Source organism: Phascolarctos cinereus, unplaced genomic scaffold, assembly GCF_003287225.1.
Source record: "Phascolarctos cinereus isolate Bilbo 61053 unplaced genomic scaffold, phaCin_HiC Scaffold_726;HRSCAF=1367, whole genome shotgun sequence".
NCBI lineage: Eukaryota > Metazoa > Chordata > Mammalia > Diprotodontia > Phascolarctidae > Phascolarctos > Phascolarctos cinereus.
In genome coordinates this window covers 42,524,009-42,789,002 of record NW_027556098.1, presented here as the reverse complement: position 1 = coordinate 42,789,002, position 264,994 = coordinate 42,524,009, and the positions used below count along the sequence as shown (strand labels likewise).

The 264,994-nt window shown below is 37.8% G+C and overlaps 2 protein-coding genes and 1 pseudogene across 5 annotated transcripts; 2 read left to right on the top strand and 1 right to left on the bottom strand.

Moving 5' to 3' along the window:
- Window positions 1-53,034: 53,034 nt before the first annotated feature.
- Window positions 53,035-218,753, top strand: AGPAT3 (1-acylglycerol-3-phosphate O-acyltransferase 3). Of its 4 annotated transcripts, none has more exons than XM_020973855.2 (9): window positions 53,035-53,123; window positions 180,220-180,446; window positions 195,109-195,278; window positions 203,011-203,172; window positions 206,599-206,752; window positions 207,315-207,417; window positions 212,830-212,905; window positions 214,960-215,158; window positions 215,966-218,753. In XM_020973855.2, the coding sequence occupies exons 2-9, from the start codon at window positions 180,269-180,271 to the stop codon at window positions 216,052-216,054; spliced, it is 1,131 nt and encodes a 376-aa protein (XP_020829514.1). In that variant the 5' UTR covers window positions 53,035-53,123; window positions 180,220-180,268; the 3' UTR covers window positions 216,055-218,753. The 4 variants fall into 4 exon arrangements, with proteins under 4 accessions (XP_020829514.1, XP_020829515.1, XP_078002622.1 ...); XM_020973856.2 differs by lacking the exon at window positions 53,035-53,123 and adding an exon at window positions 76,954-77,012; XM_078146496.1 differs by lacking the exon at window positions 53,035-53,123 and adding an exon at window positions 90,042-90,133.
- On the top strand, window positions 127,717-175,370 carry LOC110199173 (pyruvate dehydrogenase E1 component subunit alpha, mitochondrial pseudogene; annotated as a pseudogene).
- Window positions 218,754-246,491: 27,738 nt separating the features above from the next.
- Window positions 246,492-261,180, bottom strand: PSMG1 (proteasome assembly chaperone 1). The gene is made up of 7 exons (XM_020973908.2): window positions 260,842-261,180; window positions 258,285-258,391; window positions 255,953-256,104; window positions 253,779-253,843; window positions 252,940-253,136; window positions 251,240-251,376; window positions 246,492-246,681 (listed from the first exon to the last, which is right to left on the bottom strand). The coding sequence occupies exons 1-7, from the start codon at window positions 260,976-260,978 to the stop codon at window positions 246,607-246,609; spliced, it is 870 nt and encodes a 289-aa protein (XP_020829567.1). The 5' UTR covers window positions 260,979-261,180; the 3' UTR covers window positions 246,492-246,606.
- Between the last annotated feature and the right edge of the window lie 3,814 nt (window positions 261,181-264,994).

Below are 264,994 nucleotides of genomic sequence, written 5' to 3'. Positions count from 1 at the left end.
GGCCTCTGGAAATGTCTTAGATCCTTGTAATGCTGAGAAGGGTTCAGTTTAACAATATTAGTCATCGCATAACATGGCTGTTATTGTGTACAAAGTCCACTTGGTTCTGCTCGCTTCACTTAGCATCAGACCATGTAAGTCTTTCCAGGTTTTTCTGAAGTCAGCCTGTTCATCATTTCTTATAGCACAATAGTATTCCATTACATTCATATACCACAACTTGCTCAGCCATTCCCCAATTGATGGCATCCTCTCAATTTGCAATTCTTTGCCACCACAAAAAGAGCTGCTATGAATATTTTTGTACATGTGGGTCCTTTTCCCATTTGTTTGATCTCTTTGGGATATAGCTGTAGAAGTGCTATTGCTGGATCAAAGGGTATGGCACATTTTTGTAGCCCTTTGGGCATAGTTCCAAATTGTTCTCCAAAATGGTTGGATCATTTCACAACTCCACCAACAATTTATTAGTGTACATAATATTCTTATGTACTGATATTCTTAGAGGAGCCTGTGTTCACATTTGCACATCTAGATTGGTAGATGTGTGAGTAAAGAGAAGATGGATGTGAGAGATGTAGAAAAGACAAGATTTGACAACTGATAAGATATGGGAAGTGAGTGAGAATGAGCAATTGTGGATGACACATTGTAAACCTGGGTATTTGGAAGGATGGTGGTGCCTCAAAGAAATAGGAAAGTTTAGAAAATGAGTGGCTTTGGATTGAAAGAATTGTTTTTTATTTGGTGCATGTTGACTTTGAGGTGTGATATAGATTGTGAAATGCCTAACAGTTGGGGTGTCACATAATCAATTCCAAACTTCTTAAGAGAGACCTTGAGAGTGTCCTTGTATAGTTTCTTCTGACCACCATGTGAGCTCTTGTTCTGCATGGGTTTTCCATAAAATAGTCTTTTAGGCAAGCATACATTCACTCTGAGCCAGTCAGGGTCCAAATAATGACCAAGTTGGGCTTGGCCTGGGACCTATTGTTTGACCAATCAATAAGAGCCAGAATGATTTGGGTTTAAGGCATCGTCTTTAAGAAAGAAATTAGCCTGTAAATCCCAAGATATCTTGTGAGATTTCTGCGATCAAAATTTACATTCCTTTGGGCAGAGCACTCAAGGTATGGGGTTGATACCCTATCCAGACAAAGGAAAGGGAAGGGAAGGGAAAGAAAGGAAGAGCCCAATTGGCTGGTCCCAGTTGGGTCCCCAGTGGGGCAGCTCCTACTATTGCAGAGGTCTTTCATTCTCAAAGATGACCATGACGTAAGGGAGGTGATGCCATGACATGAAAGTGAATTGGATTTAAGTGAGGGAGGGCTGTGCAAAGTCAGCAGCTTCACTTTCTCCTCAGGAGCCATCTGGCTTCAGTGGCAAGATACAAATCAGGATGACTGGAGATGGCTCTGGCTCTGTATGCACTGGGAGACCTTGGCCTTTTTTTTTTTTAAATTTATTTTTAGTTTTCAACATTCACTTTCATAAAATTTTGAGTTTTAAATTTTCTTCCCTTCCAACTCCTCTTCCCCCCTCCCCACACAAGATGGCAGCATACAATCTGATATAGGCTCTACTTACACATTCATATTAAGCATATTTTTCATGAAGTGAAAAACAATTAGAACTAATGGTGGGAACCAAGAGAATGAAGCAATAAAACAAAACAGCAAAGGAAAAGGAGAGCAAATAGTATGTACCATCTGCATTCATACTTCATAGTTCTTTTTCTGGATATGGATAGCGATTTCCATTGTGAGTATTTTGGAGATGTCTTAGATCCTTGCATTGCTGAGAAGAGCTAAGTATCAAAGTTAGTCATCGAATAATGTGGCTGTTACTGTGTACAATGTTCTGCTCACTTCACTCTGCATCATTTCATGTAAGTGAGACCTTGGCCTTTTTAAGTTAAAGTCTTTCCCAGGTCTCAGTTTGACTGAGGCAATGCCCATTCAGTGATTAAGACTAGATAAGAAGTGAGAAAGAGAATGGCCTTTCCATGGTGTAGCTGAGGTAGAGTGGAGAAGTAGATCATGGCAGTTAAGTACATTTGAGATACTAGGAAGTTAGAATGTGTGAGGCAACATCAATGTACTGAAAACCCTAGTATGACGGCCAGTTCAGCCATTTGAATTGTGTGATGAATTTGACTAGAGTCAACCTTGAAGGAGAGGTTGCAGTGGTGGCAATAGAGGTGTATTCTGGAAGTGGCAATGGGAAACAAGGAGTGTTCATCTTTTCCTTCCAGGGTCAGAGTGTTAAGTGTAATGAGAAGGTGCAGCCAGTATCTAGATTGGTGAATGCCATTCATAAGAGATCCCTCTCTTCTTTCCCGTTTCTCATCTCATATCATTGAAATGCTTTCTGCCACCATCAAGCCCCATTTTACAAGCCCCATTTCTCCCTCTATGCATACAAGTGACTGTTTGACATTTCTCATTGAAAAAGGAGTGGCTTTTTTAGCTCTACTACTTCCCCTGAATATGAATCTAGATCTTTCCTATCCCCATAGTAGCTATCTGTGGTTGGGTTCTTTCTCCTTTGCTTATTCATTTTTATTTTTTGTTTTATTTTATTTTTAGCAGTTTATTATTATGATGATTCTAGTCTCGAGGTGTGGGAATGATGCCCTAAGCTTCAGGTCCTTCTTACTGTTATTTTCTGAGCTCTGTCCCTGGTCCAAACTTTTTTTTTTCAATAATCTTAAACCAAAAATTTTTATCAGATGAATATAAATATCCCATTTATCCAAATGTTAGAATTAGAAGGGCTTAAGTTTCCACAGGTAGAATAATACAGAGATTTAAAGAACAAAGGTCCCAGGAGGTGGTACACTGTAGGTGGGCTGGGCTTGACCAACAGGAAGTAAGTGGATTGTTCCAAGAAGACTCCAAAATCAAGATAGGGGTCGAGCCAGCTCAGACCAGTTAGGGTCAACCTGAGGACACCTGAAAAATGTTAGAGCACCTGCTTAATGAACTTCATTACTATTATCTGACACACCCCGCATAAAATTAGAACCTCATTAACGAGTCATGGGATGTATGACCAAGGGAGGGGGAACATACTTGAGCATATCAAGGGGAAACATGTAAGGAAAGGTGTAACCTGGGAAGGGTTGGACCAATCCCGGCCTGGGAGGTTTCGCACCGAATTCAACTGCATAACAGCACACTTTCCCTTGCACTCAGGGCCCACCCCTCCTGAAGAGGGGTGGAGCCCGCTTCTGGCCAGAAACGTCTAAATCCTCTGGACTTTCTTTATAATAAATTTTCTTGATACTAAATTTTTGGTGTCAAGCCTATTTCTAACGGTAGCAAAACAGAAATCAGAGAGGGTATACATACATAGGAGAATATATGTCAGACAATACAGAGAAGAGCTCTCCCATTGAAAAGTGAGGAACTCAATTCAACCAAGAGAGAGCATCTTTGATGTCACCCCGGGGCAAACTTCCCGAAGTGTCTTAAAGCAAGCTGGAGATAAGGACATGATGGAGGCTGCTGGCTCCTCTCATTTCCTCCTAGAATCTTTTCCTTCATTGACCTGAGGTGGAGTTGGCCTCTTCCATCTTCTCTCTTGAAGCCCCTGGGTCCAAACTTGGGCACTCCTCTCCACCAGTAGGCCATAGCTAGGGCCCCCAGCCATGCTGTCCCACAAACGCGCTTGCTCCCTGTCGTCCTTGTGGTGGCTGCAAACTTCAACTGTCCTTTCTGCCTTGGAGCTGAAGATGAGGACTCTGCTCTCCTGCAGGTACCCACAGCCCACAAGGTCCCTGCCCCTCTGTTACAATGCTCAGCAGGCATGTGCTAGCTCCTTCTCTGCCACAGCCGTCGCCCAGGACTGAGTCTGGTCAGCACAGCTGTGCTTTGTGTCCTGCCCTTCAACAGCAAAAGGTCTTCAATCCTCTCTTATTCAGCCTTCCAACCCACACAATGTTGTGAGGTGAAAGTTCCTGAGGCTGAAACTGCCTCCCAACCCAGCTGCCCCCAGGGCTGAGTGGGCCTGGAAGTGTTTGTGCTTCACTCAGGCCAAACCTCCACTCCTGGAGGCTGAGTCTTTCCTGGGATCTTCTCAAATTGTCTTTACCCCAACCTTTGTTTATTTCTGCCACTCCACATTCACTTTGAGGTAATGTTCTGTCTGTTTTTCTTGGAGGATGTTTGGAGAGCCTAAAGTTTTCTGACATACTCTACCATTTTCCTAGAATCCTCTCCTAATTATTTGTTACTATGATTTGTTCTTTGACCCACTCATTATTTAGGATTTCATTGTCAAGGCTCCATTTGGGTCTGTGTCTTTCCTTTGTGGTCCCTGAATCAATGACTATTTTTATTACACTGTGGCCGAAAAGGATATATTTATTATTTCTGCCTTTTTACATTTGTTTGCAATATCTCTGTGCCCTAATACATGGTCAGTTCTTGTGAAAGTTCCATGTGGTACTTTTAAAATTCAGATTATTTAGCAGTCCCATTTAGAAGGTATTATAAATTTTTTAGTTCTTGTTTCTCCAGCAGTTTGCTTAGTTTCATATTTCATCCTCTCTTTCTGTCTTCTCTAGACCTTCATTTTCTGTTTCGAGACCTCTGTAATTATCTAGTCCCTGTCCATTTTCTGGAATAGAGTCATAGAATCAAAACTTCCAAGGTCTTCATTCTGGGCTCTCCCTCTAGACAGTTTCTGCCACTTCCTTATAGAGCTTGCCCCATGGAGTGCCCTATTCCATTGGGCCTTATTCCCAGAACAATGCCAATTCTTACAGGTGACAGAGTGGATACTATCCCATGGTAGGTCCCTCCTCCCCCATACACACATTGATTATGCCTCCCACCACTGTTCTATATCCTATGCCTCATTACCTTTTCCCATTTTTTTGCCTCAAGATCTTATTCCTATGACCTTGCCCTCTCCACTCCCCCAGATGCCTGTTGCCTTTCCAACTCCTAAAAGGACCTCCTCTCAGATAGGATGAATGGCCTTTTCAAGCGCCAAATTCACCAGAACACACCCAATACAAGGACCTCATCTCCCTTCATAGAACATTTCTCTTTACTCATAGGAACATTCATCAATGGAACCCCTTCCCGCTACCAAAACAAGATCCCCCTTCTTTCCCTGCCTTGTCAGTCTTTTCTGCCTTGTCCTCACCTAATTCCCCTGCAAGTTCTTCTCTTCCTGTGACCACAGAGATCACCTCATTGCTAGCCCTTAATTTGACCTAAGCATATCACACATTCCCTTCTATCACCCTGCTCCCCTCCCTTCCTTTCATACACTTTCTCATTTTGTAATGTAGTCCCACAAAAACATTCATTTTGCTCTAGGCAAGGTGTTGATAGGTTCGTCCACAATACCCAGACCTGCCTCTTCACTGTTACCTTCTCCTGACTTCCAACTTCACTGCTGTCTCCTTGTGTACATTTAGAAAGAAGTCTCTTACTGTTCTGTCTCTCTGCTATCACATTCCTCCTTTTACTGTCCTTGGGTACTGCATTTGTTCACCCCACCTGCATTTCTCCTGTCTGGAGTGTTTGATAAGTAAATAATCTCCTTCAGTCTGGTTTTCTTTCTAAGAGGGTTTCAGATGCTTCTTTATTATTGAATGGCCATTTTTTTTCATTTATGGTTAAGCTCAGATTTGCAGGGTAAGTCACCCTGGACTGCATTCTGTGCTACCATTGTTTTTGAGAACAAAGTATTCCATTCCCTCCTATGCTTTTTGGTGGATACAAAATAGTCTTGTGTTATTCTCATTTCCTTTCTTTTGTATTTAAAGATCTTTCTCCTGATTGCTTGAAGAATTTGTCTTTCTGAATGGGAGTATTATATTTAACCACTATGTGTCTTGAGTTTGCAGCCTTGATTTTGTTTGTTCGTTTGTTTGTTTGTTTTCCTTTTCTATGTTCAGGGTTTCTGGGGAGTGCTATCGTTTCCTTCATTATAGTGTTCAGGTTTTTTTTTCTTATTGTGTTCTTCTGGGAGATCTGTGATACTTAGCTAATCTGTATGCATCCTGTCTTAAAGATCAGTATATTTTGCTTGGATAGGGAGCATAATTTTTTAAGTGTTATTGTTTTTTACTTCTCTTCTCCTAGATTGTACTTCAGTTCTGTGTGCTTGCATTCCCATCTATTGTTCTTTCTTTTGTTTCTGTGGTGAGACTTGACATCATTGATTCAAGGTTTCTTATTCTGCCCATTATTTTTCCTGTGCGAGTCATAAATTCTGCTCCAATAGTTTTCATTTCTCTTTTAAACCACTCAGGGACAGCATGTTGTGGTTCCATGTTTTCCTTACATTCCTCAGCGTCCTCTGTCTCATCAAGTGTTGGATCATTTTCCTTTGTTTTCTAATCTGCTATTAATGTTTTCCCTGTTGATGTTTTTGTTTATGTTCAAAGTCTTCAAGTTTTCTTCTTCCTGACACTCTGATGGTGGTTGCTTTTGGGGCTAGATCTTAAAATGTTCTAAGCATTCTTTCTTTTTCTTTTTTTTTCCTTTTTTGGCAAGGCAATTGGGGTTAAGTGACTTGCCCACAGTCACATAGCTAGTAAATGTCATGTCTCTGGTCTGAGACTGGATTTGAACTCAGGTCCTCCTGCTACCTAGCTGCCCCCTGAGCATTCTTTCACACTGGGCAGTTTAGGGTTCATCAGCCTAGGTCTCTGACCCAAGTGACTTTTGGTGGGACAGAACTGGCCCCAATTGAATGCTAAGCTCTTTCCCTGTGACTTTGTGGAATGTTACACAGTGCTCCCTACACACTATGTGCCATACTAGTGTCCTGCTTCCCTTGTTTTTCAGTTCTCTGGTCCAGCACCAGATGTTCAGCAAGCCTCCATGCTGTTTCAGGGTTGATTTCTGTAGTTTGGCTATGGAAGTAAGAAGAGGCCATGGTTTAGGGTTGAGCTCTATTTCAAGCTGAGATGCATGACTGACCTCTTTCCTTTTCTTCCTCTGCTCTTGTGTTGAGATCTTTTGCAGCACAGAATGCTGCTGCCATGGTGCTAACATGGCCCAAGCAAATTTCCATAGCCTGGAGATCTCCATAACATTGGAAAGAGGGAGGGAGGAACTGGGATGTGGGGTTGGGTTTTGTTGAAAGCCCATTTGTCAGGTCCTTGGTTTGGCTAACAAAGCCTTTCTGCTGGCAGCAAGGTTGGTTTGGGCGGGGGGTCCCTTCTTTTGGTTTCTTCATGTCCTAGACCATGGAGACAGCTGAAGTTGCTTTATCTTTGGCACAAAGTTATTGTTTTGGGGAGATTTGAAAGGTCATGGGGATAAGAGAAAATGTCTAGTCCTCCATCCTATTAGCTACATGTCATCACCATTCTTCTTTCAAGATCTTCAAAACATGAAAGAATCATTCCTAGGCCCCTTGTATAATTAGACTCCCTCTATGACCCTTGATGGTGATAATAGAGTTCTAAGGGGATCCCTCCCCATCTCCATATTAGAATGAAAACAGTTTTTTCTTGTTTAATCCATTATAATTGCTTGCTCATATTCACATTTTTATGTTTCTCTTGCCTTCTGTGTTTGTATGTCAGATTTTCTATTCAGTCCTGTTTAAGTCAATTTTTTTCTCCTATAAGATTTTACTGTTTTGCTTTATTTGTTCTTCATTCCAAGCCTAGATATTTTGCCTTTTGGAATATCATATTCTAAGTTTTCCACTCCTTTGTAGTGGTAGCTGCTTTATCTTGTGTGACCCTGACTTTGGCTCATTGGTACTTGAATTCTTTCTTTTTAGCTACTTGCAGTATTTTTTTCTTTGAACTGGAAGCTCTGGATTTTGACTGTAATATTCCTAGGAGTTTTGTTTGTTGATTGATAAGGTAACCAGTGGATTCTTTTAATTTCCGCTTTGCCCTTTAGCTCTAAGACATGTGGACAGTTTTCTTTTATGACTTCTTGAAGTACAATGTCTAGGCTCCTATTTCGATCAAGGCTTTCAAGCAGTCCAGTGATTCTTAAATTATTTTTTCTCTATCTGTTTTCCAGATCAGTTGTTTTTGCTATATATTTGCTATATATATTTTACATTTTTTCTTTTTTCAGTTTTTTTATACTTTATTTTAATATTTCTTGATGTCTGGTAGAATCATTAGGTTTCATTTGATCCATTCTAATTTTCATGAAGTTATTTTCATGGGTAAGGTTTTTTATGTTTTCCAATTTGTTAATTCTTTCCCCATTCTTCTTCTACTGCTCTTATTTTTTTTAAATTCAGTTTTATTTTCAGTTCCAAATTCTTTCCCTCCCCCTTCTCACAAGAAAAGCAAAGCCCATGTGTAGTTATGCAAAACGAATTTCTACATTAGCATTGTCCAAAACCAAATGAAAGAAAGAAAAGAAGAAAGTAAAGATGTTTCAAGGTGCACTCTGAGGCCATCACTTATCTCTCTCTCTGGAAGTTGGTAGCATGTTTCATCATGAGTCCTTTGGAACTGTGGTTGCTCATTGTATTGATCAGAGTTCCTAAGTCTTTCAGAGTTGATTGTCCTTACAATATTTTATTATATAAATTATTCTCCTAGTTCTGCTCATTTCATTCTGCATCATTTCATATGTTTCCAGGTTTTTCTGAATACATTTCTTATCATCATTTCTTGCAGCACATAATAGTATTCCATTACATTCAAATACCATAACTTCTTCATCCATTCCCCAGTTGGTGGGCATCCCCTCAGTTTCCAATTGTTTACTCCCCCAAAATTACCATTATAACATATGTATCCTTTCCTCTTTCTTTGATCTTTTTGGAGAATAGATCTAGTATTGCTGAGTCAAAGGGTAGGCACAGTTTTATAGCCCTTTAGATATAATTCCAAATTGTTCTCCAAAATGGTTGGACTAATTCATATAATTATTTTCCCATTTCCCTTTCATCATTTGTCATTTTCCATTTTTGTCAACTTAACCAATCTGTTGGGTATGAGGTAATACCTCAAAGATGTTTTAATTTGCATTTCTCTAATTATTAGTGATATTTTAAATATGGCTATTCTCATTTGGTTTTTAAAATCACTTTTTAGCTTTTTAAAAATTCTTGCTTTGTCTCTTCTGGGAATTCTAGTTGGATTTATTCCCAAGCTGTGTTTTTATTGACAACTTTGTAGATGTCTTGGTGTCATTCTCTTCATCTAGGTTTATGTCTTGAATTTCAGTGTTGCCTTCAAAGCACTTTATGGTGGAATTCTTTTTTGTTGTTGTTGTTCTTTGCTTATTCTTTCAACCTACTTCTTGACTTTGGATTTTCTATTGATGCTGAGCTCTGTGTACCTTTGCAGGGAATATCTGGTCTGAGTTCTTATCTTCTTGCATCCTTCAGTTACTTTTTGGGGGTATTGAGTATTGTGTTGTTATAGGATCTCAATGACAGTTCATGCAGGGAAACTAAGCATTCAGTGCCCCCAGAATAGTGTGATCCGGGATGAAGTCTGCTCACTGCCATCCTAGTCTGAGCTTTACAAGTCCTGACCTAGGTTTGGGTCTGACCAAGACTTCTGTAGGCTTGTCCCTGGTTAGAAGTTTTAGTAGATTCCTGCTGGAATCAGCCACTATTAGACCACTGGGAGTCTCTGCAAGTTATGGGGGACTGAATTATAGGCTTACCTTTGGTCTGGATTTCCCACCCTAGCCTAGGTTGGAGGCTAGAACTGAGTCCTTGCTCTTGTCCTGTGGTCAGAGCCATATGGTTGTGCTTACGACAGAGACTTCCACCACTCCTTTCTGCCACCACTGCTCACAGGTCCTCTCCTCAATCTGCCCTAGATCTGTGGCTCACAATTGGGTAGTGAGAGACAGAACTGCCAGATGGTACTGGTTTCCATATCGTCTACTCATTCAGGGACCCGTTGGGATCTCTTCTGCCCCACTGCACGATCTGTTCTCCTTTTAGTCCCTCGTCCCTGGAATGCTCTATGGAATGTGTCAGATCCTGTCCTCAGTGTCCATAGACCTTTCTGTCTCCCTGTTCTCAAGCAACCAAGTAGTATAATTTGTCTGTGCACAGGTTCCCACATGTAATATATATGCCTACATGGTTTGTCTAAAAAAGATTTGACTTGCCAGTGACAAGGATATGTATGACCTGAGGTCTGTCTCACTTGTGCAGAGAGGAAGAGCACCAAGGTCCATGTTTTCAATGCCAGCAAGCTAGCTGGGGTTGGTGTTTGGGGTGAGTAGGGGCAGGTAGACTTTGGGAGCCTGACGCCAAGTATTCTTTTCTCTAGTTTCTAAGAGGGGTATTGGGCTAGAATGATACCCACCTCCCCAATATTGGTAGTCTAGGGGATAATAAGTTCAGAACAAAAGTCATTTCACTGATCACTCTTGAGGGGGAGTAGCTCTTCCCTAAAACTCAATAGCTTAGGTCCTTCCCACCAAAGACTCAAAAGACCTTCGCAAATAGTTACTATTGTAACTATTTATTAATTTATTATTATTAAGTAATTTTTTAATTCAAGCAAACAGCAAACAAATTACAGATTAGAATTGTTATGGGAATTTTATGTTTTTACTAATTTTTTTTTAATTTGGGGCTCAGGGCCATTCCTCCTGCAACTTTTGGTTAAGTAAAAGCCTGTCTTTCATTAATATTAACCTTACCTAACCAAAACCTGACCCCTGGAATAATAATGTTAAGGGAAGACTTTGGTTATTGCTAAAATAAGAAACCAAATGAGAGAAGAAGAGAATACAGCATCTTTAAAACCTCCCCCAAATATTTTATTTGTGGAAGAATTTCCCTGATGCCAAGTCTTTGTGACATGTAAATCTCTTCCTCTCAATTAGCCCATTGTGATTTCTTTAAAATTTAAGCTTGTAGTTTTGTAAGTGTAGAATTTTGCAAACTCAGTATTTAATCTGTAACCTGATTTAGTTTACTTATAGAGTCTGCTTAACTAGATTTGTTTTCTTAGGGGATATATGAGATTATGACTTTGCTTAACTAAATTTGTTAAGGGGAAAAAGGAAAAATCAACCTGGAAAGACAGATTGAAAATAAATTATCAAGAATTTTAAACTATAAACTGATGGTTGGATTTTGTTTGTTTGTTTGTTTTAAATCCTAGAAACAATAGAAAGTCAGTGAAGCTTCTTTGGGAACCCAGTGTTCTTGATAAACCCATGCTAGCTATTCATGATCATTATCAGTCAAATAATCAGTAAACATTTATTAAGCACCTGCTATGTGCCAGGCACTCTGCTAAGCATTGGGGACACAAAAAGAGGCAAAAGAGAGCTCCTGCCCTCAAGAATCGGACAGTCAAATGGTAGAAACAGCAAGCAAATAAATATATATGAAGCAAGCCATATACAGAATAAATACAAAATAATGAATAGAGGGAAAGCACTAGAATTAAGACGGGTTGGGAAAGGCTTCCTGTAAAAGGTAGGATTTTAGTTAGGACTCACAGGAAGCAAGGGAGGTCAGCAGTCAACGGTGGAGGAGGGAGAATGCTCGAGGCATGGGGGATAGTCAGAAAAAATGATGGCAACTAAAAAATAAATAAATAAACAAACAAAAGTTTTTAAATTTTTTAAAATTTTAAAAATTTAAAAATAAATAAAAAATAAAATTTAAAAAATGACGGCAACTGAGAGACGGAGTATCTTGTTTGTGGAATAATTAGGAGGCCAGTGATACTGGATGGATGAATATATGATGGAGAGTAAGAAGTAAGGGAATGAGGTGATTGGAAAGGTGAGAGAAAGCTGTGTTATGAAGGGTTTTGAATGCGAGAGGATTTTGTATTTCCTCCTGAAAACAATATGAGGCCACTGGAGTTTATTGAGTAGGAGGCATGACATGATTGGACCTGTATTTGGACCTAAAGGCAGCAAATGGTGAGAATGATCCAAGGCTGAGGTTTGGCTGGGCATCAGCCAGCCGAATGGGGTAATGAGGGGTGTAGGGATTCAAGAAAGGAAGAAAGCAGCGGCTAAGTGGCACAGTGGATAGAACACCAGCCCTGGATTCAGGAGGACCTGAGTTCAAATCCGGCCTCAGACACGTAACACTTACTAGCCACATAACACTTACTAGCTGTGTGACCCTAGGCAAGTCATCTAACCCCATTGCCTAACCAAAAAAAAAAATTAAGAGAGAGGAAGACAGTAATAGAGTTGAATTGGCCCACCACGGGGTCAAAATGAGGAGAAGAGATAATAGCTAATGCAAGGGAGATGGCCTGGGAGAGAATTGAGGGGTCAGGGGATTGGAGGTCACAGTGTGGATGAAGAGTAGAGTTTTGTAAGAGAAGACAGAAGGAGAGCTGAAAAACCAATAGATGATGGTCAGATAAGGGGATTTCAGAATTCTTGAACACAGAGGCAACCACAATTATGCATGATGGCAAGATCAAAGGTATGACCATCTTTATGTGTGGCCGAGGTGAGGTGGAGGAGGAGCTCATAGGGAGTGAATAAGTTGAAGGACTGAGTGCATAGGGTATTTTTAGGTGTTCCCTAATAATCCCTTTCATAATATGTTCTAGAATGTTGCCAAGAATTCAAGTCAAGTTCACTGGCCTATAATTGGCAGAGTTTTCCTTAAAAAAAAAAAGGGATATTTATCCTTCTCTGGCCCTGTAGCACCCATCTCATTTTTCATAGTTTTTCTACTATCATTGACAATGACTCAACAGTCACATTAATCAGCTCTTTCAAAATATACCTGGGCCTTATGACTTGACCTTATCTTAGGCAAGTGTGTGCTCTCTTACTCTCTTCCTACTCATCTTGGGCTTCACTTACCTATAAAATGCTCTTTAATTCCTGTCTTCCTAATTGCCAAATTGCATCCTCCTCAAATGATTTTAGAGGCTGCCTTCCAAAAAAACCACAAAGGGCTATCTGTATTGAGCAATGTGATTTTTCTCAAACTCCCAAAATTCTTTGGGTTTTGCCATGCAAATAAGTAGGCCAAAAGCACAAAAGCTAAACTAAAAGATCAAAGTAATTGTCTTCCTCTTGGTGCACATTCTTGTCTTTATTATGTATATAACTGGCCACAAATTTCCCAGACTTTGTGCCAAACTGCAAAGATGCTACAAATCTAATGTTTACCTTGGTGCAGGTTTTCTTTTCTTAAAAAGACTTGGCAGTACGAAAGAGAACTAGTCTGTGAAGTTTAAATATCTCCTGGAAAACCTACTGCATGTCACATGGGATCAAACCGATATTTTGAGACATTTTTTCTTTTTCTTTTTTTAAAATTTTTAAATATAACATTTTATTGCTTAGATGGTTCAATACAGAACAGCTTGACTTTCATTCTGAATTTGGAAGTACTGTACAACTAAATAAAAAGAGGAATAAAAAGTACCAGAACAAAACTTGTGATTCTCCTTTCATGTGGCATAGACCAGTTTTGTACACAACTTGTAGCAGCAGTTTTAAGTTTCCTTTAGAAAAAATGTGAATTCTACACATTTATTATTGTTTCCTGTTTAATGCGTGGGCTGAAATCACTAAGATTAACTTCCTTCTTGAAGAAAGAGAGGGAAAGAGAATACAGATAAACAAGGGTCAGAGAATGTGATGAATCTTTCTGAAACTGGCATTCGACTGTCATGTAGCTCCCCAAAGCTATTAGAAAAAATAGCCCCACAGAGTTTTCTCTGCTTTGCTTCACAGTCAAGTGTTTAATTTAATAGTGATTGAATTATCTCAGCATTAAGTCCATTAATCAGAAAACAAAACCAAAAAAACCTTGCACCTCAGATAGAAAAAAAGTTCAGAAGATCCATTTTTTTTTTGTAAAAGCCCTGAGAGGAAAAAAAAAAGAATCAAACAAAATGTATAGAGATAAATTAGTTGAACATGCAAACTAAGTCTAAGATTCAAACATAGTTTAAACACATCATAAACTTCACAGTTTAATATTGGGGGCGGGAAGGGGGAAAGGGAGGGAGACCCACAAACAGCAACAAATCTTCAAATTCAACTAATAAAAATGTGAGACATTTTTTCTTCACAAAGATTTTGTACTATTTATAGATTTTCTTGGGCATTGGGCCTTTTTCCAAGCTTCATTTCTTTGCTATGAGCTGATGATCCAATTGACTTCATTTAGATCTACTCTAACCACCTCAACCATTCTTCTCATGCTTGATTGTAAATAACAGTGGGCCTCCATGGGTAAGAAAGGCCTCACTTGAAAAGGAAGTTCCTCATGTGGCCAAGGGTGTCCTTGTGCAGCTTGAAAATAAGCAGAATATGCGTCTCTAGCTTTCCCCGCACCCCCTCCTTCTCCAAGGGAGACTTTCATTACAGCCAGAAGGAAAAGCAGGAAGCTGGAGCTGGAGGCCCCTCTGCTTTCCTCAGAAAAAAGTGTTACTAGGCTAAGATTATATCTATCTGATTCTTTATATATTGTTTATCTAGAACAGACTTGCACAACTTGGCAGTAGGTAGGGGCCAAAATTAAAACAGGCTAAATTTCTTCGGGCCACAAATAGATTTTTAGCAACTCACTTTCCAAGTAAAGATATAATTGATGATTAAACTGTTTTGCAAATAAACCTTATTTTTAAAAAAGGGAAATTTCAATTAATATCAATTAATTATACTTATTATTTTTTTATTTATCATGAAATCACATTAATGTTAAAAAATTACTTTGCTAAGTGGTACAAGTTTTAATCCATTTTTCAGATTTTCTTACTGTTCATATTTAGTTAATGGAATGTATTACACTTCTTGTCAGCAATCAGTTTATCATCAGCTACTCTTTGCTGCATGATCGTGCAGGACAAACTTATTTTCTCAGAAGCACTTTTTTTTGTTGAGACATAATCCAGAAACTGCAATCAGCAAACACTTCTTTATGAAGTCACCTTCAGTAAAAGACTTCCCAGCAGCATCAATTTCTTTAGAAATCTTAAAACTAACCTTAGTAGCCGCCTCATTTTCTGAGTTTACTTTCTTGAAAATCTGTTGTTCCCCACTGAGATTTTTCAACAATTTGGATGCTTTGTTTTTCATTGGTGTCCAATTTGCTTGAGTCAGGATGTTTCGATTCTAAATGGCGATGAAGATTGTATTCCTTCAGAATGGGTATTATTTCTTGGAAAATAAGCACAATATTTTGTCTCTCATGTACGTAAACAAATATTTATTTGTATACTCTGGATTAAACAGTCTATGTTCTGATTTGATCTTCTGTTTCTTTTACAAATTTATCCCAAACACTTTAATGTTAGAACGAAAAAAATCTCCGCAGGGAACTACTCGAATACAAAGAAATACTGACCTCAGTGTCTGATCTTGGAGAGAGCACCAGACACTCAAGTAACTTGGAAGTCAACTGAGCAGCAAGGGAGGAGAAGCCCTCGAGTTGCTGCTGCTCATTGCCTAGTGGGCATTAGCTTTGTTGGCTCATGGCTGCGCTCACTTTGCTCCTATTCCACGGCAGCAAGAACCGAAAACATGGTGAAAAGACACGACTTCCACTCCTCTCAGACTAGAGACAGACCGATGATGGTTGGTTGCCACAGGTCACGTGACAAACAGGAGCCAGAATGTAGTGGCAACCCATCTGCCAAGTTACATGATGGGCACAATAGTGACTAGTGGAAGGCCGGGTTAAGTGGGGCATAGACAAAGCACTGGTTATATCTATGCTTTCTTTTACAACCTCCACATTTTTCCTGGGCCACCCAAAATCCTTTGGCAGGTCTGGTCTAGGAGATGTTATCAGGTTCTATCTAATTTCCAATCATTATTGGGAGAAAAGAGGACCCTAAGCTCTATATCTAAGGCTTGACCCCTTTCCCACCAAATGCCAGTTCCACAGTGAATAATCATAGCAAAACAAATCAGAGAAGGAATCAACAGGAGAACATGTACCAGACAACATATAGTGAAGGAGCTCTCCCGTTGGGAGAAAGGTAACAGCCCAACCAACAGAGAGTTCCAGATCTCACCTGAGGGAAGTTCATTACAGTCTGTAGTGTAGAGCCTATGGGATTGGACATGTTGGAGACTGTCAACTTCTCTTGTGTTGGCTTCCTCCCAAAGTCTTTTTCTTTCAGCAACCTGAAGCGGTGTTGATCTCTTCTATTTTCCTTCTTGAAGCTGGAAGCCAGAGGTTCCTAAAGCAACCTGAAGGGCACTGACGAAGACTGGAGCCCACCAACATTTTACCCAGGGCTGGGCAGGGCATTCATCTCCATGAATGGGCAAAGAGTCCCATACCAATGGGATCTGTGTCAAAGGTTATGTAAATCTTATGTCTGTAACATGGGTTTACTTTGGCCCTACTCCCAGAGGGCCAGGTATGTTTACATTTCACTCTTCCTACAGATTTCTGAAGTAACCTTAGGGTATTTGGGTGCTGCGGGGAGGAGTTTCATTCCTGTCATTCACTGTACCTCTGACTGACTGTATTCCTTCAATTTTAGGGGCACAGTGACTAGCTTGTCCCATTTAACTGCTTAAATTCAGATTAGCTTTTACAAAGGAATATTTAAAGGCGTAATAAGAGCAAACATATAAACAATTCCCCCAACACCTCAGGGTTTAATCCCCCTACAGTACCTCATTCTTTGGGAAGGGGGGGTGGATTAGATTCACTGCTTTAATTCAGTTCTTACATAGGATTAATCCTACCAAGTTCAAGTCCAAAGCCCCACTGGGGTAGCGTCTGGGACCCTGGCTTCTCAGGGTTTCCCTGCTGGGCTCTTTGCAACAACTAGCCTGGAATTCTGGGCTCCAAGGTCCCAATGACTCAAGCTCCCAGGTTGGGGACACTATTCCCTGTACTTAAAACTGAGAAGGAAAGCTAAATAGAACAGAACCCCAAGCCCATTTCTTGGGGTCACCTGGCCTAAGTTTAGGCCCTTCTCTCTTTTTTTTTTTTAAACTAGGCAATGGGGTTAAGCGACTTGCCCAGAATCACACAGCTAGTGTTATGTGTCTGAGACCGGATTTGAACTCAGGTCCTCCTGAATCCAGGGCTGGTGCTCTATCCACTGCCACCTAGCTGCCCCTAGGCTCTCCTCTTAATTGTATCACTTGTTTTCTGCCCTTGAACTTGCCAAAAGAGTTTGGCTATGTGGTGATTTAATTAGGTGATTTTAAAGACGCAGATAATTTTATCTACACAACTAATGGAAAAAAGCTGTCTCCAGACTCGTGGTAAACCAATGCAGAATACACCAGTCTTCCTGTTTCCCTCAAAGAAGCAGGTCTCTGGCATCTCTTAAGTGGGATATCTCTTAGATGGCCACAGCATACTCCAAACCCCGTTAGTAAATGTATTTTTAAAGAGTATATATGTGTGTTCTTTAAAAACTTCATAAATAAAATGTTGACAAATGTAATCATTATAAATGCTCTAGAGGATTTAAATGATAATCGCATAGCAAATACCTGTGTAAGCAATCATTTTGTAAAGAAATAATTTTAATTTCTGCATTTAGTAAGTCCAAGTTTTTAAATATTGGGTTTTCTTTTTTTTAATGAGACAATTAAGGTTAAGTGACTTGCCCAGAGTCACACAGCTAGTAAGTGTTAAGTGTCTGAGGTCAAATTTGAACTCAGGTCCTCCTGACTCCAGGGCCAATGCTCTATCCACTATGCCACCTAGCTGCCCCATAATGGGGCTTTTTTAAAATCGGATTTTCTTAAAGGGCAACAAAACTCTTTCACTTCTAGCTCCCCTAACCATCATTCTACCCAGAAATCTACAAACATTTGTCTTAACCTTCTTAGGCCCAGGCAATTTGATTAGGTTAGATCTCGGGCCTTAGAGTCCTATAAACTATTGCTCAAATAAAGCCAGGTTAACATATTTAGTAAATCGAGCAAATGATTTTTAAAATGAGTTTTCAACATCCTGGTTATGAGGTATGGAAACAGAGGCCTAGATAAAGGAACTTGATTAGAGATCTCTGTCATATTTCTGAGATCACAGGTCAGGAAGTACAGCTTGTGGTGACTGAGTGGCATTCTTTTTCCTCCTCATCCACATGCCTCAGCCCTTCCTAGTTAGGGAATGAGTTTTATCCTTTGATCTCAAGCAGGGGTATCAGACTGCTATGAAGAGCTTTTAAGGGCAGCAGGTCATTTATGTGTCCTCTCCCTCCACCAGGAAATTATGTTAATACACTGGCTGCTAGGCATTTGTCCAGCTGCTCTCTGGGTTATTCTTAGTTTCTTCTGAAACGGCTTCTAGTACACTAGACAGACACACAGCCTCTCTTTAATCTCCTCTTCAGAGAAGCCCTCGGATGGACTTCCTTCATGGTCTTGCCCAGGCATTCTCACCAGTACCACACTATCCCTTTACTCTGACAGTGTTAATTTTAGGTTAATGAGAATATAGGATTGCCTTATAGCCTCAGGATAAAAATCTGATCAGCCATAGGGTAAGGATATCACTGTTTTAAACCAGCATTTCTCAAACTGTTTTATGGTAAGTATAATGTAATTAGAGGTTCTGTATGAAAGTTTTGATATTTTCCTCTCTAATACTAAATATGAAACTATGCACCATTAAAAATACTTATGAGTTCTTTCAATATATTATAAGCCTAAAGGCATCTATGGCCAACTGAGTTTGGGAATTACTACTTTAAATACTTTACAAAGAGATTTTAAATCAACCATGTCTAGCACCTAATCTTCTACACCTGTCTCTGAGGTAGACTTGTGTACTGCTTGTCCTGTGACCAGTGTTAGATAAGGTCAAACTGGTAGGAGCCACTCACCCTCCTAGCCAGTTCCCTCCCAGGCTCAGGGCTACAAAGGACTCAGTCCACAAGGACGTTAAACAATAATAGCTTAAGTGAATAATTGAAGACTTAAGCAAGATAGCTTATCACTCAATAGCGAATAGTGGGAAATTTGCTGCATCTGAAATCCAAAGGCCTGGGTTGGATCATGGCTCTGATACTTTTTGTATGATCTTTGGAAAGTCACTTGGCTTCTCTGGGCACTAGTTTCACATAAAGTTGGTGGGTTGGACTAAATTCACTTCAATTCAATAAGTGTTTATTAAAGTGCTTACTATGTGCAGGGAGGCACTGTGGTAGATGCTGGAGAAACAAAAACAAAAATAATGAGGTTACTGCCTTCAATTCCCCTTCTAGCTGACTCTCCAGACTCTACCATTGTACTCCCAAACTGGTACCTTCTTCCTGTTGGCTTCTGGCTGTCAGATCCCTTTCATGTGTTGTGTTAAAATAAAACCCCCTATAACTGCTAAGATAGAAGAAACCCCAGGTCCAAAAGGGGGACCTGGAATGAACAAGCATTGCATCACAGTTTAGAAAGATTATAACTGCATTTATTGCCTGAGAAGAAGCTAAGTCAGGATTAAGGGAGAAGCAAAATGGATTGGGAAGTCAGGTGAGATTGGAGATCAAGAGGATTGCTGCTCTTTAGATAAGTCTCAAACCAAGATCTTTGATTTTCTCTCTGAGTTGGTCAAGACTGATCTTAGCAGTTGCAGGTATCTCTGAGTTCAGCTAAAGTTTACTTTGCAAAGGGTCCATAGTATGTCAAGCAGTCCTGGGCATCAAAAGTCCTCCTGGTCATCAGAAGTCCTGATTGCTACTCCACTGTCTGGTTCCCCTATGGAAAAGGGAAGCTGTAAAATAATTAATTGGTTAGTAGAAGCATTTACAGAGCTCATGTCCACAGTTGTGTCCTCCTTAGAAGGTCAGCTCCTTGAGGGCAGGTACATTCTTTCTTTTTGCTTTTGTATCCACAGCACTTAGCACAGCCCCTGGAACATAGTGCTTATTTCTTTGAGGCAATAAACTATGCAAGGAGTTTATATTCCACTGTGGGGATAGGGCAGACAAGTGTATATAAAGTATATGCAAAGTAACTTTTTTGTGGGTAGCATTAACTGAGGTCAGGAAGAACGTCTTGTAGGAAGAGGCAGCTGAAATGAACCATGAATGGAGCTAGGGATTCCAAGAGGGAGAAGTAAGGAGGGAGAGCCTTCCAGGCATTGTTGTGCAGGGACAAAAAAGCCAAATAGAAAAGTTTGTATTTTATCCTTGGAAGGAGCCATTGAAGCTTTTTGAGGAGAGGAGTAAAATAGACTTGTGCTAATTAACTTGTCAGCTATGTGGAGGATGGATTTGAGAGAGAAGAGAGTAGAGGCAGGGATACCAAACTAGTAAGCTATTATTGCAATAGTCAAGGTGAGAGGTGATAAGGCCCAGTTCTTTTGATTGTTAACTCTCTTCTCAGAACCGCCATTTTAGGAAGTACCCAACTTTCACTTTCTTCATGTTCAGACTCACTCTTCAGACTTCTCCTCCTCCTCCTCAGCTCCCTGGGCTCCCTTGGAGAAAACTCTTTCCTGAGGCTCTGACTGGTGACTACCTCCTGAGGTGGTATAAGATGTTTGCGTTGTAAAAATGCATTGATGTGGTTTGTGTTCAGTTCATTATCTTCTACTACAAATGTCCCCAAATGGAAAGAAGAAAAGGATAGGCAGGAGGGGATGTGATCTCTCACTTCCACCACCCTGCTGTGCCTGCCTGATCTCCAGTCTTTGTGTGAAGAGGAGAGGTAAGATGGGCCCTTCCACTTGACTACCATGCCTTCCTTCCATCTCCCCTGCTTATATACCCTGAGAGAAGGGGAAGGGGAAGGCAAGGAGCAGGGCTTCCTGCCTAATCTCCAGCACTTGAAGAGAAGAGAAGAGAGAACTTCTATATGATCTGTGCCTGCCATCTCATGTTGCTTGTGTGTCCTGCTGGGTCTCTAGCCTCCTCTTGGAACAGGAGTGGTGCCTTCCACTTAATTAACATATTCACACCTGGTCATACCCTACACATCCCAGTGACTCTGAACCCCTGCAGATCATCATCAAACATCATATTTGATTAGTATAGCATTAAAAACATAAACTAACTTTGGTAGCGTTATCATTTATGTTACATTGGCATGGCGCCTCCGTGAGCACTGAATATTCTTCTAGCTATTTAAAGTTTTTTTTTTAGAGGAACACTTTGTAACTGAATCTATACAAGTTTTCTGTGTGCTTTAGTAGATTGATCCCTGGATACTTTATTTCATTTTGTAGTTATTTGGAATGGGATTTCCCCCTTTATAATTTTCAGACCATTTCCCTTTTCAATGTATCTTATTTGATTCTCTCCACAATTACTTTATATTTATTTTGCCTCCCTCTGTGCTTCTTTCTCACACTTGTAGATTGGGTCCCTCAGAGGCTGCTGCTGCCTTGAGTCCTAGGGTACTCTGTGTGTGGCTACTTCCCAAACCACACAGCTCATGAGCCCCAACCAATGTCCTTCCCTTTAATTATCAGCCAACAGCCAAAATTAGCTTAAAGCAAAGGCATTAAATGGCATAGTAAGCACAGTAGCTATAAAACACTACCCCTCTCTAGAAACCTGGAGTACATTCTTCCACAAATACATAATGTGTTTATGGAAAGAATGGACACAGAGTACAATGGTAGTGGAAAATACAATAGAGAATACATGGCCAAGGCAACTCACATCTCTGCAACTACAGATTCCTTTTACTTCTTGTGGAGTCCTTGTGATGCTCTGACAAGTGCAGAATTGTTGCTGAGAGGGTTGATCACTTGGGTTCCCTAGGGTCTGCTCCTCTCCACAGGCTGACTCTCTGTGGCAAGTTTCCTTATCTCTCTTGCTTTCTTCTTTGCTGCCAGAGGTCATATTCTTTGAAGCTACTTCAAGGCTTGAATTGCTCCTTCTCTGTATAAGACTGTCTGGAGAGTATTTCTGCTCCTTCAAATGTCCATTTAATTCTTTCCAACTGCATTTTCACCTGCTGGATGGTGTATTTCCTACTGGGCTACTAAATGCCATGGCCAGCTAGGGAAAGGAGAGAGAAATGCTCTTCTTCCCTTCTCCCTGCAGGGTTCTCTTCCACAGGCTTCTTCCAGTCTGGACTGACTCTTAAACGTCTTTTAAAGGGGTGTGTGTGTGTGTGTGTGTGTGTGTGTGTGTGTGTGTGTGTGTAATTACTGTTTATCAAATAGCTTTGGTCCTGTTCTCATTCACTCAAGAGACTTGTTTGCCCCTCATAAAAGGATCACTGGGCATGGAGAACGGTCAAAAATTTTTTTTTTGGCTAGGCAATGGGGTTAAGTGACTTGCCCAGAGTCACACAGCTAGTAAGTGTTATAAGGCCGGATTTGAACTCAGGTCCTTCTGAATTCAGGGCCAGTGCTCTATCCACTGTGCCACCTAGCTGCCCCAGAATGGTCAAATTTTTAAAGTTAGTTTAAAACTACATTATTAGCCCCCTTTCTGCATATAACAATAAAAACCCAGGACTGTGCCCTCTCCCAAGCTCACTGAGGACCCTCTCTCAGCTTGAGACCCAGAAATGCTTGTCTTGGGTTCAGCCCTGGGGGAACTTAGTCACCTAAAAGAAGGGTGCCAGGCCCTTTTGTCTTGTTTCTTTGATTCTTTACACTCCACTCCTTGGAGCCCTGGGAGAAAAGCGCCTAAAGTTTAGGTTTGATTCATGTCTTTCCATGGGGAGTTGCGGAGCAGAAAAGTACTCAATGTACAATGTAGATCAGGTATAGGATGGCTATAAATGCCAAACAAGCTCAAAAAGATAGTAAAAAAATATTTTAAAAAACAGCAATAATTTATACTCTTTCAAGAAGTTGAAGCTTAAAACCATGAAAACATAAAACTTTGTATAGGACTGTTAAATACTTCACATTTCACCTCAACTCTTCACTGTCCAAACAGTTCCCCTGAGGTCGGAGTCTTCTGGCTAGGGACTGAACTTCCCAACTGTCAATGGTCATCCTCTCCAATAAAGAACCCTACCCTTTCTCTACCACTAGCCAGTTCCAACTAAGAAACAAAGGTTTCTGAATAGTCTCAGACCCATAAGCTTACTTCCAAAGCTGGACATATTCGTCTTGGGATTGCTGTGCAATCACCATAGGAAACACAAAGTTAAAAAGTGAACCGGGGATTCCAAGGCCCATGCTTAGTTCGCCTGGCCAAGTGCTTGCTCTAACTGACACATGGGAGCAATTGAAATGCTGTTGCTATGTGGAGAGGAGTATTCCCTTCCTTTCCCTCTCAAAGGAGAGTTGTGAATACTCCTGAGAGACTGAGAGAGGCTCATTCCTTTTTAAGGATTCACTGAGTCAGCAGCTCATTTTGCTTGATGACCCAGCAATCTTCATCATCTCACAGCAGAAGCCCTCACAGTCGGAGCCCCAGGAGTCCTTGGAAGTTTTCAGACGCTCACTAGGGAACAGTTCTTGGGATGGCGCCTAAAGGGCCACTCCCTATAAATATGACATTTAAGCATGTAAATGTCCCTGATTATATATAATTAGTTCCTGGGCTTCCAGTAATTAACTTCCTTACATATATATTTTGTATATACTTGTATGTATATGTATACATGTACATATTTTCTCTCCAGATAGAATGTAAATTCCTTGAGGTAAGAGACATTTTTGTCTTTTTATTCCAAGGATCTATCAGAATCTCTGGCACATAGGAGCTCCCCCACCCTAGTTTTGTTCTCATTTTATTCCATTTTTTAAAAAATATTTTATGTTTTAATTAGTCGAGATTTGCTTTCTTATCCTCTTGCCACAATTCCCCTCCCCCAAAAAACCCAGAACACAAGAAAAACAAAATCCATTACAAACATATATAGTCAATTAAAACAAATTTCTACATTGTACGAAAAAATATTTATCTCATTCTACATTCTGAGTCCTTTGCCTATCAGGAGGTGAATAGTATGTTCATCATTATTTCTCTGGAATCCTGGATGGTCATTAGGCTGATAAAAATTCAGCACAACAGTATTCTAACATACTTATAAACCAGAACTTATTTATCCATCCCTCAATTTATTGGGCACCCTCTCAGATTCCCATCCTTTGCCACCTCTAAAACAGTTATAAATGCTTTTGGACATCCTTAGAGTTTACTTTGCTTAAGAGTAATCCCTCCCTTAATCTCCCTTCTCTCTTATTCCCCCTCCCCACTTCTCCCATTTCCCTCCTATTACCCTGTTGAGTGAAATGTATTTCTACTTGCATCTCTATATGTGTATGTGTTTGTTCTCCCTTCTTTTGACCAATTCAGATGAGAGTGAAGTTCAAGTATCAACCACTCCCTCCTTGAGTGTGTAGATGTCTACTTGTGTACCCTGATCATGTGCACTTATAAAGAAAAAATTCAAGTGCCAAAGAAACTCTAATCAAGATCACAGAAGACTATGCCATGAGTAGGACAGAGCAGATAAAATTTTGGAATACAGTATTCCCAAAGGCAAAAGACAAAGCCTTAAAACCAACAATAATTTTTAAGAAAAATTATATATAATCTTACAGGGAGAGAATGAGCTTTTCATAAAATAGAAGACTATCAAGCACTCTTCATTACAGAAATCACAGAAGCATAAAATTTGAGAGTTGGAAAAGACCTTGGTGGCCATATAGTCCAACCCATACACAAAGGCGGGAAACCTACCATAACATACCTGACAAGTGATTGTCCAGTCTTTGCTTGAAGTCCTCCAAAAAGTGACCATTTTTTGAGGCAAATAATTCCACCTATGGAGAGCTCAAATGGTTAGGAGGCTTGCTTTTTTTTTTTTTTTGCGACTTACCACAATTAAAACTGTACATGTACCACCATTGAAAATTGGCCTCTTTTCAACTACCACCCATCGCTCCTGATTCTGCCCTCATAATGGTCTTCTCAGTTTTCTTATCTGTCAATTTCAGCATTTCTTATAGCACAGTATGTCAACCAGATGGAACTGGCCTCTAAACTGTGGATGGCCAGAGCTGAACAGGGCAGGCTAGAGACAGGAGAGTCAGGAATCAAACAGAAGTTTAATTTCAAAGTGAAGGAAACGGCTTGCAAGCAAGGAGGGAATCTAGAATACATGTGCTGGGGCCCTGCCTCAAGTAGGTGGACCAGAGGGCATGTGGAAAGATCTCAATACTTATTCCAATGGCTAGGCACTGAGCTATAGCCCTGACAATGAGGGATAACAGAAACAATGAGTCAAGTTTGATTCATAGCAGAGTTTCATGACCAGAACTTGTCTGAGCTCAGAGAACACCTGGTGCTGATCAAAGCAATACAACAATTATGAGATTTTGCTACAGGGTGAGATCATTCAAAGGGTGAGTGCAAAGGATTGTTGTTACACCAAGCTCAGGGCACGGCTTGCTTGCTGGGCCTTGGCTCTGCAAAACAGGGTGTCTCCCAATATCTTGACAAATAATATTCCATTACAATTGTAACATGGTGGAGTTTTGCAAAGGAATTTTTTCCTTCTAAAGACATAATTAGAAATATACAAACATTCCCCAGTTGATAAATGGAAGGATAGGAACAGGCAGTTTTCAGATGAAGAAATCAAAGCTATCTATAAGCACATGAAGAAATGCTCTAAAATACTTATGATTAGAGAAATGAAAATTAAAATGACTCTGAGATAATACCTCATAACTATCAGATTGGCTAGTATGACAAAAAAGGAAAATGATAAATGCTGGAGAAGATGTAGGAAAATTAGGCCACTGATGCACTATTATTGGTGGAGTTGTGAACTAATCCAACGATTCTGGAGAGCAATTTGGAGCTATGTCAAAGAACAACCAAACTGTAGATACCCTTTGATCCAGCAATACCATTACTAGGTCTATATCCCAAAGAGATCATAAGAAAGGGAAAAGGACCTACATGTGCAAAAATATTTATAGCAGCCCTTTTCATGGTGGCAAAATATTGGAAAGTGAGAGGATGCTCATCAGCTGGAGAATGGCTCTGCAAGCGGAAGTATATAAATGTAAAGGAATATAATTGTGCAATGAGAAGTGATGAATGGAAGATTTCAAGAAATTCTAGGAAGAGTTGTACAAACTGATACAAAATGAAATGATCAGAACCAGGAAAACATTATACACAGTATCAGCAACATTATGTGATGATCAACTATGAATAGTCAGCTCTTCTCAGTAACACAATGATCCAAGACAAGTACAAAGACTGAAAAGGAAAATGCTATCCATATCCAGATAAAGAACTGATGGGCTCTGAATGCGGATTGAAGCATATTTTTTTTGACTTTATTCTTTCTCATGGTTTTTTCCCTTTTGATCTATTTCTTCTTTTATAATTGTGACTAAGATGGAAATATTTTTTACATGATAGCACATATATAAACTATATCAAACTGTTTACCATTTTCAGAAGAGGGGAAGGGAGAGAGGGAAAAAAAATTTGGAACTCAAAATCTTGTAAAAATGAATGCTAAAAATTTTCTTTGCATGTAACTGGGGAAAAAATACTGTTAAAAGTAAAGAAATATACAAGCATACTCCCCCCCAATATTCAGAAAGGCATAAAAATCCTCCTTCCTTGCGCTACCTCAGTCTCTTAGGAGGGGAAAGGGATTGGGTGTATAGTTTAACTCAGTTCCCATAAAACACAATCCCAGCTCCAAGTCCAAAACCTCCATGGGGCTCAAATCCCAGGCAACTTGGCTTCTCAGAGCTTTCATGCTGAGATAGCTGGCTGCTGCACCACCCCACCAGCATCCTGACTCCAACATTGCAAAGGGCGGAATTCCCCAGTCCATGGGGTTCACCCCCATCAACTGAAGCTTAGGACTACACAAACAATATAAAACAGAAAAAAACACCCCTAGGCTCTTTTCTTGGAGCAGAGGATAGAGGGAGAATAGAGAAAGGGCAAGCCCCTTCTCCCTCTCACTGGTTCAGTTCATAGCATCCATTCTGGGCTTAGCAGTTAGGAGCACAATGGGCAAATTCTATTTCTCCTACCTTTGTAATACCTCCCTATATATCCTCTTCTCTCCTCTGACATTGCTACCACCCTAGTGCAAGATTTCATCAACTCATGACTGTACTATTGCAATAAATTGCTGGATGGTCTTCCTGTCTCAAATTTCTCCACATTACAACATGGAGGGAATAAAGTATATTGATCACTGGGGAATGAGTTCAGGTAGGTTATCTTTGTCCATAGGGGTTTAGCTTGGGGAATAGAGTTGTCCCATGAGGATGAGGAGAGAGAGTGCCCAGGAGGATGCAAGGCAACTGCTATAGAGTTGTAGGTGGAAAGAAAAAACTGGAGCATGATGAAATGGCTGCTCAGAGAAGCCAGGAAGACTTTTTGGGTAGGCACAGGCAATGAAAGTGATTAATAGTGTTGGTTTATATTCATCTCTTTTTCTATCTTCTCCTTTGCAGAGTAGATCAAGGGGTGAAAAGGAAGGAAAAGTAAAAGAGGACAGGATGGAGGGTGTTGTTATTGTAGATATTAATCCTTCATTTTCTAAACCCTCAACCTGATTTAGCCTGAGGAGATGGTTTACTGGAGTGTGGCCACTGCAAATGCTGCAGTGTTTTGGAGCTACAAGTGAGAGCTGGGTGGCATCTAGAAACCAAAGGTGGATGAACAGCCCTGAAAACGGCTCAGTAAACCCTTACATCAGAGATGCTAGTCTTCCCTGAACATCCCATATGCCCCAGTTAATATACAATTAACAATTATAACCATGGGAACAAGTGGAAGATTATGGATTAGAATGGATTAGAAAGCAGAATCCAATAATACATCGTTTATAAGAAGCATACTCAAAAAAAAGATTCATACTAAATTAAAATGAGGATTTGGAACAGAATTTATTATGCCTTAGGTGAATTAAAAAAAGCAGGGGTGGAAAACACGATCTCAGACAAGGCTACAGTGAAAATAGACATGGTTAAAAGAAATAAGCAGGGAAACTATATTATGCTTAAAATTACAATAGACAATTAAATAATACCAGTACTTGATATATATATGCACCAATTGGTATAGCATGTATATACTTAAAGGAAGAGTTCATCAACTTATAGGGCAAAATGTGCATCAGAACAGCAATAACTGGTGGCCTCAATGTACCCCTTTTAGACCTAGACAAATCTAACAAAAATAAATAAGAAGTTAAGACCTGAACAGAACTTTAGAAAAATTAGATAGGCTAGATCTTTAGTAATTACTGAATCCTCTCATAGGGATGATTCAAAAAGAAAATTATTGACACTTGGAGCTGAGAGCCTGACAATTACTAAATGGCAGATCTCAGAGCTGAGACTGTGAGGAAGCAGCGCTGGGCAGGCTTTCCATTGACTCCAGGGTAAGGGCTTTACTTCTTTTTGAAAGAGCCTATACGTGACCTAGTCAAGATTTCAGCCTAGCCATAAACTGGAATCAGCAAAAACTATGTCTAACCAAAAAAATGCTTAACACATTCAGCAGAGAGCAAGCCCTGTGAGATTAGCTAAGCAACATGACGACCAAAGACCTATCACCCAGGTAGGAGCAATACAAGGAGATATCATGAGAGGTCATGAGGGGCCCTGTAACATTGCACGTATGAACTATCCATTCACATGTATTTCCCATCGTGTGAAGATTCTCTCATGTGCAATCTCTGCATTTGCTCACTCAACATATGAGTGGTTTGTACATTTGCAGAAGGGTATGCCGTAAGTTATGAAAAGGGTGGGGAATATTCTATTGTAAATCTTCTTACTCTGTCATTCTAATAAATGCTTTTACTTTGAGCTAATTGTGTTTTCTGGCTGAATATTGAAAAGTAAAAAAAAAAGTAAAAAAATTAAAAAGAAAAAAAAAGTAAACACATCAGTGGGAGCTTGGGAGCTTCAGCTTTAGGAGTGTGGACCCACAGAGTACCTTTAACATAAGGTACCCATCTACTGGAGAACCTACCTCTAAATTAAGGATTAACCCAAGCAATGCTACATTTGTATTACCTTAAGAAAAGAGAAAACAACTTTTGAAAGTATTTTTCAAAAATGTTCTCATTTTAAACTCATACTACCCCAGTGTGATAATTGGTATAGCTATTACTATCTATATTTTATAGATGAGGAAATAGACCCAAAAAAGGTGATAAGATCATACAGTTAGTTAGTGGCAGAACTAGGATTAGAATTGTAGGACCCTATTGCCAAAGACTTCAGAATATTTTTCCAGATTTCTTTCCAGAGAACTGCTAATATTCTGAAGCAAAATCAAATTCAATATTTACAAGGAAGGTAGGCAAAAACATATAATCAGAACCTCACCAACATCCTGTCATGCAGGTATTAATTTAACTGAACCCAGAGAGTAAAATTATGGGATTATTGGGATTATTTTTCCTTATTTGAATGTAATTTCCATCTCAAATTTATTTACTAGGGAGCTATAAATGCCATTTCTGACAATCACAGTCAATAGGATTGACTATTACTAATAGAACAGATCCAGCTTCTTGATTCTTGTTCCACAGTCTAAGTACATTTATATTTAAAGTATGATTTTTTCTTTTTTTTTCTTTTTTTTAATGGCAAAATAGGCCCTAGCAAATTTAGAGAATGAATAAATTATATCATGGAAAATATCCATACTCCCTTTCCTTCAACTGAAATGAAAAGCAGGTCCTAAAATTCTTGCTCTCCTAAGTGATTCCAAGAAGTATCTCTAATGACCTTTACCCTAGATTACATGCAGGAGTGTTTGCAGTTGCCTAAGGAAAAAATGGATGCAGTCCAGTTTCATTAAATATATGAGCTCAAAAAAGATAAACGTAACTGCCTGATGTCTTCCCCAGGGCTCTGTTTTTCTGAATTGGTTTATCCCCAGTAAAATAATTACTTGGTCTTATACCTAAGCATAGAGCTTTAATAATCAAAAAAGATGTGAGGGTGCCTGGACTCATTTTTCTTTCAGCTAAAAAAAACATCATTCTGAATCCAAGTCAAAGTACTTGTATTTAGAAGTCTATTTCTCTGGAATTATGCTTTAGAGTATGGAATACAATTCTCCTTCACTGTTTTTAAAAATTACTAATTAAAACTGTAAAATGCTAATACAGCATGTGTATTGTACCCTCACAAGGACAATTTCCTTGCCTTTAGAGTTGGAGGAAAATAAAAAATTCTCTTCGGAAAAGAATCAAGAGTTCCTAGCACATGCTGGAGTTTTTGTTTGTTTGTTTGTTTTCTGTTTTTTCACCTGAGGAGAGTGTCATTATAGAATGTTAGAGAATGGATTGTAAAATGATCTAGTCCAAGTACTCCATTTTTTGATGAAGAAATGAAACTGAGAGAAGTGAGATAGTTTGTCTTAAACCTCCTAGTTTATTAGGAAAGTGCTAGGGCTGGACTTGAACTCAGATCTCCTGGATATCAGTACAGTGTTTTTATTGTGCTGGAGAGCTCATCAATCATGTGGACAGTATTGTTATTGTGTTAATGCAAAAATTACTCCACATTTTATAGAAGAATATCTGAGATTTAGAGATGTCCAGTAACAAGTGCAATCTGTCTTAAACAATGCCCTGAAAAAATGAATTTGTATCATTTTTATTTGCCATATAATATTATTCCTAAAAAGCAACAGTATAAACTGTGCTTTGAGTTGTTTTTCCAGGAATCATAATGAATTTGCACTGATATCTCCATGATCTTGTCAGATACCCCTATGACCATTAAGCATGTATTTGCATAATAGCCCAGGAGGCACAGCTATGCAGACTGTGACCATAGTACAGAGTTGAAGTTAACTGGCCCAGAGGTCACTAAATGCATGACTTTGGCCTCATTATCACAGTGCTAAAGCCAAATGAACCAGCCAACTACAAAAACAGCACAGAATAAATTTCTTCAGTGGACTGGGCTCTCTACATCATGTAAAGTCTTTACCTTCTTCAGGCATTCTTTCCCAGTAAAACAAGATAGATACATGTATACAAGATTAAAAAAAAAAAAGAGATGCGCCCACTCTTTGCCTCTGTCAAAAGATAGACATTTAAGATAACATTACTTTTGCAACATTTAATCTACAAAAGGAAGAAGATATGGAGGAAAGGAGGCTACTTGTTAGGTATAAAGTAGAATGACATCTTGTCCCTATTTCTCTTCTTATGCGTGCTTCTGTCCTCTTTCCACAGCCATCCATTCTCAAGGAGGGAAGGGGGAAAGAATGCCTTCTTCTTATGATGCTTTTTGACTGCGTTAGTGATAGGAATAGCAGTTTTGTAACTGAGTGATACTATCTGCCTTTAATACCTGCTGTGATTTGTGGTAATACAATCACATTACCCAGATTTATTCTTTCTGCTATTATTTGAAATTCCACTAAAGGAGGCCGTGATAAGAACAATATCTACTTGGTTCTCCACCATATAAAACGGGCTAGTTTTTTCCCTAAAGGGTAGGAAAGTTGTCCCCAAGACTTGATTAGTATAGGGGCCAGGGCTCCAGCTTCCTAATCACCTAGGGCACAAAGGGCCAGCCCCAAATGGTCAGAGCCTCCTTAGACTAGACAGATGTCCCACTGCTGTTTGAATCACCACATCCATCTAACCCAGGGGTGGGGAACCTGTGGCCTTCTAGGTCCTCAAGTGTGGCCCTTTGACCGAATTCAAACTTCACAGAACACCTGTGGCCTCAAGACTGCAGGTTCCCCACCCCTGATTATTTTAACCAAACACACTGTTCTAACAAGACAGATTTCAATATGGAAGCAGAGCTGGACTGTATCCACCTGTGCAAATGTATCCTTAATCAATATTCTTTCAATGTTATTGTTAAGTAAACTTATTTTTGTTCAGTGTTAAATGTTTCACAAGTTCATTTGTTTCATTTGTTTCAATTCTGGGCCTGAACCACTGGACTGGTCTGAGTCAGGCCTGGCCTATAGCATTTGGCATTAATTGGCAGGTTTGGATCAGAATGACTTTGTAGCTACAGGGGTTGAAGTGAGGAAAGGGCAATGATGAGGACTGGGTGACTGGTTGGCCAAATACGGTGGAGTGGTACCCTGGGAGCCAAGGCCCTTCTGTCAATATAGGTCCTGTTAATGGGTTCTAACTCATTATTAATGGGATCTAAACCTCATCTATAGAGGCATTTTTTCTGAATTGATAGGATAAGTCTCATCAGTACTAAAGGAGGTTGGCAGGAAAGATAAAGATAGTGCCAGATCAAGCATTTCTTGGTTATTGTTAACAGTCCTAGAAAAGCTGCATTACCAATACAAGGAAAAGGAAAGTAAACTGACAACGTGCAGTCAGCAACTAGTGACACAACTTTTGGTTTTTAAGGATTGTGCCCTGAAAACAAACCTATTTATGAACCTAATTATAGCACAATTCAAAGGGACAAAGCTTATAGGGACAAAACTGATACGCTGTAGACAGAACTATAGTCTCTAACATGGAGGTCTTGGAAATGTATTGGATCCCACTAAGAAGAGGACCATTAAGCAAGAACATGGGAGGAAGAATGAGGATGATAATTGACAACCTGACTCAGTGAAAAAGAGACTCAGTTTCACTTTATTATTACCTCCTCAAAGGTCAATGGGTGGTTAGGTGGCACCTTGGATAGACCTCCAGGCCTGGAGTTGGAAAGACCTGAGTTGAAATCTGACCTCAGACACTTAGCTGTGTGACCCTGGGCAAGTCACTTTACCCTGTTTGCCTCAGTTTCCTCATCTGTAAAAAATGAGCTAGAAAAGGAAAGGGCAAACCACTCCAGCATCTTTGCCAAGAAAACCCCAAATGTGTTCATTCAGAGTAGGACACAACTGAAATGAATGAACAACAATAACCTCAAAGGTGAGATAGTACGAAGTCTTTCAACACCAATGTATGTCAGAAGTTGAACAACAATCTGAAAAGTCACTGGAATAATGCCTACTGAGACTATGGTCTGATGAAACTGTAAGCTTGGGGAGCTCACAGGAAACTTGCTTTCATAAAGTCAATTAAATCAGAGACCTCAGATGGGGATCAACTATTGTCCCTTTTTAGGTCACTTAGATAGGGACTTGTGCAAACTTAGCTCCATAAAGATGAATTCCTTGTATAGACAGTTCCCCAATGTGGAAGGGCAAAGAACATGGTGAAATAACTAAAAGATAAGGGTTTGATAAATTGGATCTGTGGTGTTTCTACCATAGACCCCTCACCTCATGACCAGCCAATTAGAGCAATTAGATTTCCCCCTTCTAGGTGGCATTTCAGGCTTTATTTATGAGCTTCCCTTGGTACACCCCCACACAGACATGAGCAGATCAACTGGGGAAATCTATCACAGCAGATATAATGGCCTTTTTGGGTAAATATGGTTGTCCACTATAATAGACACTCTGAGTGTGGTGGAAGAAAGCATGGTACCTGTCTCCCTGCTAGGTGGGTGAAGGACATCCTTTCCCATAAGAAGCTTTGGGTGTGGTTCCTGAAACATGGGAATGAAGAAGATTGAAGGCCATCCTAGTGGCATGCTAATAAAAATACCACAACATCTAGTATTAAATAGTGAGAACCTTTCAGTAATGCTCAAACCTAAGTCATCTCTTAAAGTTCTTGCCCTACTTGGATATAAGGGGCAGCTGGATCCTAGCAACTCAGTTACTATCATACCAAGAGACACCCCAATACGTCCATCTGGGTATTCCAGTTGCCACAGGGTTTCACAAAGTCTTAGAAGTTGTTACCTATACAGGTGCTTACAGCAATTTTTATGTGCATTATTGTGGGAAGGGTCAAATGGAAATCCTTGGAGTTAAAAGAGCTATCCCATGTAGTTAATATCAAACAATATCACTTCCTAGAATGAATGAAAGCTATTTCTTCCCTAGTCATAGAAATGTAGGAGGCCTAACTACTTTGATACACCAGCTTTTTTTTTTTTAATAATAATCATGTGGTCAGCAAGGAAGGTAGGTGGCACCTAGTGGCTTTTAGGGGCTACACGGAGATGAACAAAGTTGACATGCCAATCACTGAGGCTATTCCTGACTTTGTCAATATGGTAGACTAAGGAGACCAGGCCCTGGGCGAGTGGTATGGGGCTGGTGACCTCACTAATGCCTTTTCTTAATTCCTGTGGCTGATACCAGCCAGAAGTAGTTTGCTTTCACCTTGCAAGGAATCTAATATATCCTCATCATCCTTCTCTAGTTACCCGAACTCTCTCTCACACTGCTGCAGTCTGGTGGGCAGAGACCCAAAAAGGCTCCACTCTTGGGAGTACTGCTTTCCAATATTACAATGATGATATAATGTTCATTGGACCAAATGAGGAAATGCTGGCAGAAGCTTGAGATAAGATGATGGTTCATGTGAGGATAAGAGATGGGAGATCAACCCTAAGAAAAATCCAGAGTCCAATCTACTTAGTCAAGTGGGGAATACAATGAATGGGGAAGGCCCAGATGATGCCAAATGTATCTCAGTTGACACCGGAAGCATCACAGGCCCTTAGCAGAACAGGTACCATCTCAGGCAAAAGCAACAATAAGAGTATAGACTCCCAACAGCATCATGGACACTGGAAACAGGTAGTGTTTCTGCTAGTATTCGTGAAGAGGTTGCGACCTTGCAGGAGGATTTTAGTCTCAGTTCTAGTGCCATTCTTCTTCTGTTAGCCCAGTTTTTATCATCTATGAGAAACTTAGCTATCCTATGTTTTGCCTGGTTCACGTTCACTCCCCATTGCAAAAGAGGTCTGTGCAACCACTTGTCAGCCTCCCTCAAACCAGCCCTGAGGGATGGAGGTCCTGGCAAATATTCCCAGTGCGCTGAGGTATAAGAGACATGTCTAGCATGTGAGAGAGTCTTGAGGGATGGGGAAAACATGGATCTGGCCAAGTTGTATGGGGCCTGGGGGGAACAAAACTAGACAATTATGGACTCTCTCTTTTAGGGCCAGGATCAATGGAAGAATTTTGTAAATGCCTCCTCCTATATGTAATTGTCTGTGGGGCATGTCAGCACCCATCAAACATCATACACATTCTGCTGAAGTGAAGAAACAAGTTGGCAAAGAATATAAGAATGGTAGAGTTTGGGGAGTAGGACCCACTACCAATCATGGGGGCCATGATGCCATGGTGGGTGCAGTATCATATGATTCCACAACTAAAAATGAGGCAGTTATTTATACCTAATAGGGCTCCTTATGCCAGTTGGAGCACCTACCTCTAAACGACCAATATAGAGAAATGACATTTTTGTCATTATATCCCTGAATCTTGCTGAGGCAGGGGTAACTGGAGAGGGACAGGAGGTGTTCTACCTCACAGAAGCCATGTTCAGCATGAATAGCAACAGCTTAGGAATGCAGGATGTCTGGCCCAGCGGTTTCTTGGACATAGTCTATAGGAAGACTTATCTGATGAGAGTGGGCTGCTTTTGAACATAGTTGACGACCTCTTGCCCTTCTTTACTTTATCCCCTGGATAGCATAGAATGGGTCTCAAGGTAGCTGTTCCTTCACTGAGACTCCATATATCCAGGGAAAATGACTTAGGTCTCCCTCAATTGGCCAGTTTCCTTTCCCTTTGGAATGGTTTGAACTGTTTCTTCCCAGAAAAGCCTTGGGAAACCATGGGATAGAACATTTTTTGAGAAGTTCCTTGTTTTTTAAAACCACTGAGGAGATAAAAGTATCTCTGTATAACTATTTTGTAGATATATGTGTAATTACCTATAAGAAAGGAGATTCCTTAGCAGACTTGGTGGAAAGCCTGAGTCTTTGAGCAGAGACCTCTAAAAAGATGAAGATTTAGTTTTATCTTCTCCCCTATAGTACTCATAGAGAGAAGGAGGTCCTGGCTGATGGGCCATGGATCACTGAGCTGGTGGTGGTACAGGGCAAAGCATGACTATTGACCCTGGAACCAGGACAGGCTACATGCAAGAGGATAATGATCTTTTTGAAACCTCACTAAAGACAATCTTGAATTGAAATGGAGAATGGTGGCTGTGCCAGAAATATCATCATCTGTGCTATGGTCCAAATGGTCCAAATGTTCCTGGCACTTCTTTTGCTCATTGTCACTACTTTGTATCAGGAGAACTACTTTGAACTGTCCTCAAACATCAGCTACTACCTAGAAGTCCTGGTACTTTGTCCTTCAGAAGGGAGGATACAAAGTCTGGGATTTCTGGTCTGCATTATCCTTCATATTCAGTCACCCTGGTAACTATCCACTTTCAGGAGACCATTACGCTGGTTGCTGACTTTTTAAAGCTGCCTTCTTTTTTTTTTCACTTGCTCTAAACTCCTCCTTCAGTGCTACTTATGTCAGGCTTCTTCTTTTTTTAATTAATTAATTAATTAATTTTTGGCTTTCAACGATCACTTCCATAAGCTTTTGAGTTTTAAATTTTCTCCCCTTCTCTCCCTACTTCCTTCCCCAAGATGGCATGCAATCTGATATAGGCTCTACATATACATTCCTAGTAAATATATTTTCATATTAGTCATGTTATAAAGAAGAATTAGAACCAATAGGAGGAACCACAGGAAAGAAGAAACAAAACAGAAGAAAAAAAGAGCAAAGAGTATGCTTTGATTTGCATTCAAACTCCATAGTTCTTTTTCTGGATGTGGATAGCATTTTCCATCAAGAGACTTTTGGAGATGTCTTAGATCGTTGCATCGCTGAGAGGAGCTAAATCTATCAAAGTTAGTCTTCACCGGCCCTGAAGACAGGACCTGAGTTCAAATCGGCCTTAGACCAAACACTTGATACTTACTGGCTGTGTGACCCTGTGCAAGTTATGTAACCCCAATTGCCTAAAAATAAAAATAAATAAAATAAAATAAAATAAAAAACAAAGTCTTTGCACAACATGGCTGTTACTGTGTACAACATTCTTCTGGATCTGCTCCCTTCACTTATGTCAGGCTTCTTGAATCTCTGAGGTTAGAATTGTCAAGTAACAACCCTAGAGCCATTTAAGTGGTGGAAGTTCCTCTAGAAGAGCTGTAGGACCTTGACACCAACGGGAGGGGAGTGGTAGGAGCAATATCTACTAGGGTCCCTATGTAGGCTTTGATGATTTTCCTCTAAAAAATGGGGAAGCTGTCTGTGAAACTTGATTGGTTCAAGGATCTAGGTCTTGAGCTGTTGAGACAGATAACCCATTATTACTGTGTGAGTTACCACATCTTTCTGAACCAGCCCTCCCTGCTGACCAGATATGTGTTTTTTATGGAGATGAGGGGAGCTATACCTACCTGAGCTAGTTCTGTATCCTTCCTGTCCTTCCTGAGTATCCTTGACATGATATTGTTTTTTGTTTTTTTTTTCTTGACATGATAGTTAGCATTTTTTTATGAAATGTTAAAGTCTGAGTGTCTCATATTATTTTAATTCCTAGCCTAAACCACCAGACCAGCCTAAGTAAGGCCTGAACCACAAAAGAGGCATAGAAGCAGGAATGGAAGAATTGAGAGAAGGTAGCAGTTCTCAGACTTCTGTACTCTGGGAACCACTGAGTCAAGACAAAAGATCCCACACTCTAAAATAGCAATTCATCACTTTAATGCATCCATGATCACATCTATATGGGTAATGGTGCAGATTAGATCCTATTCATGACTTCTCATCTTATCTGAGTCTTGCTTATATTCTCCCATAAAACCTCCACAGAGGATCCAATCAAAGTGTTGGTGGTTTTCTAAGTCCTTTTACGTTTCATATGTACTTACGTAGTAGTCAATACCCATGCTGCACCAGCAGTGCACCTTTTCTGATCATACGTTCCTTACAGCATTTCTTGAGTGTTATTATAAACATGCTTGTAGTCTTCCTAGGCCCACCATGTGCTCTTTTCTCTGAACTTGGGTCACTGCAAATTTTAATTCATTAAAGATTGTGCTGTCTTGTGATTTGAGACTATACAATGTTACTAGGAGAATATTGGTTTAAAAAGGATGTGGATTTGTGTCAGGAAAAAGTTTGGGATCATTAAAAACACAGCAGTTTTTCCAATCCAATCTTTCTTTTTTTAATTAGTCTAGAAAGAGCTGTCCCTATGTAGCATGGAGGTTCATCATGTGGCTGGAAGTGAGGCAGAATAGACATCTCTAGCCCCCACCCTTCTCCCAGGGAGACTTTATTACCTGCCAGGAGGGGAAGCAGGAGGCTGGGTCCAGCAGCTTGGCCACCCTGAGAGGCCAATCACTCTGAGAGAGGGACTGAGCTAGAGTTATATCTATCTGCTTCTAGGGAAAGTATTTTTCAGGTTTGCATTAATTCTGATTGCTGTTTCATTAGTGCAGGAAGTAGTACCCCAAGCTTTATACCCAGGGCTTGACTTCTTTCTCACCTTCCATGATGAACAAACATAGCCAAGAAATCTATTTATTTAAAACAGAAAATTAGCAAAAGTACACATAGGAGAATATGTACCAAACAACACAGAGTGCAGGAGCTCCCCCATTGGGAGTGAGATAACTCAGCTCAACTGAGACTGAGTCCTAGATCTCACTGAAGGGGAAGCTCCCTGAAGCCTCTAGTGTGGCAAGCTGGGAATAGGGACATAATGAAGACTGCTAGCTCCTTTCATATCAGCTTCTTTCCAGAGACTTTCCCTTTGGCAACCTGAAGTGGGGTTGGCATCATCTATCTTCTTTCTTGAAGCTGGAAGCTAGAAGCTCCTGAAGCTTGAAGAGACTCCAAGACAGATGTGAGTAAAGAGACCAAAATGACTTTGGCTCAAAGAAAAGCAAACCTCTCTTCTCTCCTGCTCTTGACAACTTTGCCCCACTCCACATGCAGATGCAGGGCATTGATCTCCACCAAAGAGGAGAGAGTCCACTACCAATGAGCTCTGGGATTTAGGTTACGCTAGAAAGCATAGGAATAAATAAATCTTTTATTAACAAAAGTAGTATCTCAGACCAAGAACCAGAATTATCTGTAATGGGAATAAGCCTTTCCAGTAAGATCAGGGGTAAAGCAAGGATATACATTATCACTATTTCTATTCAATATTGTACTAAAGTGCTTATAGCAATAAGACAAGACAAATAAATTATTTTTTTTAAGAAAAAGAAATGAAAGGAATAAGCATAGGCAAATGGGAAACAAAACTATCACTTTGTGCAGATGATATAATGGTTCACTTAGAAAATAAAAAAGCTCATCTAAACTAGTCAAACTAGTCAACTAAAAATTAACCTAAACAATTAACAACTTCAGCAAAGTTGAAGGATATAACATAAACTCACAGAAATAATTTGCATTTCTGTATATTTCCAACAAAATCTGGCAGGAAGGCATAGAAAGAAATATTTTATTTAAAATAACTACAGATGAGTTAAAATATTTGGGAGCCTATCTGATAAGACACATGTAGGAACTATAAGAACACAGTTACTAAACATTACTTATATAAATACAGATCAAAGTAATGGGAGAAATACTAATTGCTTATGGGTATGCCAAGTCAATATAGTAAAAATGACAATACTTTCTAAATTAATTTACTTCTTCAGTGTCATACCAATCAAACTACCAAAGGATTATTTTATAGAGCTAGAAAAAAAATTCATCTAAAGGAACAAAAGATCAAGACTATTAATGAAATTAATGAAAAAAAGTGGGAAGGAAGAATATCTACTGTGGGAAGATAGCAGGAACAGATATCAAATTCAAGCTGTAACCATCAAAACAATTAGGTACTGGGTAAGAAATAGAGATTTCAATCAGTGGAACAGATTAGGTACATGATATACAGAAGTAAATGAGCACAGTAGCCTGTTTGATAAACCCAAAGATACTAGCTAATCAGGCAAGAATTCACTATTTTACAAAAACTGTTAAGAAAACTGGAAAGCAGTCTGGCAGAAAATTAGGTCTCATATAGAAGTATACATCTCACACTGTATACCAAGGCAAACTTCAAATGAGTATATGATTTTGACATAAAGGGTGACATTATAAACAAATTAGCAGAATATGGAAGAAATTACCTGTCAAATCTATGGAGAAGGGAAGAGTTCATGACCAAACAAGAGATAAAGAGGTTCACAGAAGGTAAAATGTACAATTTTGGTTACATAAAATTTTTAAAGTTTTCGTGTAAACAAGACCAAAGCAGGTAAAACTAAAAGACAAGCAAGAAAATGGGGGAGGGGGGAGAATCTTTGCACCATATTTCTCCAATAAAGATCTCATTTCTAAGATACATAGATAACTGATTCAAATTTATAAAAATAAGAGCCATTCCCCAAATGATAAATGGCCAAAGATTATGAACTGGCAATTTTTAGAGGAAGAAATTCAAGCTATCAATAGCTATGTAAAAATGGTCTAAATTACTAATAATCAGGGAAATGCAAATGAAAACAACTATTAATGCAATTTAAAATCGCCTCACACCCATGAGTTTGGTAAAGTTGATCAAAAAAAGAAAATAACAAATGTGTAAAAGGCAGTGGGAAGATAGGATGTCAACACATTATTAGGGAAATGTGAATTGTTCCAGCCATTCTGGAAAATGTTTTGGAATTAGGCCTCCAAAGCTATTAAACTGTGTATACCCTTTGACTCAGTGATACCACTACCAGGTCTATACCCTCAAAAATCAAAGAGAGAGGAAATGGGCCCTTGTACAAAAATATATGTGAAGTTCTTTTCATGATAGCAAAGAATTGGAAATGGAGGGAGTATCCATCAATTAGGGAATGGCTGAACAAGTTATGGCATATGAATTTGACAGGATACTACTGTACTGTAAGAAGTGATGAAAGGGATGGTTTCAAGGAACCTTGGAAGACTTGTATAAACTGATGCAAAGTGAAGTGAGTAGATCCAGGTGAACAATTTCTACAATAACAACAATATTGAACAACTTTAAAGGCTTAGGAATTGTGGTTGGTCATTATGTCAATCAGAATCTGGAATTCTGATTAATGCAATCACCAACCACAATTTCAGAAGACTCATGATCAAATATGCTGCCTACCTCCATATAGAGAGGTGACAAATAAATGCATGTGTGTATACACATATATATGTATGTATATGCATATATACACATATATGTATTTTTTTGGGATATGGTTAATGTGGAAATTTGTTTTGCTTGACTCTACATGTTTGTAAAGGGTTTTGTTTTTCTTGTTTTCTCAGTGTGGGGAAAAGAAAGTAGAAGAGAAAGTATTTGAAATGGAAAATAAAAATAAAATTGAATTTAAAAAACAAAAAGCCTCAGCCCTCCAAAACAGCTTATGCAATCCTGCCTGTTCCCTTCTCATATTTTCATTAAACACACCCTCAGTATACACATAAGATATTCTTATAAAGACTTTTAAATGTCTTTAATGGATGCATTTTGTTTTTTATACCATAATCATTTCTAAGTAATCACTTTTCATGGTATCCTCCCCTCAACTCCTCCCCCCAACTTTAATCAAAGCCATTCAATATAGAGTCCATAACTGACTTTGTTACATTCCACACCCATTGTCTACCATGTCTCTACAAAGAGGAAGAAATGTGTTCCAATTCCAGTCATCTGGAACCAAAATTTCTCATTTTATTTGACCCAAATTTTGTTGGTTTATAATGCCATCTTAATTTTGTGTATTTTTATCTTGTTCCAGTTTTCTTTGCATCATCTCATATAAGTCTTCACATATGAAAGGCACTGCAGCTTAGTGGATAGCAAGCTGGCCTCAAAGCCAGGATGAGCTGTTTCTAGTCTTACCTCTGACATACTGGCTGTGTGAATGAATAAGTCACTTCTCTGTGCTCTAACTCCCTAAGACTTAAATTGCAGAAAAGATGTCACCTACATTGCTTGAGAGAGTTGTTGTACTAGTGAGTTCCCTATTACTGATCTTGTCCCTGTCCTGATAGCAAAATGTTTCACTATGATAATAAACCACAATCTGTTCAGCTATGCAATCAAGGGGCTTGTTTCCATCATAAAAGTGTTGCAATGGTTATGGGGCCTTTCTATCATTGATATCCTTGGGGTATATCTGTACTTGTGGTATAGTTTTGAAACTTAAAAATAATTCTAAACCATTTTCTAGGATGGCTGAATCAATTTACAATTCTAATAACTGTGTATCAGTATGTCTGTTTTCCTATAGTCTTTTCAAAACTTCATCTTTTCTAATTTGATTGGTATACATTTGTTTTAATTTATAATTCTCTTATTTGGAATGATTTGAAGATTTTTTTTATATGGTCATTCATAACTTGTATTTTTGCCCAATTATCTATTGGGTAATGACTCTTGCTTGGTTTTATTCATTTGGCTAATTTCCTATATATCTTAAATGTCATGTTTTTATCAGAATGCTTGATGTAAAATTTTTTTTTTGCCAGTTGATTGCTTCTTTTCTTTTTCTAGGTGTATTGCCTGTGTCAAAACTTTAAAATTTTATGTATCTATTAGTATATTCTATTATTATCTATTTGCCATTTGTAATCACTTTATTTCCTTTGCCTCACAATGAATTCTCCCTATAACAATAGTTGTGAAAGGTACCTTGTTCCATTCTCCTGTGTTTTGTTTTCTGATATTACTGATAGTATGCATGTTAAACCTGCTTATACATTTAGAGCTTATTGTAGTATATTATGTAAAAACAGGTATAAATCACATTTCTGCTAGTTTTTCAATTTTTTCAGGAGTCCTTATCAAATAGGGAGTCCTTACCCTACTCAATTATACTGTTAATTTTATTAAACACTGGACTATTGTGTTGTTTTTAGTTCTTGTTTATCTAATCTCTTACTTTTGTTTTTTAAATGAGGCATCTAGGTGGTATATTAAATATAGTGCTGGATTTAGAGTCAAGGAGATCTGAGTTGAAACCCTGCCTCACATACTTACTAGTTATGCAACCTTGGGCAAGTCATTCAGCCTCTGTTCCTTTATTTATAAAATGGAAGTTTGACTAATGGAGTTCACCCTCTATGTAGGGCCAGCAGCAGGACAGTGTATGGGAAGATGTCAGACCATTCCCCCACCTTTCATCAAGCTAAACCTAGAGAAGAGCACATTACTTGCTGCACTGTAGAGTTGCAGCCCTGAGCAAGAACCTATTTCTTCTTTTAACAGGTGTAGCACTCTGCTCCCTTGCTGCTATCATGGGGAAGGGGTCAAAATACAGGACCACTCAGGGTTTTCTATGTTATTCTAAAATGCTCCATCTTTTCAGGAGGGAATTGCAATGTGCTAAAAGCCAGGAGCATATCTTGCTCTCAAATGAAGTTTATTCATTTTTGTGGTACAATCTAATCTGAAACACTTCTCAGGTTTCTGTTTGCAGTTTCAGTTAGATAAACTGGTTTAGTTAATATTTGATATTTTTTATGGTCTTTTGTGTAATACGTAGAAGGAAGGGGCTTAAACAAGTGAGTGTAGGCTAACAGCTACCCACCTCCCTTGTGGGTAATCAGGCAAGTGGTTTTTTTTTCCCTGAACTTATCATATCCCCAGACCAGAGATATTTGAGAGGTGGCAATTAGATACAATTCTAACCTGATATTTCTCTTGAAGACCAGAGAAGAAATTGCCTAGCTGTGGCTGCCCCAGAATTTGTTTGCCTCTTCCAACTGTGAGCATGCTGGTGGCATAGCCATTGCCTTCGTTCTTATTCTACTGTCTTTGAGGCAGTTCAGATCTTAGATCATATCCATCCATGCCACCCTTGAGTGGTGTCTATGTAGCTAATTCCCACATAAACCTACATGTAGGAACATATCTTACAGATATAATATTTTTTATTTATATGATTATGTGTATTGTCTTCCTAATGTTGAATAATTCTGTATTCCTGGACCAGGTTTCCTTCAGAAATAGAAAGGAGGAAGGGAAGGTTGCTTTTGGGTTAAGGAAGATCATTTGAGCACCAAGTTATCCACTTGTATGATAAACAAGCAATAATTTTTGGTAAATTTTGTGAAATGATCCTTGTCAAATCTGCAAAACTTTATATTTGGGTATAATTATGATTATCAATTCTATGTGTGGGATGGTATAAGATTGTGCTATATTTTGAGACTCTCTTGTATGGAACTAGCGGAAATTAAATGGAAGGACAATGCTTTTGGTTCCCCAGACACCCTAGAGGACTATTTTGGATTGTGAACATGGACAATATGTTCAAAATGCACTATTTACTACAGACCGGAAATTTTTCAAACAAGGGGAAGAATGTTACAGGAGCAGAGGGGAGAGGAGAAGGCAAGTCAGTTACTGAAACCTTAGCGTGTAGAGGAGATGTGTTAACTTGCTTCTGGGAGAATCATGGTGACGTGGAAGGTAAGTGCCTTGGAGAGACTCTGGAGCATGTGTAACTGGTTCTGGTTCACTAACCATGTGGTTGGGAGGAACCTGTTTCTACTGGCTGTGTAGCCATGACTGCTGGCATCTTTGAAAAGGCCGAGCAGCATCAGCAACATCGATCTCTGTTGCCTCATTCTAACCTGGGGAGTTTGGTGACTTTCTCTCATGGTGTCCAGACTATGTTGCAAGGGGAAGGGCGTTTCTTCCCCTCTTCGGCCGTGTGGCCTTCAGGAGTGGGACTTAGTTCTTGGCCTTATCTTTTGTCCTTTTCCTGTGTCAGTGAAGGCAGTAGAGTCTCCAGCCTTGGGAGTTTCAAAGGTACGGAAAGCAAGCTACAGGGCTCCAGGAGTTGGAATACAAGGTACAAGGAATAATCTTCTGGAGTGACCTTTGGGATCCCAGACCATTAGGACTCACCTGACAGTCATGCCACATTTTTACTTGAACTTAGTGGGAACAATATTACATAGGAACTGAGCGAAATTGTGATCCTCTTGATAATCGGGTGATATAGGGGAGATCATGTTCCTGAGTTATTTGGGGACTTAATTGCATGTTTTTTCTTGCTACATCTTTGACATAAATATCCTAACATAAAAGCTAACTGATGTTAAATGTTTAAATGGAACTGTGATGCTAGCCAGAGGCCCCTAACAATGTAGGGTGTGTGTGTGTGTGTGTGTGTGTGTGTGTGTGTGTGTGTGTGTGTAACACAACCATGCCACTAGAGGAGACAGCAGGCTGGCTGTGAGAGAGAGGATCATACTATACAATACTACACTTTCTTGGATCCAGGTCCTTGCATCTATTCATCATAGTGCAGTGCCTCTTCTGCTTCTCCTTCCTTATTTCCCATCTAGCTTCTCTTCTTTACATATGTCCAAAGGGTGGGGACAGGCAAGTTTATCTGTAAAGTCAGGCTCTCTACCAGTCTCAAAGTTAGAACTGAACTCCCCAAGGGAGGGGTCAAGGAAGAGGAGGCTAGGAAATTTACATCTGACCCCCACCCCAGGCACCTATCTCCTTGGTGCATCCTGATCTTCCTGGTGAGACCTGAAGATGTTGTGCTTATGACGATGCTACAACTAGTTATCAGATAAATGTGAACAAAACAAACAAACAAACTCTGAGCATCACTCCTATCTCTACTAAACTAGCACATGGGAAAACTCATTTTTGGAATGACAGGCATGTTTTTGAAAGACATTTGAGAGTCAGGCATGCTAATTCACTACTTGTGGAGTTGTGAATTGGTTCAATTGTTCTGAAAAACAATTTAATTCTTACCATTTTCTAATATTTTATGATAGATATTTAAGAAAAATGCCTTTAAAGTTTATGACAGTGATTAGATGTGGTGGGTCAAATGAAAAACAGCAACAACAACTATCCATACCTAGGATACATTAAGGTCAGCTTGAGATTTACTAAGGAAGTTGTTGGTGTCAATAGGAAAGTGGAGACTATAGCTCTGATGTGTCTATACCTGCTAATACTCACTAGAGGACCAGCATTGGTTGGAACTCATTCTATCCTTTTCAAAATTCTAGCAGGATATGGCAAGGATAAAGTTGGGACTCAATACCTGTACATTTTGAACACCCTTACAGATTGTGCAGAGGCTTATAGGAGGACAGAGACAAGAGGTGCCAGCAAATACCTCAGGAACATTGACTATTCAGCCTTTGGCTTCTGGGATGTTTGACTTTAGGAACTCCCCAATATCACAGGAGTGGAAGGGTAGGTTGAGGCTGAAACTTATCAAAAAGAAATACATGTTCATACTTCATGAGTGGGATATAGGATGTGTTCAAGGTACAACACAGAGAATCCAGATCACTGATTCTTGACCATTCAGAGAAATATCTAGGATTCCTCTGTCTATGATGGAAGACCATAGCTGCCATCTGAAAGAAATACATCCTTACCTATATCAGCCCTTATGCATCACCCATGGTTGTGTTCCTAAGAAAAAAGGAAATTACAGATGTGTACAGATTACCAGACTTTGAACAAAAGAACTAAAATGAACCAGTACACTGTGCCATGGGTATAACAGGCCCTGGATTGTTTGATAGGTAGCTAGTGGTTTTCAGTTTTACAGTTAGTTGCATAGAGGATACTACCAGATTCCTAGATTTGAGGAAGACAAGTAAATACTGCTTTCGTTTATCCAGCTAGATTTTTCCAGTTTGAGCATATGTCCCGAGGCATCTTTAGGGGCACCAACCACTTTTTAACAGCTGATGGAGAAAAGTAGTGGGGGATACGAACTACTTGGAAGTGTTGGTGTGCCTTGATAACACTATTGTCTTTGGTAAGACACTGGAAGGACAAAAGTTCTGAAGTTATTGATTAACAAGTGCTAATTTTGCTGAGTGTCTGTTAAGTATGTGGGCCACATCAAATCCCAACAACACATGAGCACTGATCCAGAGAAGACATTCTACAGAGAAATAGAATGTCTTGAACAAGTACAGAAGGGCAGTTGTATCTATAAGTTGGGGTTGGGCCTTTCCCTTTATGGTACACTGTGGTACCCTGGGCCCAAACTTAGGTCTATTTTCATGTCTCCCCCAAAAGGAGAGCTGTAGGAGGCTTGGATTGCACAGGCCTCAGGAGTACTAAACAGTGGAATGCAACTAAGTCAGAAAAGGTGATAAGATTGACAGAGTATCAGAGGGTCAGCTTTTGTCCTTGGGAATGCACAGACTTAAGGTCAGACAGTCTTGGAGTTAATAGGGATTGTTTAGAAGAGTTAAGGGCAGGGCCACTAGGTGGTGAATTGGATAGAGCTCCAGCCTTGGAGTCAGGACCTGAGTTCAAATTCGGATTCAGACATTTGACACTACCTATGTGACCCTGGGCAAGTCACTTAACCCTACTGCCTCAACAAAACAAAACAAAAAATCCAATTAGAGTTAGGGGGAAAGCAGGATATTACAAGAAGCACTTAACTGATCCTACCATATACTGCATGAAAGAGAGAAAAACCTGCTGACTTCAAAGTAGAGGCTCACTGTGGCAAAGAAGTATAGTAGAACCTCGGAAAGTATGCAGAGGAGGAGATATATCCCAGATCTGTCTAAGACTATCCTCACTTTGCAGATGCAGAAGCCACCAGAGAAATTAAACAGGTGAGAGTTGCTTATGAGCATGGAAGAGTTTCATCCTAATAAGAAGGGATTGGCCTCTGCTGGCCTAGGATAACTTCTGGAGGGTGAGCCAAAGAAGCAAAGCAGGGCAACTGTAACACCAGTGATGTAGTGTACATGCAAAGGTCCAAACAAAACCAAGAGTCATTCTCCCTCCATTCCTCTAGCAGCAGGAAGCAAAATGCTCCAGGCTTGGGTAGAAACCAGATTACACAAGAGATGCCATTTACAGGGACTTTGCCCTAAAGAGATTACTGACATCAAGATAAAACCTTTATGTAGAAAAATATTTTGACATGTTTATGACTAAAAAAAAATGAAAACAAACCACCTGAAAACAAAAAAAAATAACCAACTGGAAAATGACTGAAAAAACAGTATATTAATCTAATGTCATATTACCATTCCATAAGGAAGGCAGAAGTATGCAGCCTGACAAGGCCTGACAACCAGATTAAAATGTAATTGAGAAATATTTAACAAAATAAATAAAAATGCAATAAAACATAGGTAATATTACATTTTAATACTAAGTCAATAGACTGTCCACAAGGGATCCTTATGTACGGATTAGTGGCCCCTATTTCTATTTGAGTTTGATACCACTCCCATAAGGGGTGACAGAAATAAAGAATTCCTTCTTTTTAGTTTCTTGTCCTAAACAGGGAGCAAGGAAAGAACACTGTGGGTCTAGAAGAGGACTCAAGCAGGGGGAAGAGAGTCAGGTCCTGCCCATGAATACATCACCATGCATTTGGGGGAGGTGGGAGGAGTGTGATGAGGGCCTCACAGCAGATATAATTGTTGAGGTTTACGGGTTTAGGGGTGGTGGGACCCCAAAATCATAACACACAGGTCCTTCCCAAAAGAATTTGACCCAAGCCTTCTTTCAGCCAAAGACAAGGTTTATTAGAACATCCACCATATTGGGCAGACCCTTAAGAAGTCTGAATATTAGTGTGCTATTGGCTAGATTGTAAAAATCTGAGCAGTGGCTAGATTTTAAGAATCTGAACAATGGCTAGATTATAAGAATCTAAGCAGTAGCTAGATTATAAGAATCTGAGCATCTTAATGGACTTTATATTCAGAAAGACTATGGGAAGGATCTAGGTGTGGTCAAGTAGTCTATGAGGTAATAGAACTCCAGGGACCTGGACTATGTGGCCAAGAGAGAAGCCTAGATAGGATTAAGGGTGGGAAGTGGCCTTGGGCCATAGGGAGGTTGGGTTAGGCTAGGTTAAGGGAAACAGAGAATTGGGAGATTAGCCTTGTGTAGCCACAAGGAAAGGGCAGTTGATGGGATTATAGCCTCAGGAGAAAGTCAATTTGGCCAAGCAGGAAAGTCCAAGGTTTTTCCTTTTTTGGGGTCTAGATCCCATCCTCATCATAATGAGGGGAGAGTGGATACTTCTGAACACTCTATTCTCTGGCCATGAAACATACATTTTCTAGACTGCCTCCTTATTCTTGGGGAATCTAGGGTCCCTGGGGGTATCCAACATGGAGGTCAGGTGGATGGGATGACAAAAGTCCAGAAGAATGATGTTTTAGTCCTGGGGTTGACAGGTGGTATAGTGGAAGAGATTGTATTTAGTCCAATACCATATTTCCTCCTATCTTTTTAAAAATTTGGGATAATAAAACATCTCAGGAAAAGGTTCTTCAAACAAAGACATGGGGAAGGGATGCAGGGGAGAAATCCATAATAGTACTCTTAGCTGTGTTAACTTGAGCAGAGAGCCAGACTTTCAGCTTTCAACATCTTACATGAGGGTATTAGAGAGAATAAAGAAAGAACTATTTAAGCACAAAGTTCATGAATAGGAGATTAAATTTTTATAGTGTCCTGGAAGGCAAAAAGGAGCAAGAAAGAGATGGATTAAATTAACATTTCTTGGAAATGGAAGTAACAAGTGAATATTATTCAAAGAAATAGTTGGATGGAAAGGCAGAGCGCATTAAATAACTGCATCTTACCTTTGCAGGAAAAGGCAGGGGAGAGTTGTTATAGGTGGGTCTGACTCAAGCAAGAATCCTGTTAGTTCAGATTCAACCAGTTACTAATAGGTCAGTCAGTCAACCAGCATTAGTTAAGGGCCTATTTTGTGCCACGCACTGTGCTAAGTGCTGGAGACACAAAGAAAGGCAAAAAGCAATTGCCGCTCTTAAGCTTACTGTCTAATAAGGAGAGACAACATGCAAACAACTATGTGGGTTACACAGCTACTAAGTGTCTGAGGCCAGATCTGAACTCAAGTATTCCTTACTCTAGGCCTGGTGGTGGTCTATCCACTAAGCCAATTTGCTACTCTCTATTTGATCCTGGAGGTAAAGAGGGGACCACTGGAATAGGAGGGAGGGTGACACGGTCAGATGCACTCGAGGAAGATCAATTTGATAGCTGAGTAGAGGATGGATTGTAGTGGGGAAAGAGCTGAGACAGAGACCAACCAATAGGTTATTGTAATAGTCTAGCCATGAAGTGTTGAGGGGAGGAACCAGGTTGGCTGCAGTGTCAAAGGAGAGAAGAGGGTGTAAATGAGAGATGTTACAAAAGTAGAAGCTATAGGACTTGACCACTGATTGGTTGGGGTATGGTGGGGTGGTGAGAGAAAGGAGTCAGGAATGACACCTAGGTTGCAAATCTGGGTGACTGGGAGAATGGTGGTACCCTCAACAGTAATAGAGAAGTTAGGAAGAAGGGAGGGTTATGGGGGGAAAGGCAATGAATTAGGTTGGAGACATGTTGAGTTTAAGATGCCATAGGACATCCAGTTTGAGGTGTCTAAATGGCAGCTGGAGATGCAAGACTGGGCGTCAGGAGAGAGGGAAAGGTTGGACATGTAGATCCAAGAGTCATCTGCATAGAGATCATAACTGAAACCATGGGAGCTGATGAAATCATCAACTGATGTAGTGCGGACTGTGCTCTACGGCTAAGCTATGCACCCAGTCTCCTTCCCAGAGTCTGAGGTAGTTCAAAGAGGGAGGAGGATTGTGTTTCCAGTGTTGGGGGAGTATGTTTGCATATTTGTTACTATACTTTTGGAAGTAAATATTTCTGTGTAAAAATTAATCTGACAGTGGCTAAGTGGAACTGGGTGCGGAGGACCATCCCCTACAATTGAAGGAACACTATTAGTGGGGCTAGTGCCATTTGCAGAGCCAATAGTCCCCTCAAAACTCCTTACAGGTACTGGAGCATCCTGGTGTGTGTGTGTGTGTGTGTGTGTGTGTGTGTGTGTGTGTGTGTGTGTGTTTGAAAATCTAACCTGCTTGACCTGCAGGCAGGAAGAAGTCAAGTAGTCTCCTGTTACACTGCTTTCTGTCCATTATTTTCCTTCACATCCTTGACCTTTTATTCAAAATGTCTTCCAGGATCCTTTTTACACCTACCACTGTAGGTGTAGAAAAAATTTCCCCTAAAGATGCCTGCCAATCCATAGGACAATATAAAAGAAATCTAATTTATCCCTTACTAAGACAAGCAGGTTAACCTAAAAGAAAAGGCCCAAAGAGAGAGATTAAGCATTTAGGGTTGATTAGAATTTTTTTTTTTTGGTGAGGCAACTGGGGTTAAGTGACTTGCCCAGAGTCACGCAGCTAGTGAGTGTTATATGTTGGTTGATTAGAATTTTTAAGTCATCATTTATGTCCTTCTGTGGACTTGTAGTTCACAAGGATCTTAAGCTGTCCAGATTTATAGAAGCATAAGGTAAATAATCTAGGTCTTTTGAAAAAGGAAGAAAAAAAAAGATGAGCTCCCACTGTATACTCCAGGCAAACTGCTAGGAACAATTATTCAAGGATGCAAAATCCATATTGTTCATATTCCATATTCATAACTGGAACAGTAATACAGCAGATATCAATAAATAAGCACACAAAAACCCAAAAGTTATGTCAAAGAAACTGGCAAGACCTGTGAAAGAAACATGTTGGAAAGCTGCAATTGCACCCTAAGACAAAATAAGAGGGTTCCCCCCCATCATGTCTTCAACCACTCCTTAACTAGGCTCTGTAAGAATGAGTCACTCCCTCCTTTACTGAAGAAACAGACTTCTATTTCATTTCACATCCCATTTTCCTTGTTGTATATCCTTTGGAGATTTTTTCAGAAATACATGCCAGTTGCAAAATAGCATGATCTGAGTAGACAAGAAGGCAATATGAACAAACATTTTAGTTCTATCCCAGTCTCACTCCTGATTTTGTACTTTGCCTTTTTTTCTTAATCTTTTGTAAAATGGTGATGACCCATCTGTAGGGTTGCTGTGTCAAACCTTCAATGACTGCTAAGAGCTTGCAAAAACTGGGAGAATTACTTAAATGTTATTTCAGCACTTTAGTGGATACCGTTAAGTGTTAATAAAATGATATAATTTTTACTTTAGCCAGGATCTCATATGGTCTATTCTAAGAGTTTTTTTTTTACTAAGTTTAAAAGGTATTTTACTTGGAAGAATAAAAAATAATTAAAATGTTGCCAACCAAGCTACTAAAACAGTGTAAATAAATAACCACACTTATCGTTAGGCTCCAAACCAGGATGTCTTGGGCAAAGGAGATAATGTTCCTCTAGATTGTAAACTTTTAATGTTCTTCGGGTTTTTTTTTTAAGGTTGGAGTGACCCTAGTAAAGAAAGGGGAAGAAGGGAGGGGGTATTTTGTCAAATTAATCGTGGTGTCTGTCCTTTCACCTTTCTCAAGTCCAAAGAAGTGGAATCAACTTGCAAACCCCCAGGAGTCTTGGCCTTGACTAGACCCTGAACACGCATGTGTGTGTGTGTGTGTGTGTGTGTGTGTGTGTGTGTGTGTGTGTGTGTGTGTGTGTGTGTGTGTGTGTGTGTCTTAGAAAAAGAAGCTCTATTCAATAGTTTAATTGGTAAGGGCAGCAAAAATTCGATTCTACCAGGAACAAGCCGGCTGTCCAGTGGACTTTCCCCTATTCCTGCACCACTAACAGAAGGAGAAAGATGCTTTCCCTCCTTTCTTAGCGGAATCGGAGGTGTTGAGGCGGGACTGTCTAGGCAGTTCCCCCCTCTTCCACCCCCGAACCCCCGCCCCCTGCCTCCCAACACCACCTTCCGCAGGAGGAGAGCCTGGGAGGAGGACACCTCGTCCAGGCCCCCGGAGGCGGCGTGGGGCGGGGGCACGACAGGCAGGCTCCTCCCCTTGACATCGGAGGCAGCCTGCCCAGCTCGCCCTCAGCCTGCGGAGCCGCAGCCGCCCAGCCCTAGCCTGAGCCCCGGCTCCGGCCCCAGCCCGGCCCGGCTCCAGCCCGAGACCCCCCTGTGCTCCTCCCACCGAGCTCTCCTGCCCCCAGCGGCCCGGGAGGCACTGTAGGGCTGCTGCACACAGGAAGCAGCCGCAGCTCCGGAGGAGCCCCCGAGGAGGAGGAGGAGGAGAAGGAGGGCGGCAGGGGAGGGGGAGGGTGGGGGGAGGGGGGGAACGGGTGGGGGAGCCGCCGCTGGAGGGGCCGCACCGTATAAAGGGCTGGGAGCCGAGGGGGCCGAAGCCAGCCCTGGGCACTAGCGGCTGCCGGGACCCCCGGACGCGCGGCCCGAGCCCCGCGGGAGCCGCCGCCGCCTCGGCCCCGATCGCGGGCGGCCGCAGCAGCCTCGGCCTCCCGCGCCCCCCTCCCCTCCCCCTGTCGCTGGGGGGAAGCCGGGCCGCCGCTCAGGCGGCGGCGGCGACTGCCCGGGAGCTGGAGCTGACGCGTCGCGGAGGAGGAGCCGAGGCGCGGGACCAGACGCCCGGGGCGGATCGTCGGCGGCCGCGGCAGGTGGGTTGCCGGGGGGCCCGGCGCCGGGGCTGCGGGGAGGAAGCGGGACTGGGGGGCCTCCCGGGCGCTTGCTGCTGCCCCCACCACCCTGGGGTCGGCCTAGTCACTGCCGCCTGCCTCGTCCTCGTCGCCGGCATCGGTACCGGGCGCTCCCCCCCTTAAACGCTCGGATCGCCGGTGTCATCCATCTCACCCCTACCACACACCCCGCTCCGAGGCGTTGCATGTGCGTACGCGCGTGTGCGTGTGTGCCCGCGTGTGTGTATGTATCTGTGCGGACCCAGGGGCGCTCGCCTCCTTCCTCTCCCGGTGCGATGGACTGTACTGCGTCCACCGTCCACCCGTGTAAGAGTGGTGCGATCGCGGGTGTGTGTGAGTGCGTGTGTGCGCGCGGGTGTGCGTGTCCGCCGTGTAGAGGGCGGACGGCGGAGGCGCGGGGTGTCGGCATCGCTGGATGCCGTCGCTGCCTCGCTCTGTCGGGCGGGCCGCCCGGGGTGGGTGGACGGATGCTAACCCCGGGCCCTGGGAAGCTGTCCGGCTCCAGCCCTCGTCCTCCCCGGGCCGCCGTGGCCCGCGCCCCTACGCTCCCCAGCCGCTCCGCAGGGTCGCCGGCCGGCCTGCCGGCTCGCCAGCCTCGGTGCGGGGGCCCGGGGCACCTTCTGAATGAGCTTGGCGCTGTCCAATGGCGGAGAGCCGGGGCCCGGGAGGTGGCGCGGCTCTCACCAATGGGAGCCCGCGGCCCTTCCTTGCGCGAGGAGCTCGGGTGGGGGGAGCATCTGGGGGTGGGGGCTGGAAGGGGAAACGGGGGGGGGAAGGGGGTGACTGAGGCCGCGGGTGAGGAGCGGCTGCCCAAGCTCTGCTTCTCCTCCGGGCGAAGGGGCCTGCGTCATCCTCGGTGTCAGCCCGTTGGTCTCTGTGACCCCGGATGCCCCGGACTGGTCACTGTGCGGGGCATCTCGGGCCCCTTAGCTTTAGACCCAGAGCTTGGCTGATGCTGTAGTCCGCCCGTCTGCCGAAAGTCAGACTGTTGACAGAAATTCCTTGACAGGAGAATCCTGTGTTGGTGTGTGTTCGATAGGCTTGGGCCAGAGGTGCTGTGTTTAGGGGGAGGAGGTTGGAAGACGTTGCTTGAAGGTTCATTACCGTGTCCAAAGATCAAATGTGAATTTCATTAAGATTGGCAACTCCCAGGTTACTTCAAGAATAATATTGCTATTTCTGAGCCCCAAAGAAAGAGAGGAGGAGGTCTTTCTTTAAAGAGGTGGGGGACTATGGATGTTGAACATTGGTTATGCTATCAGACTGGGCTGATGTTGCTAGTTTTGCTTAACTGATTTTTTTTTCGTCTTTGTTTCCAGAAATGGCGGGCTAGGTAGGGAAAGAGGGTGGGATGCATTCGGAAATGAAGGTGATGTAAAAACAAAAGATAATCAAAATGAATTTTCTAAATGCCATTTTGAGGAAAATATTTTAAAGACAACTTAGGATGTCATTAGGATAGTTGTTCCCAAAGTGCTTTAAAAAGAGGTTTATTTTGTCCATTTGTAACCATATTGGAAAAGTATGGAAATTTCCTTTTTCATCTTTGGTGAGGGTAGGGGTATGCTTCCTCCAAAAATGTCCTCTCCTTCTTTGGTTCTCCTGTTTATAACTTCCTGTAGAACACATGTTGGGGGCTTTCATCTTCTGACAGTGCATGGATAGATAGATACCAGTGGAGGAGAGTAATGACTATGGAAAAAATGATTTTTGTGAATGGCTTCTTATGGTATTATTTTTCTGTATGACTTGAAAAGCTTTGTATATAGTATTGTTTGAAGATTTTGCTTCTCTTTATTGGGAAATATGTGTATGATAATCTTGTAAAAGGAAAAAAATGAGTAGACTATGGGAGAATAACTTCAGTAGTTACATAGATATAAAAGTGGAATAAATTTCAAATAGAATATCTAAATGTTGGGCCTGGTTAAGGAGATGGAAAATTGTGGGAAATAGCATTATAGTCCAGTTGTATTTCAGCTAAATCTTTTATCTTCCTTATTTGTTTCATATGAGAGCTAAAAAAAATCATTTTTTTCCTTTCTCTTACCCTCCCTCTGTAAAAGAGTGGAATCTAAAGTTTTCTTTGATAATTTAAAAAATATTCTTCTGCTAGTGAGAAATCCAAAGGTCAGCCTCTGCCAGGACTCACCTGTGAGTACATATGTGTTTCTATGTCTCCATTAGTAAATGCTGTTTACATGTTAAGTACTGATGATACTCCTTGCTGCACTGTGAACCTTGGGGTGCAGATGTGAAAGTACAGACCCTTTTACAGATATGTTGATCTACATTGCAAATAAAGGGTTTTTAGAATGTGATATTTATCACTCATTCATAGATTGGGCCTGTGATTTCATTGGTTTCAAGGAAATGCTCATGAGGAAACTCTACTAATGCTGGTTGGCACCTTCTCTGAAGTTTTATAGTCTTAGAAAAGTGTGAGAGCAGGGGTGTCAAACTCAAATAGAAAGAGAGGGTACTAAACCACACGTAAGGATCCCTGTGCTTGAGTTAAAAAGCTATATATTAACATCATCTATGTTCCATCATATTTTTATTTTATTTTATTTATTTCCCAATTGCATGTTAATCTGATTTATTGCCAACTGAGAAGTGTTTGGCACTTTTGTCCTACAGTGTTGAGAGATTAAGTGATTTGCCTGTGCTTATACTGGCTGTATATGTCAGAGGTGGGACTTGAAATCAGGTTGTTCTGGCTTCAAGGCTGAATCTCCCACTCTGCAATATTGCCTCTTACTCATTTATCGACCATATCTGAGGAACCTAATACCTGTGGTAAAGAACACTTTCATCTCATTGATTAATAGTCTAAGGGAGTCTGCAAGAGAAGGTTTATAAGTTTTTGAGAGCTAGTAAAATCTTCTGTGTGTGTGTGTGTGTGTGTGTGTGTGTGTGTGTGTTTTTCCAGACCTGTAAGGAAACTACCAAAGTAGTTTTAGTGAATTGCCTAATATATGGCAGAGAGGAGCACTTGAGCCCAAGTTTTCCTGATTTGGAGCCACTTTATTGCTTTCATTTTACAAAATGGGAAACTGAACTATGGAGTCAGTCAACAGTTCCAGGAGTTAGTGGGATGAATTTGCTAGGGCCAGTTGTTGGGGCTTTCAGTACTGTGCTCAGTCTACCATTTTGCCTTTCTATTAAAAGACTGTGACAAGTAAAAGAAAATTTAAAGGTGCTGGTCAGAAAACACGGTAGAACTTTCTGATTAGTTAACATGTTATGAACAAATAAAAACCCAACCTTACCACCAAAAAAACTGGGTATCACGACCTCCTGTGCTACACTGAAACAAAACAAAACTCCATTCAAAAACGGAGTGACATCTGTTTTGTACCATTTTATGTTTACTTAGAAGAACCATGTTAGTTAATAGATGACAATAATTATATAACTTTTTCTACAAGAAGTCTAAAGACCTAATTCCAGGTGAAACGAGGCAAACAGTATCAGCCCCATTTTACACCTAGGGAAAATGAGTAACAGAGACATTGAGTGGCCACGATCTGAATGAATAGGGCCAGTGCTGGAGTCATAATTGTCTAGTCTATTTATCTGTTCTTTCATCCCTTAAAGATTAGTGTTTTTCCTTTGCCTCATTCTTTTGAATAGAATGAATGAGATGCTGCCAGATTTAAAAAGTGTCATGCTCCCTCATTTCTGCTTTAAAACTGAGCCAATTTGCTTTATAACTCTTAATTAAAAGTCAGTTTTGGCTTAATGTCTTTGCCTTCATTCCCCCTCTGGCCACAGTAGGAACACTAATATTTTATTGTTACAGGTTGCTGCTGTTGAACCACTTATGTTTGTGGAACAAAGGGTTGAACATTACTGGTTACATTTACTCTTTTTTTAAAAAAAAGAGAGATCTATAATATGGCTTCTTTAATTGTTCAGTCATCTCATTTGAGAAGTAACCTTTACCATAAGTCTAGATTGAACTTTTTTCAAATGATCTCATAGAAGTTTCATGGGATTTTATGGTTGGCTAACTGAATTAATTTGGGTTGATTGTAATTTCTTTCATAATATGATGTCTTTTTCCTAAACTCTTTTTCTTCAGACTAAATTTAGCATTTCACTTTTGGCATTCTAAATTTACCATCTTATGCTGAATTTTAGGCAGTTAGGTCCATTCTAAGTAAAGTTATTTCATATTCAAATTCTATGTCATCTTTCATTTAATCATGGAATCTTTTCCACTTTATTAGTTTTAAACTGAAAGTGACATAGAACCTGAGTAACTGATCTTTAAAATGTCATATTGTTTTGGGCCTTGAGAACAAGAGGAAAACATTTTGACTCTGGCAACTTGCATGGGTTCATGCTGAAGAATTGTCGGTGGTAGTTTGCATATCAACTCAATTAAAATTAAACTTATGACCCAGATAGTGTTTTATTGGCCAAGCAAATTTTCATAATATTTTCAAAGTTTAAGTCTTTTCAGTTTACATTTGTATCATCATCGCTGAACCCAAATAAACACAAGTATGCTTCAGTACATGAAATCTGTTCATTTAGTCTTATAATAATTTTAAAAAATTGTTTTAAAATTGAACTTAAAGCCTAATTAAAATGAACACTTTTGTATATAGAAAACAAAAAAAGGATTTTCTGTGAAACAGTGATTCTTTTATGCATAGCTTGCTTTTCTTCATAAATATGTAAAATTCAAAATTTTATAGTTAAATATATTTTATAAGACCAAGGACAAAAACAGCTGATCTCTCCTGGTGAGTGCAGTGGAAGCAAGACATATGCTATTAGTTGCAATGTTACTTTAGGGTTTTTTTTTAACTGTAGTGATGATTATTGGAGAAGCCCAAGTTTAAGATGGAGAGAGACTTATCTGTCTTGATAGCAATGATGACGATAGTAAATTGCTGTAGTATGCAAGGGGATCTTGAAATGAATACTGCTATCTTCTTTCTCTCTTTCCCTAACTGGTTAGGGGAAAAAATACTCTGTGATAGTCCTATTAGTTCATTCATGCTTAGACCAGGGTGGGGACCTGTAGCCTCAAGGCCACATGTGGCCCTCTGGGTCTTCAAGTGTGGCCTTTTGAATCCAAACTTGACAGAACAAATCCCCTTAATTAAAGGATTTGTTCTGTAAAATTTGGACTCAGTCAAAAAGCCACACCAAAGGACCTAGAAGGCCACATGTGGTTTCCTCCACTCCCATCCCCTTAGACTGCACTTGTGGAGAGACTAAGTGGATCTGGAAAATTCGTAATTCATAATAATTGTCAGGTAATGAATAATAATAGCTCAAATTATATAGCTCTTTTCATTGCAATAGTTTACAACAGCCTTATGACAGAAATGGTGCTAATATCCCTATTTTAAAGATGAGCTACCTAATACCTGTACAATGCTTGGCACATGGGAGGTACCTCATAAATACTTGTTGGTTGATTGAAATTCAGGCCTCGACCGGTTGTGATTTCCCTGTGATCACATAGCTATTAAGAGGAGCTAGAACTCAAAGCCTAAGCCTTTTGATTTCAACTCTCCCGAGCTCTTGGTACCTGCTGCCAGTCTTTATTTACGTCATACTTGCATTTGTGGGTATGCCTTACTTTCAGAAAACCAAATATGAAAACACAAATATCCAGTTCAATTAAATAGGACAGCTGGTGGTGGGCCTGGAGTCAGGAATAGCAGAGTTCAAATCTGGCCTCAGATATTTACTAGCTGTGTGAACCAGGGCAAGCCACTTAACCCCATTTGCCTCAGTTTCCTTATCTGTAAAATGAGTTGGAGAAGGACATGGCAAACCACTCTAGCATCTTTGCCAAGAAACCCTCCCCCTCCAAAAAAAACCACAAGAGGTCTGGGGAGAGTTGGATGTGACTGAAAATGACTAAACAACAACAAATTCAATTAAAAATTTATGAAATGCTTATTGTCTGCGAGGTGTTGGATTAGGTTCTGAGGATACAAAGACAAAAAAAATTGGGTGGGGATACATCTTATACATAAATAAATATCATAAAAGGTAAATTGAGGAGGGTGAGAGAGCACCAACAATCAGGAAGGCTTTGAAGAGGAAGAGGAAACTAGGGATTTTAAGAGGTAGAGGTGTGGAAGGAATGGAATTCTAATCAGGAAATGGAATGTAGAATTCAGAAAACATATAGTAGGCAGTTTGGCTAGAACTTAGAATTTGTGAAGAAGATTAATATGATATAAGTTTGGAAAGGTAGGTAGGAACCAGAATGTGAAGGATTTTAAATGTTAGACTGAGGAGCCATAGGTGATTTTTGAGCAAGGGAGTGACATGGTCAGAGACTTGTGTTTTAGGAATATGAATTTGGTGGTGATGTGGATGATGCATTGGAGGGGGAGAGGAAATTGAAAAAGGCTAGGGATGGAAGTGGTTTAGGGCCTGAATTAGAGTAGTGGGTGTGTGAGTAGAGAGAACAGTACAGATTTGAGAAATGTTGTGGAGATAGAATGAAAAGGAAAGGGAAGACACAAAAAAGACTCCATGGTTCCAAACCTATGTGATGAGATGGGATGGGATGTTAGCACTTGCAACAGAAAAAGGGGAGTAGATTTAGGGGAGAATATAATAAGTTCTGTTTGAGATTCTAATGGAAAATCTAGTTAGAGCTGTCCAACAGGCAGTTGGTGATTAAGGATTAGAGTTGAGAAGAGAGATTCAGGCTGGAGATATACAGGTCAGTAGATTATTGTAGCAAGGTTCTACATGGGGGTAATATAGGTAGATAAATTGAACTTCAAAGAAGAGGTTACATTGTAATAGAGGCAAATGGATGGTCTGAAGTGGTAGCAAAGAGTATGTCTATTCTCAGGGCATGAAGAAAGGTAGCAGTCATGACTGCAAAGGGTGGCCAGGAATGCATTGCCTTCTAGAGGAATCCTGCCTGGTTCTTGTGGGTGCAAGAAGAATAAGAATGTGAGAAGAGGTCTAGGAGAAAGAGAAGTATGAGAATGATAGAGTAGGTTGTAGTGAAGGACACAGTGAGGGGGAGAGCAGAGGAGGTTGAGGATGAGATGAGGGAGCATGAGTAGGGAAAAGAGGTTTTCTCCTCAGCAGATAGCAACTCTGAATCATTGGGATTAAGGAAGGAGCTGGTGGAAATTTCCTAGATTGGCTAAGTACCAGTTAATTGAGGTTCCCATTCTCCACGGTCCTGTGATGGCAGACTGTATTCTCTCACACACTGGGAAAGAAGGGGTTGAAACTGAAAAGGTTCTAGTGTTTCTGAAAGCGAATGCCTTGGGGCCTTACTAAACTTAGACCTAGAGCTGGTTTCTTTGCTTCATTTTAAAAATTACGGGGATTGATACACACCTAGAAGATGCACGTGCGTCTTGGCTCCTTGGATTAGTTTTAATCCTGAGAAAGGAACTTGCAGCAAGAAGCTTGATACCTGCGGCTTAGGTTTTGGTAAAACAAAACCTGGAGACTTTATGCTTAATGGTTTCAGAGTACTGATATGTTGTTGCTTGTACATGTTTGGAGAAGTGGGGCACTGCAGGTTCACACGGCAGTAGGTTTCTGGGTGAGGAGACCCTTAAATCTACTTCCTGAGAGGGGCATAGAGCAAGAACTCCATTCTCCTATTCCAGTAAATGGATAGGGGAGGGGAGCATGCTGGGACAGTTACCCTGGTATCCTTTTAGGGGATACAATGCTGTGGGTTTTGGTGGCACAGGGCAGAACATAAGCAGCCTCCATTCATGGCAGTAGTTCCGAGGGCGGTAGTTCCCAGGTAATGTGGGCTCTAAACCAAACTCCTAATGGCTGGGCATTCCTGTGCTGGCAAAGGGGCAGATTCCATTAAATAGATGCATTGATTTTGTTTTGTTGTTATACAAATGGCTTCACTTAGCAACCCTTTTAATGTATTAAAATGTATTGAAATTTATAAATTATTCTTTTATAATTAAAATAGAGGGACTTAATGCTAAAGTGTTAAAAGTTATTACCACAACCTAAGCCCCAGGTATCAAGCATCTTGCTACAAGTTCCTAACTGAAGATCAATCAGAAATAAATATAAATATACCTACTATGCAAAGCTGTGAAACTCTAATGAGATGTTAAGTACTTTGCAAACCTTAAAAGTGCTATTTAATGTTAGCAATTATTATTAAGCAGCTATAATATGTCAGTCATAAAATAAAATTCAGTTTATAGAACTTTAATTTGCATTCAACTTTTCAGAAACATATCTCTTAGGTAAAGTTAGGATCACTTTTAGGTAAATTCCTTATGCTGAATTGTCTTGTAACAAGAAATATATATGTAGTACCAATGCTGAGAGTTATATTTTCAGTTTTTATCTAAAATGTTACCCTCTCATAGCTTGGTTTCTTTCAAGCGTGGACCCATTATAATTTTTTTAAACAAATTTTTATTAAAACTAAAATTAGTCTGAATTGATGATTAGAGAACCAAACAAAATATTAATAGAAATAAGTGAAGAATCAAAAACCTAAGATATAACAGTTTATAATTTGGCTTTATGTAATTAAAGTATATTATCACAAGTAGCTTAATCATTAAACACATCTTTAGGGGCCCGTTATAATTTGCCTTGCTGATTTAAATCACACATGGTCCTAAGCTATGCTTTTTTTTATGAGTTTTTATTGATGTCTTCTGTTTCTTATATCATCATAATTATCCCAAGTATCCCTTTCCTTCTCACTCTCAGAGAGCCATCACAAATAAAAAATAGTATTTTTTTTTACTTTTTTACATTTAATTTTTATTTTTCTCAATTACATGTAAACAAATATTTTTAACATTCATTTTTAAAAATTTTGAGTTCCATATTCTCTCCCTTCTTCCCTTCTCTCCCCCTTCTTAAAAAGGCAAACAGTTTGATGTAGATTATATATGTGGAGTTATGTATAATTATTATTAGCCATATTAGCCATGTTGCAAAACACAGACCCCCCCCCAAAAATAAAGAAAAATAAAGTTAAAAAAATGCTTCAATCTGCATGCAGATTCCATTAGTTCTTTGGAGGTGGATAGCATTTTCATCATAAGTCCTTTGGAATTATCTTGTGTCTTTGTATACTGAGAAGAGCTAAGTCATTCACAGTTGATCATTGTACAATGTTGCTATTACTATGTACAATGTTTTCCTGATTCTGCTTATTTCACTTTACATCAGTTCATGTAAGTCTTCCCAGGTTTTTCTGAAATCATCCTGCTTGTCATTTCTCATAGCACAATAGTATTCCATTATAATCATATACCAGAACTTGTTTGGCCATTCCCCAATTGATGGGCATCCCATCAATTTCCATTCTTTACCCCCCAGAAAAGAGCTGCTATAAATATTTTTGTACATATAGGTCCTTTTCCTTTTTTCTTTGATCTTTGGTACAGACCCAGTAGTGTTATTGCTAGGTCAAAGGGTATGCATAGTTTTGTAGCCCTTTGGGCATAGTTCCAAATTGCTCTCCAAAATGGTTAGATCAGTTCACAACTCCACCAGCAGTGCATTAGTGTCCCTGTTTTTCCACATCCCCTCTAGCATTTATCATTTTTCCTTTACTGTTATCTTAGCCAATTTGATAGGTGTGAAGTGGTATCTCAGAGTTGTTTTAATTTGCATTTCTCTAATCAAGAGTGACTTAGAGTAGTTTTTCATGTAACTATAGTTAGCTTTGGTTTCTTCTGAAAACTGCCTGTTCATATCCTTTGACCATTTATCAATTGGAGAATGACTTGTATTACAAATTCTACTCAGTTCCCTATGTATTTGAGAAATAAGGCCTTTATCAGAGAGACTTGCTGTAAAAATTGTATCCTAATTTATTGTTTTCCTTCTGATCATTGGTTTTGTTTGTACAAAGCCTTTTAAATTTGATATCAAAATTATCCATTTTATATCCTGAAGTGCACTCTGTCTCTTGTTTAGTCATAAATTCTTCCCTTATCTATAAAACTGACAGGTAAATTATTCCATATAGGACAACTAGGTGTTGCAATGGATAGGATGCTGGATCTGGAGTCAGGAAGACCTGAGTTTAAATCTGGCCTCAGACACTTACTAAATGTGTGACCCTGGGCAAGTCACTTAACCTTGTCTCAGGTTCCTCATCTGTAAAATGAGCTAAAGAAGGAAATGGCAAACCACTATAGTATCTGTACCAAAAAAAAAAAATCCCCCAAATGGGGTCACAAAGAGTTGGACATGACTGAAACTCCTGAACAACAACAACAACAATTCCATGCTCTTCTAATTTGAAATAGCATTTTTTAAAAAAGGAAAAAACAAACCCAGCATGATCCATTGATATTGTTTTGTTGAAAAATGAAAACCCCCATGCACCTTGTACCTCCTCAAAGGGATGGGTTGGTGGTATCTTCTCATATCTTTTCATTCCAGTCCTGCTTGATTTTTATAATTTTGTTACATTTACTTTTGATTTTTTAGTGTGTAGTTGTTCTTTCCATTTACATTGTTGTAGTTACCATGAATATTATTTTCTTGGCTCTGCTTATTTCACTCTGCATTGGTTCATATAGATCTTTCCATGCTTTTATGTATTCATTACATATAATTTCTTACAGCACAGTAATATTCAATTACATCCATGTACCACAGTTTGTTTGACCATTCTTTGATTGATGGGCATCTACTTTATTTCAAATTCCTTGTTATCACAAAAAGTGCAGCTGTAAATATTTTGGTACATCTAGGGTTTATGCTATGTTTAGTTAAAAGTGAAGCTGTGGTATATAACTTGCCAGAGAAAGACACTTGAGTCATTTACATTGAACACTGGAAGAAGCCTTGTTGGAGTATTTTTCACCAAAATGATCTGGGCAATTTGGCAGCTAATTAGATGGGACAAAGACAGTTCTCTTCTCTCCCTGTATTTTCTCAGTTACCAATTTAATCTCCTTGCATGGGTTTGATTATTATCTCTGTGTAGATGATTTTCAAATCTATTACTTCTATCTCTAATCTTTTCTCAGAACTCAAGTTCTGCATCTTCAGCCACCTCTTGGGATATTTGTTTGAATATGTAGTATGTGCAAAATGGAACTGATCTCTCTTCCTAAACTTGTTCTTTCTCCTATCTTCCCTGTTTCTATTGATGGGTAATACCATCCTTCTGATCACCCAGGCTTTACATCTTGGAGTCATCTTTGACTCTTTTATTTCCCCTAGCCACCATATTTAGTTAGTTGCTAAATTCTATCAATTCTGCTTTACAGTTCTGCTTCCACAATATTTCTTGCATTTATCCCTTTCTTCTCTCTCAGTCTTAGAATTCTTAGTTTCCTTTAAGGCTTAGATCTAATGCTACTTTCTGTCCTTCTACCATTTCACTGTAAGTCTTCATTACTTGACCTAGAATTTTGTAATTAACATTCTGACTGGTCTTCCTGCCATCTCTCTCTCTCTCTCTCTTTTTCTTTAACTAATCCTTTACATAGGTACCAATATAGTCTTAATCTACAAGTCTGATCATGTTACTCCTCTATTCAAAAACGTCCAGTGGCTCTATACTGCTTGTAGCTTAAAACAAAAATACCTTTTCCTGGTATTTATTCAGGTAATTAAATTAATCTATGTGATCTCATAAATTTGGATATTCCCACTAATGCTGTAGATTGCAGTCCATCCTGTTCATGTCCCTCCCGTAAGTTCCCCACGGGAGGTCAACCTGATGCTAGTTGGAGGACTTCATTTTTTCTTTTTCTTCTGATATTGGGAGAAAGAGTACTTGGACTATTCACCTGTTATCCCTTGCTCTTGCCATGTGTATAGATCATCTTCTTTTTTGAGTATTCGTATCCCTGATGATATCCTTTACTTTTATTCTTCGAAGTTTTTTATTTGTTACATGTTACAGTCTGATTACACCTACCATGCAGCATTCTGTTGCCCTCTGTGTTATACTTGTTTTCATTTCTTCGGGTAAATCCACAAAAATAATCAACATTTCTGTATAATACCCTTAAAACCTTGCAAGAAGAGAGAGAAATTCCACTTAAAATTATTTTATTATAAAATGTATAGAATGTTTGAGTCTACCTTCCAAGATACACACAAGTATTATATAAATACAACTGCAAAAAACTGTTTACAGAAATAGGCAGACCTAAATAATTGGAAAGATATTAATTATTAATTTGTAGGACAAGCCAATATAATAAAATTGACAATACTTTCTAAATTAATTTGCTCATTAAATATCATACCAACATACCAAAGTATTTCATAGAATCAGAAAAAATAACAAGCTTCATAAGCAGGAAAAAAAATTCAAGAATCTCAAGAGAAACAATGAAAAGAAATGGGCACAAAGGGGACTTTGGAGTGTAGTGCCAGATCTTAAACTATACTACAAAGCAGTTATTATTAAACAGTTTTGGTACTGTTTAAGTGAAACAGATTAGGTATATAACACACAGAAGAAGCAAATATATCTAATATTCTTAGTATCTGATAAACACAAAGGCCTCAGATACTGAGATAAAGATTAATTATTTGACAAAACAAAACAAAACAAAACACTGGGAAAAATGAGCAGCAATATGGAAGGAATTAGGTTTAGACCAACACCTCATGACTTATGTTAAGATAAGCTCCAAATGGATATGTGATGTGGGTACAAAACGTTACCACAAACATATTAGAGAAATATAGAAAAGACTACTTATGAAATTTATGGATAGGAGAAAAGTTCATGACCAGTGAATAGAGAGGATCACAGATGATGAAATGGATGATTTTGATTATATAAAATAAATTTTTTTTGTGCAAATTTGATAAAGTGAAGATTAAAAGGGAAATAATGGAAAAAAAATCTTTGCAGCAAGTTTTTCTGGTAATGTATCTTTTCCAAGATACATAAGGAACTTATTTCAGCTTTATAAGAAAAAGAGACTCCTCATTTGATAAATGTTTTTTTAAGCATATGGACAAAAAGTTCTCAGGAGAAGAAACCCAAGCTACCTATCGCCATCTGGAAAAATGCTCCAAAACACAAATAGTTAGGGAAATGCAAATTAAAACAATTCTAAGATTCCACTTCACATCCTTCAGAGTGGCAAAGATAACAAAATGGAAAATGATATGTGTTGGAGCTGTGGGAAAACAGGTATGTTGATACACTGTTGCTGGACCTATAAAGGAGTACAATTATTTTGGAAAACAATTTTGAATTATACAAAAAGTTGCTAAATAGTTCATCCGGAAATATCATTGCTAGCCCTATACCCAAAAGAGATAAAAGAAAGAGGAAAAGATCCTTTATGTACAAAAATATTTTTAGCAGCTTGTTTTGTAGTGTCAAAAAACCAAACCAAAACAAAACTGGAAACTAGGAAGATCTCCAACGATTAAAGAATATGTGAAGAAATTGTGGTATATGAGTGTATTGAAGTACTATTGTGCTATAAGAAATGAGGAAATAGATGATTTCAAAAAGACAATGAAAGGCTTATGTGTACTGATGCAAAGTGAAGTAAGCCGGACCAAAACAATTTATGCTATAACATCAATGTTATAAAAATGAACAATTTTGAATGCTTGTACAAACTGATGAAGAATGAAATGAGCAGAACTGAAAGGACAGTTTGTTTAATAACCACACTATAATAACAACTTTGAAAGCTGTGTGGATTATGATAAATGCAATGACCATGATTTCAGAGGACCAATGATGAATTATCCTATCCATTACAGAGAAGTGATGGATTTAAGGTGCAGAATAAGACATGTATTTTTGTATACAGCCATTAGGGGAATTTGTTTTTGCTTGGCTATGAACTTGTTAAAATAAATTTTTTTCTTTTCTTTTTTCCCCCTAGTGGGGTGGGATATAGGCACGAGAGAAAATAGATTTCTGTTAATTTAAAACAATAAAGACGTGTGTGTGTGTGTGTGTGTGTGTGTGTGTGTGTGTGTGTGTACACGTACTACAGATGTTAAATACTTCATACACTTTAAGATGAGTATGCAGTACTATTAATTTTATTTAATTGTTTTACTTTGCCCTAAGCTACATGCTACTCATGAAGTAGTAGTAATCTGTAAGTATATTTAATGTAAAAACAAAATAATCAATAAAACTGAGTGTTAAAAAGAAAAGAAAATGTGTACCATATTTTGTAGCTACATAACACCACCAATAGATGGGTGTTAAAAAAAGAATACTGGCATTGATGGCCCTTTAAAATCAATTCTAACTTACTTTTCTAGCCTGATTTCATATTACCCCCATTTCCAGCCTAACTAGTCTGTCACTTCCTCTATGAACCTGACATGTCATCTTCCATTTCCATGTACCCAAGTGGGCTGTTGTCTGAACCTGAACCTGTAATGCATGCTGTCCCTATCTCTGGGTTTCACAGAATCTTTCTTGTTCTTCAAGTCTTGCCTCAGTTTTTTTCATGAAGCCTTTCTTGAACATCCTGTTTGAAAGTGTTCTTTTTGGTTCTCAGATTTTTCTAGATTACTTTGTCTGAACTACTTTGTCTTCATTATACTCTACCTTGTGTTTTGCTTACCCGTATACTTATAAAAGAATCTGAGTTGCAGGAGACCTCAAGGTGTGTATTGGATATTTCAGATCACTTCTAAGTCTAATATTCTGTGATTCTGTGAAAATATATAGAAGGAAAGAGAGTTCAACGCATGCTTAAATAGGAATCTTCTCTACAACATCCCGGAAAAGTGATGACCTAGCCTCCACTTAAAGACCCTGAGGCAGCATGATGTGGTGGAAATAGTGCTTAACTTTTCGTCATTATAATTCTTCTTGACAAATCTATATAGCATTTGACATTCTTTTTTTTTTCCTTTTTGGTGAGGTAGTCAGAGTTAAGTGACTTGCCCAGGGTCACACAGCTGGTAACTGTCAAGTATCTGAGGCCAGATTTGAACTCAGGTCCTCCTGATTACAAGGCCCGGACTCTATCCACTGTACCACTTAGCTACCCCAGCATTTACCATTCATTTAACAAAAATTTTTTTACTAATTTGTTTTGATTTATCAATAATCACTTCCATATGCTTTTGAGTTTAAAATTTTTCTCTCTCTTCATCTCCACCATTCCTCCCAAGATGGCGTACAATCTGATAAAGGCTATACATTTACATTCCTATTAAACATATTTTCACATTAGTGATGGGGTAAGTAAAAATTAAAACCAATAGGAGGCACCATCAGAAAGAGGAAACTACTCAACAGAAGAGGAAAAAAAGTAGCAATTCAATTTCCATAGTTTTGGATGTAGATAGCATTTTCCATCAGGAGGCCTCTGGAGATGTCTTAGATCCTTGTATTGCTAGGAAGGGTTAAGTTTATCAATATTAGTCATTGCAGCATTTGAAATTCTTGAGCCATCTCTTTTCTTGATATTTCCCTCCTCTGGGTTTTCATGACCTTTGGTTTTCTTCTTGCCTGTCTGGCTTCTCTTTTGATGGATCTTTATCCATATCATTCTCCCTAACTATGAGTATATCTCAAGGCCCTCTTCTCTCTTGACCTCATCAGTTCCTGTGTGTGGTAGGATAATTATCAGGGCTTCATCCTTCCTCAGAAACATGGCTTAGGTTAGTTTTTCCATGAAAAGTGGCCAAGCTGTTATCAGAGACTTAATTGGTTTAGGGGTCAAAGCTCCAGCTGCACTTCCCTAGAGGCAGCTTCTTGCTAGTATCTGACCACATTGAAAAGTCTTTTTGGGGAGCACCTAGATGGCGCAGTGGATAGAGCTTCAGCCTTGGAGTCAGGAGGACTTGAGTTCAATTTTGGCCTCAGACACACGATATTTACTAGCTGTGTGATTCTGGGCAAGTCACTTAACCCCAATTGCCTCACCAAAAAGCGAAAAAAAGAAAAAGAAAAGGCTTTTTGGTCACGTAAGGGTATAAAATGGTCCACCAGTGTGGAGCCAGGGTCCTTTAGAATTACAGATGTCTCCAAACTGTTTAAGTCTGACCCATTATGTTTTCATATATAGATGTGGAAGAGTGGACATCAAAAGTTGCTGGAGTTTTGTATCTTTGTTGAATATCTTTTCCATGAGGTGGCTAAGTAAAACTTCCTTTTGTTAACTGTTGAATGCTCTGTGAGTTCCTCTTATTTTGTTCCAACATTAAACGTGAACTATCCAGGTGCTGGCCTGCCTGAGTCAGGCCCACCATGGCCTAAATTACCTCTATAGAGCGATACTCTGTACACTCTCATAATTAGCCGTAGTCTCTCTTCTTAGCTCTAGTCCTGCATCACCAGCTGCCTATTGTATATTTTGAAGTAGATGTTGCATAGGCATCCAAAGCTCAACATGTCCAAAATAGAATTCATTATCTTTCCCTCCAAACCTACTTCACAACATTTTAAGGGTGCCACTATCTTTCTAGTCACTCTCACTCAGGTTGGTAGTCTTGGAATTATTCTTGTCTATTCACTTTCCCTCACACATGTCCAATATATTGCTGCGCCCCATTGATTCTATTTCCACAGCACCTCTCATATCCACGTGGGCACCACTTTAGTTCAGACTCTCATTACTTCTTACTTGGGCGGTCCTCCTAATTGGTCTCTCTAACTCTAGGCTCTCACCTTTCCAATTAAAACTCTACTATGCTGCCAGAATTGATATTACTAAAGCACAAGTTTAAGCATGTTGTTTTTGTGCTCAAGAAGCCCTACTGGTTCTCTGTTGCTTTTAGGTTCAAATAAAAGCTCTTCTCTTTGTCAGTTAAAGCCCTTTAGAATCTGGCTGCCTTTCTTTCTAAAATTATGAAACATTATTCCTCTTCGCACACACTCATCTAAACTAGCTTACTGGCTTTCCTGTAGATAAAACATTTCCATCTTCTACCTCCATAGCAAAAGGCTATCTTCCATGACTGGAATGTATTCCCTCTTCACTTCTGCCTTTTAGAATCTCAGCTTTCTTCAAAACACCTCTATGAGGCTTTTCCAGATCCTTTCCCTGACCCAGCTGTAAGTGCCTGCCCCTCCCCAATTGCCTTTTACTTATTTTGTATATATTTTGTATCTATGAAGGGGTATACAAGTTGTTTCCCCTGATAGAATGTAAAGGAGGGCAGGGACTTTTTTTTTTTGGTCATTGTATCCTCAGCACCTAGCAGGTGCCTTGAACATAGTAGGTACTTAATAAGGATTAGTTGAACTTACATTGGAGGGGCTGGCTTCAAATACTTCCTTTGCCACTTAGAACATGTATGACTTAATTTCTCTGGGCCTCAGTTTCCTCAGCTGTAAAATTAGGTGGTTGGATTAGATGAGCTTCAAGGAGTTCTTCCCAGCTCTGGATTCTACAGTCCAGATACACTGATAGGGAAGTCACTACATATTGAATCAACTCTTTATTGGTTGACACCTCAGTTTGTAGGAAGTTTTTCCTTAATTTAAATATACATCTGTCTTTCTGTAACTTCTGCCTATTGGTTCTAGTTTTGCCCTCTTGGGCCAAGCAAATAATTCTAATCTCTTTCACATGACAGCCTTTCACAGAATTGAACATAGCTGCCATGTTCCCTCTAAATATTCACTTCACCAGACTAAACATTCACAGTTGATCCAAACAGTCCTTGTTGCCCGTCCCCTCCCTACCCTTATCACCCTCCTCTGGCAATGCTCCAGCTTGTTAATGATGTCCCTCTTAAAATGTGACCCAGAACTGAACACAGCAGTTTAGATGTAGTCTGACTGAGATGAGGTAAGGTGGGATTATTGCTCCCTCATTCTTTATTACTACCAGCAACAGCTGCTGACCAGCTGCCATGAACAGGCAGATGGGTACAGGAGCCCCGGGAGTGGCAGCACCCCGTGTGCCACCAGTTCTGGTTTTTGAGGCCAGCCCTCACAGCCATCATACAGGGAGGCAACTCCTGTGGAGGAGCCAGCCATGTTCAACTGTTGACCAACTGTCACAAGGCAGCCAACATAGCTGAAGCACCAGGGGACCCTGAAAGGAGATATAGGAGGCAGCATGCACCAGGCAAGTCAAACTTCTGTCTTAACCATCATTTCCCCTCAGACTCTGATGGAGATAGCCCAGGACCCTGTGGCCAAGAGCCTTGGGAATAACATTGTTTCTAGCTTACTGCCTTCAGACATTCTCCTGTGGAGAAACAACCCCTGTGGAGATGCGTCTGGCAACTGCTCCTACAGGTGCTTCAGTGACAGCTACTGTAGACCCAGAAGGGAAAGGTCACCACCAAAGACACTGGTGACACTGGTGACATTCTCACTGAACACACATTTGGCACTGTCAAATAATTCAACACCAGAAATTGATAAAATTTTATCAGTGGAAATAATGTTAAATAAGAAGAAGCATTACCCCCTGCTTTGTTGCTGCACCCTAACGACCATGAAATTTTACATGTGTGTTGTCATTCTATTAGGATGGGCACTCCTTTAGAACATGGACAATCTGGCTTTTCTGTGTGTGTTCTATGCTTAGCACATAGTAATTAGTAAATACTTCATTCATTCATTAGCTTTGGACATTGTACTTTTATTAATTTAGCCTGGTAACCTCAGAGTTAGGAAGACCTGAGTTCAAGTCCTGCCTCTGACTCATACTCTCTGTGTGAATTTAGTCACAGAGATTATTTACATAATCTCTCAGTTCTCCAGCCAGCTCTGAGACTATAATTACAGAGCAGATGTGCATTGGTACAGGGATTTTCCTCAGTCCTTTATTAATGAAATATACTAGTCACCCCACCTTCCAAATTCTACTTGCTTTTTTGGCTGCCACATCACTTTGTAGACTCATTGAACTTAGCTGTGAAGAAAAATGAGATTTAGAGTTGCCCAGGGTCACATAGCTAATAGTGTGGATTTGAGACAGACTTCTGATCCTAAATTTAGTATTCTTTCCATTAGAGAATAGTGCCATGCGGATAAACTACTCAGGGACCCTAGTGTAGTACATATATATTGTCTTAATCATATATTCTGGTTGTATACTACTTGCCATGATTTTTGTATGTATGTATACATATTGTGTGTATGTGTGTGTGTGTATATGTGGAATTATCTATTTTTAACATTCATTTAAAAATTGAGTTCCAAATTCTCTCCCTCACATTGAGAAAGCAAGCAATATGTCAGTTATGCATGTGAAGTCATGCAAACCATATTTCTATATTAGCTGTGTCGCAAAAAACCCCAGCTCCAATTAAGAATAACAAACATAAAGAAAGAAAAAAAAGTGCTTCAGTCTGCACTCAGTTTATCAGTTCTCTCTCTGGAGGTGGATAGCATTTTTCATATGATTCATATTTTGATAATAAGAATTGAAGTAGGGCAGAATCTGTCAGTATCTTACATATAACATTTTTGTAAGTGGGAGCAGCGAAGTGGTATCAAATATATTGCTATTTGGCCTTCAAAGACATAATAAAATATTGGGGTTATATTATTTCCCATTGATTGATAAAACTCAGCAAATTCAAATGCCTACCTTTTCTTCTACTACTTTGAAGGAATAATTGAACAAACTGTTATCCACAATAACAACTGACTTATCTGGCAGCAGTAAGAGGCAGAGTATCCAATTCTATGAGTAACATTTAAGGAATGACATCCAGAGTAGGGCAGCCAGAATGGTGAAGGGTCTTGAGATTTTGCTATACTAGACTTAATTGAAGGAACTGGGAATATTTAGCCTGGAGAAAAGAAAATTGAGCAGGGGACATGATAGCTGTCTTGTGGAAGGATTAGACTAAGTCTGATCTGGAGGGTAGAAATAGGAAAACTGGGTGTAGAGGCAGATTTAGGCACAGTTTAGGGAAAAACTTTTTTTAAAAAATCAGTATTGGTACTCAAAAGTGAAATGGACTGTCATTTGAAGTCTTCATGGAAAAGGAGGATGATCCTTAACACCTCTCAGCAATACAAGGATCTAAGACATATCCAAAAGCCTCATGATAGAAAATGCTATCCACATCCAAAGAAAGAACTATGAAGTTTGAATGCAGATTGAAACATACTATTTGCTATTTTTTTTCTTCTGTTGTGTTTTGTTTCCTCTCTCTGGTGGTTCCTCCTATTAGTTCTGCTTCTTACTTACAACATCACTAATGTGAAAATATGTTTAATAGGATTGTATATGTATAGCCTATATTAAATTGTGTGCCCTCTTGGGGAGGGAGTTAGAGAGGGAGGGGGAGAAAAATTTAAAATTCAAAAGCTTATGGAAGTGATTGTTGATAATTCAAAATAAATTAATAAAACATTTTGGGGAAAAAAAAGGAGGATGATAATTTTTCAGGAGAGTTATAGGAAAAGTTCTCTGTTAAATATGAGTTGAACTAGATAGCCTGTCTAGGTGAGACAATTAAATTGAGCCTTGCCTTGTTAAAAACTGAAGTGTGGCTTTGCCAGTCTGTGATGGATATGGTGATGGAAGTTGAAAGTTAAGGAGAGGAATCGTGAGCATGATATATCTGATGGTTACTGATAATATTTTTGTGGCTTTAGACTACCTTTAATGATAATTCCGAACATTTTGCTACTTTTGTATCATGTCTGTTATATTTGAAAGTTTTCATTCCATTTATATTGGGTAGGGCTTATTATGTCATTATATTATGTTAGGCCTCTTATTCAATTTTAATGCTTTTTTTTTTTCAGTTCTGTCATTTCCAACCTATCCCTCTTATAAAGCACTCTCTCAGGAAAAACTATGTTAGTAGTTTATAAAGATTCTGTATACTGGGAGGGAAAAATCTTGAAATATGAAGTAATTTTGAGTTGAGAGAATTGAAGAGGAGGAAACAAGGTGATCAGAACCAGATGTACTCAGGCGTGGAAGTTCATTTTGCAAGAGAGTACTTGCTGGCTAGATGAATTTTTCTGAGCTAGATCACTGGTCACCTGGTAGCTGGTTTAGGGAGATGGGTAGCTATTTGATACTGGAGTCTTCCAGGTGAGCAAGGAAGAGTAGGGAAGAGTATTTGGGTTGTATTACTCTCTATTAAAACTAGGCAAACAGCCAGAAGGGCAATTCTGTAAGCCTATCTTTGAAGAAATCTTTTGAAGCATTTTTATGCCTAGTAGAAATTATAGCACCTGTCTTGGAAAAGATGAACTGATTTCCAGAGAATGTAGAGAATTTGAATTCTAGTCTTTCCTTCATATTGAAAGAAATAATTTGAGGCATTTTAAAGGGAATTTTTTTTCCCTTGATAGTCTTCAGTTCCTTTAACACTGTTTGAAGGAGGTAACAATTGTAAGGAGGTTTCAATGGCTATGGTGTCTGTTGGGAGAAGAGTACTAGGACATAACTGTGGTGTATAAAAACCAAAAAAAAGCCTTAAAAGATAGCATCATTCAGTAAGCTAGGAAACAAAGGTGACATGAATCTTTAAAAAAGTTCATTATTTTTTTCAAAGACCCACCATTTCTCCCTCCCACCCCTTCACCCCCAATAAGAAAGCAGAAGAACAAAATCTGTTACAAACAGGTATAGTCAGGCAAAAAAATCTACACATTTCAATGTCATATATATTATACATGTATATACACATACACACCCACACATACATATGTATATATGTATACCTCTATATGTGTATATAAGTATTTGTATATATACACATACACATACATACACACACACACATATGAATGACTGACTCAGTCTGCTCTCTGAGTCCATCACCTCTCTGTTTGAAGGTGGGGTCTTCTGGAATTATGGATGGTTATTGTATTGATCAGCTGCTAAGACCTTCAAAGCTGATTGTCTTTACTATATTGTTATCATATGCATCGTTATTCTGGTTCTGCTTATTTTACTCTTCTCAGTTCATATAAATTTTCCCAGGTTGCTCTGAAACCATCCTCTTTGTCACTTCTAACAGAACAATTGTAGTCAGTCACATTCGTATACCATAACTTGATCATTCACCAGTCGATGAGCAACTCCTCAGCCTGTATTTCTTTGCTATCTCAAATAGAGCTGCTATAAATATTTTTGAATATATGAGTCCCTTCCCTTTTTCTCTGATTTATTTTATAGTATATTCACTGAGAATTATCACCAGATCAGAGTTTATGCATATTTTTTACATCAGAAGTTTTTATGCCCAGTTTTTATACTCTTTTGGGGCACAGTTCCAAATTGTTTTCTAAAGAATGGCTGGACCAGTTCATAAGTACACCAGCAATACATTTATATACCTGTTTTGCCACAGCTCCTCTAGCATTTGTCTCTTTCTTTTATTTTTCCAATCTGATGGATATGAGGTAGAACATTAGAGTTTATTATATATTATGTACCTAATCTGGTGTACTGATTGACCTCTCTGTTTCTTAACCAGTGTCAAATTCTTTTGAAGATTACTGTTCTGTAGTATATTTCGAGATCTGGCACTCCTAGTCCCCCTTCTGTTCCACTTTTTTCCCCCTGTTAATTCCCTTGAGATTCTTAACCTTTGGTTCCTCTAGATGAATGCTGTCATTATTACTTTTTCTAGCTCTATAAAGTAATCTTTCGGTAGTTTGATTGCTTTGTCACTGCATAAATAAATTAATTTTGGTCATATTATCATTTTTATTATATTTGTTCAGGCTACCCATGAGCAATTAATATTTTTCCAATCATTTAGATTTAACTTTATTTATGTAAAGAATGTTTTATATTATATTCATTTAATTCCTGTGTATGAACTCTTTAGGGTACTGTAAGAAAACCATCATATCATCTGTAAAAGTGATAGTTTTGTTTCCTTTTTGCATGTTTATTTCCACAGTTTCAGGATTCTAGCACAGTGATGGTGGACATCATTGATTTACCCTTTTCTAACTTTAAGAGTCCTTTTTATTCCTATTACATATAAAGCAGACTCTTGGTTTCAGATAGCTACTACTTCTATTAAGGGAAGCTCTGTTTATTACTATGCTTTCTAGTTGTTGTCTTTTTAAACAAAACAGAAATAGGTGCTGTATCTTGTCAAAAGCCTTTTCTGCTTTTATTGACATAATGTCATTGTTTTTGTTATTGTATGGTCAATTATGCTTACAGTTTTCCTACTAGTACGCCAGCATTGCATTCCTGGTATAAATCCAGTCTGGTCATAGTGAATAATATTTTGTACGCTGTGTTGCCCCAGTATTCTTACTAATATTTTATTTAAAAATAAGTTTTCTATGTTTTGACTTTCTGGTTTAGGTATAAACACCACTTTTTGTATCATAGAAGGAATTTGGCAGGACCTTTCCTTTTGCTATTTTTTTTTCAAATTATTTAGTATTGGAACTAATTATTCTTTAAGTGTTTGATAGAATTCATTTGTAAATCCATCTGGTTCTGGGTTTTTTTGAGGAGGAAATTCATTTATGGCTTGTTCAGTTTCTTTTTCTGAGCTTAGAAGAAATCTCCTATTTCTTGTTTTTTAAATCTGGGATTTTTATTTTTTCATTTAAGTTCTTGGTTTTATTGGGATATAGTTTGGCAAAATAATTTCTAGTAATTTATTTCTTCATCAGTTGTGAACTTGCCTTTTTATTTTTGATGATTTGTATTTTGAAATTTTTGGTAATTTGGTTTTCTTTTAAAAAAGTAAACTAATGGTTTGTCTATTTTTTAAAAACTAGTTCCTAGTTTTATTTATTAATTTAATTTTTTTCTAGGCTTTCAATTTTGTTATTTTCTTTGATCTTTGGCATTTAATTGTGTTTTTTAGCATTCTTTTGGTTTTCTAGTTTTTAAAAACTATATGCCTAATTCATTGATCTCTTCTTTTTCTCTTTTAATTAATAAAGGTGTTTAGAGACCTACACTTACTCTTAAGGACTGCTTTGACAGAATCTCCCAAATTTTGGTATGTTGTCTCATTCCTTGTCATTATCTTTAATACAAATTATTATGTTACTATATGTGTCTATGATTTGTTCTTTGACATTACTTAGGATTAAGTCATTTAGTCTCCAGTTAGTTTTCATTAGTTTATTGACTAGTCCTTTATTGAATATGATTTTTATAGCACTATTTTGTAAAAGATATGTTTAAAATTTCTGCTTTTCTGCACTTGTTCATGAGGTTTTTATGCCCTAATACATGGTAAATTTTTGTAAAGTTGCCATGTGTAGCTGAGAAATATGGATACTCAAATTTTAAAAATATTTTCAATCAACCAAAGTCTGCCTTCTCTCCCTCTCACTTCACCTCACCCCCACTGAGAAAGCAGAAAAGCAAAATATCCTGTTACAAATAGGTATAGTCAAGCAAAACAAATCTATACATTAGTCATGTCTTCCCCCCAACCTCACATGTGTCTCTCGCTGTCTATGTATATACATACATACACACATACATATATGTAGATATACACATACGTGACTTAATCTCTGTTGTACATCATCTCTTTATCAGGAGGTGAGAAGCATGTGTCATTATGAATCTTTTGGATCTGTGGTTGGTGTTTGTATTGATGAGTGTTCCTAAACTTTTCAAAGTTGAGTGTATCTTTACAGTATGGTTTTTATTATATAAATTCTTCTTCTCATTCTGCTCACTTCACTCTGTATCAGTTTTAACATGTCTTCCCAGGTTTCCCTGAAGCCATCTCTTTTGTTATTTCTTACAACACAATAGGATTTCATTGCATTAATGTACCGTAACTTGTTCAGCCTTTCCCTAGTTGATAGACATCCTCCTCAGTGTTCAATTCTTTGCCACACTAAAGAGCTACTATGAATATTTTTCTACATAGAAGTCCTTGTCTTTTTTCTTTAATATTGTTGGGTTATAGACCCAGTAGCAGTATCACTGGGAGAAAGGACATACACAGTTTAATAACTTTTGGGACATAATTCCAGATTGCTTTCCAGAATTGCTGATGAACTTTGCAAACCTGATGAGTATAAATTAGAACCTCAGTTATTTTAATATTCATTTCTCTAATTGTTAATTATTAGGCCATTTTTATGTTTTTTGATAGCTTAGCTTTCTTCCTCTAAAAACTGCCCATTCTCATCTTTTGACTATTAATCAATTGCAGAATGGCTCTTATTCTTATAAATTTGACTCAGTTCCCTTTATATCTTAGAAATGAGACCTTTACCAGAGAAACTTGCCACAAAGTTTTTTTCCTAGTTATCTGCTTCTCTAATAATTTTACTTTTTTTTGGTGAATTTATAGTTAGGATCATTAATTGTTTATTTCCTTCCATCCCATGCTCTTACACTCTTTCTTTTCTTTGTTTCCTGGCCCCTCTTTATAAAGAAGAGGAAGGTTGTGAGCACAGACTATGCTCAACACCTGTGTTCTGTGTTTGATACAATCTGCTTCTATTCCTCTGCCCCTCTTTTTTTCCCTTCACTCAGAGGCCAATCACAGGCTCTTATCCTTTTTTTTTCTCTTTTAAACCTCTCTTTGCCATTGATCCCCTGTGGTTAGAGTTTGTTTTGCTTATGATTAATATTTCTATTAATCTGTACTTCTACCATTTCCTTTCCCTCCTGCGACTCTGTTGAGTGAAATGTATTTTTGTATCTCTGCGTGTGTGTGTGTGTGTGTGTGTGTGTTCTCTCCTTTGACTAATTCATTTGAGAGTGAGAGTCAAGTGAGGCTGCTTCCTGAACCCCTTCTTTCTTGTTTGGAGAGCATTTTACTTTTGCACTCTGATTATGTGAGATAATTTTCCCCTTCCTTTACTAACCTTTGTCTTCCCTAGGATACTCCATTTCTTCTCCCTTTCCATTTTTATTTTAAGATCATCAGAACGTAACAAAGCCTTTCAGGCCCTCTCTCTCATTAGGCTCTCTCTACAACTCTTGTTGATGAGAGGATTCTGAGGGGCTCCATGTAGCATTTCCTCATGTGCAGTGTAAATAGTTGATTCTGGTTTAGTCCCTTATCATTGCTCACTCATGTTGACCTTTTTATGTTTCTCTGTTTCCTGTGTTTGTATTTCATAATTTCTACTTAGCTCAGGCCTTTTCACTGGAAATTCTTAGAAGTTGTTTGTTTCATTAAAGGTCCATTCTTCCTCCATCCTTCCTTTCTTCCCCCAAAGAATTTGTTTAGCTGGGTAAATTATTCATGGTTGTAAACCTTTTGCCTTCTGGAATATTGTATCCTAAGTTCTTTGATCTTTTTTAGTGTCAGTTGCCTAATCTTGTGTGATCCAGATGGTGACAACATGGTACAATCAGTTCTATTATATGGTACATATGTTTCTCCAAAATCACCAAGTTATACAAAATCTGCACATAAAAACCACAAGGCTTATGAGAAAAATGAGGCTAGGGGCATAATACTAAAAAAAACGTTATCAGTGACACATCAAAAAAGATAGGGATCTAACAAAAATGGTAGTACATTTTTATTAGTTAAATGGATTAAAAAATACACAAATGCTGCAATAATAGTGGCATGGTCTGCAGCCTCAGACTGTTGCTCATCTGGGGCCCCACCTCCACCCCTGTTTACCATTGACCTCTGTCTGGCAAAGTTAATGTTATGGGTGAAAGAGAGGGAGACAGGGAAGAATAAATATTTATATAGTGCCTACTAAACCCTGAGAAGTAAAAGGTATTATGATCTTCATTTTACAGTTGAGGAAACTGAGGCAAACAGAAGTTAAGTGACTTGCCCAATATCACACAGATTGCAAGTGTCTGAGGTGGGATTTGAACTCAATTCTTCCTGATATTCTAGGTCTAGGACTCTTTCAACAGTGGGTGGGAAATCTAGGATGCAGGGGATAGGACCTGGGGTTGTGGTGTAAGGTAGAGATGTAGTACATGGTTATGAGCTAGCCCTATTTTGCCCACAGCTCTTGCTACAATAGAAGATGTACAATAAATGCAGTACTTTAACTTGAAAAAGACCTGGAGTTTGCTTGTGGAAGTGGCTGCAGCTTGTAAATTATTGTGAAATAGTGTAGTTTTCTGTGTTCTTGCTGCTTCTCTCTGATAAAATAAGCAAACACAAAATATCTATTAGGCCCAAATGATTCCCTAATATGTCAGTCTTTTGGAACAGATTTTCATTTTCAAACAAGATAGCAGAACTGACTACTTTAGTTCTTTCTTTTGGCTGTTTGCAGTATTTTTTTGGTTTGATGTGAAAGCTCTGGATTTGGGTTGTAATACTTATGGTAGGTTTACTTTTGGGATATATTTCAGGATGTGACTGGTAGATTTTTCTCTTCTCTCTTTGCCCTTTTGGTCTAAGAGATCTGGATAGTTTTCTTTTCTATTTTCTTGAAATGCAGTGCCTACATTCTTTTAGTCATGTCTGTCAATGATTCTTAAAAGATCTTTACTTGATCTGTTTTCTAGGTCAGTTGTTTTGATTATAAGATACCTTATATTTTCTTCTATTCACTTTTAGCCTTTTGATCCTATTTTTATATATCTTGTTTTTTTATGGGGTTATTAACTTCTTTTTGGTTCATTCTGATTTTCAGGTAATTTTTTTTCCTTAGGTATAGTTTTATACCTCTTCTTCCAAGCTGTTAATTCTATTTCCAGTTCTTTCTTCTGTAGCTCACATTTCTTTTATAATTTTTTTCTCACTAGTGTTCTCATTTCACTTATAAAAACGTTTAAAAACTCTTTAAAAAAAACCCTCTTGCTTCATCTCTTCCAGGAATTCTACTTCAACTTGGGCCATCTATGTTTTTCTTTGAAGCTTTGCTTATAGATGTTTTAGAATCATTCTCGTCTTTTAGTTGTTATCTTAAGCGTCACTGTCACCCTAAAAAGCTCTTTATGGTAGGATTCTTTTTGTTTTCTCCTTCTTTTGGCCCACTTCCCAACTTCAGATTTTATATTAAGCTGCCAAACCCAGACAGTATCAGCCAACTGGAAAGCCTCTCTGGTTTAGAATGACAGAACTTAAGGCTTCTTTTTGGTCTGGGATTCCTGCCCTAGTTATTCTGCCACAGATTTCAGACTAGACTAGAGGCTGGAACTGAAACTCCATTCTGCTCATGTAGTACTGAAGCTGCTGCTGTGTATTTGGTCCTTAGTAAGTACACAGCCCAGGGTGACTGCTCCTTATTCTGGTACACCACACCTGAGTGCAGGTCCCTTTGTCAGTCTGCCCTGCGTCTGTGAACTGATACTCACTAGTTAGTGACAAAGCTGCTGCTTTAATCCTGTTCTTACATTTTGCACAGAGTTGGGCTCCTTTATAGTATGTATGTGGAATCTTTTCTTGCCTTGGTATACAGCTGCAGCCTTCTTTCATTCCCTGTGTTTGAATGCTCATCACCATTGTTCTTGGATACACTTTATCTCAGGTGTCTGTAGGCCTCTCCATCTATCTGAGCTTGACCTAGGATGGAAAAATAACTTACTATATTTCCTGATGAAAACTTAGTCTGGTGCATTTTCTAGATTTTTGTGGAGAAGTTGTTAGGAAGAACTCAGTTGTGGTTCCTGTTACTCCACAATCCTGGTTCTGCCTCTCAGGATACTCTTTTCTATTCCTATTCAAGAATCATTACATCTGTAATATAAATTATCTAGCATATCTGATTCTTGTGAAATTCTCTTCAGGCCTTAACTTTTTTTATTGTTTATTTTTGGTTAGACTCATCTAGGTCTGAAAATGGTACAAGGGGGTCCCTCACTGTTACAGTTTTACTGCCTATATTTCCCTGTTACTCATTTAACTTTTCCTTTAAGTGTTTAGATACTCTGTCATTTGTGCATACACATTTAGTATTGATATTCATTCATTTTCTCTTGTACCTTTCAACAAAGTATAGTTTCCTTGTTCGTCTCCTTTAAATTAGGTATGTTTTTGTTATTGCCTTTTTTGAGATCCTGATTGCTACCTCTCCCTATTTTACTTCAGCTGAAACATACTAGATTTTATCTTAGCACCTTATTTTTACTTTGTAGATGTCCTTCTGTTTCAAATGTGTTTCTCATAAACAATATAGTTAGATTCAAATGTGTTTGTTATAAACAATATAGTTAGATTCTATTTCATAATTGATTTTGATATCCTTTTCCATTTTCTGAATGAGTTTATCCCCTTTACAATTAGGATCATTAATTGTGCATTTCCCTTAATTTTATTCTCTTATATATTTCTTTCTTTGTTTACTGACCTTAATAAAGAAAAAAAGGGTAAGGAGAAAGAAGATGTGTGCTTAGCATCCAAGCTGTATTTGACACAATTTGCTATTGTTCCCTCCTCTCTTTTCTCTTTCCCTAACCTGGAGTCCAATCATAGATTCTCATCTGTTATTTCTTATTAAATGTATCTTTGTGATCTGCTCTCTGTGGTTAGAGTTTGTTTTGCTTAATTCCTCCCTTAGTCTATCCTCCCTCTTGTTGTCTGTTTATCCTTTTCCTTCCTATTTTAGTTTTGAGTGAAATGTCAAGTGTGGCTGTTCCTGCTCACCCATTCCTATTTGTGGGTATAGACTTCTACTTGTGCACCTTGATTATATGATGTAATTTCCTCTTCCTTCCCATGTACTTCTTTCTCCAGACAGTCCTTTTCCCATCTCTTTCCATTTTTCTTTTAAGATTATCAGAACATAATAAAAACTTCTCCCCGGCTTTCTATCTTATTATACTGCCTCTGTAACTCCTTTTGATGATAGAGTTCTTCAGGGACAAATATATCATCTCCTTATATTCGATTGTAAATAGTTTATGCTTGTTTAGTCCTTTATGATTGCTCACTGCTATTTACCTGCTTATGTTTTACTTGATACCTGTGTTTATATTTCAGCCTTTCTCCTCAGCTCCACTTCTTTAATTAGGAACCCTTCCCCTTCTCTCCATCCCTACTTCCATCCCCCCCCTCCATAGAATTATATTGAATTCACCTGGATAAATTATTCTTGATTGTAAGCTTATGTATTTTGCCTTCTGGAATATTTTCTTCTAAGATCTTTGCTCCCTTAGAGTGATGCCTGCTAAATCTTGTGTGATACTGATTGTGGCTTCTTGATACTGGAATTCTTTCTTTTTGGCTGTTTGCATTATTTTTTCTTTTACCTGGAACCTCTAAATTTTGATTATGATGTTCTTGGACGTTTTCTTTTGGAGTTTTTTTTTTTCAGAAGATAACTGGTGGATTCTTCCCCCCCCGCCCCCATTTTCACTTTGATCTTGAATTCTAAGAGACCTGGGCACTTCTATTTTTTATCAATATAAGGTCTAGGTCTTTTTTTCTTTTTCTTTTCTTTTTTTTTTTTGTCATGGCTTTCTAGTAGTCCAATGATTCTTAGGTTATCTTTTCTTTTTCTTAATCTGTTTTCCAGTTCTTTTTCTTTTGTGATAACTTACATTGCCTTCTTTTTGTTTTCACTTTTTGGATTTAGTTTGTTTTTAATATTTCTTGTTTTTCCTAGGAGTCATTTACTTCTATTTGGTCCACTCTAATTTTCATATTTTGTTTCTTGGGTATAATTTTGTACTTCTTTTGCCAAGATGTTAATTTTCTTTCTAGTTCTTTCTTTTATAACTCATTTCCCCCCTTGTTCTTTCCTCTAGCACTTTCATTTCTTTTCTGATTTTTTTCCTTTGGTATTCTCATTTCCTTGGGAAATTTTCAATGGGAAAATTTTCTCCTCTAACATTCTCATTTACCTTATAAAACATTTTTTAAACTCTTAAAATTTTTTTTGCCTTATTTCTTTCAAGAATTCTTGTTGACTTTGCCCAAGCAGTGTTTTTCTTTGAAGCTTTTCTTGTAGCTCTTTTGGAGTTACTCTCTTTATCTGTGTTTGTGTTTTGCCTGACCCTGTAAACGTAATAGCTCTTTATGGTGGAATTCTTTTTTTGTTTGCTCTTTCTTTTAGATTTACTTCCTTGTTTTGGAATTTGTACTAGGCCTGTGCTGTGCACAATTCTGAAGGGCATTCCTTGTACTTGTGTCTTCTTGGCTCTTCCTGCTGCTTTCTCTTGGTGTTGAGTGTTGACTTATTCAGGGATCTTAAGGACAGTACGTTATGTTTAATTGCAAGCTTTTAGTGAGCCCAGGCCATTTGATTCCAGGTGAAGTCTGAGTGCTAATATCCTGGCCTGAGCACTGCAATTTCCACACTTGGGTTTTGGTTCTGAGGACACAGTTGTGGGGTTTTTCTTGATTGGAACTCTACTGTACTGCTGCTGGACTCATGCACTGTCAGCCAGTTGGAAAGCTCTGCAAGTGCAGACTAACTGGAATACAGGCTCCCCTTTGTTCTGGGTTCCCTGCTTTGGTTGTTCTGCTGCATGCCTGGACGATGCTGGGGGCCGGATCTGACCCCTGCTCTGCTCCTAGGGTTAGAGTCAGATAGATGCTTCCCTTCTGTCCTTGTTTCTTGTTCAGTATACAGTCTCAGATTTGTGACCACTTCTTGCTTTGGCCTGCCACCCATGAACTTAGGTCCTCTCCTAATGCTGAACTGGATCTGTGACCCAGAGTTTGAGCTGCAGACCTGCCAGCTCCTTGAACAAGGTCAGGACGTTAGGCGCTGGATCTGCTTCTTTGTCCAAGTGCAGGGCTGCTGTCCTTATCTGTTATCTACGTTGGAATGCTTCAAGCCTGTTGTGTGCTGTAGGCTAGAAGGCACTCCCAGAGGTCTTCTCTATTTCCCTGTGGTGACTTGAGCTAGGATTTTCCTATCAGGACTTGGATATATTTTTTAAATCTTTGTGCTGTAGTTGTTGGGGGGAGAACTGAGTTACACTGCTTCCTCCTGCTCTGCAATCTTGGTTCCATCTTGTAATATTGACTTTGTAAGGGTATATTAATATGGCTCTCAAATTGTATATATACATCATTTGTTGAAGATATAGTTAAAATTACTTATTAGGAAAGTAGAAAATTCTTCAAGATTATTAAAAGGCAATGATGATGATCATGTTAATTTTCTAAAATTTTGATGTCAGAATTGTTGGTTTATAAATTGAGATTGGCTTTAAAGCGAAAAGCTGCTGGCTTAGTGGGCTACTCCTTTGTGCAGCATTTTTGTTTTCCTTATAAGTTTTCTTATAAGGTCCAGGATCATCAGATATTGGAGAACATCTGATCTACATTTCTGCTGAGTCCATTTCTTTCTTTGACTGAACCACTTACCTGTACCAAATAATTAGTGGTCATGACTAAAATGATAGAAATAGCAGCCTCTAGAGTTCCTGTTGTGGAGGCTGAGGTAATTTCCCCCTAAAAGTCAGGGAAGATGTTCCTGAAACTCACTAGGTCCAAGAGACTATGGCTTGAACTATTGATATGGCTTACTGGTTTCCTAGGACAGAAAAGAATCATTTATGAGGGTTAGGTGCCTCTCACACTTGACAGATATCTCAGTGTCCTGGGAATCAACTTACCTTTGTGACCCAGTGTAGCCTCTGAGAAGACCTTTTTCCATATTGAGACCTGGGGGCTGCATTTATCTGAACTAGTGCCCTGTGCTTGTTGAGTGTCCCTTCTAAGGCATTGTTTAGTAAACGTCTTTCTTGTTAAGTGTTAGGCTGTTAGTGGCTCCGTTTATTCTAATCCTAAACCTCGAATCACTGGACTGCCTTAATTCAGACCTGACCCAGAACAAATAATATCACAGAATTACAGGGTTTTAGAGTTGGAAGGGAACATCTAGTCTAATCCATTCTATCAGTCCAAAGAAAATTTTAAATCAGAGGGAAAATATTCACTTGGCAAATATTTGAATAATACTGTATGTAAAACACTGTATTGTAATAACTGTGGGGGATGAAGTGAAATATACCAGCCCTTGCCCATAAAGAGATTATAATTTAGTTAAAGAGAGAAAATACAGGCAGAGAAGAGCCAAACTCTAAAAGAACTAAATAATAGTCGGTGCCACAAGACAGCAGATGTCATAAGGCAGTAGATGATTATGTGCCAAATGAATGCAGACAACATACTGGGAATTTAGGGGAGGCAGTCACTATGGGTTGGATTAGTCCAGGCATCATGATACCGTGAATTCAAGGTGGAATTCGAGCTGCTATAGAAGAATGTTTAGGAGGTGGACAGTTAGTGATAATGGTTAGGGCAGGGATCAGGTGAGAAAAGCATTAGCAAAGGCACAAAGGCTGGAATGAGTATAACACCATGTTCTCTCTGTCAAGAGTAGGGAAGTGTGTCATCACTGATCCTTTAGAGGCACCAATTGATTCTTTCATTTAATCCAAATTCTGATTCTTTTGGTGCTCTTTTCATTTATACTGCTGTGATCATGCTGCATTGCTATAGTGATTCTTCTTTCTTTGCTTTGCATCATTGAAGTCTCTCCATATTCCTCTGAATTCTTCACACTCATTTTTTTTCATCATTTCTTATGGTGTGATAATTCCATTATATTTATATACCAATGTTTGTTTAGTCATATCCCAAACTATAAGTACCTACTGTTTCTACTTTTTGCTACCACAAAAAGTGCTACACACACACACACACACACCCCCTTTCTGTCTTTGAATAATGGAGTATAAACTCAGTGAGATTGCTAGATCGATAGTTTTAGTAACTTTGCTCAAATAATTCCAAATTATATCCCATAAGTGTTAGACTAATTCAGGGCTTTGCCAAGTGCATATTAATATGTGTCTTCCCCAAACCTCGCCAACATTTACTGTTTCTGCCTTTTATGATATTTGCCAATTTATTGGTATGAGGTAAAATGTCAGAGCTGTTTATATTTGTCTCATTAGTAATTTGAAGTTTTTTCATGTTTGCATTTCTTTTTTTGAAAAACTGGTCATATCCTTTACCCACTTGTCTATTGGGGAATGGCTATTAGTTTTGTATATTCGTTTAAATTCCTTACACATTTTGGATATCAAAGTTTTACCAGAGATATTTAACATGAAGACTGCTTCCAATTTAACAATTTTTCTTAGTTTGCATTGATTTTATATATGCAGAAACTTTTTGATTTTTCATAATAAAAATCTATTCTGTGTTTTATGATCTCCGTTATTTCTTGTTTGGTTCTCAGTTTTTTCTTCACACACAGACTCTCTGGCCTTGGGGGAAGAGGAGTCCAATTGTATAGTGAACAAATCAATAACAATCAGCTTACATCATGAGTGAATTTTTCTATGAGGCATTCTTGCTATACTTGACTAATTAACTAGCCAAAAAAGATGACCATGAAGGGAAGATACCAGCATTTCAGGGGGTCACATTAGAGTTGTGACTCTAAATAGAATATTTGAAAAATACTAAAATGAGAGGTTAGATTGGATTAGGAGGAAAAAAAGTGATTGTGCCTTCATTTTCAGTCCCATTTCCATGTAAAATTGAGAAATTATTTGAAGATGTTTCCATACATTTTCTTCCTAATGATCTTACACATTGATCAGTTGCAAAAAGAGTTATAAATATAGTTCTGAGAAAATTAGTTATTTGATGCTCTTTCACATGAAAGTAGGATTTGAAAATGCAAAAATTAAAAAAAAAAGAATATATATCTCCAGGATTATTGGGTTGCAAGGTAGAAAAAGAAGCTAAAAGTAATCATTGTACCAGGCAGCAAAAATCTGTAACTCATGTCTGAATTGAATGTAGTGTAGTTAATACTTACAAGGTGCTGTTTTGATTTCTTAGAAAAACATAGTAACTTAAAAAATTTATAGCCAATCTTGTCTATAGTTTTCAGGTTTGCCACTCATTGGAATGCTATTTTTTTTTGTTTGTTTTTGGTGAGGCAATCGGGGTTAAGTGACTTGCCCAGAGTCACGCAGCTGGTAAGTGTCAAGTGTCTGAAGCTAGATTTGAACTCAGGTTCTCCTGACTCCAAGGCCAGAGCTCTATCTCCTGCACCACTTAGCTGCCCCTAGAATGCTATAAAATTGAATCTCATTCTCTGGAGCCTGAAGTAGCAAGAAAATAGCTTTTAAAAAAATTATATTTCTTTGTATGTTGGGGTGAAAACTTTTGGAATGACCAGCTTAATGCATTAGACATTATCACTGCTTCTCAAAGGATGCTGCAGAGAGCACAGGAAGAATGATTAAGAATTCTGAACAAGGGACTTAATGTAGTTTCTAGGCTGGCTCTCTTGTAGGCATAAGGAACCAGAGGAACCCAGCTCTCAGATTTTACTTTCATCCCATAATTAATTTGCATATAAAATTCATTCATTTCATTTTGATATTTAGCAAGTAATTCATTTGTGGTAGCATACTTGCCTAGATGGCACAGTAAATAAGAGTGCTGGCCTTGGAATCAGGAAGACCTTAGTTCTTATGTGGCCACAGAAACTTACTAGCTGTGTGACCTTGGTCAGATTTCTTAACCTCTGTTTTCTTCAGTTTTGTAAACTGGGGATAATAATTGCATGTATCTCCTAGCATTTTTATGAGGACCAAGTGACATATTTGTGAAGTGCTTAGGAGATTGCCTGGCACATAGTAGGGACAATATAATTACTAGCTTTTATTATTTTTACTACTTACTCATCTATCATTATTAAGTGACTGTTATGTACAAATCATTATAGGTAGTAGGATTGTTAAAGAGAAATAAAGAGAATGTGGGCCCTATCCTTGTTGGAGTTTACAACTTACACGGTCAGAAAAAAAATTTCGAAATGGGAATGCACAGTGCTCCCTATAGAAATTATCTTTAGTACTTCTGGGTTCCTTCCCTTTTTCAAGTCCAAGTTCTGAGCTATTTCCAGTTATCCCTTTGGGAATAAAGTAAAGGAAAAATAAACCAAGGGAGGTCAAGAGGGAAAATGTGCCTGTGCGTGGTTGTTTTTTCTATGTAGTTGTCTTCTCTCCCAAATGGTACTTTATTTTTTTCTCATTTAGCATTTTATTTTTCCCCAGTTACATGTAAAAACAATTTTTAACATTTGTTTTTAAAACTTTGAATTCCAGATTCTCTCATTTCTTCACTCCCCATCCTCCCTCATCGAGAAGGCAAGCAATTCGATATAGGTTATACATGTGTAGTCACGCAAAACATTTCCATAATAGTCATTTTGTGAACGAAAACATAGACAAAAAAACTCCTCAAGAAACATGAAGTAAAAAAAAGTATTCTTCAATCTGTTTTCAGTCACCATCAATTCTTTCCCTGGGGATGGGTAGTATTTTTCATCTTAAATCCTTCAGAGTTGCTTTGATTGTTGTATTGCTGAGATTAACTAAGCCATTCATGGTTGGTCATATTGCTGTTACTTTGTATACAGTACATTTCCCTTTGCATCAGCTCATGTTAGTCTTTCCAGATTTTTCTGAGAGTATCCAGCTCATCCTTTCCTGTAATACAATAGTATTCCATCATAATCACATACCACAATTTGTTCAACCATTCTCCAATTGATGAGCATCCCCTCATTTCCAATTCTTTGCCCCCAGAAAAGAGCAGCTATAAATATTTTTGTACCTATAGGTCCTTTCCCTTTTTGTTTTTTATCTCTTTTGGGACACAGACCTAGTAGTGGTGTTCTAGGTCAAAGGGTATACATGGTTTTATAGCCCTTTGGGCAGAGTTCCAAATTGCTCTACAGAATGGTTGAATCAGTTCACAACTCCAGAAATAGTACATTCATGTCTCATTTTCCCCACATCCTCTCCAGCATTTGCCAAAAGACACGTTAGTACTATGCCTCAAGAAAACAATGTGTATTCTTATTTGGAGTCGTTTTGAGATTTTTGTTCTAGGTCTTTTTTTTTTTCTCTGTTGTTGAATCATCCAGTAGTTTAGCGCAGTTGACAATATTTCTGTTTTTTAAAAGTGTCCAGTCTGAGAATAGTAGAAATTGGCAGCTAGCTTTGAATAGTTTATATAGGATTTTAAATTAACTGGTAGAGCAAGCTGTATTACTTTCTTACTCTCACGCCTTTATCTCAGGTGTGTAGTAGAAAGGAAGAAAGGAAGGAAGGAAAGAAGAAAGGAAAGAAGGAATAAGCATTTATTAAGCACGTGCTGCTGTGTCCCCGGCACTCCGCTGAGTGCGTTACAAATGTTGTCTCACTTGATCCTCACTACAATCTCGTGAGGTAGGTGCTGTTATTCATATAGTATTGAATTTATGACTGGAGAAAGTCAGTGTATTTATGTTGCATATTAATTATCGATTGAAGAACCATCTATGAAGAGTAAAATCTCAGGATTTTTGTGAAATACAGTTTCAGTGATTCAGGATTATGATGTCCAAGTTAGCACATTTATCTACAGTGTCACTAATATTTAAGTGACCATTGGATACGAATCATTATATACCCATTACAATATGCCTGTAGTATGCTTTCGCATGTAAACTTGAATGTACTTCTCAGTGCCCTGGGTATCCCTTTAAGATTATAAGTTGCAGAGAAGCAATAATAGAGAGGTTTTCCTCATCCTAGAGGTACCTCTACTAAAGAAATCATAGGTCTAGTCACTCACTATCTCTGTTGTGAGATATACGCAAAAATTGAAATTAAAAAAGGATGAAATGAAAGATGACTAAACAATATTTGAAGAATAGTTTATTTTTTTGTTTTGTTTTTAGTAGTAAAAGTTTTTTACTATATGATATAATATGCATCATTATTTTTAAAAAATCTCTGAGCAATAGGGCAATTGTAATTTGTAAATTGTTATAAATAACAATTACTTGCTAATGATTATTTAATTAATTTGAGCACTGTAGCTAGCCAAGTAAATGAAATTTTCTTTCTTTTAGTTAAAAAAATGGAAACATACGCTATACAATAAGCAAATAATAGATCACTGAGTTAGTAAACATAACAGCTTTTGAGCAGGACTTATGTAAAAACAACAAGCAAAAGAGTTTACAACAGTGTAAAGACAATAAGCAAAAGCGAATTATTGTCTCTAATTTGAATTCAGCAGAATGTTTTCAATATCATCCATTCCTCTCTATATGGTTCTACTTACTGGATGATATAATACCTTCATTTCCTATTAATATTTTAATATTTCATGGATTTTTTTTTGTATGTGTTAGAAAACAAGATGGTATGTCTGGACTAATAGGGAAGAGAAATAATAAGTCTGGCCAGGTTGTGAAGTTATTTAAATGCCAAACGGAGGAGTTTATATTTGATCCTAGTAATAGTAAAAAGGAGCCATTGAAGTTTATTGAGTATAGGTCTGACACAATTACTTGGTCAGGAGGATGAATTGGAGTAGAGAGAGGCTTGAGTCAGGGAGACCACTTAAGGAGGCCAAAGTAATAGTTTTGCGGAGAGGCACTGAACAAGGGTCTGACTGTATGAGTAGAGTGAGAAGAGGATTTGTATGAAAGATATGGTAGAGGTAGAAATGATAAGTTTTGGACATGTAGGGTGAGTGGAGATTAGCGTGACACTTGAGTTTGAGAACCTTGGTGACTGGAGGATGATGGTACCCTTGACAGAAATAGGAAAGTTCAGAATAAGGTTGGATTTGGGAAGAAAGACAGTGTAATTGAGATCTATACTGCACTTTGTACTCCATCCATTCATGATTCAACCCCAAACAAGAAGGGGGCACAGTTTGGGGCTCTTGTCGTCATAGAGTGCAAACAAAATTGCTTCCCAGGAGGCACTTTCTGCATCGTGAGGGGATGAATGTGTTGGAGAGGAATAATTTTTTCAATTGTGTAGTTGTTGCTGTGGGTGCCTTGGTTTCAGTTAGGTTATAATTGCCCTGAAACTCTTATGACAGACATCATCATCATCATCATCATCATCATCATCATCATCATAATCATTTTAGCGACTAGTATTTATATAGTGCTTTAAGGTTTGCAAGGTACTTCACAAATATGATCCCATTTGATCCTCACAACTCTGGGAGATAGATGCTGTTATTATTCCCATTTTTTGGTGAGGAAACTGAGGCAGACAGTTTTTTAGTGACTTGCCAGTATCTGAGGCTGGATTTGAACTCAGGTCTTCCTGACTGCTCTGTCTAGAGTTGTTCTGATTAGGTTATCTTCCTCATCTGATTTGGTACTTCTGGAGTCAAGATAGACATTACCTCTAGGGCCAAAGGTCATAGAGCCCATTCATTATATTTTCTGTAATGTTAGATTTAGAATTTTAATTCTTGTGACAAGACATTATTACTTGTATTTCATTAAATTCTGGTCAACATGGTCAAAGAGTCCTGAGTACAGGCCCTTCACAGGGTAGATATTCTCCATATTCTCAGATAGTGCAGTTGTTAAGTAATTTAAGATTTTCTCCTTGACAAATGCAGTCAAAATGTTGAATATTATCTGTGACTTGATAACTTTTATTTTGTGATTATTATTATGAATTATCAGGTCTTTGAAAAATGATTATGATTCAGTAGAACTTGCACAAGTAATTTTAGCTAACATGTGAAAGGCTTTATTTTTACATACTGAAAAAGATAAATTTCTTATATAAACCAGACTCTTATCAGGGTTGGAAGTGCTTTCATTAAACAAACATTTATTAAGTGTTTACTCTGTGTAGGACATCATGCTAGGCTCTGGAGGAGATAATATTTGTCCTCATGGAGATTATAATATATATAATATTCTATATCATTCTATATTCTATATAATATATTATCATATATTATATAGTATGTATTATGCATACAAATAGACAGATTTTGTGTAATTGCATAATTTTGGATGGACCAGGACTGAGATTTCATTGATATAGAGAACTCATTGTGTGGAAACTACACCTACCAATGCAGATGGACTTTTGTTCTAAAATTTCTAGTCGTAACACTGCAGGGGGTCCCAGGCAGAGAAACACCCTGCAGCACCCATCTAAAAGGAGCTGAAGAAAGCTAAAGGAAAGGAAAAGCAGGCAACCTAGAATTACCTGAAAGTTCCAGCCTTGCTGATTCCAGCCCAATACGAGGTAAGCTGCCAGAAACCTACAGCCTCCAATTGCCAGCATAAGAGGCCCCAGCACACAAAGCCAGTGATCAAGACCTAGGCTCCCAACACAAGAAACTTGGTTCAGTACCCTCTGTTCCCCAGCAAGAGAGCTCAATCTCTTTAAAGGCCAGTGAATAAAGAAACACCATGAGTAAAAAGAAACATACCATACATAGATTCATATTATGAGAAGAGTGAAGATCAAGACAGAAATTCTGAAGAGGACAACATTGTCAACAAACCCACATCTGCAACAACAAAAGGGAATAGGAACTGGTCTGAAGCCCAAAAAGCCTTCTTAGACGAGCTCAAGAAGGATTTTAATAGTCAAATGAGAGAGGTAGAAGAGTCCTTCAAAAATACAATTGGCCAATTGGAAAAAAATACACTGAAGAAATCCAGTCCCTAAAAGTCCCTAAAAAACACAATTGACCAATTGAAGAAGGAAGGACAAAAACTAACAGAAGAGTACACTGAAGAAACAAGTCCTAAAAAACACAATTGGCCATTGAAGAAGGAAGAAAAAACTAACAAACTGAAGAAACAAGTCTAAAAAACACAATTGGCCAGTTGAAGAAGAAGTACAAAACTAACAGAAGAAAACAATCTGTTAAAAACTAGAATTGGACAAATGGAAACTAATGTCTCTATGAGAGAGCAAGAATCAGTCAAACAGAAAAAAAAATGAAAAATAGATGAAAATGTAAAATACCTCATCAGTAAAACAACCGACCTGGAAAATCGACTCAGGAGAGACAATTTAAAAATTATTGGACTACCTGAAAATCATGATGAAAAAAGAGCCTGGACAGTATCTTTCAGGAAATCATAAAGGAAAACTGCCCAGAAGTCCTAGAACCAGAAGGGAAAATAACCATAGAAAGAATCCACCGATCACCACCTGAAAGAGATCCCAAATTGACAACGCCAAGGAATATAATAGCAAAATTCCAAAATTACCAGATGAAAGAGAAGGTGCAAGCAGCCAGAAAGAAAGAATTTAAATATCATGGAACCACAGTCAGGATTACACAGGACCTTGCAGCTTCTACATTAAAAGACGCAGGGTGGAACATGATATTCCGTAAGGCAAAGGAGCTTGGAATGCAGCCAAGGATCAATTACCCAGCAAAAATGAGCATCATTTTTCAAGGGAGGAGGTGGATATTCAACAAATAGGAGACTTCCAGACTTTCCTGATAAAAAGACCAGAGCTCAACAAAAAATTTGATCTTCAAGTACAGGACTCAAGAAGGACTTAAAAAGGTAAATGGGACAGAAGGATACAATATGTTGTTAATAAGGGGGGGGCTGTTTAAACCCTACAAGGGAATATGAGACTTGCAACCCTTGAGAACTGTATTGTTATTACACCTTGTTAAAGGAGTATACATAAAGAGGGTGGATATTAGTTGACTTTGATGTAATGATAAAAAAAATCTAATCAAGTGGGTTAAATGGATCCAAATAAGTGGATCAATCTCATCTTAGAAAATGTACTGAGAAAGGAGGAGGCAGACAAGGGTACAGGAAAAGACACAAAGTCCTGTTACAGCAGAGGGAAAGAAGGGGGGGTGGAGCATTGTTTGAACCTTACTCTCATCAGATTTGGCTCAAGAAGGGCATAATATAATCAGTTAGGTATAGAAATCTAACTTGCCCTATAGGCAGTAGGAGGGAAAAGGGGAAAGAAAAGGGAGGGAAGAAGCAGTAAGACTAAAGGGGAAGAAAAGGGAAAGGGATAATAAAAGGGGGAAGGGACTGAAGGAGGGGTGGTCAAAAGCAAAACACTAGTGAAGGGGGAAAGGAAAAAGGAGAAAGAAAAGCATAAATGGGGGAAAAGGATGGAGAAAAACACAGATAGTAATCATAACTGTGAATGTGAATGGGATGAACTCTCCCATAAAACGGAAACGGATTGCAGAATGGATTAAAAACCATAATCCTACAATATGTTGTTTACAGGAAACACATTTGAAAAAGAGTGACACATACAGGGTAAAGGTAAAAGGCTGGAGCAGAATATATTATGCGTCAGCTGAAGTGAAAAAAGCAGGGGTAGCAATCCTGATCTCAGACAAAGCAAAAGCAAAAATAGATCTAATCAAAAGAGATAAGGAAGGAAACTACATCCTGCTAAAAGGCACCATAGACAATGAAGTAATATCATTACTAAACATATATGCACCAAATGGTATAGCATCCAAATTCTTACAGGAGAAGTTCAGGGAGTTACAGGAAGAAATAGACAGCAAAACTATACTAGTGGGGGACCTGAACCTCCCCTCTCGGCACTAGATAAGTCTAACCACAAAATAAACAAGAAAGAAGTTAAGGAGGTGAATAGAACATTAGAAAAGTTAGGTATGATAGACCTCTGGAGAAAACTGAATGGGGATAGAAAGGAATATACTTTTTTCTCAGTACATGGCACATACACAAAAATTGACCATGTACTAGGGCATAAAAACCTCACAATCCAATGCAGAAAGGCAGAAATATTAAATGCATCCTTTTCAGATCATGATGCAATAAAAATTATATGTAATAAAGGGCCATGGAAAGATAGACTAAAAAATAATTGGAAACTAAATAATCTAATCCTAAAAAATGATTGGGTCAAACAACAAATCATAGAAACAATCAATAATTTCATTCAAGAGAATGACAATAATGAGACAACATACCAAAACCTATGGGATGCAGAAAGCAGTTCTTAGGGGAAGTTTTATATCTCTAAATGCTTACATAAATAAAATAGAAAAAGAGGAGATTAATGAATTGGGCATACAACTAAAAAAACTAGAAAAAGAACAAATTAAAAATCCTCAACTAAACACAAATTAGAAATATTGAAAACCAAAGGAAAAATTAATAAAATTGAAATTAAGAAAACTATTGAACTAATAAATAAAACTAAGAGCTGGTTTTATGAAAAAACAATAAAATAGATAAGCCTTTGGTTAATTTAATTAAAAAAAAGAAAGAAGAAAACCAAATTACTAGTATCAAGAATGAAAAGGGAAGCTACCACCAAGGAAGAGGAAATTAAAACAATAATTAGGAATTATTTTGCCCAACTATATGCCAACAAATTTGACAATCTTAGTGAAATGGATACATATTTACAAAAATATAAATTGCCCAGATTAACCGAAGAGGAAGTAAAATACTTAAATAACCCCATCTCAGAAAAAGAAATTGAACAAGCCATTGATGAACTCCCTAGGAAAAAATCTCCAGGGCCAGATGGATTTACATGCAATTCTATCAAACATTTAAAGAACAATTAATTCCAATACTATATAGACTATTTGGGAAAATAGGTGAAGAAGGAGTCTTACCAAATTCTTTTTATGATACAAATATGGTGTTGATACCTAAACCAGGAAGAGTCAAAATAGAGAAAGAAAATTATAGACCAATTTCTCTAATGAATATAGATGCAAAAATTTTAAACAAAATACTAGCAAGTAGATTGCAGCAACTTATCACAAGAATAATACACTATGACCAGGTAGGATTTATACCAGGAATGCAGGGTTGGTTCAATATTAGGAAAACTATCAGCATCATTGAGCATATCAACAACAAAACCAACAGAAACCACATGATCATCTCAATAGATGCAGAAAAAGCTTTTGATAAAATACAACACCCATTCCTATTAAAAACACTAGAAAGCATAGGTATAAATGGAGTCTTCCTTAAAATAATAAATAGCATTATCTAAAACCTTCAGCAAGCATTATATGTAATGGGGACAGGCTAGAAGCATTTCCAATAAGATCGGGGTGAAACAAGGATGTCCATTATCACCACTGTTATTCAATATTGTACTGGAAACCTTAGCTTTAGCAATAAGAGAAGAAAAAGAAATTGAAGGCATTAGAATAGGCAAAGAAGAAACAAAGCTATCACTCTTTGCAGATGACATGATGATATACTTAGAGAATCCTAGAGAATCAAGTAAAAAACTACTTGAAATAATAAACAACTTTAGCAAAGTTGCAGGCTATAAAATAAACCCACATAAATCATCAGCATTTCTATATATTACCAACAAAGCCCAACAGCAAGAGATAGAAAGAGAAATCCCATTTAAACTTACTGTAGACATTATAAAATATTTAGGAGTCTACCTCCCGAAACAAACCCAGGAACTCTATGAACACAATTACAAAACACTTTTCACACAAATAAAATCAGATCTAAATAATTGGAAAAAATCAGTTGCTCATGGGTAGGCCGAGCTAATATAATAAAAATGACAATCCTACCTAAGCTAATTTACTTATTCAGTGCCATACCAATCAAACTACCAAAAATTATTTTATAGAGTTAGAAAAAATAATAACAAGATTCATTTGGAAAAACAAAAGGTCCAGAATATCAAAGGAACTAATGAAAAGAAATGCAGGGGAAGGTGGCCTAGCAATTCCAGATCTTAAATTGTATTATAAAGCAGCAATCATCAAAACTGCTTGGTACTGGCTAAGAAATAGGGAGGTGGATCAGTGGAATAGGTTAAATATGCAAGACACAGTAGTCAATGACTATAGTAATCTATTATTTGATAAACCCAAAGACCCCAGCTTCTGGGATAAGAACCCACTCTTTGAAAAAAACTGCTGGGAAAACTGGAAAAGAGTATGGCAGAAACTAGGCATAGACCCAAATCTCACACCATATACCAAAATAAAGTCAAAATGGGTTCATGACTTAGATATAAAGGCTGATACCATAAGTAAACTGGGAGAACAAGGAATAGTTTACCTATCAGATCTGTGGAGAACAGAAGAATTCATGACCAAACAGGAGATAGAGAACATTATGAAAAGCAAAATGGATAATTTTGATTACATTAAATTGAAAAGTTTTTGCACAAACAAAGCCAATGCAACTAAGATTAGAAGGAAGGTAGAAAATTGGGAAAGAATTTTTACAACCAGTCTCTCTGATAAAGGCCTCATTTCTAAAATATATAGAGAATTAAGACAAATTTATAAGAACACAAGCCATTCCCCAATTGATAAATGGTCAAAGGATATGAACAGACAGTTCTCAGATGAAGAAATTAAAGCCATCTATAGTCATATGAAAAAATGCTCTAAATCGTTATTGATTAGAGAAATGCAAATCAAAACAACTCTGAGGTACCACATCACACCTATCAGATTGGCCAACATGACAAAACAGGAAAATGATAAATGTTGGAGAAGATGTGGGAAAATTGGAACACTAATACATTGTTGGTGGAGTTGTGAAATGATCCAACCATTTTGGAGAACAATTTGGAACTATGCCCAAAGGGCTACAAAAATGTGCATACCCTTTGATCCAGCAATAGCACTTCTAGGGCTATATCCCAAAGAGATCAAACAAATGGGAAAAGGACCCACATGTACAAAAATATTCATAGCAGCTCTTTTTGTGGTGGCAAAGAATTGGAAATTGAGAGGATGGTTGAGCAAGTTGTGGTATATGAATGTAATGGAATACTATTGTGCTATAAGAAATGATGAACAGGCTGACTTCAGAAAAACCTGGAAAGACTTATATGGTCTGATGCTGAGTGAAGTGAGCAGAACCAAGAGGACTTTGTACACAATAAGCCACGTTATGCAATGACTAATTGTTAAACTGAACCCTTCTCAGCATTACGGAGGATCTAAGACATCTCCAGAGGCCTCGGATGGAAAATGCTGTCCACATCCAAAGAAAGAACTATGGAAGTCGAATCGCTATCACTTATTTTTACCTTCTGTTGAGTTTTGTTTCATCTTTCTGATGGTTCCTCCTATTGGTTTTAATTTTTACTTACAACTTCACTAATGTGAAAATATGTTTAATGGGTATGTAAATGTAAAGCCTATATCAGATTGTGTGCTGTCTTGGGGAGGGTGGGGGGGAGAGGGGGGAGAAAAATTTTCAACTCAAAAGCATATGAAAGTGATTGTTGATAAATCAAAATAAATTAATAAAATTAAAAAATAAAATAAAAAAAAATAAATTTCTAGTTGTAAACAGTTACCTGAGGCACTAAAAAGGTTCAGTGAGTTGCCTAGAGTTATAAAGTGTAGAGGAAGGGAAAATGAAGCCAGGTCTTGACTGTGAAGACACCTCTCTATCAGCTGTACCATACCACCTCCTAAATAACAATTCATGATAAACTCATTAGAGATACAAAATAAATGCTATGTGAGGTCTAAGCCAACACATATGTGTTGGTCTGTTACAAAAAGGAAGATGAAGGAAGACTTTATGAACAAGAAAGCATTGGAGTTTATGTTTAAAGCATGAGCAGGGAAAGCAAATGAGAATGAGAGGATATTCCAGGGATAAAGAAAAACATGAACTAAGGCACACAGGTGGAGAGTGAAGGGCACGTTTAGGGGTGAGGATGAGGCCATAGATAGAAATCTAGTTTGGGGGGCAGCTAGGTGGTGCAGTGGATAGAGCTCTGGCCTTGGAGTCAGGAGGACCTGAGTTCAAATATGACCTCATACACCTGACACTTAGTAGTTGTGTGACCCTGGGTAAGTCACTTAACCCTGATTGCTTCTCCAAATAAAAAAAAAAAAGGAAGTATATTTTAGCTGGAATGTAGAGTATGTTTCATGAAAGACAGTACTGTCAAGCAGTCAGCAAACATTTAGGACTGCTTCTGTGCCAGGCGTTGTGCTAGGCTGACAGAATTTTGGGAAAGTAGGGTGGTGCTAGATTATGGAGGGTCTTAAATATCAGGCAAAGGAGCTTAAGCTTTATGTGGTAGTCAGGAGCTACTGAAGATTTTTGAGCAGAAGAATGACATGACCTTATTTATACATTTAAAAAAATGTATCCTAGAAGCAATATGAAGAAATGAATTATAAGGATGAGAGTAGAAGAGGAAAGAACTTTTAGAAGTTTCCAGTAATCCAGGTGGGTGGTAATTAGGGGTCTGTACTAGTACAGTAATAGTAAAGAGAAGGATGGTTTTGAGAGGTGTGAGGGTGGTGTTAGAGGTTTTCAGCATGGGAGCTCATTTAAACAGTGGTACCACAGACAGAAATGGTGAAGTGAATGGGAGGAATAGCTGTAGAGGCAAATTCAGTGGGCTTATTTTTGAATATACCAAATTTAAGGTATTAGTGAGACTTTGTGATGTGAATATTTGATTGTCATTTAGAGATGTGAGTCTGGAACTCAGATGTGTCAGTACTCAAGTTTGTGATTTGAGGAGTCATCAGCAATAGGGGTGGTAGTGGAGTTGTATACTTTGAACAATCTCTAGTAAAGTGAGTATACTCAATTAATATTATGATCTTGACCCTGCAATCTCTTTTCTTCCCCTTATGTATTTTTTTTATTGTGAACTTTATAACACTAGAAAGGACCGTGCTTGTCAATTGCATCAGTTGGTGCAAGAATTTTAAAATAATTTAAAATATAATTTTTGTTATTTTTACTATAATTACTATAATATCTATTTGTGCAAATATACTTTACATAGAAATACAAGCATATATTTTGAAATAAGCATTTTCATCCTATTATCTCTACCTTTCATTATTAAAAGGAGAAGCTTACATAGGAAATGAACTTCTTTATGTACAATTTATTTTTTAAGAAGAGTATGAATAGATATCTGTATATACATATTTATATGCATACATACACATATATTTAGTAGTACTAACAAGACTGTTTTATTTGTTTGTGCCCCTTTCTGAACAGTTTTGTTCTCTTCTGTGCATTAAAAAAGTTTTTCTGTTTCTCACACTAATGGGTACTAACCCAAGGGCGGGGAATCTGTGGCCTCAAGGTCACACGTGGCCTTGATTTGTTCTGTGACTTTTGGATTCAGTCTAAGGACTTGAGGACCTAGAGGGCCACATGTCGACTCCAGGCCTCAGTTCCCCACCTCACCTATCATTTCCCAATCATGCAGTAGAAACCTTCCCTTGTAATACGTATGTGAAGTCTGGCAAACCAAATCAACACATTGGCCCTGTCTGAGAATATACATTTCAGTCTGCATCTCTAATATGTTACTTTTTCTCAAGAGGTAGAAGGTATATTTCATCTTCATTCTTTTGAAATTAATGTTGCTTGATGCTTTGTTCAGAGTTCTGAATCTTTCAGAGTTGTTTTCTTCATATTATTGCTGTCTTTGTGCAGATTGTTCTTCTGTTCTACTCATTTCATCCCAAGTCTTTCCATGGTTTCCTTAATTTATCTTATTTTTTTATTTCTTAAGGTGTGATAAAATTATATCCTGATTATACCTCACAGGTTGTTCAGCCATTTCGTAGTTGATGGGTGCCTATTTTGTTTTCAGTTCTTTGCTCCTGTAAAAAGCCGTTGCTGTAAGTATCTCAGCCTTTCGCTCTGCCCTTGATCTCCTTGTGATACATGCCTGATGATAGTGGGTCACCGGGTATTTCAGTTTAGTGACATTTGAGGTGTATTTTCAAGTTGTTTTTCTTACCTCCACTGTGTGTTAGTGTTCCCCTTCTTCCACAGCCTTTTCAAAAATTGCTATTTTCCTCTTTTGTCATTTTGCTACTTTCAAAGGAAAACCACAGGATTGTTTTAATTTGCATTTCTCTAATTAGTGATTTTGGTGCATTTTTTTGTATGGTTGTTAATAGTTTGCTTTTCTTTGAAAACTATGTCATTTGACTATTTATCAACTGGGGAATAACTTTTATTCTTACAGTTTTTTTAAAATTCTTTCTAAAATCTTGGATATTAGACCTTTATCAAAGAAATTTGTTGTGAAGATTTTTTTATCCCCAAATAGCTCCCATCTAACTATATTTCTTTTGTTGAAAAGCTTTGAAATTTTATGTGATTAAAATGTCTGCTTTATTTTTTGTGATTGCCCCATTCCTTATTTAAGTAGGACTCCTCTTCCTAGCCATAGTTGTAAAAGATATTTTATAGGCAGCTAGGTAGCACAGTGGATAGACCCTGGGCCTGAAGTCAGGAAGACCTGAGTTCAAATTTAGCCTCAAGCACTTTCTAGCTGTGTGACTCTGAGCAAGTCTCTTAAACTCTGCTTCATTTTCCTCATCTGAAAATGGGGATAATGTTAACATCCACCTCATAGGGTTGTTGTGAGGATCAGATAAGACCATAATTGTAAAGTGCTTAGCACATAGTAATTATTATTTAAATGTTAGTTGTTATCTTCTAATTTTTTGTGATATTTTTATATTTAGGTCACATATCCATTTGGAATTTATTGTGGCATATAATGTTAGATACTGGTTTAAATCTAAATTTGTCAGATTGCTTTCCAGTTTTCCCAGCATTTTTTATCAAATAAGGAATCCTTACCCCACATGTTTGTGTCCTTGGATTTATTAAACATAGTGCTATTATGTTAGATTATTTTGGGTTTTATTTGCCTGATCTATTCCATCAGTCAGCTTTTCTATTTTTTAACAACTACCGAATAGTTTTGATTATTACCTTGTCACATAGTTTGATGTCTGAAACTGTTAGTGCTTCTGCATTCCTATCTTTTTTTTTCATATTTCTTGTGAAATTCTTGTGAAATTCTTTTGCTCCTTCAGATGAATCATATTATTATTTTGTCTAGCTCTGTAGATTAACCCTTTGGTAGTTTGATTGACATTGTACTACATATGCAAATAAATTTGATAGTGTCATCATTTAAATTTATGTTGGCATGATCCAACCATGAAAAATTAATATTTCTTTAGCTCCAAAAGCTTTCCTTTATTTCTTGAGTATATACAAAATAGTAGGTAGAATCCCAGATAATTTTATATATAGGCCTACCTTGGAGATATTGTGGGTTCAGTTCCAGACCACTGCAATAAAGCGAGTCACATAAATTTTTTGGCTTCCCATGCATATAAAAGTTGTATTTATACTATACTGTAGTCTATTAAGTGTGCAATAGCATTATATCTTAAATGTACACATCTTAATTAAAAATGCTTTGTTGCTAAAAAATGCTGACTATCATCTGAGCCTTCTGCGAGTTGTAATCTTTTTTTTTCCCCCTTTTTTAGAGGCAATTGGGGTTAAGTGACTTGCCCAGGGTCACACAGCTAGTGTCAAATGTTTGGTCCGAGGCCGGATTTGAATGCAGGTCCTCCTGATTTCAGGGCTGGTGCTCTATCCACTGTGCCGCCTAACTGCCCCTCGCTGTAATCTTTTTGCTGGTGGAGGGTCTTGACTTGATGTTGGTGGCTGCTGACTGGTCAGCTTGGTAGTTACTGAAGGCTGGGGTGGCTTGTGGCAATTTCTTAAAATAGGACATTGATGAAATTTGCTGCATCAATTGATTCTTCCCTTCACTTGAACACTTAGAGGCCATTGTAGGATTATTAATGGGCCTAATTTCAGTATTGTTACCTCTGGGGAAATAGGGAGTGAGGAGAGGTAGAGAGATGGGGGAATACCAATTAATGAGTGGAGTAGTGAGAACACACACAACATTTATCGATTAAATTCATCATCTTATGTGGGCCTGGTTTGTTGCACCTCAAAACAGCTGTAATAGTAGCATCAAAGAACACCGATCACAGATCACTATAATAGATATAACAATAATGAAAAAATTTGAAATATCACAAGAATGATCAAAATGTGACACAGACATGATGTGACCACATGCCGCCTAGCTGCTTATTGAAGTTATTGTTTTAATTAAGTTTTAGTTGCTTCTCTAGCCTAACACTATGTTCCTAAATTTTTGTACAGTGATATCCTCCTCTCCTCTACCTTCCCTTTCTAGCTCTCTGTCTTGTCTTCCCCTATTAGAATGTAAGCTCCTTATGGGTAGGAACAGCCTTGTCTTTGTTTTATTTTATTTGTCTTTTTTTTTTTTGATGAGGCAGTTGGGGTTAAGAGACTTGCCCAGGGTCACATAGCTGGTTAGTTTCAAGTGTCTGAGATGGAATTTGAAGTCAGGTCCTCCTGACTGCAAGGCCGGAGCTCTGTCTAGTGAGCCACCTGGCTGCCCCTGTTTTATTTCTATCCCCTGAATGCTTAGCACATTGTTTAGCACATAGTAAGCTCTTAATAAAATATTCTCTCTGTAATCTCTCTTCTCTCCTCTTTCTTCTCTCTCTCTCTCTCTTTCCCCCTCCTTTCCTTCCTCTCTTCCTCTCTTTTCCTTTTCCTTTCCTCTTCCCCATCTCTTCTTTCTCTTTTCTCTTTCTCTCTCCTTCTTTCTATCTAGACCAGATCACATTTTGAGCTCATAGCTAATGACATACATAAACACACATGTTATGAGGAAATCTGGTAAAGGGAGGAGTAAGTCAAACCCTATTTGTTAAAGAATAGTTTTTGCAAATCAACTGGTTCTTTTATCTGTAACAAATTCATTTTAAACAATGACTTCTTCATTTATATTTCACTTCTTAAAATGCACAGATATAGAACTTTGTATACCTTAGATAGAATCTTTTAATGGCTTCAATCTATAATACCTATTGTCCCTGAAATTCTCTGAGGCTTTTCTCCCTACCATCTCTCAAGTGAGTACAACCTTCCAGCTATAGAGGTAAACTGGGAATCCTCAGGGGGTTGGGCATTGGGGGTGATTTTGACTATGATATAATTAGGTATCTGTATTTCAAAGCATTTTGTTAGTTACTCAATTCCTCTGTTAATATCTCATTGTTTTAGATAACTGGATTTTACTCTGAAGCCATGAAGGGCCCAGTGACTCCTTTCAGGTATTACAGTGAGTCAGTGACAGTTGGAATTAGAATCTTAAAGGGTTTTACCTATTAGCTTTGATTTACCGTGCCTCAGGCCTAGACTGTGAATGAGATGATCAAGAAAGGAAGCAGTTAATTGAGATGTTGAATCAATAGTTATACTTTGTTTACCTCAGCATATCTCTTAGAGCAGAATTGACGAGGCTGCTGCTTAATGTTTTAGCCAACTGCAATAATTGCTGCAAAATGTATAAACACAGCTTAGAGAAAAGGGCAGTTTATGATATTTTCCAGATCTTTGTTATTTACACTTCAGTGACTGAAGGAGGAGAAAAAAAATCTTTGTAATTCATTGATACACTAGGCTTTCTAGATGAAGGTCTTTACTAGTTTTTGAATCACTGATTAGGACAGTTATTGCATTTCCTATTTTTTCTGTTTAGTTGTCTCAGATTTTAACATATATATACATAGACAATTAAAATTTTTTTTTCCTTGCCACGGTTTCTTGCATATCCATACCTAATTAAAAATATTCCTCAAGTCAAAATCTCCCTCTTAGTTGAAGCTTCACTTTGTTTAATACCTTGTTTTCCTGTAGAAATTTTCAACTTTCTTTTGAATTTCTGACCTTTCTATAGGCTTAGCTTGACCCTTAACAGCCGAAGACCACTTTGGTGAATTTAGTTGGGTTACTATTTTCATTAAAACTCTGAAAAATTAAAGTTTTCTGAACTCACAGTATCAATCTTCACTATAGAGCAGAATTCTGAATGAGGTTGGCCTAGCTTAGAGATGATCCAAATGAATTTATTCAAATTTCAAGAAAGTACTCTGATCTTCTAGAAGATATTCCCAGGACATGAACTTTGAGGGAAGCCCTAGTGTAACTGTAGTCTTAATCGTAATTATCAGAGTAATTAACACATCTTTTAAAGAATTTACTAATGTACTTCTTCTCTAGAACTTCAGCAGAGGCAAAGTAGCACAAATACTGTAGTCAGTGTGAATTGTCACAGTAATGCCTGCTATGTGCTAGTCATTGTGCTAAGTATTATCTCATTTGATAGATGTAATTTACTAAAGTATCAAAGTACCTTTGGGCACTTAGATTATGTCTTGTATACAAAGATAATAGTGTTGATTTTAAAAAAATCCTTTTGTATAGCCTTTTGTAGTTGATGTTATCTCTTAATCACAACAACCCTGTGAGGTAAGCAAGGATTCATTCTGCCTCAGTGCAACTTGAATAGTAAACGATAGAGCCAAGACTGAAAACCAGGTTTTCTGATTCTTGGTCCGTTGTTCTTTCAAAGTGATTCTGAGGTTTTGGGCTTATTTGGCCTGAAAAAAAAAGATAGCAAACGTATTATTTTCTTTTGTCAGTATGCTTTCCTCCATTATCACTCAACTTAAAATATTCTCACAAAAATTGCCAACAGTCTCTTAGCTGCCAATGTGATGTATTCTCAGTTCTTACCTTTCTTGACCCCTTTGCTGTGTTTGATAAAGTTGACCATTCTGTCCTCCTGGATACTTTCCTCTTCTGGGTTTTTGTGATACTATTCTTCACTACCACCTCTTAGAACCCTTTACTTCCTTCAAGAATGAATGAAAGAAAGAAAAAAGCATTTATTAAGCATTTACTATGTGCCAGGCACTCTAGTAAGTTCTGAAGTTGCAAAGATTTAAAAAGTTTATATTCTAATAGAAGTTGATGGCACTTCATAGGCCCTGGTCAGCAGGGAAGTGATGTTATGGAAAGTGAAAAAGTGAGGGCAGGGGAAGAAGGCAGGCAGAAAAGGTAAGATAGCCAGGCAGGGTGGATGGCAGGATGGGATGTAAAATTGAAGCATCATCTGATGTTTAGGACCAGCTAGTAGAAATGGTGAGCTAAGTACTGGTTTGTACACACTTAGTCATTTATCAAGTGCATAGTGCCTTATGGTGGGTGCTCTAAAGGTGAGTAGAGAAACTTCCCTAGGGAGGGAGCTTGGGTTCAGGAGCATCTGGAGATAGAGATTAAAGTTTCAGGTCAGGTGTTAAGTACTGGTCTAGTTGGGGAAAAGTAGATCAGTGGCTGTAGGCAAATGGTGAGGTGGCCTTGGAGGATTGCTGGTAGCAATAACAAATTTAATCCTGATGTAATGTGGAGGGCCACTCAGGCACCACCTTTTACACAAAACCTTTCCTTGTTTCACTTACACTGTTACGCTCTTTTAGAATTCCTGGCTTTCTTTAGGGTTCAGGTCAAATGTCACTTCGAAGGAGGCTTATCCCCTTGAACTAATAATGTGTCCCTAAATCACATTATTTGCGTTCATATCATTTCACTATAATAGACTATCAATTCCTTAAGGGCAGGTACTGATTCATTGGCACATAGTAAGCTTTTAATAAATGTTTTTTCATTTATTATTTTGGTGTTTTTTTTCCCCCTATGCAGCCTAGGCCATAGATAACATGTACTTAAATACTTGTGGCAGTAATTTGAATTGAATAAATTCAATCTTGTCTTTCCTGGCAGTTAAGTAATAGGTTGTCCTTTTAGATTAATGTTGCTTGGCAAATAAGCCATGATTTGTATCTTGAAATGGTGAATATGCTTACCATAAAGTGAAGGTTTCTAGAGGTAGCCAGAGGTCGTCTGCACAGTTTGAAGAGGAGTGGCCTCAGAATCAAGGACACCTAGGACATACAGTGGCTCTGTGACCCTAGGCAATCACTTAATGTCTCAGTGGAACCATCTGTTAAGTTGTTGAGCAGTTGCTGATCTGCTTTGGCAGAGTTTCTCCACCAGGAAATCCCTACAACAATGAATCAGAGTTCCAGACCCTGTTGGTCTAGAATGGATCCCAGCTTGGGTGTGCTTCAGTGTGTATTCTTTTTGGTGAATCATTCTGAAAAATAGATACTGGGAAAGTGAAAAATAATAATTTAGGTGAACATTTATGTTTTGAACAAAAGATGAATTATAATAACCTCTTTCTAAGAGGACCTGTGGGTGAGGGAAGAGAGTAAGCAGAGGGAAGAAAGAGTTTAGCTGTTGATGAGTTCTGTCCTTTCCAGAAAGTATTCAGAGCAATGAAAAAGAGAACAAGGGTCACCAACATGAAAAATTTTGGGGAAATAAAAAAATTGTTTTTGCTTGAGAGCATTTTGATATTTTGATATTTTATGATACACAATTGACTTATTCCTATTAAGTAGGTAATACAAAGTACTCTTACTCTAGTTTTGTAGATTAGTTAAGTTGAGGCTCACAGATTCATAAAGTTCACAGATCATAAAGTTCTTAAAAGACAGGCATTCTAACTTGAAGCTTTTCCCAATATACCACATTATTTTTGTATAGAAGAAACAAAAGACCACCTGGTATACTTTCTGTCTCACTTGGATACTTCTATTCACAGAAATAATTCATTTCCCCGAGGAAGTATTTTTACTGGCAAAATATCATTTGCACCACCACAGATTTCTTGCCTGTCCTGTGGCTAGCTTCCTTTAACATGTTTTCCTGAGTGCATTTGCTCTCTTGTTGTCTGAGACCAGCCTCTCATTCTGTTTAAGCCAAGCTGTTTACCATTTCATTCTTCAGGTCCCAGTACAGAGTTTGTAATTTCTTTGAGGAGGCTTTCATTGAATAAGTAAAGAAATGTTGGGGAAAACTGCACTAATCTTTATATTCCCCCCATAGCATAGATGTCAATCATTGGACATTTTTGAAAGATACTTTAAGGGGGTACAAAGAAAGGAATTATGTGTAGTCTTTGATATACATACACAAAAATGTATGCTTGACATTATAAATATTTGACTGCTATTTAACTATATTTTTCAGTTGTGTGGAAACTGGAATCTAAAGCTCCTCCAAATTGATGACTCTGCCTTTTCTAGAATCATCTTTTCTTTCCTTTTCTAAAATACCTTTCTGTGATACCAGGAAGTACTTTTGAAAGGACTAGATAGTACTAGAAGACCCTAGGTTGTCCACAGTTGTGTTTGTGCTGTATCTAGTATGTAATTGGTATTATATTTTATAAGAAACCACGTTAGCTTATACTTACCAGTTTACTTGGCCTTTTTTTTAATATTTAAAGTTAATCTTGCCTAATGCTTATATTTTATTAATATATACATACTTTACCAGTCATTCAATGTACATTTGTATATATGGTTTTTGTTTTTTTACTTTCATGCCTCTAAGGTTGGAAAATATAAGTGTTACTGTTGACCTTACTAAATTTTGTGCCTTGGTAAGTAATGGGGACTCAATTTCCTTTGTTTTAAGTTCATTTTCCTCCCTGAATTTCTTCCACCATATCTTTCATATGATAGATGCTCAATAAATATTTGTTGACGTTGATTTTTAAAAAAGAGATAGAGGCTTGGGTTAATTTTCAAAATACTGTACTATTTAGTACAGTAAAATCATTTAGCTAAAATGCAAACTAGTCAAAAGCTTAAATAATAGAGTTTTCTTTGTATACTTATACGAGATGGAGACAAATAATTTATGAAGGAGTTACTGAAAAACAAGCAAATTCTGGGCTATATAAAATGGCCAGGACAGATGTGATTTTGTCTCTATGCCTTCTGTATCTAAGTATTCTAAAATGATAACTAATATTTATATTAATGACAAATATTAAGGAATTTCTAAGCACTAAGGTACCTTGTGAATTATCAAAGAAAATTAAATTATGTTCAATAGGACTTAGTGGTAAGTATATTTTTATATTCTTATTTGAAAATGAATACTCCAGGTATGGTTTGTGTGAATATGTATGTATACATTTTAATATATACATATACAATACATGTGATAACTACTTCTTAAGCAGAATATTAATATTAACTTGATCTTCCTATTTCCCCTACCATTCTAGATAGGAGCTTGCTATACTTGTGTTTTATTAGATAATGAATTAATAGGGGCAGCTACGTGGCGCAGTGGATAGAACACTGGCCCTGAAGTCAGGAGATCCTGAGTTCAAATGTGGCCTCAGACACATAACACTTACCAGCTGTGTGACCTTGCCTCAACAACAAAAAAAAAAGATAATGAATTAATAAGTTACTTGTGATTTCTACTGATAATAATAGTCATAGGCAACCAGGTTGATGTGAAAATTGGAATGTAAATCACTCAAAAACTAAGCTTTTTTCAAATTACTTGCTGTTTCCTCTTTTTCTATTGCCTATTTTTTTTGTCTTATCACAAGAGAGTACTTTTTCTTTTATTTTTAGAGGATCAGTAAATAAAAGAATTCTTAAAACATTTCTTTATTATCTAATAAGCTCTTTATGTGGTCTTCTTGATGATTCATATTTGTGAGATGAGAAAATAACGTGCCTAAATGAAATTACATGGACTATATTATTTCAGCAAATGTATGTAATGGCTTTTCTCACTAGCCTGTTATCAGAGTTGCTCAAAGAAGTAATAGAAAAATTATCGCTTGTCTTTTTTCCTTCATATTCTTCTGAATGATATGTAATTGTTAAAATTGGTTTATGAACACTAGAATCACCAGAAATGGCTTTCAAATGTAGTGTTGTACAGTGAAAAGAGCACTGAAATTAATCATAGCACCTGGATTCAAATCCTGTCTCTTCCACTTAAAACTGTGTGACCTTGGGCAAGTGATCTGACTTTTCTGGGCCATAAGTTCCACATCTATGAAATGGTGGGTTCAGGAAACTGGATAAGATGATTTCTAAGGACCCTGGTATCGCTAGATCTATTCTGATCCTTTGACTTTGATAACACATACTTTGGTTGCTTTGAATTTATTTTCATAGAAGGGAAGACATTTTGAATCTTATACTTCAGTTTAACCAGGTCTTTCCTACATGAGACCAAGTGTTTTTTTCCCCCTCCATATAGTACTATACTAGTTGCTAAGAGGACTTTTGTAACTTCTCTCCCTCCATCATCATTAATTCCATAGTTGAACTGAATTGAGAGGAGATGTGTGATAGAGTAATTCAATTGCTGAAAACTACAGTAAATATTTCCTAACTGTCTAATGGCATTGCTACAAAAAGTGACCATTTAGAACAGCTAAAAAGTTTCGCTGACATCCTGTTATTACTTACAACACATTAATTCAGACTTAGTAAGAAAGGTTTTTGAAGTTCAAACGGGGTGTGTGTGTGTGTGTGTGTGTATGTATGTGTGCATTAGATTATTTGATCTTAATTTTTATTGTAGCTGTATTCCTATGGTTTTTTAATTTGGGCTTACAGTAGCACATAAATTCCTTAAGGAACTGTCTGTCTGTCTCATCTCTGTATTTCTAATGACTAGTGCCTAATAAATATTTAACTTAGTTTTTAGGTAGTTCTATAAATATGAGATGGAAGAATGAGGCCTGGCAGTAGGAATTCTGAGGGTTGTGTCAGTTTCTGTTAGCTTACAGCTCTCTATTCTTTAGCTGGAGTCCTCAGGATTCTGAGCAATTTTTACACTTCATGACATAAGCATTTAATATTGGTTTATTAGACTTTATGTGTATAGCACACAAATAAAAGGATGTGAATGCAAATCAAATCACTGTTTGTTCTTTGGATGTATATTACACTGAAAACATAGATACCTATCTCTTCCACAGAATCAGAGAATCTCCCAACTGTTTATATAAGAATCCTTTCTATAGGATACAAACCTTTGCTTGAAGATCCATTCTACTTTTGTTTGTTTGTTTTTTTTTGGTTAGGCAGTGGGGTTAAGTAACTTGCCCAGGGTCACACAGCTAGTAAGTGTTATGAATCTGAGGCCAGATTTGAATTCAGGTCCTCCTGGGCCGGTACTGTATCTGCTGCACCACCTACCTGCCCCTCCATTTTACTTTTGGAATGAGCTAATTGTTAGGAAATTTTTTCTTGCATTAAGCCAAAATTTGTCTCTTTGTAGCTTCTATCCATTGCTATTGGTTCTGATCTCGGGGGCCAAACAGAACATCTAATTCATTATTCACAGCTATTCCCAGACTTAAACACAACTATTATATTATTTCCTTGCTAAGTTTTCTCTTCTCTGTTCCTTTAACCAATTCTCATAAAACATCCTCTCAAGACCACTATCTTGTTCATCCTTCTCTGGAAACTCTACTTTATTGGTTAATTTCCCAATATCTAGTGCCTCAAACACTGTATTTCAGTTATTGTTTGACCAAGACAGCTAATTAATGTAGCCTAAGACTTCATTATTTGACATCATGCTGACTCGTAATAACCTTTTTCTTCTTGTGCATGTGAAATTACTTTTTTGAACCAAGTATAAGATTCTTGCAACTTTTCCTTCTCCATCTTTACTGCTTCACTTCCTACTTTAGCAAAGGTACAATTATCCTTAACGCTAAGCTTCTTTGCAATGGTGCCAGAAAAACAGCTAAAGTATGGTGTTTATCTATTAGCTTTGTTTGACATGTTTCCTTTTGAATACCCTCTGTGTGCTCAATTGGAACCTGAAAGTCCCCTTCATCCTATTATCAGTCATTAAGCATTTATTAAGTGTCTACTATGTGCCAGGCACTATGCTAAGTGCTGGGATACAAAAAAAGGCAAAAGATAACTTCTGTCCTCGAGGAGCGAACAATCTCTAATAGAAGAGACAACAAGCAAACATATATGTTCAAACAAGCTATATATGTTACCCTAAGAAATAATTAGCAGAAGGAAGACACTAGAATAAATGGGATTGGGAAAGGCTTCTTATTGTAACACTAAGACTCCCTTGTTCCCCTATACCCTCCAAGTGAAAAACAAAACAAAACTATGAACTCGTGTTCCTTTTCCTGCCTTAAACTCTTCCACATTTTGTTTCATTCATTTAATAAAATAGTAGATCCATATATTCCCCCCCTTTTCTCTGGATCTTCCCTAATTTTTTCCTTCTTTCTTTTTTCTTCCCTTCCACTTGAATCACAGATAATTCCTAGAATGTTACTATATCTCCTACCAAACAAGGTCTAAAAAGACAATGGGACAAAAATATTTTGTAGTCTCTTAAATCATGAGGGACTTTGCCTATATGTCCTTAAACTGCACTGCCAGCAATGGCTACCTTGGTGGCAGCAGCAGCTTGGGGAGTTCTCAGGTCCTACATAGTTGGGGTGGTGGTGGTGTCAGACAACTCTTTGAAAGGAGACAATGGGTTACTGTTTGTCAGCACTGGATTGAGGGCCCTGTTGCATTGCCCATACACAGTCCTCGTTCGCTGCCTCAGGGCCAAAAGAAGTCATAGCACTTCGCAGTGGCCCTAGTTGTGCCAGGGCAGAGAAGAGTGCTTGTGGTCACTCATGGGGGAGTAGGAATCTTGTTATCAATTCTAAGACAGAGGTGAGCACTAGCAGTTGTGATTGCAGGAGAGTGGGGGCCCTAGTTATAGTCCCAGGGCCAGGAGGAGTGCCAGCACTGGTGGCTATAGGGGAACAAAGCCCCTTCCCAGATAAAGACCAGCGCACAGGCCAGGAGAGCAGTGATTACCCCTGTCCTTAGATCATACTACCTTGGAAGCACCAAAAACCTACAGACCCCCAGAGCTAGCTCTGAAAACAGCAGCATGAAGGGCCTGAAGCTTGGGACAGTATCCCTTCCACCCTAGAGTAACAACACAACTTTAAAGTTAAAAGTAAATAAATAGGCTGGAAAAATGAGCAAGCCACAAAAAAGAAACCTGAGTTCCATAAGCTATTATTGTGACAGGAAGATCAAAGCCACTAACTGAGAAGAAGACAATGATATCAAAGCAGCTACAAGTGTAGTCTCAAAGAAAAATGTGAGGTGGATACAAACACAATAAGAATTCCTCGAATAACCTTAAAAAGGATTTTAAAAATCAAATAAGAGAGGAGAAATTGGCAAAAGAAATGAGAGTGACATAGAAAATGATGAAAAAAGAGTCAACACTAAGAGAAGAACACTAAGTTGGACAAATGGAAAAAGATGTACAAAAGCCCACTGAAGAAAATAATTCCTTAAAAATTAGAATTGGACAAGTGAAAGCTAATGAATCCATATGAGACACCAAGAAACAATAAAACAAAATCAAAAGAATGAAAGAATAGAAGAAAATGTGAACTATCTCATTGGAAAAATAACTGACCTGTAAAATAGATTGAGGAGGGCTTAGAATATGATATTCTGTTTGTTTGTTTTTTTGTTTTTTTTTTTTAGGCAATTAGGGTTAAGTGACTTGCCTAGGTCACACAGCTAGTAAGTGTCAAGTGTTTGGTCTGAGGCCGCATTTGAACTCAGGTACTCCTGACCTCAGGGCCGGTGCCCTATCCACTGTGCCACCTAGCTGCCACAGAATATGATATTCTGGAAGGCAAAGAAGCTAGGATTGCAACTGAGAGTAACCTACCCAGCAAAATCAAGTATAATCCTTTAAGGGGAAAATTGATATTTGATGAAATTGAGGACTTTCAAGCATTCCTGATGAGAAGACCAGAGCTGAATAGCAAATTTGACTTTTAACTACAAGACTCAAGAGGTAAACATGAAAGAGAAATCATAAGGGAATCAACAAGGTTAAAATGTTTTACATTCCTGTGTGGGAAGATGATATAACTCCTAAGACCGTTATCATTATTAGGGCAGTTAGAAGAAGCATTAGGTAGACAGAGGGGGTACGAGTGTGAATTGACTATAATGGCATGATAAAAAATGAAGGGGTGAAAATGGGGTGCACTAGGAGAAGAAGGAAAAGAGAGGAAGAACGGAGGAAATTATCCACATGAAAGAGGAAAAGCTTTTACAATGGAGGAAAAGATAAGTGGTAGCAGACAATGCTTAAACCTTACTGTCATTGGAATTAGCTTAAAGATGGAATAATATACACACTCATTTGGATATAGAAATCTATCTTACCCTACAGGAAAGTAGGAGGGAAGGGGAGAATAAGAGAAGGGAAAGGGGGGCTGATTAAGGGAGGTGGTGTTCAGAAGTAAAACAGACTTTTGAGGATGGATAGGTTAAGAGATAGAGTTAGAGAGTGAGAGAGACAGAAACAGAGAGAGAAGGATAAATAGGGGAAAAATAGGATGGAGGGAAAAGCAGAGTTAGTAATCAAAGCTACCAATGTGAATGGGATGAATTCACCCATAAAATGGAAACGAATAGCAGAATGGAATAGAAACCATAATTCAACAGCATGTTGTTTGCAAGAAACATACTTGAACCAGAGAGATACACACAGTAAAAATAAAAGAGACTGGAGCAGAACCTATTTGCTTCAGTTGAGGTAAAGTTAAAAAAATGGAGATAGCAATCATGATCTCAGACAAAGCAAAAACAAAAAATAGACCTAGTTAAAGAACATAAGCAAGGAAACTACAATTTGCTAAAAGGTACCACAGACTAATGGGGCAGCTAGGTGGTGCAGTGGTTAGAGTGCTTGACCTTGAATCAGGAAACTCCTCTTTGTGAGTTCAAATCTGGTCTCAGACACTATTTGTGTTACCAGTTGCATTACTGGTAAGTAACTTAACACTGTTGGCCTCAGTTTTCTCATCTGTAAAATGAGCTGGAGAAGTAAATGGCAACTTACTACAGTATTTCTGCCAAGAAGGTCCCAAATGGGGTCATGAAGAGTTGGACATGACCAGAAAAACCTGGATAACAACAACAAAGCACAGACAATGAAATAATAGCCATACTAAACATATGTGCACCACATGGTATGGCATCTACATTTTTAAAGGAAAAATTAAATGAATTATAGGAGAAAATATACAGTAAAACTATACTGATAGGGAACCTCAACTTTTCCCTCTCAGATCTAGATAAATCTAACCACAAATTAATAAGAAACTAAGGAGATAAATAGAATTTTAGAAAAGTTAGATATAAGAGACCTGGAGAAAATTGAATGGGAATAGGAAGAAGTGTACCTTTTTCTCAGCTGTGTATGGCATCTTCACAGAATTGGCTGTGTATTAGGGCATCAAAACTTCACAAATGCAGAAAAGCAAAAATATCAAAAGTATCTATTTCAGACCATAATGTAATAGAAATTGTATTTGTAAAGGGTCATGGAAACATAAATTAAAAATTAATTGGGGAGCAGGTAGGTGGCGCAGTGGATAGATTATCAGCCCTGGAGTCAGGAGGACCTGAGTTCAAATCCAGATTCAAACACATAACACCTACTAGCTGTGTGATTCTGGGCAAGTCACTTAACCCCAATTACCTTGCCCCCCCCAAAAAACCAAAACTTGGAAACAAAATAATAATTTTTTTTTTTTTGGCTAGGCAATGTGGTTAAGTGACTTGCCCAGGATCACACAGGTAGTAACTGTTATATGTCTAAGGCTGGATTTGAACTTAGGTCCTCCTGAATTCAGGGCCGGTACACTATCCACTGTGCCACCTAGCTGCCCCAAAATAATTAATTCTAAGGAATGAGTTGGTCAAGGAACAAATGGAAACAATTCATAATTTCATTAAAGAGAATGACAACAATGAGACAACAAATCTTACTTAGGGAAAATTGATATCTCTAAACACACATCAATAAAAGAGAGAAAGAGCAGATTAGTAAATTGGATTTGTGATTAAAAAAATAGAAAAAGAAATTAAAAATTTCTAATCAAACAACAAATTAGAAATCCTGAAAGTCAAAGGAGAGATTAATAAAATTGAAAGCAAGAAAACCATTGAACTACAAAACCTAGGAACTGGTTTTATGAAAAAAAAACCCAATAAAATAAACCATTGGTTATTTTTATTAAAAATAAAAGAAAGAAAAAAACCAGATTATCAGTATCAAAAATGAAAAGAATGAATTCACTACCAATGAAGGTGAAATTAAAATAATTATTAGGAATTATTTTGCCCAATTATATGCCAATAAATCTGACAATCTAAGTGAAATTACCCAAATTAATGGAAGAGGAAATAGAATAATTAAATAACCCTATCTTAGAACAAGAAATTGAACAAGTGATCAATGAGCTCCCTAAGAAAATGTCCTCAGGACCAAATGTATGGTTTTACAAGTAAATTCTATTAAACATTTAAAGAACAATTAATTCCAAAGCTATATAAACTTTTTGGGAAAATGGTCAAAGAAGGAGTCCTACCAAATTTCTTTTATCACACAAATATGCTGCTGATACCTAAATTAGGAAGAGCAAAAACAGAGAAAGAAAACTATAGACCAGTTTCCTAGTGAATATTGATGCAACATGAACTGATGCAAAGTGAAATTAATAGAACCAAGAGAACACTGTACTTGGTAATAGCAGTATTGCATGATGATCAGCTGTGAATTACTTCGCTGTTTTCAGCAATAGAAAAATTTGTGACAGTTGTGAAGGACTTATAATAAAAAATACTGTCTGTCTCCAGAGAAAGAACTAATGGAGTCTGAATGCAGATTGAAGCATGCTGTTTTCCTTTTTTTTTCGGGGGGAGGGGGTTTGGTCTGTGTTTTCTTTTACAACATGATTAATATAGAAATATCTTTTGCTTGACTGCCATTGTATAATCTATATCAAATTGCTTGCTATCTCAGGGAGGAGGCAGGTGAAGGAAGAAGGGAAAGAATTTAGTAATAAAAATTTTAAAAAACCTAATGTTTAAAATTGTTTTTACATGAAATTGGAAAAAAATAAATATAAATTTAAAAAATGAATATCGATGAACAATTTCAAATAAAATGCTAGATTGTAGCAATATATCACAAAGATCATGCACTATGACCAGGTGGGATTTATATAAGGAGTATATAATTTATATAAGGAATAGTTCGTTATCTAGTTTAATTAAGAAAAGTATGTACATAGCTAACCATATTAATATCAATATCAATCATATCAATAACAAAACCAGCAGAAATTATATTACTATCTCAATACCTTTTGACAAAATACAACACTCATGCCTATTAAAAACTTTAGAAAGCACAGGAAAAAATGAAACATTCCTTAAGATGATAAATAGTACTTATCTAAAACCAACAGCAAGTATTTATAACAGGTATAAACTAGAAGCCTTCCCAATAAGATTAGGGGTGAAGCAAGGATTCCCATTATCACTACTATTATTCAGTATTGTACTAGAAATTCTAGCTATAGCAATAAGGGAAGAAAAAGAAATGAAAAGAATTAGAATAAGCAATGAGGTAACAAAGCTATTACTCTTTCCAGACAGTGTGATGGTATATTTGAAGAATCCCAGAGAATCAACTAAAAACTAGTTAAAATAATTAACACCTTTAGCAAAGTTGCAGTATATAAAATAAACCCACATAAATCATCAGCTTTTTTTTATGTTACCAGCATAGTCTAGCAGGAAGAGATGGAAAGAGAAATTCAAAATAACTGTAGACAATATAAAATACTTGGGAGTCTAGCTGCCAAGATAAACCCAGGAACCATATGAACACAATTATAAAACACTCTTCATACAAATAAAATCAGATTTGAACAACTGGAAAAATATTAATTGGTCATGGGTAGTCTGAGTCAATATAAGTGACAATTTTGCCTAAATTAATTCTAAAAAAAATTTTATCGAGCTAGAAAAAATAATGACAAAATTCATCTAGAAGAATAAAAGGTCAAGAATATCAAGGGAATCAATGAAAAAAATGTAAAGGAAGGTAGCTTAGCAGTACCAGAACTCAAACTGTATTAAATAGCTTTTGTTGTTTACTTGTTAAGTCATGTCTGACTCTTTGTGATCCCATGGACCATAGCATACCAGACCCTTCTATCCTCCACTATCTCTTGAAGTTCATATTCATTGCTTCCAGGATATTATCTATCCATTTATCTTCTACTATCCCCTTTTCCTTTTGCCTTCATTCTTTCCCAACATCAGGGTATTTTCCAGTGAGTCCCATCTTCTCATTTTGTGGCCAACATATTTAAGCTTTAGCTTTAGTATTTGACCTTCCAGTAAATAGCCTGAATTAATTTATTTAAGTATTTACTGATTTGATACCCTTACTGTCCAAGGGACTCTTGATCATTAAAACAATCTGGTACTGTCTAAGAAATAGAGTGGTGGATCAGTGGAATAGATTAGGTATACAATAGTGAAAGACCATAGTAATGTAGTGTTTGACAAACCCGAAGATCCAAGATTTTGGGACAAGAAATAGCTATTTGACAAAAATTGCTGGGAAAACTGGAAAGCACTTTTGGAAGGAAATTTTCAGAAGAAGAAATCAAAGTTATCTGTAGTCATTTAAAAATGCTCTGAATCACTATTGAATAGAGAAATGCAAATTAAAACAACTCTGAGGTACTACCTCACACCTATCAGATTGGCTAATGTAACAGAAAAAGAAAATGACAAATATTGGCAGGGATGTAGAAAAATACCTATCATTACTGACGCACTATTGGCGGAGTTGTGAACTGATCCAATCATTCTGAAAAGCAATTTGGAACTATGTCTAAAGGGCTATAAAACTATGTATATCCTTTGACCCAGCAATACTACTTCTGGGTCTGTACCTACAAAGAGATCAAAGAAAAAGGAAAAGGACCCCTTTGTAAAAAGTATTTATAGCAGCTCTTTTTGTGGTGGCAAAGAATTGGAAATTGAGGGGATGCCCATCACTTAGGAAATAGCTGAACAAGTTGTAGTATATGATTATGATGGTATACTATTGTACTATACAAATGATGTTTAGGATACTTTAAGAAAAAACCTGGAAAGACTTACATGAACTAATGCAAAGTGAAATGAGCAGAACCAGAAGAACATTGTATACAGTAGCAATAATATTGTGTGATGGTCAGCTGTGAATAACTTAGCTATTCTTAGTAATACATTAATCCAAGACAGTTCTGAAGGACTTATGATGAAAAATACTTCTACTTCCAGAGAAAGAACTGATGGAGTCTGAATGATAATAGAAGCATACTTTTTAAACTTTATTATTCTTCTTGTCTGTGTTTTCTTTTGCAACATGGCTAATATGGAAATGTTTTGCAAGACTGCCATTGTATAATCTATATCAAATTGCTTACCTTCTCAAGAGGGGTGGAAAAGAGGGAGGGAAAGAATTTAGAACTCAAAAATTTAAAAAATTTATTTATTTAGGGGCAGCTAGGTGGCGCAGTGGATAGAGCACGGGCCCTGAAGTCAGGAGGACCTGAGTTCAAATCCAGCCTCAGACCAAAACTTGACACTTACTAGCTGTGTGACCCTGGGCAAGTCACTTAACCCCAATTGCCTAAAAGCAAAAAAAAAAAAATTATTTATTCTTAGTTTTCAACATTGACTTCCATAAGCTTTTGAGTTTTAAATTTTCTCCTCCTCCCTCCCATGCCCTCTCTCCAAGATGGTGTGCAATCTGATATAGGCTTTACATATGCATTCTTTATTTTGTTTTGTTTTTTAGGCAATTGGGGTTAAGTGACTTGCCCAGGGTCACACAGCTAGCAAGTGTCAAGTGTTTGGTCCGAGGCTGGATTTGAACTCAGGTCTTCCTGACTTCAAGGCCGGTGCTGTCACATACATTCTTATGAAACATATTTTCACATTAGTCATGTTGTAAAGAAGAATTAGAACAAGTGGGAGAAAACATGAAAAAGAAGAAACAAAATAAAAAAAAGAGAGAGCAATTAGTATGCTTCGATCTGTATTCAAATTCCATAGTTCTTTCTTTGGTTGTGGATAGCATTTTCTGTCATGAGTGTTTTGTAGTTGTCTTAGATCCTTGTATTGTTGAGACCTAAATCTATCAAAGTCAGTTATCACACAATGTGGCTGTTACTGTGTACGGTGTTCTCCTGTTCTGCTCATTTCACTCAGCATTAATTCATATAAGTCCTTCCAGGTTTTTTCTGAAGTCTGCCTGCTCATTTAAAAAAAAATTAATTTTATTAATTTATTTTGATTTATCAATAATCACTTCCATATACTTTTGAGTTTAAAATTTTTCTCCCCCTTCCTCCCCACCACCCTCTCCAAGACAGCGCACAATCTGATAGTAGGCTATACATTTACATTCCTATTAAACATATTTTCACATTAGTGGTGTTGTAAGTAAAAATTAAAACCAATAGGAGGAACCATCAGAAAGAGGAAACAAAACTCAACAGAAGAGAAAAATAATAGCAATTCAACTTCCATAGTTCTTTCTTTGGATGTGGATAGCATTTTCCATCACGAGGCCTCTGGAGATGTCTTAGATTCTTGTATTGCTGAGAAGGGTTAAGTTTATCAATATTAGCCATCGCACAACGTGGCTGTAATTGTGTACAATGTTCCCTTGGTTCTGCTCACTTCACTCTGCATCAGTTCATATGGGTCTTTCCAGGTTTTTCTGAAGTCAGCCTGCTCATCATTTCTTACAGCACAATAGTATTCCATTACATTCCTGTACCACAGCTTGTTTAGCCATTCCCCAATTGATGGGTATCCCCTCAATTTCCAATTCTTGGCCACCACAGAAAGCTTCTATAAATATTTTTGTACATGTGGGTCTTTCCCCCATATTTATTATCTCTTTGGGATACAGCCCTAGAAGTGATATTACTGGGTCAAAGGGTATATACATTTTTATAGCCCTTTGGGCATAGGAACTCAAAATTATTATTATTATTTTTTTTTTGGTGAGGCAGTCAGGGTTAAGTGACTTGCCCAGGTTCACACAGCTAGTAAGTATCAAGTGTCTAAGGTCAGAGTTGAACTCAGGTCCTCCTGACTTCAAGGCTGGAGCTCTATCCACTGTGCCATCTAGCTGCCCCAGGAACTCTGAATTTTAAAAAGTTTTTGTTTACATGTAATTGAGAAAAAATTAAAATGTTAAAAAAGTGATTTGGTCTAGATCTAATCTAATCTCCTAGTTTTATAGATCAGAAAGTTGTGCCCCAGAAATCACAAAGCTAGTATCAGAGTCCATCAGCATGAACTATTTGTTTATACACTGAATAGAACCTAGATATTATTATTAAAATTTTTTTTTGAAAAAAATTGTCTTGATATCTTTTGGTTTTTATCACCTTAAATTCTGATTATATTCCCCTTCACTTAACCAGTGAGTCATCTCTTGTAAGATTAAAAAAGGAGAAAAAGAAATTCAACAAAGCTAACCAACACATCAGTCCAGTCTGACATTGTTCAATACCCGTAGTCCCTGTCTACAAATAGGAGAGGAAGTGTATTTCTCATTTCTTCTATGAACATTTACTTGAAGGTAAGAGCATGCTGGTCTTGGTGTCAAGGAGAGATTGGTTCCAGTATGACCTAGGGGATTTATTAGCTGTGTAACCATGTATTAGATATTTACCATATCTGATATTAGTTTTCTTATCTATAAAAAGAGTAGTGTTATTCAATCTCAGAGTTGTTGTGAGGAAAACATTTTATTTAAATTCAAATTATTATTATCACTAAGGGAACAATCTAAATTTCACCTAGTTGAAGGTATCATGGGCTCCTTTTTAGAGAACTGGACCAGGGAACAAAAATTCTGAGTTTGATCTTAAGTGACTTACTTAATAAAAGGGGGATAAAAGTTCCTGTCCTTCCCTCCCCATCCCTTATATAGTGAACAAAATTACTAATGGAATTTGAGGAGGTTATTGAGATAAAGTTTGCATAGAATTTTAAACTCCCTCCCCATCCCTTATATAGTGAACAAAATTACTAATGGAATTTGAGGAGGTTATTGAGATAAAGTTTGCATAGAATTTTAAACTCTGCAAAAGATAAGTGTTATAAAATAAAAGGATTTATTATCAAAGAAGTTACTTGTGTTATAATTATGAAGCATAGTAGATGTGCATAAGAATTCTAATTACAAAACTGATCCTAATTAAAAGTCTGAGAAGGTTGTATCATATGATTGTTTCATTATTGTTTGTTCTTGTAAGACAGAGAGTTACAGTGGCCAGATGAGTAATGAGTATCATTTAATACTGCAGAAACCTTTATTGCTGCTGGCAGTGTGGTCTAAACTGTTTTTTTCTGAGGATGAAGATGAGTTGAATTTAGGAGAATTTTAGTTCAAATAGACTTACTCTGAAATCATAGAACTAGAAAGGTTTACAAGAGAATTAGTCACCTTTTATTATATAGCATGTTGTCTGTAATGGTCTTTAGGAAATAAGATTCAGTCATCATCTCCTTTACGAACTACTTCACTGACTTATATTCAGGAGGATCATTCTTTCTCTTCTAACTTTTCTTGCAATTTTAGAGCTTTTTTTTTTTTGCACTTTTTGGTGAGGCAGTTGGGGTTAAATGACTTGCTCAAGGTTACACCGCTAATAAGTGTTAAGTGTCTGAGTCTGGATTTGAACTCAGGTCCTCCTGACTCCAAGGCCAGAGCTCTATTCACTGCGCCACCTAGCTGCCCCAAATTTTAGAGCTTTTTAAAAATTCTCTGTAGAAATAAAGAATATTTCTCACCACTGGACTTATGAACATTCTTTTAGACACTTAGCTTTGTGGCATATGGCAAGGCATTTATTCGGTGGACCTCAGTTTTATTAGCTGTAACATGTGGAGATTAGATTTCATGGTCTCTAAGGTCCTTTCTAGCTCTAAATATATGATCCTGTGTTTTGACTGTGTGAAAGAACCCAGCCAGAGTTACTTCACTTGTGTGATCTTTGAGAAGGAGAATATTACCAGGTCATAAGGAAAACAAACTTCCTGATTCTAAATGAATGAGTTAAAGTGGAGGTGGGAGGGGGTCAGGGGTGGAGGAGAGAGGAAGAAAACTAGAATCTAAAGGGGTGCCTTAGATTGTCTCTTAGACAATTGGGGAATAACTAATAAATTGTGCTATATTAATGTCATGGAATATTATTTCATCGTAAGAAATGATAAATTATTTCAGACAATCTTAGGTATTATGAAATGATGCAGAGTGAAATGAGTAGAACTACTAAAATAATTTATACAAAAGCAGCAACATTTTAAAGAAAAATACCTTTAAAAAAAAGACCTCCTAAATCAGAGGATGTATATATAATAAGCGTGTTATCCTCCTCCTGACAGAGAGGTAATGGACACAAAGTACAAAAAGAGATGTATATTTTTGGACACGACCACATGTAGATTTATTTTTCTTGACTATGCTTATTTTAAAGGCTTTTTTTTTCTTTCTCATGATTCATTTAGAATGGATGGGACATGGGAGAAAGAGAATTAGTAATAATTATGAACTCACCTCCCCCAAAATAGGAGAGTCATTGAAATATTTTTAAAATGCATAGAAAAGAATAGAAGAGGGAAATGGAACTGAGATGGTAGAGTGTTAGAAAGCAGTACAGCTGAGTTTACGCACACACAAGCACACACACAGTTCTTCCAGACAAATCCAGAAAATGCACTAAACTGAATCCTGATGGAGAAATCTAGAAAAAGTCACAGTGAATCATTTGTCCAACCCACTTCAACACAGTGCAACAGACGGGGAGGTCTGAAGGTACTAGGGACAGGGTTAGGCCAGGAGCATACCTGTGAGCCCTCCTGCCCCCAGGGAGGACTGTGCACCAGGGCAAGATGGGGTCCCAGACCCATAATGGGGCACTGCAATGGAGACAGTTGTGAACTTCTGGCTTTGTCACCCAGTTCTGGGTTATAGATTCAGAATGAACTGAGAAAGGGGACCTTTGGTGGCTCTCCAAGGTCCTGGGCAGTGTACTGAGAAAGGAAGAATTTCAGAGCCGGCAGTAGCAGCCATGTGTTGCAGACCTCAGGTGCAGAGTAGGGTCTTAGTTCCAGTATCTGGCCTAGCCTGCAGAGGAATAATGAGGGAGGAAATCCCAGACCAAAGAGAAGCCTACAAAACTGACACAAACTACAAAAGCAGCAGAACTTTCTGGTGTCTGATAGGGGCTGAGTACAGCAGCATTATTCTCTTGATCGGAACCCAACTCAGGTCAGGAACTTACAGAGCTCAGACTAAGAGGGAAGCAGTTCTGCTTTGCCCTGGATTAGACTCTTTTGGGAACACTGAAAGTGTGCAGGCCCCTAACCTGTCCTTGAGATCCTGGAATAACACAGTACTCAATACCTCAAGAAAGCATGAACAGGACTAGACAACATCTTCCCTCCAGAAATGCAGCAGAGCCAGCCGTAACTTGAAGTCCAAAATTAAGAAATAGGCTGGAAGAATGAGCAAACATGCAAACAGAATCCTACCATAAAGGGCTTTTATAGTAGCAAGGAAGCTCGAGACACAAACCCCGAAGAGGAGACTCCAAAACATCTGCAAGTTAAACCTCAGAGAAAATCAGTGCTTGGGCAAAAATTCAACTTTAATTCCTGGCAAAGATGGAACAAGAATTTTGAAAACAGTTCTCAGTGGTAGATGATAGCATTTTTTTTGCGCTTCTAAGTGGATCTCCTATGCAAGGTGGTAAAAAAAGGAACTGGAGCAGTACCAGAAACACCATAGCCATAGCATAAATATACTCTTGTAGTACATTAAAAGATTGTTCTCCTGATGTAAGGCAGCGATAATGAGTAGGATCAGCACCAGGAACATCAGGGACACACTTCCAATACAGCCACATTTTTTCATCACACATCAGGGTCAACTGTAGTAAAGTGGCTAAGAGGTCACAAGCCCCTTGCATATCACCTGCACGGAATCTGAGTTGAGCTGAGGCTCTCCCAATAACACTGCCCACTCACTCACAACTCCCTGATTTACCCACCAAAATCTCCCCCTCCCTAAGGTATGTAAGGGGAATGATATTAAATCTTTGCTACCCCCTTATTTCACAGGGCTAAATTAGGACTCTCCCTCACCTCTATCCGGTGACTCAGAATTACTACCAAGTCAGTGAGGGATCCTTTGTCTTCTTAGTAATATATTAATCACCCCCCCCCATTCTATTAGAAAGTAAGGTACCTTCCAAGAGTACCACCCCTTGGTCTCCCAAATCCCTTCTGGGAAGGAGATGTCCAAATGATTGCAGAAAAAAGGAAGCTTGCCATTTGAGGAGGACCTGAGTTATTTCTCCAAGGTGTATAGGGCACTCTGATGGAGCAAGGACCTTGAGGCCAAAGTTACTCTGTTCTGAGGAAGGAATAAGGAAAGATGAAATGGAATCAACTGGAATTATGTCCAAAAACAATTCATTATTATCAATTAAATCTGACAGGAGATTGGGTCCCTGAAATTCAATTGGAACACCCTTCCCCAGGTAGTATTGATTTGTCTGTCACAGGCGTGGCTTCTAGAAGGGTAGACACTTGCCAACTTGGGCAGTAAGGTACATGATGATGTAACTTTTGATTAGCAAAGTCAGGGTGGAGAGCCACTTGGGTTAGGTGAGTGATCCAATAGGTACGAGGAAGCCAGTAGGGCAGGAATAGCTGCCTTGTCTGTAGGGGTATTATGTGGTCCTGTGCCCTGAACAACTTAGCATCACTACCTCAGTGTCCACATTGGCGATGGATCCATTCCATTCTCCAACTTCTGCCATTTTTGTAGTGGCTCCAGCCTGGTTATTTAGTAAATGATGTTTCTGATGGGTCCTGGTATGCCTCACAAACAGCTATGCATTGGGAGGCATCGGTGTAATTCCTCCACTGGTTCTCACTCTGAAGGTGACAGCCTTTGATTGTCTAATCCTGTTCTCAAACCACTTGGGCAAACCCATGGCTACTGCCTAGGAATCAATGTAAATGAAACTTGTCTGCCTCATTCCTCAAGGCTCTCTCACATGCCAGCCCTCTAGCCGGGAGCTCAGCCCTCTGAGAGGACTTGCCTCATTCCCTAGGATATTTTCTGGTACTGGATTAGTGGCTGCTGAAGTCTAGTTGCATATGCCCTTCTCATAGCAGATGGAGTTATTGGCAAAGGGGGAAAAATGGTACCAGCCTCAGTCTCTGTCATAGTCACATGTTTGGAAAAGGCACTAACACTAGAGAACGCAGGCAAGTGAGATTTTTAGTAGTACTATTTCCATTTAGCAATAGAAGCTTCCTGTGTCCTATCTATCTTGTTAGAGGGAACATCTTGTATCAACCAATCCATAATGAGCAACTCTAGACAACGGGTGATTGTAGGACCCCATGCCATCTATTCAGTAGTAACTAGAGCTCAGTAAAAGGCAAATAACTGCTTTTCAAAATTGGTATAGTGAGTGGCTGTTCTGGGGAACTTGGAGCTTTAGAAGTTCACTAGTTGCTCACGCTGGCCACTTTTTGAGTCCTGCTAAAAACTTCACTTATCCTGTTCTTTATGGATGGAGGCCTCTGAAACATGAATCTTGTTAGAATCATAAGGGCCCAGGAGGAGAGACTTGTGGGACAATCTGCTTTACATTTGCCAATATTCTAGCTTGTTCTGTGGGTGACTTGGTAAATGTGGGACATTAAGTGAAGAATGTAGGTTCTCTAAAATTGAAATAGTGTCCAGGTCTAAGAATTTCTTTCTTAGATGTAAGAAAGCAGATGTTAGCAGCTTATTCCTAACTGTGTCTGGAATCCTCTGGGTTTTCTCAAAACTTGTTTGAGAAACTGTACTCAGGATTTTATTAGGGTTGATTTCCTACCCAAATATCCCTGGTATAACCACCATCTGTTTTAGTCTAATCAGTCATCTAATCTAATCAATATTCTGTCATTAATGCAGTAGTATACATCAGTATCCTGAGGAAGGGAGCCTCTTTCTCTTTCAGGTGCTTGTTCACCATATTGTGATGGTATAGAGAGTTCAGGTAGCTTTTAGGAAGGACAGTGAAGATATATTGGACTCCTTCCCAGATGAAAGCAAATTGTTCCTGACTAGTCTTATTCTCACAGCAGCTAGGTAGTACAGTGGATAGAGTGTTGGACCTGGAGTCAGGAAGATCTGAACTCAAATCCTACCTGAAATACTTACTAACTGTGTGACCCTGGGAAGTCACTTAACCCTGTTTGCCTCAGTTTCCTCATCTCTAAAATGAGTTAGAGAAAGAAATGGCAAACCACCCCAGTATCTTTGTCAAGAAAACCCCAAATGAGGTCACTAAGAGTTGGACACGATTAAACAACAGCAGCAAGTATTATTCTCAGAAATAGAGAGAAAAGCATTGGTAAGGTTGATAGCCCCATGCCAGTCACCCTGAACCTGGGCTACCTGGTCTGCCTCATTGATGAAATCAAGCATAGCTCTAGAGATGGGCATGATAACATTGGTCAGTCCCCTGTGAGTTGTCAGGTGCCATCTGCCTTCTTGACAGGTAGCTCAGGGTTATTGTAAGGGGATCTTGTATAACGAGGGGCTCCAGCATCATTCATCTCCATCATTAGAGAAGATATATCTTCCACCCATCCTGGGCACTGCTCTTTCTTTGTTTTTTAATGGTCTTTTACAAAAATTATTTAGTGTTTTATTTTTCTTCAATTATATGTAAAAGCAGTTTTTAACAATTATTTTTAAAACTTTGAGTTCCAAATTCTCTCCCTTCCTTCCCACCCTCCTCATTGGTGAGTAATTAGATGTAGGTTATACATGTGTAGTCATGCAAAGCATATTTCCATATTAGTTGTGTTGTGAAAGAAAACATAGACCAAAAAAACCCTCAAGAAAAATAAAGTGAAAAAGTATGCTTAAATCTGTATTCAGACACCATCAGTTCTTTGTCTGGGGATGGATAGCATTTTTCATCATAAGTTCCTCAGAGTTTTCTTGATCATTGTATTATTGAGAATAACTAAGTCGTTTATAGCTGATCAACTTACAATATTGCTGTTACTTTGTGAGTCTTTCCAGGTTTTTTTGAGAGCATCTTGTTCATCATTTCTTATAGCACAATAATATTTCATAATAATCATGTAGCACAGTTTTGTTCAGGCATCCTCCCAGTTTCCAACTTCCTGCCACCAGAAAAGAGCTGCTGTAAATATTTCCATACTTACAGGTGCTTTTCCCTTTTTTTTTTTTAATCTTTCTTTGGATACAGACCTAGTAGTGGCACTGCTAGATCAAAGGATATGCACAGTTTTATAGCCCTTTGGGCATAGTTCTAAATTGCCCTAAAGAATGGTTGAATCAGTTCACAACTCCACCAACAGTGCATTAATGTCTCACTTCTCCCACATCCCCTCCAGCATTTATCATTTTCCTTTTCAGTCCTATTAGCCAATCAAATAGGTATGAGGTAGTACCTCAGAATTGTTTCAATTTGCATTCTTCCAATCAATAGCAATTTAGAGCACCTTCTCATATGGCTGTAGATAGCTTTGATTATTTCATCTGAAAACTGTTCATATTTCTTGATCACTTGTCAATTGGAGAATGGCTTCTAAGCTAACCCAGCTCCTCTCATTGCTGGAAGGGATTGCTCACATAACCTCTCATCAAGAGCCTTTAGGCTTTGGACCTGTTTTCCTGAGCTCAACTGGCTTACCTGATGTGGCTCTTCCCCTAGTCTCTGCTGGGATTTTTTTGTCTTTCTTTTTTTTAATATAGTTCTAGACCGGACGAGGTAGGTTACTTCTCTTTCTCTTAGGTTTTCTTTATTATTGCTCTATCGTACAGGAGAGCTGGGTACCTCTATAGCCTTTTACTTTGCCATCTTAACCAGAAGTTCCATCGGTATTTTGATGACGTGAAGAAAATGATAATTGAAGATTGACTCTATTAGTTTATAGAAATCTTCTAAGGATGGTGATGGTGGGTGTCCTGGTTCTATGAATAAAGTAAAGAAAACGTGTATGTACTTACTGTTTGTATAATTTTGTGGGCATGTATCATACCAAGGAATGTCAATGTGAATATACTATTACTTTAACCGTGAAATTTATGATTATGTATCTAGCAATAAACAGTCAGGAAAATTCCAAAGGAAATCAGAGAGCATGATATTAATTTGTAAGCTCAGTTCCAATTTTTTGTTTGCTTTTGATAAATGTTAATTGATATTTGTGTTTATGTATTGTGATTTGTATATAGAAGACACTTTTCAAAAGTGTATATTTAACTGAGTTGCATGGATAAAGCCTCAGTGTGGACATTTGTGTTTCTACTGATGAGCATTAAGAGGTGAACTAATAAATGGGCCTCACTGGGAGTGAATGGATTTAATAGTAGGTTGGACTTTTGAAAACCCTGTAGGGAAATGAAAATCCGCTTGGGTTTAAATATTTTCTAAAAGAATGCTACCATTCTGCAAAGCAACATTATGTGCTAAGAGGTAGAAAAGATCTCTTTGGCTTAGTTTAAAACAACAATTAATGGCTTTTTATATCTGCCTAAATCTTTCCTTTCTTGGAGGGTGATCTTTAAAATGGATTTGCCCAAAGAACAATGTGGTATTCTTAATGAATATTAAGACACCATAATCAGTGAGTCCTTCACATATGCGTTCTGTACGTAGCAGAACAAAGGTCCAAAACTTTGACCTCATGGGCAATAGTGTATCTAGTACAGCCATGGGTTAAGATATAATTTTCTTTTATATATAATATTTATCAGTAACATGTTACATATAACATTTGTATCATAAAATCATACTAACATAAAAGATTGCTGTAATATTGCTAGATTATATAATTATACTACTAATAGAAATATGTTTATAATATATAATTTCTTTCTTAAAATAATTCTCATTGGCTGGGTCTGGTAGCATGTACCTATAATACCTGCTCAAAGAGGCTGAAGCTTGTAGATCACTTGAATTTGAGAGTTCTAAGCTAATCTGATATCTGTACTGAGTGGCAACAGTGTTGTAAATCCCTAGGAGTAAAGGTGCTACCAGGCTGCCTAAAGAGGGGCAAAATGGAATAGGTCAGATCTTCTGTACCTGTCAGCATTGCCTACTGAACTGCTAGCCTGGGTGAGATAGAGAATCCCAGTCACAAAAAAATAGTAAATAGTAATGATAATAATAAGTTATCAGTATATGTGGTAATTGGCTTATCTGTCCATTGTTGATAAAAAAGTTTGGAGTTTAATAAGTAAGTCAATGAATTCTTTTCTTATTGATAGTCTGCATAGGAAAAATTGCCAGGAAATCAGAAGTCCACATTCCCAATGATTAATCTATGTCAGACTGTACTTTGTAAGGAGCTTTGTAGATGTATTATGAGGAGGTATTAGAGAAGGGTTTTGTGTATGCCTTTCCCTGTTATTTATTTATTGGTGGGGAAAGGGAAGAAAAAGAAAACCATTTACAGTCAAAGTAAATGAAGTTAGACATGTCTCTCTAAGCTAATCAAAGGTACTTGTATTTGTGTGAGCACGTCAGGAGCATTGAACTCAAAACTATGGAAAATGAGTTTCTCCAAATTTGTTGTTAGTCTCCTGCCTTTGGTAGAACTGGGTATGTAACAATTGTCACATGTCTGTTTTTCAAGGTGAGTGCGTTAATAAGTTAGAGTAAGTTATAAAGAGGCTTTAAAATTAGCTAATATTATCAGAGTCACAGATTCCTTTTTCAGATATTGGCTGACCTTTAGAAGTTACTGTAATTTGAAAGCTTTTGTGTTCTGATATGCTTATCCCTTAGAATGCCTTTTAATTGGTTTGTATATGCATGTACTTGTTTATGGCACATTTAATTGTTAGATAACTAGTTATTGTTACAAAACCAAATGCTGAACTAAGTGCTGCTTTCTTTTAAGCCAGTGAAATAGCAGTCTCCCAGAAAAAGGACTGCATTATGGATGGGGTCCATGAAACCTTCCTTACTGAGGTAGGTTTGCTATTGAAATTTAATTTTGAGGAGAAAGAAAGTTGGTAATTTTAGGACCTTTGAGAAAAACTTGGTTCTATCCCCTGACAGAAAATTTCTCTTTTAGTAATAATCCATTTTAATGTATTAATATAATTTTATTTGCTAATAATAATAGTTTTTAATAGTTTTTGGAGCATTTGGCATCCTTTTTTATTTAAAAAAATTTCATATGATTTCCAAATAAAAAAATGTCCGCAGTATAATTGGCTCATAGAATATAAGGCCTGGAAAGGACATTAGATATCTTCTGTACCAGCCCTTTCTTTTTTTAGTTAGGGAAACTGATGCCCAGTTAAAGTGAATTGTCCAAAGTCACACATCTAGTTATAGATAGCTAGGTGGTTCAGTGGACAGAGTGCTGGACTTGGAATCAGGAAGACCTGAGTTCAAATTCTGTCTCAGACACTTACTAGCTATGTAACATTGGCCAAGCCCCAGTTTTCTCATTTGTAAAATAGGAATAATAATAATACCTTCCTACCTCACAGGGTTGTTGTGAAGATAAGTTGAGACAATATATTTAAAGCACTTTGCAAACTTCAAAGCACTATATAAATGCTACTATTATTGTTATTTTTTAGCTGGGCTATTATGCTATTCACATAAAATTTCTCTGCCTCCCTCCTTGTGTCTCTCTCCTCATCTGTGATTTCATTCAGAATAGGTGGGGACTCACCCTACTGCTATCTATTGATGATTTGTCTGTAATTTATGCTGTTGGAGAGCTGCCTGGAGCATTAAGATGTTAAATGGCTTGCCCCGTGGCTGCCATTAGTATGTATCAGTCAGAACTTGAAGTCAGGTCTTCCAAATTCTGAAGTTGACCCTTCTATTCGTGCTATTCCTATTGCCTCTCAACATACATATGCCAACCTTCCCAACCAAAAGTAAATTTTTATTTAAGGAAGCATGCCTATTAAATTAATCTGGGAGTAAAGTTACCATTTTTCTTCCTCCTGTTCTAAGAATGAGTATGATGAAGGACAGAGCTTGGGTTTTATTAGTCTACTTTTTTGCTGCTGGCACTGATTATAATAGTGTATACATTATAAATAGCTAGTTATTGATAACTAACACAAACCAGTAGTCATCACAGAATCCTTATTGTTATCAACTCAGGTTACTTATTGAAAATTAATTTAATGGGGGAGGGAGAGAAAATAAATGCTTATCAGTTGAAAAAAGAAAAAAAATCATTGTAAAAAGAAAATAGGTTGTAGGGATCAAATGAGAGAAATTTATTGTTATTATTCCATAGTCCAGCCACTTCTAAAAGATTAAGGTAGTCTTCTGTAGGCATGAGTTAGAGACTTAGTTCAGTTCTTCCACTAAGTCTTTTAAATATGGGAACCTTTGTAATGGAAGATTCAACCTTCATACCAAAATGGAAAAATTCTAGTTTGTGAATCAACCAGAAAGTTTTTCTTAATATAACTGAACTTGTTCATAGTAAGTTTTAATAGTCTTTTGTACTAGGCATTATTCTAGGTGCTGGCAATGCAGAAACAAAAATTAAACAGTCCTTTCCCCTAAGGAGGCCCATGATCCCATTCCCTCTTCACATGTCTAGGAAACTGCAAACTGTCTTCCCCACTTTCACTAATCTTCAGTCTTTCACTGTGTATTGGCACCTTTATTTCTTCCCTTAAAACATCCTCATTTCTATCCTATCCTTAGTATATTGTCTTTATCTGGCTATCCATGCTATTTTTTATCCTTTTTTATATTTTTATTCTTTTTTATGTCCTCCTTCCCCTTTGTGGCTAAACTTGAATCTGCAATCATTACCTCTGTATGCTCTCCTCTCACTCTCTTCTAAGCCCTCTGTAGTCTAGCTTCCCATTTAATTATTGAATTGAAGCTGCTTTTTCCAAGTTGCTAATTATCTTTTAATTGCCAAATCTATTTGCTTTTGCGTGATCTGTCAGCAAACTTTGACCCTGCTGATCACTGTCTTCTCCTGGATGGTCTTTCCTGTCTAGGTTTATATTTTCATGACCTTGCTCTCTTCTGGTTCTCCTCCTACCTATCCAATTGCTCCTTCTCAGTCTCCTTTGATGGTTGTTCAGCCAGGTCATGATTACTAATTGTGGATACTCTCCAGGGCTCTATCCTGGGCTCCCTTCTCAAATTGGATGTCCCACAGGCATCCAAAACAGAACTCATTATCTTATGATTGTTGAGGCCACCACCATCCTCCCAGTCACCTACCTTGGCTTACAGCCTCCATACTAAGCTTGACTCTTTACTTATCACTTCACATTTCCAATCTGTTTTGTCATTTTTACCTTCACAATATCTGTTGTATATGTCCCCTTCTTTCTGCTAAGACAGCTGCCACCCTGGTGCAGGGCAGTTTCTCATTACTTTTCTCCTAGGCTATTGTAATAGCTTTCTGTTTGTTCTCAAGCTTCAAATTTCTTATTTTCAATCTATTCTCCGTTCAGCTGCCAAAGTGATTTTCTTAAAGCTCTCTGAGCATGTCAGTCCACTATTTGGTAAACTTCAGTGTTTCCTTAAGAACCTCCAGGATCAAATATAAAATACTCTGTTTAGCTTTTAAAGTCCTTCACAAACTTGCCCTTTCCTACCTTTACAGTCTTCCTACACATAGTTCATTGCTTTCCATATTCTCTGCTCTCCAGCAACACTGGTCTTCTTTCTATTCTTCCCATGTAACACTTCATCTCTTGACTCTTTCCCTTTTCACTGATTGTTCCAACATCACTGGAATGCATTTCTTCTTCACCTTTGCCTCCTAACTTCCCTGGATTCCTTCAAGACCCAGCTCAAATCCCATATTCTGCAAGAGACCTTTCATGGTGCCACTCACTGCTAGTGCCTTGTCTTTGGATTTATCTCTCGTTTACACCATAAATGTCTCTTTTTGCACATCATTGTTTTTGTTTGTTTGCACATTGTTGTTGCATATTGTCTTTTCCTCTAGAATGTGAGCTCTTTGGGGGCAGGAACTGTGTTTTTGCCTTTCTTTTTATCTCCAGCACTTAGCATGCTACCTGTCATGTAGTAAAGGCTTAAAATGCTTGTTAATTGATTGAATTGGTGATGTGATGCTGAAGCTCTGGAGAGATTAGGGATGGATATATAAATCTGTGATTCATCTGCATAGTGATGATAATCAAACCCATCAAAGCTCAACAGATCATGAAATGAAAATATGTAGAGAAAGTAGAGTAGAGGGCACAGAGCAGAGCCTTAGAGAACACCTACAGTTAGAGGTCATGAGATAGATGAAAAGAAAAAATAGCTAGCATTCATAGTCCTTTAAGGTTTGCAAAATACTTTACAGATGTTACCTCATGTGATTATTGTTATTATTTTTTTGGTGAGGCAGTTGAGGTTAAGTGACTTGCTCAAGGTCACATAGCTAGTAAGAATCAAGTGTCTGAAGCCGAATTTGAACTCAGGTCCTCTTGACTCCAGGGCCGGTGCTCTATCCACTGCGCCACCTAGCACTCCACCTCATTTGATTCTTACAACAGCCCTGGGACGTAGGTGCAATCATTATCCCATTTTACAGATGAGGAAACTGAGATAGATTGAGATAAACTGAAGTTAACCGCTAGTAAATATCTGAAGCTGAATTTCAACTCAGCTCTTCCTGATTCTAGTTCTGGAATTGTATCCGCTGGAGAAACCTCAGAAAGACCAGGTCAAACCAGGTCTGATCAGGTCAGAGAAGCACCTACAGATAGCAATGCTATGAAAACTCAAAGAAGATAGACTATAGAGAATAGAGTGATGGTGGGCAATAGTGTTAAATGCAGAAAAGTCAAGAAAGGTGAGGATTTTTTTTTCAAAAAGGCCATCAGATGGCAAATTAAGAAATTACTGGCAACTTTGGAGAGAGCAGTTTCAGTCAGATGGTGAGGCCAGAAGTCATAGAGTTTAGAAATGATCATTAATGATTTTGAAGAGAGCAGTTTCAGTTGAGTAATAAAGTTGGAAGCCAAGGATTTAAAAGGAATATCTGTACTCGTTATGTCTATTTATTGGTCTGAGTATATGTATATTATGAATGGAGACTAATGTATTGAGGGCTTGAGGGTGTATTTTATTAACAAGGTGCAATAAGGAACTTTAAAAATCTGTTCTATTGATTGAACATTCCATAATGAAAAATCTTAGAGGGGATTTCAGTTGGCAACAAAATTATTCCCAGTTGTTGTACTTCTTTTAAAATTCTTTTTTTCTTTCTTTCTTTTTTTTTTTTGGTGAGGCAGTTGGGGTTAAGTGACTTGCCCAGAGTCACATAGCTAGTAAGTGTTGTGTCTGAGGCCAGATTTGAGCTCAGGTCCTCCTGACTCCCAGGTTGGTGCCCTGTCTACTGTGTAACCTAGCTGTGCCTTTTAAAATTATTTTTAAGAAATAATTGAACATTAGTTTTATAAATTGATTTTTGTAAGCTAGTTTTCCTGTGATTATGTAGTAATAATTTTCTTAATAATAACTTACTGATAATCATTTTATATAATTTCTTTAGCCTCCAAAATACCTCTTCCTGTTAGAAGCTGTTTTTAATCTTTCTTGTTGTGTTCAGTTCCTTCCTGAATTATCTTTTTTTTTTTTTGTTCACCTGGTAGAATGTAAACTTCTTATGACTCTTTTTTTTTCTTTGTCTAAGTAACTGCCTTGGAAGTAGTATTGCTTGTTGGTGTATTGCTTCATATACTTTAGTTATTTTGCCTGTCCAGTGGGATGATCGTATCCTTTTTGGTCTACTCTGGTTTTAAAGAAGTCTGTTTCTTGGGAATGGCTTACCGCTTTCTCTTCTAGGCCATTTATTTTCCTTCCAGTTCTTACTAACAGAGTTTTGAATTTCATTTTTGTCTAATGTTTCATTTCCTGTAGGTATTCTTGTAATCCTTGTGGAAAATACTTTTTTTCCTTTGAGTCTCTGCTTACAGTTGTTGCTGAGTTACTCTCTTTTTTGAGGGGATTATATTTGAAACAATTATTTATATTTTAATTTTTAATAAAATAATTATTTATATTTTATAAAAATGTTTTTATATTTTAATTATTTATATTGTGTTTTCTTTGATCTACTCACCTCTCCAACTGTAGTTCCTGAATAGGGACTTTGTTTTAGGGCCAGATACTGCTCCTTGCTGAGTTTTTGGGTTAGATGGTTGGTACTGCTTGGTCTTATCATGAGTCGCCTGGGATCCTGTGCTGACTTCCTCTCCCAAGGCTAGGTCACCCTTCATCTTTGAAGTTCAGGGTCTTCAGGGCATTTTCTGCCATCTCAGAATAGAGTGTTAGGTACTTTATAGCTTCTGGGCCTGGGCTTTCCCAATTTGCCCTTTGGAACTGGGCTGGTCCCAGACTCCCAGTTATCCCAGGGCGACCATCCCCATTACTTTCTGATCACCCTGGGGCTTTCTTTGTAAGGGAAAGGGGAGAAGGATTCTTCTATTATTGCTGTATTTGGACATAGAACATTGGGCTGGCTTTGCTAGTGATCTCCTTTCCTATTGCCCTGAAGTTTCTGGCTGACTCTCTTACAGTTCTGGGGTACAAGTCATGAACTATTGTTATTGAATTTCTCAATCATAATTTAGTCTGGTGCAAACTTCAGGGTTTTGCTGGAGTAAGTATGTGGGAATGGGGCTGGTTCAGGCAGGCATCTTGGTTTGGAAGTATGAACATGTCCTTTTAGGCTTAGGTAATCTACTTTCTGACCATGAGGGGAAATATTCTCACCTCTGTCTTTGGTAAAAATGAATTCTTCTGACCTTCCTGTCTAAGATTTAGAACTTTGAACCATACTGAATTTCATTTATTTAACTTGTTTCTGTACCCTGACATGATCTTTTTAGGAAACTTTGCACATTGTAATATCAGTTCTGCTTTTCAGTCTTTGGGAATTTTAAGTTTTTGAAAACAGATAATTAAATTATTTTTTATTTCAGGGAGTTCAAGCCTGAGTACAATGATTTAGGTAAGCATCAAGGAGTCTCCCACGTACAGAACAGTTTTCTAACAGGGAGGCTCTGAAATTGGTGGTAAAATGTGTAGTGAAGACAAGGTGTTCATCTTAAGAATCAAGTGCTCATTCTTTTGTTGTAAGTGTTCTAAAATGGGCAAATTGAAAGGAAAAATCCCATGCCAGTATTAGTAATTTAGAAAGCTGTGTTTATTTGTATTAAACATATATTTATGTTAACCATAGCTTTCTGAATTATTATATCATTTAACCTTTTCAAAATAAAAGCCCATGTCAAATAAGGACAGACTTGTTAGTAGCCAGTTTATAATTTCTGTCTTTGTTGATGAAGTTCAACTGGATACTTGGTTTGGAGGCCATAGTGTTAATTGTTCAGCTATTCATTTGAGTTTCCTTGGCTATCCCTGGAGGGCAGAAACTGTTCTGTTTTTGTCTTTGTGTCCCTATTACCTAGCACAGTTCCTGTACATAGTTCTGTAACCTTCCATTTTTAATGCCTTGGGCCCTCCTCTCTCCCTCCCTCCATCTTGTTTATCAGTTTTGTATAAACACACATGCATATCTCTTGGCTTGATTGTAAGCTTCTCAAGGGTAGTGACTTTCACTTTTGTTGTTGTATTCCCAGGTCCTAGAATAATGCCTGATAATAAACACTTAATAAATACTCATTGATTGATTGATTCAGAATTTATGTATTGTAGTTAGATACAATGCTTATTATCTTTTTTGGGGGGGACCAGGAGGCAGAGGTGATGAGGGAGAATATTCCAGGCATAGGGAGTCTGGAGATGAAATGTCTTGTGAGAGGAGCAGCAAGGAGGCCAGTGTCACTAGATCCCAGAGGACTCAGACTGGGTATTGGGTTGGTGTTGGTGAGAGAAAGTGAGGGATCTAAGGTGATACCTAGCTTACCAGATTGGGTGACTGGGAGAATGGTGGTACCCTTAATAGCAGTAAGGAAGTTCAAAACAGGTGACGGCTTGAGGGGATAGACAGGGAGATCAACTTTGGACATGTTGAGTTTAAGATGTTTACCAGGCATCCAGTTTGAAATATCTAATAGTCAGAGGGAGAGAGGTTTGGACTGCTTAAGTATTTCTGAGAATCTCAGTACACAGATGTTAATTGAAGCCATGGGAGCTATGAGATTACCAAGTGAAACGATATGAAGGAAGAAGAGAAGAGGGCCCAGGACAGAGCTATTGGGCACCTTCATTTAGTGAGAGCAAGGCCTGGATGAAAAACTAGCAAAAGAGATGGAGGAGAGATCAGAGAGGTAGGAGGAGAACTGGGAGAAATCAATGTCATGAACACCTACAGAGAAAAAGGTATGAAGGAGAAGAGAGTGAATCACAGTGACAGAAGGCTGCAAAGAGGTCAAGAAGGATGAAAATTGAAAAAAGGCCATTTGATTTGTCAATTAAGAGATGATTGGAAATTTTGCTGAAAGTAGTTTCAGTTGAATGATGAGGTTGGATTATAGAAGAGTCAAAAAGAAAGAGGAAGCACTGATTATAGTCAGCTTTCTCAAGGAGTTTAGCCACAAAAAGGAGAAGAGGAGATGGAATGAAAGCAAGCAGGTGTGGACAGTTCGAGGGAGCATTTTGTTGGTAGTCAGTAAGGAAGCAGCCAGTAGCAGCAGCAGCAGCAACATTACTCTTACTGAGCCCAAGGGGGCAGGGTCAGGGAAGGCCTGCCTTAGCAGCCGCAGTGCAGTAGCATGGTGCAGGCCTCCTGCATCACTGTTCCAGTCCAGGGCAGGATCTCAGGCCTGAAGAGTACACAGCAGGCAGATATGGGTCAGACAGCATAGACAGATGGCCCAGATGTACGCCCCAGTGGTATCAGAGAGCAGCAGATCATCTTCCACCAATCGTTGCATCCCAGTGACAAAAGAATAGGTATTGGAATATACATGGCAAAAGGCCAGGCCTGCTGTAGCCCATTGCTTACTGCAATGTAAAATTAACTGGCTCCTTTACACTGCTGCCAGTATATTACCAATTGGTCGTTGTACAACTCCTCTCCAGGGATGGCTTAGAGGAACATGGGTAGAATTATTGGGAGGGTGCTTGCTTTTTGGCAATAAAAGAGATGTGAAAGTGCCTAGCCAGCTCCCACAGAAAGGTCACAGTCCCCCAGAAACCTCTAATGGGGTGAAGATTTTGTATTCTCTTTCCCCACCCACTCATTCCCATGGGGCACCCAGGAAGATCTTGGCTGGTAAACCAAGAAACACTAGGTAGTGGTGTGAGGCAGTTCTCCCTAACCTCTGATGATCAGTGAGTATGCAGGAAGTGTCATCCTTTTTTGTTATAACTGTGGTATTTCTGGTGCTGTTCCTGCTAATGGTCACTTTTTTACATGGAGAAAACCATCAGCAATTCCAAAGTGGTATCACTCACCACATAGACCTGATTGTTTAGAACTAGGACTCAGTGTTTCCTGGTACTCTCCCCTATTCAGTCAGGCCTTCAGGAAATTGCTATGTTTTGTTTTTGCTGTGTTTATGTTTTCATTTTTTTACTTCCCCTTTTTTTGTTGTTCAGTCGTTTCAGTTGTGTCCAACTCTTTGTGACCTCATTTGGAGTTTTTTTTGGCAAAGATACTGGATTGATTTGCCATTTCCTTCTCCAGCTAATTTTACAGATGACAAAACTGAGGCAAACAGGGTAAAGTGATTTGTCCAGGGTCACACACCTAGCAGGTGTCTGTGTCTGGATTTGATCTCAGGTCTTCCTGGCTCCAGACCTGGCACTCTATCTACCACATCACTTAGCTGCCCCATTTCTTCCTCTAGGGCTGCCCGTATCATTGTTGTTGTTTGTCCTTCATTCTCAAAGAAGACCATGACATCAGGAAGGCGATGCCATGACTTGCAAGTGAATTGGATTTAAGTGAGAAAGGGCTGTCAAGGTCATCACCCTCAGTTTCTCCCTCAGAGCCATCTGGGTCCAGTGGCAAGATATAGATCAGGATGACTAGGGATGGCCTCTGGTGCTGCCTGTATCAAGCTTTCTTGAATACCAGAGGTATTCTGAGGTTGACTAGTAATGGGCTTGAACACATTTAAGTAGTAGGGCTTCTAGAACAGAGGTGTTGAACACACTGCCCCCAAGTGGCATGTGGCCCACATCACTCCTGAGTACACTGAACCAGATTAAAGTGCAGTTGGGAAATATTTAGCAAAATAAACAAAAATACAATGAAACAGCCATTACATTTTAAAAATAAGCCAGTGCGTAGTCCACAGGGATCCTTATGAGTGGATTAGTGTTTCTATTTGAGTTTGCCAGTATAAGACCTTAAGAACCTTACCACCAAGAAGTACGAGTGTGGGTAAGAGCAAAATACTAACCTCGCCCCCCTTTCCTCCCGTGCAAGATAAATTAATTTTTTTCGTAAAAGATATTCAGGACATCCTAGATTCTTGGTTGGCTCAGGTTCGGGCTGTGGACGTCACTTTCTGGTTACCCAAGTATAAAGGAACCATGAGAGGCTTGAGGTACCCTGTCTGATACTTGGCTGGTGGATCTGAATGGACAGTTTAGGCCAAGAAGTACACTCAAGGTGTGCTTCATGCCTGTCTTTGTTCAGTATTCTTCTCCTGCTATGGCTAAGGAAATCTTTTTGTTAACTATCAAGTGACCTATGAGTGTCTCATTTTATTCTAATATTGAACCTAAACTGTCAAGGGACTTAGCTCAAGTCAGGCCCAGCACAGAGCAGCCATGTCCTCCCCACCTCCCCCTTCCCTATCAGTTTAGCAGTATATGTATAACATTTTAATAAAATAATAAATTTTAATAAAATAAAATAAAGATGTATCTTTTGAGAGTGTATGCTCAAAAATGTTTTGCTGATAGGGCTATATGACTAAAAAGTTTAGAGATCAATGTCCTGTACATTATGAACCAGAAAAACTGGATTCATTACTGACCCTGTTTTTACTCTATACCTTCTAATTTCTATGTCTTTGCAAATACCATGTATTGTTGTTGGGTGACCAGGTGGGTTGATCTGAAACATTGCCACAGTGAGCAGGATGGTGTTTTATTGTTTTTTTCTTCTGTTATTACTTTGGATTAGAAGTGATCATTAGTACCTTTAGATCACCTCTAATGGATCATTAGACATTGCCTTTTTTTTTTTTAAAGGCTTCCTTCCTGTCACACCTCCTCCATGAAGCTGATTCTGTAGAGCTGAACTTCTTCAAATTTTTCCAGAACACTTTGAGTCTCCCCGTTGTCTCTATCAGTCTATTCCTCATGTTATGCTTAATTGTATGTAACCTCAGGTGTCAAGCCTGAATTGTTTTGTGAGATGCTTCATAAAAATGACTCTTCTTATTGGTAGAGAGAATGCTGTCTGTGTCTGTGTGAAAGATGAGGCTGACTAGAGAGCGTTGAGGTGCTGTCTTCTCTGCATGTCAGTGGCTTCTTCAAGCCTTTTTTCCTTTTCTCTGCCAGGTCTGTCCCTAAAGAAGATCTAGAAGTACACTTAGCCTAAGCAGAAATGAAAAAAAATTCTCCTCTCCAAAGCTCTTGTACCAACTCCTGACTCCCTCACTCAAGCAAGCATGTGGCCTCACTGTTCTCTCTACCAGTAGGGAGAGCCAAGACTAGACAATAGCTCAGATACGTAAACTTCTAATTACCCAAAGAAGCTTGTAGACCTTATCAGGACAAGGACTTGCATTTCTTTATCTTTGTATCTCTAGCATCTAGTCCCAATGCCTTGCATTACAGTAGGTGCTTTAATAAATGTTTGTTGAATTAAATTGAATTAGAGTTAGATAAGGAAATACTTAATATTTCAAATTAAAATTTTATTTCTAAAAGGTAGGAAGGAATTATTTTTGTAATACTTTATTTTAAAGCCCCAAGATTCCATTGGATCCGAACGTAAAAGGAAACAAAATGCTGTGAACATAACAATGCATAATTAATGTAGCATACACACACTGTCTAATGTGCGAGTTTGGTTGTTTACAACATGCTAACTTACTATAAGCTTCTTACTGGATTAGAACAAAGATGTTAGCATACAGCAGTGTCTGTGGGGGAAGATATTTCCCAATTTATTATAAACTTCCCAACATTAGTTTATTAAGAGACCCTTAAACATGGACTGGGATTTTTTATCATTTGAAGCTGGTTCTAGTTGAACAATGGTTAATATTTCCACTACTCTCTAGCATTTTTGATGAATTTTAGCAACATTAGTACTTCCATATTTTATCCCTACTAGTGCTTTTGTCATAATCCCTTCTCAAGGAGACTTGACTGTTGTGTCCTTCTAACAAATAACTATTCCCTCTCTCTCATTTCTCAGTCCTCTGTTTTCACTTCTTTAAAACAGCAACAGTGTCTCACCACTGGACCTCCCCCTACCCTCAGGATTATAAAGATGTTGGCCAACTATTCTGTCTGTTTGTTTTCTACAGTCTGTGCTACCCTGTTTGTGATGGCTTTAGCCTATTACCTTTACTGGTAAGTTTGATTTAGTGTGATCTATATGTGCTCATGTTCATTGGTTTTCCTAGAATATGTTTTGTTGCTACTGAGTGTCTCCTGTGGAAGCTGTTGTTTTCCTGATTTTTTTTTTGTGGTCCCCCCCTTTCTACCTCCTTTCGTGCCCTCCCTTCCCCTCCCACGCCTCACCTTTCCCCTTCTTCCATTTCTCCTTATCATCATTTCCTTTTGTAAATCTTGCTACATTCATATAGGGCAACATGTTTAGTGATTCAACCATTATTTTATTTACTAGAATAAAATTTACTAGAAAGCTCTGTGGCTGACATTTGAAACCTTTTCCCCCTCATTGATGCAACTGAGCATTAGTATGGTATACAGAGAAATAATGTGCTGAATTCTGACCCTTTTTTCTTTGATATCATGCCCCTGTTTCTCAATTTTCTCCCTGAGGTGATACACTGATATGGAAGGAAATTTAGTGAAAGGAGCACTGGTCTCAAAGATGTGTGTTCAAGTTCTGGCTTTGACTTTGAGCAAATTGATTCGTGTCTTTGAGCCTCAGTTTCTTTATATGTAAAATGGGGTAGCACTACCTTCTTCAGAGGGTTGATGTGAAGCAGGGATTCTTAATCTGTTTTTGTGTTGCTGTACTCCTTTGGCAGTCTAATGAAGCTTGGGGACCCCACAGGATCATGTTTTTAAATGTGCAAAATAAAATACATAGCTACACAAAGGAAACTAATTGCATTAAAATGCAGCTATCAAAATGCGTATTTTTGAAAAGTTCATTGACACCAGGTTAAGAACCCCTGAGTGAAGAAACAGTTAGAACTGAAATCCTAGGATCAGAGATTTAGAGCTGGAAAGGGGTCTTAGAGGCCATCTAATCCGCTTCACTTGTTTTATAGATTTGCTCAAGGTCACCTAAGTAAAGAGGAGTAAGGATTTGAACCCAGGTCTTTTGTCCCCAGAGCCAGCATTATTTCTGCTGTGTCACTTTCTGTACAGATACTTAGAGTCGGCAGGGATCTCAGAGGTTTTCGAGTCCAGCCCATACCTAACCGGGAATCCCCTAAGATTCTAGTTACAGGAATTCAAACTCTCCAAGGCAACTCCTTTTGGGAAATTTTAGTAGTTTAGTAGATTTTTTATGTAAAGTAAGAGACATTTTTGTTTGTTTGCTTATTTATTTATTTACTTATTTATTTACTTATTTATTTCTTTATTTATTTACTCATTTATTTATTTATTCGTTCATATCCATCCATCCATCCATCCATCCATCCATTTATTTGTTTGTTTGTTTTAACGTAGTGCTTTTTCCCCCAATTATTTTTAGCATTCATTTTTACAAGACTTTGAGTTCCAAATTTTTCTCCTTCCCTTTTTCCCCTCCTCTCTTCCTAAAACGGTAAACAGTTTGATATAGGTTATATATGTGTAACCATGTAAAACGTATTTCCATATTAGTCACAGTTGTGAAAGAAGAAACAGACCAAAAGGAAAAAACCACAACAAAAGTAAAGTAAGTGAAAAAAGTATGCTTTGATTTGCATTCAGATCTGGATGTGGATAGCATTTTCCATCCTGACTCCTTTATAACTGTCTTGGATCATCGTGTTGCTGAGAAGAGCTAAGTCATTCATAGTTGATCATCACATGATGTTGCTGTTACTGTGTACAGTGTTTTCCTGGTTCTGCTAATTTCACTTTGCATCAATTGGTACAAATCTTTCCTGGTTTTTCTGAAATGTGTCTGCTCATCATTTCTTATTGCATGGTAGTATTCCATTACATTCATATACCACAACTTGTTCAGCCATTACCCAATTGGGGGCATCCCCTGAATTACCAATATTTTGCCACCATGAAGAAGGCTGCTATAAAGATTTTTGCATGTGTAGGTCCTTTTCCTTTTTTTTTTTATGATCTCTTTGAGATACAGACCTAGTAGTGGTATTGCTAGGTCAAAGGGTATGCGCATTTTCATAGCCCTTTGGTCATATTTCCAAATTAGTCTCCATAATGGTTGAATCGGTTCACAACTCCACCAACTGTGCATTAGTGTCCCAATTTTCCCACATCCTCTCCAACACTTGTCATTTTCTTTTTTTGTCACATCAGCCAATCTGGTAGGTGTGAGGTAATACCTCAGAGTTGTTTTAATTTGCATTACTCTAATCAAAAGTGATTTGGAGCACTTCTTCATGTGCCTGTGAATAGCTTTGATTTCTTCATCTGAAAACTGCCTGTTCATATCCTTTGACTATTTATCAATTGGAGAATAAGTTGTATTCTTATAAATTTGCCTTAGTTTTCTGTATATTTGAGAAATGAGGCCTTTATCAGAGATACTTGCTGTAAAGATTGTTTCCCAGCTTTCTGCTTTCCTTCTGATCTTAATTGCATTGGTTTTGCTTGTGCAAAAGCCTTTTAATTTAATATAATCAAAATTATCTATTTTATATTTTGTAATGCTCTGTCTCTCTTGTTTGGTCATAGATTCTTCCCTTCTCCACAGATCTGATACGTAGACTATTCCTTGGTCTTCTAATTTGTTTATGGTATCACCCTTTAAATCATGTACCCATTTTCACCTTATCTTGGCATATGGTGTGATCTGTGAGCAGTTAATATTTTTCCAATTGTTTAGATCTGACTTTATTTGTGTGAAAAGTGTTTTGTCATTGTGTTCATAGAGTTCCTGGGTTTGTCTTGGCAGGCAGACTTCCAAGTATTTTATATTGTTTACAATTGTTTTAAATGGTATTTCTATTTCTTTCTCTTGCTGCTGGTCATATAGAGAAATGCTGATGATATTTAAGGGTTTATCTTATATCCTGTAACTTTGCTAAAGTTGTTAATTACTTTAAGTAGTTTTTCAGTTGATTTGCTAGGATTCTTTAAGTGTACCATCATGCTGTCTGCAAAGAGTGGTAATTTTATTTCCTTTGATTTTTTTTCTTTTCTTGCTATAACTAACATTTCTAGTACTATATTGAATAGTAGTGGTGATATTATATGAGCATCCTTGTTTCACCCCTGATATTACTGGGAAGGCTTCTAGCTTATTCCCATTAGAGATGAAGATTGCTGATGATTTTAGAAGCTTACTGCTAATCATTTTAAGGAAAACACCCTTTATTCCTATGCTAATGTTTTTAATAGGAATGGGTACTGTATTTTGTCAAAAGCCTTTTCAGCTTCTATCAAGATAATTGTATGATTTCTATTAGTTTTGTTATTGACATAGACAATTATGTTGATACTTTTGCTAAATTGAACTGTAAATTCCACCTGGTCATAGTGTATGATCCTTGTGATTTATTTCTGTAATCACCTTGCTAGTATTTTATTCAAATTTTTGCATTGATATTAGGGAAATTGGTCTATAGTTTTCTTTATTTTATCTTTTTCTAGCTTGGATATCAGCACCATATTTGTGTCATAACAGGAATTTGGTAAGACCTCACCTATTTTTCCAGATAGTTTTTATAGTATTGGAATTAATTGTTCTTTAAATGTTTGGTAGAATTAATTTATGAACCCATCTGGCTCTGGGGATTTTTTCTTAGAGAGTTCATTAATGGCTTGTTCAATTTCTTTTTCTGAGATGGGGTTATTAGGTATTCTATTTCCTCATCTGTTAATCTGGGCAATTTATATTTTTGTAAATATTTATAGATTTTGCTCAGATTGTCAAATTTGTTGGCATATAATTGGGCAAAATATTTCTGAATGATTACGTCAATTTCTTTATTGGTGGTGATTTCACCCTTTTCATTTTCGATACTGGATATTTGGTTTTCTTCTTTCGTTTTTTTTTTAATCAAATTAACCAATAGCTTATCTATCTTGCTGTGTTTTTTTTCTCTTAAAACCAGCTCCTAGTTTTATTTGTTCAATAGTTTTCTTACTTTCAATTTTATTAATCTCGCTTTTGTTCAGGATTTCCAATTGGTGCTCAATTAGGGATTTTTAATTTGTTCTTTTTTCCAGTTATTTTTTAATTGCATTCCCAATTCATCGATCTGCTCTTTTTCTCTTTTGTTGATGTAAGAATTTAGAGAAATAAATTTTCCGCTAACTACTGTTTTGGCTATATCCCATAAATTTTGATACATTGTCTCACTGTTGTCATTCTCATTAATGAAATTGTAAATCATTTTTATGATTTGTTCTGTGACCCACTTCTTTTTTTTTTTTTGGTGAGGCAGTTGGGGTTAAGTGACTTGCCCAGGGTCACACAGCTAACCCACTTATTCTTTAGGATTAGGTTATTTAGTTTCCTGTTAATTTTTAATCTATCTTTCCACTACCCTTTGTTGACTGTAATTTTTATTGCATTATTATCCAAAAAGGATACATTTAATATTTCTGGCTTTTGACATTTGATTTTGAGGTTTTTATGCCCCAATGCATTGTTAGTTTTTGTGTAGGTTAAAAAACGGTATATTCTTCTGTTCCCATTCAGTTTTCTACAAAAGTCTGTCATATCTAACTTTTAAAATATTCTATTCACCTCCTTAATTTCTTTCTTATTTAATTTTTGGTTGGATTTATCAAGTTCTGAGAGGGTACAGTTGAGATCCCTTAGTAGTATAGTTTTACTGTCTATAACTTTTTAAAGTATTTGGATGCTATACCATTTGGTGCATATATATTTAATATTGGTATTACTTCATTATCTATGGCACCTTTTTTTACTTCAGCTGAAGCATAATAGATTCTACTCCAGCCCCTTTACTTTTACTCAGTGTGTGTCTTTCTGCTTCAAGTGTGTTTCTTGTAAACAACATATTGTAGGATTCTGGTTTTTGATTTACTCTGCCATCTGCTTTGGTTTTATGGAAGGATTCATCCCATTCACATTCACAGTTATGATTACTAACTGTATATTTCCCTCCATTCCATTTTTCCTCCTGTTTTTCCTCTTTTCTTTTACTCTTTCCCTTCTCACCAGTGTTTTGCTTCTGTCTACCATCTCCCCTGGTCTGCCTTCCCTTCTGTCAATTTCCCCTCACCCACTTACTTAATCTCCTCCCTTCCTACTTCCCTATTGGGTAAGATAGATTTCTATATTCAACCAGTTGTGTATATTATTCCTCCTTGAGCCAATTCTGAGGAGAATAAGGTTTAAGCAATGCCCTCTGCTAACCCTCCCAATCTTCCCCTCCACTGTAATGAGTCTTTTACACCTCTTCATGTGAAATGATTTACCACATTCTACTTCTCCCTTCCTTCTGCACCCAATGTACTGCTCTTTTTCATCAATTAATTTTTTTCACGTCATTCCCTTAAATTCACCTTGTACCCGTACCCTCTATCTATGTATATTCCTTATAGCTGCATTATTGATGGTATAATTCTTAAGAATTACAAGTATCATCTTACTATGTAGGGCTGTAAGCAGTTTAGCCCTGTTGAATCCCCTATGTTTTCTTTTTCCTTTTTATCTTTTTATTTTTCTCTTGAGTCTTGATATTGGAGGTGAAATTTTTTATTCAGGTCTGGTCTTCTTATAAAAGCTTGAAATCCTTCTATTTCATTGAATTAGCATTTTTTCCCTTGAAGTATTAAGCTCAGTTTTTCTGAGTAAGTGATTCTTGATTACAGTACTAGCTCCTCTGCCTTCCAGAATATCATATTCCATGGCCTCCAATCCTTTAATGTTGTAGCTGCTAAATCCTGTGTAATCCCAATTGTGGCTCCCTAGTATTTAAATTGTTTCTTTCTGGCTGCTTGCGGTATTTTTTCCTTGACCTGATAGTTTTTAGATTTGGCTATAACATTCCTTGAGGTTTTTATTTTGGGATCTTTTTCGTGCGGTGATCGGTGAATTCTTTTAATACCTATTTTGCCCTCTGGTTCCAGGATATAAGGACAGTTTTACTTGACAGTTTCTTGAAGGATGATATCTAGGTCCTCTTTTTGAGTAGTCCAGTGATTCTGAGATTATCTCTCATGGATCTATTTCTCAGGTCAGTTGTTTTTCCGATGAGGTATTTTACATTGTCTTCTATTTTTTCATTCTTTTGATTTTGTTTGATTGATTCTTGATGTCTCATAGAGTCATTAGCTTCCACCTGCCCAATTCTAATTTTTAAAGAATTATTTTCTTCAGTTAACTTTTGTACCTTTTTTTCCATTTGTTTAGTTGTACTTTTAAGGAGTTGGTTTCGTCTTCCAGGCTGCTGACTCTTTTTTCATAATTCTCTTACGTCACTGTCATTTCTTTTCCCAATTTTTTTTCTATCTCTCTTATTAGATTTTTAAGCTCCTTTTTGAGCTCTACCATGAGTTCTTTCTGGGCTTGAGACCCAATTCCTGTTTTTTTGGGGGGCTCTTGCCCGTAGGTGTTTTGCCATTGTTGTCCTCAGAACTTCCTGCTGCTGGCTTGCTGGGATGCTTCTTGTCCTAGACTGTGCTCCCCTTTTACCTGAGTGAGACAGACCTTTCCTGCCAACCTTCCAAGTTTCTTGGGCTAAAAGATTATTTCATCCCATCTTTTTGCCAGTTCTGCTATTCCAGGATTCATTTTTGGGCGCTATTTTGTGGTTGTTTGGAGGTAAATGTGGAAAAGTTAAGGTGATTATCTGCTTACTCTGCCATCTTGGCTCCTGAAAGTGTCCTTGAGGCCTTTTTAAAATAAAACAATAGTTATTTCCTCACTGCCACCACCATCTTCTCACACATACCTTTTCTTAGTTTTCCCACTTACCCGCCATCATCAAACCTTCCTCTGTAAAAAAGAAAATCATATAAAGAAAATCATCAATCATACAAGATTAGAGGTGGAGCCAAGATGGCAGAGTAAAGGCAGGGACTCACCTGAGCTCTCCCCCAAACCCCTTTAAATACCTTAAAAAATGAGTCTAAACAAATTCTAGAGCAGCAGAACCCATAAAAAGACAGAGTAAAACAAATTTCCAGCCCAAGACAACTTGGAAAGTCAGCAGGAAAGATCTATTGCACCATGGTGAGAGAGGAGCACAGTCCAGCACAGGGCCCCGCCAGCACAGACCAAACCCCAGCAAACTTGGAGCAGATCTTGGGGGCAACTGAATAACTGGCAGCAGTGGTAGTTTCCAGACCTCTCAGCCCGAAGATAACTTAGAAGGTCGGCAGGAAAGGTCCATTGCACCTGGGTGAGAGTGGAGTGCAGTTCAGTGCAGGTTGCACCAGCACAGCCCCAGTCCCAGCAAACCAGCAGCAGGCCTTGGGAGTGAGTGAATCAGCAGCAGCAGTGACAGTGGAGCTCTCAGCTGACAGACGATAGGGGGATCAAATAACTAGTCAGAAGGAGATTACAGGGGTCTCTGCTAGCACTGAGGCAGGACTCTGTTGCTTTGCCCATACTTAGATCTGGGTTGCAGTCCTGGGTAGTGGTCCTGGAGTGAAGAAACACTAGCATAGCAGAGCTTGTGGCAGCAGTGGAGAGGGGACCCTTCTTACAGTTTTAGTCACTCACAGATCAGAGTAGGCCAGGAAAGGAGTAAAGGCCTCTTAGATCATACCACCTTGGAAGAACTGAAAACTTACAGGTCCCTAGATGTATCTCTGAAAACACCTGCACAAAAACCCTGAAGCTTGGGACAGTGCACCCTCCACCCTGGAAACAGAGTCCTACTTTAACAAACAGTTAAAAGTCAAGTAATAGGCTGGGAAAATGAGCAAACAACAGGAGAAAAAAAAAAACTCTGACTATAGACAGTTATTATGGTGACAAGGAAGATCAAAACACACTCAGAAGAAAATAGAAAAGTCAAAGCTCCTACATCCAAAGCCTCCAAGAAAAATATGAATTGGTCTCACGCCGTGGAAGAGCTCAGAAAGGATTTTGAAAATCAAGTAAGAGAGGTAGAGGAAAAATTGGGGGGGGGCAGCTAGGTGGCACAGTGCATAGAGCACTGACCCTGGATTCAGGAGGACCTGAGTTCAAATCTGGCCTCAGACATATAACACTTACTAGCTGTGTGACCCTGGGCAAATCACTTAACCCCATTGCCTAACAGAAAAAAAAACAAAAACAAACAAAAACAAAAGAAAAACAGAGTAGGCCAAATTGCAAAAGAGGTACAAAAAGTCAATGAGAAGAATGCCTAGCCAAATGGAAAAGGAGGTCCAAAAGCTCACTGAAGAAAATAATACCTTAAAAATTAGAATGGAGCAAATGGAAGCTAATGATTTTGTGAGAAATCAAGATGCAATAAAACAAAACCAAAAGAATGAAAAAATAGAAGACAATGTAAAATATCTTATTGGAAAAACAACTGACCTGGAAAATAGATCCAGGAGAGAGAATTTAAAAATTATTGGACAGTCTGAAAGCCAGGATAAAAAAAAGAGCCTAGACATCATCTTTCAAGAAATTATCAAGGGAAACTGCCCTGATATTCTAGTACCAGAGGGTAAAATACAAATTGAAAGATCCACTGATCACCTCTTGAAAGAGATCCCAAAGTGGAAACTCCCAGGAATATTATAGCCAAATTCTAGAGTTCCCAGGTAAAGGAGAAAATATACCAGCAGCCAGAAAGAAACAGTTCATATATTGTGGAGCCACAGTCAGGATAACACAAGATTTAGTAGCTTCTATGTTAAAGGATTGGAGGGCTTGGAATATGGTATTTCAGAGGGCAAAGGAACTAAAATTACAGCCAAGAATCACTCAGCAAAGCTGAGTATAATCCTTCAGGGGAAAAAATGGATATTCAATGAGGTAGAGACATTCAAACATTCCTAATGAAAAGACCAGAGCTTAATAGAAAATTTGACTTTCCAATATAAGACTCAAGAGAAGCATTAAAAAGGTCAACAAGAAAGGGAAATGATAAGGGACTCAATAAGGTTAAACTGTTTACATTCCTATGTGGGATGATGATGTTTGTTAACTCATAAGACCTTTCTCATTATTAGGTTAGTTAGGAGGAGTATATATAAACAGACAGTACAGGTGTGAATTGTGAAGGGATGATGTCTAAAAAATAAAATAAGGGGTGAGAGGGGAATGTATTGGGAGAAAGAGAAAGGGGGAGGTGGAATGGGGTAAATTACTTCACATAAAAGAAGCAAGAATAGCTTTTGATGTGGAGGGGAAGAGGGAAAAGGTGGGGGGTGTGTGAGTGAACCTTACTCCCATCATAATTGGCTCAAAGAGGGAATAACAAATATATACAATTGGATATAGAAATCTGTCTTACTCTACAGGAAAGTAGGAGGGAAAGGAGATAAGAGAAGGGGGGCAATGATAGAAGGGAGGGCAGATTTGCAGAGGCAACAGTCAGAAGCAAAACACTTTTGAGGAGGAACAGGGTGAAAGGAGAGAGAGAATAGGATAAATGGGGAGGAAATAGGATGGAGGGAAATACATTTAGCAATCATAACTGTGAAAAAATTTTGAAGCAGGTTTCTCTGATAAAGGCCTCATTTCTCAAACACAGAGAACTGTGTCAAATTTATAAAAATAAGAACCGTTCTGCAATTGAAAAATGATAAATCAGTTTTCACATGAAATAATCAAAACTATCTATAGCCATATGAAAGAATATTCTAACTCACTGTTGATTGGAGAAATGCAAATTAAAACAATTCTGAGGTACTACCTCATACCAATTAGATTGGCTAATAGGACAGAAAAGGTAAATGACAAATGTTAGAGGGGATGTGGGAAAAATGAGACATTAATGCAGTATTGGTGGAGTTGTGAACTCATGCAGCCATTCTGTAGAGCAATTTGGAGCTATGCCCAAAGGGGTATAAAACCATGTCATACCTTTTGAACTAGCAATACCACTACTAAGTATGTATCCCAAAAGAGATCAAAAAGAAAAAGAACTGTACGTACAAAAATATTTATTACAGCCCTTTTCTGCGGGCAAAGAATTAGAAATTGAGGGAATGCCTATCAGTTGGTCATTGTAGGATGTGATTATGATGGAATAGTATTGTACTATGTAATTATGATGGAAGAGTATTGTACTATAAGAAATGATGAGTAAGATGCTCTCAGAAAAACCTGGAAAGACTTGTATGGGCTGATGCAAAGTGAAATGTACTATATACGAAGTAACAGCAATATTGTAAGATGATCAGCTGTGAATAACTTAGCTATTCTCAGCAATACAACCATCCAAAGCAGTTCTGAAGGACTTATGATGAAAAATGCTATTCATCCTCAGAAAAAGAGCTGATAGCATCTGAAAGCATACGTTTAAAAAATGTTACTTTATTTTTCTTGAGTGTTTTTTTTGTCTGTTCTTTCACTACATGACTGTTATGGATATGTTTTGCAGACTACACACGTATAATCTATATTGAATTGCTTGCCTTCTCAATGAGGGGTTTTGGGGAGGGAGGAAGGGAAAGAATTTGGAACTCAAAAAGTTTTAAAAACAAGTGTTAAAAATTGTTTTTATGTGTAGCTGGGGGAAAATAAAATACTAAATGAATACAAAAAAAAAAAAGAAAGCCATCGTTCCCACTCTTTACTCTTCAAGCATGTTCTAGAAACTAGATTCTTCCCTGCAGCCTCCAAATATGCCTGAGTTTCCCTCATAGTTCAAAAACCATCACTGGACCTTACCATGTTTACCAGTTACTTTCCTCTGTCTCTCTTCTTCTCAGCTAAATTCCTTGAAATATCTGTCTGCAACCGGTGCCTCTAAAACCTCTGCAGTCTAGCTTCTAACCTCACTTTTCAATTGAAATTTCTTCCTCTAAATGAGATTAATCCTTCCTTGGTTTGCATATCTAATGTGCTCTTCTAGATCCTGATATTAATTGACCTCTCTGCAGCATTTGACAATATTGACCACCTTCTCCTCATGGATATTCTCTTATCTCTGTAACACCATGCTTCCTTAGCTCTCTTCTTACCTGTCTTTAACTGCTTTTTCTCAGGCTCTTCTGTTGGATCATCATGTATATCATACTCAGTCAGTGTAGATGTGCCCCAAGGCTCAGTTCTGGGCCCTCTTGTCTTGATGCTCTCTCACGTGATGATCTCATCAGCTCCCCGGGGGTTCAATCATCTTCTCCAGGGAAATAATTCCCACATCTATATTTCCAGCCCTCATCTGTCTCCTAAACTTCAGTTTTACACTAACCAGTTGAATTGGACATTTAAAAGTAGATGTTCCATGGGAATTTTAAATGCAATGTATCCAAAACAGAATTCATTCCTGTCCATTTCCCTGCTACTGTTGAGGGCACCACCATCTTTCTAGTCACTCAGGTTCGCAATCCTAAGGGTAATCCTCAACTCCTCCCTGACTCGCTCCACATATCCAATCTGTTGCCACATCTTGTAATTTCTTTCACTGTTGTAATAACCTTCTAATTGGTGTCTCTGCCTCATGTCTCTTCCTATTCCAGTCTGTCCTGCACACAGCTGCCAAAAGTGATTTTCCTAAAATACGGCTCTGACCATGTTATCCTTTCTACCCAGTCAACTCCACTGGCTCCCTATCACCTCCTGTATCAAATATAAAGCCTTCTCTTTAGTATGTAAAGTTCCTTACAACTTACTCCCTTCCTTATCTTCCTGCATTCTGCTTACCTGCATGTACTTCACAGTTGGCCCACTTGTTGTTCTTCACAAATGATACGTGATCTCTCATCTACAGGCCTTTGTGTTGGCTGTCTCCCATATTTAGAGTGTTCTCTCAACTTCCCTTTCTTTGAATCTCTGCTTTCCTTTAAGACTCATCTCAAAAAAAAAAATGACTCATCTCAAATTTTATCTCCTCCAGGAGTATTCTTAGGGTTCTCCCCACCTCTTCCCCCTGCTTCTAGTGCTATCCCATCTAAGGTTACCTTCCTTTTTTCCTACATTTATCTTGTGTGTTATAATTTATATATATTGTTTCCCCCATTAGAATATAAGCTCTTTGAGAGTGAGAACTGGTTTTGCTTTTTATTGGCATCCCTAGTGCTTAACACAGTCTGGCATGTGCTAAGCACTTAGCATGTGCTCATTGACTAACAGGTCAATTGCCAATGGAATCCACATTCCTCATTCATGGCATCTCTCTCTGTACTTCAAGGACAGGTCTATTTTGTCATTAGTGCTGTGGGACCAAGGTTGGCCATTACAATTCATTAGAGTTCCTTTTAGAATTGTTTACATCACTGTAGTAATTTTGTATATTGTTCTCTTGGACTTGTTTAGGTCTTCCTGTACTAGTTCATAAAAGTCTATCTATATTCCTCTGAATTCTTTGAATGGCAAATTTCATTTGTTATTTCTTATGCCACAATAATATATCTACATACTATATTTGTTCACTCATTCCTTAATTGCTATTTACTTGTTTCCAGTTTTTTCCTATCGTAGAAAGTTTGGACACCTCTGCAACTTTTGTATTCTGATGTTACACACCATTATTTAAAAACAAAACAAAACAAAAATCAAAAACCTAATCTGCCAAGTACTGAAGTAAAACAGGAAACGGTGGAAATGGGGTTAAGAGAAGACAAAATGGGAGTGAAGGAAATAAAAGGGAAGATGTGTGTGATATTTCTGAAAACTAGAGGCGTCATCCTGACCTCTCTCCTTTCTCTCCTGTCCTTTGCTCCTCTGTTCATTTCTCCTTTTTTTCTCTTCTTTTCCTCTCCTCTTTTCCTTTCCTCTTTCTTTCTTATGTCCTTTTTGAGTTATGAAGACCTGCCTCTGATAAAGCTTGCTTATTCTTTTGGTCCTTGTGTGCATGTTCTACTTGCATTCTCCTGCTAATGCAGCTGCTATTATTCCTTAAACCCCAGATTCCCAGTTGAATAACAATATCTGGGCCGGCTTTCTAGGTAGGCAGAGTAAGCAGTAGTCCCTGTCTGCTGTCTGATCCTTAAAATGTTTTTAATATGATAACAAAGTCTTCTATTTGTAATGAGAGCTAAAATTAAAAATGAGAATACCCTTGAGAGAGGTAATACATTGACCTAATTTGCTTTTTGGAGGAGGAGATTTTTCTGTTGGGAAGGATAGAGGAAACAATGAAACTCCTAAAAGTGAATAGAAAAGGAAGCATTCAGCATGAAGAATGCAAAGTGAGAATGGGCACTGAAGACCAACTTAGCTTTCTCAATATCACATTGCTTCCAGAATAGAGAAGTTCTCTACCCTGCCTGCATGAACAGGAAAGGTTATCCTCTGTTTGTTAACTTCCAGCTTCATCTGATTAAAACACTCTACTAAAGCAATAGGGTTTTTTTTTCCTTTTTTTTATTAATTTATTCTGATTTATCAACAATCACTTCCATATGCTTTTGAGTTTAAAATTTTTGTCTCCCTTCCTTCCCACCACCCTCCCCAAGACGGTGCACAATCTGATATAGGCTATACGTTTACGTTCCATTAAACATATTTTCACATTAGTGATGTTGTAAGTAAAAATTAAAACCAGTAGGAGGAACCATCAGAAAGAGGAAACAAAACTCATCAGAAGAGAAAGAAAAAAAAAGATAGCAATTCAACTTCCATAGTTCTTTCTTTGGATGTGATAGCATTTTCTATCACGAGGCCTCTGGAAATGTCTTAGATCCTTGTATTGCTGAGAAGGGTTAAGTTTATCAATATTAGTCCTTATATAACATGGCTGTTATTGTGTACAGCGTTCTCTTGGTTCTGCTCACTTCACTCAGCATCAGATCATACAAGTCTTTCCTGGTTTTTCTAGAGTCAGCCTGTTCATCATTTCTTATAGCACAATAGTATTCCATTACATTCACATACCACAATTTGCTCAACCACTCCCCAATTGATGGGCATCCTCTCCATTTCCAGTTCTTTGCCACCACAAAAAGAGCTGCTATGAATATTTTTGTACATGTGGGTCCTTTTCCCATTTGTATGATCTCTTTGGGATATTGTCCTAGAAGTGCTTATTGCTGGGTCAAAGGCGATGCACATTTTTATAGCCCTTTGGGCATAGTTCCAAATTGTTCTCCAAAATAGTCCGATCGTTTCACAACTCCACACTAACAATGCATTAGTGTTGCAGTTTTCCCACAGTTTTCCCACATCCTCTCCAACATTTATCATTTTCCTGTTTTGTCATGTTGGCCAATCTGATAGGTGTGATGTGGTACCTCAGAGTTGTTTTGATTTGCATTTCTTTAATCAATAATGACTTAAAGCATTTTTTCACATGACTGTAGATGGCTTTAATTTCTTCATCTGAGAACTGTCTGTTCATATTCTTTGACCATTTATCAATTGAGGAATGGCTTGTATTCTTATAAATTTGACTTACTTCTCTATATATTTTAGAAATGAAGCCCTTATCAGAGAGACTGGTTGTAAAAATTCTTTCCCAATTTTCTACCTTTCTTCTAATCTTAGTTGTATTGGCTTTGTTTGTGCAAAAACTTTTCAATTTAATGTAATCAAAATTATCCATTTTGCTTTTTGTAATGTTCTGTATCTCCTGTTTGGTCATGAATTCTTCTGTTCTCCTTAGATCTGATAGGTAAACTATTCCTTGCTCTCCCAGTTTGTAAAGCAATAGTTTGAAGAAAAGAATTTTTAATGTTAGCATTCCATACTGATAGTAATGAAAATATAACTCAAATCTAGGGAAAGTTACTAGGACTCCAGTTTTAGGTAATTCTATCAGGTCCTAGAAAATAAATCTAATTATACATCACCCTACATTTTACTAATACGTTTGTACTTCATTAGATTTGTGATTTGTCTTCCAGTGATAAGAGATTATAACATATCTATGCTTTTTCATACTGTATGTCTCTTGTTTTTATCCTCCTGTAAATCTTCAGCTGGCCCACATGGGTACCTTTCTCTAAGTCTCTTAACTCATTAAATAGATACCAAGGAAGCAAGCAGGCTAAAAGCAAAAGTATTAATAAAACTTCTTTTTTTAAAGTGTGTTTTTATTTGGGGTAAAAACCTAGGGTTATTGAAAGCACTAAACAATTTTCCAAAAGCAGTCTAGTCTGCTCTCTTCTTTCTTTGCAGTTCTCTATCCATACATTTCTCCAAAACATATATTCTGATGAATCAATGCAGAAGGCTATGAGTCTATCTTGCCAGTATCCATATTCAGGTGACTGTTGGTTTATTATCATCTAGACTGTACTGGTATGTTGTAAGTAATGGTAATTCTTCTTATGCTTTATTTTCCTTTCCTTTTGGAAACCAAGACATCTTCACATGAGAAAAGTATGGATGAACTGTAATCTATTAATCATTGTTAATGATAATACTAACAATAATAGCCAGCATTTATGTAGTATTTTAAGGTTTACAAAACATTTTACAACCTCATTGGTTCCTCACAACAACTCTGGGAGGTGAGAGCTGTTGTTATCCCCATTTTATAGATGGGGAAACTGGGATAAATAGAAGTTAAGTAACTTACCCAAAGTTACACAGCTTGTAAATGTCTGAATCTGAATTCAAACTCAGGCCTTTCTGACTCCAAGTCTAGTTCTTTGCCTACTGCTTTAGTTAGCCACTAAATATACAGGGAAGTAGGGAAGGAGAATGAAGAATAAAGAATGTTTCTGATGTTGTGAAACCTAGCTGACCGGAAGTACCCACAACAGAAGCAGGGAATTTAGAAAGAGGCCTGGATTGCAGGAGTATGGAAGATGATGAGTTATATTTTAAATATACTGAGTTTGAGATGACTGTGGGACATTTAATGGGAACATATCCAATAGGCAGTTGGTGATCTCTTGTTGGAACTCAGGGGAGAGATTAGGACTGGATATATAGATATGGTAATTGAGCTGATGAGATCACCACTTGAAAGGATGTAATGAAACAGAAGAGGGCCTAGGATAGAACCTTGGGAAAGACTGACAATTATGGAATGAAACATGGATGATAATCTAGCAAAGCAGACTGAGAAGCTGCCATCTGTGTAGGAGGGGAGAACTAAGAAAGAGCAATGTCACAAAAACACAAGATAAAGAGAATACCTGGGTGGGTCAAGTCATCAATAGTGTCATTTCCTAACAGGATTAAGAAGGATGAGGACTGGAGAAAAGAAGTCAGATTTGATAATAAAGCAGTTTCAGTTGAGTGCTAAGATCAGAAGCTAGATTGCAAGGGGTTGAGTAGGAGTGAGAGGATTAGGCAATGAATTAAATAATTGTGGGTATATTTACATATTCCTAGCATTTATTCCATATATATTTGGTAGTGAGCAAATTGGACATAGGTGTCAAGAAAAAGTTATTGCAGCAAAGAAAATGCCTAAATTTAGTCTAGGGGTAGTAACTTATACACTAGAAGATCTAGGCTACCTATGAGTAAAAACTCATGTTATTTGGTTTTAAGAATGGTGTTCTAGTGGAGTATAAAAAATGCAAGGCATCTAGATGGCTTTGTGGAGAGAGCTTTAGCTGTGTGACCCTGGACAAGTCACTTAGCCCTGTTTGCCTCAGTTTCCTCATTTGTAAAATGAGCTGGAGAAGAAAATGCAAACCACTTTAGTATCTTTGCCAAGAAAACCCTAAATGGAGTTGCAAAGATTCTGACATGACTGACTGAAATATATGTATGTGTGTGTATGTGTGCAGTTGTATATACATATACATACAGAAAACACATATATAAATTTAAAAAATGGGCAGCTAGGTGATGCAGGAGATAGAGCACCAGGCTGGAGTCAGGAAGATCTGAGTTCAAATCCAGCCCCAGACACTGCTGTGTGACCCAGAGCAAATCACTTAACCCCAGTAGCCTCCAAAATAAAATGGAAAGAAAACAAAATGGTAATTTGGGAGAAATTTGGGAGGAAGTAGACAGTTTAATTCTATTTTTTAAAATAAAGTTTTATTGATATCTTTTGTTTTTACATCAATTTAGTTTATCCCATTATCCCTTTTCTTTCTTCCTCTCAGAGAACCATCCTGTATAACAAAATTTTTTTTAATAAAAAGGAAAAGAGGAAGAAAAAATAATCAAAATTCATCAGTAGTCCATCAGTAAACATTTATTAAGCACATACTATGTGCCAGGCACTATGTTAAGCACTGGGGGTCAAAGCAAGGCAGTAGACAGTCCTTGCTCTCAAAAAGCTCACAGACAGTCTAATGGGGTAGACAACATGTACAAACAAGCTATATACAGAATAAATTGGAAATAATCAACAGAGGGGAGGCACTAACAATAAGGAGGCTTTTCATGGAAGATGAGATTTTTGATGGGACTTGAAGGAAGCCAGGAGGCAGAGAGGATGAGAGAGAGCATTTCAGGCACTGGGGACAGCCAGTGAATACCCAGTCTGGAGGTGGAGTGTCTTATTTGTGGAACAGCAGAAAAATTTGGAGTTTATTGTGTAGAGGGATAACATAGTCAGACCTGTGCTTTAGGAAGATTACTGTGAAAGCTGAGTAGAGGATGAAATGGATTGAGGAGAGGCATTTGACAGGCAGCCCAACTAGCAGGTAATGAAAGCTTGCACCAGGGTTGCGGGAGTGAGAGGCCTGAAGGCACATAAGAGAGATGTTGCAAACCTAGAACCTGTAAGACTTGGCAAAGATTGGATGTGGGGCGTGAGAGAGAGGAGGTGAGGATGACATCTGGGTGTTAAGCGTGGTGAGTGGAATACATTGAAAATGTTTGAAAACACATGCAATGTTCTATATCCCCACCTTTGCAAAAGCATGGGGGGAGAAGAAGAAAGAAAGTATCCTCTTATCTAGCTCTTTCTTTGGGTATGCTTGTTCTTTGTAACTCTAAGACATTCACTTTCTTTTCTTTACTTTTTTATTATTAAAAACATTATAAGCATCAATGAACATGAATGTTTTCCTTTACAAAACAGAGAAGAAAAAATTCTGTATGTGAATACAGCTTGGGTTGTGTTTGAGATAATTCACTTTCAATTGTTTTGTTGTTGCTCTTTCCATTTAAATTGTAATCATTGTGTATATTGTTTTCTTGGCTCTCCTTCATTCACGTAAGAGAAAAAAAATCACCGAAATGCATCAATAGTCTATCAATAGAACATTTCCATACTTCTCTATATTTATATGTTTGTCATTTCTTACGGCACAGTAATATTCTACTGCATTAATGTACCACAATTTATTTAGTCACTCCCCAGTTGATGGTCATCTATTCTGCTTCTAGTTCTTTACTATTAAAAAAAGGGCTGCTATAAATATTTTGGGCTATATGGGGAATTTCTTATGAATGACGTCTTTGTCATATAAACCTAGTAGTGGAATCTCTGGGTCAAATGGTATGGGCATATTTTTTAGTCAGTTTATTTGCGTAATAACAGATTGCTTTCCAAATTGGTTATACTTATTCACAGCTCTGCTAACAGTGTAGTAGCGTGTCCATCTTTTCACAACACCCTCAGCATTGAATATTGACATCTTTTGTCATCTTTGCCAATTTGCTGAGGGTGAGGTGAAACTTCAGGGGTGTTTTGATTTGCATTTCTCTTATTAATAATTATTTGATTATAATAGTTTATTTAAGAACTGCTTGATCATACTTTTTGGCTACTTATTTTTTGGGAAATGGCTGTTGGTTTTGGGATGTGTGTGTTAGTTATATATATATATATATATATATCCTGATAATTCTTTCCTGATAACTGAAAAATTTTCAGTTTTATGTAATCAAGATTATTTATTTTGTCTTTTATTGTTTCCTCTATCGCTTATTTGTTTAAAACATAGGTGTGAAAGTTATATAATTTGCTTCTCTTCTAATTTTTCTAGAGTAAGATCTTTATATAAAGGTCATGTATATTTCGAATTTATTGTGGAATATGGTGTGAGGTGTTTATATATAAACCTAATTCTACCAGACTGCTATTACAAATTTTTCCACGAATATTTTTTTAATTAAATAGAGTTCTTTCCTAAGTAATTTATATGTCCAGTTTATCAAATGCTGGGTTGTTGAGTTCCATTGTTTATGACTCTCCCTTATGTAGTCTGTTCCACTGATCCACTTCTCTATTTTTAAAAAAACTAATACCATGTTTAATAACATGTTTTTGATGACCAGTGCTTTATAACATGTGTCCTAGAAGTGCTATTTCTCTTTCATTTCTACCTTTCTTCATTATTTTCCTTGAATTCCAGATCTTTTGTTTCTCCAAATAAATTTTATTATTTCATTGAGTTTTGTAAGTTATGCCCTTGATAGTTTGATTTGTATAGCATTAAAATGATAAATTAATTCTTAAAGATAATAGAATTAACTAGTTGAACCACTTATTCTTAGAGTTTAATGGTGTATGTTCCCTGAACAAATAAATTAGTTCGTAAGTAGAGTGGTGCTTGACGTTGGTCTCAGTTCATTTTACAGAGGATCAGTTCCTTCCTCTGACCTAGTTTGCTGGTTTCATTCTTAGCAGTGACACTTAGCAGCACTCGTGTGTGTGTGTGTGTGTGTGTGTGTGTATGCTTCTCAGAATTCCCTGGGTTGTTTTAAATAAACAAGTAAACAAAGTAAATAAACAAGCAGACAAAGTTAAGTAAACAAATACTGTTTTGTTTACTACTTCTCTATGTGATTGTACTTTAATTTCCTCTTGGAAGATGTGAAAAGAGTGTAAAATAGAGAAAGATCAACTTGCATTGGTTAAACTCTTAATTACAGAATGTTAACTTGATACCATGAGATATTCAATGAAAAAAGTATGTATTTAGCACCCACAGCATGGGAGGTAAAGAGAATACAAGAACAAAAACAAAACAGCTCCTGCCCTAAAGGAGCTTTATATTCTTCTCCAGGGATACTTTGTGGTTGTTGATCTGTCCTTTCAGTGTTGTGTCTGATTCTTTGTGACCCTATTTGAGCTTTTCTTGGCAAAGATACTGGAATGGTTTGATATTTCCTTCTGTAGCTCAGTTTACAGATGACAAACTGAGGCAAACAGGGTTAAGTGACTTGTCCAAGATCACACAGCTAGTGTTTGAGGCAGGATTTGAACTCAGATCTTCTTGACTCCAGGGCTGGAGCTCTTTCCACTGTGCTACTTAGCTGCCCTACCACTGGTATACAGATAAATATAATAGCACCTTATTTGAAAAGGGAGGGAAGGTCAAGGAATGCTTCACAGAGGAGGTGCCATCTGAGCTGATCTTCAAATGAATATTCAATTAATTTGCATTTAATGAATGTCTGTTATGGGTAAGGAATTAATTTTCCATAATAAACAGACTTCATTCTGGGCCTCTATCTCTTTTAAAAAATTAATATTTTATTTTTCCCAATTATATGCATAAACAACTTTTTAGCATTTGTTTTTTAAAATTTTGAGTTCCAAAGTCTCTCTGTCTTCATCTTTCCCCTCCCCCATCATTGAGAAGGCAAGCAATTTGATAAGGTTATATTGTAGAGTCATGCAAAATATATTTCCATATTAGTCATATTGGGAAAGGAAGAAGACCACTCCCCCTCCAAAAAACCAATCCAAGAAAAATGAAGTAAAAAAAAGTATGCTTCAGTTTGCATTCAGACTTCATTAATTCTTTCTCTGGAGATAGATAGTATTTTTCATCTTGAGTCCCTTGAAATTTTTTTGGATTATTGTATTTCTGACAATAGCCAAGTCATTTACAGTTGATTATCATACAATATAATTGCTACTGTGTACAGTGTTCTCCTGGTTCTTCTCATTTCCCTTTCCACCAATTCATGTAAGTCTTCCCAGGTTTTTGGAGAGCATCCTGCTTGTTATTTCTTATATAGCACAATAGTATTTTTCTGGGGGGTTAGGCAATGGGGTTAGGTGACTTGCCCAGGGTCACACAGCTAGTAAGTGTTATGTGTCTGAGGCCGGATTTGAACTCAGGTCCTCCTGAATCCAGGGCCAGTGCTCTATCCACTGCGCCACCTAGCTGCCCCCAATAGTACAATAGTGTTCCATCACAATCACGTACCACAACTGCTTTAGCTATTTCCCAACTGATAGGCATCCCCTCAATTTCAAATTCTTGGATACCACAAAAAGAGCTACTATAAATATTTTTGTACATATAGGTCCTTTCTCTCTCTCTCTTTTTTTAAGTCTCTTTGAGATACAGACCTAGTAATGAGATCACTGGGTCAAAGGGTATTTGTGGTAGACCTTTGGATATAGCTCCAAATTAGTCTCCAGAATGGTTGATCAGTAGTGTCTCAATTTTCCATTCCTTCCAACATTTTCATTTTCATTTTCTGTCATATTAGCCAATCTGATATATGTGAGGTAGTATCTCAGAGTTGTTTTAATTTGTATTTCTCTAAACAATAGTGATTTAGAATATTTTTCATATGATTATACATAGTTTTGATCACTTTGTCTGAAAGCTGCCTGTTCATAGCCTTTGATCATTTATCAACTGGGGAATGGCTCTTATTTTGATAAGTTAGACTCAGTTCTTTATGTATTTAAGAAATGAGACCTTTATCAGAGAAGCTTGCTGTAAACTTTTTCCATGGTTATGATTACTGTGTATTTCCCTCCATTCTGTTTTCCCTCTTGTTTATCCTACTCTTTCTCTGCTTTCACCTTGTCCATCCTCAAAAGTATTTTGCTTCTGACTACATCCTCTCTTATCCTCCTTCCTTTTTTTTCAGCCCCTTCTTCTCTCATCCCTTTCCCCTCCTACTTTCCTATAGGGTAAGATAGATTTCTGTATCTGAATGTGCATATTATTCCTTCTTTGAGCCAGTTACTATGAGAGTAAGGTTCAAATGCTTCCCCCACATTCTCCATCTTCCACTCCACTGTAAAAGCTCTATTGTGCCTCTTTTATGTGAGATAATTTGCCTCGTTCTGTGTTTCCTTTTCCCCTTCTTCCAGTGCATCCCTCTTTCTCACTCCTTCGTTTTATTCTTTTAGATCATCATCCCATTATATTTAAATCACACCTGTACCCTTGGTCTATGTATATACTTCTTTTAACTGCACTCATAATGATAAATTCTTAGCAGTTACAAGTATCATCTTCCCATGTAGAAATGTAAACTGTTTAACCTTATTAAATCCCTTAGGATTTCTCTTTCCAGTTTACCTTTTAATGCTTTTCTTGAGTCTTGTATTTCAAAGTCAGATTTTTTATTCACCTCTGGTCTTTTCATCAAGAATGCTTGAAAGGCCTCTATTGCATTGAATATCAATTTCCCTACTAAAGTATTATACTCAGTTTTGCTGGGTAGGTTATTCTTAGTTGTAATGTTAGCCTTAGCTCCTTTGCCCTCTATAATATTGTATTGTAAGCCCTTCATTTATTTAATGTGGAAACTGCTATATCTTGTGTAATCCTAACTGTGGATCTGTGATATTTGAATTGTTTCTTTCTGGCTGCTTGCTATATTTTCTCTTCATCTGGGGGCTCTGGAATTTGGCTATAGTATTCCTGGGAGTTTTCATTTTGGGATGTCTTTCAAGAGGTGATTGGCAGTTTCTTTCAATGTCTATTTTATCCTCTAGTTCTAGTATATTAGGGCAGTTTCCCTCGATAATTTCTTGAAATATGATGTCTAGGCTCTTTTTTTTTTTGTCATGGCTTTCAGATAGTTCAGTAATTTCTAAATTATCTCTTCTTGATCAGATTTCCAGTTTAGTTGTTTTTCCAATGACATATGTAACATTTTTTTATTTTTTTCATTCTTTTGATTTTGTTGTTTCTTGGTATATCATGGATTCATTAGCTTCCACTTGCCCAATTCTAATTTTTAAGGAATTATTTTCTTCAGTGAGCTTTTGTGCCTTCTTTTCCATTTGGCCAATTCTACCTCTTAAGGAGTTCTTTTCAGTGAATTTTTGTGCCTCTTTTCCATTTGTTATATTCTGTTTTTTAAGGTGTTACTTCTTATTTTTTTGTGCCTTTTACCAGCTTTTGATTTTTTTTCCACGATTTTCTTGCATCACTCTCATTTCTCTTCCCAAGGAAGACAATCTCCTGACCAGTGTCTGAACCCCTTAGCCTGTGTTGGCTGAGAGCTCTGGTAGCTCTTGTTGCCGATCAAGTTGCCCCCAAGTCCTGTTGCTGGCTTGCCAAGGTGGGGCTTGCTGCTGCCTTTCCAGGGTGTTGCCTGAGCTGGACTGCATTCTTCTCTCACCCTGGTGGAACAGACCTTCTAAGTTATCTTGTGCTAGAAAATTGTTTCACTCTGTCCTCGTGGGTTCTGCTGCTCCACAGTTTGTTTTGAGGCATTATTTAAAGTTTGGAGGGGAATTTGGGAGAGCTGCCTTTTCTTTGCCATCTTGGCCACCTCTTTCTTTTAAATTCTTTCCATCTACCAGCTTCCATTGAGAAGTCACTGTCACCTTTGATGACACTTATCTCTGGCCATCCTTTCCAGTGCTAGTTATACCTTTATTCACACCCTGAACATACTGGTCTTGCAGGGGAGGTAGGAATACTTTTTGTTTTCTACTTCCACTTCCATATTCTCCCTTAACAACTATCACTCAGCATTTCCTTCTTTGAAGTTCAATCCAATAAAAATTTTCCACTCAATTCAGTGTTTCTTGACTACTCATCCCTCCTTTTTCAAGTGGTTCAAAACCTGGTTCACTTCCTCTTCAACTCTTGCCTTTATGTTAGGAGTCTTTAACATTGATGATCCCTCTAATTCCCTAACCTCCCAATTTCTCAGTCTCCTTAAATCCCATGTCTTAATTCTTCACTCCACTTCATCAATACACATGGATGATCATCTCAGTAGTACCTAGAAATGTTCTACTTCCTTAATCAAAACCCATATAGTTGTCTATATGACCATAGCTTTCTATCATTTTGTATTTCCCTATGCATCAGCCACCTAAATCACATTGAGATCTCCAGTTACCTCCCTGCACAGTGTTTCCTCAGACCATAAAAGCTGCTCTTACTTTATCTTTTTTCCCTTTTCAGTCTTAACCCTGTAATCAATTCAGTTCTACCCCATCCTTTATTCTGCAGTCTTTCCTTTGCCCCCTTGTCCTGTCAATACCCATCCCTTACCAAATCCCAGCCATGGATTATTCCTGCCCTTCTGTTCCTATATGCTGCTGGAACAGAGCAAGATGAAATCATACAACTGTGCCCAGTAGGGAAATTAATTTTTCAGCAGGCCTTCACTGCAAAAATGTAGTACTTCCCTTCCACCCCGATTGCTATTTCCCCACAAAAACTATTCTGAAACTTCTCCTCTTTCCTTTCTCCCACACTTTCTCACTTTTTCTCACTTGTTGACCTTCTTTACAGTGAAAATGGAAACTAATGTTAAATTCTACTTTTTTTCCCTCTCTTCTTCTCAAGTCCCCTTGACATCATCCTGTACTCTCTCTCGTTTTCCTCCATTGTCTGGCAATGAGGTAGCTCTTCTCCTTGTTAAAGCAATCTGTCTATAGATAATCTATCTACTGATCCCATCCTCTACAACTTGTCTCTCTCTCTCTCTCTCTCTCTCTCCCCTTGAACCTCTTATTATGTACTGATTCCTTCTCAACTATCTTCAAACATGCCTGTATCTCCCCCATCCTTAAATCTGAACTATCCAATCAAACTATTGCTCTATATATCTCTTTTGTTTCTTAACTCCTAGAAAAAAGCAACCCCATTTTCTCTCTTCTTAGTCATTTCTCATCTTTAACAATTTGGTTTCCACTGTCTTCATTCAACTGAAACTAATCTCTCCAAAGTTACCAGCAATCTCTTACTTGACGAATCTGATGGCTTTAGCATTTTACCTCAACCTCTCTGTTGTACTTGACACTGTGGACCACCCTCTCCTCCCAGATATTTCTCCTCTCTGGGTTTTTGTGAATGATCAGTGGATCATTCTTGGCTTTCCTTGGTAGGAAGCTGGCCCAGTAGATAAAACATTAGGCCTAGAATCAGAAGGCCTGAGTTCAAATCTGGCCTCAAATACTTACTGGCTGTGTGACCCTGGGCAAGTTACTTAATGTCTATCTGCCTGTTTCCTTAACTATGCCTAGGGTATATTCAGTTTTGCTGGGTAGGTTATTCTTGGTTGTAATCCTTTTTCCTTTGCCTTCCTGAATATCGTATTCCAAGCCCTCTGCTCCTTTAATGTGGAAGCTACTAAATCCTGTGTGATCTTCACTGTTACTTCATGACATTTGAATTGCTTCCGAGATAATACCTTATGCTCATTAAATTAGAAAACATGGTTTAAAATTTTTAAATTCAGATCTGGCACAGCTAGGGGAGAATAAGTGTGCTTTTACACCACTGGTGTGATGTATATATGCTTATGTTCATGGGTTTTCCTAGAATTGTAAAGCTGTTCATGTCCTTTGATCTGTCATTCCTATGCCTAGAATATACCTTAAGGATATTATTCACAAGAAAAAAAACCTTACATTTTTGTAGAAGAGTATTCCTAGTAGCACTATTGACAATATAAAAAATTGCAAACAACTCATGTTTCCATTAATTGAGGGAATGGCTGAAGAGACTGTGGTATATTAATGAAATGGAAATTATTATGCTATTAGAAATTATAAATATGAAAAATACAGAGATACAAAAACTTATGTGGAATATGCAGAACCAAGAGAATAGTATACTCATCAGTGGTAACTATGTCCACTGATATCTCCCAGTTTGGAGGAAAAGAGTTCCGAGGCAACTCTTAAAGCATTTCTGCCTCTGCTACCAAACAAGTTCTCCATTTCCTTTTTATTCTTAAACACCTTTATTCAGGTTTATCTTATAGTTCAGTATCTTCATCTCTGTTTCCCTCTGCAATTGTGTGTGTTTTAGCCCCTCATTTTAATTCTATATAAATCTTTGTTTCAAGCGTATTTTTATAAAGAGCATATTGCAAATTCTTTTTTTCTAATCCATTCTGTTATCTTCTTCTGTTTTATGAATGTTTATTCCATTTATGTTCATCATTATGATTGTTTATTTCCTTCCATACTGTCTTGTAACTTTTTCCTCTCTTTGCTTCTACCTGCCACTTGACAAATAAGAAGACAGATGTAAAAGAGAGAGATTTTACCTAACTCTTGTGATCTAGAAATTAAATGGCCTATCTTTACCTGTTGCCATTCTTCTCTGCCACTTGTCCTCACCTCCCCCTCTCCCTCTCCCACCACGTCCTAGGTTTTTATTAATACTTTTATTTTAATCCCTGTTTAGTAGTCTTCTCTCTGACATTGGAGTTTGTTTGGCTTATGAGTATTCCTCTACATATTCTGCCCCTCCTTTTAAACACTTCTTTCCCCTTGCCTTGTCCTTGCCCCTTAGAGGCAGCTAGTGGTGCAGTGTATTTAGCACTGGATTTGAAGTCAGGAATATCCAGGTTCAAATCTGACCTCAGACACTTAACTGTGTGACCCTGGATCACTTAACCTCTGTTAACCTCAATTTCATTAGCACAGACTGGCACTTATGTAACAGTAGGGGCTATATAAATACTTATTTTCCCTCTCCTCCCATTTCCCTTTTGAGTTGAATGTATTTCTGTTCTGTAATATTTATGTGTGTGGATGTGGGTCTGTGTAATGATGTTAAATCTTTATCTCGTTCAGATGGAAGTGGAAGGCTTACCTTCCCTGCCTCTCCTCCTTTTCCTCTATGTTTAAAAAATTTGTGTGCTTCTATTATGTAATGTTATTATTTCCCTTTCCTTCTATTTCCTACTTTAGTATAGTCTTGTGTCCTCGTGTTTCTGTCTTCTCCTGAATCAAAACAGAACTACCCCATTCTGTGAATAAAAAAGTAGTGTCTTCTGTATACTGAATAACTACCCCAATTTTATTCTCTCCTGTATTCCAGGTATCCCCAACTCTTAATATCTGATTCTTTTTCTAAGCAGAGAATGGCAAGGCCAGAGGGGGCCAAGGAGATCATCAGGTCCATCTTCTTCATATTACGTATGAGGAAACGGAGATCAAATGAAGTGAAGTGATTCACATAAGCTCTAAAGGGAAATCCAAATACATGTCAAGTTTTAAAAGTAGAAGAAAGTTTCATAGGAAAAAGGGAAGAATTATTGAACATTTGGAGCTTAGAAACACATTTGAGGCTCATCCAAAGCACAAGAGACCTGGATGCTTTAAGAAAGAAGCAGTTGCTTGTTTCATAGTAACAATAATGCATATGTACAGATCCTGTCAGATCCAGTAAGAGTCAGAGCTAGGAAGTAATTGCTGGTGATTCTTTGCTGAAGGACATTAATGCAGCTATTTGTTGATGTGATAACAGAAAAGAGAGCTTCTGTCTTTCCAAGGGATGTATCTAAGATGTGGCATATAATAGGCACTTGATAAATTTTTATTAACTGGCTGACTGTCAGAAAATCTTCTAAGACTTGTTAGATAGATAACTACTATTCTGCTTCTGATGAATCATGTGGGACTAAATTATACTGCCAAAATAAATTGAGAAAGCATTGTTAAGATTACCGAGTCTTGGGCAAGAACTTGATTTTCAGGATACAGGTGATAGTTTCATCATTGCTACTCTTTGAAGGCAATAACAATAGTGATGACTAACATTTAAATATTAATTTAAAGATCATTTTACACTGCTAGAAAGACAGATTTTAGAAATGACCACACACACACACACACACACACACACACACACACACACACACACACACACATACGTATGCACTACTTATTTGAAATATTCTGTTCTCTACCACCTCTTCCCCCTCCACCTTGGAAGGAAACAAAATGCCAAATAGAGCATATAGATACCTTTGACATCATGTTTTGCTCTGTGAGATTAGGTTGAGGGAATATAATTTAAATTTATTAATCAGTAACACCTCACCTACAATTTTGATTTATTGAGTATCTGGGTGTTCTCTAATTCGTAGTCATATAGCATCACTGGGGAGAATATCTACCCCTCTAACCCACCTTCAGTTTCCTTTGCTGAATCACCATCATCTATCTTTTACCCTCTGAACATGTAAGTCTCCCAATACTCTGTCCTATACCTTCTTCTCCTTTACTCCTCCCTGCATATTGTGTCCTTTAGCGAGGTCATCCATTCCAATGGATATCATTTCTGCACAGATGACCCTAGAGTTATATATCAATTCTTAATCTGTGCTCTTAACTCCAGTCTACATCACAGACTGCCTACCCAGATGTCTCAACACATCCAAAATGGAAATGAAGATTTTCCCCTCAGCAAATCCCACTCCAAAAAGCTTTCCCTGTTTCTTGAAAACTTTTTCCTCCTCTTAGTTGTCCAGATTAGCAATTTATGAGTCATCTGTGACTTCCCTCTCTTTTGCCCCCCATAAATAATTAGTTGCTGAATTTTGTTCGGTTTACCTTTCTATAACATAAGATCATAGATTTAGAGCTGGAAAAGGGACCTCAGAGTCCACTGAATCTAACCTCCTTATTTTATCGATGAGGAAACTAAGGTTTCTGAAGGTTAAGTGACTTACCTCAAGTCGCATACTGAGTAAGTGGCAGAGTCAGGATTTAAATTCAAGTCCTTTGTCTCCAACTCCAACTCTCTTTCCATTGCACCGTGACTGCCTAAAAAGGGGGCCTAAAGAAACTAACTACTGGTTTGGGATCACTCAGCTTGTTAGTGGCAAGGTCAGGTATAAATCCTAAGGTCTTAGCCTGTGCTCCAAGATGCTTTCCGCTGTGGTACACTGGTCAGACCCTAACTAAACAAAAGTTATGCCTGAAGAAGGGACAGATTCAGGAGGTATTGAGAAGGCATAAGTAGTAGCAGGTCCAGCAACAAATGGGATATGTCCAGGGAAGAACAGAGATAAGTAAATACTTACCTTCCTCAGCATCTTGTGTAAGAGGTCAGTGGCACAGATTTAAAGATTCTCATTTTGTATTCATTCTGCAACTCCCTCTTTATCATCTATTCTAGTTAACTTCTATGCTTGGGCTTACAGGGATGAAGGAAAGTTGGGCTATTAAACAGTGACCTGAATATATGTCATCACCTAGGATTAGAATATATTTTGTTGGCTAAAGCTATAGGTCTTTCAGTTTTCTCCATCTCCTTATGTTCTTTTTTAAAAAATAGAATTCATATATTAGAATTTGTTCCAACATTTCATCTTTTTCTCTTTTAGTATTTTTTAGTATGGCTGAAGATCTATAGAAAGACTAGATTACGTAGCTAGTTCTCCTTTACCATTCAGTTTTTCATCTTAATAATAGGCAAAGTAGCTAAATTTTCCTTTCTTGTGAAAGTGACACATTTTGATCCAGCTGTTTGAAAAAAAGTATAACTGATAGCCAAGGAGAAACCATTCTTTCTCCTCAAAGAAGGTACTAATGGTTGTAGCTATTTATACAATGTGTCATACCATTAAATCTGGAAATGCTTAAGTTTTGCATTCTGTATAGCATTGAGCTAGATCTTGAGATGCCAATCTTTTAGAATAAATCTAAAAGTGGTAGAAAAATTACACTTAGACCAATACCTTACACTGTATGCCACAAAACATTCTAAATAGATACATGACCTTAATTTACCAGATCATTATATAAAAACAAATGAGAGGAGAATCAGATTATATGACTCATAGCTATGGGTAGGGATGTATTCTTAACCAAACAAGAAATGTAAAGTAATTACAAAAGATTAAATGAATTACTGATTGCATGAACCTGCAAAGCTTCTGCACAGACAAAACTAATGTACCTAGGATAAGAAGGGAAATGGAAGAATGGGGGGGAAACATCTTTGTAATGAACTTATCTGATAAGGGTTTCATATCCAATATATCTAAACAATAAATAAATGGATATGTTATGACTAACAGCCATTCCCCATTAGATAAGTGGTCAAAGAATGTGAACAGTTTTCAAAAGAAGAATTGCAAAGTATTCATAATCTCTGAAAGAATGCTCCAAATCACTAATAATAAGAGAAATGCAAATCAAAAAACTCTAAGGTCTCACCTCACATTCTACAAATTTACAAAGATGACAAAAAAGGTCGTTATTTAACATTGGAGGGGTTGTGGAATGATTGGCACAGCAAGACATTGCTGATAGAGCTGTGAGCATTTTGCAAAGCAATTTGGAATTGTGCATATAAAGTGACTAAAATATCCATACCATTATGCCCAGATATTCCATAATGTCATGGGCCTTATACCCTAATGAAGCCACTGATAGGGAGAAAGTCTTCACATACACCAAAATATTTATAGCAGGACAAAGTGCTGTCATAGCACAAATTTCAAAGAATTGGAAACCCATCAATGGATGTCCATCAATTGGAGAATGGCTAAACAAATTTTGGTACGTGAATGTAATGGAATATTACTGTATGAAATGATGAATGTGATGAATGCTAGAGAAACATGGAAAGAGCTATATGGCACATAGAACCAAGAAAACAATATGCACAGTGACTACAGTGATGGAAATGAAAAGAACTACACACCAAAAAATCATGTTACGAGACGGCTTTCTGGGAGGAATAGGGGAAGGATATTTAGGATAGCTGTGATGATGTGAAAAACCGACAACATCAATTAAAACTTATTTTATTTGTTTATTTTGTTTTTTTTTAGGCAATTGGGGTGAAGTGACTTGCCCAGGGTCACACAGCTAGTAAGTGTCAAGTGGTTGGTCTGAGGCTGGATTTGAACTCAGGTCCTCCTGACTTCAGGGCTGGTGTTCTATCCACTGAGCCACCTAGCTGCCCCTAAAACTTATTTTAAAAAGATATAAAGCCTGAGGATTCAATTAATGTTAAAATTTTTAACATTATCATCTCCAAATTAATGATTATTATAGTCTGTGAATGATGAAGCCAAAAAACAAAAGTGGAGTGATAAAGTTTTGCTGATTGCCCCTGGCTATCGATGCTTCTATAGTCCCACCTCGCTAAGGTCAGATCTGCCACAACCCCTAATGTTTAGGTAGTAGAGTAAAAGAGGCAAGTAGCGGTGCTTCAGTTCTTTTCAGAATTGAGTCAGTGTCTGCTTTGCATGAATGTGTAGTTACATAAATATGAAAAACATGTATTCATTATTAAAAAGTTATGAAAAATTATTGTGCTTTGATTTGTTTTTCCAATAGTGACTAGCCATTCTCCCTTATTTCATTCACTGTGCTTTATGGCCAGATGCAAGCACACAGTTAAAAATTCTCAGACTTTGGTTATTGGTTATTAAATTTATTGTAGCTTCTTAATGTTTAGCAACCTTCACAAATCTATAGATGACTCACAGGTGGAAGGAAGCTAATGGATGACAGAATGAGGATCTAAAAAATCTTGACAAGTTCAACGAATGATAAAAAATTCAATAGAGAGGATTCTTTCCCTTCCCAACCCTCACTCCTGGGGAAAGACACATTAACTGCAAGCTTCCAAAGGAGACTCAGAACACTGTGCCCTCCAGTCCCTCCACCTTGGGCTACTGCTTCATGAAGTAGATGCTCCCTGTGGTTTCCATCATGATGATGAAAGTCATCTAGAAACCAACTGGAAGAGTGTTATTGGCAGCCATAACTTTGCAAATGATGCTTCGTTTGATATTGATGTGTTATCTTTATCGACTTGACACAAAAGTTCTCACAAGAGAGGAGAGCCTCAAGTACTATAACACAATGCAGACTGTGGAGTGGAGTTGAAAGCAGACTATTTGTATAAGCGGAAGATCACCCGTGGTTTCTGCCACTTGTATGAAGATCAGGAAGCTTGTGTGTGGCTTGAGGCTGATATAAATCCTTCAGATCCTGTCATGACAGCCTGTTGACTCCTGGCTTTACCTATGCTTATGGACTTCCCATTGGAGAAATTCTGGAAGAGTTTCCAGACAAAGAGGACATTATGCTAAAGGAAAAGAAGGATTGATGCATATGTATGCCAAGAACTTCTAATGGTGGCAGTGGCATTGTGGGAGCTCAGGTAGCTCTGGGAGCTGGTATTGGCCTGGCCTGTAAGTACACTGGAAAAGATGGGGTCTGTTTGACTTTGTTCAGAGCTGGTACTGCTAATAAGGCCCAGATGTTTGAAGCTTATGATGTGACAGCTTTGTGGAAATTACCTTGTATTTTTATTTGTGAGAATAAGCAATATGGAATGGGAACATCTGTAGACAGCAGCAGCCAGCACTGGCTACTACAAAGAATAAGGGTTATAAGAATGAAGGTAGGTGGTATGGATGTTCTGTATGCCCCTGCATTAGCAAAATTTGCAGCTGCCTACTGCATATCAGGAAAGGGCCCCAGACTGATGGAACTACAGACCATATCATTATTATAGATACAGCGTGAGTGACCCTGGGTTCAGTTATCATACTAGGGAAGATAATAAGGAAGGGAAAAGTAAGAGTGACCTTACCATGCTTCTGAAGGATAACATGGTGAAAAACAATCTTACCAATACGAAAGGAATTAAAGTAAGGAAAGAAATTGAGGATGCCTTCCAGTTTGCTATAGCTATCAGATCTATTCTAGAGAAGCACCTTTTGAGATTTGTGATGCATATCATTGGATCAAGAGCAAATCTGTCAGCTAAAAGCAGAGTGTATGTGTGGAAACTTAATTATAAGGCTATTAATGGGACATTATCTTGTCACCTTTAAGAAACTAATTGTTAGGTTTAAGTGTTCTTAGCTTTCTTAAGGAAGTGATGAAAGCTACAAAAATAAAAACATTTTAAACTGTCATTAAAGGATACTAATTATATACATTAAATTCAAGGGCTACTGCTAGTTACATACATGCTGTATCTGTTCATTGTTTTACTAAAAGAACCTAACCAATTAAAATAACTTCAATAGAGAGAATTGTAAAATCCTGTACTTAGATTAAAAAAATTAACAAGTTCAGGAGTTATGGTTCATTTGAAAAGCAGTTCATTTGAAAAGAATTTTGAAATTTTGGATTCAACAGTTAATGTGATAGCCAACAATGCTAATTCTTTGGCTCCTTTGAGAGGTACGTCATTTAGACCATAGGAAATAAGGAGTAATGTGTTGCATTTTGGGCATCATATTTTTAGAAGGACATAGCTGATCTGAAGAATTTTGAGAGGATAGTGGCCAGAATGATCAATCAACAAACATTTATTAAGTGCCTATTATGCCAAGCAATGGGAATATAGATTCAAAAATGAAATAATCCCAACTCAACAGGCACTTATATTCTAATGGGGAAGACAAGAAGTACATGTATAAGTATATACCCAATCAATAAAAAGAGAATAAATATAAAGTAGTTTGGGAAGGAGAAACCTGGTATTTGTGAGATCAAGAAAGGATCTGGTAGAAAATGGTTCTTGAACTACATTTTGAAGGGAGGGATTATATGATTTGGAGGTGAAGAGGGAGTGTATTTTAAAGTACATAGGATGACCAGTGCAAAATCAGATGGAGTGTTATATGTGAGGAACAGAGAGAAGGTCAGTTTGGATGGGTTCTAAAATGTGGGAAACTGGAAAGATAGTTTGGGGCCAGAACTTGATGCATTCTGGCCATTCTCTTCACCACTGGATAGACCTTTGCTTGTGGTCCCTAATACACTCAACCAGGACTAGGTGTAGGTGTGATTTTTACTCTTCATTGCCCACTTCCAGATTCTCTTCTAGCGCTGTCACTTACCAATCCCTTTTTCCCTTGAATTACATGAAAAGCTGATCCTTTCCTTTTCTAAGGCAAACCCCTGTATGTCCACAAGGGATCTCATTCCATCTGGTCTTCTCCAGCAGATTGCTTTATCATCCTTACTTTCTCACTTATTTCATTGTCTTTGTACTGGCTGATTCCTTACTGTCTACAAATATGCCCATTTCTCCCACATTCCCAAAAATCCCTGATCTGCTCCATTCATTCCCACTAGTTATCATTCCATATCTCTCTATCTCTCTTTGCTAAACAACTTGAGAAGGCTATCTACAGTCTGTTTCTATATGCTTTCCTTGCCCTCTCTTCTTTACTTTCTACAGTCTAACTTCCTACCTCATTCATTTGAAACTGCTCTCTCCAAAGTTGTGAACAGTTTCCTTTTTTAATGTTTAATTTTTATCTTTTTTTAGTTTTCAGCATTTACTTTTATAAGATTTTGAGTTCCAAATTTTTTTCCTCTCTCCCCACTCTCCTCTCCAAGATGGTATGTAATCTGCTGTAGGCTATACATGTACAATCATATTAAACATATTTCTACGTTAGTCATGTTGTAAAAGAAGGATCAGAACAAAAGGAAAAACCATAAAACATTAAAAAAAGAGAAAATAGTGTGCTTCAGTCTGCATTCAGACTCCATAGTCCTTTCTCAGGATATGGATAACATATTCTATCTTGAGTCTTTTGGGATTGTCTTAGATCATTGTATTGCTGAGAAGAGCTAAATCTATCAGAGTTGGTCATCACACAGTGTTGCTGTTACTGTGTACAATGTTCTCCTGGTTCTGCTCACTTCACTCAGCATCATGAACAGTTTCTTAATTGCCTAGTCTAATGACTTTTCCCTCAGCCTTCTTCCTTCTTGACTACTGTAGCCTTTGACATGGTCAGTTACCCTCTTCTTAATATTATTTTCTCTCTAGGTTTTCATGACACTGTTCTCTTCTGATATTCTTCCTGTCTGTCTGATCACTCCTCAGTGTCCTTTGATGGATCTTCTTTTAGGTTACACACTTTAACTATGAGACTCTGTCCTAGGTCCACTTCTGTTCTCCCTCTATATTATTTTGCTTGGTAAGCTCATCGGTTCCCATGGAATCAACTGTCAGCTCTGTGAAGGTGATACTCAGATCTATATGTCTAGCCCTAACTTCTTTCCTGACTTGCAATTCTAACAGTCTTTTGGATATCTTGAACTGGTGACCCAAAGACCTTTCCAAAACTGAACTCATTTTCTTTATATCCAAACCCCTACCTATTCTGAGCCACCCTGCTATTGTGGCGTGTACCATCATCCTTCTGGCCACCCAGGTTGCAACTTAGGTGCCACACTTTATTCTTCACTCTTACCTCCTCCCATGAGTAATCAGTTGCCAAGTTGTGTTGATTCTGTGTTTATAATGTCTCTTGTACGTGCCTTCTTCTCTCCTCTGAAACTTCCGCCACCCTGGTGGAGGTCTTCATCACCTCACATCTGGATTATTACTGTAGCCTTCTGTTTAGTCTACCTACCTCAAGTCTCTCCCCATTTCAGTCCATCTTCCACTCAGCTGTCAAATTCATCTGCAAGTCTGATCATGATACATAATCATGTGTCACCCCTCCCCCCACCATTTAATCAACTCTAGTGGCAGCTGGATCAAATATAAAATCCTCTATTTGGCTTATATAGCCCTTTATAACCTGTTCCTTTGCTACCTTTCCACCCTTCTTGTACCTTATTCCTCCATATATACTTTGCAATTTCATGACACTAGCCTCCTTAATGTTCTTCAAACATGAAATTATGTCTTTTGACTCTGGACATTTTCACTGGCTGTCCCTCCCCATACCTGGGGTTTTCTTCCTTCTTGTCTTTACCTCCTGGGGTCCTCAGCTTTCTTTAAGTCTTAGCCAAAATCCCACCTTCTACAGGAAAACTTTCTCAGTACCCCCTAATCTTAGTGCCTTACCTCCAAGGTTATCTCTAACTCATCCTGTATATATTTTATTTATATATAGTTGTTTGCATGTTCCTCCCCCATGAAATTCTGAGTTACTTAAGAACAACAAGGACTTTGCCTTTTTAAAAAATATATATCCCCAACTTTTAGCACAGTGCTTGACACATAAATGCTTATTGACTTGACTTGACTTTCACTCCATAAAGATATAGCATCCCATCTAGATCTCAGTGATAGTTCTCTATGGGTACCTGGGTCGTTCTCCTATGAGGAAGGTCTCAAAGATTTCAATACCTAGCTCTTTTAATCTACCCTTAAGCTGAACCTCCTGTATATTTTCCTTTAATTAGAATGTATGACCTTTGAGAGCAGGTGCTATTTTACATTTCTGTTTCTGTTTGTGTCCCTAGCACCTAACACAAAGAAAAGAAAAACCATCTATGATTCTGAGTCCTATACAGAAGTAGAAGACAGGCTTTGGGGGCTGGTAGTAGTGGGGATACACACACATAAAATGAAGGGAAGAGACTCTGGATTGACAGTCAGAGCTCTTGGCTAAACATCTAACAGTGTTAGAGAAATGGTTATAAATAAGACATGTTACAAAGGTAGAGTTGACAGGACTTGGCAACTTAACCGCATATGGGGAGGGTTGCATGAGAGAAAGTGAGAAGTGAAGGATGACACAGGTTGTAAGACTGGGTGACTGAGAGGATGGTAGTACATGCCACGATGATAGGGCAGCTGAGAAGAAGGGAGAGTTTAGGGGTAAAATTTAAGTTCAGTTTTGAATAAGTTGAATTTAAGATGTCTGTGGGACAAAGATGTCCAATAGACAGTTGGGGATTTAAGTCTGGAGATCAGGAAAAAGGTTAGAGCCGGACAAATCATTCTGAGTATCATCTTTTTAGAGATGATAATTGGGAGCTGATGAGTTCACCAAATGAAATAGTATAGAGGACCAAGAGAAGAGAGCCTAGGACAGAGGGTTAGGAGCAGATGTGGCCTGAATAAAGACCCATCAAGGGAAAATGAGGAGTAGTCAGATAGGTAGGAGAAGAATCAAGAGGGAGCACTGTCATAGAAATCTAGAGAAAAAGAGAGCATCAGAGAGAAGAGGGTAATAATGTTGCAGGCTACAGAGAGATCAAGGAAGATGAGGATAGAGGTAATTAAGAGATTGTCAATAACTTTGGAGACAGCAGTTTCATTTGAATGATGAAGTCAGAAGCCAAACTTCAGAGAGGAAATAGCTGACGAGTAGATATCTTTATTCATTAAAATTCTTTAAATGCAGGTATCTGCAAGGGAAAAGGATAAGGACTAGGCCTGTGATTTCATTGGTGTTGAGAATTCCTCTACCAATATAGGTCAACACCTTCTTTTCAGTGTTTTAGTATTAGTGTTTTAGTGCCCTCCAAATGACTTGCCCACCATAGCACAGCCAGTATGTATCCAAGGCAGGACTTGAGCCATCTTCCTGGCTCCAAGGCCAACCCTTTATCCACTAAGACATATTGTGTCTGCAATATGTGGTAGCTGAAAAGGGTATTTAATTGATTGTGTTTATGTTTTATTATTGAGTCTATAATAATTTTTTAAAAGAACCTGATGGTTCAGGATCATTGTCCTAAAGTGAGTTGAGGCAATAAATGGGAGCCCTTTAAATTTTTTCATTGTTTACACACTGGCCTTTCAGCTGAATGAGTCCTAACTTAGTATAAGAAGACCTGGGTTCTAGTCCAGACTGTGATTTATTAGCCATAATCATGTGCATAATTGCTTAATTTCTCTGATCCTCATTGCTTATTTCATTATTGCTTAAATTCTCTGAACTTGTTTCCTCAGTTGTGTAATAGGAGGCCGAAGGACTTACTTTGTTATCTGTTATTGTTGTCATCATTGTGATGCCTTGGAAAACATCACTAAAACATTTTTCCTCTTCTTTTCAGGACATCTGTGTTAAGTGAAGGACCCTGCATCCACTACTAAGTGACTACCATGGGCCTACTTGCATTTCTGAAGACTCAGTTTGTTGTACACCTGGTCATTGGGTTTGTCTTTGTTGTAAGCGGGCTTATCATTAACTTCATCCAGCTGTTCACCCTTGTCCTCTGGCCTATCAACAAGCAATTTTACCGAAGAGTAAATTGTCGCCTTTCCTACTCACTATGGAGCCGTGAGTATTTTTTTGAATTGTGGAAGTGCTAGACATTTTAGATCTAACATAACTGTTGAATTGTTTACAACTGCAAATGAACCATTTTCCAGCCCTCAGCATGCTGAGATCACTTGAACATAATTTATAAAGCTGAATATATTTTTATAAAGTAGAAGCTATAAAACTTTAGCCAGTGGAAATGTTCTGTGGCTTTATAGGGTTTAGTTAGTGAGTATTGTAAGTTGATAAAATGCATTCTGCAGCTTAAGACGTCACTTTATTCCTTTAAAGTTTGGTTTATAACACCCTCTTTGTCATCCTCCCCACCATAGCTTTGCAAGCAGAACACTTTCCTCTTTCATCAATGACTTCCATGTCTGGAATGTCTTTCTTTTTACTGCATCCCCTTCCATAATCTCTTCAGTAGTCATACTAGTGACCCTGGTCCCTCAACTTCTTTATCTTTAATTCCACATCTCCGTCTCATTCTGCCTCAACGTCTTATAGGGATGGTCACACTCTAGATCTCCACCATCATTCAAAACTCTTCGTCTTCCAAGATTCTGAACTTCAGAATCCCCTTGACCACAATTTCTTGTCCTTCCACATCTCACACAGCCTCCTTCATCTTGGACATGCTGTTCAACATCATTGTGACTGTCTGGTTCCTTTGTTCTCCCTGCCCATCACCCCTATGCTAGCATCACCCTCTCTTCCTCCCTAACATTTTTGAAACTATAATTACCTACTTCACTGAGCTCTCCTCCTTCCGTTTTCCCATATACTTCCATTCTTTCTGATACCTGCTGCTACCCAAGCCTGTTTCACACACTGTCTGTCTTCTCCGCTACCATGCCTGCCTGAGTTCTGCTAGAGAAAGATAGCAAATTGTGCTGTCTACTAAAAATTCGTACTGTCAGCTTTTAACTGGGCCCTTAATGTTGTACATCACTTCTTTTATGAATCTATAACTGACTCCCTATCATAATCCTTATCATCTGTGTTTAAATTATGGAATTAAGGAGTTGGAAAGAACTTCATCAGCCATCTAATTGACCCACAGCTGAAAAAAAAAATTCCCACTACAGCCTGCCTGACAAGTGGATGTATCCTGCCTTTTGCCTGAAGACCTCCTGAGAGGAGGAAACTGTATAGCATTTCAAGGCAACCCATTCCAGTTTTGGATAGCAAATATTTTTTCACATCAAGCCTAAATTTGCCTCTTTGCAGCTTACATCTGTTGCCCCTAGTTTGTGTTCTGTGGAGCCAAAAAGAACAAATCTAATCCCTCTTACACGTAAAGAGCCTTTCCAGTACTTGTAAACATCTATCATGTGCCCCTTTTCCTACACCTCTAGAGTTTTTCTCTTCTTCAGGTTGGACAACCCCAGTTCCTTAAACCGTATCTTAAGTGGCATAGACTTGGGCAATATGATGTAGTGCAAAAGTTCTTCATCTTTTTTGTGTCATGGACCCCGTTGGCAGTCTGGTGAAGCCTCTGGACCCCTTCTTAAAATAATGGTTTTAAATAAACATAAAATAAAATACATAGGTTTACAAAGGAAACCAATAATATTGAAATACAGTTATCAAAACTATTTTTTAACTTCACCTACCCCAGGTTAACAACCTTTAGGTAGTAAAAAGAGAACTGGCTCTGGATTTAGAGGCTCTGGGTTCAAATTCTACATCTTACATGTACTTACTATGTGATATTTTCAAGTTGTTTAACCTCTCTGGGCCTCAGTTTCCTCACCTGTAAAAACAAAGGGGTTGGACTAGATGGCCTTTGAGGGCCCTTCCCTCTGAGGTCCCTCCCGTGCCTGAGCCTATGATCTTATGATTTTTTCACCATCCTGGCTGTCCTCCTGTGAACACTGTCCAGCGTATTAGTGTCTTGTAAAATGTTGTTCTCAGAAGGGAGCACAGAACAGACTTCAGACAAATTTTGACTAGGGTAGAGTACAGTGAGACTGTCCTCTCCTTATTATTGGAAACTCTGCCTCTCTTATTGCAGTCCAAGTTTGTGTTAACTTTTTTTTTTACTTCCACGTCACACTTTTGGCTCATGTTAAGCTTGTAGTCCACTAAAACTTTGAGATATGTCAGGCAAACTGCTGCCTAGCCATATCTTCCCCATCTTGTACTTTTGAATTTGATTTCTGGAATCCCAAGCATAACCCTACACGTTTATTATTATAAAATTTCACCCTAATAGATTCAGCATAATTGGGGGGCTTATCAAGATCTTATGAGATAGCCTGACTGTTGTTCAGTATATTAGCCATCTTTCCTAGAATTTCCTAAAATTTTATAAGAATTATATTTATAACTTTATCAAAGTAATTAATAAAAATTTCATTATGAATTAGAAAATCATCAACAAACATGAATATTTGCATATACAAAGAAGGCTAGGAAATACAGATTGTACATGAAACCATGAATACACTAGATAACAGTTTATTCTTTTTAATATACATTAAATTTAATGTGTATTACCAACCTGCTTATTTATGTCTCTTTCTGAACTGAACTCTGAGTCTTTTCTGAAATTTACCTTGCTTCACTTTTCTTTGCCTCAGTATTACCACTGCCCATCCTACCTCACTTCCCCAGAAGCAGCTAGGCAGTGCAATGGATAAAATGCTGGGTCTGGAATCAGAAAGATCCAAGTTCAAATCTAACCTCAGATACTTATTGATTCTGTGATGAAATTACTGGGCAAGTCAATTAATCTCTACTTATATCAGTTTCTTCAACTGTAAAATGGGGATAATGATACCACCTACTTTGCAGTGTCATTATGGGGATCAAATGAAGTCATATTTGTGCCTGGTATGTCGTAGGCCTTTAATACATACTTGTTCCCTTTCCCCAAATAAAAGCCCTCCCCCATGACAAAAGTATAGTCAAGCAAAACAAATTTGTGTTATAATGTTCACATCTGGAAACTTACTAGTTGTGTGACCCTGGGCAAGTCCCTTAACCCTTTTTGCCTCGGTTTCCTCATCTGTAAAATGAGCTGGAGAAGGAAATGGCAAACAGCTCCAGTACCTTTGCCAAGAAAACCCCGAATGGGGTCATGAAGAGTCAGACACAACTGAAACGACTGAACGGCTGGAAATGTGTATCTCATTCTATACCTTTACCTTTCCACCAGAACGTTGCAGGCGTGCTTCATTAGTCTTCTGGAGCCATTGCACTTTTCAAGGTTACTTATCTTAATAATGTTGGTCTATGCCTCGTTTCTGCCAGACTACTTTTCAGTTTTCCCAGTAGTTTTTGTCAAATAGTGAGTTCTTGCTCTAAGAGCTTATTCAGTTCTACAGCAATTAAACTACTAAAGAATTTTTTTACAGGGCTAGAAAAAATAATAATGAAATTCATGAAAGAACAAAAGGTAAACAATGTCAAGGAAATTGATAAAAAAAAAAGTGAAGGAAGGCTGCCTCAGTACCAGTTCTCAAACTATACTGCAAAACAGTAATCACCAAAACAATCTGCAACTGGATAAGAGTGGTTGATTGATAGAATAGATAAGTACACAGTATACAGAAGTAACTGACCATAGTAATTGAATATTTGATAGCTCACTATCTTTTGTTGTTTTTGTTATTGATATGGTCAACTATGCTGATAATTTTCCTAATACTGAACTAGTTCTGAATTTCTGGTATAAATCCAGTCAAGTATATGATCAGAGTAAATGATCTTTGTGATATACTGCTGTGGTCTCATTTCTACATTTGTTTAGGAAGTTTTTAATGCTCTAATGCAGGATCAGTTTTTGTGGTAGTGCCATGTACACCTAAGAAAAAGATATGTTTCTTTGTGTTCCTATTCGGTTTTCTTCAGAGGTCTCTCTTATCCTTACCTTTCTTATTTATTTTATGGTTAGATTTATGTAGTGTTCTGAGAGGGGTAAACTGAGATCTCCCACTAGTATAGTTTTACTGTTTTATTTCCTTCTGTAACTCATTTAATTTTTCCTTTAAGAATTTAAGAATTTGGTGCATATATATTTAATACTGCAAATACTTTATTATGTCTGTGTTTTATGCAGCATACTAAATATAATTGGAGCTTAAGAAATGTTTGTTACACAACAATGTATCCCTTGTTTGAATGTACAGAATCTTTTATTTACTAGGTGGTAAAACCCTAACAATGTGACTTCTGGATTGATCTTTTGGAAATTATTTAGTTTGTGGATCCTGTCGACCTTATGTGGGTAACTATGGATTTTCTTGAGTGAAATAATAGCTCTGGTTGAAAAGTTATCCCTTTTCCAATTCCCTAGCCACAGATTACAGGTGTAAGATTTAAAAAAAAGAAGAAAAATCTCCTTATAGAACTGTTCTAACCATTATGGTAGAGTGCCTTTCGGTTTCACTATGCATATAGTGACTGGATAGCTTAGATTTAAGTTATGACTTAATCCAGACATACAGTGATAAAGGCTATTTCTCTTCTCCTTATTTTGGTAAAGCCTTTTGGCTTTTGAATGAGAGGAAGAATTGGATTAATTTGTTCAAAATATGGCTTGTAAAATGTCATTTTTTCTGTGTTTGCCTGTGTAGCATGTGTGCATATACATAGCAAGAGTAACATTAATAAATTATAGTAGGATAGGGAGCTCCACAAAACAATGTTAAAGTATTATTTTACTTTTATGTATTTGATTTTATCTTTGACTAGAGTAAATTACAACTCCATCAGACTTTCTTAATTATACATAAAAGTTGTCCAGTTTTCCTATTAATACCATATAAAGAATCTACTGAACACATTGTAGATATTTTTTTCATATATCAAGAGTATCAGTATGTCCCTTATACTGTACTTATATTAATTCTTATTTTGTTACATGATCAGGCTGCCTCCCTTCCTGGTCACAAATGTTCTGAATAATTTCTTTCACACAGCTTCTTATATGTAAGTAATCATTATTATACAGGCTGTATATACTCATCCTAGGGCAGGTAGGCGCTTGATGGATAGAGTACTGGGCCTGGAGTCAGAAGTACTCATCTTCTTGAATTGAAATCTGATCTCAGACTGGCTATGTGACCCTAGACAAGTCACTTAACCCTATTTGCCTCAGTTTCCTCATCTGTAAAATGAGCTGGAGAAGTAAGTAGCTCTAGTATCTTTGTCAAGAAAACTCCAAATGAGGTCATGAAGAGTCAGACACAATTGAAAATGATTGACCAACAGACTGTACATAAGGTTCTCAATGGACTTCCTAGTGACTTAGTTTTTTAAATGTAGTATTATCTATGTTTTATTGTATTTATTGGGGTGATGATTAAAGAGGGAGTTACTGGAGTTTCACATGAGAGGGAATCACCACCTCTTTTCTAGTTAAGAAAGGCTTTCTGGACAAGGGTGATAAGTTTTACAGCTGAATGATGAAAGAATAAAAGTTTGTGGAATCAAGAAATATGGCGTGAGAGAAGAGTAGATGGGAGTGGGTTGATAAGATGAAAGGAATCTTTGGGTCAGGATTTTTTAACCTTCCAACTTTTTTTCATTGAATACTTTTGTTAAGTGAGGAGTAGGAAAAAAATATTACAGGTTTTAGGCCATTGTCTCCTGGCCAGTTATGGCATAAGATGTCTCAGCATTAGCAAAAAAAAATTCAATTCCCTTTAATTTAAAATGATATATATTAAAACAATAATGTAGGAATGAGACCACAGCAGATGATAGGGGGAAAGAAGATATTGTGAAATCAATTAGTAAGAGGTAACAATAAATCATTCCATATTTATTAAACACCTACTATGTGCCAGGCACAGTGCTAAGTAAGCACTGGGGATACAAAAAGAGACAAAAGATAGCCCTTGCCTTTAAAGAGCTCACAATCTAATGGAGATAACAAACAAACAAACAATATATATATTTATATATACACACACCATCTCTGTGCAGGTTAAATAGGAAATAATTAACAGGGGGATGACACAAGAATTAAGAAGGGTTGGAAGAGGCTTCCTGTAGAAGATGGGATGTTAGTTGGGACTTAAAGGAAGCTAGGGGAGGTAGCGGGCAGAGATGAGGAGGGAGAGAACTCCAGATATGGGGGACAGCCAAAGAAAACACCCAGAGCCAAGAGATGGAGGGTGGTGTTTGTGGAACAGCACTGGATCAAAGAGCATTGGCATTCAGAGCCCTTCCTAACCTAGTTGTCCCCAGCCTTTCCAGTTTCCACTTTACTCCTTGACAGATAATCTGAGAGAATAGTTTTTGTGGAATGATAAGGTTGGAAGCTGGTTTGCTAGAGATTAAGAAGAGAGTGAGAGGAGAAAAAAAAATGAGGTACTAATCGTAGACATCTTTTCTTGAGGAGTTTAGCCATAAAGGGCAGAAGAGATAGAAGAGATATAGGACAATAGTTATTGGAGATGGAAGGATCAAGTAAAAATTTTTTTCCGGATAGGGAGGACGTGGTCATGTTTGTAGGGAAGTAGAGAATGAATCAATAGACAGAGATTGAAAATAAGTGATACAGTAGGGTGCCAGCGGAAACAGTTTGTTAGAGAAGACAGGAAGGAAGGGGATCCCTTATGCGAATGAAGTAAGGCCACTTCATGTGAGACTGGTGCAAAGGAGAAGGTAGTGGCAGAAGGCATCTGAGTGATAGATGAGGAAGAAGGGAGAAGAGGGAGCTTATGGTACCTTTTGAAGGGCTGTGAAGAAGAAAAGATACACAGTTTTTCAAGCTTTACAGCATCTGGTTGACAGTGGTGTTTTTACTACACCCTTAGCTGTTCCTCTGTTCATTTCCAGAATCCTTCAGGTCTGTACAGCTTGCTCTTATGAAGGGAATAATCCCGTGTGTTCTTATATTTATATTTTTATCAAAAAAAAACTTCAAAGAAAACCTCTCAAAAGTTCCTTAATTTTGGCTATTTGTAGGGGTTTTTTCCATGTATGTGTATTTAAGGTCCCACTGAGAGCTAAAATGTCTTCTGTCACTGTAGGTGTTGGCTCATCTTTAACCTACTTCAACATTGCCCTGCAGATATGTCATATGTAAAAATTAAATAAGGATATTCTTCACCTGTCCGAAAGTGACATGTTGCCATACATACACAAACATCTTATGACTCCTCCTATATTGAGCATAGCTGACTCAGGCCAGTACTCTGTTAGTTTAGGTTTGGTGTCAGAACAAAATGAGAATCTTGTAGGTCATCTAAAAGTTAACAAAAGGCAGTTCATTTAGCTGTAGCATAGAAAAGAACAAAAATACTGTAGTACTTAGCTTGGGTAGGCTTGGCCTCCATATGGCCTCCATCTGATTAGCAGGGCAGGGTCTGGTGTGAGATCCTAGGACATTGGCCAAGTCTCCACCTGAGTGGGCCTTTTTATGTCTGTGTTATGGCGAAAAGTCCCTAGGTAGCTGAGTTAAGAGAGGCAAGTTTAAGCCTTAACTCCCTGGGACAGTGAAGACCAGGGGACAGCTTTGTTGGCTTATCCCATAAGGGGTAAAGGGGACACCCTGGTATATAGTGGTGCTATTATGGGTTCATTTTATGTAACTTGTACATTGCATTGCACTGTGTATGAATACTGAGACAGACTGGCTGCAGAAGCTAAATTTGGCCTGGCTGGATCCTAGTTTCTAGCCGAGCTCTCACTATCTGTCTGCCCTTGGGCTGTAATCAGTAGCAACACTGTTGTCTCTCTGATAGCCAATATCTAAACTTCTCTTGTAGCCAGAGATAGAATGGAGTTCCTTCTCTAGTAAGACTTGTACTCCTCTAGCCTCTGTTGGCAAAAAGTTCCTGGGAGCTCACAACTTATTTTTTAGAAGACCTAAACACTCCTTCAGTTTGGACATAAAATCATTGTGGTTGTAATTTGTCCTGAGAATAGCATAATTTATGACAATAATGTTAGTTTAGGCCAGTGAAGTATCTAACTGTGCATCTATCAAAGATGGAAAATGCTTTGCAGTGTAGATCATCACTTTCGCTCTTCTGTGGCCTTTTGTTCTTAATGCTTTGGTGCATTATCCTGTTGTTGCATAGTATTACTTCATACCTTCTTGTTCTCGTTCATGTCTTTACATGTCTTCATAGAGGATCTATATTCAGGAAACCTTCCTTTGTTCTTTTAATTTCTTAAGGTTATCAGTATACCATCAGGCTGTCAGTCTGTTGTTATCTTTCAATTTCAGCACATGGCCAGCCCACCTCTTTTTCTCTTTGCACATACCTTTGATTGCCTTTTGTTTAATGTTGCTTAATGCTTGTCTCTCACTACCCTCAACTACAGCTGTTGTTTTGGGGGGCACAGAGCAACTAGGACACTTTAGTCAGTCAATCAATAAACATTTATTAAGTGTCTACTGTGTACCAGGTATTGTGCTAAGTGCTAGAGATACAAAAAGAGGCAAAAGATAGTCCCTGCCCTCAAGGAACTTACAATCTAATGGGAGAGACAACATGCAAACAAATATATGCAAAAGAATCTATACTAGATAAATAAGAAACAATTAAAAGAGAAATCACTGGAATTAAGAGGGATTAGGGAAGGCTTCCTATGGTATAGCTTTATTCATCACTCTGGGACAAACATAAAGTGAGAAAGTCAAATTCCTAATGCTATTTCTACCTAGTGATTGGAGTATCACCTTTTATATGATCCCTAAAATTAAGCTTCCTTAAAAACTGGCAAGAAAGACAAATACTATGCACTATGAACTGTTTATCTTTTGTTTTTGTTCAGCCTGTTTCACAATGAAGAGCCTCCTTTCCTTTGGGGGTCATGACCATTATCTTTCTGCAGTAATAAAAATCTCATTGTGCCTAATCGATATTTATCTAATTCTATTACTCCTCCACTTTTATTCTATGAATTTGTTAATATAAATACTTACCTTTTCCTTCTCTGTGTGGATCCCAGATGGTCTCTGTGATGACCCAGGACTACAATGATTCCTCTTTCCATTGTTACAAAGCTCAGTATTATTCACCATGCCTTGTAGACCTAGAACAAAAGAGGAAGTAGAAACACCTGCATAAAATCCCCAACCAGTGTTTCTGTTCTCAGTAGTCCCATAGTCCAGGACCCTCATTTCATGGCATTCCGTGTGATTTTTTTTTTAAACTTAGACTCTTTCTTAGAGTTGTGGGTTTATTTTTTTATTTTTTTATTTTTTTTTACTTCTCCATCAATGTGTCCTGGTATCCACAGTGCACAAACCAGCCTTGAAAAATAAATCAGTATTTTGACTTTGTTCCAGATATAGAGGAGTGGTTTACCTTTCACTTGTAGATGTAGATGTAGATCACAGATGTAGAAATCAAGTTCTCCTATCAGACATTAACAGATCACAAACCCTGACAAATAACTACATGGGAACTCTCCCACTTAGATTTAAGAAAGGGGACATATGTAGAGGCCGTTGACACATAACCCATTCTCTTTCCAAGTACTTAAATGACATATTTAGGGGATTCAGCCAAGTATGGGCCTTGTCCTGCTCTCCATACGCAGATACTATCTAAGTGTAGAATGGTTTCTCTTTGTGGTGCTCATCCTTTAGGATACTGGCCATGAGCTCGAATTGCTGAAATGACTATGGGTGGTAGGTCATGTGAAACTTCCTCTTTATTTCTAAGATTTATGAAAGTTATTTCATTACCTTTGTGGTAAAAGCCTGACCTTTGGTCCAACTCAATATGGGGAACTCCCCACTGACAAAAGAGATACGTCAAAGTTTTAGTAGTAGCAACTATATTGTCCTTCCCTGTTGGTGTTGGCTTGACCCATCAGGTACAGGAATCCACAATCACCAAGATCTGCTTCCTCATTTCGAGAAGGGTAGTACAGTTTGCTTGGGACCAGACCTAAGGCTGCCTTCCTCGAAACTTCTCATGGGCCCCAAGAAATTGGGAGATTTGGGGCTCTCTCTGATACTCATAATAGTGAAATAATCAGTCTTCTTAAATCTGCTCACCTTAGACTTATGTAACCTCATATGTGATATCCTTCCCATCCTCAGGGACCCAATGATTCTAGTATCCATTAATTCATCATCTTATTCCAAGTGGTACCTCTTCAGAAATATAGTATGGATTCTTAGCCAGAATCAGAATCCTTCCTATGCCACCTCATCTCACATTAAGTTGGTCTTTAACCCAAAAATATCCCAAGCTGACCATCCAACCATCCTTGAGTATGTGCCTTTGGGTAGAATTCTTTTATGGTCATAGCATAGTATTCACCATCTATTATTTCACATTTTTCTCAGCCTTAACCCACAATTTCCTGTCATTTCCATGACTAGCATTTCCTATACCCCCAAATCATTGTTTCACAACGGTACTTCACAATAGCTAGTCCATCTCAAAAGTATTCCATCAGATTCTCCATTTAACATCTGACAAACTTGTCCACACAAGTTATCCAATATTCCAGCTCCTCTTAGTTCCCCTTATATTTTTCATTGACTGTCCATGGACTAGTCAAATCATCATGTTGGTGAATAAATCTATAAAAATTAGTGGGCACTCCACTGTCAGAGACCTATGATATAGGAACTGTGTAAAGATCTCCAGTTTTTTTCCCCTAAATAAACTCTATTGCATTTAGGTGCAACTGCCTTCCTCCTAATTTCTTTATTTCTATAAAGACACAACCATTCTTCTAGTTACCGTAATTGATTTTCACTTAAACTTTTACAGTGGCCTCTTAGTTGATCTCCCTGAATCCATCTCTCCCCTTTTTAAACCAGTCTTCACAAAGCTGCCAAACTGATATTTCCAAAAGTTCAGGTCTGACCATGTCTCTCCACCCCCACCCTACCCCCACCATTGAGCTCAAGAAACTTCAATGGCTCCTCATTGCCTTTGGGATGAAATACAGAGTCCTCTGTCTGATATTTAATGCCCTTCAGTTTGTCTCCAGCTTATTGTCCAGAGTGATTACTCTCCATGCTTCAGGCAAGCTGAACCATGTGCACAGAATTCTATATCCTGTCTTAGTAAATTTCTATGGATTATTCCTCATTTCCAGAATTATACTCCTCTCTACCTCTACCTTTTTTCAATCCTCATATTTCTTGACCTCTCTGCAGAATTTGATACTGTTGACTACCTTCTCCTCTTGGATATTTTCCCCTCTGTGTTTCATAGCACAATTCTCTCAATTCTCCTCCTGCCTGTCCTTCTTGGTCTCCTTTAATTGGATCATCTTCCTTTAACTGTGGGGGGAGTCTGAAAATCCTTTTTACTGTCTGCACACTTAGTGGTTTCACGAGTTCCTGTGGACTCAATGAACAGTTGTACAGTGATTCCCAGATCTAAAGATCCAGCCCTAATCTTTCTCTTGAGTTCCAGTCCTACTTTAGTTCCATTCCTGTCTATTAGACATTTCAAACTGCTTGTAGCAACACCATCTCTAACTCAGTGTCTTCAAGACAAAACATCAAATTCATATCCAATTTCTACCCATCTAAACCCACTGCTCTTCTGAGCTTCCCATTTTCTGTCAAGGGAACCTTTCAATCAGGATACCTGTCAAGGGCATCCTACCAGTCACAAATCAATTAGTTCACATTTTAGGAGTCATCCTCAACATTTCATTTCCTATTTCCATATATTTAGTCGTTGCCACATCTTTCCAATTCTACCTTAACAAAACCTCTCACACTTTTCTACTTCTCACTCATAGCCTAGTTCAGGCCTTCATCACTTCTCGTCTGGACTAATGACCTCCTAATTAGTCTCCCTGCCTCCATTTTCCAATCCATCTCTTTTATAGCTGTCAAAATGGAATTTCTAAAGTACACATCTATATTGATAAAATTTTGTTTGATGCAACACATACTTCACAATAAACACCCAAATAACACCTACTACAAAGTAAATTCCCTGAAAACAATCAGTTGTTAATAGAAAGCTTGTGCCCTTTAACTTTGATAGGTCCAATATTAATATTTGATCATAATTTAGTCATCTCAATATTGATTTTATATTGATTATTGTTCTTTTCTTTCTTAACTTTAGTCATTTCATATAAATTTCCTGGTTTTTTTCATATTCGTCGTTCCTTTAAAACACATTAATATTCCATTACATTCATATTGGCCAGTCATTCCCCAATTGTTGGACAGTTATTTTTTTCTCCAGCATTTTGTTTTTTACAGGTAATACTCTTACGAATAATCTGTTTTTTATATATTATGGAAATAACACCTTATCTGAGAAACTTGCTATAAAGATTTTCCCCCAACTTAACCGTTTCACTTCTAATTTTAGCTACATTGGATTTGTTTATGCCAAACCTTTCAAATTGTATGTTATCAAAACTGTCCTTTTTATTTTTTGTGATCCTCTCTATCTCTTATTGGGTTATGAACTCTTCCCTTATCTATAGATCTGAAAGGTAATTTCATCCTTGATTTTCTAATTTGTTTGTGATGTGACCAAAATTTTATATCTAACCCTATATCCATTGGGTATGCCAATATGTGAAGTGTTGGTCTAAACCTGATTTCTGCCAGACTGCTTTTCAGTTTTCCCTGTTGTTTTTCCCCATTAGCTGGGGTCTTTGGGATTACCAAACACTGGGCTGTTAGGTTCATTTGCTTTTATATTTCGTGTATCTATTTGTTCCACTGAACAACTTATCTATTTTAAAATCAGTACCAAATTGTTTTGATGACTGTTGCTTGGTAGTGTATTTTGAGAAGTGATACCTTTCTGCGTTTTTTCATCATGTCTCTTGAGATACTTGACTTTTTTTTCCTTCCAGATGAACTTCATGATTACTTTTTCTAGTCATCCTTTTGTAGTTTGCTCATTATCTTTTCCCTCAAACTTTCCGCCTTTCCCTAACTTCCCTATTACTGTCATCTTTGACTCCTTACTCTCATGTACTCCCCATGTTCAATCATTTGCCAAATCCTGTCACGTCTGCCTTTGTGGCAGCTATCGTGCTTGCCCCCTTCTTTCCTTTAACATTGCTTCCACCCTAGTGCAGGCCCTCATCGTCTCACACCTGGATTATTACAGTTGCCTTTTGGTTGGTTACCCTGCCTCAGGTCTCTCCCCACTCCAGTCCTTCCTTCACTCAGCTATAAAAGTGGCCTTCCTAAAGCACAGGTCAGATATGCTACTGATTTGTTGTTGAATAAATTCTAATGGCTCTCTGTTATCTCCAGGATCAAATTTTCTGTTTGGCTTTTAAAGCTCTTCATAATCTTTTCTGGACTTCTTGCACCTTCCTCCTTCTCCCCTCCCCACCAATAGCTCAGAGACCTTGAGATGCTGGCCTCCGTGCTGACGCATTGGGCAGCTTCCCTGGCTGTCTGTCCTCATACCTGCAAGTGTCTCCCTCCTTATCTCAACTTCCGGGCTTCCCTGTCGTCCTCAAGTCTCATCTAAAATCCCACCTTCAAATTAACTTTTTTAGTTCTCCTTCATCTTAGTGCTTTCCCTCTGAGATGGTGATCTCTAGTTTATCGTGTAGGTGTTTTGTTGGTCCGTAGTTGTTTGCTAGTTGTCTTCCTCACTGGACTGTGAGTTCCTTTGGGGCAGAGACTCATTTTTGTTTCTTGCCTTTCTTAAAGCTTAGCATGGTGCCTGTAACATGATAGACCCTTAATAAATAAATGCCTGTTGACTTGACTGCCATTGACTTGACTTAATAAGTGAATTAATTTATGTATTATTGTCATTGTGATTGTCCTACCCATGAACAACTAACATTTCTCCAAATATTTTCATCTGTATTTCTGTAAAATTAAATTCATGTAGTTCCTATATGTGTCTTGATAGGTAGACTCCCAAGTATTTTATGCATTCTATGATATTTGTATATAGAATTTCTCTTGTTGGTAATGTGTAGAAATGCTGGTGATTTGTGTGGATTTATTTCATGTCCTGTGACTTTGCTTAAATTATTATTTGTTTCAATTAATTTAGTAGACTCTCTAGCATTCTCTAAGGTATGGCATCACTAAAAAAAAAAGTGATAGTGTTATTTCTTCTTCTTATGCTGTTCCTTGAATTTCTTGTCATAATATCATAGCATTTTTAGCACTATATTAAGTAGTTGTGGTGACAGTGGACATCTTTGCTTTATCCCTGATTTAGGACTCTAGCTTATCCACATTATATGTAGTGCTGGCTCTTGGTTTTAGATATATACTACTTACAATGTTAAGGAAAGATTCATTGAATTCTTATATTTTCATTAAATTTTAATGTTTTTAATAGAAATACATGTTGCATCTTGTCAAAAGCTTTTTATGTATATATTGATATTATCATATATTTTTTATTACGTTTTAAAACTGTCTTTTGATAAGAAAATTGAAAAGCCTAGAATTCTAGAATGCAATGCTGTAAAGCAGGAGTTCTTAACCTCAGTCTGTGAACCTGCATTTTAAAAAAAATTGATAACTGACTTTCAATATAATTGATTTCCTTTGTAAACTTGTGTGTTTTATTATTTTCTGCATTTATAAACATTATTCTGAGAAGGGATCCATAGGTTTCACTAGACTGCAAAGGTGAAGTGGAAGAGGGTTACTTAAAAAAACGCTTTAAAGGGCTATTGGCTGTACTCTGATAGAGCAAAGAGGTCAAGTGCAAAGACTTTGTATGATTCAACTATGACTTATATTAATGACCTTCCTTTCTTTTATATTCTCTAGAGTTAGTCATGCTTCTGGAATGGTGGTCAGGCACCGAATGTACTTTATTCACAGATCAGGAAACAGTGGACAAGTTTGGAAAAGAACACGTGGTCATCATCCTTAATCACAACTTTGAAATTGACTTCCTGTGTGGCTGGACCATGTGTGAACGATTTGGTGTATTGGGGGTGAGTAGCATGAAAATTGAACCAAGAAAAGATGTTTCAAAAATTATTTAATTAAAATGAGCAATAAATAAAATGTCTGCCTCTGAGAAGTCCTCAGAATTGTATAGGTTTTCTCCTTTAATGCTTATTTCCCTCATTTCTGTCAGAAGATAGAAAGCAAGCATATGATTGATAATAATAGCTAGAATTTATGTAGCACTTTAAGGTTTGCAAAGCACTTTACAGATGTTAAATGCTTTACATTTGACTCTCACAACAACTTGTGAGATAAATACTTTTATTTTTCCCATTTTCTAGATAAGGAAACTGAGTTTGAGAGAGATTAAGTGAATTGCCCAGCTAATAAGTGCTGAGTAAGTTACACAGCTAGTAAGTGTTTGAGCCAGAATTTGAACTCAGATCTTCCAAGCTTTTTTTTTTCTTCAAATTTTTTCCTTTTTTTTGGCTAGGCAATGGGCTTAAGTGACTTGCCCAGGGTCACACAGCTAGCAAGTGTTATGTGTCTGAGGCTGGATTTGAACTCAGGTTCTCCTGACTCCAAGGCTGGTGCTCTATCCACTGCGCCACCTAGCTGCCCCACTTCCAAACTTTAAATCTGCTACTCTGTCCACCTTGCTGCATAGCTGCCTCTACATTGAATTGAACGCATCATTGTTCTAAGCATATTTTAGGTTTTCTTTTTTAATATTTATTCCCTTTATTTCCAAAAGATAGGAAGCAGATATATATTATTGAATTGAATGTGGTATTAACTACAGTAACTTTCTTGATACTATGCTAAGCACTGTGAATACAAAAAAAGAGGCAAAAGGCAGTCCCTGCCCTCAAGTTTACAATCTAATGGGAGAGGCAACATGCAAATAAATATATGCAAAATAATGAACAGAGGGACTATACTGGAATTAAGAGGAGTTGGGGAAAGGTTCCTATAAAAGTGGGATTTGGAGGGGGGTGCTACTTGAAAGAAGCCAGGGAGGTCAGTAGTCAGAGTAGAGGAGAGAGAGCATTCCAGGCATGAGGTACAGCCAGAGAGAATGCCTAGAGCTGAGAGATGGAGTGTCTTGTTTGTAGAATAGCTAGGAAGCCAGTGTCACTGGATGGGAGAATATGTGATGGGGAGTAAGGTATAACAAGACTGGAAAGGTAGGAGGGGACTAGGTTATGAAGAGCTTTGAGTGCCAAACAGAGCATTTTGTATTTGCTCCTGGAGGTAATAGGAGGCCACTAGGATTAATTAAGTATGGGTGGGTGGGTGACGTGATCAGACCTGTGCTTAGGAAAATCACTTTGGTGGCTGAATGGAGGATGGATTGAAGTGGGGCGAGACTTGATGCAGGCAGACCAAACAGGTATGATAAGGGCCTTCGCTAGAATGGGGGAGAGAAGGGAGCATATTTGAGAGGTGTTGCAAATGTGAAATCAACAAGCCTTGGCAACAACTTGGCTCATTGGTTCTCAGGGTATACCATTAATAGTAATGCTTCTTTATTGTCACTTCAGTTGATAAAACCACATCCATTTCTCGTACTGAAACCTTTTAAAAGTGTCAAAGACTTTAGTGGCAAGAACTTTTTTGGGTCTTCAGTAGCTGTGGCTGCAGCTCCTGAAGGGAGAGTTGCCAAGTCAGATCTCTACAGGGGTCACTCCCCTGGATAATGGCTGCAGGCCAGGCTTGGAAGTAAGGCTTTGGGTGGAGGAGATGGCAGGGAACCTCTCCTGTTCCTGTTGCTCATGAACCCAGGGTCCTGGGCAAGTCACTTAACCTCTTGTTTGCTTTAGTTTCCTCAACTGTAAAAAATGGGGATAATAATAACACCTACCTGCAGAGTTGTAGAGTCAAATGAGATAGTATTTGTAAAGCATTTAGCACAGTGCCTGGCATATAATAAGCACCATATAAATGCTTATTCCCTTCCCTGAGCTGCCTCCACCAATATCTGAGTGGAGATGGAGGTCGAGGTGGTGCTTGGCAGCTCCTGTCTCTCTCTCTCAGGGTGCATTGCACCTTCAAAAAGGGAAGGCAGTATACATTTAATGTAAAAATCAGCCAACTCACACAGATGCCATTCAAATTTGTGATTAGAATTAGGCCAGTTGGCTAGAGTCAGATTATATAGAGCCTTGAAACTATAGAATTCAGACATTGTTTGGTAGGCAATGAAGATTCAGTGATGGTTTATGAACGGTGGAATGATTCCTAACTTCTCAGAATGAGAAGATTTGTATATTAGGAATATTCCTCTGATAACAGTATATAGGATAGATTAGCTAGAAGGAGATCCTAGAGACAGAAAGAATGGGGATTTTAACAGTATTCCAGATGAGATATTGGGATCTGGAATAGTGTGCTGGCAGTTGGATGAACAATGATGAAAAACATGGCAGAAGTAGATCTGGCAGGACTTGGCATATGATTAAATGTAGACAGAAAGGCAAGAATAAAAAGTGACATGGATGACAGCATGTTAGCCATTAAAGGAAAAAGAGAAATCAAGAAGAGGAATATGTATCTGGGGGAAAATAAGTTGCTTTGGGCATATCAGAGGTTTCAGTGGGAGATCTAGGTTGCAAGTCTTGGCTTGGGGCAGGAGATACAGATTTTAGAATCATCTTCCATAGCTTAAGCTATGGAAGAAAGGAGAGAAAAAAAGTAAGGAAGGAACTAACCCATTATTTGCAAGATGCTCTTCTAAGTGCTTTACAAAAATTATCTTCTTTGATCCTCACAACAACAACAATAGGTGCTATTATTATTCTGATTTGACAGTTGAAGAAACTGAGACAGACAGGTCAAGTGATAATAGGTTAAGTGACTTGCCCAGGGCTTACATAACTAGTAAATGTCTAAGGCTTGATTTGAATTCAGGTCCATTTTACTCCAGAATCAGTTCTCTACCCACTGTGCCACCTAGCTGCCTCTGTGAATTGGCTTGTCGAGAGAAAGAATATTGAAAAAGAAAATAAGATAGAGGGTAGGAAAAAATATCATCTAACTAAGTAGCCAGACAAGTAGTAGATGTAGGAGAAGACCAAGGAAAGAAAAGAAAATATAATAGAATTGAGATGACTAGAGAGCCTCCAGAAAGATAATGTCATGTGTTGCAGAGAGGGTAAGGAAGATGAGAACGGAGGAGGGGCTGTTGGGTTTGGCACTCCAGAAAACAGAGAAAGCAGTTTCAATGAAGTGGTGGTAATGGAAACCAAATTGCAAGTGATGAGGAAGTGTGCTTGTTCAGCAAGCACAAACTGCTTCAGAGCATCTTTTGTTCTGAAACAAAGAAGATGGGTTGGTAGCTTGAAGGGGTAGATGAATTGAAAGAAAGAGTTATTTAAGGATAGAGGGAACAAATGTATACCCAAGAAGGGAAGGAGCTAGAATAGGGGAAGAAATTGAAAATGTAAGAGAACAAATTATCACAGAGATCAGAGTAATTAAAAGTGTAATTCCTCAAATAGGGCAGCGAGGTACATTGGATAGAGCACCAGGCCTAAAATCAGGAAGACCTGAGTTCAAAATCAACCTCAAACACTAGCTGTTTGACCTTGGACAAGTCACTTAACCCTGTTTGCCTCAGTTTCCCCATTTGTAAAATGAGCTGGAGAAGGAATGGCAAAGCCCTCAAGTATCTCTTTTAAGAAAACCTCAAATAAGGTCACAAAGAATCAGACACAACTAAAAATGACTGAAAATTTCCACAAATAAACCAGGATCTATAGAACAGGAAATGAGGTAATTTTTAATGATAGACAATAGTTAGTTATTAAAAGATACAGGTGAAAAAAGACTATTCCCCTAGCTTCATCAAAAGGAAGCCCAGTACACAAAGAAAAAAATTCAACTCAATTCAACAAGTATTTATTAAAAGCCTATTATATACAAAGCACTGTACTAGTCCTTGGGGATACAAAGACAAAAAATGGAAACACATTTTGCCTTTAAGGTTCTGGCAAAGTTTGTTAGAATTTATTGCCAGCTACTACCCTAGTCCAATCCCTTATCACTTCTCACATAGACTATAGCAATGGTCTTCTAATTGGTTTTCCTTCTTCAAGTCTCTTACTCTTCCAGTCATTTATCTACCACTGATTTATTTGACATGTAGTTTTGACCATATCACTCCCCTGCTCAGTACAAGTCATGGGTCTCTATTACCTCCAGAATCAAATATAAAGTCCTGTTTGTCATGTTAAGCTCTTTAGAGCCTGACTCTGTCCTACCTTTTCCATTCTTCTTATTCTTTACTACCGTCCACATATACTACAATCCAGCTTCATTGCCCTACTTACTGTTCCTTTTAGATAACAATTCATCTCCCACCTCCATGCCTTTTCACTAACTGTCTCCATGACTGGAATGCTTTCCTTCCTCACTTTGATCTCTTAGTTTCCTTGGCTTCCTTTAAAAATCAACTCAAAGAGACTGGTTGTAAAAATTCTTTCCCAGTTTTCTACCTTCCTTCTAATCTTAGTTGCATTGGCTTTGTTTGTGCAAAAACTTTTCAATTTAATGTAATCAAAATTAACCATTTTGCTTTTCACAATGTTCTCTATCTCCTGTTGGGTCATGAATTCTTCTGTTCTCCATAGATCTGATAGGTAAACTATTCCTTGTTCTCCCAGTTTGCTTATGGTAACAGCCTTTATATATAAGTCCTGAACCCATTTTGACTTTATTTTGGTATATGGTATGAGATTTGGGTCTATGCCTAGTTTCTGCCATACTCTTTTCCAGTTTTCTCAGCAGTTTTTTTCAAAGAGTGGGTTCTTATCCCAGAAGCTGGGGTCTTTGGGTTTATCAAATAATAGATTACTATAGTCATTGACTACTGTGTCTTGCATATTTAACCTATTCCACTGATCCACCTCCCTATTTCTTAGCCAGTACCAGGCAGTTTTGATGATTGCTGCTTTAGAATACAATTTAAGATCTGGAATTGCTAGGCCACCTTCCCCTGCATTTCTTTTCATTAGTTCCTTTGATATTCTAGACCTTTTGTTTTTCCAAATGAATCTTGTTATTATTTTTCTAACTCTATAAAATAATCTTTGGTAGTTTGATTGGTATGGCACTGAATAAGTAAATTAACTTAGGTAGGATTGTCATTTTTATTATATTAGCTCGGCCTACCCATGAGCAACTGATGTTTTTCCAGTTATTTAGATCTGATTTTATTTGTGTGAAAAGTGTTTTGTAATTGTGTTCATAGAGTTCCTGGGTTTGTTTCAGGAGGTAGACTCCTAAAAATTTTATAATGTCTACAGTAAGTTTTTCTACAGTAATGATTTCTCTTTCTATCTCTTGCTGTTGGGCTTTTTTGGTAATATATAGAAATGCCGATGATTTATGTGGATTTATTTTATAGCCTGCAACTTTGCTAAAGTTGTTTATTATTTCAAGTAGTTTTTTACTTGATTCTCTAGGATTCTCTAAGTATATCATCATGTCATCTGCAAAGAGTGATAGCTTTGTTTCTTCTTTGCCTATTCCAATACCTTCAATTTCTTTTTCTTCTCTTATGGCTACAGCTAACCTTTCTAGCCTGTCTTATCGAGATCAGGACCATTAATGTAATGTGTAATGCCTTCAGTTTTCCCTCCTCTGCACTTCAAAAATGCTATGTATCTTCAGCCATTTTCTTTCCCTTTTCTTCCATCTTGGAAAAGAGGTGGTTCTTTTCTTTGTCAAGGCTAACTCCTTCACCTATGTCTTTGATTCCATATCTTACTACTTTGCTCCAAGATGCTGCTCCATCAGTGTACCTGGGGAACCACACAGAGGCACCTATGTTTGGTGCACATTTTCAGTTGTATCCAACTCTTTGTGACCCCATTTATGGTTTTCTTGACAGATATTGGCATGGTTTGCCATTTTCTTCTCCAGCTCATTTAAAAGATGGGGAAACTGAGGCAAACAAGGTTAAGTGACTCTCCAAGGTCACATAGCTAATAAGTGTCTGGGGCCAGATTTGAACGCCACAAAGATTAGTCTTCCAGAATTCAGATCCAGTACTCTATCCATTATGCCATGTAGGTATATCTTGTTTATGCCTAGTTATATCTTGCATATACCTAGTTATTTTCATTGTTTTGTTCCCCATTAGAATGTGGGCTTCTTGATAGGAGTGACTGTTTTTGTCTTTTGTATCCTCAGAACTTAGCACAGTGCCTAGGACATAGTAAGTGCTTAATAAATACTTTTTTTTTTGGACAAAATGTGGGAGTCATATGGGTGCTTCCAGTCTATTAATTACTTTAAACTATACCTATGTGCACCAAACATAGGTGCCTCTGTGTGGTTCCCCAGGTACATTGATGGAGCAGCATCTTGGAGCAAAGTAGTAAGATATGGAATCAAAGACATAGGTGAAGGAGTTAGCCTTGACAAAGAGAAGAACCACCTCTTTTCCAAGATGGAAGAAAAGGAAAAGAAAATGGCTGAAGATACATAGCATTTCTGAAGTGCAGAGGAGGGAAAGTTGAAGGGCATTACGCATTACATTAATGGTCTTGATCTCGATAAAATAGAAGGTGCCCATCTATGGTTAGGTGGACATTTGAGAAGGGAGGAAGGTGGATATCTTGGCAAATGATATGCTGGCAAAAGAATGTTTGTAGTCCCTTGGAGTTTATTGTAATAGAATGTAGTCTGCACCTTCTGTAGTCCCTGTCCCTTTCCACTTCACAGTTGACATTTGACACAAATCTGAAATATTATCACTTTGTATTACAAGGTTATTTCTAAACTTAAAGTCTAATTCATAGGTCCCCAAACTCTTTGTGAGAAGGAAGCTAATTTTTTATTTCTCCAAAGTCTTGAGTTCACTCTGTCAGGTTAAGCACTCAGATGATGGTGATATCTTTTAAAAGTTTGGTAGCAGATTGACTGCAAGGGAAGAAGATAGAAGGAAGCAGTCTTTAACTACGACTCCCTTTACTCCTAGGAATTCAGCCAAGCTACACAGGGGTCATGGTGGCAGCGTATTGCCTTGCCAGCCAGGTAATGTTGTCAGGTTGCAGTTAATTACCAAATGGTCAATTGTGATCTACAGGCTGATGAACCATGTTCTGAAACAGATTCTTAGACTTTTTTTTTATGTCATGGACCCCTTAGTAGTCTGGTGAACCAAATGGACTCCTCAGAAAAATGTTCTCAAAACCATAAATTCAAAGATATAGAATTATAATTACAATTCTATTGAAATTCAGTTATAAAAATATTTTTAAAACAAGTTCACAGAACCCCGGTTAAGAACTCTTGCTCTAAAGCAGGCCTGCACAACTTACAGCCTGTGGGCTCCTTGCAGAAAATGTAGGGGGAAACATCCTTTGTATGTAGAGGAAATCCTCTGGTGTGTTGTAAGTGCCTGTGGACTGCAGGTTGTGCAGGCCTGCCCTAAAGGGACCCCTATTCAGATAATATAGTGGTATCTTCATTTTGCAGGTGAAGAAAATGAGGCATAAAAGAAATGATATCTTCTTACTAGCTGTGTGACCCTGGGCAAGTCACTTAACCTCAACTGCCTAAAAATAAAAAAAATTAAAAAAGAAAAAAAGAAAGAAATGATTTCTTGCCTGATATTGTAAGCAAATTAGAGAAACTAGCATGGCAATAAAAGTCTTCTGATTCCAGTTCAAGTATTCTATACTCTAGATAATCCTACCTGATCTCAACATTGAAATTTTTTTTTTCCTTTACTCATGCATATATATTTTTCTTCTTTTCTATCTCTAGAGCTCTAAAGTCCTGGCTAAGAAAGAACTTCTTTATGTGCCCCTTATTGGCTGGACGTGGTACTTTCTAGAAATTGTATTCTGCAAAAGAAAGTGGGAAGAAGACAGGAATACTGTTATTGAAGGATTAAAACGTTTGTCTGACTATCCTGAGTACATGTGGGTAAGTGTTTGCAGGGTTCACAATTCCACATCAGCTAGTTGCTAGATGAGGGGGGACATTTTTTAGTTAGAAAACAGGGTCTTAAAAATAATTTGTGTTAAAGTTGAATATCTTGGCTTTTACATGTGGTAATCTATAAATATCATTTAAAAGCAAATTTATGAAAGAGTATAACTTCATTACATAGTCATATAAAATTAATTGTTATTCAGTATTCTATAACAAATACAAAAACCCTACTGCAAATGAAAAGGTAAACTGTACGTTTTTAGAAACATCATGAAAGGTAATCACATGTCTCTGGTAAGCAGAATTAAAGCCCGTCCCAATAATGGGAAAAAAAAAGTTCTTTGCCTTTAAATTTATTTAAAGTTTTTGAAAAGTATAAGGTTTCCAAGTTTAAAGAGTAAAAACTAAATAAGAACCTTCTAAAGACCTCACTAAAAAAAAAAAGGTCTTGTGTAACTTTGGGCAATGCTTTTTAACTATTAGCATATGAAATCAGCAAACTACTGTTGGCCCGTGCTTTTCCTGAATTTGGTGCAGAGCTAGCCCTAGGGCTGCTTGTGGCAGGACAGGAGGGGATAGGAATGTTCCTCTTCCTCAGAGAGGAAAAGTGCCTCCTCTTGAAACTTTATCTTGCCAGCCCAGTTCTGGAGGCATTAGCAGTAAGAAAATGGATAACCTAAGGTGTTTTATTTTGTGAAATTTTTTTTTAATCTCGTCAGAAAGATAGTTGATCAACATCACCAACCAAGTGGCCCAGCTAAGATTATTCTTCAGAGATAACTTCTCTTTTTAATGGCTTTATTATTAGAAAGGAAAAAAACAATTTTCCTCTGTGCATGGAGGGCACATATCACCTGTACTTCACGTGTCTGATTTTTAGCATCTGTCTTGAAAAGTCCGGTGCAGAAGGAGATTGACTAAAAGTAGTTTAGGGGAATCATTTGTGGACATTAGTAATCTGTACTCTGCCTGATGTGGTATGAATACCCTGGCTAGTCAAAAAATGAACTGGATGTCTCAAAGCCTCAGATTTAACTATGGCTTTTCTAAGTCAAGTCCTGTTGCTAGCCAGTGGAATGCTTTTTTATTCCACTTATATAACTAGAAAAAAAAGTTCCTTTCCAAAGAGATACCTGGAAGTTTCATAAGTTTTAAGCTAAAAAAACTTTTAGAAACAACCTAGTCCAAACTCCTCATTTTACTGTAGTAATTCAGGCTTTCATCCATTTTCTTTAAGACTATTGCAGTAACAGGGGGCAGCTAGGTGGCACAGTGGATAGAGCACTGGCCCTGAAGTCAGGAGGACCTGAGTTCAAATCCGGCCTCAGACCAAACACTTGACACTTACTAGCTGTGTGACCCTGGGCAAGTCACTTAACCCCAATTGCCCTTAAAAAAAAAGACTATTGCAGTAACCTCCTAATTGGTCCTGGCTCTTTCCAATGCATTCTACACTCAGCTGCCAAAATAACCTTTCAGAACCTCAAATCAGACTCCATTACTCTCCTGCCTGAAAATTCTGAAGGCTTCCTATTGCTTTTAGGATGAAACCCAGACTCCTCAGTTGTTTGTCACGATACTCTCCTTCACAAATTGTACCCTCCAGCCAGCCAGCTGCTAGCTGCTCCTGAACACCACATTCCATCCCTGCATTGGCACAGGCCATTCCCCCATACCATGAATGTTCCCTCTCTTCTTCCCTGCCTCTCAGAATCCTTGACTTCCTTCAAGGCAAAGCTCAGGTGATATATCCTGATTTCCTGATCTTCCCCTGTCCCAAGTTAGTGCTCTCTCTCTCACTTTACCTTATGTATTGCTTACTTGTGTAAATGTTGTACCCTCTTCTCCCTGCCCCAAAGATAATGTTTTTTTTAAATTTTTTTTCCTTAGTATCTAACATAGCACCTTGTGCACGATAGGTGCCCAATAAATATCAGTTGAATTGAATTGAGTTGAAATAGAAGAAATTATTGGATAGAAATATATAAGGCTCATCTGTCTATAAGACCAATAATATATGATCCCCAAGAGAGTAATGATCAAAGGACAAGAACAGTTTTTGCTTTATTTATTTATTTGTTTGTTTGTTTTGTTGAGGCAGTTGGGGTTAAGTGACTTGCCCAGAGTCACACAGCTAGTAAGTGTTAATTCTGAGATCGGATTTGAACTCAGGTCCTCCTGACTCTGGGCCCCGTGCTCTATCCACTGCACCACCTAGCTGCCCCATAAGAATAGTTTTTAGAAGAGGAAAAATAAAATGATAGTTTTCTAATAATCTTAGATACATTTCTAAGTTTTCTAATAATTTAGATACGTTTCTAATAAATTTTTTAAAAGTTAATTTATTTTGATTTATCAACCATCACTTTCATAAGCTTTTGAATTTAAAATTTTTCTCCCCCTCACTCCCTACCTCCCTCACCAAGACAGTGCACAATCTGATATGGGCTATACATATACATTCCTATTAAACATATTTTCACATTAGTGATGTAAGTAAGAATTAGAACCAATAGGAGGAACCACCAGAAAGAGGAAGCAAAACACAACAGAAGAAAAAAAATAGCTAATAGTATGCTTCAATCTGCATTCAAACTCCATAGTTCTTTCTTTGGATGTGGATAGCATTTTATATCATGAGGCCTTTGGAGATGTGTTAGATCCTTGCGTTGCTGAGAAGGGTTAAGTTTATCAATATTAGTCATCATACAGTGTGTCTGTTACTGTGTACAATGTTCTCCTGGTTCTGCTCACTTCACTCAGCATCAGTCCACAACAAGTCTTTCCAGGTTTTTCTGAAGTCAGCCTCTTCATCATTTCTTATAGCACAATAGTATTCCGTTACATTCATATACCACAACTTGCTCAGCCATTCCCCAATTGATGGGTATCCACTCAATTTCCAGTTCTTTGCCACCACAAAAAGAGCTGCTATGAATATTTTTGTACATGTGGGTCCTTTTCCCATTTGTATGATCTCTTTGGGGATATAGCCCTAGAAGTGCTATTGTTGGGTCAAAGGGCATGCACATTTTTATAGCCCTTTTGGCATAGTTCCAAATTGCTCTCCAAAATGGTTGGATCATTTCACAACTCCACCAACAATATATTAGTGTTCCAATTTTCCCACATCTTCTCTAACATTTATCATTTTCCTATTTTATCATGTTAGCCAATCTGATAGGTGTGATGTGGTACCTCAGAGTTGTTTTGATTTGCATTTCTCTAATTAATAGTGATTTAGAGCATTTTTTCATATTTAATTTCTTCATCTGAGAACTGCCTGTTCATATCCTTTGACCATTTATTAATTGGGGATCTAATAATTTTTAAAAATCAAATTAGGAAGACTCTGTTAAGAAAAGTTATTTTCTAAGATGTATTTACTGGGTTTCTTTTTTGTATTCTCTGTCCTAGTTTCTCTTGTATTGTGAAGGAACTCGATTCACAGAGACAAAGCATCGAATTAGTATGGAAGTGGCTGAATCTAAGGGATTACCCAAACTCAAATATCATTTGTTGCCCAGAACCAAAGGCTTCACCACTGCAGTTCAGTGTCTCAGGGGAACAGGTAAGGACAAGTTCCTGTTGGCTGATTTCCTCAGGTTACACAGGGTTTTCAGGCTTGCCCTTCCTAGATGATCACTAGGCAACAGTGCCATTTCTTTGCCAGACTTTGGAATTGGGGTTAGATATGGTGACCACATTAGTAGAGGGGGCTCCCAATGAAGAACTTCCTCTATCAAAACAGATCTGCACCTTCTGTGTAGCTTAGAGTGTTAGAGTGACCTGCCAGGAGCACCGAGAGGTCAAGGGACCTGCCCAGGGTCTCACAGTCAGAGTCTCAGAGGCAGGAGTGGAACCCAGGTCTTCCCAACTCCAGTGATTGTTCTCTGTTCACTTTGCCGTGCTGCCTGTCAGGCATCAGGGTTAACATGAAATAATTTATGTCAAAAAGTCTTAATCGTATTTAAAAAGAAAAAAAAACCGTGATGAATGGGTGTGCATTAAGTGTTTGGATTTGTTTTACTTTTGACTTTTTCTGTAGTGTTATTTAAGGTTTGTTTAAGGGTGAAAGCCAGTGTCCTGGCTGTCCTGCAGTGAATTTACTTGATCCTTCTTTCTAACTACAGTTGCAGCAGTCTATGATGTAACACTCAATTTCAGAGGAAACAAGAATCCATCGTTACTAGGGATCCTTTATGGAAAGAAGTATGAAGCAGATATGTGCGTGAGGTGAGCGAGATGTGGGCATGAGTGGCTGCAGGATTGCAGGCTGATCAGTATTCCCTCCCACCACACCTATCCTTCCATTCCCTCTTCCGTTTCTCTTGGAGCTTCTGCTCCTGTATCCAAGCTGTCAAGATTAATACCAGCCTCGAGACTTTGTCAGTGGCTAGATGCAAATGAAAAAAGTAGGGGCTGAAGAAGAGTCATGCAGAAAAATGCTGAGGTGTACAACATTTCTCCAGCAATCTCTTTATTGACCAAACTGGAAATCTGGTGTGTGTGTCTACTCCGTTCTAAAGGTGATTTAGCCTGTCTCTCTGTCATCGCTTGTACTTTCTGCTGCCCAAATGTCCTTAATTTTCTAATTCCCCCTACATATGTGTCTGCCATTTGATCTTCGAATCCCTCTCACATAATTAAGCTAGCCCTCTTTCCTGGGATCTGTGTAGATCCTTAATTTCCACCTTACCTCGGTTTACTTCCTCTCCTGCCTCACACGAAGCGATCCCTTGTAACATTTACTTCCTATACTCGAAAGCAGAAACATAAGACAAAGAAAGAAAAATTCTCTGACCCTAATAATTCTGTAATGACTAAGACATACCTAATTTGATTTTGGTTGTAGATAATATGATGATGACGTAGCCCATTTGATTATATTACCCTGTACCACCAGTGCTTTCCTCTTATTTCAGTTTGGGACCTTGCTCCCCTTTCCCCTTAATATTCCCAAAATTAATCTCTGTGCCAGGTTACCATGTGTGGAGTACATCACCCATAAAGGACTTTTGAATCTGTAGAACTGAAGGATTTACACCATACAGAATAGCCTTTGTAATGCTATAGGGTTTCCTGGAAACTCTTAATTAAAACATTATACAACAGCCTGATAGCGATGGATTTTCATTTCCTTAAATAATCCTAGATAGCTGCTAAATAATCAGGCCACAGAGTTTGAAATTCAGCACCAGTGATTCATCTATCCCTTTTCATGGCACATTTCTAAGGAAATACAAAATTAATCTCGACCTAGATGTAGATTTTTTGTTCAGTGATAGAATTTCCATATTGCAAGTATTTCCTTCTATCTCTCTTGCTAAGTCAAATAGTCAAGACTTAGGAGTAGTAAGGTGTCCAAAGCCATATTTGAAGGTTCTTTTGGCCTTTATGTGGAAATCACTAAGATCCTCATATTGACAGTCAAACCTTTTAGTTTCTTTTGATTTAAAATCACAGGTTATGCAAATACCAAAATAGCCTTATCTAAAAAAAGTGGATTGTCTGGATTTCTTATTACTTGCTACTGCTCTAAACATCTATAGGCTCATGAATTTTTTTTTTACCTGAGAGATACTGACATATCTTTTTACCTACAGAACACCTGCCATCTCCAGCAAAATGCTATTTAATTCAACTTTGTATTATTAATTCAAGTTTTGTCCACTATATGAGCCAAATCTCTGATCGACTACTTAGCTTCCACAAAATAGAACATATGTATGTTAACTATGATTGCTGATGCTGAATGTTTAGTATTTCACTTAGGGATAATGTGTACCTAAATATGGGATTTAAATCTATGCTTACCTGTGGAAGTTAGAGCCAAATACCAAATAGTTATCATACCAACTACTGGTCAAATGCTTTCACTTTTCACTTGCCCACCCAGCCTCTACCATACCACACAAATTCATTTTAGACATTGGAGGATAGTACTGATAAAATCTCCATTCTTCTAGACAAAATTATAGTTTAGAAGTCTATAGGAATGAGCCTGTGAAAATAAAGTAATAAACTATGGGTTGCTTTTTTTTTTTTCCTGTCTTGGAGTTTGTGATGGATTTCCCAATAGGAATTACACAATAAAATTCCTACCTTGTTCTGAGTCTCCAGTTCAAAGGATGTGGAGTCATTACCAACTATTAAGTGTTATAAGTATTTATTTTGGTCTTTGGCTGTTCAAGTTGGCTTATGTAGAAATTACCTGGTCAGTGTAAGATGTGACTGCTATTTGTACTTAGATTTTAATAGGCAAAGATGAAATTCAAGCTAAAGCATAAATAGTCTATTTTGTCCTTTAATTCATTATTTGCTTATTTTTTTAAAAAAAACATTTTTATAGGTACAATCTTAGAAATTCTTAGGTTTTTCAAGTTTTCATTGTGTTTGAGAAAAGCAGACTCTGAGGTCACAAAACCATACACAGTCCATTTTTTATTGTTTATGGTATTATATGATGTAGAAAAATGAAACATACTAATGATCCAAACATTTATTCATTATCATTTTAGCCAGTAGTTTCAGTCTTCCAACACCAAATCTCCAGCACCTAGTACCATATACTAACTAGTAAGAGCTTAATATATGATTGTTGAGTTTAGCCTTTATTTTTTTTTTTCGAGAGGAACATTTAATTAGAACACAATATAAATGTAAATAAGGGAAAATTAAATTATAGAATCATTTTCTGCCACACATCCCCCGCAAAAGGTATAGTGGACTCTTATACCAGGGCAAGAGGAAGCACTTCCAGCACAAGGGCTAGGCTACCTCTCAATTTGCTGCTTCTGTGCCAAGCTTCTGCTGCCATCTGCTGGAGCTGTTTAGTTTTATTAAAGCTGATGAAAAGTGTCAACAGACAATCACTTCACAAAACTTAAGTGAAAACTAAGTTTATTACAAGAGAAATGAACATGTATGTGGAACCCAAAGAGTTTACAATCCATATAGAAGTTTGCATTTTTAGAACAGCAGGACTAAGGAAGGAGGAGGTACCAGAAATCTCCACCTAAAGGGGCATGGCATGGGAGGGGAAAGGTACAGTAAAGGTGGGAGAAGGTCAGAACCCCTCCTGAAGGGGAGGAGTAAGGCAGTGGCAAAAGCTGAATTCTTTTCCCTTGAGAACTGCTAGACTATTAAGATAGGATGGTCAACTATCCACAAGGGACTCAGCCGCACAAGCAATTTCCCAGTCTAGTACAGATGGACTGGCACCTATCTTGACTCCCAAGGACACACAGGGAGTCCAGTTTGGGATGCAAACAACAAATTATGTCAGCTGGGGGGAATTTGTCTTTGACACATTCAGGGCCTTCTGCATGCTCTGCGACCAGTGTTTCTGGAAAATATGGCAACTCAAAAAGACAAGTTTGGGGGACCCCTCAACAGTCCTTACCAAAAGTAAAATGTTCTCTTTTGATCATAGGTAGAATGGACCTTAGATGTCACCCATTTCTCCTTTCCATATACACTGCAGTCCAGAGAAGCTGGTCTTTTGCTTTTCCCCATGGCATTCCATCTCCCATCTCTGTGTCTTTGCACTGGCTGTCCCCAAAGTCTAGAAACTGCATTGCCTCCTGACCTCCATATCTCAGAATCCTAGTTTCCTTCAAGGCTCAATATGAGTACCACTTTCTACATGAGGCCTTTCCTGATGCCCCTCCAGCTGGTAGTGTCTAGCCCTCAAAATAATTTTTTATATATATCTTTTTTTGTACATGCATATTATATATCTCCCCTAGATAAATTGTAAGTTCCTTTAAGGGACTGTTCTGTTTTTGTCTTTGTATCCCTTTTTTAATATATTTTGTCTTTGCGTACTTAGCATAGTTCCTGGTACATGGTGGGTGCTTAATAATTGCTTATTGATTGAGTGATTGATCTAACCTAAACCCATCATCTTACAGATGAGGAAACTGAGGGCCAAAGAAGTCAGGTGACCTGCCCGGAGCCACACAGTAGTAATAAGTAGCAAAATCAGGATTTGAACTAGGTCTTCTGATTTGAAACCCGGTTCTCTTTCCAGAGAATTAATTTGGAAACTTTGGCTGGATTTGAAGTGGGGACCTTGGTTCAAATTCCAACTCTGTTACTACTTTTATGACCTTGGTAAAGTTGCTTAACCTGGGCCTTAGTTTTATCATCTATAAAATGAAAGAGCTAGATTAGATGACATAAATTCCATTCTGTCTCTTAAAGTGTACAATACTATGAGTCATCATCCCATAAGTATATTCTGGGTGTCAGGCCTGAGTGGGGAGTGTCTCTCATAGGATTTTGGCTCATACTCCCACCTAGGAAAAGCCAAAAGATATTCAGTATCTATTTAATTTTGCTTTCCTTAATGGGCAAGAAATCCCTACAAGCCCTTAGGCCAAGACATCAGAAATAGAAAAGGTCTCATTTTTATTACAAAAAAATAGAAAGGAATGGTGAGGAACCCACAGAAACACTCAAGAAAATTCTCCCGCTTGTAACCAGGCAATGGAAAACACTTCTTCCAACCCTTATTGTCAACAGTCAAGAAAACTCTTCAGTTTCTTCTGATTTCATTGTCTTTTTCCTGTTATCAGCTCTAACAGTCAGTGGGTATACACAAGGTAGATAACCAAAAAGAAGGAATGGAACAGTGACTCCCATCCTTAGAGTGCTTTTAAGGCTCGTAAAGCTCTTTCAGAATGACAACCAAGGCCTTCTAGGCTTGGTGCCTGTATGCTGCTTCTGTTTTAAACTGATGCTTTGGGTTATCTCTTCTGGACCAAATTTCTCAGTTACTTTTACATTTTCATATGGAACATGGTGAAGGAACATCTTTCTGGACAACACATCCAGAGATCTGGTCAAGAAAAATTTCCAGAATGTCCCCAGATCTTCAAATTCTATCATTACCAGGCTCTTGTGAACTTTCCAAAATAAGCCTGGCCTCTCACTTTGGTAGTTAACATAGAGGCAACCCATATTCACCTCTTTCTTAGGGTGAATTGAAAAAATGAATGCTTGAATTTTCCATTTTTTGGAGGCTGGTAACTGTTACATTTGGTTAGGTAAATCTTAGAACATCTTAGACTAAAATTTTTGTGAATTAGTCAATTTGTTGTTGTTGTTGTTCAGTTATTTCAGTCATGTCCAACTCTTTATGACCCCATTTGGGGTTTTCTTGGCAAAAATACTGGAGTGATTTGCCATTTCATTCTCCAGCTCATTTTACAGATGAGGAAACTGAATCAAATAGGGTTAAAGTGACTTGTGCAGGGTTATACAGCTAGTAAATATCTGAGGCCAGATTTAAATTCAGGTCCTCCTGATTCCAGGCCCAGCACACTATCCACTATATCACCTAGCTGCCCCCAATTAGTCATTTACTCTGGGTCTTTAAGTAGACGAGTTCTTATTTATGCTATAAAAAATAATTATCCTTTACAGTGGAACTATAGATAGGACTTAATGAATTAATTATTTCCTTTTTTACCAAATGCCTTTAGCCTGTGCCATATACATACATACATACACACATATTTAAATCCCTTTTTGGCTTCCATACTTTAAAAATACTTTTTGTTCTGTATAGTACACGCATAAGTTTCGAGGAATTGTAGGTGGAGAAGATTCACTTTATTTTTAACCTTTCTAACAAACCAGGAGATTTCCTCTGGAAGATATCCCACAGGATGAAAAGGAAGCAGCAAAATGGCTTCATAAACTTTATCAGGAGAAGGTAAAGAATTTTTTTTTTCTTAGAGTAAAAGTCTTTAAAACAGAATGTCTAGGAAGAGATGAATTTTAAAGGGTAAATAATTGAAAATGATGTTCTTTCCTGGGAGATGTAGGAATACTGTTTCATAATCAAATGGTTCTTTCTGATTTGCCAAACTGAGACTCAGGTCTTCAACTCTGCTTTATTATGGCATTAAGATTAGCTCTTCTGAAGTAACTGGTGTCATTTGGGGGAATTTGGAAAGCTTTTTTTATTTTAAAAACTATAATATGATTAATTTCTCTTGACTCTTCCCTCACCTCTGTTAGAATTTCATCCGTTTAACGTAAGACTCTGATACTACAGCACGGCAAAGTAGAGATAGTTTGAAAGGTCTTGTGTTCACTGATGGGGCTACATCCTCCAGGTTATATACCATTTCCACTTTTTATGCTGTATAGCTCTTATCCACATCCTCCTATAAATCCTATTCTAAGTAGTTTGTAGATGTCAGTGGAACACATGGGCTGATCTTTTTATTCCTTCTTCTTGTTTTAAAGCAGCCTGCTTTATATTCCATTCTACATAAAAGTTCTCCAGTGACTTACTAGAGGTCACCCTGGATTCTCAAAAAATATGCCTACAGAGGATGCAGTAGGTTTTACTATACTGGAAAAACTTCAGATAAGCTCCTGGTGAGATGTAAATATCTTTGAGAGAGTTAAGGCAAAATCAGTCATAGGTCACATACTGGACTCTTAGAGTTGGAAGAGTCATTAGAGTCGTTTAATCTCTCTATTTTACAAATTAAGAAACTGAGGCCAAGAGATGGTAAATACTTTGCCCAAGGTCATATAGGTAGTTATTTCCAGAGATGGAACTAGAACCGAGGTCCTTCTAACTTCTAATTCAATGCTCACTTTTACATATTATGAATGAAGAATCTGAGATTGGGTTTTAGTTAATGGAGGAAAAGAAGAGAGTATATGGGCACTGTGGGTTGGAAATGGGACTTAGGGTTCTTGAAGAGGGTGAAATAGATGCCAAAGATTGGCCTGCATTAATATCATGTATGGATGAGTAATTTTTTATGTATTCTAAGAAAGAGGGCTTACAACATTCCAGAATAAGTTAAGCATTTGAGAGTCAGAACAGGACTGCAATGAAAATCCCAGAGGCATGGTTTTTAAAGACCAAAGTTAAAATCTGGCCTTAGATACTAGCTGTGTGACCCTGAGCAAACACTTAACCTTTATCTGCCTCAGTTTCCTCATCAGTAAAATAGGGATAAAAAAACACCTACCTCCTAGGGTTATGGTGGGCGTCAATGACATGATATTTGTAAAGTACTTCGCGAGCCTTAAAGCATTTGGTAAATGCTGGTGGGTGTTATTACTGTGACTATTAGTAAAAGAATGTTTATAACATTGTGGGATTTGGAAGGAAGGGTAGAAAAGGAGGCTGACTGCCTTCACCCAAGGTAGGGAGAAATGAAGATATTTTGTTGAAAGTGGTTTGTGTTTGGGGGTGTTGGGAGAGGGTTTTTTATATGATTTTTATACATAATGGAGTAGTCATTCCATTGTGAAGATTAAACTAAAAAATATTTGTAGTCACAACATAATTCCCACAGGGGAAATATCCACAATGAGCAATTTTTCATTCTCACTACTTGTAACATGTTGAATATTAGTGATTCCAGGATACCACCTTTTATGTACTTCTCTTGTCAGACTTTTTAGCTGCATTAAAAAAAATTCACATACCCAATACATGACAAAATATGTGAATATTTATAATAGTCCAATAATTATAAAAAAAACCCAGCCTGTTATTTGTCTGTATATAAGGATGAACATTTCTTCCCCTGATGTTTAGGTGTTTTTATCATTTTATCTTCTAAGCATATTAGAGCAAACTAGTGTTTTGGGATTTGTTCTATAAAAGTTTTCTAAATGGTTATTTTATTAAGATCAGTGCTTCACTTAGAATGAGTCATTTTTCTTTGCCAATGTTTTGCTGTCATATTTAGAAGATGGGCTTTAAAAGAACCCTATTTATTTCTTAACTTGCAGGATGCTTTACAAGAGCTATACAATCAGAAAGGTGTGTTTCCAGGGGAGCAGATTAAACCCACCAGAAGACCATGGACTCTCCTGAATTTCCTTGGATGGGCAACTATCCTTCTATCTCCTCTCTTCAGTTTTGCATTTGGTGTTTTTGCAAGTGGATCACCCCTTTTGATACTTACGTTCTTAGGATTTGTTGGAGCAGGTAATAAAAGATGGGTCAAATGTGAAGATAATTAATTGGAAATGGCTTCACGTTGCCACTCAAAGTTTGTTGTAATCTGTCATTGGAAATGGAAATTCCATTGTAGTGGCTGAAACTTTTGTATCAAGACATTGAAAAAGTAAAGGATGAGGGTGTGTGTGTGTGTGTGTGTGTGTGTGTGTGTGTGTGTGTATGTATTCAAATAGAAATCCTTTGAAAAATTTATAAGTTCCTTGTGGGCTTGTGTTTTTCTGTTTTAAAATTTTAATTAAATAAGCCACTATTCAAACCTAGTTACTTAATAGGGTTGGAGTAATAGTCTAGAAATTGAGTAGCCCCATGTTGAATTTTCCCTTACTTGTTCCCTTGATGAAAGATATGCCTCCCTGGGGTAATCAATCTTAATGTCTTTCCCATATCATAAACCAGCCTAATACATAAAATAACCTGTTCAGTTTCTCTCTGTCTTTCTCAACTCCTTTTCTACCCCCATCTAGCTCACCGTCAGCTAGAAAGAGGAACAGGAAGCTGAATGAGGGAGGGTGTGAGGGAGATATAGATATATAGGTTGGCAATGAAAACTACTAACTGATATGTCTGACAGTTCTGTTGGACCATATGTTTCAGGGCCGTGATCCTTTTACTCTGTCATTCTTTTAATAGGTATCAAGTGAAATTACAGACCTAAATTCAGGAATTGCTTTGTGGTCACTCATGAATGAATTTGTTGCTATATTAATGTACGTGAGTGACAGTATGGAGCAAAGTAATCTGATTGTTTGCTTTTTTCTTTTTCTTTCTTTTTAGCTTCCTTTGGAGTCCGTAGACTGATAGGAGTAACTGAAATAGAGAAAGGTTCTAGCTATGGAAACCAAGAATTCAAGAAAAAGGAATAATTAATCACTACAGATTGAACACATGTAACCAGATGGTGTGGTATCAAATTAACTTAATTAAAAACAAAACAACAGAAAAAAAACACTTAGAAACTATCTTTTTTCTTATTAACTGGTGACTAATATTAATAAATAAAACTTGAGCCAAGAGTAAAGAAATTGGAAAGATTGACAGAAGAAGAACATCACCTTTCTGCCTGTGTTCACAGTGTAAGGATCTCAGTGTAATTCAGACTTTGGAAGAAAATCTGAGCTTAAAAAACTGGTAATATTTTGCTTTGTTGATGGGAAAGGTGGCATCGGGGGATTTGAATTCTCCAAATGACCAATCTCATAAATATGTGTTTTTTTAAGAAGCCTGTGCTTACAGAAGAAAGTTGGTTGGATGTTTTCTCTTAAAGCTAAGGTGGTTCTTTAAAGAAAGAAAAAGAAAAGAAAGGGATGGGGGTGAGGGGCAGCATTCCAGCAAGTTTTCCTGCTCTCCTTTGATCCTCAACAAGCTTTTCCCCAGGGGGGAAAAAAGTACTTCTTTAAGTGAATCAACTGCTCTCCCTTCAGTGAAGTTTTGAATAAAGGGATTTGGGAACAGAGAGTACCTACCTAGCCTCTTCTGCTCTGATTTTCAGGTAGTGCCTGGCAGCTTCTGTGCTATGGAAGGTACCTATGAAGAAATATCTCTCCTAGTGATATAAGCACATATTGATGGATTAAAAATGAGTAGAGTTTTTTTTTCTTTCTACTTGTCTTAGTTTAATGCCTTTGTTTTCTAGAGCTAATGTTTGCCCCATTTTCTAAATGCTTATGCCATAAATAATGGTGTTTTTGAAGCGAGGTAACCCTGGGAACTATATCTATAAAAAGACAATTGTTTACTCAGTAGTTTTGCAGCCCTTTTTTCCATTTCTCTGTTTGTTACTACTAGAATCCCATTTCTCTACCATTGTACCCAGGAGTTGCTACATTGCATGGATTTCCTTTATCAATCAGTAAGCATCTTAAAGCACCTTAATTACTTTTCCTATCTGTCGTACAGTCTAAGGAATAGCACATCTACAGAGATTTTCTATTATGTGCAATGGAGGCATTCTTTTTTCCTTATATCAAATCTAGGATGCCCTTTCAGTAGTTTGGTCGCCCCTTTCTGTCGTAGGTAGATGGAGATACTGAAGACTGGTTGTTGGTTTTTTTCCCCAAGGTTTTCACTTTTAACATATGAAACAAATGAAAATGTTTATGAATTTTGATTTATTGCTGAAAATAGAAGGCTAAGAATTTGGCATTTTAAATTTATTATTTTCCTTCACCCATGCCCGAACAAGTATGACATGTTATGTTCCTGGAGGTAGCCCCTCATTGTATTTAGGTCGGGTAGTCTTAATACACTATGGTGAATAAATGCAAATTTCTTTGTAGCATTGAAGAAATCGTGTATAAACCCAAGTTAAACCTTTATCTCAGTTGCATAAAAATTAGAATCCTTAATGTTCTAATTGGTGTTGAAGGATAACAGTGAAATATTTTACTTTTTTCTGTATAATCTCAAGTCATATTATTTCCCCAAAGTATTTACTTTTAACTTGTGGCACTAGGTAAAAGTTTTAGGACTTTTAGGTAAACTATTCCTCATTGGAATTGTTTATTTTACCACCCAGCGCTAAAATATGAAGTCTCATGGGGGTGGCAGGGGAGAAATTATCTCAGAATAGTGTATCTCACTCGTCCAGCTAATCCATTCCTCCCTAGCTAAGCATTGTGTTACCAGTCCTGCCTTTATTTATTTTTTTCTCATATTTTCTAGTCACCTTTCCTGTTCTACCTTAGATATTGTTAACATTCTCTATCACCTTCTAAGGGAAAAAAAGGGGTGTTTCTTTTGATATTTTCAAACCAGAATTCAAAATGGATTGAATTTTCTGTGAAAGCAGAAGGTAGAGGGAGAGAGAAAATTAAAGCAAACTGATAAAACAATTATGTATTGGCCAATGCTGTGTGTTAGGAAGATGTTAGTGAGGTCATATATTTTCTTTATGAAGAAGATATTAAACCTATTTATATTTTCTTGGTAACTTCAATAGAAGGAGGCAGGTATAGTAAAGGTTGCTTACCAACTACATTTTAATCTTATTCACAAGCTGTGGTTTTTTTGAACAAATTTTTGTTGAGGTGAAGGGGGGAAAATTAACTTTTTTTCTTCTATGCTCCTTTTCCTTATTTTTCGTCCCAACTAAACTGGCAATACAGTACTGTGAAGAAATAGAAACTACTTTGAGTTTTTTAGATTTTCTTTTCGTGATACACTGTTTCTGTGTGAATGTATTTAAGATCTTTATATTATCATTTGCTAATTCTACCCTTCTAAATAGTCATATCTAGAAAGTTTTAAAGAAAAAGATAAGACTAAAAAGTTCAACCATGTAGAATATATTACACAAGGAAAAAAAAGCAACATGGTATTTTTTCTATTTAATTGATATTTCTTATTTCCCAATTAGAGTTTTCCCTTTTACATTAAAATACTATGTGTAAATTGACATTGATTCAGTAAATGAATAATGAAGATTAGGAGCTTGGATTGACAATTGGAACAATGGGCATAGATTTTTATATCTTACACTACTTTCTTCTTATTTAATAAAACATGGCTTGTATATTGGACTACCAAGCCCTCTAAAAGCAATAATAAACAGTATCACGAACTATTTTTTTTTAGTCTTTGCTTTTCATCCATGGGTTTTCAGAGTTTATTTTGTGTAGTTTTAAAATAAAATTAATCATTGTTAGGACAATGGGGCAGCTCTAATACCCTATTTCTTTCCTTTCCCTGATTTCTTTATATTTCTACTCCTAATGCTTCAGTGATTGTTGGTGGTGTTTATATGAAGATTTGGTCTTTACTTGTGTGTTTAGAACAAAGGTTCTCAACCTAGGGTCCATGAGCCTGTTTAAAAAAATTTGATTACTATATATGATTATTTTCCTTTGTAATCTTACATATTTTATTTTATTTTATACACAAAAACATTATTCTGAGAAGAGGTCCATGACACAAAAAGGGATAAGAACCCCTAGTCTACAGGAGAGCTTCTCCAGTTTCCATAGTTTTTTGCTCACAGTTTCAGGTAAGAATCAGGACTTTAATCTGAAAAACTTCTGAGCGGTGCAGTCATCCTCTCTGATGATCAGAGCACAAACACGTCTCTGAGAATCAGTGGCCTGTATCATCTTCTGTGGCCAGACTAGGCACCTGGCCAGTTAAAGGACAAAAGCAGAGTGTTCTGCATTTAGGATACTTCACTGGTATCTTGAGTTTGTTGAACAGTCACTTCTAAGCAGTGTGGCTCTTGATGTTGGCATACTGTTTAGCCACCATGGGTTGCTCGCGTGCCAGCTCAGAGAGCACAGGCCTAGTCTGTCCTTTGTATTTCTCTGGCTTTTCTCAGAGGCTTCCTGTTGCCTTTGCTCCAGTTCTCTCTCCCCACCTGATTTTCACAAGGTCATGGTTATACAATGTTATTGCCATCGACGTGATGTTGCCCAAACCCTTGACTTAACAGGTGAGGAAACTAATGCCCAAGAAGGTAAAAGACCCACCCACAGCCACACAGCAAGTAAGTAACAAAACCACATTCAAAACCTAGCTCTCCAAAGTCCTAGCCCAATGTTTTTCTCACTGTACCATGCTGAAGTGTATGGACCTTATGCTTTACACAGTGGTGCCATAACATCATTGTGTGCTCAATTTGCTTGTGGTAGTGTTTGAAGACTGTTCCATTTGGATTTACCTCAGAGGGGTTTCAGGGGCTTTCCAAGTTACTTGTTGTAACAATGTATTTTTGTTATTGGTACCACAAACATCTGTAAATTTTGTCTTAATTCTTTGGACAATTCTTTTTGTTATTGCTGAATGTATAATTAGCAAGAACTGGAGGCAATATATGTGAATGAAGAAATTTTGTGGGAATATAGCTTAGCTATTATAAAAAGAAGAATGTTTCCATAGGAAAGGGTTGTCATAAGGTTGAGAATGCTTTCTTTTTAAGCCACTCTTTTCCTGAGAGAGAGCCTTGAGAAAGGCTCAAAACAAATGAAGCTAAGCCAATTGTCTTGAATTTGTAATGCTAGTGAAAAATTAAATGACTATCAGTTATGTATTTAGTGAGAGCTTCCCTACTTGGTGCCAGACACTGTGCTAGGTGCTTGAAGAGACAAAAAGAAATATGTATAAGACATGGTCCTTTTCTTTAAAATACTTTTAATCTAGTTGGGAAGACACAGCATAAATATATGAAAAGTTAAATAACAATACCAAAATATAAGAGGTGTTACAAGTCTATACATAGGCCATATTACTGTCAACTAAATTGAGGGATTGATAAGCTAATAACTTTTTTTAAATACCCTTTTGTGTTTCCAGTTGAGACAGGTCAAAATTTATCCTCTCCAATCCAGCTAAGCTTCATACAAACTACACAGCTTGTTGTATAAATCCACTCTATAGATTTCCAAAAATAGCTAAAACATTTTCAGGGGAAGGTTTTCTCTGTTATGTAACAATTAATGTTAATGAGAGTGTGTGACGTTATGTCTACATATTGCCATGTGAACAAGACCTTGGCTTGAAGGCTCTTAGGAACAGGTATTAAGCATTTTCCATTCCTTTCTCTCGCCTTTCTCACAGTGGCAAATAATTGGATGTATTGCATGCCTCTTCTCCAGTAACATCGTGTACAAAACATCCCTTACATTGTGACATTTCAGACCTAGAACAGGGCATAATGTGGAATTCCTCAGCCCTGTGACATGACTTCTAATTTAAGAATAGGCAGATTATGTCATGAGACGTAAGTCACAATTTCATCTGTTAAAGCTGTCATAATAGGCTCAAAAAGGTGGGAATATATGCCATTTTTGTTCCTGAAGTCCCATGCTAGGAAATAGTCTACAATTATATGTTTGTAAGAATATACTTTTTATTTTTTAAAATTTTCAACTATAAACTTTCAGTTGTTGGAAAGAAGATTGGAAAGAATGAAGTAGATCACTTTTTTCTGCATAATTTAGAAAGAGAAATGGTATGATTCTTACTAACTGCTCAGGTAGTGGGAAGAAAATATTGAACACTTTGGAGTTGAGACCTAAGAAATGAAAGTCAATTAGGAATTGGAACAGGATAAAACAAACAAAACACCTCACAAGTCAGGGTTATGTTTTTCAGTTTTGTAAAGGTCTGATCCACTCAGATTTTGTTTTGTTTTTGACATATCTGACTTACTGATTTCTTTATTAACTTTGTCTTGCAGAAAGATTTATTTAATTGGTAGGTTAATTATGAATGTGGTATTAAAGTGCACTAAATTGTATTAAACTGAACTAGGATCAGTTATTGCAATGGAGAAATGTCACTGATCCTTATACTATTTTTAGCGTCTCAAAATTGTAAGTTGTGACAATCAAATGTTGCTTGCCTAAGTGCCAGGGAATTCAAATGATTTTATCACCAAGATTGCTAAAAAAAAAAAGTTGTATAATTGTAAATGAAAATATTTATTTTTTGAAAAGCTACGCCATTAATCTGAATCTTTTAACAAACTTTTGTGGGTTTTTTTTCCCTCATACTATTGTTGATCTACCATAATTTTACTGTTGGGCAATTCAAAAAGGAGATAACACTGTATACAGGGTAAAAATGTATCATATCTATATGTCCTTTTTGTGATCCTCATTTTTAAAATTTTGCTACTTATACAGCTTTATGTAGTTTAGGACAATAATGTGTTTATAGAGAAGACAGTTGAAGCGAAAAAGCTCATAATAGATTCTGAAAACCAATATCCTAAACTTGTCTGGATTTTCATGTGTTAAATGTCATTTATAAATTTAGATCTGCTTAGGTGGTGGTCAACACCTACTGAATTTTCAAAATACAAATGGTGTGGGAGTCACACTTGCTTAAGAAAATTACTGTGAAAAAGCATAATATAGCAGACATTAACGATTTACGTATTTGCACAGGGCAAAGAGTTTTAGAGTCATTGGTGTGGACCAAACATTTTCTTTAATCCTCACAACCTCTCAGACCTCTCCAAAGTAAGAATCGTATGCAAGGGGTAAAGTAATTACAGCTGTCTCCATAGTAATGAGGTAGCAGCCTGTTACCTCAAATACCTGTGACACCCTCAGAACCCTCTTCCCCACCAGCTCTGGCAGGACTGGACAACAGAACTTACAGGCTCGTGCCCTGGAGCCTTGCTGCTACTGCAGTTTTTGATAGCTACTCCTTCCCACTTACCCTTATCCCACTGTTCTGAGGCAACAAACAGTAGATCTCAACTCTGTCCCAGCTCATTGTGCAGAGGAGGTGGAGGTACAGGAAAAAGTGTAAGCTTACTCTGTGACGGCAGCATGCTACATTACAGCAGTGGTCAGCTAAAGACCTAAGAAACAGGAAATTGGATCAGGACACCTGTGTGGGGGGCAGGGACTCCACTAAACTGGAAGGAAAAAGGATTGGTGTCCAATCCTCTTTGTTCTGTCCCCCTAGAAGGTCATTGGGGCAGACACTGAGGCTGATGAAAAGTGAATTCCTTTTCATGGGAGGAGGCTGAGATGGCTTTTATTGAACTATATTGAGATTTGTCATCAAAGAAGGACTCAGAAAGTGAACAAGAAAGGAATATGAGAGGAAAAAAAGACTGAAATTGTCAAAGGTCTCAGGAGGAAGAAAGCTCAGTTAAAAACCCCGGCAGATAAACCAGCAAGGAATATCTTATTGATAGAAGGGAAGATGGTCTCCAGGTCATCGACACTAGCACAAACATCACTCAATAAGTACTGCAAAAGAAAATTAATCAATACATAAGAAGACAGAGAACCCTGTGGATTCTCAAGAGAGCAGGATGTTCCCAAGTGGTTCAAGAGGGAAATAAGAACTGTGAAAATAGACACAATACAAACTATGAAAGTGACTACGAGAAAAACCTTCAAATATCGAGGAAATAACACAAGACCATTCTGCATCCACCAGAAAAAAATAGAGTGTATTACAAAGAGCAAAAGAGTTCCAGAGGCAAACCGAAGTAATATATATACCCTGCAAATCTGAGCCTAATCATCAATGAAAAAGGATGGATGTTCAATTTAAAAGAGGCATTTGAAGAATTCCTACAGAGAAAACCAGACCTATGTGAACTACTTGCTTTGCCAATACTCCAGACAACAAAAGTATAAGAAAGGTAAATATAGCAAGAAAGGCACAAGTAACAAAATAAATTACCCACGGGGGGGGGGGGAGAGACTTAGAAAGACATGTCTGATGTTAAAAAACAATAACAGAGTGACAGTTAAGAGATTTCTTTCTAAAAGTACTTAAGGAGACAAGGGTAGAAGCAAAATGAAATAGAAGTGATGGTTGCAGAACAGGTCTGAAACCATGGACTAAACCTCACAACAACTTACCAACACAGGCGAATCAACAATTTTTGTGGGATTAAACTGCAGAAAGGGAGGATAGACGTAAAAGGATAGAGGGGAAAAAGAAGATGGAAGGGAATCTATGTTGTATCCTAATGAAGTCAGTGATAAACAATGAAGGGAAAATAGCTCTTACAATCTCTTACAAACAAGAGGGCTTACAGGACAATGAGTGAGGTGGCAAAGCAAGGGATTGAAACAACTGGGGAAAAGGGAAATCTCAATTTAGTGGTGAAAGGGGGACTCATTAAAAAATACTCCCATGAGGAATATTCTATAGTGGGAGATGGGGACCTTACAATGGGTATAATCAGTTTAGCACTGTAATAGGCACAAGGGTTTGGTGCTTAGAGAGATCTGAAACAATGTGTCTCCATGTACAGCATCATGCTTCAGAAAAACAGAATTGAGGCTCTGAATCAGGGTAGGTGACATATAGAATGGTGGGAGACCATGGACCCAGAGAGAATTCATGGCACATGGCAGGGGAATAAACTTGGGGTCAACAAGAGATTAATCTAACAATGTAAGTTAAATAATGAAACTAACAGAAGAGGAAATAGAATACTTAAATAACCCTATCTTAGAAAAAGAAATTGAACAAGCCATTAGTGAGGTGCCTAAGAAAAAATCTCCAGGACCAGATGAATTCACAAGTGAATTCTACCATCTAAGGAACAATCAATCCCAAAACTATATAAGCTATTTGAAAAAACAGGTAAAAAAATTCCTAGCCTGGGGCAATGCTTCTATCCTTTCTATTAGAAATTGCTACTTCTAGGAATGAGGTGCAATAGAAACAAAAGTGGGTGAGGTGGGGGGCAAGATCTGTAAGACAATAACATGTTTAGAAGAAGGAACTCAAAATAGGTATATTGGAAGCTTTCATTTTATGAAGAATACAGAGACTGAAAAAAATAAGTAAAAGGACAATGAATCAAAGAATAAAAGTCTAGAACAGAAGAGAATGAGGGAAAGAAATCCATTTTAGAAAAAGGTACAGAAAATGAGGAGGGGAGTTGAAGAAGGAAGGTTTACTTGACTATATAACTGAGAAGGGGGAAAGGAGGGAAATATTAGATAACTAGATAAAAGAAAGAAAGGATTTAATAAGATAAAATTCTAAAACTAGAAAAAGGGGTAACTAAGGGTGAGGGGAAGAGAACCTACGATAATAGGGTTGCCTTCAAGTAGATTAAACAAAAATAACTGAAAAGACAAAGTACTATCTTTACCAAAGAAGAGGAACAACATCCCCCAAAAAATACTAATTCAGAAAAAAGTGGTTTATGCTTGCCCAGGTGAATCTGAGAATGGAGTTTCTGGACCTCCAATTCTTGGCATCCTTCTGCCCTTCTGTTTCCTTTTCAAAGCACAGGCCAAACAGCAATCTTGAAAACTGATATATGTCTTGTGGGTGATTCTGAATTCAAATTAGGCATTATTCTTCTAAAGAGATACAGCTAGTGAGTATTTGAACTTGGATTTTCCTGGTTCACTGCACCACACAGCTGTCCAATAAAATTCTAGCATTTGTATAGCTGTGTAAGGTATACAGTGTGCCTTACAGAGGTTAACTCAATTGATCTTCACGATGAAGTAGGTACTATATCCTCATTTGTTGCATCCCTCTTTTTTTATGCTCAGGGTCATACAGCTAAGTATATGAGGGAAGATCTAAACTCAGTTCTTCCTGACTCCAAGCCCAGTGTTCTGTCTGCTGCACCACCTAGTTGCCCTAGTGCTAGAAGTATAAGTAGAAGAACCATCTGCATGTAAGTAATAACCCATGTTAACTGATGAGATCCCCAGGAGAGAGTGAAGAAAAAGAAGAGTGGTCAAAAAAGAGTCTTGGGGTATACGTGTATGTAGAACACAGAGTACAGGTGATGATCTAGCAAAGGAGATTAATAGGAGAACCAAGAGAGCACTCTTTCTTTTTTTATTTCTCATACACATACAAGAGAGAAAGGGGGAGAGGGAAGGAGGTTGGGGGGGAGAGAGAGAGAGAATCCAGAAGGAGAGGATGGTTAATAATGTCAAATGCCATTCAAATCTGACCTCAGACACTTGACGCTTACTAGCTATGTGACCCCGGGCAAGTCACTTAACTCGGATTGCCTCACCCCCCCAAAATATGTCAAATGCTTTAGAGGGTCAAGACATATACATATGTATATGTCTTTATAAAATATAAAAATGTCCTTCACTTATAATGGAAGAGGCAATTGCCATTGGCCATTTGAGGCCTGGCCACCCCCACCCTCCCCTGCCCCAGTTGCCCTTAGAAATCTAACTTACAGGGGTGGCTAGGTGGTACAGTAGATAGGGCTCTGGCACTGGAATCAGGAGGACCTAAGTTCAAATCTGGCCTCAGGCACATAACGCTTACTAGCTGTGTGACTCTGGGCAAGTCACTTAACCCCATTGACTAGCCCAAAAAGAAAGAAAAAAGAAGAAATCTATTGCCAGTTTTGCAGTTAATCTATACAGGGTCCAGCAGCTAAGGAAGAACCCAGACCTTGAGGAGGAATCACTCTACCCCTATCATCCATGGCACCTTGCAACAAATTTACTTGCCCAGTAGGAGACATAATTAAGATACACACAGTAGAGACAGGGACATGCTCTATATATAAATAAAGAGAGGAGTAGCATTCCAGGCAGGAAGCAGCTTCAGGGAGTAAGACCTCTGCCAACAAACTGGATTCAAGGGAGAAATTACCCTGTAGTTAAGAGTCAAGCTATGGAAAGGAATGGACCCAAGGAGCCCAGTTGGGCGAGCTATCCAGTAGGCTTTATCTAAGGGAAAGCAGTGTGTGGACTCCACAAGAAGAGGAAGGACATTTGGGTTCTTCAGTATTGGAAGGGGTTGCCCTGGTCGTAGGTGTTGTCCACATGCATGCCTTATTGCTAGAGTATTCCAGGTATGTACCCTTCCTGTTGCTGCTGTGTGTATTTGTGGGGAAGTGTACTCCAGGCTTATTCAGGAAATTATTTTGTAGCTATAGTTCTCACTATATCATTCTTAGTAAATGTTTGTTTGTTGAGCTAATTATATCTACTACCTGACTATTAAAGGTAAGTTCATCATAGGAGTTGGTGGTGTCATGAACTGTAATTTTAGGCAGAGCCAAGTTGGTGGAGTGCAGAAACATTAACCCAAGCTCTCCCATCATTCCCCTCCAAACAGCTTTAAAATAGTACCTCATATTGAATTCTGGAGTGTCAGAGCCAACAAAAGGCCAGAGTAAGTTATTCTTCCAGCCCAAGACAGCAAAGGAGGTCAGAAAGAGAGATCCGTGACATGGGTATGGATGCTAGCCTGGAACCATTGTGGATGAAACTCCTGTGGTAGGACTAGATGGTGGCAACAGAAGTAGCAGCAGCAGCAACCTCAGGAACTTTCAGAAAGGGATTACAGGGCCCATCTGCATTAGCAATGGACACAAGATCAGATGCTGTTTGTCAGCATCATTGCATATACCCATTTCTGGGTCATACATAGTTCAAGGGCAGAGAGGAGCATTTTTGGTCAAGAGGAAGTTGAAGCCCTGAGGAGCAGTATCACTTTTTCAGTCCTAAGGGATCAGGGACTTTGAGAAACAATATCTTGCAATTCCAAGAGATCCGAGGCCCTTCCTGAGTAAGGTCCACAGTTCAGACCAAGGCAGCAGTGACCATACCTCTCCCTAGATCACATCACTTGGGAAGCACTGAAAACTTCCAAACCCTCAGAACAAGCTCTGTACACAGCACTGTGAAAAAGTCTGAAGTTTCAGAGTTCCTTCTATGCCCCACCCCATGCCAGAAACAGAGCCCAAAATTAACATAAAGTTCCAAATCAAGAAATAATGTGAAAAAAAGGAGCAAATAAACAAAAAACCAACCTGACTTTAAAAACTACTATGGTTATACGGAAGATTAAGACACAAACTCAGAAGAAGTCAAACATCCACAAGCAAAGCCTCAAAGAAAAATTTTTATTTGGATACATGCACAAGAATTATTAGATGTGCTAAAAATGATTTTCAAAATTAAATAAGAATGGCTGAGGAAATTAGGTAAAGAAATTAAATCAAAGGAAGAAAATTAAGAAAAGACAATTAACAGCTTGGTAAAAGAGACGCAAAAAATACTGAGAAAATTATACCTTAGAAAACAAAGTTGGCTAAATGGAAAAAGAAGTACAAAATCTCACTGAAGAAAGTAATTTCTTAAAAATTAGAATTAGGTAACTGGGAGCTAATGACTCCATAAGACACAAAGAAACAATAACACATCAAAATACTGAAAAATGGAAGAAAATGTGAAATATCTCATTAGAAAAAAACTGACCTAGAAAATAGATTAAACAGAAATAATTTAAGAATTAAATTAAGTCTAATGACTATCTGAAAGCCATGATCAAAAAAAGAGCCTAGATATCATATTTTAAGAGATTGTCAAGGAAAACTGCCCCAATATTCTTGAACCAGAGGATAAAATAAAAATCAGAAGAATCAGGGCAGCTAGGTGGCACAGTGGATGAAAAGATCAGAGATGAATAAAAATTTGACTTTCAAATACAAGACTCAAAAGAAACATAAAAAAGTAAACACAAAAGAGAAATCATAAGGAACTCAACAAGGTTAAACTCTACCTTTCTGTGTGGGAAGATGATACATATATCTTCTAAGATCTTTATCATTATTAGGACAGATTCTACAGGAAAAAAAGAGGGTGTAGGAGTGAAATGATTATGTTAGGATGACTTTTTTTTTAAATGGATAGGCGAGAAAAAAAGGATGTCCTGGAAGAAAGGGGAAGGGAGAGGAAGAATGGGGAAAATTGTCTCACATAAAAGAGATGTGCAAGGAAGAGCTTTTACAGTGGAGGGGGAAATGAGGTGGGGTAGGGACACTTGAACCTCATTCACATTTAAATTGGTTCAAAAAGGAAAAAAATATATACATAAACAATTGGTAGTAGAAATCTATCTTACCCAGAAGGGAAGAGGAGGAGAAGGGGGATAAAGACAACAGGGAGTGATAAAAAGGAGGACAGATGAAAGAAGGCATTAGTCAGAAGCAAAACAGACTTTGGAGGAGGGACAGGATAAAAAGAGAGGACAACAGAAGAAAATAGTTTGGCGGGAAATGCATATTTAGAATCATAATTGTAAACAGGAATGGAATGAATTCACTCATAAAATGGAAGCAGATAACAGAATGGATTAGAAACTAGAATCTAACAATATATTTACAAGAAATTCATTTGAAACACAGTTAAAATAAGGGGCTGGAGCAGAATCTGTTAATACTTCAGCTGAAATAAAAAAGACAGGGGTAGCAATCTTGAGGGGTCACAAAGAATCAAACATGACAAATGATAGAACAAGCAAAAAAACCAATCAAGACCTCAGACAAAGCAAAAGCAAAAGTAAGTTTAATTAAAAGGGATAAACAGGGAAACAATATCTTGCTAAAAGGAATCATAGACATTGAAGTAATATCAATACTAAACATATGCACCAAATGACTCAGCATCCAAATTCTTCAAAGAAAAGTTAAATGAATTATAGGAAAAAATAGCATTCTAGTGGGGGACCTCAACTTTCCCCTATTAGAGCTAAATAAATTTAACCAAAATAAATGAGAGAGAAGTCAAAGAGATGAATAGAATCTTAGAAACATTAGATGTGATAAAACTCTGGAGAAAACAATGGGAATAGAAAAAAGTATACCTTTTTGCCCAGCTGTACATGGCACTTCACAAAAACTGACCATGTATTAGGACATAAAAACCTCACAACAAAATGCAGAAAAGCAGGAATATGAAATGCCCCATCTTCAGATCATAATGCAACAAAATTACATTTATTAAAGGGACATGGAAGTATAAATTAAAATCTAATTTGAAACTAAATTGGAAAGGAGTGAGTCAAAGAACAAGTCATAGAAATGATCAATAATTTCATTAAAAATGACAGCAATAAGACAACATGCCAGAATTTGTGGGATATAGCCAATGAATTACTTTGAGAAAAATTTATATCTGTAAATGCATACATCAATAAAAGAGAAAAAGAAAAAATCAATGAATTGGGTATGCAACTTAAAAAAAAACAGAGAAAGAACAAATGAAGAATCCCTAAGTAAACACTGAGATGGAAATCCTGAAAATCAAAAGAGAGATTAGTAAAACTGAAAGTAAACAAAACAAAACAAAAAACAACCCACTGAACTATAATACAATATAAATACAATAAATACAAGTGGCAGCTGATTTTATGAAAAAAAACTAACAAAATAGATAAACCATTAGTTAATTTGATTAAAAAAGAAGAAAACCAAATTACCAGCATCAAAAATAAAAAAAGGGAATGTACCATCAAAAAAGATGAAATTAAAGCAATTATTAGGAGTTATGTTGCCCAATTACATGCCAATAAATCTAACAACATAAGTTATATGGATGAGATTAACAGAAGAGGAAATAGAATACTTAACCCTATCTTAGAAAAAGAAATTGAACAAGCCATCAGTGAGCTCCCTAAGAAAAAATCCCCAGGATCAGATGGATTCACAAGTGAATTCTACCATCTAAGGAACAATCAATCCCAAAACGATGTAAGCTGTTTGAGAAAATAGCTAAAAAAAAAGGGGGGTCCTACCAAGTTCTTTTTATGACACAAATATGGTTCTGATACCTAAAGCAGGGAGAGAAAACAGAAAGAAAAGTATAGATCAGTTTCCTTAATGAATATTGATGTAAAATTTTTAATAAGATACTAGCAAGAAAGTACAGCAATATATAACAAAGATCATACACTATGACTAAGTCAGATTTATACCGGGAATGCAGGGCTAGTTTAATGTTAGGAAAACTATAAGCATAATTGACCATCTCAATAATAATAGCAACAAAAATCATGATTATATCAATAGTTTTGACAAAATACAACACTTATTCCTTTAAAAACACTAGAAGGCATAGGAATCGATGGATCCTTTCATAAAATGATAAATAGTATCTGTCTAAAACCAAAAACAAACATTATATGTAATAGGAATAAGCTAGAAGCCTTCCAAATAAGATCAGGATTGGAGCAAGGATATCTGTTGTCACCACTATTATCCAATATTGTGCTAGAAATGGTAGCTATAGCAATAAGACAAGAAAAAGTAATTAAAGGAATAAAAACAAAAAATGAGGAAACCATACTTCCAGATGATATGATGGTATATTTATAGCATCCTAGAGAATCAACTAAAAAATTATTAAAGTAATGAACAACTTCAGCAAAGTTATACGATACAAAATAAACCCACAAAAATCATCAGCATTTCTACATACTACCAACAAAACCCAGTAGCAAGAGGTAGAAGGAGAAATTCCATTTAAATAATTGTAGACAATATAAAATACTTGGTAGTCTACCTGCCAAGACAAAACCAGGGATTATATGAACACAATTATAAAACATTTTCATGCAAAAAAGATATATACAAACAACTGGAGAAATATTAATTGCTCATAGGTAGGCCAAGCCAATATAATAAACATGACTATTCTACCTAAGTTAATTTACTTATTCAGTGTCATACCAATCAAACTACCAAAGAATTATTTTATAGAGCAAGAAACAATTATAACAAAATTCATCTGGCAGAACAAAAAGTCAAGAATATCAAGGGAATCAATGAAAAAAAAATGTTAAGGAAAGCAGCCTAGTTCAAGATTCAAACTATATTACCAAGCAGTAATCCTGACAACAATCTAGTGCTGGATAAGAAATAGAGTGGTGGGTCAGTGGAATAGATCAGGCACACAATATGTAGTAGTAACAGAGCATAGTAATCTAGTGTTTGATAAATATTAAGATCCAAGCTTTTGAGGTAAGAACTCAACATTTGACAAAAATTGCTGGGAAAACTGGAAAGCAGGTAGAAACTAGGCATAGACCAACATCTTACTCTGTATAACAAGATAAAGTCCAAATGGATAAATGATTTGGACATAAAGGCTATCATAAGTAAAGAGAACATGGAAAAATGTACCTGTCAGATCTATGGATAAGGGAAAAGTTCATAGCCAAACAAGAGATAGAAGGGTTTATGGGAAGTAAAATATATAATTCTGACTACATGAAATTGAAAAGCTTTTGCGAAACAAAACTAATGCAGTCAAAATTAGAAGGAAAACAGGAAATTTGGGAAAAAATTGCAATGAGTTTATCTGATAAAGGCCTCATTTCTCAAATATATAGGGAATTGAGTCAAATTTATAAAAATAAGAGCCATTTCCCAGTTGATAAATGGTCAAAGCATATGAGCAGGCAATTTTCAGATGAAGAAATCAAAGCTATCTATAGTCATGAAAAATGCTCTCAATCACTATTGATTAGAGAAATGCAAATTAAAACAACTCTGAGGTACCATCTCACACCTATCAATCTGGCTAACATGACAAAAATGGAAAATGATAAATGCTGGAGGGGATGTGGAAAAATTGGGACATAAATGTACTGATGGTGGAGCTGTGAACCACTCTGGAGAACAATTTGGAACTATGCCCAATGGGCTAGGAAAACTCTGCATACCCTTTGACCTAGCAACACCAACATCATCTGGGTCTGTATCCCAAAGATATTAAAGAAAAGGGGAAAGGACTATTTCTACAAAAATATTTATAGTAGCTCTTTTTCTTCTGGCATAGAATTGGAAATTTTAGGGGATGCCCATCAATTGGGAAATGGCTAAGCAAGTAGTGGTATATGATTGTGATGAAATACTATTGTGCTATAAGAAATGACAAGTGGAATGGTTTCAGAAAAGCCTGAAAAGTCTTATATAAACCTATGTAAAGTGAAGTGAACAGAACCAGGAGAACATTGTACACAGTAACAGCAATGTAAGGAGGATTAACTGTGAAAGATTTAGCTATTCTGATTAAGACAATGATCCAAGGGAATTCCAAAAGATCCATGATGAAAAATACTATCCACCTGCAGAGAGAGAACTTATGAACTCTGAATATAGATTAAAACATCTTTTAAAACTTTATTTTTGTTTTATTCATTTGTGTTTTCTTTCGCAACATGGCTAATATATGTTTTGCATGAGCTCACATGTATAATTAAAATAAAAATTACTTGCCTTTCCAAAGATGGGGGAGGTGGAGGAGGGAGGGAGAGAATTTGGAATTGAAAAGAAATTTTTAATGATTATTAAAATTAAAAAAAGATTGTTAAAATTCTTTTACATGTAATTGGAAGATATTTAACAAAAAAAAATTTTTTTTTTTAAAAAAAGGAGTACAGATGTACAGGGTACTTTAGAGCCTGCAAGAAGCAGCCACCTTCTGGGGACCCAACACACAAATCCAAGTTGGTGGAGCAGCTAGAGAGTATGCCCTATACACATGAATGAATAATAGCAGATTAATGAACTGAGTATATAATTTTAAAAACTGGAAAATCAACAAATAAACCTCAAACAAGCAAAAAAAAAAGAAATCTTGAAAATTTGAGGCAAAACAGAAACAAGAAGACTATAGAATTTGTCAAAACAAAAAAAATTTGATTCTTTAGGGGAAAAAAAAACTAACAAAATTGACAAACCTTAACCAATCTGATCAAAAGGCAAAGGAAAACCAAATTCCTAAAATAAAAAATGAACAAGGTGAATTCACAGCAAATACAGAAGTAAAAAATACATATAAGATCCTACCCTACACAAATATATGTGGCACTTGTAGCACTATCCTTTTACATTTGAAATCCTCAGGAAAGTTATACCTGAGGGTTTGAGGAATTCTGTTGAAACATATTCACTTAAATGCATAGCTCATAATCTCCCACCAATGTGTTTCCTCTTTCTCTAGTCATCTGGAAGACATTACGGTAAAAGTATTGAATGAAATAGTAAAGGAAGAAAATTCACAATAGAACGTTCTCTTCATAAACCTAGGGCACCCTCTCCCACAAATGCACATTGTATCAGTGAGCAGAGTGAACACACGTAAGCATCACAAAAGTGGCACAATTTTGTGGTTCAGTCATTTTTCAGCGGAGTCCAACTCTGAGTCCTTTTGGGGTTTTCTTGGCAAAGGTAGCAAATGGCTTGCTACTTCCTTCTCCAGCTCACTTTACAGATGAGGAAACTGAAGCAAACAGGATTAATTGACTTGTCCAAGGTCACACAGTTAGTAAGTGTCTGAGGCCAGATTTGGACTCAGGAAGAGGAGGCTTCCTGACTCCAGACCCTGCTACTCCATCCACAGCACCACCTAGCTATCCCAAAAGGGGAAACATCTGTGGGGAAAAACTGTGGCCAGGGCACACATGTGGAAGGGCAACTAAGATTCAGTGTCTCTACTGGGCCAGTTGTTCTTCTGGTCACTGGTGGTCTCAGCTAAATGAAACTTTGCTAGCTGTTGGGCCCATAGTATCTGTTGGGCATTTCTCTCTATCGCTACTCAGGGCTCATCTCTTCAGGTCCAAGCCATCTAGGCTCCAGATTGCTAGGGTATAGTGTCTAGATTGTCTCTATGATAAGGAAATTGCTAGTTTTTAGCCAACAGCTACTACACTCAGCTTAAAAAAAAACAACCCAAAACAAGATAGTGTCCCTATCATGTGATTGGATCTTAAATTTTTAATCCCTATATTTGGGTTGTTAATTATCTCAACTAGTTTTTTAGTTGACTCACTAAGATTCTCTAAGTATCATCTGTAAAGAGTGATAGTGTTGCTTCCTCATTGCCTATTCTTATTCCTTCAATTTCTTTTTCTTCTCTTATTTCTATAGCTAGCATTACCAGTACAGTACTGAATCATAGTGGTGATAATGGGCATCCTTGCTTTACTCCTGATTGTGTCGGGAAGGCTTTTAGCTTATCTCCATTACAGATAATGCTTGCTCATGATTTTAAATAAATATTATTTATCATTTTAAGCTAAGCTCAATTTATTCTTATATTCTCTAGTATTTTTAATAGGAATCTAACCCTGTTTTTCAACCTTCCCCATTGCAAGCTTCCTCATTAATTAGTCTTTGCATGGCATGTCATCATGCTGTAGGCTCACAATAGCCTTCTGAGTTAAGTAATTCCAAGAACTGGCATTGGTTCATTTCTACATCTTCACACATTACTCCCTTCCCAAGAAAGAAAGAAAGAAAGAAAGAAAGAAAGAAAGAAAGAAAGAAAGAAAGAAAGAAAGAAAGAAAGAAAGAAAGAAAGAAAGAAAGAAAGAAAGAAGGAAGGAAGGAAGAAGGAAGGAAGGAAGGAAGAAAGAAGGGAGGGAGGGAGGGAGGGAAGGAAGGAAGGAAGGAAGGAAGGAAGGAAGGAAGGAAGGAAGGAAGGAAGGAAGGAAGGAAGAAAATGCCTTCATCTCATGTGTAAGCACTCAAGCTATATACATCCATTGGATATAGATTAGGCTTTATTTATACAAACCATTCCAGAAGAAAGGAAGCCAAATAATTAAGAATGAATGGAGCCCTTTCTTACAAACTGACCCCCAACATAAGTCCTTCTTTTATCAAGTATAATCAAGTAAAATAAATCAATACATTGATCACATCTGAAACTGAACACCTCATTTTGAACCTCTCATTCATCACTTCTCTGCCCAGAGATGGGAGTCATGCTTCATCATCAGCCCAGTGTTTGATAAACTGAAAGATCCAAGCTTTTGGTGCAGAAACTTGCTGCAAAAACTGCTGGGAAAATTGGAAAACAGTATGGCAGAAAGTAGGTATAGACCAGCATTTCACATTGTATACCAAGATAAGGCCAAAATGAATACATGATTTACACATAAAGGATGATACCATAAGCAAATTAGGAGAGCAAGGAGTAGGAAATACAGATATGATAGAAGCCAAGAAAAGACTAGGGAATCATGAGTAGCCCAGTTTGACTGGAATGTAGAATGCATGAAAGCAACTTGTATAAAATATCTATAGAAAAGTAGGTTGGAGCCAAACTGTGGAGGAGTTTGAATGGCAGGTTAGAAAGTCTGAATTTTCTCTAGGAGGCAAGAGTAATCTACTAAAGATTTTGAGTAAGACAACAATATGTGTGATAACTTTGATAATGTAAAATTAAAAAGGTTTTGCACAAACAAAACCAATGCAATCAAAATTAGAAGGAAAGCAAAAATTGGAAATTTGCAGTATCATTGATAAAGGCCTTATTTCTCAAAAATATAGAAAACTGAGTTAAATTTATAAGAATACAAATCATTCTCCAATAGTTCAATGGCCAAAGGATATGAACAGGCAATTTTCAGATGAAGAAATCAAAGCTATCTATAGTCATATGAAAAAAATGCTGTAAATCACTATTGATTGGAGGAGAAAAAAGAGAGAGAGAGAGAGAGAGAGAGAGAGAGAGAGAGAGAGAGAGAGAGAGAGAGAGAATGCTGTTTGCTTTACCCACCTAAAGAACAAAAGTCTTTTCTTTCATTGTCCACTAGGAAGAAAGAGTGACAAAAAGTAGAGACAAAAGGCTTCTGCTCTTAGCCCATTAGGGGGGAAAATGGCCTTGCCTCATCTGCCCTATTAGAAAGTATGAAGATAAAGGGAGCCTCCTACTTCCTTTGTCTCATGTTGGAATCCTCAGTTATGTTCATCTTCTGTCATCGATCATTTCCTGCCTAAGGAATCAGGGTCTCATAGGTATAACAAGATGGGGAGAAATGCCAAGTTATCTGAATTTTATTCATCTTAAAATTAGAAATGGTGAGGAAAGATTTCCTAAGTTTTACAATAGTAGTTATAACCATGTCATGTAATGTGTAACCATGTAATGGTGGCATCATGCAAAACATTTTGGATTTGGTGTCAATTGACCTGAATTCAAGTCTTAACTCCAACATTTACTACTTTTATAATCCAGCGCAAGTCATTTAACTTTTCTGGGTCTCAGTTTCCTCTCTACGTTCTACATAGCTCTTCACTCTAGCTTCAGTGGTACACTGGCTGGCCTAGAGTACATTTGGTCAGGTATGAGGAGAGCAAACAAGTGGAACATAGAAAATGGAAGAAAAAATAAAACCTCTTGTACTTATTATGATACGGGTTAGGGATGCAAAAATGAGTCAAGGTACAAACTCTTTCCTTGGGTGGGCGGGAGGCCCAAATACATACACAAATAACTTTTAAATAAGATTAAGTGTAAAGGAGATTACAAGGGAGAAGGAGACATTCATGGAGTGTGGGAACACTTCTAACCTGAGGATCAGGAAAGGCTTTACAGAGAAAATGTTACTTGAGCCTTAATGGAAGAGAAGGATTGAAATAGGCAAAGATGGTAAACAAAAATGTATCCCATCCATAGAAAACAACCTACCGAAATGCAGATATGATAGAAGCCAAGAAAAGACTAGGGAATCATGAGTAGCCGATTTGACTGGAATGTAGAATGCACAAAAACAACTTGTATAAAATATATCTAGAAAGGTAGGTTGGAGCCAGACTGTGGAGGTTTGAATGGCAGGTTAGAGAGTCTTAATTTTCTCTAGGAAGCAAAAGTAAGCTACTAAAGATTTTGAGTAAGAGAACACTATGTTTAGAATTGTTTATTCATTAGATTGCTTAAAAATGAACAAATCACATTTATATAGCATTCTTCAATTAAAAAAAACAACAACAACAAATCTTACATACTTTATTTTGTTTAATCTGTGTGTGAGGCAATTGGGGTTAAGTGACTTGCCCAGAGTCATGGAGCTAGTGAGGGTTACGTGTCTGAGGCTAGATTTGAACTCAGATCCTCCTGACTCCAGGGCTGTTACTCTATCCACTGTGCCACCTAGCTGCCCCTTCTTGTTTAATCTTTACAAAGAATTTTGTAAGGTAGATGGTTTAAGCTGTAGCCCAGGATCTCAGCCACAGAACTTATGCGGTCTGGGTTCAATCTTGGAGGGTTTGTTTTTTTTTCTAATGTCACTTTGACTTGTGCTCCTGCACAGAATTTCTGTGGGAACCTCAGAATCTCACCTATGAATATCAGAGTATAACTCTAGTATTGTGGGTAAAAGGAACCTCTGTTCCCTCTGCAATTAAATACACACACATACACGGACGTGTGTATATATGTATATGAATATGTGTGTATATAAAGTACAGGATAGTCCTTATTTTATTTGCAAAACATAAAAGAGTCAGAGAAGCCCATAAATGATCACGGAAATGCTTGTCTCCCTCTGGTAGCTACCATCTATATGCAACCCAGGCCCCCAGTGTCACCTTGCTGCTAAAACTACTCTGCTTTTGACCACTGCCTCTTCAGTCCTCCTCCCTTCTATTAGCCCTTTTACTTTACTTCCTTCTCCAATTGGCCAATTGTATTTTTAAGGGATTTGTTTTCTTCAGTGTACTTTTTTTCCAATTGGCCAATTGTATTTTTTAAGGACTCTTCTACCTCTCTCATTTGACTTTTAAAATCCTTCTTGAGCTCTTCTAAGAAGGCTTTTTGGGCTTCAGACCAGTTCATATTCCCTTTTGTTGTTGTAGATGTGGGTTTGTTGACAATGTTGTCTTCTTCAGAATTTCTGTCTTGATCTTCACTCTTCTCATAATATGAATCTATGGTACATTTCTTTTTACTCATGGTGTTTCTTTATTCCCTGGCCTTTAAAGAGATTGAGCTCTCCTGCTGGGGAACAGAGAGCATTGACCCAAGCTTCTTGTGTTGGGAGCCTAGGTCTTGGTCACTGGCTTTGTGTGCTGGGGCCTCTTATGTTGGTAATTAGAGGCTGTAGAGTTCTGACAGCTTACCTGTTGTTGGGCTGGAGTCAGCAAGGCTGGAACTTTCAGGCAATTCTAGGTTGCCTGCTTTTCCTTTCCTTTCTTCAGCTCCTTTTAGATGGGTGCTGCAGGCTGTTTATCTGCCTGGGGGTCCTTGCAGTGCTGCCTCCCTTGTTTCTGCTAATGCACTGGGAGATTCCTTTGTGGTAGAGTGCCTGAGGCACCTGGTGGCTTTCCAAGCTGGCCTCCACCGGTTCCCCCGCCCTCACTGAGGCACTCGGAGGTCCAGGTGTTGGTGTTTGCCTGCTCTACCACCTGGGCTTCAGGATTTCTTCACAATTGGAGGCTTCAGGGCTCCTACAGCTCACCTGGTGTTGGGTTGGAATCAGCAAGGCCGGGGCTTTAGGAAGCCTTTAGGTTGTTTTCTTCACCTCCTTACAGATGAATGCCGCAGGGTACTTGTCAGCCTGGGGCCCCTTGTAGTTCTGCCTCCCTCATTTTTGCTGAGGCACTGGGAGACCCGTTTGCTGGGCTGCTGTACTGTTGCTCCTCATCTTTCTTCTAGTTCAGCTGTTCCAGGGTTTTTTTTCTGGGGTGATATTTTCTGGGTTTTCAGAGGTTGATAGGGGAGAGTGAGAGCGACTACCTTTTCACTCTGCCATCTTGGCTTCTGGAAGTGGAAGTTGCTAAGTCTACTCTGGAAGAGAAATGTACTTGGGATTACTGACAGTCATCGTTTTTTCCATCAGTCTGAATAATTCATTGTAGTGGAGGAAAAGGTCCAGGTTGTTCCTACCCATCATGCCTTTGTCCCTTGCTGCTCCTTCAGCTGTTATGAATAAGTGAGCCCTTCTTTTCTTCCAAAAGTCTTGGTTCAGAAAACACAAGAGGAATTTTTCTTTCTAGGAGATTTGATCCAGGAGTTCTTCTAAGGAATAGCCTGGCTAAGGGGGAGAAGTTCATTACCGGTGAACTTTATACTTGGGAATGAATTCTTTGGCCATGGAAAACCATGACAAAATTGCCCTCTGTCTTGTAGGAATACTCTTCCACTGGTGCAGAAATTGTTGTTTGTCCTCCTTTTCAAAGAGGACCAATGACATCATGAGGCTGGAGTAAAATAGTGACGATGAGTGATGTCTTGACTTCCATGTGAATCGGATTTAAGTGAGGCAGAATTGTGCAGAATTGTCAGCCTTACTCTCCCAGAGTCATCAACGTCCAGTGGTAGGTCAGAAGTCAAGATGACTGGTGATGGCCCAGGATGCAGTGGGAGACCTTGGCGTCATCAGTGTCTGATCAGACTCTAAGTGCTCTACAGTGCCTCGTTCAGCCTTCATGGCCATTGGAACAAATTGTTCTCAGCCTCTCACCCAACTCTGTGGCTCCAAGAAACTGTAGCATGCGCAAAATCCACATCCCAGTAAAACTGTCTCAGCAGACATGCCACCCTAAGTTGAGGGTAATTGATGAGCCTCAAAACTCATTTGAGAGTTAGAGGAATGTCTACCTGTGAAGACTTCCCCCAGTGGTGGAATCTACAGAGATAGTGGTAGAGTTGTGGAAAAGATGCAGGGAGTAATAAGAATAGCATCATTTTAGACTACCTATAAACTTTAATTTGGCTTGGCACTCCAAAAGTGAGATCCCTGTCAAATAAGTGGACACACTGTTGAAGGAACTGAATGATACCAATCTTAGCATAACTGGTAGTATAGAGTGGGACAAAAGGAAAGGCAACCATTAGTTTTAAAGATGTATGCAAATCTTCATCATCTCATAATCCCAAGAAAAAGTGTTTCTTTGCCACAGGCCTACTCCCCCAAAAGTGTGGCCTTTAAAAAATAATTTATCTGAACTTAAATAACAAAAAAGAGAAAGCATTTCCATATGCACAGAACACAAAAGAGGAGTCTATATTATATTGTAGACCTTCATATTGCTTACTTTTTAAAAAAAGGATTTAATAAATTCCACAGTACTTTCAAAACCATCGTGTTTATCTCTACTTTCTTTTGAATTTCCACCTGTGCATTTAAAAATATTTCAGTGGCCGTCTTTTGGGCATAACTATTGCCAAACCTTCCCTCTATCCACTCCCACCCACACTGGCAAAAATATATGCAGAATCTGTGGGGTGGAGGGAAACAATGGGCACAGATTTAAAGTATGTCAGTGTTCACAGGGTACATGTGGCCAGAGCAACTCACAGCAATTCACAGCTCTGAAATTGTAGGATCTTGTTGTCCCTTCTTTTTTGGTGCCCTCATGAAGTTCACTGAAGTGGAAAGATTAAGAGAAAGAAAAGAAATCCTTGTAGCAAATAAGCATAGTCAAGTAAAACAAATCTGCAGAATGGCAGGTCCAACAATGTATGCCTCTTTCTGACTCTTTTGTCCATCACTTCTCTGTCATGAGATGGGTACAATGTTTTATCACAGGTTCTCTGTAGGTTCTCTGGAGATGCTTGTCATTGCAATGATCAGGGTACTTTAATCTTTCAAAGTGTTGTTTTTACAACGTTGCTATCTTTGCTCTTCTGCTCGTTTCACTCATCATCAGTTCATACTACCCTAAATTCTCTAAAAATCATCTCTTGTGTCATTTCTTGTGGTACTATAATATTTGATTCCATTCATATACTCAATTTATGTGGCCACTCTCCAGTTGTCTGAGGTTACCTAAGATTCTAGTTCACTCTTAGATTCTAGCTCTTGTCTTTTAACCCTCCTCTTGAAGATCAGGAAGTTTGTTTTGCTGTTCCCTGAGAAGTATCATCCCATGCTTAATGCTGTCCCCTCTCAATTCCTACTTGTTACACAATTCCCGGCATGTATTAGGCACTTAATAAATATTAATTGGCTGACTGTTGAATTTGATACATTTCTGTAACTATGTGTTTGTGTATCTGAGAGAGAGACAGAAAGAGAGACAGAGAATTCAATACTCTTGACTCATTGACAAAAGGTCAATTTGTTGATTACTTCCCCCCATATTTGTATACTTCCTCCGTGTTTGTATATTATTTTCTTTTTTTAAATTTAATTTATTTATTTTTAGTTTTCGGCATTTACTTCCACAAGATTTGAATTCCAAATTTTAACCCCATCTTGCCCTTCCTGCCACCCCAAGGTGGCATGCATTCTGAATATCCCTTCCCCTAGTCTGCCCTCCCTTCTGTCTCTCCCCACCTTTCTCTTATCCCCTTCTATTTTCCTGTAGGGCAGGATAGATTTCTGTACCTCATTTCCTGTATTTCTTATTTCCCAGTTGCATGTGGAAACATTTTTTTTAAACATGTGTTTTTAAAACTTTGGGTTCCAAATTTTCTCCCTTGCTCCCATCCCACCCACCCTCATTGAAAAGGCAAGCAAGTCAATACAGTCCGTACATGTGCAGTTATGCAAAACACTTCCATAGTAGACATGTTGTGACAAACTAACTCTATTTCCCTTAATCCTATCCCTGAACTCATGTCTTCCTGATTCCAAGCCCAGTGCTATTCACTGTGCCACTTAGCTCCCCCTGATTGTATTCACCAGTAAATGATGTTATACAATCTCCCCTGGATCTTCATTAGTGTTAGGTAAGCATTTTATATCTGCCTTATCACTCACTATCCCACTATCCAGTCCTCCTACTCAAACCTCTTGTGACACTTCCCCCCCACCCCATCCCCTCAGCTGAAAATCTTGTCTCATATATTACAGGAAAAATTGAGGCCATTCACCTCAAGCTCCTCTCTTCCCCTTTCTCATTCATCACTCATGCTTCCTGCTACTACCTCTTACTTCACTCTTGTCTCATGTGATGGGGTGGACTCCTTACCAAGGCTAACTCCTTTACTTGGTCAAGTGATTCCCATTCTATTCTATCCTTTCCAACAGATTGCCCCCTCTTTCATCCCCACTTTATCACTTATGTTCAATATCTTTCTCTTATTCTCTGCAATGCCTCATATTCTCAAATATATCCATGTCTCCCTTATGCTAAAAAGCCTTCCACTGATCCTCCCACTCTATCCCCTATATCTCTTTTTCCCTTTGTGACTATCCTTGCAAAGGTCATCTAAAATCATCATTTTCTTCTTTACTTCTTAAAGTGTGACTTCATACTGTATCATCATACTGAAATTGCTGTCTTCATCATTTTCTTCTTTACTTCTTAAAGTGTGACTTCATACTGTATCATCATACTGAAATTGCTGTCTTCATGGTTACCACTGATCTCTTATTTGCCAGGCCTTTTTCTCAATTTTCATTCTCCTCAATCTTTCTGCAGCCTCTGACTATTGATGACCCTTTACTCTTAAAAACTCTTTTCTTTCTAGGCTTTTGGGACACCACCATCTTCTGGTTCTCTTACCTATCAGACCCTCCTTCTCAGTCTCTTTTGCTGAATCCTCGTCCAGACCATCCTCTTTAACTATAGGAGTCCCACAGGGTTCTGTCCAGCCCTCTTCTTTTTTCTCTCTATACTCCTTCATTTGGTGATCTCATTAGCTCCCATGGATTTAATTCTGAAGATTCTTAAACCCACCTATCCTGCTCCAGTCTCTGTGTTGACCTCCTATCTTGAATTTCTAATACATAGAACTGGATAGTCAATTAACGCAACATGCCCAAACTGATTTTCTTTCTCTCTAAACATTCCCTGCCCCTCCTATGTTCCCCGTTACTGTGAAGGATAACACTATTCTCCCACTCCCTACACTTAGATCCTAGTGGTTGTCCTCTTGTTTCTTACTAGCCCTCATCACTCACATTTCCAACCTGTTGTCAAGGCCTGCCAATTTTACCTTTGTAGCATCTCTTCAATATGCACCATTGTCTCCTCTGACACTGCTACCACTGTGGTTCAGGTCCTCAATGCCTACACTATGGCAATAGCTTGCTGGTGAGTTGGTGTGCCTCAAGTCTCAACCCACTCCAATCTTTCCTCCATTCAGCCACTAAAATGACTTTTCTAAAGTGCAGGTGCAACCATCTTTCTCCCCGCCCCAATAAACTCCAGTGGCTCCCTATTACCTCCAGGATCAAATACAAAATTCTCTATCTAGCATTCACAGCCCTTCATAACCTAACCTTCTCCTGCTTTTCCAGGCTTCTCACATCTTATTCCCTGCCACATATTCTTCAACCTAGTGACACTGGCCTTCTGGCTGTTCCATGAACAAGACATTCCACTTCTTGGTTTTGGGCATTTCTCTGGCTGTTCCCCCATACTTGGAATGCTCTCTCTCCTCATCTTTGCTTATTGGTTTCTCTAGCTTTAAGTTTCAACTAAAATTCTTTGTTCTATAGAAAGCTTTTCCTAACCTATCACAATTCTAATGCTGTGCCTCTTTTAATTATTCCCATTTATATATCCTGCATGTGGCTGCTGGTTTGTACATCTTTGCTTGTCTTCTCTTTTAGATTGTAAATTCCTTGAGAGCAGGGACTTTATTTTGCCTCTTTTTATATCCCCAGAGCTTAGCACAGTGCCTGGCACATAGTATGTAATTAATAAAAGTTCTTTGATTATTATCTATTACATTTATCATTTTCATAATATTCAACCAACCCTGCACTCTTGGCAAAAATCTAACTTAGCTATATTTTGTTGTAATATGTTTAATATTCTGCTGTAGCCCATTTTAAAATGTTTTGTTATATGCTTTTGCATTGATATTCGTTATGAGATACTATAGCTTTCTTTCTTTCCTTTGTCTCTCCCTGGTTCAGGTATTAAGACATTGTTTCACAAAGTTTATGTAACACTGGAATTATTCATTTTTCAGTCTGAATTCACTGTAAATCTATCTGGTCCTTTACTCCTGGGGGGGAAGTGTCACAAGAGATTTGAGTAGGAGGGCTGGATAGTGGGATAGTGAGTGATAAGGCAGATATAAAATGCTTACCTAACACTAATGAGGATCCAGGGGAGATTGTATAACATCATTTACGACACATTCAGGGACATGTTCTTGAGTTCAAATCTGGCCTCTGACATTAGCTTTGCAACACTGAGCTTGCTCAGTTCACTTAATTTCCCTTAACCCTCTCCACTCAGTTCCTCATCTGTAAAATGAACTGAAGAAATTGAAAATTACTTTAGTGTCTTTGCCAAGAAAACCCTAAATGGGGTCACGAAAAGTTGGACATGATTGAAATGACTTGAACAACAAATGACATGTTCAATTTCTTTTTCTGAGAGTAGGTTACTTAAAAATTTCTATTTCTACTTCTTGTTCTGTTAATTTGGGTATTTAACATTTCTGTAAATATTAACCTACTTATGCAGTATTGGCACATTTTCTAGTATTTTCCAGTACCATTTACCCTACTCCATATTCTCTAGTGACTATTATTTGTAGAATACACACACACGGTTTTAATATTTTACAACCTCACTCCAACTTACCTTTTTAGCTTCGTTTTACATCATTCTCCCTCCTGCTACCCAACTAAACTTTTCTCGGTTGCTTAAAGACATTTCATCTCCTATTTCTGTCCACCAACACTGGCTGTCCCCCATGACTAGAATTCACACGTCACCTTCACTTTGTAGCACCCCTCTCTTCCTTCAGTGGTGAGACCAAGCGGAAGTTTTTCCTGATCCTTCTGATTTGCTCTCCCTCCCAAACTACTCTCTCCTTTAGTCTTTGCATTTTTATCCCCAGCCCTCATCCATCAAGCCTGGCACACAATAGGTGCTAAATGCTTGTTAAGACTTGATAAGGAGTTGCTGACATGTCCTGTATAATCCTAATTGTGGTTCTTTGGTACTTTCATGCTGTTTTGAGCTGTTTGCAGTATTTTTTAATTTGATCTCCCTTGAGGAGACTGGTAGATTTTCTGCCCCCACCCCCTTCCACGTTGCCTTTAAGTTCTGTAAGATGTGAGCATTTTTGCAAAATTAGTGTTATTTTGAAATTGCACATCCTGTTTTATTTTTTTAGTCACGGTTTTCAAGAAATCTGATATATCTTAAAATCAGCTATTTTTTTTTACAGGTCAGCTGTTTCTGATAGTACCTTACATTTTATTTTCCCCTCAAATAAAATGAATGAAATAAAATGCCCAGGTTTTTTTTGTGTGCAATCCTGGGACGAAGGCCCTTAATGTTGTTCCTCTTCGAATTTCTTGATCATTATTTGATCTGGTCACTTTTTTAGTAACTTTGCTGGAGTACTTGTGAGAAAGCTGAGCTCTTCCTTGACCTGTTTCCGTCTTCCGTATAAAATTTTTGAAGAAAAACATGGCAGCATTCTAAGTCACAAATTGATCATGCCATTTGCCTCAGGAATTCCACTGCTGAGATTCAGTGCTAAAAATATCATAAAAGGAAAAATGTGCCCTATCTGTACAAAAATGTAAGATTCAAAACAACCTTTGTCCAATGACTGGAAAACAGCTGAATAAATTATAGTATGTTTATATGATAATTTGTTATAATATAAAAAGGGAAATACTAAGAATATGAAAAGACCTATCATTTTTAAAATAAGACAACTGAATCATAACATTTAAATGATAATTATATATATATATATATATAATTATATATCAGAAAATTATTTACATGTATATATATTCTTATATACTCAAATGATTCTGTGATCTTATTAATTCAAGAATTCCCTCCAAAGATGCAGATCACAAATCATCCTGCATGTTCCCAAGTTTGCCACTGTGAATAGACCTTTTTCAAACTTCTTCATGCTATTTATTGTAAGGATAAGAATAGAACAAGGGTAAGAGTACAGAGATGTCCATCCACCATCCTTTGTTCTTGCCATATTACCAGTCTATCTTCTCTATCAATATTACTCTTCTTGAGAGCTGGTTCTATGTCGCAGCCTGCTCACATCTGCCACGTGTCTTCCCACTGTCATCTGTGTGGTATTCACCTTTAGTTTTTCAGAGGTAGGAGTGTTTACAAATTTTTGTTATTGTTTGAAGTCAAAGTTAACAGAAATTTAGATGGTGAAGATGAATTTAGAAATTTAGATAAAGGAGCACAAAATAAATGCATTTTATTGTTTTGCTGCTAATGCTCAGTTTTGCTTTGTTGAAAGCCAAGTTTCATACAAGACTATATTCCTTATAACATTTTTAAAAAAGAATAATTATAACTGTTATAAAAAGATTAAAACAACAAGCTATTAACAATATTCTCACCTAGAGTCAGAAAGAAAAACTTGTTTTAATCATAAATCTGAAATAACAAAATAAACCCAGGTTACTTTAAAATAAACTCTTTATTTTGCTTTCTTCCATTAGGTAAATCAGTGAGACCTACAGGATATTTATCTTTCTGTCATTCACGCCCATGACTTTCAAAAATCAATACAAAATCATGTGTAGATGTTGCTCTGAATTTCATTTGTGGTCACCAGTTTCTTCAGTATCTCTGTATCATGGGGAACATTCTGAAAGAGAAAAAGTTAAGAATAAAATGACACATCAAAGCTTTCTTTTCTCTCTGGCAGTGTTTCAATTGCCCACTGGCTGTGGATATATTCTTAATTTAGGTTTCATAACGAAAAAAAATCTTTTTTCTCCCTCTCACCACCCTTATTTGGAAAAAAAATTTTTGTAATAAATAAGTATAGTCAAGCAAAACAAATTCCCACATTTAACGACTGACTTAACAATTGTGTTAACAACTGAGATAAAAGGGGCAAAATAAATTTCTGAGGATAGGAATATTATGGTTTAAATATCACTAAACAAATAATTCTTCTACTCTCTTTAACTAAGAGGATACTGATCAAGAATCAATCCTTAATGCTATTTTCTATCTAAATGATAATTTAGCTACCTATGGACCGCTCAAGTAACTACACAAATGAGTGGATCAGATATAAAAGTTTCCAATAAAAGAAACCAATCAGCAAGTAAGAAAAGTTAAGATAGCCAATTTTACTCTATTCAAATAAATCATGGAATGGATAAATTAAAAAGAAATAAAAACACAAAGTACAGTTAAAAACCCCCCACCAATTCTAGCAGTGGAGAAGACTTGGAGTCAGGATGATTCAAATCTGAATTTTGTCTTAGATGACTGCTGTGTGACTCTGGACAAATCACTTAACTTTTCCCAGCTTCAATTTCCTCATCTGTATTGGCCTTCACAGCACACTGCTATAATTCCATACAAGCTGCCTGGCCTGGGAAGAAGGGCCTTGCCTAGATCAGTCATTTCATTAGTTTTCTTGGCCCCTCCCCTCTTTCAAGCTTTCCACCAATACACCAGTGCCAGAGTCTTATGATAACTTTACCTTGAAGCCGAATCAACGAACTCTGCATTCCAACCTGGAACTTCCAAATTTTGAGAAGGCCCAGACTCACTGTTTACTCTCTACTACTGGCTCACTCATTACCTAACCTCCCCCCCCAAAATTACCGAATTGATTTAGTTGATTCTCTAGAGTCCATTACGTATACTAACCTATTCTCTACAAAGAGCAAAAACTGTTTCCTCTTTGCCTATGATTATTCCCTCAACTTCTTTTTACTGTGCTATCACTATAATTAGCATTTCTAACCTTATATCAAATAGTAATGGTTATAATAAACATCTTTATTTTATCCCTGATCTTACTGGAAAGACCTTTAGCTGGCTCTTGGGTTTAAGATACAACTTATAGGAAGGGAAATCCACTTATTCTTATTCTTTCCAGTGTTTTTAACAGAATGATTGCTGTATCTTATTCTCTTTCCTTTTAATTCTTTAAAAATAAGAGTGACTTTTTTCTCTTGGTTCTGCTCATTTCATTCTTAACTTACAAAAATCCTCAAAATTGTTCACTTTAATAATACTATTGTTACAGTATAAATTGTTCTTATTTCTGCTTACTGTACTCTGTATCAATTAAGTTTTCCCATGTCTTTTTTAAAATCATCTATTTCTTACAGCACAACAAAATTACATCACAATTATATATCACAACTTAGTCATTCATTCCACTATTAGACATTCTCTTAGGTTCCAGCCTTTTTCTGCCACCACAAAAAGAGGCACTATATTTTTATACATCAAAGACATTTTCCCTCTTTCTTTGATCTCATTTGGGTATAGGCCCAACAGTGATAAAACTGGGTCAAAAATATTTCACAACTTTTTATGTACAATTCCAAATTGCTTTCCAGAATGGTTGTGCCCATTCACAGGCTCATCAATAGTGCATCAATATGCCTTTTTTTCTTACATCTCTAACAGTTATCATTTTCCTTTCTTGACATCTTTGCCACTCTGATGCAGTAGGACATAAAAAATATTTTAATTTCAATTTTTCTAATTAGGATCAATTTGTTGCTCCAAACAACTTTGAAAGCTATAAGAACTACAATCAATACAATGATGAGAGGATCGATGATGAAACTATTCTAACAGTGAAGTGACAGATTCATGTTTTTTCTATTTTTTCCATTCTTTTGATTTTGTTTGACTGATTCTTGATGTCTCATAAAATCATTAGCTTCCACTTGCCCAGTTCTAATTTTTAATGAATTGTTTTCTTCGGTTAGCTTTTGTGTCTCCTTTTCCATTTGGCCAATTCTACTTTTTTTTTTCCATTTTGTAAACTGTATTTTTAAAGGAATTATTCAATTTTTCTTCTACTTTTCTTATATAACTTCTAAAATCCTTCTTGAGCTCTTCCAAGAAGGCTTTTTAGGTTTGAGATCAGTTCACTTTCCCCTTTGAGGTTTCAGATATGGGTATATTGACAATGTTGTCCTCTCCTGAATTTGTGTTTTGATCTTCACTGTCACAAACTACTTCTCTATGGTCACTGTTTTTCTTTGTTGCTTTTTGCTCATAGTGTTTGCCTTTCTTCTGGCTTTTAAAGTTGATCTCTGCTTCTTGGGCACAGGGGACACTGTCCCATGCTTCTTGTGTTGGGGGTTAGGGGTCTGGTTACTGGTTTATGTGCTGGCAGCTGGAGCCTGTAGGGGAAGGTCTGGTAGTTTACTTGGAGCTGAGCTGCTGGTGGTGGTTGGTGTGTGCCTCAAGTTGGTGCTTGCCTGCTCCATCATCCTGGGGCTTAGGATCTCCTGCTGGTTTGCTGAAGTGGGGCTTGCTAGAACTCCATCCATCTTGTACTGGTCCCCTTCAGCCACAGCAAAAGGAACCTTTCCTGTTAATCCCCCTATCCCCCTGAGCTTGATGCACCTTGTCTTTCTGCTGGCTCCACTATTCCAATATTCTTCCTGGGGCAATATTCTCTGGATTTTTTAAGGTCAATAAAGGAAGGTGAGAGCAACTTACTGCTTACTCCACCATCCTGGCTCCTGGAAGTTGAAATAGGTGACTTTCAAACATTCTGTCTGTGGGCTGATAGCTCCAGAAGTAGCTGCTGCCACTGCTGATTCAGTCACTCCCAAGGCCTGTTCCTTGTTTGTGGGGCTGGAGCTGTATTGGCACGGCCTGTGCTTCTCTTTCATCCAGGTCTGACAGACCTCTCTTGCTGACTTTCTAAGTTGTCTTTGACATCTGGGGGCTGAGAAGTCTGGAAACCGCCACTGCTGCCAATGATTCAGTCCCTCAAGGCCTGTTCCAGCTTTGCAGGGGCTGGGTGTGCACTGGCTTGGCCTTCACTGAACTGTGCTCTTCTCTCAGCCTGGTGCAACAGACCTTTCCTGTCAACCTTCCAGGTTGTCTTGGGCTGGAAATCTGCTTCACTCTGTCTCTTTGTGGGTTCTGCTGCTCTAGAATTTGTTCAGAGTCACTTTTTAAAGGTATCTGAAGGGCTCTGGGGAGAGCTTAGGCAAGTCACTACTTTCACTCTGCCATCTTGGCTCAGCCCCCAAAGTGCCCGATTCAGGGTCAGGTATGAAACATATATACTTTTGTGTACAGTCATCAGGGGAATTATTTTGCTTGACTACATCTATTTGTTATAAGAAATGCGATTTTTTTCTCATTCTCAGTAGAGTGGGAAGGTGGGTGGAAGAAAAAAGATTTTTTTTAAAGAGAGATGGGATGCTATAGATGTGAAATGTTACATGAACTTTCAGAGAGGTTGCTGTAAGTTTTACTTAACTGTTTTACTTTGTTTCAAGAGACCTTTCATGAAGAGGGAGTAATATATAAATGTGTATAATGCAAAAACAAAATCACATCAATAAAACCAAAACTAAAGAAACAGTAAGGGAGGTGGGGGCCGGAGCCAAGATGGCAGAGCAAAAGCAGTGACTTGCTTAAGTTCTCCCCCAAACCCCTCCAAATATGTGTAAAAAATGGCTCTCAACAAATTCTAGAGCAGCAGAACCCACAAAAAGACAGAGTGAAACAAATTTCCAGCCCACTGGAAAGGTCTATCACATATAATACAATGTGTATAAAAAGCTCACAGGATTCTAGGAACAGTTTGAAATAAACTACTGCCACTTGCTTCCCCATAATATAAAAGGGAAGCAGCCCAGACGCTTTCTGAATTCTTTAGATTTTGGAAAACTTATGTTCCCTCCATAGATATCCTGATGGTCCCCCCATTTAATGAGTCAATGTCTTTCAAGTGGGCCAAGAACAGGATAAAACCCTGGAAAACATAAAGTAGGTGATCACATCAAACAATCTATCCCCTTGGATCCATGCTTCTAGAGATCATCGCCCATAAAAACCAATCTGGGTGGAGCCTTTGGCAGGTACCAACAGATAGGCAGAATAGGCCACTGTTGGGGGAGCTCTAAGCTCCTCAAAACACCACTCAATATGCAGCTTTTGAAAATCAAGTGATAACCTCTTACTGGGCCTTAGTTGCTAGTGAACTGTTAAGCATAGGGTCATACAATCACCCTTTGCTGGAGTTGCCTATTGTGGGTTGGGTGATGCAAGATAGTCCCTCTAGTAAGTTTGGTAAAATAGAGGTCTATTAATAATAAATTAGAAATCCTACTTGCAAAGTTAACAAGGAAGTGACTTAGTTTGGGGCTGCTTGTGTTTAATAGCAGATTAAAATAATAAGCAAGAAAATAACTTACCTCAACTAATCCTTTCAAGCTTTTTGAACCAAGTATTGGTTTGAAAGCTTCAATTGTAACTAGGTCTAGTTTCATTATATCAGTATAACACAGGTATAGAATTGCTGGAATTTTCCACACTTGACAGTAACTCAGAACTAAGAGCAAACAAGAGGAATGAAAAAGAATGAAATTAAAAAGTCAATAAAGTAAATCTTATAGATATTAAAGGCAAGTCAGTGAAATCTCAGTTACTTTTGTGGTATATAGTAGCTTAAATAATAATTTCAATTTATTTTAAATTCACTTTAAAAATAAACTCAATTTACTTTAGAATTATATACCTTTCCCCAAGACATTTCTTTTTAATTTTTGGTGGAAATAAATATTAAAATTAGGTTACATTTCCTCAGCCTTTACTGACTGATGCCAGAGTGGCTAATACAAATCCTAAGTGGCAAGAAGCAGCTACTGAAGATTTTTTTCCTCTGTAAAACAATGGCATTGTATGAGTAGATGACTTCTAAGATCCCCTTTTTAAAATTCAGTTAAAAGTTCATTAACAATTAACTACTCTAACTATAGATTTAAATGACAGCTTCAGTGAATAGAAAATGGTAATCTTTACTACAGTAATAGTCTGGCGCAATTACCAATAGTTACAAGGTACTGTGGGGGCAGCTAGGTGGCATAGTGGATAGATTGCTGGGCCTGAAGTCAAGGAAGACTCATCTTCCTGAGTTCACATCTGGCCTCAGGCACTTACTAGCTGTGTAACTCTGGGCAAGTCACTTAACCCTGTTTGCCTCACTTTCCTCATCTGTAAAATGAAGAGAACTGAAGAAGCAAATGACAAAGCCACTCCAGTATCTTTGCCAAGGAAACTCCAGAATGGGGTCATGAAGAGTTGAACATGACTAAAAACAGCTCAACAACAACAAATAAGCTACTCTAAAATTTAAAGCTAAAACCAAAATTCAACATCTGACAGCATCTACTAATCTAATTAAAACATATCAGCCTCACCAGGGTAGTTGCTAGTAGACAAATATTTCACAAAATATGTAACTAGCACCATTTTAGTAATCTTAGAGGTATCAAAATTCAAATTATGTTATCATGATTTAAAAGCCAATACATGGGAAATCTCTATTGTGCATAGTAAATCAAAAGAACATAATGTGAATCTGGAAATTAAAAAAAAATTAAGCCTGAAACACAATTTATGTCCATTAAAAGATGGTTTAAGTAATGAAATTAGGCTACTATACTCAAAACATCAAATTAAAAATTAGCCAATAAGCATTTTTAAAAGTATCCCCATGAATGTTGCTAGGTGCTGGGGATAAAAAACAAAACAAAAATGAAGCAGTCTTTCCCTTTCCCTCAATGAACATGTTATATTTTATTAGGGAAAAACATGGGGAAGGAAGCACTAACAACTGAAGGGACCAGGAAAAGCTAACAGGTAGAGATGAATAAGTTTTACTATCATAAAGGTTCCTTTTGCAAAATCTAAATTCTCAGAAGTGAACATCACAGTTAATTTTATCCTAACTAAGCCATAACATCATTTTGCATATAAGGTACTAAGGTTTAAAAATCAATAATTTTCCACTACTCAATATACCTCAAGAGATCACAAACAATGGAACATTTCTGGGCTCTCAAGCTACAAATAACAAAAAAAAAACCCATTTAAAATTGTATTTAAAAATCACCTGCAGCAGGAAGATCATGTACGATATTTGGCTGTTCTAAAAGTGTACAGCAGGCAGCATCTTGGAAACTCTGTGTTTTTAGGGCTTTCAGGAAGGGAGAAGGAAGGTTGCAACTGGATTCTGGAGTTTTATATTCAGTCACATGACGAGAAGTAAGAACAGTTATCTGTAAATTTCTATTTGGGGAAGACCAAAAACCTGGCATGGAAAATTAATTTTAATAATATAAGCATAATTATAATATTTTGTCAGAAAGTAAGAACTGTATTTATTGCATACCTAATTGTATGCACTATGTTTGTTTACGTGGCAATACGTTTCTTCTCTGTCACTATGAAAAGTATGGTTTTTGATGTGTACAACCTATCAGAGGCCTCTCCTTTTGGTACTATCATTCTGAATGTGTTATTTAACTACTCTCCGTGTCTCAATTCCTTCATCTAGACGATGAGCAAGTTGAAACAAGTAATTTCTACAGATTCTTAAACTTCTAACATTCTTTGACACTTATGGATACAAATGATTTGTAAATACTAATTTCTTTATTCTATCACAGTCTTGCAAAAAACAAAAATGCAATTAACAAAAATATTTTCAGCAAGATCTCAATTAGGAAATGCAACACTACTCATGCAGGTAATTCTCCTCACTATCTTGTAATGTGTAAAAGAAATCTAATTTTTTAAAAATAATTTGTCTTGTTTTCATAATGAAAGATCATAAACTCTTGAAGGCCAAACACCATGGCCTATATTTCTTTATCTGCACTGGCCCTAGCACAATGCTGAGCAAACAGTAGATATGTAAAAAATATATATACATATTTTTCCTATAATGTTACCTTTTCAAGCCATTGATATTGTTGATCTTCAGCAACATAGCAGCTGCACTGGCACAGGAAAACCTAAACAGATTTGAAATGTTTTGTCAAGCCACTTATTTATATCATGTGATCATATGAACATGTAACTACTACCAAAAACAGTTGCCAAATACACACACACACACCCCCCTTTTATATTTGTTCTCAAGTATGCTACTGGGATTGTTTATTTTGTTTTTGTTTTAAATGAAAATTAACAAATCAAGAGAAAACCAACAGAGGGATACATTTTAAAGTCCAAATTATGACTGATGCCAGAACATGCACTTTTCAGCTGGCATGGCAACTAAAATAAACTAATGATGCCTGTTGTAGATGGCTTCATTACAGAAACAAAGTTCTACGTGTGCTTGTGCATAAAATGCTAACTGTGTGCACTGGAGCAACCATATCCCCATCAAAAGGAGGTTGGTTGATGATTCAAATTATATTTCTTATATTGTCAATTCTTGTTTATCAATTTAATGGAAGAATAAAATCTGTAATATACTTGAAACTAATAGCTAACATTAGTTGGGGGGGGGCCACAAAAATTTGCTGGATTTGGAGCCACAGGACCTAGATTTAAATCCCAACTCTGCCCCTGGCAGGCCTGGCAAGTCACATCACTTGTCTGGACTAGATGATCTCTACATCCCTTGCAGATATAAATCTATGATCCTATAATTAAGTTCATCTTCAAAATGGCCTCAGACATGACCCTACTAGACAAGTCACTTAACCTCTGACAGTTTCCTCATCTATAAGTTGGGAATAATAATAGCAGGTCCCTCACAGGTTGTTGTGAGGATCAAATAATGTAATAAATGTAAAGTGCTTAGCATAGTGCTTGGCACACAGAAAGCATTATATAAATTATCACTGTCATCACCATCAAAAATTTACAAGAAATGTTAACTAATGACGACTGATTCAGCTGTCACAGGATCCTTGCCTCGATTCCCCTAAGATCCAGCAATGAAATGACCCAAAGCAGGCCACAGGAGAAAAAAAAAAAGCATCTTAAAATTAGATGATTAATCAAATGGATCTGGAATCTCAACGATTTGGCAGTTCATGGCAATAATGAGGAGAGGAACCAACTGATCATCCCATGAGACGACTGTCCATGTCTTCCCCATAGTTTACCACAGGGGACCTACCCAACATGCCGGAGATCTTCTTCACTTTTTCCTTATTTTGACAGTAGCAATAGAGCATTTTGGCTCATCCCATAACCAGCCTATTTGCTCTCTTTATCATATAATTTCTTGATAACATCTTATACTCTCATTGTTCTTAGAAGTTCCTCATTGGTTATATGTTGCAGTCTACTCAAACCACCCCACCCCAAGCACCTTTGTTCTCCATGTGATATTAATTTTATTTGGAGATTTGTTCTCCATATCTCACTACCACATCAGACACTGGTATAATGCTGTAATTTAAGAGATGAGACTTTGCTTTCATAGCAAGCTTGGAGTCATAAAAGTAACTTTGCAATATCCCGAAGGTAATCCAATATGATCCTGTTTTGATCCTTTGCGTCATTACATAATCTCTTTCAGGAGGCTACCTAATGTTCTGGGGCTTAATGCAATTAACACAATGTCATCTATATCTGATGCAACTAGAGGTTGCATCCACAAAGATTCTCTCTGTAACTTGTACTGTGTACTAGACTCTTTTGCTGCAACAAACATCCACATCAAACATTCACCTTCCTGGTTTGTTTTTATTTTTACCTTGCCTGATGTTTATGACCAGAAGTTCACTGATTAAGGTTATTTCTACTGTTATAATTTTCAAGGAATCTTGAATGATTGTGATGTATGTGTGTGTATGGGAGGCAGCTATAATCCTGAGTTGCTTGATAAAAAACACACACACACACAAAACCCAACAACCAAAAATTTTATCTATAATAAATTAGAATCTTGGGATATACATTCCTAACATATAATGAGTAAACTCTACTACTAGATGTGGGACTATTAGCATGTTACTAAATGTCTCTGAACTTTAGTTTCCTTATTGGTTATAAAACAAAAAATGTTAAATGAGATGATCTATAAGATTTCTTGTACAAACTTAGTCTATGCTTCTATTAAACTGCACTTAAATTTTCATTTCAACACATATCTCACTTACTGTAGGATCTGACTTTAGACAGTAGAACACACAAAAGGCATCTGTTGGGGAAAGATTTGTTGTATCTGTTGTTCTGCACCATTCATTCCATAGCTTAGTAGATCCAATTTCCTCCCAAGTTTCTGAATTCAGAACAAATGAAGACAAAAATGCTAGGAAGAAAAAGTTAACACACATTACTACTTTTATAACTTTGTAGTATTTTACTACACTATGAAAGTAATTTTTAAAAATTTAAATAATTTATTTAGTATAAGATAAAACATATTAGAAACAGGATGAAACACTAGAGACAGCCTTGGACTTAAAGAGTCCAGATGCCTACGCTCTAGTTCAGTGCAGTGACCTCATTAATATGAGGCTCTGGGTCCTTGTCTGAAAATTGAACAAGTTAGAGAAGATGACCCCTAATGGCCTTTTCAGTTCTAATACTCTACGAATCCTAGCTGATTGTGCAGACTAAGTTAGTCATTGTCTCACAACTTCGCTACAAAGAAAGAAAATGGTTCTAAGCTCTAAATATAAGACAACTAACTAAACAACAAAAACGGGTTACCTCCCTCACTAGAAGATCTTTATATAAGTCCTCAGGGACCTATACAATGTTTTTACTTAGTGATTCCTCCCTCTCCCCAACTTCAGGGTAAAGTACTCACAGTTACTAGTGAGGGTCACATGCAACCTTCTACCTTTCTGCTGAGCTTGACCCTCCAGGCAGCAATATATTCTTCTAGCTATCTAACACTACTCTAGATGAGCCCCAGCAACTTTGGGGAAGGAAACAGCACTGAATCATTAAAGAGTAGCCTGCATAATTGAAATTGGAACTCTTCTGCTTGGTTAAGAAAGCCAATCTTAATATTGAGAAGGCGGGAGGGATTTCAGTGGCCTTCTAGTACAATCAAATACATACAAGAACAAGAATCTCTTCTACAAACAGATATAATATACCTATGTAACTATGGCTATGCAATGTAACCAGAGGATAACAACATGTACAAATTACCATGTTGAACCCAATACTTTAATGTATAATTTAGAGAACCAAACTGGTGTAAATCTTTGGAGTGAAGCAACTGCAAATGGGAGAGAATGTTGTTGGAGGCAAGGTTCCTAGATGCAGTAATACTAAGGAACGCTGTGCCACGCCAGGCAGCCCATTCCATTTTTGGATAGATTTAATTATTGAGATGAAGGGACTCAAGAGAGAATTGGGGGACAAACTAAAGATCCTTGTAACTTCCATTCTGTCATCACCTCTTAGTTAAAATGGTGGCTTTCAATCTTGTCTTCTCACTCCAAATATAGTGAACTTTTCATTATACTATGTTGCCTTAATTACAGAATACCCTAATTTCAAAGGAATCCAAACTATAGGTACTCCAAAGGACAATGGAAAGACACATGGTAGATGTAAGGAGCAGTACCTTAGCAAATATAAACTACGTGAACAAAATGAGTCAGTCAAATAAGCAGAATGAGACACAATAGCTGGGACAGCCTAATGAAGTTCTTGACGTTACACCGCTTCAGCTTTGGCATTCATGCCTCATCTATTATTGGCCATTCATTAACGAAGGAGGAACACCACCACCCACCACCAAAAACAAAAGAAGCAATAAAAAATACCTATTTTTCCCACAGCCTCCCTGTATGGAAAGTTCAAAATCCTAGCTATCTCTTCATTTGCTCCAAGCCATTTTGCTTGGTTTTCACTCTACCATCACCATCATCATGCTCTCATTCCAGGTACCCTCTGCCCCCTCTCTTTTCAGTTTCCCTTTGTGTACTGTCTTCTATTAGACTGTAAGCTTCTTAAGAGCAAAGACTCCTCACTTTTTCTTATCCATATCCTCAACACTTAGCTTGGTACCTGGCATGTAGCTGGCACTTAATAAATTCAGGAGGAACTGAACTAGTAAAGAAAAAAAATTATCTTTATTTTCATTAGCCTCTAATTAAAACTTAGCATTTTCTTCAATTATTTAACCAAGAAAAGCCTATCTCACCAGACTGCCAAAGGGATCCATTACAAAAAAGCTTAAGAAACCCTGGCCTAATAGATGCATGTTTAGCTAATGAGAAATTAAGTAACACAAGGAAAACTTCAGTGTGTGGAGAGTGAATCCTTAGCAGAAGATTTATGGAAAGGACAGAGATGTGAAATTCACACAATAAGAAAGTAATGGGATATGTAATGATAGAAAAATAACTTATAGGCATGAGATGAACAATCCATGTAAATACATAAAAAATTTAGAATGGATACACAGTAATTTTACACACACGTGCTTAATTGTCAAAATATCTAGTTTGCTGCACTTTCACTTACCTACTGCATTATTTCCTATTGCCATTATAAACTTCGAACATGGATACTGCTCTAGCAGGGGAATTTCCAAAGATAAGTTTGTCTGTGTTTGAAGGACCTCTACTTCTCTGTTGAGAAGAAAGAAATGACACTAAGGCAGCATTATCTTTTTCATCAAATAGTATGCTATAACAAAAGCAACATTTATGCAGCATATTCACAAAGGACCTTCCTCACAACATGCCGAGGAAGCAGGCACAATAACTAATGTTATCTCCATACACATAGGCTGATGCTCTGAGGAGGGCCACATGCCTTGCTCACAAGGACAAACCTGATAACTGTATTTCCTTTGTAATTCTATGCATTTATTTTATCCATTTACAAACAGCAGTCTGAGCAGGAGTTCATAGGCTTCACCAGACTGCCAAAATGATCCATGACAAAACAAAGATTAAGAATCTCTGACTTAAAAGGGAAAAAAAAGGAGTCAAATTCAGATGTGCCTAGACGCCTACAAGAATGAAAGGGACTCAGAAGTGATTCAGTCCAGAGCTTTTATTCTTATGGCTTCCTGCTTTTATTTTCCTCACTTTCCAATATATCTAGTCACATACACATGCAATAACCTAATAAATGTGATCACATCACTCCTCTGCTCAAAAATCTCCAAGGCTTTCTGTTGGGTATCAAGTTCAAACTCCTGAGTCTGGCACTTAGGGGTCTTGTACAATCTTACTTGCCCCATTCCAAATTACTCACTCCTTGCCCTCCAATTCAAGCCCAACTTGGGCAGAAATTTTCCCCCAATAAACCTCACCAAGTATTTTGTTCTATTCCTAACACATCCAAGATACTATGTGTAGAAAGGACTTAGCACAGTGCCTAGCAGGTGCTATATTAAATGCTTATTCTTTTCCCATTATAGATATATGAGTTTGTGACATCCCCATATTAGTCTGTAAACTGAGACCAAAAGCCTGCATATCTTATCAAATTTTGAGTATGCCCTAACACTAGCATATCGTTCTTCACACAGTAAGTGCTTAATATTTGTTACATGGTTAAAGTTTAAGAAATCAACTTTAATTCCTTAGCTTTAATGAAAATGTTTCAACATTTAAGTTCCCATAAATTCTTTTAAAATTTTCCTTTTTTTATAGTGAGACTAAAAACTATCAACAGCCACATTTCAATATACAGTGGACGAGAAATAGGACTCTTAAAAAACAGTGAACTTGTCACAGTGCTTTTTTAAATGAAATACATCACATCTAACAAGATAGTAACAAAATTCCTCTATTTGTGGACCCTTACGAATTCGTTTTCTTCTCAACATTTAAAAAATGTTTTATGGATAATCTTTTCTGGGCGTATCTATCATTACCCACTGATTCTTTTAATTTTCCTCCTCTACTTTGGACATGTCCCTGTCTGTCAATATCTCTATTAAATGAGACAGCAAAGCTACAAAAAAGGCAGATATGGTCTGTGCTGTGTAACTATTAACGTCTCATTATGGGCACCATAATTCTATTAACAAAGGTTATCCTATAGCTAATTGGCACTGGATAAGAGTGCTGGAACTGAAGTCAGGAAGACCAGAGTTCAAATCCACCCTCAGACACTTAGCTGTAAGATCCTGGGCAATTCACTTAACCTCAGTCACATCATCTGTAAAATAAAGACACTACCTTCTCAGGGCTCATGTAAGGATAAAATGAGTTATTTGTAAAGCTGTTTGCAAACCTTATAAGGGCTGAGATTTAAGAACGCCTCAAAGAACCTTTTTTATCCTTAAGATAAAGAATAGAGAGGATTAAAATTTTTATTTCAAAGTGAGGTTATATATAATAAAACTTGCATTTTAAGGGCCTGGTGCTTCTGCGTTAAAGCAATCTGTAAGTACTGTTCTGGTTCAGTCAAGTCTGACTCATCCTGACCCATGAACCATAGCACATAACACACTGTTAAGGGGTTTTCTCGGCAAAGATCCTCCTCCAGTGGATTAAGGCAAACAGAGGTTAAGTGACTTGTCCAGGGTCACACAGCTAGGAAGTGTCTGAGGCCAAATTTGAACCCCCGTTTTCCTGACCCTTGGCCCGGTGCTCCATCCCCTGAGCCCCCAGCCAGCCTCTTAACTAACCACTTGCACTCTGCCGGCTTAAGTCAAAGACTTCTTTCCACAGGAGCTAAAACAAGCCCAAAAAGCCGAGATTTTGTGCATGACCGTGGGCCTGGCACACAAGACTCATGGCGTCACGAGGGGCTGCATGGGACGAAACGACTGAAGCACGCAAACACAAACACGCGCGACACACGTGTGTGCACACACGCAAAACCACCCACGCGGAGAGGTGCCCTGCGGATCGACGTTACATAGCTGGGGGCCCGGGCTCTCTGATCCAAGGAATTCCGGGCCAAAGGCCAAACCCGTCCTCCAGGTGTCCCGGGCCAGCACCCCTCGGCCTGGGCGCACGTGGAGGCCTCGGGCGAAGCCAGCAAAGCCCGTCCCGGTGGGCGCCGGGCCCGCGGGGCTGGCCGCGGGCGGGCTCCGGGGGCCCCACGGTGGCCTCACCGCTTCCTCTCGAGCTCGCGCCGGACCTCTCGGTCCTCCAGGTTGTCAGGCGCCCAGGGCTCCTCCTCGTCCTCCTCCTCCTCCGTCACCGCTCGGGACCGCACCTTCACCACCTCCCCGAAGAAGGTGGCCGCCATCTCGCCCGCGGGCCTTCGGCAACTGCCTTCAACCCGACAGCACCCCGCCCCCTCAAGCAAAAAGCTCAAAGCCTTTCTCGCGTAGCTGGGGGAAACTGAGCTCCGAACTCGGCATCGCCCAGACTCCGCCCCCAGCGACGCCGAGAGGCTCGGCTCGAGAGGAGGAAGCGTCTCCGAGGGGCTGGGCCGTGACGCGAACGGCGCAGGCGGCCCTCCCGGCCAACCCGGAAGAACTTTGCCTCGACCCGCCTCCTACGGACAGCTCCGGTCCTGCTGCTCCCGGAGTGAAAGGCGGTTTCCGGACTTGACCTCAGTATGACAGCGTCCAGGCTGATTAACCCCGGCTCCTTCTAGGCCCTCCCCGCCTCAGGAAACAAGTAGCATGATCTCGTTACATGTGCCGCATAATATTGCAGAATTGGCATAGACCACCTCTAAGGGTAATGCTCCCCCCTCCCCCCATCACACACTTGTGGTCCTCAAGGCAACTGAATATTTATTTTTTAAATTTATTTAATATTTTATTTCTTCCCCAGTTATGTGTAAAAATAATCTTTAACATTTTTTTTTCAAATTTTGAGTTCCAAATTCCCTTTCTCCTCTGTCTCATTGAAAAGGCATTTTTTTTGACCTGTGCAGTCATGCAAAACTATTTTCATGTTAGTCATGTTGTGAAAGAAAACACAGATATAATAAGAAGAAACATGCTTCGATCTGCATTCGGACTGCATCAATTCTTTTGCTGGAACTGGATAGCATTTTTTTATCATAAGTCCTTCAAAGTTGTCTTGGATCAGTTGTATTGCTGGGAATAGCTAAGTCATTCACAGTTGATCATCATACAGTATTGCTGTTAATGTATACAATGTTCTGGTTCTCTTCATTTCACTTTGCATCAGTTCAGTCATCAGTTCATCAGTTGCGTCAGTTCCAGGTTTTTCTGAGAGCATCCTGTTTTGCATTTTTTTAAATAGCGCGGTAGTATTCCATCACAATCATATACAACTTGATCAGCCATTCCCCAATTGATGAGCATCCCCTCAATTTCCAGTTCTTTGTCACCACTGAAAGAGCTGCTATAAATAAATGGGTATTGCTAGGGAATGTTTATAGAAGAGATTTTTCAGTTAAATATAGAAATAGAAGGCTCTGAAGAGATCCTCTGATTTACTGGTGAGTTCCATATCCAGTCTCAGTAGAATGGTGCCATTGGCTCTTCTGTGATATTTGCTTTGACAGAACTTAAGCTTTTTCCTCCACATATTTGTGTTAGAAAATAGGCCTTCATGAGTTGTTGCCAAGAACTTGGAATTTATCCCATAAAAGTGGAATTTTCTAGGAAATTTTAATTCATATTTTTATCTCTCACAATTTAGCATTTCTTTGTATAGCATTTTAAGGTTTACAAAACTTTGCAACCTTCTCTAGCTCATTTTACAGATCAGGAAAGTGAGTCAAGCAGAGTTAAGTGGCTTGCCCAGGGTCACAAGGCTAACAAGTGTCTGTGGCCGGATTTGAATTCAGGAAGAGACCCTAAGCCCAGCACTCTATCTACAATGCCACCTATCTGCCCTTTGAATTTATTATTTAGTAGTTATTTGCACATTCATTGTTCTTCTTTGTGTGTGGAAATGCTCATTTTATTTGATGTGTATGACTTTCAAAATTAAAAAAAAGTAATTAAACAAAAAGAAAATAAGATGTTGGTCATCTCATATTTGCTACAATTTCTGTGTCCATTTCAAAAGCAATATAGAGGGCTCAGTGAAAAAAAAAAAGTCCATGTGTTTGTACTCCTTTGCCTTATCCCTAGCCACCTTACCTTTTGCCAGTTGTGAATAAGGCCTTGCTTGGACTCAGTGCTAAGGCATAAGAGTAGAATAACAGTATTATAGAGTAAGAAAATGTTAGAGATCATTGATGGAAAGAGTACTAACTCTGGCTCCCCAATCCTATCTCTGATGCTTACTACCTGTGTGTCCTTGTGCAAGTCACTAACTGCCCAGTACTCAATTTTCTTCTATGTAAAAAGCTATGGTGTTAGTTTTCTAACAGTAGAATGTGGGGATTAGAGTAGATGGCTCCCAAGGTCCCTTCCAGTTCTAAATCTATAATCCTATGATCTAACTGAGCTGCCTCATGGTATAGATCTGGAAACTAACTCCCAGAGAGTCAGTAAATAAACATTTTTTTAAATTTTATTAATTTATTTTGATTTATCAACAATCACTTCCATATGCTTTTGAGTTTAAAAATTTTCTCCCCCTTCCTCCCCACCCCCCTCCCCAAGACAGTGCACAATCTGATACAGGCTATACATTTACATTTCTATTAAACATTTTCACATTAGTGAAGTTGTAAGTACAAAGTAAAACCAATAGGAGGAACCATCAGAAAGAGGAAACAAAACTCAACAGAAGAGAAAAAAAAAGATAGCGATTCAACTTTCACAGTTATGATTACTGTGTCTTTTTCTCCATCCTTTTTTTCCCTTTTATGCTTTTCTTTCTCCTCTCTCCCTTCCCCCCACCAGTATTTTGCTTTTGACCACCTCCTCCTTCAGTCTCTCCTCCCTTCTATTATTCTCCTCCCCCCTCCCCTTTGCCCCCACCACTTCTTCCCTCCCTTCCACCCCCCTCCCTTTTCTTTCTCCTTTTCCCTCCTACTGCCCACAGGGCAAGTTAGATTTCTATGCCTAACTGATTAAGTTATTCCCTTCTTGAGCCAAATCTGATGAGAGTAAGATTCAAACAATGCTCACTCCCCCTCCCTTCTTTCACTCTGCTGTAATAGGATTTTCTCTCTTTTCCTGTAATGTAATTTAACCCTTGTCTGCCTCCTCCTTTCTCAGTACATTTTCTAAGATCAGACTAATCCACATTAAGTGGATTAAGTTGGATCCATTTAACCCACTTGAGTAGATTTTTTTTTATCATTACATCAAAGTCAACTAATATCCACCCCCTTTATGTATACTCCTTTAACATGGTGAAATAACAATACAGATCTCAAGAGCTTCAAGTATCATCTTCCCTTGTAGGGATGTAAGCAGTTTGCCCTTATTAACAACATTTTGTATCTTTCTGTCCCATTTACCTTTTTATGTCTGTCTTGAATCTCGTACTTGAAGATCAAATTTTTTGTTGAGCTCTGGTCTTTTTATGAGGAAGGTTTGGAAGTCCCCCTATTTTGTTGAATATCCATCTCCTCCCTTGAAAAATCATGCTCATTTTTGCAGGGTAATTGATCCTTGGCTGCATTCCAAGCTCCTTTTCCTTATGGGATATCATGTTCCATGCCCTGTGGTCTTTTAATGTAGAAGCTGCAAGGTCCTGTGTAATCCTGACTGTGGTTCCATGATATTTAAATTGCTTCTTCCTGGCTGCTTGCAGCACCTTCTTTTTCATCTGGTAATTTTGGAATTTTGCTATTATATTCCTTGGAGTTGTCAATTTGTGCTCTCTTTCAGGAGGTGAGTGGTATATTCTTTCTATGGTTATTTTACTGGTTCTAGGACTTCCAGGCAGCTTTCCATTATGATTTTCTGAAAAATACTGTCCAGGCTCTTTTTTTCATCATGATTTTCAGGTAGTCCAATGATTTTTAAATTGTCTCTCCTGGATCTATTTTCCAGGTTGGTTGTCTTACTGATGAGGTATTTTATTTTTTCATCCATTTTTTCATTTTTTTGTTTCTATTTGACTGATTCTTGCTCTCTCATAGAGTCATTAGTTTCCATTTGTCCAATTCTAGTTTTTAACAGATTGTTTTCTTCTGTTAGTTTTTGTACTTCCTTCTTCAGTTGGCCAATTGTGTTTTTTAGGGACTTGTTTTCTTCAGTGTACTTTTTTTCCAATTGGCCAATTGTATTTTTTAAGGACTTTTCTATCTCTCTCATTAGACTTTTAAAATCCTTCTTGAGCTCTTCTAAGAAGGCTTTTTGGGCTTCAGACCAGTTCATATTCCCTTTTGATGTTGCAGATGTGGGTTTGTTGACAATGTTGTCTTCTTCAGAA

Coding starts and splice junctions, on each gene's coding strand:
- AGPAT3 (XM_020973855.2), top strand. CDS start 180,269: ATGGGCCTACTTGCATTTCTGAAGACTCAGTTTGTTGTACACCTGGTC. Junction 180,447..195,108: donor TTCCTACTCACTATGGAGCC/GTGAGTATTTTT, acceptor TATATTCTCTAG/AGTTAGTCATGCTTCTGGAA. Junction 207,418..212,829: donor GAAGCAGATATGTGCGTGAG/GTGAGCGAGATG, acceptor CTAACAAACCAG/GAGATTTCCTCTGGAAGATA.
- PSMG1 (XM_020973908.2), bottom strand. CDS start 260,978: ATGGCGGCCACCTTCTTCGGGGAGGTGGTGAAGGTGCGGTCCCGAGCG. Junction 256,105..258,284: donor AATAGGAAATAATGCAGTAG/GTAAGTGAAAGT, acceptor TTTTCTTCCTAG/CATTTTTGTCTTCATTTGTT. Junction 253,844..255,952: donor GTCTAAAGTCAGATCCTACA/GTAAGTGAGATA, acceptor AAATCTGTTTAG/GTTTTCCTGTGCCAGTGCAG.